General features: G+C 41.9%; 1 protein-coding gene across 1 annotated transcript; it reads right to left on the bottom strand.

The window, feature by feature from the left end:
- Nucleotides 1-27,931: 27,931 nt before the first annotated feature.
- Nucleotides 27,932-179,589, bottom strand: LOC115131878 (tomoregulin-2-like). Its single transcript, XM_029663986.2, has 10 exons — nucleotides 178,825-179,589; nucleotides 159,726-159,835; nucleotides 114,911-115,040; nucleotides 96,912-96,938; nucleotides 51,668-51,764; nucleotides 47,829-47,977; nucleotides 44,034-44,093; nucleotides 43,513-43,639; nucleotides 37,472-37,630; nucleotides 27,932-28,325 (listed from the first exon to the last, which is right to left on the bottom strand). The coding sequence occupies exons 1-10, from the start codon at nucleotides 179,009-179,011 to the stop codon at nucleotides 28,229-28,231; spliced, it is 1,143 nt and encodes a 380-aa protein (XP_029519846.1). The 5' UTR covers nucleotides 179,012-179,589; the 3' UTR covers nucleotides 27,932-28,228.
- Between the last annotated feature and the right edge of the window lie 88,699 nt (nucleotides 179,590-268,288).

Below are 268,288 nucleotides of genomic sequence, written 5' to 3'. Positions count from 1 at the left end.
TATTTGTAGTTGTCAGAACCGTCCAGAGTAGTGCTGCTAGTCGGGCGGGAGGGTGCGGGCAGCAATCGGTTGAAGAGCATGCACTTAATATTACTAGCATTTAAAAGCAGGTGGAGGCCACGGAAGGAGTGTTGTATGGCATTGAAGCTCGTTTGGAGGTTTGTTAGCGCAGTGTCCAAAGAAGGGCCAGATGTATTCAGAATGGCGTCATCTGCGTAGAGGTGGATCAGAGAATCACCAGCAGCAAGAGCAACATTATTGATGTATACAGAGAAAAGAGTCAGCACAAGAATTGAACTCTGTGGCACCCCCATGCACAGTACTGTCTTTTATCGATGGCGGTTATGATATCGTTTTGGACCTTGAACGTGGCTGAGGTACACCAATGACCAGCTCGGAAACCAGATTGCATAGTGGAGAAGGTACGGTGGGATTCGAAATGGTCTGTGATCTGTTAAATAAGTTGGCTTTCGAAGATTTTAGAAAGGCAGGGTAGGATGGATATAGGTCTATAACAGTTTGGGTCTATAGTGTCTCCCCCTTTGAAGAGGGGGGTGATCGTTGTAGCTTTCCATTCTTCGGGGATCTCAGACGATATGAAAGAGAGGTTGAATAGGCTAGTAATAGGGGTTGCAACAATTTCAGCGGATCATTTTAGAAAAAGAGGGTCCAGATTGTCAAACTCAGCAGATTTTTAGGGATTCAGATTCTTTAGCTCTTTCAGAACATCAGCTATCTGGATTTGGGTGAAGGAGAAGCAGGGGGGGGTGGACAATTTGCTGCAGGGAGTGCTGAGAGTTTGGCCTGGGTAGGGGTAACCAGGTGGAAAGCATGGCCAGCCATGGAAAAATGCTTATTGAAATGATCGATTATCGTACATTTATCGGTGGTGACAGTGATTCCTATCCTAGCAAATCTAGAATCGGCTTTCTATTTCTCAACAAAGCCTCCTTCACTCACGCCGCCAAACTTACCCTAGTAAAACTGACTATCCTACCGATCCTTGACTTCAGCGATGTCATCTACAAAATGGCTTCCAATACTCTACTCAGCAAACTGGATGCAGTTTCACAGTGCCATCCGCTTTGATACTAAAGCACCTTATACCACCCACCACTGCGACCTGTATGCTCTAGTCGGCTGGTCCTCGCTACATATTCGTCGCCAGACCCACTGGCTCCAGGTCATCTACAAGTCCATGCTAGGTAAAGCTCCGCCTTCTCAGTTCACTGGTCACCATGGCAACACCCACCCTTAGCATGCGCTCCAGCAGGTGTCTCACTGATCATCCCTAAAGCCAACACCTCATTTGGCCGCCTTTCCCTCCAGTTCTCTGCTGCCAGTTATTGGAATTGCAAAAATCGTTGAAGTTGGAGACTCATCTCCCTCACCAACTTTAAACATCTGCTATCTGAGCAGCTAACCGATCGCTGCAGCTGTACATAGTCCATCGGTAAATAGCCCACCTAATTTACCTACCTTATCCCCATACTGTTTTTATTTATTTACTTTTCTGCTCTTTTGCACACCAGTATCTCTACCTGCACATGACCATCTGATCATTTCTCACTCCAGTGTTAATCTGCTAAATTGTAATTATTCGCCTACCTCCTCATGCCTTTTGCACGCAATGTATACAGTGGGGCAAAAAAGTATTTAGTCAGCCACCAGTTGTGCAAGTTCTCCCACTTAAACAGATGAGGCCTGTAATTGTCATCATAGGTACACTTCAACTATGACAGACAAAATGAGAAGAAAAAAAATCCTGAAAATCACATTGTAGGATTTTTTATGAATTTATTTGCAAATTATGGTGGAAAATAAGTATTTGGTCAATAACAAAAGTTTCAATACTTTATTATATACCCTTTTTTGGCAATGACAGAGGTCAAACGTTTTCTGTATGTCTTCACAAGGTTCACACACACTGTTGCTGGTATTTTGGCCCATTCCTCCATGCAGATCTCCTCTAGAGCACTCTAGTCTCTGCCTCTTATAAAGAAACGGTCTGAGAGATGTATGACTGTGACAACTCTGCAGGAGAGTGAACGAGATAAGAGACTAGTCAGACATTCCACTATAAATCAACTTGGGGAGTGGACATTTACTGCTGATCCTTTAGATAACACTGAAACTCGTTTGTATAGATGTGTATGCATGGGCTTGGTCTCATGAGTAGAAGGTAATGACATAGCCAGTGACATCACTAAGGCTGGACTTCGGGCTTAATAAAATAAACGGGCCCTTTACTATTTTGCAGAACTAACTTGGAAACATGCGTGCTATGTTCCTGTTGTCAACTTCTGTCTGCAATTACATTAATAAAAGGTTTTTGATTGATTTAATTCAAGATATTGTCTGAATGCTAATTTCACCAATGATTGACAAGGAACGAACCACAACAGAAGACTGAAATATTACAAAACCGTATTTTATTTAACAAGGCAAGTCAGTTAAGAACAAATTCTTATTTACAATGACATCCTACCCCGGCCAAACCCGGACGACACAGGGCAAATTGTGCGCTGCCCTGTGGGACTCCCAATCACGACCAGATGTGATACAACCTGAATATATATATGTTTATTAATTAATTATGCAATTCTGAAAAATATTAAAACATTCCACCCATGAGGCCGCTAGAGGGTGATTTGGTCATTTGACTGCAGGAAAGTGGATAGCAGAGAACATGCCTATCATTTACACTCACTCCTAGGACAGACCAGAGTCTTTAGATATGCAGTTTTAGAAAGCATTAGCCTACATTCCCCCGTGGACAAGGGTAGGAGGGAAAATATCTCCATTATATTAAACTCCTATAGAGTTGTATTCAAGACTGTTTCAGGTAACATTTGGTCCCAGTCTGCATAGTGTTATTAAAGTTAGTCTACAGGTAGTGTCACATTTTCTCAGTTAATTTGACTCAAAATGACAGCATCATTTTACACTCCAATTTAATTCCAACACTAGAGCTCATTGACTCCTCATAGTGTTGAAAATACTCATACTGGGTTAAAATAAAACACATTTTTACACACCCTTTTTACTGTGTAGCATCTTATTTGCAGTCAGAGAAAAGAAATGGCTTTTAAAAACACATTTCATGCAGTTCTACATTATTTTACACGACTGGAGACAATCTTTCAATACCACAACAGAGCATGACAACGAACGCTGAATCACCAGAGAGGTTTTTATTTCTATACAGGCTATTGTTAAAAAATGTTCCAAGTTTGGTACAGTGCTAAAGTTGTCTATTAACTGTAAAAATGTTGCACAACAGAACCAGTTACAACTGAAGTATCTGATCATCAATGAATTCAAGAGAAAGCCACTCAGTTTTTTTTAACACAGCGGCCACATATCATCAGGTAGGCCTATGCACATTCAGGGGTCTATTTTCGGCTGGCATTAAGGCGGCTGTTCCAAAACGAACCCCTCTTTTGAAAAAAATGTCTTCAAAGCACCCATTAAGACTACAAAACTTAAAAAACGAACTGATGGCAGAGTATAGGTTCTTAAATTAACTTTAAGATTTTTAACCTTATATTATCCTAAAGCTCATACAGGGACCTTAAGGGACATTTTTCTACCTTAAATTATCCTTAAGGATCCCCCAGGAAGTGTAGTGTCAAACACCCGAGTTCGTATGCAATTTCGACCTGTTAAAGCCAGCAGTCTGCTATTTTCAAACTCTTGCACAAGGATGGGTAATTAACCTGTCTTATATCAGCTTGTGCTCAGATAAAACGGGTGGAAATATTTGAGGTGTGTCCTTAAAAACATGATCCAACGTGCTAATTTCAGGCAGCGCTGGTAGTCATATGGCCAGGTCGCAGTTGTAAATGAGAACTCGTTCTCAAATAGCCTACCTGGTTAAATAAAGGTGAAATAAATAAATATTTAAGACCAACCAAAAGCTGGTTTTGACAGAGGAAACGCAGCCTATCCAGCCGTGACGTATACTGCCCATAGCGCATGGAACAAGAGTAGTGTGCTTTTGGTGCCTGTATACTTCTAATTTAGAAACATAGAAAACTAAGGTTTTCCCATTTCATTTGATTTTATTAAGAAACAAGCATACCCTCCCCTCCTCTCAATATAGTCCGTTTTCTTTTTGTCCTGCCCAATACAATCAAATAGGCTAGTCAAGACCATCAAAAGGTGTGGCTCGTGAAACCACTTGGGAGTCCATCCCAATCACCAAAGCGTTATTAAAAGATCAAGTTCGAGAGGAGCAAAACTCTGAGCTGATTTTACATTCAGATATATGTATTATAGACAGGCTTACCTTATTATTGCTGTGCTTTGGAGGTGTGTAAACCCCCCCCCTGATGTAGGCCACGTGTCCACACCCATCATTAAACGAGAGATGAGAACCTTGTCAATACCGCCAATTTAGAAGATATTATTGAAGTGATTTTCCTGTAACAATTGCTTGCTTCCTGTTTCACATTTTTAAAACCAAATTACTCCGTAGGCTACCCCTACAATACTCAACAAAAATATAAACGCTCATGTTTCATGAGCTGAAATAAAAGATCCCAGAAATGTTCCATACTCATTGAAATGTCCCTCTAATTTGTGGACAAATTTGTTTACATCCCTGTTACTGAGCATTTCTCTTTTGCCAAGATAACCCATCCAACTGAAAGGTGTGGCATATCAAGAAGTTGATTAAACAGCATGATCATTACACAGGTTCACCTTGTGCTGGGGACAATAAAAGGCCACTCTAAAATGTGCAGTTTAGACACACAACACAATGACACAGATTTCTCAAGTTGAGGCAGCAAGCAACTGGCATGCTGAGTGCAGGAATGTCCACCAGAGAAGTGGCCAGATAATTGATAGTTCATTTCTAAACCATAAGCTGCCTCCAACATCGTTTTAGAGAATTTGGCAGTATATCCATCACAACCGCAGACTACGTGTAACCATGCCAGCCCAGGACCTTCACATCCAGCTTCTTCACCTGCGGGATCGTCTAAGACAAGCCACCCGGACAGCTGATGAAACAGTAGGTTTGCACAACCAACATTTTTTTGCACAAACTGTTAGAAACTGTCTCGCGGAAGTTCACCTGCGTGCTCGTTGTCCTCACCAGGGTCTTGCCCTAACTGCATTTTGGCATTGTAAAATTGCAACAAATGCTCACCTTTGATGGCCACTGACACAGTGTAGAAGTGTGCTCTCTTTACGGTAAATGCCGGTTTCAACTGTACCCGGTGTCCTGTGGGTGAGTGGTATGCAGATGTCCACGTGGTGAACAGTATGCCCCATGGTGGAGGTGGGGTTATGGTATGGGCAGGCAGGCATTATCTACAGATAACGAACACAATTCCATTTTATTTATGGCAATTTTAATGCACAGAGATACCATGACGAGATCCTGAGGCCAATTGTTGTGCCATTCATCTGCTGCTATCACCTCATGTTTCAGTACACAATTCCTGGAAGGCAAAAATGTTCCAGTTCTTCCATGGCCTGCATACTAACCAGACATGTCACCCATTGAGCATGTTTGGGATGCTCTGAATCGATGTGTACATCAGCGTGTTCCAGTTCCTGTCAATATTCAGCAACTTTGCACAGCCATTGAAGAGGAGTAAGACAACATTCCACAGGCCACAATCAATAGCCTGATCAACTTTATGCGAAGGAGATGTGTCGTGGTGCATGAGGCAAAAGGTGGTCACACCAGATACTGTTTTTTTAAATCCACGTCCCTACTTTTTTTAAAGATATCTGTGACCAACATACGCAATCCATCTATGAAATCCATAGACTAGTGCCTAATTAATTTTATTTCAATTGTCTGATTTCCTTAAATGATCAGTAACTTAGTCAAATCTTTGAAATTGTTGCATGTTGCATTTATATTTTTCTTCACAAAACATTATATTTGGGAGCAGTATAACGGTGAGTGGAGATTTTCCCTTACTCTTTACATTGGATCTTTGTCAAGCTATTGTGAAAAGTTTGGATGTGGGTAAAACCTTCCATGGTCTGTTTTAATATTATATTCCCACAGGGAGCAATAATGGTGCCTGTAAGTGTAGTTAGACAGCCTATTTAAAACAAGTTGTTTTTTGATTATAATTATTTTCACTCTTTTAGGCCTCATCCGATTGAATAGGATCTTGCTTATTGACAACATTTGGCATGTCCATGCTCAGCCATAATGTAATTTACAGTAGGCCTAGCCCCTATATCAGTGTGAATTCTATGTATATATTTCCACATTGAAACCATGCAAACAGGTTCAAGTTAACATACAGTATTTAGAAAATATGGTATAGGTCTACATTTTGTTTCTGTAAGCTGTTTATCAAACTATAATGGACTAACATTGTAATTGGAGTTTATTCCAAGGGAACACATAAATACACAACTTGAAGCAACCACATATTTAGCCATGAAGCAGGTTTTGTTTGGCCAGTGAGGGGTCAAGCCTCGAGTCAACCACAACTGGTTTACTCATCAAAACCTAGCCTGTTTGCGCCACTGCCAGCACTGTGCCGATAATCTTTGCTTGTGAAAATAGCTCAAATATTTTTTACACACCCCCAAACCAATAGGGCTACCGCCAGCACTTAGATTTACAATTACGTTTGTTAATAGATTACAAATTACATGACCCTCCCAGGACTAAATAAAAACACTTAACCCTCTCCCTGACTGAAATTTAAAAAGCATGACCCTCCCCTATTTTCCTCCTGGCAACAATTGTGTAAATTTTGACCACTCCCAGGTTTTTTTGACCACTCCCAGGTTTAATAGAGATCCACATATGCCAATGCCATCCATTTTTGTTACTTTACCAAGCCATAGGCTTTCTATTGAAAGGAATTAACAAAGTTAAGTGATAATAGCATGCCTTAGATTAAAAAAAAGATAGACTTGCTCATTGCTTCTTGTTTTCAGGAAAGGGGTCAACCATTTATCTTTATCTTGCAAATCTCATACTCTACAATTATTTAACAACCACTGGACTTGAAGCCAAGTAACACAATAAACCACATAGACTTAATATTTTTAGGATGTAAACATCAGGCTGGATGGATTAGGCAAATCTGATTTTGGATAAAGTATTTTGGGGAATTTATCGGAAGGGCGGAGTCTTCTTCCCTGTAATGGCTGGCTACTGGCCAGCTAACCTCACCCATGGGCCACTTGGCAGGTTTAGTTGATCAGCAGGTTTTCCTTTTGGATATCATGGAAAATCCAGGCACACCTGTTTAGTTTACAGTCTGTCGAAACCGCCATTGTTATGCCTTTAACTATTCACCATTGAAAGTGTTAACAGTGGATCACCGGCTTGTAGCGTCTTTCTAACAGACGACACTGGGGCTAGAGTTGCACATAACACACAGTATCCTACGGTATTAGTTAACCATTATCTCCCAGAATGAACAAATTGACTCAAATAAAAAATATTGGTCACATCCACGTGTTTAGCAGATGTTATTGCGGGTGTAACAAAATGCTTGTGCTTCTAGCCACGACAGGGCAGTATAATCAAACAGTTTCACAACATATACCCAAAATACACTCAAATCTAAGTAAGGAATGGATTAAGAATATTTTCAAATATGTCAGAGCGGCATTAGACTAAAATACAGTGGCATAGTGTAGAATACAGTATATAATATGAGATGGGTGATGCAATATTTACACACAATTAAAGTGACTAAGATACCGTAGAATAGTATGTAATGCAAGATACGGAAACACTATTAAAGTGGCTAGTGTTTCATTTCCTTAGTGGCCAGTGATCCCAAATCTATGTCTATAAGCAGCAGCCTCTGATGTGCTGGAGATGGCTGTTTAACAGTCAGTGGTGTAGTATGGAATACAATGCAGTTTAAACATATGAGATGGGTGATGCAATATGTAAACACAATTTAAAAGTGGCTAAGATACCGTAGAATAGTGTGGAGTGCAGTTTATACATATGAGATGAGTAATGCTAGATACGGAAACATTATTAAAGTGGCTAATGATTCCTAATCTATGTCTAGTAGAGGTAGCCCTCTCTGATGTGCTAGTGATGGCTGGTTAGTAGTCCGATGGACCTTGAGATAGAAGCTGTTTTACATTCTCTGTCCCAGCTTTGATGCACCTGTACTCACCTCGGCTTCTGGATGATAACGGGGTGAACAGGCAGCGGCTTGGGTGGTTGATGCCTTGATATTTTTGGCCTTCATATGGCATGCTGTAGGTGTCCAGGAGGGAGGGAAGTTTGCCCACGGTAATGCGTTGGGCAGACCGCACCACCATCTTGAGAGCTTTGCGGTTGTGGGTGGTGTAGTTGCCGTACCAGATGGTGATACGGCCCAACAGGATGCTCTCAATTGTGCATCTGTAAAAGTTTGTCAAGGTTTTAGGTGTTAAGCCAAATTTCTTTAACTTCCTGAGGTTGAAGAGTTGCTGTTGCATGTTCTTCACCACACCGTCTGTGTGGGTGGACCATTTCAGTTTGCCAGTGATTTGTACGCCGGGGAACTTGAAACTTTCCACGGTCCCATTGATGTGGATAGGGTGCTCCCTCAGCTGTTTCCTGAAGTCCACGATAATCGATAATAGTTTTGTTTATGTTGAGTGAGAGGTTATTTTCCTGGCACCACACTCACAGAGCCCTCACCTCCTCCCTGTAGGCTGTCTCATCGTTGTTGGTAATCAAGCCTACAACAGTTGTGTTGTCTGCAAACTTGATGATTGAGTTGAAGGCGTGCTTGGCCACGTAGTCATGGGTGAACAGGGAGTACTGGAGGGGGCTGAGCACGCACCCTTGTGGGGCCCCAGTGTTAAGGATGAGCAACAAGGTGTTGTTTCCTACCTTCACCACCTGGGGGTGACCTGTCAGGAAGTCCAGGACCAAGTTGCACAGGGCGGGGTTGAGACCCAGAGCCTCAAGCTTGATGAGCTTGGGGGGTACTATGGTGTTGAATGCTGAGCTAAAGTCAATGAACAGCATTTTTACATAGGTATGCCTCTTATCCAGATGGGACAGGGCAGTGTGGTGGTGATTGCATAGTCTTTGGATCTATTGGGGCGGTAAGAAAATTGAAGTGTGTCTAGGGTAGCAGGTAAGGTGGAGGTGATATGATCCTTGACTAGTCTTTCTAAGCACTTCATGATGACAGAAGTGAGTGCTACGGCGCGATAGTCATTTAGTTCAATTACCTTTGCTTTCTTAGGTACAGAGACAATGGTGGCCATCTTGAAGCATGTGGTGCCAACAGACTGGGATAGGGAGAGATTGAATATATCTGTAAACACACCAGCCAGCTGGTCTGCGCATGCTCTGAGGACGCAGCTAGGGATACCATCTGGGCTGGCAGCCTTGCAAGGGTTAACACGTTTAACTGTCTCAATCAAGTCAGCCACGGAAAAGGAGACCCCACAGTCCTTGATAACGGGCCACGTCGGTGGCACTGTATTATCCTCAAAGCGAGTGAAGGTGTTCAGCCGTCCGGAAGCAAGACGGTGTCCGCGACGTCGCTGGTTTTCCTTTTATAATTCGTGACTGTCTGTAGACCCTGCCACATACGTCTCGTGTTTGAGCCATTGAACTGGGACTCTTTGTCCCTATACCGAAGTTTAGCCTGCTTGATTGCTTTGTGGAGGGAATAACTAAACTGTTTGTATTTTTCCATATTCCTAGTCTTCTTGTCCTGGTTAAATGTGGTGGTTTTGCGCTTTCAGTTTTCCATGAATGCTCCCATCTATCCAAGGCTTCTGGTTGGGGTAGGTTTTAATAGTCACAAATGGGTATGACATCTCCTATGCACTTCCTGATAAACTCATTCACCGTATCAGTATGTGTGTCGATATTATTATCTGAAGAAACTCTGAACATATCCCAGTCTGTGTGGTCAAAACAATCTCGTAGTGTGGATTCCAATTGGTCAGACCAGCGTTGAATAGTCCTTTCCACGGGTGCTTCCTGTTTGAGTTTCTGGCTATAGGAGGGGAGGAGCAAGATGGAATTGTGGTCTGATTTGCCGAATGGAGGGCGGGGGAGGGCCTTCTATGCATTCTGGAAGGTAGCATAACATATTTCCTTTGTTAAAATCCCCAGCTACAATAAATGCAGCCTCAGGATATGTGGTTTCCAGTTTGTATAATGTCCAGTGATGTTCTTTGAGGGCTGTCGTGGTATCGGCTTGAGGGGGTATATAGACCACTGTGGCTATTGTTGACAAAAATTATCTCGGTAGATAGTACGGTCGGCATTTGATTGTGAGATATTCTAGGTCGGGTGAACAGAGGGACTTGAGTTCCTGTATGTAATCAGTTACACAACAAGTTGTTAATCACAAAACATATACCTCCACCCTTCTGCTTCCCTGGAGAGATGTTTGTTCCTGTCTGCGCGATGTACTGAGGACCCAACCGACTTTACAGAGTCAGACAGTATATCTTGAGAGAGCCATGTTTCCGTGAAGCAGAGTATGTTACAATCCCTGGTGTCCTTCTGTAAAGCAACTCTAGCCTTGAGCTCATCAACTTTGTTATCCAGGGACTGGACATTAGTGGGCACACTTTGAGGAAACAACCCACCCAACAACACAACAAGACAAACTAACCTGGAACCCACTGGGAAAAAAGGAAACCAGAAAGACCCAGGAACAGCTGGAGAATGTCTGTGGAGGCAGAACAAGGTCTGTGGAGGCAGAACTTAGAGACGTATAATCATCCTTGAAAGAAGAGAAAACCACCCAACACGAGCCCACTTGAGGAAGTTTGTGAAAGACCTATGCTTCTCAAATAGCCAACGGGTTTAAGTCAAGTAAGTAATTGACTCCCACAGCTGTCTTCTATTGTCTTCTATTAAAATGTACTGTATCTACTATCCTGCCTTGATAACAAACTAATCTCCCCACCAGCATATTTGGAGTTTTCGGATATTATTCAGACCCCTTGACTTTTTCCAAATTTTCTTCTGTTACAGGCTTATTCTAAAATGGATTAAATAAAATACCCCATAATGACAAAGAGGTTCTTAGAAATGATAGCAAATGTATAATACATTTTTTTTAAAGACTATTTACATAAGTATTCATTCAGACCCTTTGCTGTAAGATTCAAAATTGAGCTCAGGTGCATCCTGTTTCCATTTATCATCCTTAAAATGTTTCTACAACTTGATTGGAGTCCAACTCTGGTAAATTCAATTGATTGGACATGATTTGGAAAGGCACACAGTTGACAGTGCATGTCAGAACAAAAACCAAGCCATGAGGTCAAAGGAATTGTCTGTAGAGCTCTGAGACAGGATTGTGTTGAGGCACAGATCTGGGGAAAGGTACCAAAAAATGTCTGCAGGATTGAAGTTCCTCAAGAACACAGTGGCCTCCATCATTCTTAAATGGAAGAAGTTTGGAACCACCAAGACTCTTCCTAGAGCTGGCCGCCCGACCAAACTGAGCAATCGGGGGAGAAGGGTCTTGGTCAGGGAGGTGATCAAGAACCCGCTGGTCACTCTGACAGAGCTCCTGAGTTCCTCTGTGGAGATGGGAGAACCTCCAGAAGGACAACCATATCTGCAGCACTCCACCAATCAGGCCTTTATGGTAGAACGACCAGGCAGAAGCCACTCCTTAGTAAAAGGCAGCCCGTAAAAAGCAGCCCGCTTAAAGTTAGAAAAAAAGCACCTCTCAGACCATGACAAACAAGATTCTCTGGTCTCATGAAACTGAAATGTAACTTTTTTTTGTGTGTTTATTGTTGTTGAATTTTACCCCTTTTTCTCCCCAATTTTGTAGTATCCAATTGTTTAGTAGCTACTATCTTGTCTCATCGCTACAACTCCCGTACAGGCTCGGGAGAGACGAAGGTTGAAAGTCATGCGTCCTCCGATACACAACCCATCCAAGCCGCACTGCTTCTTAACACAGCGCCATCCAACCCGGAAGCCAGTCGCACCAATGTGTTGGAGGAAACACCGTGCACCTGGCAACCTTGGTTAGCGCGCACTGCGCCCGGCCCGCCACAGGAGTCGCTGGTGCGTGATGAGACAAGGATTTCGCTACTGGCCAAACCCTCCCTAACCTGGATGAGCAAGGTACACAGAGCAAGGTACACAGAGATCCTTGATGAAAACCTGCTCCAGAGCGCTCAGGGTCTCAGACTGGGGTGAAGGTTCGCCTTCCAACAGTACAATGACCCTAAACACAGCCAGAAAAATGAAAGAGTGGCTTCCGAATGTCCTTGAGTGGCCCAGCCAGAGACCGGACTAAAACTCGATCTAACATCTCTGGAGAGACCTGAAAATACACCATGCAATATTCTTGGGATGTCTGGTATGAACTGCTCTCTTGAGGTCATGCCACAGCATCTCAATCGGGTTGAGGTCAGTACTCCAGAAGTATTTTCTTCTGTTGAAGCCATTCTGTTATTGATTTACTCTGTGTTTTGGGTCATTGTCCTGTTGCATCACCCAACTTCTGTCTAGCTTCAATTGGTGGACAGATAGCCTAACATTCTCAAGCAAAATGTCTTGATAAACTTGGGAATTCATTTTTTGTCGATGATAACTAGCTGTCCAGGCCCTGAGGCAGCAATGCAGCCCCAAACCATGATGCTCCCTCCACCAAACTTTACAGTTGGGATGAGGTTTTGATGTTGGTGTGCTGTGCCTTTTCTTGTCCACACATAGTGTTGGGTGTTCCTTCCAAACAATGCAACTGTAGTTTCATCTGTCCACAGAATATTTTGGAACATCCAGGTGCACTTTTGCAAACCTCAGACATGCAGCAATGTTTTTTTGGGACAGCAGTGGCTTCTTTTGTTGTGTCCTCCCATCTTTGCTTAGTGTTTTACGTATCATAGACTCGTCAGAGATGTTAGCATGTTCCAGATATTTCTGTAAGTCTTTAGCTGACACTCTAGGATTCTTCTTAACCTCACTGAGCATTCTGCGCTGCGCTCGAGGTCATCTATGTAAGACGGCCACTCCTAGGAAGAGTAGCAACATTGCTGAACTTTTTTTTTATAGACAACAGTGCTGAACGCTCCATTTAAAGACAATTTGTCTTACTGTGGACTGATAAACATCAAGGTTATTAGAAATACTTTTGTAACCCTTTCCAGCTTTATGCAAGTCAACAATTCTTAAATCTTAAGTCTTCTGAGATCTCTTTTGTTCGGAAATGCTTCCTGTGAATAGCAAACTCAAATTGTGTGAGTTTTTTATAGGGCAAGGCAGCCCTAACCAACAACTCATATATTGTCTCATTGACTGGACTCCAGGTTAGCTGACTCCTGACTCCAATTAGCTTTTGGAGAAGTCATTAGCCTAGGGGTTCTCATACTTTTTCCAACCTACACTGTGAATATTCAAATAATTCAATATTGAAAAATACAATAATGTGTGTTTTATTAGTTTATGCACACTATGTTTGTCTAATGTTGTGACTTAGATGAAGATCAGATCAAATTTGATGACCATTTTAGGCAGAAATCCAGGTAATTCCAAAGGGTTGAAATATGTTTTCTTCCCACTGTAGCTGTGCAGCAATGCTCCCCATCCAACCTGGGAGAGCTTGAAAATATCTGCAGAGAAGAATGGGAGAAACCAAATACAGGGATGCCAAGCTTGTAGTGTTATATCCAAGAAGACTCAAGTCTGTAATCGCTGCCAAAAGGTACTTCAACAAAGTACGGAGTAAACAGTCTGAATACTTATGTAAATGTGAACTGTCATTTTTTAAAGATTTTAATCAATTCAAATAAATACATTTTAATAAATAAATAAACCATTACTTTTTGATGCACATGCTACTTCACAACATATTTGAACTTCAACAAAACTAAAATATATTTTTAGAGGGTGATGGTGCTTGATGAGGCTGTCAGCCATCACAAGTATCTTATCTTTGTTGATGAAGCGAGCTTCAACCTGGCCAAAACTCGGCACCGTGGGCAGAACCTCGTCGGCCAACGAGCGACCGTCCAAGTGCCTGGACAACGTGGGGGAAACATCTCCATGTGAGCAGCTATCTCTGAAGATGGTGTGGTAGGACGTAGGCCATTACTTGGATCCTACAATGCTGCACACCTCATTGTGTTTCTTAATTAAATTGAGCATGCCTGTCAAGGTGTCACCTATGCTGATATGTGGGACATTGACAGGTTCAGGCATGGTTTCGGAGCATCCCCGATTCGTGACCCTATACCTGCCCCCATACTCTTTTCCTCAACCCTATCAATACTTTTTTTTCAGCATGGAGATGGAAGATGTTTGAAAGCCATACCATGAGCGTGCCACCCTCCTTCTGGCCATGAATGAGGCATGTGACGACATCAATACAGACCAATGTCAAGCTTGTATTCGTCATGCCAAAAGGTTTTCCCTGTGGTGCATGAACAATGAGGACATTCACTGTGATAAGGATGAGAATCAATAGCCAAATGCTCAAGACAGGCTTGCTGCAAAATAATACATGCTAAACTGTTTTATTTTCAATCATTTCATTTGTTTCATTTAATTTCTTACATTTGATTACAGACAGTATACCTATGTTGCAATTATACCTGAAAAATGTTATGTTTTTTGTATGAATAATTGTGGAGGATGTCTTCATTGATTACACATTGGATAGATATTAAGGAAATTATAGATTCTGTCAATTGTTTTGGGTAAAGTATATTACCTAATCTGAACTTTAAGCTGTCATATATAGTACTATAACATATTACTTTCAGCACTTCTAAGAGCAATTTGAAACACGTATTTTGCATTGTTTGGTATTGGATCAACTGGTAGTTAAAACAACTAAATTGAAAAGATATCATTATGTTGTGTTTTGGTTATGTTCTCATTACATTTCACAATAAATATTTTAATAAATGTTTGTGTGGTGAGAGATGTTTAAAATCCAAATGAATTACAAGTGTGACAATGCTGTGGAAATTCTTACACAGGGACATTCAAAGTCAATCTTAAATGAATAATTTTTAATTGTCAGCGTGCTGGAGAGGTTACAAAAAACGTAATGCACCACAGTACACATGTCAACCAGGAGCTCTCCTTGGGCAGTCCCAACAGCTGTCTTAAATACGGCTATACACAGACAAGTTATATTTGCATGAGTTAGCATACTTAATGAATAGATACTGTTTTGTTTCATTCATGTGACAGACCAATACCTCACGAGGTTTCTTCTCTCTAAGATGAGACCTTGAAACTGAGATATCGTTCGTTGTCAAAACAAGGTCTTGGCAAACTGCCAAATTGCAGCTACTGATAGTGAGGATTCGTTCAGTCAGCCACTTGCATGAACACAGAAATTGTTTTATAGAACAGGATATGCATAGAAAACAGATTAGTTATAAGAAAAGCACATGTACAGTGCCTTGTAAAAGTATTCAACCTCTTTGGTGGTTTTCCTATTTTGTTGCATTTCAACCTGTAATTTAAATGGATTTTTATTTGGATTTCATGTAATGGACATACAAAGTAGTCCAAATTTGTGAATTGAAATGAAAAAAATATTTGTTTCAAAAATGTAAAACAAATAAAACACGGAAAAGTGGTGCGTGCATAGGCATCCCCTTTGCTATGAATCCACTAAATAAGATCTGGTGCAACCCAATTACCTTCAGAAATCACATAGTTAAATAAAGTCCACCTGTGTGCTATCTAAGTGTCACATGATCTGTCACACGATCGGAGTATATATACACCGGTTCTGAAAAGCCAAATAGTCTGCAACACCATTAAGCAAGTGGCGGACCATGAAGACCAAGGAGCTCTCCAAAGAGGTCAGAGACAAAGTTGTGGAGAAGTTCCATTCAGGGTTGGGTTATAAAAAAAATATATAAAACATCAAACCTGCCAGGAGAGGACCGCCCACCAAAACTCACAGACCAATGCAAGGAGGGCATTATTCAGAGAAGCAACGAAGAGACCAAAGATAACCCTGAAGGAGCAACAAAGCTCCACAGTGGAGATTGGAGTATCTTTCCATAGGACCACTTTAAGCCGTACACTCAACAGAGCTGGGTTTTACGAAAGAGTGTCCAGAAAAAAGTTATTGCTTAAAGAAAAAAATAAGCAAACATGTTTGGTGCTTGACAAAAAGGAATGTGGGAGACTCCCCAAACATATGGAAGAAGTTACTCTGGTCAGATGAGACTAAAATTGAGCTTTTTGGCCACCAAGGAAAACGCTATGTCTGGCGCAAACCCAACACCTCTCATCACCCCGAGAATATCATCCCCACAGTGAAGCATGGTGGTGGCAGCATCATGCTGTGGGAATGTTTTTCATCAGCAGGGACTGGGAAACGGGTCAGAATTTAAGAAATGATGGATGGCGCTAAATACAGGGAAATTCTTGAGGGAAACCTGTTTCAGTCTTCCAGAGATTTGAGACTGGGACGAAAGTTCACCTTCCAGCAGGGCAATGACCCTAAGCATACTGCTAAAGCAACACTTGAGTGGTTTAAGGGGAAACATTTAAATGTCTTGGAATTTCCTAGTCAAAGCCCAGACCTCAATCCATTTGAGAATCTGTGCTATGACTGTACACCAGCAGAACCCATCCAACTTGAAGGAGATGGAGCAGTTTTGCCTAGATGGGCAAAAATCCCAGTGGCTAGATGTGCCAAGTTTATAGAGATACCCCAAGAGACTTGCAGCTGTAATTGCTGCAAAAAGTGGCTCTACAAAGTATTTACTTTGGGGGGTTAGTGAATTGTTATGCACGCTCAAGTTCTGTTTTTTTGTCTTATTTCTCGTTTGATCCACAATAAAAAAAAAAAATGTATCTTCAAAGTGGTAGGCATGTTGTGCAAATCAAATGATATACAAACCCCCACTTAAATCCATTTGAATTCCAGGTTGTACGGCAACAAAATAGGAAAAATGCCAAGGTTGGTGAATACTTTTGTCACACTCTGACCCTAATTTGCGTTGTTTGTTTCGATGTTTTGTTAGGGTGTGATATGAGTGGGCATTCTGTTGCATGTCTAGTTTCTGTTTCTATGCATTTTGGCCTGATATGGTTCTCAATCAGTGGCAGGTGTTTGTCGTGGTCTCTGATTGGGAACCATATTTAGGTAGCCTGTTTTGTATTGTGGGTTGTCTATGTGATGTTGCATGTTTGCAATCAGTTTTGATAGCGGTCACGTTCGTCTTGTTATTTTGTTTATTAGTGTACTTCGTGCTTTTTTTGTCTTTCATTAAAAGGATGTATTCACATCACGCTGCACTTTGGTCTCCTCACTACTACGATCGTGACAACTTTCACAAGCCGCTGTATAACATTTCCATCACAGCAGTTTGGAGATTTGTACTAAGAGTTGTGAAAATGTACCACGTACTTGAGAAAATAGTACGAAAGCGATAGCAAATAGCTGTAAGTAGCTTGGTGGAAATGGGGTCTAATGAGCAAGGTCATAGTTTGGAGGACATCACAATTTTAGACAGTTCATCTAGTGTGATTGGCTTTAAAGATTCCAGACATGTTCCCTGAGAGCTAAAAAGGGGAATACAATGTTAGAACCAATACTTAAATGAGCTGTCTGTGGCAGAAGAGAAGGTGATTGATGTGAAAAAAAATGGGAAAGCGTTTGGCATTGATGAACTGCCTAATGAGGTTTTAAAATCCCCTGAATTAATTGACGTCCTATATGATTTGCTCAAAATTTGTTTTGAGTACAATATACTGCCATCCACTTGGTATAAGTCTATAGTGAATCCCATTCCCAAATCTTCAAAAAATGACCCAAGAGTGCCACTGCACTATGGAGGCATTATTTTATTAAGTACGGTTTATAAATTATATTCATCCATCCTTAACAGGCTAATTACATTTTTGGAGGACCAAAACATTCTGGTGGAGGAACAAAATAGAAATAGATTACATGAAGAGAAGCCTACTTTTGAATGTTTCATTGATTTCCAGAAAACTTTTGATTTTGTAAATAGGGATCTTTTAGCCTATAGTTTGTTAAAGACAGGGGTTGATGGAAAATGTTATCACGCAATCCAATCTCTTTACAAAGCACCAATTGCTTGAGTATGTGTTAATTAATGAATATTGTACAGATTGCTTTCCCACACCCTCGGGTGTAAAACAAGGAGACGCCTTATCACAGACTTTGTTTGCTTTGTTTTTAAATGATTTGGCAAAATAAAACAGTTACATTTTGGAGTAAGATATGATGAAATACAAAGTATCCTTTTATATGCTGATGATATTATTTTGATGGCAGAAACTGAAGACCTGCAGAACATGTTATGTGCAGTCAATTGGTGTAAAAGATGGAGACTCATGATCAACCAGACAAAAACACAGATAATGCATTTTAGAAAACCAGCTACTAAGATAAGAGTTTTTCAGTTTTGTTTTGGGTGAAGACATTCTTGAGTTTACTAGCATTTATAAATATTTGGATCTTTTTATTGATGAACATTACCTTTCTATACGCAACATCTGCCCTGGCCGACTCAGCAAGTAGAGCTCTTGGGGGAGTTATAGGAAAAACAAAAACACTCAAAGATATAGGTTATGCTACGTATTCCAAACTGTATCAAACATGCGTTTGTCCTGTTCTGGACTATTCAGCAGGAGTGTGAGGTGCTAAAAAGTATCTCAAAAAGGAACATGTCCATAACAGAGCAGTGCTTTACTTTTTTTTTAATCCACAAGTTTACACCTATACTTGTAATATCTGCTGATATGGGCTGGGAAACCTGAGAAGTGAGATGGAAGGTGTGTATAGCGATACCTGAGATGTCACGGCAGATTTCCTCCTCTTCGTCTGAAGAGGAGTAAGGATCGGACCAAGATGCGGCGTGGTAAGTGTTCGTCATTTTTAATGGAAAAACTGAACACTACAAAACAACAAAGTGACGACCGTGACGCTAATGAAACACTGTGCATACAAGCAACATAACAAAGACAATCACCCACAACGGCAAAACAGGCTACCTAAATATGGTTCCCAATCAGAGACAATGACTAACACCTGCCTCTGATTGAGAACCATATCAGGCCAAACACAGAAACAGACAAACTAGACATACAACGTAGAATGCCCACTCAGATCACACCCTGACCAAACCAAACATATAAACATACAAAGCAAACTATGGTCAGGGCGTGACATTAGAATAGACATTTGGATATGCCAACTGCCAGAATAGCTAGTAAAGTTTTCAATGGGATCTATCCGTAGGGGTAGCCTGGACAAGTGAAATGTCTGACCTTTTTCAACAGTCTGACTGTGAACATATGTATGAAAACCAAATCAAGGGAGATAAAGATATGATATGTTGATGCAATATGGGAAAAAATGGTTAAAGATGAATCATAAACCCAAATTGAGATCCTTTTGTTTGATTAAGGATGAATTTGTGTGTGAGAGATATATTATGTACAGTTGAAGTCGGAAGTTTACATACACTTAGGTTGGAGTATTTCTTGTTAACAAACTATAGTTTTGGCAAGTCGGTTTGGACATCTATCTTGTGCATGACACAAGTCATTTTTCCATCAATTGTTTACAGACAGATTATTTCACTTATAATTCACTGTATCACAGTTCCAGTGGGTCAGAAGTGTACATACACTAAGTTGACTGTGCCTTTAAACAGCTTGGAAAATTCCAGAAAATTATGTCATGGCTTTAGAAGCTTCTGATAGGCTAATTGACATAATTTGAGTCAATTGGAGGTGTACCTGTGGATGTATTTCAAGGCCTACCTTCAAACTCAGTGCCTCTTTGCTTGACATCATGGGAAATCAAAATAAATCAGCAGCAAAGACCTCAGAAAAAGGACTGTAGACCTCCACAAGTCTGGTTCATCCTTGGGAGCAATTTCCAAATATCTTAAGTTAGCGCGTTCTTCTGTACAAACAATAGTACGCAAGTTTAACCACCATGGGACCACGCAGCCGTCATACTGCTCAGGAAGGAGACGCATTCTGTCTCGTAGAGATGAATGTACTTTGGTTCGAAAAGTGTAAATCAATCACAGAACAACAGCAAAGGACCTTGTGAAGATGCTGGAGGAAACAGGTGCCAAAGTATTACATTTACATTTAAGTCATTTAGCAGACGCTCTTATCCAGAGCGACTTACAAATTGGTGCATTCACCTTATGACATCCAGTGGAACAGTAGTGCATCTAAATCTTTTAAGGGGGAGGGGGGGTGAGAGGGATTACTTTATCCTATCCTAGGTATTCCTTAAAGAGGTGGGGTTTCAGGTGTCTCCGGAAGGTGGTGATTGACTCCGCTGTCCTGGCGTCGTGAGGGAGTTTGTTCCACCATTGGGGGGCCAGAGCAGCGAACAGTTTTGACTGGGCTGAGCGGGAACTGTACTTCCTCAGTGGTAGGGAGGCGAGCAGGCCAGAGGTGGATGAACGCAGTGCCCTTGTTTGGGTGTAGGGCCTGATCAGAGCCTGGAGGTACTGAGGTGCCGTTCCCCTCACAGCTCCGTAGGCAAGCACCATGGTCTTGTAGCGGATGCGAGCTTCAACTGGAAGCCAGTGGAGGGAGCGGAGGAGCGGGGTGACGTGAGAGAACTTGGGAAGGTTGAACACCAGACGGGCTGCGGCGTTCTGGATGAGTTGTAGGGGTTTAATGGCACAGGCAGGGAGCCCAGCCAACAGCGAGTTGCAGTAATCCAGACGGGAGATGACAAGTGCCTGGATTAGGACCTGCGCCGCTTCCTGTGTGAGGCAGGGTCGTACTCTGCGGATGTTGTAGAGCATGAACCTACAGGAACGGGCCACCGTATCTATATCCACAGTAAAAACGAGTCCTATATCGACATAACCTGAAAGGCCGCTCAGCAAGGAAGAAGCTACTGCTCCAAAACCACAATAAAAAAGCCAGACTATGGTTTGCAACTGCACATGGGGACAAGTATCGTACTTTCTGGAGAAATGTCCTCTGGTATGATGAAACAAAAATAGAACTGTTTGGCCATAATGGCCATCGTTATGTTTGGAGGAAAAAGGGGGAGGCTTGCAAGCCAAAGAACACCATCCCAACCGTGAAGCACGGGGTTGGCAGCATCATGTTGTGGGGTGCTTTGCTGCAGGATGGACTGGTGCACTTCACAAAATAGATGGCTTCATGAGGAAGGAAAAGTATTTGTATATACTGAAGCGACATCTCAAGTATACTTTAAGTTAAAAGCTTGGTCGGAAAGGGGTCTTCCAAATGGACAATGACCCCAAGCATACTTCCAAATTTGTGGCAAAATGGCTTAAGGACAGCAAAGTCAAAGTATTGGAGTGGCCATCACAAAGCCCTGACCTCAATCCCATAGAACATTTGTGGGCAGAACTGAAAAAGCGTGTGCGAGCAAGGAGGCCTACAAGTCTGATTCAATTACACTAGCTCTGTCAGGAGGAATGGGCCAACATTCACCCAACTTATTGTGGGAAGCTTGTGAAATGCTACCCAAAATGTTTGACCCAAGTTAAACAAGTGAAAGGCAATGCTACCAAATACTTATTGAGTGTATGTAAACTTCTGACCCACTGGGAATGTGATGAAATAAATGAAAGCTGAAATAAATAATTCTCTCTGCCATTATTCTGACATTTCACATTCTTAAAATAAAGTGGTGATCTTAACTGACCTAAAACAGAGATTTTTTACTAGGATTAAATGTCAGGAATTGTGATAAACTGAGTTTTAATGTATTTTGCTAATGTGTATGTTAACTTCTGACTTCAACTGTATAACCTACCTAAAAATAAGAGATCGCTATGTGCACAGGTAAGATCAGGGTTATTGCCTCTGTGTATTGAAGCAGGTAAGATCAGGGATATTTCGAAGAAATAGAGAATTAAACTAATTTGATCCTCTATTGCCCTTTCTACCACGATATACGCTTGCTCTTATTCCAGAAATCCCATCAGCTATACCCTGGTATTATGTGGCTGAGTGATGAGGAGATATTGAAATGTTTTTTTGTCCATTGTGTATTTCCGTTTGCAGAATATTTAGATAAAGCCTGGAATAAAAGGTCTTACCTATAATGAAAGAGTAATACTATTTAGTTTCTTTGTGGTTAATGGTGTGTGTATATAGATTGTGTATATGCTTGTCTACCATATGAATCGTCTCTGTGTGTCAGACTTGGCTCTAGTGACATGTTTTTTTATGTATTTATTTGTCTGTATATGGTATGTATATGTATGTACGTATGTGTATATATGCAGTGTGTATGCATGTACAGTATATATGTATGTATATTATTTTACTGCTCTAGGGATCTATTTATTGTTTGGAAGACCTTATTTACTATTATGTATTGATTTACTTTTCTTGTTTTTCACTCTTTATGTGATGTGAAATGCAGAGAACACCTGAAGAAGAGTTATCATTTAATTACCAGAATGAATTATTGTTATGTTTGTTTATGTGTTAATTAATCCCATAAGGGATGGGTTGCCAATTGGCGATTTGACACAAAAAAAAAACATTTTTTAAATTCAATTCAATTGTAATTAAATTGCTTGCTTATGTAACCAGTGGGAGTATCCTTGTTTGTTGCAATGTATTCATCTGGCTTCAGCCAGTTTTCTTTCAGGCTAAGCAGGTAAAATGTATGGCCGTGATGAGTTCATTTACAAGAATTGCTTTGTAAGGAAAGATCTGGGGAGAGTTCAATAATAAAACTTCATTATAAAACAGGCCTTGATTTGAATGAGGTTTTTACTATAAACGTCCCTGGTGCGGGTGGGCCTGCCAAAACCACACATGGGGAACAGAAACAGTCTCAATGGAATGGAAATTAGTACACATATTGGTTTTTTTTCAGGGGGGGATAGGGTTGATAATGACCTTAATGACTTAGAAGATTACAGTGCATAATGTATTATATCCATATTGTTTTGAAAACACAGACAAGATAGTTATTACACAGTTATTATACAGGTCTATAACAAGAACTCAATTTATTATATAGCTTTATGAAGCACTATTCATGTATTTTTGTTTATATATACATAAACTCCCAGTGATTTATTGTGTCATTATTTCAATACTCAACAAACATTACATTTTCAGTAAATACTCAGTATATGTTTTAGTACTAGTTTTAGTTTTAGGCATCGCATAACATTCCATTCCAAGTCTGTAGCCTACTGCTACTAGCTACAGATAACTGCCAAAATAATGGAAACACTTGAGTAAATGAGCGATACAAAGTATATTAAAATCATGTGCTTCTACACAGGAGTGGCTCATGCTTAAGGTAATTATTTTGGCTACCTTGGCTATGCCCCAATATGATGAAAATGTCCTCATCCACAGGGCACGAGTGGTCACTGAATGGTTTGATTGAAAACTATGTAACGATGTAACCATATGTGTGTATGTCTCAGTCACCAGATCTCAACCCAATTAAACACCTATGGGAGATTATGGAGCGGCGCCTAAGAAAGTGTTTTCTATAACCATCAATAAAACACCATATTTCAGAAATTGTCGTGGAAGAATGGTGTTGTATCCCTCCAGTACAGTTCTAGACACTTGTGGAATCAATGCTAAGGTGCAGTGAAGCTGTTCTGGCTCGTGGTGGCCCAACACCCTATTAAGTGTAACGGTGTTCGTCTGTTGAATGAAGAGAGTCGGACCGAAATGCAGCGTGTAGGTTACTCATGACTTTAATGAAAGAATGCGTACATGAAATAACACAAATAACAGACAAAGCAAAACAACAAACGGAACGTGAAACTAATTACAGCCTATCTGGTGACTATAACACAGAGACAGGACAAACACCCACGAAATACACTGCGAAACTGAGGCTGTCTAAATACGGTTCTCAATCAGAGACAACGACAAGCACCTGACTCTGATTGAGAACCGCCTCAGGCAGCCAAGCAAAACTAGACACACCCCTAAACAGCCGCGATCCCAACTATACAAACCCCAATACGAAAAACAACATATAAACCCATGTCACACCCTGGCCTGACCAACTATATAACGAAAACACAAAACACTATGACCAAGGCGTGACATTAAGACGCTTTACGTTGGTGTTCCCTTTATTTTGGCAGTTACCTGTAGCTCACAGGTCAATCAAACACCTCATTGTGGAGAGGAAGTAACTGTAACAGTCTTGTTTAGAAAGGCAAAGTATTGCCACTCGCTAGCTAGGACCTGATAACAACATTTGAAGAGTTTCATTCCAAAACACTATATATCCTTTTTCAGAAATGTTGGTAAATTGGCTTTTATTGTTTAAAAAACTTATGAAAGAGATTGGTGTGTTTTCCCACCACCTAATCATCACATGGGGTTGTTCAATGACAGACATGTATTTGTTTGAAATCTACCACTCGATGGTTTCATTGGAGAGGGACCAATAATCATGTTTTGCTGCAAAATGCTATTTATCCGCCTCACTCTCAGAGAAATAAGTAGTACTGCTAGGTTTTACGCAGTCAATTATGACAAATAACTACATTTCTTGTATTAAAACTGTACAAATTATATATTTGTGACATCACTACTAATATGAGATGTGTATGTCAAATATTTTACATTTAACATTTTTGTCATTTAGCAGATTATTTTATCCAGAGTGATTTACAGTTAGTCCATTCATCTTAAGATCGCTAGGTGAGAGAACCACATATCACAGGATACAAACATTTCAGTCCAGCTAAACAATGCATATACTGTATACAGTAGCGACCAGTCATTCAAAATAAATAATAATAATGTGTTGCCTGTTTTGCATGTTATTTTGACATTAATACGTGTCACATATTAGTTTGCACATTTTTTTTTTAATTTTAGAAAGTTAATAAAGCCGCATACAAACATGGTCTCTTTTTTGTTTACTTGAGTAAGGCAGCTCCAAAATGCAGGTGTTTCAGCCGAGCGCAGTGCTATCTGTGGTGGTGAGGCAGCCAGAGCGTAAGGGTTTGTAATGTTCTATAGTTGCGCCGTGATTGGTTCAGTGATCTGTCAGATGTGGGGACAATACGTCACTGCAAAATCTACAGCTCGAAATATCAAGCCCCTTCAGTGCTGCCATGGGTGCTGCCATAGATTTACATTAGAAGTGCCCATCCAAGAAGGCTCCCTGGAAGCCTGTTTCAGACATAAGGAAGTGGATGGAGGCCAATGTTCTACTATTTTTTGACTCAGACAAAACAGAGATGCTAGTTCTAGGTCCCAAGAAACAAAGAGATCTTCTGTTGAATCTGACAATTAATCTTGATGGATGTACAGTTGTCTCAAATAAAACGATGGAGGACCTCAGCGTTACTCTGGACCCTGATCTCTCTTTTGACAAACATATCAAGACTGTTTCAAGGACAGCTTTTGTCCTTCTACATAACATTGCAAAAATCAGAAACTTTCTGTCCAAAAATGATGCAGAAAAATGTATCCATGCTTTTGTTACTTCTAGGTTAAACAACTAGATAAAGCACTACATAAACTTCAGTTAGTGCTAAACACGGCTGCTAGAATCTTGACTAGAACAAAAAAATGTGATAATATTACTCCAGTGCTAGCCTCTCTACACTGGCTTCCTGTGGCAAGGGCTGATTTCAAGGTTTTACTGCTAACCTACAAAGAATTACATGCGCTTGCTCCTACCTATCTTTCTGATTTGGTCCTGCCGTACATACCTACACGTACGGTACGGTCACAAGACGCAGGCCTCCTTACTGTCCCTAGAATTTCTAAGCAAACAGCTGGAGGCAGGGCTTTCTCCTATAGAGCTCAATTTTTATGGAATGGTCTGCCTATCCGTGTGAGAGACAGAGACTCAGTCTCATCCTTTAAGTCTTTATTGAAGACTCATATCTCTTCAGTGGGTCCTATGATTGAGTGTAGACTGGACCAGGAGTGTGAAGGTGAATGGAAATGAACCGCCCTTGCGGTTCCCCTCTCTCCACTGGGATTCTCTATTACAGGGGCTGAGTGACTGGCTTACCAGTGCTCTTCCATTCCGTCCCTAGGAGGGGTGCATCACCTGAGTGGGTTGAGTCACTGGCGTGATCTTCCTGTCCATGTTGCCCCTACCTCTGAGCTCTACAGACAATTCCTTCGACCTCATGGCTTGGTTTTTGCTCTGACATGCACTGTCAACTGTGGGACCTTATTTTGACAGTTGTGTGCCTTTCCAAATCTTTACACATTCTTAAAATGTAGTGGTAATCTTAAATGGGTTAAATGTCAGGAATTGTGAAAAACTGAGTTTAAATGTACTTGGCTAAGGTGTATGTAATCTTTCGACTTCAACTGTATATGATATGGTCTTATTTGAACTGGCTAGCCAGCTAACCTAATGTTAGCTAGCTAGCTAACAAGCTGGAAACGAACCAAATTTTTTTTTAGAAAGTTGCTTTGAGTTACCTGGTTTTCTATATTGGCATATACTAAATTAATTTTCAAATGAATGGGTTTATTGGTGTTAATATACACCAGTTATGTTATTCATCGCCTCCTTTTAAGGGCTTCTCGAGTCATCACAAATTCATCCACTTTTGGTCTTTATAGCCTCACATGCATGCACGCACAGACACGCGCACACCCCTCTGATTTGTAAACTAGGGTCATGCAAATGGAGGCAAATGCCTATGGGTAAAATGTTTCATTTACACAACAATCATTGCAATCAGTCGTTTATGTAACCTGTGAAGAGGACAAACATCTAATTGAACACTTTTGACCTTCCTGAAGTGAAAACTAACAACATAAATATGTTGGTGGAATCCTGGTCCCAGAATGATAACATTCCTATGGTGTATATCTGGGCAGACATGCAGACATTCAGAGTTTTCTGCTCCACCCTTACCCCCCGAGCTGGAAAAACGAGGGGAGAGTACAGGAAGATAGAGGATTCCACATGCTCGTCTGTGGGGTGAACTGGGAAGTGACCCCCCCCCCGCTGTCTCTGTGGAATTTGTGTAGAATCCTGCAGTCTGGTGGTGTAGCATTTGCGTGACCCTGACACTCATTCTGGTCAGGTCAGCTTAACTTTTAACACAATAGAACCTGTTCAGTAAGACCACATCGAATATTTCTCCACCGTGGTGTGTACAATGAAAAATGATGCATTCGACAACTTGACGACTTGAACACAATATCAGACTTTTAAAATTACCTGTATGATATTTGAAATCTGTCAGCTGTGAATATATATAATGTGTGTGTGTGTATGTGTGTGTGTGTGATGCATAAAAAAGACATCACCTGCAATAGCTCATCAGGTACAGCTACTATAACTTAGCTACTCTAACTCAGTTTTCTTGTATAGGGTAGGCATATGGTAAAATAGTCCTCAAGGGCCAAAGTCCTACTGGGGCATGTTCAGGAATGCACAACATTGTGGAATGTTCAGATATAAATAGGTTATGTAGAACAAACATGCCTCTCTGACATTCTGCATCACATTTCTATCCGCAATGTTCCACAATGTTGGAGTTCAGGTTTCTTTTCTATCTGATAGTTAATTGATCAATTAATGTCACTGATTGCTGGGGAGGTTACCCACCTGTGGCCAACTATGATTGATAGATTCCAAAGTGAAGATCTGGAAATACACCTTTAATCCCAGACAAACCTACCCCACCGTTTCCTCTTGAGTGATGTTATCTTAACTGTAAATGTGAAAATGGACACCCAACAGTGATGTTTTAAAGATGGGCCAAAGTTAGTTTCGTGATATAAATTATTTATTTACATTACAGAAAAAATACCCCACCAAGACAATGTAATAACTATTGGAAATAGATCAGTAATACATAACCAAATAGAGCTGTACTGTAGTACCATAGTTTCCTCTCCGGTGACCTATACCACAGGTGCAAGGCATCACGTGTAGCCCCCCTCCCCCTCCCAACCCCCCATTGCTTCTCCCCTAAAAACAACCAACATCCCCCACGAACATCAGCTAACCCACTTCTATAGCCCCCCCCCACAACCCAACACACCGACACTGTATCTTCACCCCCAAAGCCCATTGTTCAATGCCTCATCATTGGTGTCGGGGCGAAGCGCTGGTCTCCAGAAGGATGAAGTTGCCCCTAGATGCTGATTTAAGGTCAGTTTTGCGTTTCGTCCCCCTCCCACTACCCAATCCTTTATAGTTCATTAAGGTTGGGATTGTAGGGAAGTACAAGAAGGGTGAAGCTGATCCTAGATCTGTGTCTATGGGGCAACTTGGACCAAGAGAGGAGCGGGTCTCAGGGTTTCCCCCATCACGGGGAGGCTCAGTCAGATGAGGCGGGTGGAGGCGCGCATGGTGTTCTCCGAGCTGTAGTGGGTGGCATTCTGCTTCTGGCGATTGACCCTGTTGCTCCGCGGGCACTTCCTGTCCAGACAGGAAGTGGAGTAGAGGAGAGAGAAAGGAGAGAAAGGAGAGAGAGAGACAGAGAGAGAGGAGAGGAGGTATAACAACGAGAGACAGAGAGAGAGAGAGAGAGTGCTGTAAGCCATTTTGTTTTATGTTCATTATCCAAGGGTTTAATCCCAAAACACTGTTTGCTTTTCAAAATAAAGAAATATTTCTGATTTATTGACCCTCCGTTGTTTTTATCTTTGGTTTGCTCATATACTTGAAGGGAAATCAACAAGTCAAAAAGGGAACTAAGTAGGGAAAAGGGCATTTAATGCCTTTGAAAATAAAAAATATGATAGCCTTCATGGCCACCTAGTGGTGTGGTCAATGATATGCAAGTACATAGAGAAAAGTCAGCAAATACAAGCTAACAAAATACACTGAACAAAAATATGAATGCAGCATGTAAATTGTTGGTCTCGTGTTTCATAAGCTGAAATAAAAGATCCCAGACATTTTCCATATGCACAAAAAGCTTATGTCTCAATTTTTTGGGGCACAAATTTGTTTACATCCCTGTATGTGAGCATTTCTCCTTTGCCAAGATAATCCATCTACCTGACATGTGTGGAATATCAAGAAGCTGATTAAACAGCACAATCAATACACAGGTGCACCTTGTGCTAGGGACAATAAAAGGCCACTCTGGAATGTGCAGTTTAGTCACACAACACAATGCCAAAGATGCCTCAAGTTTTGAGGGAGTGTGCAGTTGGCATTTACATTTACATTTAAGTCATTTAGCAGACGCTCTTATCCAGAGCGACTTACAAATTGGTGCTTTCACCTTATGACATCCAGTGGAACAGCCACTTTACAATAGTGCATCTAAGTCTTTTAAGGGGGGTGAGAAGGATTACTTTATCCTATCCTAGGTATTCCTTAAAGAGGTGGGGTTTCAGGTGTCTCCGGAAGGTGGTGATTGACTCCGCTGTCCTGGCGTCGTGAGGGAGTTTGTTCCACCATTGGGGGGCCAGAGCAGCGAACAGTTTTGACTGGGCTGAGCGGGAACTGTACTTCCTCAGTGGTAGGGAGGCGAGCAGGCCAGAGGTGGATGAACGCAGTGCCCTTGTTTGGGTGTAGGGCCTGATCAGAGCCTGGAGGTACTGAGGTGCCGTTCCCCTCACAGCTCCGTAGGCAAGCACCATGGTCTTGTAGCGGATGCGAGCTTCAACTGGAAGCCAGTGGAGAGAGCGGAGGAGCGGGGTGACGTGAGAGAACTTGGGAAGGTTGAACACCAGACGGGCTGCGGCGTTCTGGATGAGTTGTAGGGGTTTAATGGCACAGGCAGGGAGCCCAGCCAACAGCGAGTTGCAGTAATCCAGACGGGAGATGACAAGTGCCTGGATTAGGACCTGCGCCGCTTCCTGTGTGAGGCAGGGTCGTACTCTGCGGATGTTGTAGAGCATGAACCATGCTGACTGCAGGAATTTCCATCAGTTGCCAGAGAATTGAATGTTCATTTATCTACCATAAGCCACCTCCAACGTCGTTTTAGAGAATTTGGCAGTACATCCAACTGCCTCACAACCGCAGATCACGTGAATGGCGTCCTGTGGCTGAGTGGTTTGCTGATGTCAACGTTGTGAACAGAGTGACCCATGGTGGCGGTGGGGTTATGGTATGGAAAGGCATGAGCTGTGGAAAACTAACGCAATTGCATTTTATCGATGGCAATTTGAATACACAGAGATACCGTGACGAGATCCTAAGGCCCATTGTCGTGCCAGTCATCCGCCGACATCACCTCATGTTACAGCATCATAATGCACAGCCACATGTCACAAGGCTCTGCACACAATTCCTGGAAGCTAAAATTGTCCCAGTTCTTCCATGGCCTGCATCCTCACCAGACATGTCATATATTGAGCATGTTTGGGATGCTCTGGATCGACGTGTACGACAGTGTGTTCCAGTTTCCGTCAATACCCAGCAACTTCACACAGCCATTGAAGAGGAGTGGGACAACACTCCACAGCCCACAATCAATAGCCTGATCAACTCTATGTGAAGGTGATGTGTTGTGCTGCATGAGGCAAATGGAGGTCACACCAGATTCTGACTGGTTTTCTGATCCACGCCCCTACTTTTTTTAAAGGTATCTGTGACCATCAGATGTATATCTGGTATTCCCAGTCATGCAAAATCCTTAGATTAGGTCCTAATGAATTAATTTCAATTGAATGATTTCCTTATATAAACTGTAAGTCAGTAAAATCTTAGATATTGTTGCATGTTGGGCTTATATTTTTACCAGAGCACACATGTTCAATCCTTTATGGCTCAGTTAGTAGAGCATGGCGCTTGCACCGCCAGGGTTGTGGGTTCGATTCCTGGGGCCACCCATATGTAAAATGTATGCAAGCAAGACTGTAAGTTGGCTTTGGATAAAAGCTTATGCTAAATAGCATATATAAATAAATACGTTTAAGTGGTAGAAATCCCCTAAATTAATCACTTAAATAGTTTCGATAAGAGTGTAAAGGACAATGATCAATATAATGAATTATATTACAACTCCTGTTGATCTTCTACTACTTTGATACATATAAAATGGTTGGTACCTAAGTATAGAAAAGAGCTATTATGTTTGTATTCTAAATATTCTCTACCACATTGTATAATTTGCATCTCTGACACTGTAAAACCAATGTACCTAGGGATTAATTATGCAAACCATTAAAATCAGAATTCACTAATTAACAGAAATGAGATTAAGCAGCCTGGAATGTGGATATGGGGAGACTCCATTTCCATAATGAAGCACAAATTAGCCTATACACTTTGAACAAAAGGTGCTATAAATGAATGGTAATGTAGTATAGTACCTGAATGCAATATTTTCAAAATACATAGATTGGTCTTCGGCCTCTTCTTTTGAACACTTGGTATTTTTTGGTTTCCTTACCCTGTATGCAGTTTATTGACAACGCATGACAGCAATCCATGCTTTGCTTAAGTTTCCTTGGCACTGTTTCCACATGCTAATGCTTTAGCATTTGTGGCACAAATCGCATTCAAGTCATGGTTCAAATATTATATTTTTTTGTGCATCATGTCCAAATCATACGAACGTAACTACAATTAATTGTGAAGGTCAACAAAGTCACTTATAGATGTTTTGAACATGAGGCGTGAAAAATGCTCATATCGGTCCCATTACTTGAATGGGATTTGTGTCACAAATGCTAAAAAGTTAGCGTGAGGAAACATTGCCAGGGAAAACAAAGCATTGATTTCAGTTATATCTGCTGTCAGTGTAAGGAAACCAATATATAATTTTGTAATTTGGGTGAACTATTCCTTTAAATTAAATGTGTGCATTTAGAGTAGTGGGGAAGTGTGAGGGCCTAATGTACTAATGTGAGCGAGTCGTAAAATGCATGCGTGACGTTTGCTACAGAAGCAATGTGAATTTGATTAAACTGCATTGAATTCAGAGATTTATTGGAAGATAAATTAAAGTGAAAGTAAACTGACTGGACACAACCTCATAACTGTGCCTTCTGTAATTAACTTTCACAGTCAGACTATATCTCTCTCTCTCTCTCTCTCTCTCTCGGCACATTGCCTGTCTCCTCTTGAGAGCCAGGTCTGCCTATGGCGGCCTTTCTCAATAGCAAGCCTTGCTAACTGAGTCTATACGTACTCAAAGTTTTCCTTAAATTTGGGTCAGTCACAGTGGTCAGGTATTCTGCCACTGTGTACTCTCTGTTTAGGGCCTAATAACATTCTAGTTTGCTCTGTTTTTTTGTTAGTTCTTTCCAATGTGTCAAGTAATGATCTTTTTGTTTTCTCATGATTTGGTTGGGTCTAATTGTGTTGCAGTCTTGGGGCTCTGTGAGGTCTGTTTGTGTTTGTGAACAGAGCCCTAGGACCAGCTTGCTTAGGGGACTCTTCTCAAGGTTCATCTCTCTGTAGGTAATGACTTTGTTATGGAAGGTTTGAAGGCTTCCTTTTAAGTGGTTGTAGAATTTAACGGCTCTTTTCTGGATTTGGATAATTAGCGGGTATCGACCTAATTCTGCTCTTCATGCATTATTTGGTGTTTTACATTGCACACAGAGGATATTTTTGCAGAATTCTGCATGCAGTCTCAATTTGGTGTTTATCTCATTTTGTGAGTTCTTGGTTGGTGAGCGGACCCCAGACCTCACAACCATAAAGGGCAATGGGACGTGCAAGTTTAGTTTTTTGCCCTAACATTACACAGTTGATTCGATTAGCAAAGCTGGATGATTAGTTGATTATTTGAATCAGCTGTGTAGTGCTAGGGCGAAAAACAAAATGTTTACTCCTTGGGGTCCCGAGGACAGAGTTTGGGCAACCCTGCTCTTGGGCAATGGTGTCTAGATGGAATTTGTATTTGTGGTTCTGGCAACCATTTTTGGAACAAAATTATTTTTGTCTTACTGAGATTTACTGTCGGTGCCCAGGTCTCACTGAATCTGTGCAGAAGATCTAGGTGCTGCTGTAGGCCCTCCTCGGTTGGGGACAGAAGCACCAGATCATCAGCAAACAGTAGACATTTGACTTCGGATTCCAGTAGGGTGAGGCCGGGTGCTGCAGACTGTTCTAGTGCCCTCGTCAATTAGTTGACATATACCTTGAAGAGGGTGGGACCTAAGCTGTATCCCTGTCTCACCCCACGGCCCTGTGGAAAGAAATTTGTATTTTTTGTGCAATTTTAACCACACACTTGTTGTTTGTGTACATGGAATTAAAGAATTTAAGTATAGCTAATTGTCTGTATATTTTATAATTTAATTGAGGATACCAACACCACATGCCTTTTTGGGTTGGAAGGTTTGTATTTTGTCCTGTAGTTCATTCAATGTAATTGGAGAATCCAGTGGGTTCTGGTCTTTAATACTGTAGTTGATTCTAAGATTTGTATTTGATCGTGTATTGGTTTTTGCTGTTTGTTCTTTGGAGAGGTGGTTTACCCATACATCTCCGTTCTGGATAGATAACTCTTCATGTTATTGTTTGTTTACTGTTTTCCAATTTTCACAGAAGTGGTTAGAGTCAATTACATTGAGCTGATTTCTGATGTGCTGTTCCTTCTTTTTCCATAGTGTATTTCTGTAATTTTTTTGTGATTCACCATAGTGATGGCGCATGCTCAAGTTTTCTGTGTCTCTATGTTTTTGGTTGGATAGGTTTCTCAAATTCATTCTTAGGTTTTTGCATTCTTTATCAAACCATTTGTCATTGTTATTAATTTTCTTTGGTTTTCTGTTTGACATTTTTTATTTGATAGGGAAGCTGAGAAGTTAAATATACTGTTTAGATTTTCTGCTGCCAAGTTTACACCTTCACTATTACAGTATAACATTTTGTCCGGGAAGTCTAAAAGTGATTACATTTGTTGTTGTCTAAATTTCTTTTTGGTAGGTTTCCACACTACTTTCCTTCCATCTATTTACATTATTCAGTTCCTTTGGCGCCTCATAATTGAGTATTGTTCTGTTAAAGAAGACTGTTTTATTTTTTAATTTTTAATTTTACCTTTATTTAACCAGGCAAGTTAGTTAAGAACAAATTCATTAAGGTTGTCATTCAATGACAGCCTAGGAACAGCGGGTTAACTGCCTGTTCAGGGGCAGAACGACAGATTTGTACCTTGTCAGCTCGGGGGTTTGAACTCGCAACCTTCCGGTTACTAGTCCAACGCTCTAACCACTAGGCTACCCTGCCACTGTGATCTGATAGGTGTGTCGGTGGGCTGACTGTGAATGCTCTGAGAGACTCTGGATTGAGGTCAGTGATAAAATAGCCTACAGAACTACTACCAAGAGATGAGCTATAGGTATATCTAACCATATGTACATACCCAGCGTGTGACAGAGATGCAGGAGTTTTGACCCGTTTCGGTTGGTTATATTGTCGTAGTTGTGCCTAAGGGGGCATATGGGGGAGGGAATGCTGTCACCTCCAATTAGATGTTTGTCCCCCTGTGTGCTGAGGGTGTCAGGTTCTTGTCCAGCTCTGGCATTAGGTTGCCACAGATTAGTACATGTCCCTGGGCCTGGAAATGATTGATTTCCCCCTCCAGGATGGAGAAGCTGTCTTCATTAAAGTAAGGGGATTCTAGTGGGGGGATATAGGTAGCACACAGGAGGACATTGTATCGACATAACCCGAAAGCCCGCTCAGCAAGGAAGAAGCCACTGCTCCAAAACCGCCATAAAAAAGCCAGACTATGTTTTGCAACTACACATGGGGACAAAGATCGTACTTTTTCGAGAATTGTCCTCTGGTCAGATGAAACAAAAATAGAACTGTTTGGCCATAATGACCATCATTATGTTTGGAGGAAAAAGGGGAGGATTGCAAGCCAAAGAACACCATCCTAACCGTGATGCACGGGGGTGGCAGCATCATGTTGTGGGGGTGCTTTGCTGCAGGAAGGACTGGATCACTTAACAAAATAGAGGGAGGAAAATTTGGTGGATATATTAAAGCAACATCTCAAGACGTCAGTCAGGAAGTTAAAGCTTGGTCGCAAATGGGTCCTCCAAATGGACAATGACCCCAAGCATACTTCCAAAGTTGTGGCAAAATCGCTTAAGGACAACAAAGTCAAGGTATTGGAGTGGCCATCACAAAGCCCTGACCTCAATCTTATAGAAAATGTGTAGGCAGAACTGAAAAAGCAAAGAAGCCAACAAACCTGACTCAGTTACACCAGCTCTGTCAGGAGGAATGGGCCAAAATTCACTCAACTTATTGTGGGAAGCTTGTGGAAGGCTACCCGAAACGTTTGACCCAAGTTAAACAATTGAAAGGCAATGCTACCAAATACTAATTGAGTGTATGTAAACTTCTGACCCACTGGGAATGTGAAAGAAATAGAAGTTGAAATAAATCATTCTCTTGCCATTTCACATTCTTAAAATAAAGTGGCGATCCTAACTGACTTAAGACAGAGAATTTTTACTAGGATTAAATTTCAAGAAATGTAAAAAACTGAGTTTAAATGTATTTGGCTAAGGTGTATGTTAACTTCCGACTGTGTGTCCTCAGTGGGTGTGGGGGTGTTGTCAGTTGGGCTATCAAGATGGCTGACAGGGGGGGGGGTGCTCAGAGGGGGTGGTATCTCCTGGGCTTGGGGTTCTTCATTTGTCTGTCGTGCTGTGATGTCGAGGCTATGGTCAGGGTCTGAGGTGGGCTGTTCTGCTGGCTTCTCTGCGGGGCTGGCTTCTCCTCGAGCACTTTCACCTTCTCCTCTAGTGCTCTGTTCTTCTCCTGCTCCTTCTCCTATTGATGTTGTCTCACCACCTCCAGCTCTCCAGGTCTGGTTGAGGGGGTGTTGTTGAGCTGGCCTATTTGTTGTGCTGACTGGAGTGTGTTCACCTGCTGTTCCAGCTCCACCTGCCTTACCTCCAGCTGGGTGAATGTATCCTTCATTTCAATGAGATAGTAGTTCTCTGTGCTGGGAGGTTGACTTTCTGATTGGGATTGCTTGTCTGTGGGGTTGTATAATGAACAGGTCTGGTCTGACACGCTCGGACCTGGGGTATCTTTCTACAGAGAGAGCTTATCCTGCTAAGCTATCTCTTTGATTGTGTGAAAGTCCAGCTGAAACTGTTTGGAGTTGCCCTGTACCATTACTGTTCCAGACTTGAACAGGTTGACATTGGCTGACTCAGAGTCCTCGTTGTCTAATATCCTGAGTTTCCACCCATCGATAACACCACCCCCTCTTAACAGAGGGGTAGTGTGTTAACATAGAATTGTGCCATACCAAGGGATGGTCTGTGTGGAAGATTAAGTTGCCTATGTTCCCATTTTTATAATAGTAATCAAAAAGTGTCTCTTGTTTTTCTATAAGGAGCTTCTTTTTGTACTCTTTTTGTGCCTAATCATTTTTTACATCCAGAGGGCACTGTATTGTAATGACCTCTGAACATCAGGAAGGGGCTTCAAAGGCAGGGTAGGCTGTGAAACTCTCCTGCCATTTGTTAGGCTCAAGGGCTTTGACACCTCTCATTTCAGATACGTTCTGTCCTAGCAAGCTTGGTAGCCTTAACTTAGCATTCAGTCCTTATAAAGTAAAATATGGCTTCAGACTAAACATTACTTACTCAGTTCCAGGTTGGATGGTGTTTTCAGGTTTATGTTGTTTGTTTGCCAGAGCATTTGCTGTAAAGCTTGGAAATCTTTGGTAGTAGGAATCCTTCCAGGTAATTTTGTCCAAAATCGGGGTTGTAGGTTTGCAGTTTTGATTTGGAGTGAAACTTTAAAAAAATCCAAGTTTATCTAACTCTAAATCTATCTTTTTGAAAAAACATGCTGAAAAATGCGGGAGCTCATCTCTTGCTCTCTCTCTCTGTCCTTCTCTCCCCCTGTCGTTTTGATTTCTCTCTCTCTGTCTCTCTCGTTTCATCTTGGTTATAGCTTTTTTTAAACTTTATTAAATGTCATGTCTTGCATAGGTCAAGATGACCTTTCCACGTTGCCTCCGCAGCACCAGAACGTAACCCCCTATGATGCACTACCTCTCATCATGACATCCCCAATGTGGAAAATGGATCTCTGTTTGTGTATGTAGTCCTCTGTAGAAGTGTGTGTGAACGCACACACAGTGCCTTCAGAAAGTTTTCACACCCCTTGACTTTTTACACATTTTGTTGTGTTACTGCCTGAATTTAAAATAGATTAAATTCAGATTTTCAGTCACTGGCCACACAATACCCCATAATGTCAAAGTGGAATTATGTTTTTCAAACATGCGGACTAAAACTAAAACCTCCTTTGTCTGTGTTAATCTCTGCACGCTCAACCCAACACCTCACGGTTCACCACAGTGTGTATGCACAGCATGTGAGAGTTTACACATATGGTTGCGTAATGTAGTGGTTCTCAACCCCCAATCTAATCAACACCCCTTGTGTGAACCTGATCATTAGGCCAATGTTCTTATGGGTCTTTCCAAGTACCACCTGTGGCTAGCCTAGGTACCCCAAGGGTACAACCTTAGGTTGAGAAGCACTGGCATAATGCATATGCTTGCTCACACAAGTTTGTGTATGTGTGTGTGTGATTGCACAATGTGTATGTGTACTTGTATGCGTGTACCTGCATGTGTATGCATGTTTGTGTGTGTGTCCTACCTGGTAATACAGAGCACCACCACACAGATGATGGCCACCTGCAGAGCTCCGATGATGGAGGCGATGAGGACGTAGCGCAGCTTGCCAGAGCCGGGGACCACATAGAGCACATTGTACTCCTTAGTTTCACACTGGGGCCCGCTGAAGCCTGAGTGACAGCTGACAGACACTCACACACACACAAACAAACAAACAAACAAACACACACACACACACACAAATAAGCACATACACAAAGGTTGATGTTAGTTTGTGTACATGATACATGTGTGGTGTTTGTGTTTGCATTTGAGGTCACCACAGTGTACAGGCTAACGTGTGTCTTTAAATTAGTGCTTGAAGTAACTGTACGTGTGCATTATATCTGAATGCGGTAGTTGTGAGTATGTGTGTTGGGGGGGCTAAAAGCGGAATATTTTAATCAGTATGTCCATCTCTCCAAATCTCTTTCTTTCTCTGGGGAGATTGTTATCCACCAACACCTGCATCCCCCTGCTCTGTACAGACACACACACACACACACACACACACACACACACACACACACACACACACACACACACACACACACACACTTCTCAGTGGGTCATTTCTCAGTGGGACACATGAGGGTGAGCGAAAGTCAGACTACTCTTTTATCCCCTCAACCTTAGCTATTTCTCACTCGCTCCTTCTCTTATATCTTCTCTCTCTCACCTCTGTTCACTCGCTCCCTTCTATTTCCACCTCTCCTTTCCTCAACCTTACCATCTCCCTCCCACTCCCTTTTCTCTTTCCTCACATATCTTTCATCATGATGCAGTGGACAGGTGTACTGAGAGCAAACTCTCTGTCTGCTCACAGTTATTTCAATGGAGAAGGATGAAGTGGTCCGTAGACACTGATATAAGATCAGTTTGGCAATTTTCTCCTTAATGGTGAAGATTAGGAATTGTCATTTGGATAAACTGATTCTCGATCAGAGGTAAAATATCAACTTCTACCTCAAACCTTGAACAGGGGCGGTATTTATCAAATATCTCAAAGTAGAAGTGCTGATCGAGAAACTGATCCTAAATCAACACTCCCATTCATCAAAACACTACCTCCTCCATACAGCTGGTGGTGCCAGAGACCTTCCCCTATTTTTCTCATTCAACTATCACCACTATTCACTATGCAGGGCATGTAGGCTTGAAGAGCTAGGGGGTAGAGCCATGTTTCTGTGAGGGGAGAGATGAGAAGAGGCTAAAGCCCTGTGGCTGTGACCGAAGCACAATCCCACTGACCCCACAGGTTAATGGGCTTGGCCTGGCCATGGGCCTATTACTCACCCAGAGGGCTGGACGGGGCACAGGTGATCAGGGGTGTATGTGTGTGGGGAGGGAGGGAGGGGGGTTTCTGTGTGGGTTAGTAATTATAGGTATATGTCTTGTGTGTGTATGTGTCAGCATGTGTGTGTGTGTAAGTGGGGGGGGGGGGGTTGTGTGTGTGTCACTATCAGTGTTGGGGGTAATGCATTACAAAGTAATACGTTACACTAATAATATGACATTTTGCGGTAATTAGTAATATAACATAATATTATATAATAATAATATATAATAATATTACAGTTACTGATGAAAGATAGGTCATCGTTACTTCGTTACTTTTGTTATCATTCCCTTCCTATTACAGATTCTAATATTTTTGTCCTGAGTCTGACGTCCTCTCACCAAGTTCCTGTTTACGCACACACTACTACTAACTGCTATAGTCAGGGAGATGAAACATGTCAGAAGTGTCTAAACATTGAGTTTCTCAGCTTGGAAGTAGTATTAGTTAAATAAAGGTTAAATTAATAAAAAGTACTCCCATTACTTTGATTTGGAACGAGAACAAAATGACGAGAATAACTGTAAAATGTAAGCTGTGTCCAGGCAATAAACCCCTCTCCACTGCTAGAAATACAAATTCCAATCTCTTGAAGCACCTGCAAAAGCAACATGTCAACACAAAACTCATGGAGAAAGAGCCCCGAGGCCTGACTACTGCTGCTAAAGATGACTGTAGGCCTACCTCATCGGAAAACAACCTAGGCTACATTTTAATCGTTCAGGAAGACAGCCTGTAATCCAGGGAGAGCTGAACAAGCTTGTGGCTGGGTATGTAGTGGAGGAAACGCTGCCCTTATCCATGGTAATGTAATGCAACGTTGACATTGTTTACATTGGGTGAGGATTCACAACACTTTGGGATGTAACGCAAAAGTAATATAACAAATAATATATCTAATTACAAGTAAATAAAGAAGTTGAAAGTAGTAACGAGTAATAGGTATTGTAGATGATTGTATTGATGCTGATTGGTTGATAGAAGGAGTTTATTTATTTTATTTATTTGTATTTAGCCTTTATTTTATCAGGGAATTATACTGAGACCAAGGTCTCTTTTTCAGGTGAACCTTGAATTACATAAAGGACAGAAAATACCCACATCAAAATGCAAGCTTTGCAGGCGCCCGGCCCACCATAAGGTGTCGCTAGAGCGCGATGAGCCAAGTAAAGCCCCCCCCGGCCAAACCCTCACCTAACCCGAAAGACACGTGGCCAATTGTGTGCTGCCCTATGGGTCTCCTGGTCACGGCCGGTTGTGACACAGCCTGGGTTCAAACCCCAATATGCTTTTTAAAAGACTGCTTTTCATCTATTCAGATGCCCAGATATTTGTAAGCAGGGACACAATCAATACCGACCAAAGAACATAATTAAATCATCAGTTATTTTTATGCACTCTAGAGAACAAAATATACTTAGTTTTACCTGTATTCAATACAAATTTCAGGTCAATAAAGTTTTTCTGTAATACAATGAAGGTAACCGTGGGGCAATAGCATACAAAACAGTACCTGGCATATAAATGCAGGTTACAGTTTTTTACAGACAATTCGATTTGTCAATGTAAATAGTAACAAGCATAGGACGCAAAACCGACCCCTGCAGGACGGACACCTTTCGTAATATCCAGGCAGCATGATTTAACAACATCAGTACATACACATTGAGTTCTATCTGTCAAGTCATTTTTAAACCATTTACATGCAGCCTAGACCACTTGAGGAAAGGCTCTGAATTAGTCATGAGTGATCAACAGTATCGAAAGTCTTTGACAGGTCAATGAAGAGGGCAGCACAATATTGCCTTTCATCCATACAGTTAACCACATAATTTATAACTAGGAATGCAGCAGTGAGTGCTATGACCTGGACTAAAACCAGACTGATGTACATTTAGAATACATACATAGGGCCACCAGCTTTGTCAAGGGGGGGTACATGGGCCGCCTTCCAAACCTTGGGGATAGTGTCAGATGTAACCGTAAAAAAATATGGGTTAATGATTCAGCAATCAGGGGGGCAGAGAGGTGCAGCAAAAATGGATAAAGCATATCAGCCCCAGTGGATTTTCTTTACATATAGGAATCTAGCACATCACAGATAGTAAATTGTTCAAATTAAAACAAAGATTCACTAGAAGATGACGGGTTAACCGTCGAGTCAGCTAGAGGCTGGCAGAGGGAAGAGCAGTCGATTGACTAACCAGGGTCAATTAAACCACTGTTTTCCTCAAATAAAAAGCCTGCCGAGATAAAATTATGATTAAAAGCATCACTTATTCCATTATTCTCAGTTATGATGCCAGAGTCAGACAGAACTTGCTTTGCCAGGGGAAGAAGAGAAATGTGTCCGCTACACTGCATTTACTGTTTTCCAAAATCTAGAAGGATCACCAGCAGAGTCATAGATAGAGCTTAAAAATGATCTTGATTTAGCTTTCTTAATACATCTGTTTCTCAATTGTCTGAAGTCCACTACAGTCAGTTTTCCTTGCTTTGGCCCAGGCCTGATTTCCCATCTGAATGAGCTCAGATAGCTCAAAAGAAAACCAAGGGTTAGATCTATCTTTCACTCTGAATTGTTTAAAAGGAGCGTGTTTATCTGCCAGAGAAATATATATGGAGGAGAAATGTTCTAGAGCCAACTCAAGATCAGGAATACAGGAGATAGTGGCTAAATCAGAGTGGAACATGTCATGTAGAAAACCCTTGAGGAGAAAACTTTTTAAAATGTCTCTTCTTAACTTAATTAAACAAGGATTAGTATTTTCCTGTTTCATATCTCTAATACATACTATGGGACAATGATCACTGAGATATATGCTAACACTCCACTAGAGAAATATTGATGAGGGTTATTAGCAGTGGTGTAAAATAAAATAATGAAGTAAAAAACTTTAACCCTCCTGTTGTGTTCGTTTCATGTTTTTAATTCTGTGTTCCCGGTCCAAAATGACCGCCCCATTATAGCTGATTATAAATCCATATTATCACCTAATGTTGTGTTAGATCTTTTTATCAACTTAAGTTCTTGTGAATATTACAAGTTTTGAACTTCCATTTGCTATTTATGGCCTGTAGGCCTCATTGACCTGAGCTCATACAACTCATCTTTGAGTAAAAAAAAAGCATAATGTATGGATTATTTTGACTCATGTATGGATTATTTTGACAAATACTCAGATGAAACATATTGTGTTATTTATCACAGACTACTTGTGTCAAAGTTTAACAAGGACTCTCCTCACCAGTGTCATGATCAAAGATATGATTAAGAGCCTCACATACAGTATATAGTTTGTTCATTGTGCTGCCACAGAATGAATTGTAAGCAAGGCCTTAAAAAAGCTTTATATACCAGAGCTGCGAGAAAAGTTCTATATATTATTGAAACAATGTTGCGATTGTTTGTTAGAATGCCAACAGGTGTGGTTCCCGTGGGGGAAAGATTCTATTGGGGAAAGATTCCCGTGGGGGTTGCCATTGAAGCCAAGAAGGGGAGTGAGGTGTGTGTGTGTATGTGTGTGTGTGTGTGTGTGTGTGTGTGTGTGTGTGTGTGTGTGTGTGTGTGTGTGTGTGTGTGTGCGTGCGTGGTCAAACACACATGCATGTGGGGATGTCGGGATCTGGGAGAGGAAGTGTGTCCATCTGATGAACAGAGATGTGCCTGAACTCAATTTTATACACTAATTGTAGTCTCACCCATTAATTTCTAATGACCGGTAATTTTTGACCGGGAACGCCACAGGTGTACAAAAGTTAAATAAAACACCCAAAATGTAATGAAAATGATCTAAATGTATTTTGTGTGGTCAGATGCCCTGTGTGGACAAAGTCATGGAACCTTATGACAATCAGATTAAAATAATAAGAACTTTTTAGAGAGAAAACTTGTAAATCGATCCAATTCGACCGGAACACAGCAGGAGGGTGAAAGTACTACTTAAGTGAGGTCAACTCTGAGGACAAAAAAGGTGTTAAACACTCGGATATATCACCAATAGCATCAACCATGGCAGCAGAGGGGCGGTAAAATCCCAGTAACAAATACATGTTTATTCTGGTTTATGGACACATCTACAACCAGGAGCTCAAATTTCTTGGGAACAGAAATATTTAAAGATTGGGACACCATGGAATTAGATTTGACATATATGGCCACTCTTCCGCCTTTCTGTAATCTGCCACATCTAACTACATTATAATCATTTACTTCAATGTCTTTATCAAATACAGTACCATTTCACCATGTTTCCAGAGAACCAGAATGTTAGGACACAAGTCCTGTACCCAAATATCAATTGTATCCATTTTTTAAATCCTACTTCACACATTTAGGTGCATTGGCCCAAGCCCCCTACGAGATTTTAAGTCAGGTATTCATGATAATCCCTGCAAACTGCCATGACGACATAATGCCATAATTCCATTTCAACAAATGTTCTCACTAAATTAATGTTTTCAATGAATCTTTTCTAATATGTTGGCAACCATTTAAAAAAAAGCTTAGCCTTGGGCCTAAGATCAGCCCTAAGTAGGGAGTTATCACACGATAATCTCCGGGTTCTCATGCCTTATTGCTTAAATATCTAACTTTTTGGGAGTAACGACCCCAACACTGGTCACTATGTACTGGGATGTGTGTCCACACATATGCATCTGTGTGTAGGCCTGTGTGTGCATACCTGCAGGATGGCACAGACAGTATGTTGGGATATTCACACTCTCCGTGGACACAGTAGTTCTTGTAGTGCTCAGGACAGGGGATGTACAAGCCTATGGCCACCTCTCCTCTCTGGTCCGGCTTCTCTTCTACACACGCACACAGCACAGAAGAACTGAAGGTTAGGGATAAAAATGATAGGATTGAAAGGGTAAAAGGTGAGTGTCAGTAATTTAGCATAATAGCGTAACTGCTGTTGATCCGATTAAAAGCTGTGTAAATTACATTTATCCACCACTGACATCCCTGATGCTAATAGTCGGCATGTTATTCAATTTGGCCTGCATCCCAAATGACACCTTTTTCCCTATATAGTGCATTACTTTGACCAGAGTCATATTGGCCCTTGTCAAAAGGACACACATTAAACTGTCTGCCATTGTTCACGTCATTCATGGATCTGACACACACACACACACACACACACACACACACACACACACACACACACACACACACACACACACACACTTTACCACCTACCTGAGTAATCTTTCCTGGCATAGTGTCCGTCTCCGGCTTTGGTCCCTGTCATGATGTCACCTGAGAAGGCACAGTCATAATACAGTCTAAGTAGGATTGCTGATCTAGGATCAGGTCCCCGCTGTCTATTTTTATTCATTGTGATCTAACAGGCCAAACTGATCCAAGTTCAGCACTCTGTGAGTCTTGCTAGGGTCAAAATTACAGTTCAAAACACAAAACTGACCTTGAACCAGTAGCTAGGGTAGGACAGTACCTCACTTAGGAGTTAAATTATCTCATTTTTGAGAGTATCATGTGGATTACAATATTTAGGACAACGTTTAAGGATTAAAAGACAAATTATTATAATAATAAATATCCTCTGAGCACTCTATTAAACAAAATAAAAGGAATAACAAACAATTAAAAGATAACAAAACAACATAATATATATATTTATTTATAGTATATGTGTTATAGGGATCATGATTTATCTTATGCAAATTATCCAAACCATTTAATGGTCAGTTGATTATTGCAATACAAACCTCAATACAATATAATTATATCTTTATTGATCCCTTTGATGGGTTTCATTCCAAAACGCAATATTCGCATTTCGGAAATGTTGGTAAATTGACATCGATTAAAGACACATCTTGTGAAAGTGATAGAGCTATTATTTTTTCATCTTACGATGACATGAAATATACTAAATGACCAAAAAGTATGTGAACACCTGCTCATAGAAAATCTCATTCCAAAATCTGAGCATTAATATGGAGTTGGTCCCCCCATTGCTGCTGTAACTGCCTCCACTCTTCTACGAAGGCTTGCGGGGACTTGCTGCGGGGACTTGCTTCCATTCAGCCATATGAGCATTAGTGAGGTCGGGCACTGATGTTTGGCGATTAGGCCTGGCTCGCAGTCGGCGTTCCAATTCATCCAAAGGAGCTTGGTGGGGTTGAGGTCAGGGCTCTGTGCAGGCCAGTCAAGTTCTTCCACACCGATCTAGACAAACCATTTCTGTATGGACCTCGTTTTGTACACTGAAGCATTGTCATGCTGAAACAGGAATGGGCCTTCCCCAAAAAGTTGGAAGCACAGAATTGTCTAGAATGTCATTGTATGCTGTAATGTTAAGATTTCCCTTCACTAGAACTAAGGGGCTTAGCCAGAACCATGAAAAAAAGCCCCAGACCATTATTCCTCCACCACCAAACTTTACAGTTGGCACTATGCCTTAGGGCAGGTGGCGTTCTCCTGGAATCCGCCAAATGCAGATTAGTCCGTTGGACTGCTAGATGGTGAAGGGTGATTCATCAATCCAGAGAATGCATTGGGATTGCTTGGGATTGCTCACGGTGATTTTAGGCTTGTGTGCAGCTGCTCGGCCATGGAAACACATTTCACAAAGCTCCTGACGCACAGTTCTTGTGCTGACGTTGCTTCCAAAGGCAGTTTGGAACTTGGTAGTGAGTGTTGCAACCGAGGACTGATGATTGTTAAGCGCTACGCGCTACATTACTCGGTGGTCCCATTCTGTGAGCATGTGTGGCCTACCACTTTGTGGCTGAGCCGTTGTTGCTCCTAGACGTTTCCACTTCACAATAACAGCACTTACAGTTGACCGGGACAGCTATAGCAGGGCAGATTTCTATGAACTGACTTGTTAGAAAGGTGGCATCCTATGACGGTGCCACGTTGAAAGTCACTGAGCTCTTCAGTAAGGCTTTAAAAAAAACTTTATTTAACTAGGCAAGTCAGTTAAGAACAAATTCTTATTTTACAACCCATTCTACTGCCAATGTTTGTCTATGGAGATTGCATGGCATTGTGCTCAATTTTATACACCGGTCAGCAACGGTTCTGGCTGAAATAGCCAAATTCACTATTTTAAGGGTTACCCACATACTTTTGTATATATAGTGTATATTGCAAGGTAATTTTATTTTAGAGAGACTAATAATCATGTTTTGTGACAAAACGCTATACAGTATATTCACCCCAAACAACAGAAACCCAATAGAAAAAATATCCCAATTAGGTTTTAAACAGTAACGCTACATGTAATTAAGTATCAATACATAAATAAATATAAAAATAATCCATTAGTTTCAACTATATTGTGCAAATATCACATAGACATTGTATCCAGAGGGTGAACAATGTATACAATGTGGGTTTTATTTTTTGGACATTTAACATTTAAAGACATGCTCTGGAACTTTGGTGTCTACTAATTATTTTTTTAAAACCATTTTGGGCTGGATGTGTCAATATGTAGTTCATACATGCATAATCTATGAGCAGAATTACTGTTTTACCTCAATTAGACACAAAATCCCTAGTTTGAAAGCGATTGTTTTCCTGGAAGCTATGCTCTGCCACTTTCCCTACATTTTCCCCCATGTGGGCCAGTCCCCTAGCAATTCGATTTCCAGCCAATGAGCTTCAGCCCCTCGCCATTTGCGTGACAGCAAGATGCACACACAGCAGAGTGAGAGAGACAGAGAGCAATCAGGTGGTGCACATATCTGAACATATGTGAGTAGTACGCAATTTTCATTTTTCATGGGCCACTTTTGGCTTGTGAGTGCTACTTTCAGAACTACTGGCTAAAAAGTATACAACAGTACCGGAGAATGTCTTGAAGCAACTTTTGAAACATTTTATGGTGGTTTTACAGATTTTTTCGATAGGTTAAATCAAGGGAAGATTTTTGAGTTTGATTATATACACGTTAGGGAAGGATTTAACGTACCATAAGGGCATTGAAAAGTCTGTCACAATTCATTTCCCGGTCAAGGATGGATTGATTCTTATTGTCGTAGTGACACAGCCCACTGTTTGCAGCCTCCCTGTGTTTGCAGCCAGTAGCCTATTAAGGTTACATCGTGTGGGAAAACATTTAGAGAAACCTAACTTATGACTGAACAGACAAATATAATGGAAATTATTTGCCTAATGACTCAGTTTTGCGCCTGAGGCAAAAACCATATACGACGTTCCATCCATCTGGACAGTGGGTATAGCCAGCCATATATACCTAAGAGAGTTGGCCCACGTTTCAGAATTTTGATTGTAGATCAGTTACATAATCTTTTTTAATATTCCCAAATGTAAATGAATGTTTAAGTGCCATGTAAATGGATCATAATGTTCATTATGTTAATCAGAGCTAGCATGGCTGCCATTGAATGTTGTAATGTCATGTTAATGCATCAATATGCAGAAGCCTCAAAAAGTATGAGAATTGCCATAACTCATACACATAGAATAGGACCCATGAGCCTTCATTTCAGATGACATAATGCAAATGTGAAAAATATGGAATCAAACCCTTCATTTGCACTGAAAATCTAACAAATGTTGCTGTCACAGAACCAAACCACAGTGCCAAAGCTTCATTATATGAATTGGGTTCTAAAGACATAATGATGGTTTTTGTTGATGTGGTTGTGTTGTATTGCTTTGCACTGGATCAATTATTGGACAAAAGACAATTACAAAGGCCTCAATTGCTGATAAAGAATATTAACATTATATTCAAGGAAAGGCATGTTTCCATGTCAATATTCTGTAAGAGGAGGTTTTGATGGTTGTAGGGAGCTTGAAACTTCCAATATAGCACACATTTTATATTTGCAATTGATTGGTCGCCTAAATTACCAAATATTAATGTAATTTAAAATGCATTGAATATTAATGGGGCCTATATTACTAAATATTGACGTAGAAAGAGGAGAAGGGAGAAGAAGAAGAAAGAGATACAGAAATAAGTTTTGTATACCGTAAGTAGCTATATCTCACCTTGGCAGTGGCCCAGGTATTTGACCTCGATCCGCTCCTGCTTCTGACACGACTCCTCCTTCACCTGGCAGGGGTTGTCATAGGAATGGCCATCCGAGGCGCAAACTGGGTTGAAGCTGATGTGGGAGCAGTCGATGTTACACACACACCTATTGCAAAGGATGGTGGGACACATCAGTAGTGGTCACACCAAAAAAATAATAGAGTGATAGAGAACTGGAGTTCTTCAGGATTTGTCATTCAGTGAATCAGCACCTGTTGTAGAGTGTAGTCTATTGTGTTTCTTTTATCACATGTAGTGTGTTTGTGTGTGTGTGCGCGTGTGTGTGCGTGTGTGTGTGTGTGTGTGTGTGTGTGTGTGGGGGGGTGTGGGTGGGTGTAGGTGTTTGTGCTTTTGCTTTATGTGCACGATTCAACTTGTTTCTTTGTGGTCGATACTGCCTGTTTTGTTTACCATTTTGTCCATGAATTTCACTTTATATCTCAGTCGGAAAGTCTCGATGTGCATCTGAGTGTGTAGTGTGTGTGTGTGTGGGGGGGTGTACAAGTACAGTACCAGTCTAAATTTTGAACATACCTACTCAATCCAGGGTTTTTCTTTATTTGTACTATTTTCTACATTGTAGAATAATAGTCAGGACATCAAAACTATGAAATAACACATGGAATTCTTGAGAGAATGCCAAGAGTGTGCAAAGCTGGCATCAAGGCAAAGGGTGGCTACTTTGAAGAATCTAAAATATAAATATAAACATAAACAACACTTTTTTGGTTACTACATGATTCCATATATGTTCTTTCATAGTTTTCATGTCTTCACTATTATTCTACAGAGTAGAATATAGTAAAAAATAAAGAAAAACCCTGAAATGAGTAGGCGTGTTCAAACTTTTGACTGGTACTGTATGTATGTACGTGAATGTGTATATGTGCATAACTGACTGACTTACTGACTGTCTGACTGACTGTGTGTGTGTGTGCGGTCTTCATTGAAACGGCAGTGTGCGAGAATGTGCGCGCATGAGTTAGCGTGTGTGTGTGCGTGTGACCCAAAGTGCTCAGTGAGCATGTTCAGCAGAAATTACACAAAAATTGCAGTCCCTAGACAGTTCTTGCTGAGTAGCTCTGAACGTTAGACACTGTAATTATAAATCTGTCATTATACTCTATACCTTTTTTATTTTCCCCTGGCCCAGAGCCGTCTATGAGGAAAGCACTGGCCTTGCTTCATACCCACGCTCTGCCCAATTTGCATACTGCAAACACACACATAATCACAAACACATAAACACTCTCGTACATAGAAATATAGATATACATACCGTGTAATGGGATGCATGACCTATACGCACACACACTCTCGCACTCACAAACAAACAAATAACGCATACACAATCCCCCACCTATTATTACCACATACACGTGAATGCACACACAAAGACCCAGAAGTGGCAATGCTTTCAGAGGCTTGCCATCCCGAGTGGCCATCTGTGGCGGTCATCAAGGATAATGTCTGTAGGCCATGCATTTTTAATAGAGCTTCTCACTTTCTCCACAATAGGCACTACCACTGCAATACTGCACTGCGTCAACACATCACACACACACACACACACACACACACACACACACACACACACCCTCTCTCTGGCCTACGTATGCACACACACGTAATATACAAAGGTGATAGGAATGTGGATCTGTGTTTGTGTTTTGCTTTTGTTGTTGTTAAACATATCTGTATGTCTTTACATTTCTTCATGGCTTTTGGAAGACTTGTCCTTGGTGGGCTAAAAAATATCCTAATAAAATAAAATCACACACACAAACGTAAGTGCACCCACCTTTGCCCTCAGAACAGCCTCAATTTGTCGGGGCATGGACTCAAACAGGTGGGAAAGTGTTCCACAGGGATGCCGGCCCATGTTGACTCCAATGCTTCCCACAGTTGTGTCAAGTTGGCTGTATGTCCTTTGGGTGGTGGACAATTCTTGATACACACGGGATACTGTTGAGTGTGAAAAACCCAGCAGCGTTGCAGTTCTTGACACACTCAACTGGTGCGCCTGACACCTACTACCACACCCCGTTCAAAGGCACTTAAATATTTTGTCTTGCCCATTCCCCCTCTGAACGGCCCACATACACAATCCATGTCTCAATTGTCTCAAGGCTTAAAAATCATTCTTTTACCTGTATCCTCATTTTCATCTACACTGATTGAAATGGATTTAACAAATGACATCAATAAGGGATAATAGCTTCACCTGGATTCACCGGTCAGTCAGTCATGGAAAGAGCAGGTGTTCCCTAATGCTTTGTAAACTCTGTGTATATCGAGACGGAGAGAGAGGGAGCAGAGATGAACAATAAGAGCATGTATTGGCGTGCCTGTGTGTGAGGAGCACTTCTTAGTAGGATGTGTCTTATTGATTTGCACAGTGCCATGTGGTTTACCCTCTATCTAAACTCAATGATTGCCTGCAGGCTTCCTGTGTACCTGTCCTCTAACGGCCACTTCCAGTCATGCACACACACATGTACACACATACAAACATGAAAATACACACACAAACACATGCACATACAAATGCACACGGATACACGAATGCACACACACACAAACGCAGACAGAGGTACGCACACAGGCAGACACACACTCTATCACATAAACAAACACACACACAGACTTTGATCCTATATGCACGCAAGCAGACACACACCACACAAACACGCACACACAGTCAGTGGCTAGACCACTCGGCACCCTTTCCTAGCCTCTTCCATGTCGTGCAAAACCACAGCTATAAACTTTATTGCTGCTGAATATAACATTGATTTTTTTATAATCCCCAGCCTCATATTTCAGAGTAATCCTTCCAAAGGACTGACAGACAGAAAGAGGAAGGGAGGGAAGGAGAGAGAGGGATAGAGAGAGTAGGGGGTGAGAGACAGATAAAGAAAGAGAGAGGGAAATAAAAAGAGAATGATAGTAAGAGACGGAGAGAGAACAATGGGAACAGAGGGAGTGAAGCACGTTTGTGGCACTGAAGCGGGACTGAAGCAGGACACACACACACAAACACAAACAAACAGATTGGAATGGAGAGTGTGTGTGTGTGTGTGTGTGTGTGTGTGTGTGTGTCTGTGTGTGTGTGTGTTGGTAGGTAAGGTGTCGGGGCCATTAAGTCTGATAAAGACATTTTCCACCTTCCCTCTCTTGGTCTATGGCACTCAGTCCATCCACCCTTTAAAGCCTATCCTCCCATGGGGCTGGAGAAGTCAATGGAGTTGAATTAAGGTTAAAAGAGGTGGACTGATGTGGCACTGAAGCGCTGAAAATCTGAACGGTGTCCCATAAGGGGATTAAGGGTTGCATAAATGTGGTAAGACACAAAAATACATTCACTCATTCGGTCATTCGCTCATGTGTTTATTCATTTGTTCATTCTTTCATTAATTTAACCACAATCAATTTGCTTATTGCTGAGTGCTGTGCAGAAAGGCATCGGTTCCCATTTGTTAAGTCTTTATGTAGCAGAAATGAGTCGGGTACATGGTTGCTCATGTTCTTGTGATTAGGTAGTCCTGCATGCCACTTCAACATCAAGGAAAGGGAATTTTCACTCAAGACATTCAAGACATTGATTTCTACCGTGGGAGACCAGGATTCAGATCCCTCCCATGACATTTAGTATGACCCGCCTGGGGATTGAAACCCTTCCAGCCTCCTAACTCAGGGTGGACACGAACTACAAGCCTACTGAGTTGGTACTACTGTTGCTGTTAACTTCCTGAATGAGTTGACCAGCTGTGCACTAACCCTGAGGTTTACTTACCATACATCCTCAGCGTCCACATCGCACTCCGCCCCAAACTGGCATATGTCACAGGTGGACGTCTCCTTCTGCCCAGTCTCCGCCGACCCCTCACCTCCTGAAAGTGAGAGAGGGAGAGAGAGAGATGAGCTTCTGAGAGAGATATGTCTAACCGGTCGAATGCCTTCATTTTGATGTTTTCTAACTTCGGAAGAATTCATTTCATCGATGTACTGTATTTGATTCATTCTCGCTGTTATAAAAATGTTGTCAGCATGCAGCCAGGAAATCCCTCTTGTTTCAGAGCGTGTGTTCACTACATGACAGGAGCAAGTGCACAGATCTCATGCACTAAATTATGTCATGTTAGAATGTAAGGATTTTTCTCCACTGCGAGAAGACTGCAGATATTAGCATGTATGAGCCATACATTGAAGTCGAGTCCACACGGAAGGTTGAAAAATACAGACACAGTTTTCAAGATCCCGGCTAGTCTCTTTAAAGGACATTTGAAGGTCCAGATTTGGTCAACTGGCCACTCACAACAACATGTGACATAACAACATGGTTATTTAATAAACGTATTAGTGGCCCATGCAGGTTCCATGGTCCAATCCACTAAGCCTTTGGTACCACAACTATCACAGACATAAGGCCACATATAGACACCCATATAAACAAAGTGGTTCAATAAGATCCACACTACTTCTGCCCCCCAAAATTTTAAAACCCATTTGCCAAAAATCTCACAAGTCCTCAATCCCACAATGTTACCATGACCCCTAGCAACCGGAGCCAGGCGTCTCAAGTGCCTCTACATCCACCGTATCCAACAATCAGCCCATACTGTCTCTCTGATGCCTACTTTCCCTCCCTCCTTCCTTCCCTCTTTCCCTTCCTCCATCCCTCCCCGTCTCTCTCTCTGTCACCTGAAATCCCTGCTGATCTTTCTGGAGTCTCTCCTTTATTTCATCATGATGATATCTTTTCTGCAGTGCGCCGGCGGCTGAAGGGCTTAGCCCCCCACCGGTGCATAGCCACGACTCATCAGTACCGGGCGGGGGAAAAAGCAATCTGCCCAAACTCAAATTGCGTATCCCTCCTCTGAGGATCCCTGGTCCCCTTTCCCTCTTCCATCCCGGCCCTCTATTACTGAGTGCTATTTTTAAAAAGGTAGGGCCCGTGAGGAAGAGAAAGGAGAAGCAGGGAGAGAAGTATCATCTCCCAGTACCACATCTTTAATTTTTCCCCCACCTTGGGTTGTTAGAGTGTGTTCCCATGTGGTGTTTGGAAATAACTTTTGGACTGGATTATCCTGGTTTATAGTCTAGCTTTCATCTGGTTTAGTGCCTGTTTGACCTGGTTTGTCCTGGGTTGACCTGGTTAGTCTGTTTTAGTGTTCATTACATCAAGTTTTGTCCTTGTTTTGGTCTGTTCGCTGTTTGTTTTGTCTTACATACAGGTAACTGCCAAAATATTGAAAACACAAGTAAATGAAGGATACAAAGTATCTGCTTCCACACAGGTGTGGGTCCTGGGTTAATTAAGCAATTAACATCCTATCATCCTTAGGGTCATGTTTAAAAATGCAGGACAGTTCATTATTTTGGCCATTCATTTAGCTACCATGCTAAGCTCTTATAGGATGACAATGCCACATTCCACAGGGTATGAGTGGTCACTGAATGGTTTGATGAGCATGAAAACGATGTAAGCCATATGCCATGGCTGTCTCAGTCACCAGACCTCAACCCAATTGAACACTTATTGGAGATCCTGGAGCGCCGCTTGAGACAGTGTTTTCCACCACCATCAACAAAACACCAAATTATGGAATTTCTTGTGGAAGAATGGTGTCGCATCCCTCCAATAGAGTTCCTGACACTTGTAGAATCTGTTTGGTCTGGTTAGTGCTTTTTCGTCTACTCTTGGGCATATTTGGTCTGGTTAGTGCTTTGGTTTGTGACCCTTTTCTGACTGTTTCGGTGCCTATTTGGCCTGATATTTTCTGGTTTTGTCTGGATAGCACTTTCTCAAGGTTAAGTTCGCTCTGCTTCAGCAATCATTCTTACCATGTACATGCATTTGCCACGAAGTCCTTACACACCAATAGAAAGGATAGAAAAGTAGAGAAAAACAAGAAGGGAGAAAGTTTCCTTGCAGTGAGAATTTGAAAATGTCTCCCCGTTCCTCAATTTTAGTTTGAACCTGTGTCTGTGCCCTCAGGTCTTGGCAGAACATACATACCCACACACCCACCCACCCCTCCTGAATGCTTAAGACGCTCTCTCTTTTCCTGTCTCTGTGAAGACAGAACCCAGTCATGCGAGAAATGTGTATATTCTGTATTCATGGGACTACTCTATACCTTAGATCTCTCCAGAAGGTAAGGTGAGCCTCAATTATCTTTGTCTGCAAAGCAGTGACAACACAAAGATACCAACTGCAACTCAAACCAGAGCAAATATGCAAAAACGTTGTATCCCTCAAAAGCAATTTAGACATTTAATTTAATTTCAAAATATATCATACAAATTATACAAAGGTGTGTGTTGTGTTCAAATAAGGGTTCAACAGACTTGAGGTTGACAGTTCAATTATGTTGTTCATTTTCCTATCCAAGTAGAATTGATATGATTGACTGCTACTGATTGGATTAGCATACGCAACTCATAGAGGGCTGACACAAATGTCTTCTACTTTCTCTGTTCTATAAAACTTTCAATCGTTTTATCCTGAAACTGCATTTCAAACTGCGTCCTTTGCCTCTCTGTATTGTGTCAAACGCTTACGTACACTTCACACAAATATTCCCGCACAGACGCACGCACACACACACACACGCACGCACGCACGCACGCACACATGCACACACACCTCTCTCCCCACCCACCCTACATTGTCAGTACAATTATGAAGTGACTTGGAACGACAGCCAGTGCTTTTACCCTCTTTCCCTTTTTCCTCCCAAGTCCCCACATCCCAGACTACGGTAGATCTGTGTCTTGGTAGCAACATTACACAACATCTCCCCTGTTCCTGTCTACTATCCCAAGTGTCAGGAGATACAAGAAGACAATGACGGTAACAATTAGCCATGTTTGTGTTCTTCACATCTCCCGGTATCGATCGGAAACAGAGGCAGACCAGCCCCCGCCCCCACTTAACACCCCTGCCACACACAATGGCACGCATGTGTGTATGCACACACACTCATATACACATTAAGAAGCGCACACACACACACACACACACACAAGCACACACGTATACACATGCACGCACACACACACACAGAGAGACATACAATCAATCTTTACAAAGGGGAGGACAAAGAGAGAGAGCGAGAGAGAGAGAGAGAGAGAGAGAGAGAGAGAGAGAGAGAGAGATAAATGACATGCCAGAAAATACATGTATAGTACAGTTAGATTTTGTTCTCAATAATAGAGCTCCCCACATTGACCAAGAGCCCCGTCTCAAACGAGACAGACAGACAGAAAGACAGAGAGAGAGAGAGAGAGAGAGAGAGACTGATGAAGAGAAAGAGAAAGAGCGAGCGAGAGACCAGTTGAAGAGAGAAAGAGAGGCAGAGCGGGAGATTTAGGGCACTACAGCACCACCTATCACAGGGATGATGAATGAAGCCCACACACCTCTGAAAAAACACAGCGGTTCAAGAGCGACCTTGGTTACAAACACAGAGAGAGGGGAAAGGCACACACACGCACAAGCACACGCATGCATACACACACTCAAACACACACAAAAGGGTGCTTCCACAGATGATGAGGACTGTTGCTGGTGTGTGGTCACCAGGACAATGCAGCTTCAGAATGGAGTAAACCATATGGTTCCCTGTTATAACTGGTTGATCCGTAGTGTCTAAAGACACCATGCTACTTTTAATACTTGAACTGGCAATTAGCCAGTGTGCATAATCAATGTGCAAGACCTCAATTCAAACAAACCATTGCAGTATGTTTTTCTATTCAATTGATATAGCAGAATATGATTGGCTACTGCAGACATAGCAAGTAGACTCCTGAAATGTAAATGTTACAAGTTTTCAGGATAAAGGGATGTTGATATTATAACATTAAGAACTGTGCTGGGTGAGCCGTTCTTTTCCGTGGCTATGCCTTAGTATGGTGCACCACATCAACTCCAGTGTGGCACTGCTGCACTCAAGAAGTTCAAAGAATTCAACTTTGAAATGATTTGAAATGAAAAGTTCAAATACTGACACTGTCAAGACCTGCTTGATGGAATCTTGCCGTTTGGTGTAGGCTACTTCCAGGTCGAGGTCATTGATAGGGACGACGCAATCATGAACTACACAGAGTAAAGGACTATACACCATCTGAACCATAATCTGTCTGTACTGAGAAACCATCCATTATTAGAAGACTTGCACCCAATTAAACGATTAAAAACAATCAATCAAAATGACATTATCAACGGCCGGATGCCCCTAAGCATTGAATCTACGAATCTGATACACAGGTCCCACGTACCAAGGAATAGAGGCAGCAGCCAAACAATCCATAAACATAATGGACATTGATATTGAAAAAGGTGAAAGATGATACCACTGAAGCATAGATTCATTTTTTTCCATTTCTTTTCTTTTTTCTTCATTGTTTATAGCACTTTTTACAAAGCCATTTGTCACCAGCAGCCTAACAAAAAGTCCCTGCCTGAATTCCCAAAAGCAAGCCAAGGGCGACGGAAGAAATGACAGGGATGACAAAATGACAAAGAATATGAGACATGGCGATAATGACTGCGATGTAAATAATGATACTATTAAGGGATTTGATGAGAAGCAACAGCAGAACACAAAACTTGCAAATATCCCGCAGGGGAGGGTGAGGAAAGTAGAATTTCTATGAAAAAGAACCATCAACCATCTCAAGCTTCCATTTTCATAAAAGGACACATGCATATATTACCTATACTTTGTATACTGTATATTACAGCGACATGTTCAATTGGTTTGTATGCCATTGGTAAATTATCATTTCATCATATCATTTCAAAGGTAGAAAACAATGATACAATAGAGGTTTAAAAACAAAAAGATTAAGGGCAAGTGCAAATGTCTAAATTGGTGATGATATGTTTAAGCTTCATTGTTGCATTTAATCCGAAACAGTGACAAATACCATACAGCTCTAAACTATGTGTGGCCTTTGAAGAGTTCACCATTATATTTATATATAAGGTTGTTGAAAATGTGGGTGAGCTATCGGCTTGCCTACACACTATAGTGCAACGGATTGGATGACTGATCGGTCTATCCTAAACCATTAAACGACAAAGAAATACTTTGAGGGACCCCAGGATCCTAATATTGACAGTGCTAGATGATTTAATGGGTAATTCTCATGCTTTAGCACGACCCAATCATGAGCTGACACCTATCACTCCACAAAGAGGCGTGCTCTGGAATACTGATGAAATTATTAAATATTGTTAGAACAAATACTTTTTCATGGCTTAGTAGACAGTGACACCTTCTTTTGCAGCAACATTCTACCATTCTACTGTATTTTCACAATGTTTTTCAACTGAGGTAATGCAGGGACATTATCACTTTCCCGTACTCAGACTTTAACACTGTTCCTGGACTAAAATGCACTATCAATGGACATTTTCCATAGACCCAATGAAAATCATGATAGGTCCAAATCTAACTTCAAACATGGTCTGGAACACATACTGTATGTCAGGCTCAAAAATGACTTCGGAATTGGACGTCTATCCATGTTCTGAGGACTTCGGGAAATGCCTATATAACCGGCCACTAAGGGAAACAGTAAATCAAATCTAATGTAGTTATTAACATCAAGTAGGCTTGGGTCTTGCTAGGGTGCTGTGGATGGGGGTGGTGGATGAGCATAATCCCATGACTCTGGATCCCATGACTCTGGATCCCATGACTCTGGATCAGAAGGCTGTGGACAGTGGTGGACACTCGTTATTATTTATTTTATTTTAACCCTATCCCAAACCTTAACCCTTACCTTTTTTATTTTACATTTGGAGGAACGTGTATAAATATTTAATTCTGCAGTTAAATTCATACATAATGGTTACAGGCTACCAATGTGGAACAACATATATCATAAAAACAACTTGGTTTACTGTAGTTAAAGAATTGTTATTTTCTATATTGCTCCTTAACCTCACTAGGATACCTGACCAACATCCAGTGAAATTGCAGACCGCCAAATTCAAAAACAGAAATACTCATTATAAAAATTCATAAAAACATACAAGTGTGAAACATCGGTTTAAATATGAACTTCTTGTTAATCCAATCACGGTGTCAGATTTCAAAAAGGATTTACGGCGAGAGCATGCCATGCGATTATCTGAGAACTGCGTCCAGCAGACAAATCATTAAACAGTTACCAGCCAAGTAGAGGAGTTACACAAGTCAGAAATAGTGATACAATTAATCACTTACCTTTGATGATCTTCATATGGTTGCACTCACAAGATTCCCATTTACTCAATAAAAGTCCCTGTTTATATCCAAAAACCTCAGTTTTGTTCGCACGTTTTGTTCAGTAATCCACAGGCTCAAACGCAGTCACAACAGACAGACAAAAAAAATCCAAATAGTATCTGTAAAGTTTGTAGAAACATGTCAAATGATGTTTATAATCAATCATCAGGTTGTTTTTAGCCTAAATAATTGATAATATTTCAACCGGACAATAACGTCTTCAATATAAAAGGTAAACAAGAAAGGCGCGCTCTCGGTCGCACGCATAAAAAACCTCTGGGACACTGTAGGGTCCACTCATTCAGAGTGTTCTTACTCTCTCATTTTTCAGAATACAAGCCTGAAACCATTTCTAAAGACTGTTGACATCTAGTGGAAGCCATATAGGAAGTGCAATGTGAGTCCTAAGTAAACGGATACTGTAATGGCATTCAATAGAAAACTACAAACATAAAAAACATGGAATGATGTTTCTCAGGTTTTCGCCTGCCAAATCAGTTCTGTAATACTCACAGACATTATTTGAACAGTTTTCGAAACTTTAGAGTGTTTTCCATCCAAATTTACTAATTATATGCATATCCTAGCTTCTGGGCCTGAGTAGCATGCAGTTTACTTTTGGCACGCTTTTCATCCGCAGGTGAAAATAGTGCCCCCCTACCCTAGTGAAATTAATCAAATATGGAAGGTTTGCAATAGTCTAGTTGTCCAATTGCTCACCCAGCGAGGCTTTACATTTTCCAAATATCACAAAGTCAAATATCCTCAAACAATGGTTAATCATCTATTTCAGTCTTCGATCTCTCCTTAGTAATTACTAGTGCTGAGTGTTTTTTGAGGTCGGTTCAGTTTCAGTTCGATTATTTTTTTTAAATAATCACGGTTTTTATTAAACATGAAATAAACTATGCATTATATGTGTTGAATACTGTAACACAGAATTAATACAATTAATACAATTAATACAAGTCCCATGATGGTAGTGACTGCCCATCACAGCTTATTTATTCACATTACTTTAATAAAATATTACATTCATGTTCTTTGATTATTATTATTATTTAATTCCAAGTCCTCATTTCAACAGAGCTGCTGCCTATGCTGTCTCACAAAAACCCTATTTTAGTAGATCTTCAAAGTAAATAAGGCATACTTTTATTACTTCTGAATACCAACTAAACTGGAAAAAAAACTGGACAAGGTGGGCTGTCAGATTTATGAAAACACATTATTTGTGATTTACTCAAACATGTTTTGTTTCCCCTCTCAACACGATTTCGTTGCTTGCAATCAATGCAACATGAAGAAAAATCAGATCTACTAGTTTGAATCATGTAGGGGAATGTGAACCAATAAAGCTAATTCATGACGAGTAATGAGGAACAATTCAAACCTCGCGAGAAAAGAATCTTCAAAAAACTGTGGTGCAAAGGTGAAAAAAAAGACTTATTGAAATGGGATGTGGAGTTCATTTTAGCACTTGAACAGTGTTACTTTACATTATGGGTGTCCATTTATCAATACATTAAAATGATTTGACAAAAATACAATTCATTCAACGTATGTGCATATGAGTGGATGCATGCATAAATCAATAGATCATTGAATCAAACATTTCACAATGAAAAATATAATGAACAAAATTCATATTTAAGGTCCATGATGCTTACCTACTACATTTGTGCTGCTTTGTCTACCCATTCTAAGGCTATACAGTGTTGATGATTACTGTTATCAGAGTTGTTTTACTACCAATTTTAAAAAATACTCAGAATGTCAGTCTTTTTTTCAGTGTTGTGTGAATGTGGAAATGTAAGGGGTGTTCAGAATTGGTGTCAAGTAGGTCCCAACTGTTGCATCATTACAAGTTAAAGCACCCACATTACGTTACCCGTGTACCGTTACCCATGTACATACATTGACTGTCCATGCGCATGTAAGACCTGGAATGCCTTAATGCCTTGTGCATCAAAGTAAAGTCCACTCTTTACTCAAAATCTGACTGAGAAGTGTTCCTTCACTGGATGGAAAACCAGTTTGAAATACAAAGGGGCAAACTACCGCACTCGCCTGAGAAGACTGGGATGTCCAGAGGTGATGATAAACTCCTTGAAGCACAAACCTGTGCTGTTAAAACGACAAAGAGAGCAGAAGTGAACTTTTGCCCCACATATCCCTCAGGAGAAACAGGAGAGAGCCTCGAGGACATGCGGAAAGCTCTACTGTCCAATGTGAAGAAAAGGAACAACATAGACAGTGAAGTTCAAAATGGAGAAGAAGTTTGCATACAGGAGACATGAAGTTGTCTGCGACACACCCTTTGGTAGAGGACTTCATTGCAGATGGCCTGCGCTCTTTGAAGTCATTCAGGTAAGTTAACCATACTTGTCTCATTGTTGATTTATTGGGTATGTTATCTGAAGGTAGAAGATTATTGTCCCTCAGCTTGCCACAAAAGTGAGCCTTATTCAGAGTTAACACAATTTGTTCTGACTGCCTAGTTATTTCTCTCCCTATAGAGAACCCTATAGTTTGCTGCTTGTGTGATCATCTCCAGTCTATTTTCCTTTCTGCAGTTTTTTTAATCTAATTTGTTTAATTACTATGTTCAGGTCAATGCTGAGTTCAAAGTAATCACCACAACCCCACCCCACTCCAGTCTAAATGTCTTTCTCAACTTGAAATACACTCAGATGACCCGCGGAAGTTGTTCCAAAGAAGAGGACAGCTTGGGCAGGAGACTCAAATCAATCATGGCACCTATGGCTGATGTAAGAATTCCTTATGCTTCAAAAGACACGTTCATATGTAGTTCTACACCAGAAGTTTATTCGAAAATCCTTCTATTTTCTTAGAATCGCAACATAGATGTCGGACGAGAGTGCATCATAAAGGGAGTGTGTGTGTATGAACAGAACCTTGTTCAGAAATGTGTGGTACGTTAATAGATTGAAGTGTTTACTTCTTCCTTCTTCTTTCGCTTCCTTTCCTATTCCGTGCCACCATCATATTCTATCACTAGCTATTCTATTACTGTGTCATCTCCTCTGTCTTTTGTCTTATTTCATTAGCTGCGGGTTAGATGCACTATTTTTTTCTTCTGAATTTTATTATTCAGATTTGTCTTTTTTTATTTGCATGAATGCTGAATACAGTGATCAAATTGGCTCAATGTCTCAAATGTAATCTGAATGGAAATCTTGGTTAGAACCACTTTTAATTTGATCTTTGTAATAGGCGGAGTTCAAATATTACCAGCAGTTCTTGATTTAGTTGACACTTAAAAGGACTCCAGTCTTGATTTATTTATTTGTTTGTTTCATGCTCTTGTGCTTCATGAGCTATATGTTTTGCAATCTAAAGTCTATAACTGTAAACACTTTATTGATGAATGATTCATTTTGTATGATTGACAAGTGTTGCCTTTCTGTCTTGTTCAGGGCATGGATGAAGAGTCCAACAAGGCAGCCTTCGAGGACACAACTGTGGAGATCTACATTATCAAAGACCATGCTTTGAGTGAGGAACCAGAGGACACTGGAATTGTCCTTGAAGGCGTCAAGGTGCTGTAGGATCTGGGCAATGTAGCATTTACTGTTGCAATGCTGTTCGGCCTCACGCATGCCATGAATCTCAGTTACCCTACTGAGCTCCGCTACACCTTTGAAGTCTTTCTGAAGGTTTTTATGGAACTGAATGGGGACAAACTTTCTAACAAAGCTGTTGAGTTTAAAAACAGGCTGTTTCAGTGAGCTGTTTTGTTGTGTTTAAGACAATATGTTTGACTTATGTTGAACTTGTTAGATTGTTCACAAAAACTCAAAACAGGGCCTCCCGGGTGGTGCAGTGGTCTAGGGCACTGCATCGCAGTGCTAGCTGAGCCACCAGAGACTCTGGGTTCGTGCCCAGGCTCTGTCGCAGCTGGCCGCGACCAAAAGGTCTGTGGGGCGATGCACAGTTGGCCTAGCATCGTCCGGGTTAGGGAGGGCTTTGCCAGCAGGGATATCCTTGTCTCATCACGCTACTCCTGTGGCAGGCCGGGCGCAGTGCACGCTGACCAGGTAGGTTGCCAGGTGCATGGTGTTTCCTCCGACACATTGGCACGGCTGGCTTCCGGGTTGGATGCGCGCTGTGTTAAGAAGCAGTGTGGCTTGGTTGGGTTGTGTTTCGGAGGACGCATGGCTTTCGACCTTCGTCTCTCCCGAGCCCGTACAGAGTTGTAGCGATGAGCAAGATAGTAACTACTAACAATTGGATACCATGAAATTGGGGGTAAAAATAAAATAAAAACTCAAAACAGAATGAGCATGTCCAAAGATGGAGCTATTGTGATTTTGTTAGATATTTTGTATGGTGTTTTGAGTAGATGCCCTTAATTTCTTTGCTGCTTATGGAAAAAGTTCAGTTTCACTTTGTAGTGACTTTTAGTCAATAGAATTAACATGCAAAAATATGTACACATACCTACCTCATTCTTTGTCTATGATACTCCTTATGAAAAAGAACTACCTCATTTTGTAACAAAGTGCATTAGAGAGTGCCCAATCATTGTGAGTACAACACTTCTTATTGTTTTTATACAGATATATAGCCTACAGCACTGTGATTTAGACCTGTGCCATTCATTGAACACTGAATGTCAGTGAATGGACATTTATCGTTCCAAAAAGCTGAACCGTTACTAAAAATACAGTATAATTTTTGAAACATGCCTTTTGCCTTCTTTGTCACTGATAGACATGGTCTCTTGCTCCTTGGTTACACATCTTTAGCATGTACTTTATATTTCCCTATTCATTTGTGTAAATTCAAACACTAAGGTAGAAAATGGCAGAATTTCATCTTGTGCTTACATGAATAATTATGTAGAACCGTCTACATAATTATGAGCAATAAAATAATGTTATTTATTAAGTAGTGATCAGGTTTAGGGAACATCATCAAATTTGACACATTTACTTCAAATAAAATTGATTCTATTCCATTACAATATATTTACTTGAATAAATTATATTTGCTTGACAAAAATAAAAATAAAAGTAAACTGAAAAATAAAATAATGTGTTTGTCTAACACGTTTCATTCATGTGGAACCGATGTACACCTTTGAATTAAGTAAATTCAAAGCACTATTTTTGTCAGTTAGATCATGTATTTTCAGGTAGAGATACCTCTCCAAGCAACTTCTCTCTATCCCTCTCGATTGCACATTCTTCTCTCCCTCCCCGTGTCTGCCCCACACAGACCGGACAAGTAGTAATGCAATGGATTATAGTCATTGTAGTTAATTACCATGTTTTCTGCACTAAACTATGTAGAACATTTGCCTCCCTAATACATCAAACATTTCGGGCTTGATTCAATTCATCTCCAGGGAAACAGCATTGAGCTCAAAGAAAAAAACTGAACGAAATGGAATTCAAATAATTGATCATTAACGTTGGTCAATTAGATGTTTAAATCTACCAGAAATGTCAGTTAATCACTCAGCACTAGTAATCACCCAACATGCATGAGTCATTACCCAATATACAATATTCTGTCAAATAATGTCCATAAATACACAAGAAATGATGCTACTGCTACAAAACCAGATATTTTTCCTGAAACTATACAGCACATTTGGAAAGTAGTCAACCCCCTTAACCTTTTCCACATTTTGTTACGTTACAGCATTATTCAAAAATGTCTTTAACTGTTTTTTCCCTCATTAATCTACACAAAGCAAAAACAAGTTTAGACATTTTTTCAAATGCATTCAAAATAAAAAAGGAAATATCATATTTACATAAGTATTCAGACCCTTTACTCAGTACTTTGTTGAAGCACCTTTGGCAGTGATTACAGCTTCGAGTCTTCTTGGGTATGATGGCTCCCGAGTGGCGCATAGGTCTAAGACACTGCATCTCAGTGCAAGAAGCGTCCCTGGTTCGAAGGGCGGCACACAATTGGCCCAGTGTTGTCTGGGTTTGGCCGGGGAAGGCCATCATTGTAAATAAGAATTTTTTCTTAAGTGACTTGCCTAGTTAAATAAATAAAATAATGCTACAAGCTTGGCACACCTGTATTTGGGGAGTTTGTCCCATTCTTCACTGCAGATCCTCTCAAGCTCTGTCAGGTTGGATGGGGAGCGTCACTGCACAGCTATATTCAGGTCTCTTCAGAGATGTTAGATCGGGTTCAAGTCCAGGCTCGGGCTGGGCCACTCAACAACATTCAGGTACTTTTCCCGAAGCCACTCCTGCGTTGTCTTGGCTGTGTGCCAAGTTGGAAGGTGAACCTTCACCCCAGTCTTAGGTCCTGAGCACTCTGGAGCAGGTCTTCATCAAGGATCTCCCTGTACTTTGCTCCTTTCATCTTGCCCTCGATCCTGACTAGTCTCCCAGTCCCTGCGGCTGAAAAACATCCCCACAGCATGATGCTGCCACCACCATGCTTCACCGTAGGGATGGTGCCAGGTTTACTCCAGACGTGACGCTTGGCATTCAGGTCAAAGAGTTCAATGTTGGTTTCACAAGACCAGACAGAGAATCTTGTTTCTCATGGTCAGAGTCCTTTAGGTGCCTTTATGACAGCCCCTTTTACTGAGGAGTGGCTTCTGTCTAGCCACTCTACCATAAAGGCCAGATTGGTGGAGTGCTGCAGAGATGGTTGTCCTTCTGGAAGATTCTCCCATTTTCACTGAAACTCTAGAATTCTGTCAGAGTGACCATGGGATTGTTGGTCACCTCCCTGACCAAGGCCATTCTCCCCTGATTGCTCAGTTTGGTCAGCCGGCCAGCTCTAGGAAGAGTCTTGGTGGTTCCAAACTTCTTCCATTTAAGAATGATGGAGGCCACTGTGTTCTTGGGGAACTTCAATGCTGCAGACATTTTTGGTACCATTCCCCAGATCTGTGCTTCGACACAATCCTGTCTCGGAGCTCTATGGACAATTCCATCAACCCAATGGCTTGATTTCTGCTCTGACATGTACTGTCAACAGTGGGACCTTATATAGACAGGTGCGTGCCTTTCCCAATCATGTCCAATCAATATAATGTATCATAGGTAGACTCCAATCAAGTTGTAGAAACATCTCAATTGATTATCAATGGAAATATAATGTACCTGAGCTCAATTTCGAGTCTCATAGCAAAGTGTCTGAATAGTTATGTAAATAATGTACACTTTTTTTTCGTTGTCATTATGGGGTATTGTGTGTAGATTAATGAGAAAAATGCATTATTTAATCAATTTTAGAATAAAGCTGTAAAGTAACAAAATGTGGAAAAAGTCAAGAGATCTGAAAACTTTCTGAATGCACTGTATATTCTCTCAACTCCCTTTCTTTCCTTTCCCCTCCAAAATAACCCAAAATGGCCATGAGTCCGTGACAGGTAGCTAGTAACAGTACAGTGGGAACAAGTTTGATAAACAAGGTCCCAAACTGGGTCATTCATTTTGAATGGATTAAGAGGGTTTAGAATTATTGGAGGAATTAAAGCTTGAAACTTCATTTTTCACAGCTTTGAGAGGATTAGACCCTGCTCTCTCTCTCTGGCTCACTGTTTGGCTGCTACTGCTGTGGTGGCAGAGAGTGGTTCTACTGTACCCAGGTCTGCTTCCCAAATGCACCCTTTTCCCTTTATAATGCACTACTTTTGAACAAGGCCCATAGAACTCTGTTAAAAAGTAGTGCACTATATAGGGAAAGGGGTGCCATTTGGGAAGAATCCCACGTCTGGGAAGGGTTCTCTGTGTACCACTGTGTACAACTGCTCTTCTCTCTTGCCCACTGGGCACAAGGTCAACTGCAGAAGAGCATTCTGCTCTCCACTCTGTATGCAAGCAGATGGACAGAGAGCAAAATATGTCCGGCAAAAACATATACATACTGGTTCACGTGGACGTACGCACACAGCCAAGCACGCTCATCCTCGACAATGACATAATGCGTCTACACACACATGACCATACACATTCAAAGTAGATACATGTTTACGTATAAACAAAAGCATGTATGCACACACATGCACATACGACATACCCATAAGCATAGTATTTTGAACACACACACACACACGCAAGCACGCACGCACCCACACACCCACCCACAGAAGTGCGCGTGCACACACACACATAATCCATATAGTTCTCATCACATCTTGCATCAGCATGTTCATTGTATATTCAATTAATTCCCCTCTACAACCTGCAACATACTTGCTCTCTAAGCCCCATGTTGTGCTTGATACACAGCAGTAAGACAGGGAAGAACAAATAGCCTCTCTCCCTCTCTCTCTCACACACACATCCACTCTCTCTCTCACTCTCTCTCCATTCATCTCCACCTCTCTCTTTCTCCCTCTCTCTGTCTCTGGTGTCTGTATGTCTCTCTCTCTGTCTCTCTCTCACCCCTTCCCTCTCTCTCTCTCTCCATCCATTTCCCTCCAGAGCACTCAGTGCAGCACTCATCAAGTGCACTCTCAGTGGAGAATAAACTCCCAGTAGGAGCTATGAGGAGCAGCTTTACATACGGTATGCTCCAGAATAGGTCTGCACCAGGGACAAGAGCTGTAGGGGCAGGAGGGGCTAGACGAAGACTTATTTCTGTCTAAGGAAAGAGGGGAGGGGGTTGAGAGAAGGTACGGTAAAAGAGAGGGTTGGCAGGGAGAGGACATTTGTGTGAGTGTGTGTGTGCGTACGTGGAGAGAGAGACAAAGCTACAGGGTTGAAAACATAGGATGTCTGAGAATGATGTAGGACAATAAACATGAGTTATAATGTGAGAGAGTTTCAGATGAGAGCAAATGAGGATGATATATAAGTCTGAGTCTGGTGTTGGGTTGAAACAGGTGTACCAAAGCACACAAACAACTGAAATGTCCTTTCATGAGGATGAATATTTAAATATATGACAGCATAGGACACTAATTATTCAGCCTAAGCCTATCTCCTCAATGCACCCTTTGTGATACTACAAACTACCCTGTCATTCACCAGAAATGCTATTCAAAACAACTTAGTCAAAACACCTTACACACAGTATGGAATCAAACCCACAGCTCTGGTGTTGCCAGCACCACTCCAACCCACTGTGCCATGGGAATAGATTCTTGGCTGTATTTTTCTGTTGAATGTGCTATGTGCTGCAGAGTGTGAAACAGAAGTGTTTAAGTTCCCCATCAGCCCATCTGCTCACTGATATGGAAGATACGGAGATAAGACGCTGCTATGGCCAGGCGCCAATACAGTACTAGAGATTAACACCGGTAACAGGGATCCCCGGACTGTCCCCGGACCACTCTTCACATTTCCCGAAAAAATAAAATGACAAGATCCAGGAAATTACAACATTTTCTCCCAATGTCGCACTAATGCAATTCCACAAAATACAGAACATGCGCAGCGGCAGATTAGGTATTACATGGAAGCCTTTAGCCTAGTGTATTTACTTCACAAAAAGTCGCTTAAATTGAAAGCACACCCTTATTTGACACTGCCAGACTGCACACGAGTCCCGAATGCAATTTAGAGTTATCATCAGAACATTCGTTCCAGGTCCGACGAATTGAAGGCATGTATCAAATTCTTGTTTATATTGAAACTCCCAAAGTCATATCCAAACGTTATACTAATTTAAAGCAATTGTCGTGTGGTCACCAAGATTATAATTTCAGCACCGTTTTGATTGTGACAGCGTTTTAGCGCGGTTTTGGAACAAGAGTAGGGGAGTCGTCTAGTTAGAAATGTCAGATTTCTGTTTTCACTGAATCTCTTGTTGGATATTTGGTAACAATTAGGCTGGGGAAATGTTAGCTAAATTGAGGTGCGTGCTAAAGATAATCTGTATTCTAGTTTGCTCATATACAATATTAGTTGATCAGAACATTTTGCTAGCATGTTATACAAGTGGATTTTACACTTCACTCACGTAGTAGTAGCCTGTCCTGCTCCTGACCAAAAGTCGGCAGTTGTCTGATAATCAATTAATGTGATTTTGTTTTACAGAATCTCTGTCTGTATATTTGTTTAATTGTATGCTGGCTGGACAAATAGCCTTATATAAACTGAAAACTGAAAACCTGTCTAGTATGAGAATTCCTAACTTTATTCTGTAATCCATAGGTAGCATTACCACAGCGCAATAACATTTTCTCTGCTTCTCTGCGCTGTATTGTATTGCTGCCGAGATGAGAGCTTCGGTAGAGAATGCGCGATCAACAAACGGTATAAGAGTAGATATAGATATATATTTTTTAAACAGAGTTGGTCTCAGTTAAGATATCTTGATATTTAAACAAGTTTCTCTCTTCATCTCCCTGTTATTCATGAGCTGATCTGATATCTGCATGGTCGTCAACTCAATGTTAGGAGACATTATATTATTCGTTTGAAGTTATCGAGCAAGTTTAGCAACTTCAGTCATTTGACTTTTGTTTGACTGCCGTGACAAAGTTTGTATGATTCGACAATGCTATAGCCAACTTGGGGTGCGCTTTGTGAGTCCAGAGCACGGGTTGTGTCGAGATAGCCTAAGCCATTATGAACGGCCTGTTTCCAATTCACAACAATGTCATTGGCCATCAAAATAACTCTATCATTACTAACAGTTTCACTTTCTGTGAAATCTTTACACTCACATCTACAGTTTAAGTCAGAAGTTTACATACAACTTAGCCAAATACATTTAAACCCAGTTTATCACAATTCCTGAAATTTAATCCTAGTAAAAATTCCCTGTCTTAGGTCAGTTAGGATCACCACATTATTTTAAGAATGTGAAATGTCAGAATAATAGTGGAGAGCATGGTTTATTTCAGCTTTTATTTCTTTCATCACATTCCCAGTGGGTCAGAAGTTTACATACAATCAATTAGTATTTAGTAGCATTGCCTAAATTGTTTAACTTGGGTCAACGGTTTTGGGTAGCCTTCCACAAGCTTCCCTCAATAAGTTGGGTGAATTCTGGCCCATTCCTGCTGACAGAGCTGGAGTAACTGAGTCAGGTTTCTAGACCTCCTTGCTCGCAGTTCTGCCCACAAATTTTCTATAGGATTGAGGTCAGGGCTTTGCGATGGCCACTCCAATACCTTAACTTTGTTGTCCTTAAACCATTTTGCCACAACTTTGGAAGTATGCTTGTGGTTATTGTCCATTTGGAAGACCCGTTTGCGACATTGCTTTCACTTCCTGACTGACGTCTTCAGATGTTGCTTCAATATATCCACATAATTTTCCTCCTCATGATGCCATCTATTTTGTGAAGTGCACCAGTCCCTCCTGCAGCAAAGCACCCCCACAACATGATGCTGCCACCCCCGTGCTTCACGGTTAGGATGGTGTTCTTCGGCTTGCAAGCCTCCCCCGTTTTCCTCCAAACATAACGGTGGTCATTTTGGCCAAACATTTCTATTTTTTGCTTCATCAGACCAGAGGACATTTCTGCAAAAAATACGATCTTTGTCCCCATGTGCAGTTGCAAACCATAGTCTGGCTTTTTTATGTCGATGTAGGACTCGTTTTACAGTGGATATAGATACTTTTGTACCTGTTTCCTCCAGCATCTTCACAAGGTCCTTTGTGGGTGTTCTTGGATTGATTTGCACTTTTCGCACCAAAGTACATTCATCTCTAGGAGACAGAACGCGTCTCCTTCCTGAGCGGAATGACGGCTACGTGGTCCCATGGTGTTTATACTTGCGTACTATTGATTGTACAGTGGTACCTTCAGGCGTTTGGAAAGGATGAACCAGACTTGTGGAGGTCTACAATTATTTTTCTGAGGTCTTGGCTGATTTCTTTTGATTTTCCTATGATGAGTTTGAAGGTAGGCCTTGTAATACATCCACAGGTACACCTCCAATTGACTCAAATCATGTCAATTAGCCTATCAGAAGCTTCTAAAGCCATGACATAATTTTCTGGACTTTTCCGAGCTGTTTAAAGGCACAGTCAATTTAATGTATGTAAACTTCTGACACACTGGAATTGTGATACAGTGAAATAATCTGTCTGTAAACAATTGTTGGAAAAATGACTTGTGTCATGCACAAAGTAGATGTCCTAACTGACTTGCCATAACTATAGTTTGTTAACAAGATATTTGTGGAGTGGTTGAAAAACGAGTTTTAATGACTCCAACCTAAGTGTATGTAAACTTCCGACTTCAACTGTATATAAAGTGCATCAACCTGAGTTGTCCATTTTCTTCCCATGCTGCAGTGAACAGACACTGGCACTGTAGATTGAGGAGTTGCAGTATATTCTGTAAGAAATAATCAACAGAGACAAACACACACTGTAACAAATAGACAGACACGCTCTAAGACACACACACTCTCCCCTACCCTTCTTCCCTACTTGTGTGATACTTAGCACAGCGGTCCCCCTCATATCTTCTTGTTGCCCCTCCTTGTTTCTGCAACCAAGGCAGAAAAGGCAATCTTCCAGCCCACACCCACCCCTGTGCCAGGCTATAACACCCCAGCTGGTGCCAGCCAGTACCCCACTGACTCCCTGACTAATCCTATCATTGTCCAATCTCTGTCTCCCCACACTGTTGGTCTTTAGAGAAGGGTCTCGGTCAGCACAGTAGCACTGTAGCTAACTGAATGGGGCTCACAGGGGGCTGAGAGCACTAACTGCTAATCGCTAATCCCCTATGCAGGAGAGAGGTACAGTAGGACACCGGTGCCAGGGCCGATACGGAGCTAGGGCACTAAAGAGGGAGTGGGGGAGGGGGAAGGAGAGAGAGAGATGAAGAGAGGGAGGGAAGCACACAAACACTGAAATAAAGAGAGGAAGAGACAGACAGGTACATTGAGTCAGAGTATGATCAGCACAAACAGAGACATTGATAGAGACAAAGAAAGGGAGTGACCCGGACTGAAGGCAAACCTAAACAGTCATTTCACACTCCACCGTTTTGCTTTGTGACTCTATACTTCCCTAATGCAGCCCAGACAAGCGGTAGATCAGTGTCTCCTAAATGAACACAATTTTTACATGTAATAAATTGTCTGAAAGTTCAACAAATACAGTGCATTCGGAATGTATTCAGACTCCTTGACTTTTTCCACAGTTTGTTACATTACAGCCTTATTCTAAAATATATATATATATTTTTTAAATGATCATCAATCCACACACAATACCCATAATGACAAAGAAAAAACTGGTTTTTAGACATTTTTGCAAATGTATTAAAAATAAAATACTGAAATATCACATTTACATAAGTATTGAGATCCTTTACTCAGTACTTTGCTGAAGCACCTTTGGCAGGGATTACAGCCTCGAGTCTTCTTTGGTATAAAGCTACAAGCTTGGCACACCTGTAATTGGGGAGTTTCTCCCATTTTTCTCTGCAGATCCTCTCAAGCTATATCAGGTTGGATTGGGAGCATCGCTACACAGCTATTTTCAGGTCTCTCCTGAGATGTTCGATCGGGTTCAAGTCTGGGATCTGGCTGGGCCACTCAAGGACATTCAGAGACTTGTCCCAAAGCTACTCCTGTCACCCTAGACACACTTTGATTTGCTTACTGCCCCAATAGGTCCACAGACTATAAAATCGCCGCTGCACCCTGCTCTATCCCACCTGGACAAGAGGAATACCTATGTAAGAATGCCACACTCGGAGTGTGGTGTCAGCAAAACCACCTCTCACTCAATGTCAACAAAACAAATGAGATGATCGTGGACTTCAGGAAACAGCAGAGGGAGCACCCCTATCCACATTGACGGGACAGCAGTGGAGAAGTTGGAAAGTTTTAAGTTCCTTGGCATACACATCACGGACAAACTGAAATGGTCCACCCACACAGACAGTGTGATGAAGAAGGATCAATAGCACCTCTTCAACCTCAGGAGGCACTGCCCACAACCGTAAGGCTCTCCAGAGGGTGGTGCGGTCTGCACAACGGATCACCGGGGGCAAACTACCTGCCCTCCGGGACACATCAAGCACACAATGTCCCAGGAAGGCCAAAAAGATCATCAAGGAGAACAACCACCCGAGCCACTGCCTCTTCACCCCGCTACCATCCAGAAGGCGAGGTCAGTACAGATGCATCAAAGCTGGGACCGAGAGACTGAAAAACAGCATCTATCTCAAGGCCATCAGACTGTTAAACAGCCATCACTAACACAGAGGCTGCTGCCAACATACAGACTTGAAATCGTTGGCCACAAAAAATGAATCACTAGTCACTAATGCCACTTCAATAAAGTTTACATATCTTGCATCACTCATCTCATATGTATATACTGTATTTTATACCATCTATTGCATCTTCCCTATGCCACTTCTGTGATTGCTCATCCATACATGTATATGTATATATTCATATTCCATTCCTTTACTTAGATTTGTGTGTATTAGGTAGCTGTTTAGGAATTGTTAGATTACATGTTAGATATTGCTGCACTGTCGGCTATAGAAGCACAAGCATTTTGCTACACTCGCAATAACATCTGCTAACCATACGTATTCCGGACAGATAAGATCAATTAAGGGTGACATTGATTTTCTTAAACACAACCTCCAATTGGTGAAAGTTAACTTGTAGAAAGTCCTGTTCTAGGAACAGGTCACACGTGTTATAGATACCAGGACAGAGTCCTGATGAAAGCAATTCCAGAATAAGATTGTGAGGTACTATAGAGATACTATAATATACCATGGGTTATGATCATAAGATGCAATGCATGAGCTATGTTAAGAGATACCAGGGCAGAGTCCTGATGAAAGTGTTACAGGATAAAATCCTGAAGAAATAAGAAAATAGTCATGCAGGTTAGAAAAAATACAATTATTCGTGCAGGTAAAAAAAAATACGACCTTGGACAGCATTTAAAGATTTATTTTCAAATCTGTAACGGCATTCTTCCTCCTCTTCTGAGGAGGAGTAGCGAGAAGGATCGGAGGACCAATGCGCAGGGTGGTAAGTGTCCATAACGTTTATTTTAAGACATAAACTGAACACTATGAAATACAAAACAATAAACGTGACCATGACCGAAACCGAAACAGTACCGTGTGGCAACAAACACTCACACGGAAACAAACACCTACAACTCAAAAGTGAAACCCAGGCTACGTAAGTATGATTCTCAATCAGGGACAACGAACGACACCTGCTTCTGATTGAGAACCATACTAGGGTGAACTCAAAACACCAACATAGAAAAACACACATAGACTGCCTACCCCAACTCACGCCCTGACCATACTAAATAAAGACAAAACAAAGGAAATAAAGGTCAGAACGTGACAAAATCCCTGCGAGGAGCCGATGGTTTGTCTCTTTGGCAACGGTGAGTCAATAGATTTTCTAGTAGATACTTGTAACGGCTCTCTTCTATCTCCTCCTCTGACGAAGAGGTAGAACAAGGATCGGACCAAAATGCAGCGTGATGATGATTCATGATATATTTTAATAAAGAAGAAACTATACATGCAGAAACTACAAAAGTAATGAAATGAAATAATGAAAACCGAAACAGCCCTATCTGGTGCAAACACAAAGACAGGAACAATCACCCACGAAACACTCACAGAATATGGCTGCCTAAATATGGTTCCCAATCAGAGACAACGATAATCACCTGACTCTGATTGAGAACCGCCTCAGGCAGCCATAGACTACGTAGACACCCCACAAAACCCCAAGACAAAAACACACCACAATAACCCATGTCACACCCTGGCCTGACACCTTATCCACACACCCAACGTTTATTGATTTGATAGCTAGATAGTATTGTCGTGGGGTGCGCAATGGACATTACTAAATGAGGTGCTTTGACAATCCGGCTGAGGCTTGACGTGGGATGGGAGCCTGCCGAGCCAACCAGGGCAAGGAAACCTCTCGAGCCAGATAGGGCGTAGAAGCCCGACGAGCCAGCTGAGGCACCGGACCGGACGTCACCACCAAGACCAAAAAGCCAGCACTCCCCGATACTTCAAATGGTGGCTTCAGCATTCTGTAAGAACCGAAGCTGATGATGAGAAGCAGGTACAGGGAGAGAACATTTAATTAAGAACGGACATGGAACAGGACAGGAACAGCGTCAGAACAAGATAACAAAACGACATACGACAATAATGCTGAAAAGGGGAAACAACTTAGGGAACAGACAGATATCGATATAGAGGTAATAAAAACAGATGATTGAGTCCAGGTGAGTCCAATGAATCTCTGATGCTTGTGACGAGGGAAACAGGTGTGCATAATGATGGTGGCAGGAGTGCGTAGTGCTGGGCAACCCGGCACCCCCGAGCTCCAGGGAGGGAGAGCGGGAGCAGGTGTGACAATTCCGTCTTATTCTAAAATAGATTTATAGAATTGACAAAAGGGAGGATGGGTCACGAGTAATTAAAGTGGCCTCCCTGTGAACAGAACTTATCATGTTTGTTTTGACTGTAATGTAAAACTTTTTGTTCACCTGGTAAAGTAAACGTTAGACGGAAAGACGGAGGTAGAGTAAAGTAGAGATTGTAGAGGGAAACAAGTGTTTGAGTGGAAGAGAAATGTACTGGGTGATGGTGATTGAGAGGGCTTCTGAGTTTTAAAGGAAACAGAGATGTAGATTAATTGGTAAGTGAATTGGTTTAAGATTTAGCAAAGTGAAAACGAACTAAATGTTTATTTATTTTCTCTTTCAGGAGAGGATGGGTGTCCCTATCTCTCTCTTTGAAACGTTGCATTGGGAGAACAGTTAGTGAAATTCTGCAGTTTTATAAAAGTATAAAGGTATCAGATCCGGACGTAAAGGGAGCTACCAAATAAGTAAGGACTGGCCATTGGTTTCTTTGTTTTTGCCCTAAGTTTTAACACACACCAGCACGCACACACCACTCACCTGTTATGAATATTATGTTACGTTATTATTATATGTTATTATTATGTTATGAATAAGTGGTGATAATACCGTGTTTGATTTGTTGTAAACCAGGTAAGCAGATTGATGGAAATATTTTAAATGGTTTTGGAAAAACAGGGAAAGAAAATACTTAATAGGGCTGAATGACCTATGCCCTCTTTTCTGACTTCACAGGTGAGGCCTGATCACCCTCACTAGAAAGACTGAAGACATTGTGTGAGAATTAAATCTATGTAAACTCTAATAATTAGGAAGAAGTTTATAATTCAGCAATAGTCCTATGTGGGATTCGGAACACAAGGAGAGAGTGCTGCTCTGAATATGGGACACCTGTCTAGTCTATTTCATGGGATACAATTATTTCTTCATGGAGTTATTAAGAGTTGTCATTCTAATTTGATTTGTTATTCTAATTTGGTTATTTTTGATTTAACAGACAGTGTTTTTAATTACTGGTCCTCTGGGGCCTTTGGTAAATATGCATAATTAGTTAAATATGCATAATTATGTTTGCCTATGAAAGGGAAGAAAAGTTTTTCCCACCTCTAGTTTATATGAAGAAGTGTATTGCTGTTGTTGTGTTGTGTGGTTTGTTTTGTCTTGTTTTGATACAAATGTCTGCTATACGGTCGGGATGGGTCTGCTGTACGGTCGGCATTTCTGGCTTGGGGATAACTCTGCAGGGAGGTCGTCAGTATGACAAGGGTGTACAAGCAAATTTGCAAAATGGTTTCAACAAGTATGTTGTTATTCATTTGTTTTAGGAATGTTATACTAAGAAAATTGGGAAGGTAATCATTTGTCATAAGATAAATAGTTTTCTGAATCAAAAATGCCTTACACTGTTGTTTTGGTCTCACCTCTTTCGAGGTTATGGTGAAGTTGACCACAGATGGTGTCTAGATGCATGACAGGGATAATTTGTCCAAGAACAGTTTGAACCTCAACCACCCTAACTGGCTGAATAAATGGCATTCACTACAATCTTGTCCTTCCCCATTTCTACTGTGACACCTGAGTCCGAGCCAGCAACATGTACACAGCATCCAGTCGAAGCTATCAACTGCCTTTTCTCTCATGCCTTTTCTCTCAGGAGTGCGACAATAGTCCACATGGAGTGAGCATGGAGAGAGATCCTGTCAACTTCTGTCATGCTGCTGGTGGACTGGTAGGGAAATGGACAAGACAAAATGGTCTGTAAAGGACAATGGCGGCTCAGGTGAGAGCCATTACCAATGGCCATCCACTTTGAACATGTGCCATTGGATGAACGAACTGAAACACTAAAGTAGAACATGAAGACACACCAGAAGGATGAGTGCCGGGAAACAGGGTGTGAACAACCAGCTCAGTGGTGATCTCGCAAATGAACAAAAAACCAGACAACAATTGGAATCCATTTGGATGGTTTCAGTCATTGTTTGGTGTTATAGGAGATACAATATTTTATTGGTTGGTTTATGGCTTAGTTATATTTTTTACAATAATGCTTATTATAACTTAAAGAAATTCTGCAGCAAATCCATTGAGACTATTCTTGTCATGCCATTACTGACCCCAGAAGGAGATGCCTCATAACCCTATTTACCTGATTTATTTCCTATGTCTGATTACATGTCTGATGAAGACGATGATAATCCATAACACCAAGGTATAAAACATTGAGTTAATGGTGCAGCATGTCCATATGCCATGCTCAGGGTGGGGGTTATGTGAATGGTGCTCCCAAGGTAGGGTTAAGGGCCTACCAACATGGTGACCCTGTGGCAATATGGACAGTCTCAACAAAGCGATTCCCGAGTGTGGTGATAACGTATGTACTGATGTTTAAATTCATATCTTCCTTTCCCCCTTCTGAGAATGAATTGTACTATGTGAAGGGTTGAAACTCAATGACAACGTGGGTCATTTACAATTGTAATATACCAAGTGTAAGAAAGTATTTCCTTTTCCCTCAAGTTAATGATTGTTTAATGAAAATGCCTGTCAGTAATTTTCTATTAGGTTGAGACGTAGTCTCAAAAGGGATGAAATGTCATGGAAAAATCCATATTTAGTCATGCTATCCCATGCTTCACTGCTTAAAGAATAGTCTCTTGTTATATGCTCATGTTTTTGTAACCTTATACAAACTTGTCTTTGTGGGACTTAGTCATAAGACTGGTTGTATAGCTAAGTTCCGTTTGATGGGCATTTCTGTCTTTAATACAGCACTTTTGTGGGGGAAAACTCATTCTGGTTGTCTGGGCCTGGCTGCACCCTTGCCCAATCATGTGAAATCCATAGATTAGGGCCTAATGAGATTATTTCAATTGACTAATTTCCTTGTACTGCAACTCAGTAAAATCTTTGATATTTTTTCATGCTGCGATTTTAATTTTGTTTAGTATAAGTATCCATAACACATTGAATTAAGAGTGTCCAAATTACCTTCTATTCAAATACAAAGCATCAGCTCCCCAAAACGTTATTTGAAACTCTGCACTGGAACTGAGTCCGTTCAATAAAAAAAGCTTTATTGGCATGAATGTCAGGATCCAGGAATTCCTCATTATCCCAAACACCACTCTGCTCGCACCGATACACCAAAGTAGTCTCCCTTTCACTCCTACTTTAATCCTCACTTTGCAATGCAAATAAACACTTTTCATCGTCGCCAACTTTCTTAGCTCCTGCAAAGCCCCCAGTCCCCCCCCCGTCCCCTCTCCACCCGTCCCATCACACGCTATTTTCAGATATAAACAAACAACTCACAACATGGGTATTCCCTAAGCACTACTCCCACTCTTCCTACTTCCTACCCTTTCAAATAACAACCAGCCCTCAACATATCACGGTGGAGTTCTCCCCTTCGTACCTTCAGGGATGCGCTAGTTTCTCCAGAGATAGCGGCTAAACCGGTAAATAAACAGCCTTCAGATGTTTACATATGGAACACAGAGACGCATGGCGTTTCCAGGGAATGGGTGGGTGCGGTGAGCAATTTACACTACCTACTATTGATAAGCCAAAGAAGTTAGGGGAAGAAGCTGGGTGTGGAGTATGATGAGTCACTCGTATGAACCTAAATAGAACAGTAAATAGAAAAATATAGTTTGTTGCCTACAACACTCGTAACACTACTATTGTTTTGCCTACAGACACTTGTTCAAAATGAATTGTGATATTGAACATGTTATCTGATGGCTGTTTGTAATTGGCCACACTATATTGCCTTAAATCAGAGTAACTACAGTGTGATAGGCATTTTTTCTTTCACCCAGTTCCATTCCATTCCATTCTTCTTATATTCATCTGTCATTTATTTATTTAATTACTTGTTTATTTCTCTCCTTACTGACATCAACACAGGTGGTCATAGGTACTTATTAGGAAGCATCAACTCTTGCAAGATTGCTGCTTAAATAGCTGCAGCTGCATCATCCCGAGACACCGAATGAGCCCCAGATGGAACACTATTCCCTATATAGTGCATTAATTTTGACAAGAGCCCCATACAGCGAATAGGATGCCACTTCAGACACAGCCTGTGTTTCCATTGAGCTAACCTTGCTCCATGGTGACAGAAGTGGGAGGAAGTGGAAGATCAGAGAGATCAGAGAGTGTTGGCTCTATAATGGGACTAAACACGGACCTGTGGAAATAAATGGGAGCGGGTACTTTTAGGGTCATCAATCGAGAGCACATAGGCTCATTACATTGTATTAAACCAGAAATCTCCCATTAGCCCAGTCACCATGGTTACGTATGCTATTAGGCTGGAACAAACACATGGAAATTAACACATTTAATTTATTCGGTTTATTATTGCAACAAAGATGTTTCATTAGGGGAGTGGTTAAATGTGTTGCTTTGTTCGGCCGGATGAAGTTGGAATTGGGTTTACATATTGGTATTGCAGGAGATGGTCTTATCAAGAGTACATAAGGTTACATTACCATTCAAGTCCTGTTAAAGGGCAGGGTCTTAAGCCTGGCTATTACTGTTGGCCATACTTTTTAGCCATATTGCTAGCAAGCATATCACTAAATAGTCTCGATACGGTCCTTTGAAGTTGTCCGCTTGATGATGAAAGGATTGGGATTCGTGCTGATTGAATTACTTCTTTTCAATTCGAATCAATCAGTCTCTGTTTTTGTTATTAAATGCTGAACCAGAGATCAGCCTATCAGAAGGAAAAAGCTAAATAGGTAACTTAACAGACAACATGCTACATAAAAAAAATATATATAATTAGAACATGTTTAACATAACATTTTACGCCATTGTTATCATCATTCTCAATCCGCCATTTGCCCATCCCTGATCAGGCGACATCACAGTGATGACAAAAGGTTTTCCTACTAATTATTTGCCTCCTTGAGAAATGTCATTGTACTTCCAAGCCACTATAATGCACTTTTGAAAAAATCTCTATTAGCGCCAATTGAGAATGCATTGAGTAGAATGTTCAGTCGGGCACCAGTCTTCAAGAGAATCTTCAAAACAATATTGTGATGCAACGTGCAACCTATAAGTTGAATTCTGAGAAGCAATAGCAAGTCCAAATACCTACAGTTGAAGTCGGAAGTTTACTTACACCTTAGCCAAATACATTTAAACTCTGTTTTTCACAATTCCTGACATTTAACAGTAAAAATTCCCTGTCTTAGGTCAGTTGGGATCACCACTTTATTTTAAGAAAGTGAAATGTCAGAATAATAGCAGAGAGAATGATTTATTTCAGCTTTTCTTTCTTTCATCACATTCCCAGTGGATCAGAAGTTTGCATACACTTAATTAGTATTTGGTAGCATTGCCTTTACATTGTTCAACTTGGGTCAAACTTTTCAGGTAGCCTTCCACAAGCTTCCCACAATAAGTTGGGGCTGCAGGGTAGCCTAGTGGTTAGAGCGTTGGACTAGTAACCGAAAGGTTGCAAGTTCAAATCCCTGAGCTGACAAGGTACAAATCTGTCGTTCTGCCCCTGAACAGGCAGTGAACAGGCAGTTAACCCACTGTTCCTAGTTCCTAGGCTGTCATTGAAAATAAGAATTTGTTTTTAACTGACTTGCCTAGTAAAAAAATAAAAATAAAATTATAGCCCATTCCTTCTGACAGAGCTGGTGTAACTGAGTCAGGTTTGTAAGGCCTCCTTGCTTGCACATGCTTTTTCAGGTCTGCCCACAAATTTTCTATAGGATTGAGGTCAGGGCTTTGTGATGGCCACTCCAATACCTTGACTTTGTTGTCCTAAAGCCAATTTGCCACAACTTTGGAAGTATGCTTGGGGTCATTGTCCATTTGGAAGACCTGTTTGCGACAAAAGCGTCAATTTCCTGACTGATGTATTGAGATGTGGGTTCAATATATCCACATAATTTTCCCTCTCATGATGCCATCTATTTTGTGAAGTGCACCAGTCCCTCCTGCAGCAAAGCACCACCACAACATGATGCTACCACCCCCGTGCTTCACGATTGGGATGCTGTTCTTCAGCTTGCAAGCCTTCCCCTTTTTCCTCCAAACATAACGATGGTCATTTTGGCCAAACAGTTCTATTCTTTGCTTCATCAGATCAGAGGACATTTCTCCAAAAAGTACAATCTTTGTCCCCATGTACAGTTGCAAACCGTAGTCTGGCTATTTTTTATGGTAGTTTTGGAGCAGTGGCTTCTTCCTTGCTGAGCAACCTTTCAGGTAATGTCAATGTAGGACTCATTTTTACTGTGGATATACAGTGGGGAGAACAAGTATTTGATACACTGCCGATTTTGCAGGATTTCCTACTCATGTAGAGGGATGTAATTTTTATCATAGGTACACTTCAACTGTGAGAGACGGAATCTAAAACAAAAATCCAGAAAATCACATTGTATGATTTTTAAGTAATTAATTTGCATTTTATTGCATGCAATAAGTATTTGATACATCAGAAAAGCAGAACTTAATATTTGGTATAGAAACCTTTGTTTGCAATTACAGATATCATATGTTTCCTGTAGTTCTTGACAAGGTTTCCACACACTGCAGCAGGGATTTTGGCCCACTCCTCCTTCTCCAGATCCTTCAGGTTTCGGGGCTGTCACTGGGCAATATGGACTTTCAACTCCCTCCAAAGATTTTCTACTGGGTTCAGGTCTGGAGACTGGCTAGGCCACTCCAGGACCTTGAGATGCTTCTTACGGAGCCACACCTTAGTTGCCCTGGCTGTGTGTTTCAATGCTCTTACTGAGGGAAGAAGGTTGTTGGCCAAGATCTCGCGATACGTGGCCCCATCCATCCTCCCCTCAATACGGTGCAGTTGTCCTGTCCCCTTTACAGAAAAGCATCCCCAAAGAATGTTTCCACCTCCATGCTTCACGGTTGGGATGGTGTTCTTGGTGTTGTATTCATCCATCTTCTTCCTCCAAACACGGCAAGTGGAGTTTAGACCAAAAAGCTCTATTTTTGTCTCATCAGACCACATGACCTTCTCCTATTCCTCCTCTGGATCATCCAGATGGTCATTGGCAAACTTCAGACGGGCCTGGCTTGAGCAGGGGGACCTTGCGTGCGCTGCAGGATTTTAATCCATGACGGCGAAGTGTGTTACTAATGGTTTTCTTTGAGACTGTGGTCCCAGCTCTCTTCAGGTCATTGACCATGTCCTGCCGTGTAGTTCTGGGCTGATCCCTCACCTTCCTCATGATCATTGATGCCCCACGAGTTGAGATCTTGCATGGAGCCCCAGACCAAGGGTTATTGACCGTCATCTTGAACTTCTTCCATTTTCTAATAATTGCGCCAACAGTCGTTGCCTTCTCACCAAGCTGCTTGCCTATTGTCCTGTAGCCCATCCCAGCCTTGTGCAGGTCTACAATTTATCCCTGATGTCCTTACACAGCTCTCTGGTCTTGGCCATTGTGGAGAGGTTGGAGTCTGTTTGATTGAGTGTGTGGACAGGTGTCTTTTAAACTGGTAACGAGTTCAAACAGGTGCAGTTAATACAGGTAATGAGTGGAGAACAGGAGGGCTTCTTAAAGAAAAACTAACAGGTCTGTGAGAGCCGGAATTCTTACAGGTTGGGAGGTGATCAAATACTTATGTCATGCAATAAAATGCAAATTAATTACTTAAAAATCATACAATGTGATTTTCTGGATTTTTGTTTTATATTCCGTCTCTCACAGTTGAAGTGTACCTACGATAAAAATGACAGACCTCTACATGCTTTGTAAGTAGGAAACCCTGCAAAATCGGCAGTGTATCAAATACTTGTTTTCCCCACTGTAGATACTTTGTACCGGTTTCCTCCAGCATCATCACAAGGTCCTTTGCTGTTGTTCTGGGATTGATTTTCACTTTTCACACCAAAGTACATTAATCTCTAGGAGACAGAACGCGTCTCCTTCCCGAGCGGTATGACGGCTGCGTGGTCCCATGGTGTTTATACCTGCATACTATTGTTTGTACAGACAAACGTGGTAACTTCAGGCGTTGGGAAATTGCACCCAAGGATGAACCAGACTTGTGGAGGTCTACAATTCTTTTTCTGAGGTCTTGACTGATTTATTTTGATTCTGCCATGATATCAAGCAAAGAGGCACTGATTTTGAAGGTAGGCCTTGAAATACATCCACAGGTACACCTCCAATTGACTCAAACATATGTCAATTAGCCTATCAGAAGCTTCTAAAGCCATGACATAATTTTCTGGAATTTTCCAAGCTGTTTAAAGGCACAGTCAAACCTCTTGATACTAGCCATCCCGGATCCGGGATCGTGAATACAGCCTCAAGCTCATTACCATAATGCAACGTTAACTATTCATGAAAATCGCAAATGAAATTAAATAAATATGCTAGCTCTCAAGCTTAGCCTTTTGTTAACAACACTGTCATCTCAGATTTTCAAAATATATTTTTCAACCATAGCAAAACAAGCATTTGTGTAATAGTATTGATAGCTAGCGTAGCATTTAGCGTAGCATTCAGCGGGCAAAATTTTCACAAAAACAAGAAAAGCATTCAAATAAAATAATTTACCTTTGAAGAACTTCGGATGTTTTCAATGAGGAGACTCTCAGTTAGATAGCAAATTTTTCCGTTTTTCAAAAAATATTCTTTGTGTAGGAGAAATCGCTCCGTTTTGTTCATCACGTTTGGCTACCAAAAAAAACGAAAATTCAGTCATCAAAACGCCAAACTTTTTTCCAAATTAACTCCATAATATCGACTGAAACATGGCAAACGTTGTTTAGAATCAATCCTCAAGGTGTTTTTCACATATCTCTTCGATGATATATCGTTCGTGGAAGTCTGCTTTCTCCTCTGAATAACATGGAAGAATGCTTGCAGCTGAAGATTACGCACCAATTTCGACACAGGACACCGGGCGGACACCTGGTAAATGTAGTCTCTTATGGCCAATCTTCCAATGATATGCCTACAAATATGTCACAATGCTGCAGACACCTTGGGGAAACGGCAGAAAATGTAGGCTCGTTCAGGGCGCATTCACAGCCATATAAGTAGACAATGGAAAACAGCGCCTCAAAAATATTGCTCATTTCCTGTTTGAAGTTTCATCTTGGTTTTGCCTGTAGCATCAGTTCTGTGGCACTCACAGATAATATCTTTGCAGTTTTGGAAACGTCAGAGTGTTTTCTTTCCAAAGCTGTCAATTGCATGCATAGTCAAGCATCTTTTCGTGACAAAATATCTTGTTTAACCTCTTGCTCCTACTGAGTCGCTTGCGTCCCATCCAGAGCTCTGGAAATGCAAATGCGCTACGCTAAATGCTAATAGTATTAGTTAAAACTCAAACGTTCATTAAAATACACATGCAGGGTATTGAATTAAAGCTACACTCGTTGTGAATCCAGGCAACAAGTCAGATTTTTAAAATGCTTTTCGGCGAAAGCATGAGAAGCTATTATCTGATAGCATGTAATACCACAAAAGACCCGCAGGGGACGTAAACAAAATAATTAGCATATTCGGCGCTACACAAACCGCACAATAAAATAGAAAACATTCATTACCTTTGACCATCTTCTTTGTTGGCACTCCTAGATGTCCCATAATCACTATTGGGTCTTTTTTTCGATTAAATCGGTCCATATATAGCCTAGATATCGTTATATGTAGACTGTGTCATAAACGAAAAAAAACAGCGTTTCATAACGTAACGTCATTTTTTAAAATTCAAAAAGTCGACGATAAACTTTCACAAAACACTTTGAAATACTTTTGTAATGCAACTTTAGGTATTAGTAAACGTTAATAAGCGATCAAATTAATCACAAGACGAAGTATATTCTATAGCTGTCAGTCTGGAAAAATGTCCGGGTAGAAACTCAACCAAAATAATCCGGTCCGAGACCTGAAGAACTGCGCTGCCTTGCATCTGTTTGACCAAGAAACAAATAGTAGGCAAATGACAAGACTCTAGACACCGTGTGGAAGCTGTAGGTACTGCAACCTCAGCCCCATTAATTGTGGTTCACCTTTATCAATGGGTTCAAGTCGCGCAGGGATATATTTTTCCATTTTCAGTGATCAGATTTTCCTGCGCTTTCCGATGAAACGCACGTTATGTTATAGCCACAGCCGTGATTTAACCAGTTTTATAAACGTCTGAGTGTTTTCTATCCACACATACTAATCATATGCATATACTATATTCCTGGCATGAGTAGCAGGGCGCTGAAATGTTACGCGATTTTTAACAGAATGTTCAAAAAAGTAGAGGGTAGGAGTAACAGGTTAAAACGGGAACGTTTTTTTATCCAAAAATGAAATACTGCCCCTAGAGTCTCAAGAGGTAAACTTCTGACACACTGAAATTGTGATACAGTGAATTATAAGTGAAATAATCTGTCTGTAAACAATTGTTGGAAAAATGACTTGTGTCATGCACAAAGTAGATGTCTTAACCGACTTGCCAAAACTATAGTTTGTTAACAAGAAATTTGTGGAGTGATTGAAAAACGAGTTTTAATGAGTCCAACCTAAGTGTATGTAAACTTCAGACTTCAACTGTATACTTGCGTCCTAAATAGTAGGCCATTTGAGTATGAAGAAAAATAACATTTTATAGTACAGTATGTGAAATTGAAAAAACCTAGTATACTTTAAATGTCCGGATGTCAGACTCATTTTGACTTTTAATCTAGTAGAATTCGCAGATACATGCGCCTTACACACACACACACACACACACACACACACACACACACACACACGTCACCCTGTTTGCTAAAATTCCTCTCAACCGGTATGCTAGCCCACCTGTCTCTCCCTATTCTCCGCTAAACCCACCTAATCCCGCCATTATAGAGACAGGTTCAATCCCCTCATCCCTCTATCTTCATCCCTCCATATCCTTCACTTCCCGGGTGGGCTCGGTTCCACGTCAGCCCTATTTCATTATTTCATACACAGGGAAAAAATGATAAAAGCCAGCGATGGCCCAGAGGTGACCCCCTTCATAATACAGCAGATCCTTTTTCTGTCCCACAGACTGAGCTCACACATACAGATGCCCCCACCACACACACACACACACACACACACACAAACACACACACACACCACACACTTGTTTTACTTTCCTTGTGGAGAACAAACAATTGTTTCCAATTCCTAAACCCTAAACTTATCCCTTAACCGTAACTCATGACCCTAGCCTTAATTCTAACCATAACCCTAATTGTAACCCTAAACCTCACCCCTAAGCCTAAAATTGTATATTTCCTTGTGGGGACCGGCGAAATGTCCCTATTTGTCCAAATTTGTATTGTTTTATTATCCCTGTGGTCCCCACAAAGATAGTAAAACCAAAAACACACACAGAGAGATACACGCACATATGCATGCACACACACTGCACATACCTTCAACTCACACACACACCCATACCCTTCAGTGTTTGCCGGAGACTTACATTTCATCCATAATAATTCCAGAGTTATTTGATTTGAACAGCCACCACAGGGAAACAGGGAGACAGAGACTCATGAAAATGTGCTGCAGTTTACTGTAGTGTACTACAGTACTTACTATAGAATTCTATAGAATGTTGTAGTATACTGTAGAATACTAAAGTGTTATCCAAATAAACACTACAGTCCACAAAACAGTACTTTTTTAACTAAAGTAAATATTAGTATTCAATTTGCATATAACCTGACCATTCCCCTCTGCCATATTGCAATTTGTGACACCCATAAGTGAGCAAGCTACATGCCAAGTATAGACCCTTTGTTACCTACGGCTTATAGAAAGAAGCAAAAGTTCTGACCTATCCAGTCAGACCCCTGTCCTACCTGCCTACAGGTTATTGAACATTTAGCCTTTTAGTATTTGTCAAGCGGGTTTCCTGAAGGAGAAAGCTTCCACTTCTATGTCCAAGATAATAAAATAAAAACACTAAAGTAAATATTACAGTAATATCCACAAAAACACTACAGTAAATATAGTATTTATACTATAGTTAACTGTAAATACTACAGTATACTACGGTTAATGCTACAATAAATACTGTAGTGCTTTTGCAGACTTTAGTATTCTGTATTTGTTTAGTATTTCCATAGTATATTATAGCATTCTTTATGTGGGGAGGATGAGGGCATGAGAGCAAAAAATGTGATCTGAGGACTTTGGCTTTTGTCCCTTTACAGATCCTATCCAGAACCCACGCTGTGTAGCATGACAACATATTATCAATGCACAGGTTTTGAAAATACGCTTTTGAGTGATGGAAAAGTTTTGGGCTATTATCAGAATAGTGATTTGACATATTGTGGTACATTATGCAGCCAACTTCTCCATAGCCATTGCTAATGCATGGTGACCAGTGTAGTGCATCACCAAGGTTGTATCCAATGGGGTGAGTGAATGTACATGAAATGTAGAATGTATAGCATGACAACACAATTCCTGGAGAGTTACTAGATGTGCAGTCTTTTTCTCCAGCCCTTATCTAACACCCCTGATTCGAATAATCAGCTGCTCCGCAGGACCCTGACAAGCTGAGTCAGTTTTGATAAAACAGGGCTGGAACAAAAACCTGCACAACCTGTAAGCTTCCAAGAGGGTTCGTCACTGCTGATGTACACAATACACCTAGTTAAAAGTACAATGAAATACCATCCATTATCCTCATGACCAGTCTCTTTTAAACTTTTTGTAAATATTTTTTTTAAATGTATTTCACCTTTATTCACCTTTTTCAGCTTTCACCAGGAAGGCCAGTTGAGAACAAGTTCTCATTTACAACTGCGACCTGGCCAAGAGCAAAGCAGTGCAACACAAACAACACAGAGTTACACATGGGATAAACAAACGTACAGTCAATAACACAATAGAAAAGTCTATATACAGTGTGTGCAAATGTAGTAAGATTAGGGAGGTATAAGCCAAGAAATAGGCCATAGTGGCAAAATAATTGTGCAGAATATGAATGTGCAAGTACAGAAACAGGGGTGCAAAAAAATAAAATAACAATATGGGGATGAGGTAGTTGGGTGGGCTTTTTACAGATAGGCTATGCACAGGTGCATTGATCGGTAAGCTGCTCTGACAGCTGATGCTTAAAAGTTATTGAGGGAGATATAAGACTCCAGTTTCAGTGATTTTTGCAATTTGTTCTAGTCATTGGCAGCAGAGAACTGGAAGGAGGAGTTGGCTTTAGGGGTGACCAGTGAAATATACCTGCTGGAGCGCATGCTACGGGTTGGTGCTGCTATGGTGACCAGTGAGCTGAGATAAGGCGGGGCTTTACCTAGCAACGACTTATAGATGACCTGGAGCCAGTGGGTTTGGCGACGAATATGAAGCCAGCCAACGAGAGCATGCAGGTCACAGTGGTGGGTAGTATATTGGGCTTTGGTGACAAAACAGATGGCACTGTGATAGACTACATCCAATTCGCTGAGTAGAGTGTTGGAGGCTATTTTGTAAATTACATCGTCAAAGTCAAGGATCGGTAGGATAGTCAGTTTTACGAGGGAATGTTTGGCAGCGTGAGTGAAGGATGCTTTGTTGCGAAATAGGAAGCCGATTCTAGATTTAATAATGAGTTAAGGATGCCATCTGAACAGACCTAAAAGTGCTAATTAAAACCGATCTTTGTTTTCACTTTTAAGTGCCAGCAATATAGGATCAATTTCACAATCTCCCTTCCCTCTGGTTAGAAAAGTATGGAACATAGAATATGATAAGGGATGGTTCGAAATGTACAGAATGGGAACCTGGAGGAATATGAGGGAGGGTCATGCTTTTTCAATTTCAGTCAGGGGGAGGGTTTAGTTATTATTATTTTTAATTAAATATTTTTATTATAATTATTATTTTTAATGATATAGATATATATTAGTCCAGGGGAGGGTTATGGAATTTGGAATTTGTGACATTTCAATATTTCTCAGTGTTCGTTGCTTATTGGTTATATATTGATTTGTGCCCGATGCCGCCCCTCACCTCTGATTCTCCACTAGGCGTGCAGTATCAAGTGTGCCTATAGGCTATTTAGTGTTGCCTCAATCAAATGATCCATAGCCTATATCATAGGCTATAGGAAGTGCATGCTTGGAGAAGCACCAAGAAAAAGTTATATTTCTAAGAAAATGTACTTAAATGTCTTTTACTTTTCAAAGGCTTCTTCCGAAAATAATGCTAAATTAGTTTTACAAAATGTACTATCATGCACACGGAACATCCTTTGTTCTGTTCAGTTTGAGAGGGAGAGCGCAAAGATGAAAAAGAGGACCAGAGATCAACTTTGATAGCTTGCTATGTTTCTGAAACTAGTGGTAGCCGTGCCAAAATAAATCGGAAATGGACAGCTCATTGTGCTAAAAGTAGATATATTTGAGAAGGCCTAATTCATTTCAACAGTCTTCACTTTAATTACACTTTACAAACAACAAGAGGGTTTTGTGTTGGAGCCTACTTTGTCCTATTTAATATTTAAGAAGTAAGAGATAAATCTACCTGTTTGACAGAGGAAATTAGGCTAGGCTGCTATCCATAGATCTTGCTGCCAATTCCTCCACCGACCACGTACTCATTAAATAGAGAGAGTTGAGAGTTGCACCCCTTCTGAAAAAACCTACACTCGATCCCTCCGATGTCAACAACTACAGACCAGTATCCCTTCTTTCTTTTCTCTCCAAAACTCTTGAACGTGCCGTCCTTGGCCAGCTCTCCCGCTATCTCTCTCAGAATGACCTTCTTGATCCAAATCAGTCAGGTTTCAAGACTAGTCATTCAACTGAGACTGCTCTTCTCTGTATCACGGAGGCCCTCCGCACTGCTAAAGCTAACTCTCTCTCCTCTGCTCTCATCCTTCTAGACCTATCGGCTGCCTTCGATACTGTGAACCATCAGATCCTCCTCTCCACCCTCTCCGAGTTGGGCATCTCCGGCGCGGCCCACGCTTGGATTGCGTCCTACCTGACAGGTCGCTCCTACCAGGTGGCGTGGCGAGAATCTGTCTCCTCACCACGCGATTTCACCACTGGCGTCCCCCAGGGCTCTGTTCTAGGCCCTCTCCTATTCTCGCTATACACCAAGTCACTTGGCTCTGTCATAACCTCACATGGTCTCTCCTATCATTGCTATGCAGACGACACACAATTAATCTTCTCCTTTCCCCCTTCTGATGACCAGGTGGCGAATCGCATCTCTGCATGTCTGGCAGACATATCAGTGTGGATGACGGATCACCACCTCAAGCTGAACCTCGGCAAGACGGAGCTGCTCTTCCTCCCGGGGAAGGACTGCCCGTTCCATGATCTCGCCATCACGGTTGACAACTCCATTGTGTCCTCCTCCCAGAGCGCTAAGAACCTTGGCGTGATCCTGGACAACACCCTGTCGTTCTCAACTAACATCAAGGCGGTGGCCCGTTCTTGTAGGTTCATGCTCTACAACATCCGCAGAGTACGACCCTGCCTCACACAGGAAGCAGCGCAGGTCCTAATCCAGGCACTTTTCATCTCCCGTCTGGATTACTGCAACTCGCTGTTGGCTGGGCTCCCTGCCTGTGCCATTAAACCCCTACAACTCATCCAGAACGCCGCAGCCCGTCTGGTGTTCAACCTTCCCAAGTTCTCTCACGTCACCCCGCTCCTCCGCTCTCTCCACTGGCTTCCAGTTGAAGCTCGCATCCGCTACAAGACCATGGTGCTTGCCTACGGAGCTGTGAGGGGAACGGCACCTCAGTACCTCCAGGCTCTGATCAGGCCCTACACCCAAACAAGGGCACTGCGTTCAACCACCTCTGGCCTGCTCGCCTCCCTACCACTGAGGAAGTACAGTTCCCGTGCAGCCCAGTCAAAACTGTTCGCTGCTCTGGCCCCCCAATGGTGGAACAAACTCCCTCACGACGCCAGGACAGCGGAGTCAATCACCACCTTCCGGAGACACCTGAAACCCCACCTCTTTCAGGAATACCTAGGATAGGATAAAGTAATCCTTCTCACCCCCTTAAAAGATTTAGATGCACTATTGTAAAGTGGCTGTTCCACTGGATGTCTTAAGGTGAACGCACCAATTTGTAAGTCGCTCTGGATAAGAGCGTCTGCTAAATGACTTAAATGTAAATGTAAATGTAAATAGCCTACCTCTGTGTCAGGGAAGTTAAAACCAAGACTCAAATTGAGGCAGTATGAAAGGTTATGTGTATGCCATAGGCCTACCTTTTGTTAAAAAGCAGTTTCTTGGCAATTTCTCACATGGAATATCCTTCATTCTCAGAAGAAGAATAGACTGACGAGTTTCAGAAGAAAGTTATTTGTTTCTGGCCATTTTGAGCATGTAATCGAACCTAAAATGCCGATGCTTCAGATACTCAACTAGTCTAAAGAAGGCCAGTTTTATTGCTTCTTTATTCAGAACAACAGTTTTCAGCCGTGATAACATAATTGCAAAAGGGTTTTCTAATGATCAAATAGCCTTTTAAAATGATAAAGGGTTCTTCAATTCGTCCGCATAGGAGAACAGTTTTTGGTGCTGGGTAGAACCCTTTGCAGATTGTTGCATCTAGAACCCTCTACGTAGGGTTCTTCAAATAACCCCCTGTATGGTTCTACCTAGGTTCTGCCTAAAACCCTATATGAAGGGCTCTACCAATAACCCTTTTATCTTCTGAGGTTTTTTCCTAGATTCAACCTTAGCCTTTAAAAATGAATTATTTATGACAATACATTATATATATACAGTACCAGTCAAAAGTTTGGACACACCTACTTATTCAAGGGTTTTTCTTTATTTTGACAATTTTCTACATTGTAGAATAATAGTGTAGACATCAAAACTATGAAATAATGCATCTGGAATCATGTAGTAAAATAGTTAAACAAATCAATAAATATTTAAGATTTTAGATTCTTGAAAGTAGCCACCCTTTGCCTTGATGACATCTTTGAACACCCTTGGCATTCTCTCAACCAGCTTCATGAGGTAGTCACCTGGAATGTATTTCCATTAACAGGCGTGCCTTGTTAATTTGTGGAATGTATTTTCTTAATGGGTTTGAGCTAATCAGTTGTGTTGTACCAAGGTAAGAAAGTAAAGGGAAATGGAGATACGTCATTGTTGCGGTTTCATGTTGGTGTTTCTTGTTTTGTTCATTTATTTATAACATGTATTCACTCCCTGAACTTGCTTCTCGACTCTCAGCGTACATCGTTACAAAAATAAACAATTCTGAAAATCTCACTGCAATAGACGATGCTGGGAAATATTATATTTGGTTCTTTGTAGAACCCTTCCAAAGAAACCCTCATGCCTTCCAAAGAATGATCAAAGAACCCTTTCTTACAAAAACAGTTGTTAGGATGTTAAAGGTTCTAGGTATCAGCCTATGACTTACAAATAAACCTTGTCTTCCAAAAAGGGTTCTTCTGATCAAAACGGTTCTTGGTAGAACCCAAGTCTACGCAAAGAACCCATTTGGAACCCTTTTTTCTAAGAGTGGATAGCCAAGGAGAAAAAACTATTACTTTGCTTGGAAAGTAACTGTAACGGTCGTCGGTGGAAGAAGGTGAGGACCAAAGTGCAGCGTGGTACTTGTTCATGTTATTTATTTAAACTGAACACTATCATTCAAAAAAACAAAAAGCACAACCAAAACAGCTCCGTCAGGTGCAAAACACACTAAACAGAAAAATAATCACCCACAACTCAAGGGTGAAAACAGGCTGCCTAAGTATGGGTCTCAAGCAGGGACAACAATTGACAGCTGCCTCTGATTGAGAACCATATCAGGCCAAACACAGAAATATCAAATCATAGAAAAAATAACATAGACTGCCCACCCAACTCACGCCCTGACCATACTAAAACAAAGACATCACAAAGGAACTAAGGTCAGAACGTGACAGTACCTCCCCCAAAGGTGCGGACTCCGGCTGCAAAACCTGAACCTAACAGTGTGTCTGACAGTTTAGAGTATTGTAAGTATTCCCTCCAAGTAATGCAATTGGCTGTTGGGAAGGAGGCTCCGCCCGAGGGTACATCCGATGAAATCCTATAACATTTCTAACAGTCAATGTTGACTCTGGTATTTTTCAAACATGGTGGTGGCAGCATCATGGTTTGGGCCTGCTTTTCTTCAGCAGGGACCGGGAAGATGGTTAAAATTGATGGGAAGATGGATGGAGCCAAATACAGGACCATTCTGGAAGAAAACCTGATGGAGTCTGCAAAAGACCTGAGACTGGGACGGAGATTTGTCTTCCAACAAGACAATGATCCAAAACATAAAGCAAAATCTACAATGGAATGGTTAAAAAATAAACATATCCAGGTGTTAGAATGGCCAAGTCAAAGTCCAGACCTGAATCCAATCGAGAATCTGTGGAAAGAACTGAAAACTGCTGTTCACAAATGCTCTCCATCCAACCTCACTGAGCTCGAGCTGTTTTGCAAGGAGGAATGGGAAAAAACTTCAGTCTCTCGATGTGCAAAACTGATAGAGATATACCCCAAGCGACTTACAGCTGTAATCGCAGCAAAAGGTGGCGCTACAAAGTATTAACTTAAGGGGGCTGAATAATTTTGCACGCCCAATTTTTCCGTTTTTGATTTGTTAAAAAAGTTTGAAATATCCAATAAATGTCGTTCCACTTCATGATTATGTCCCACTTGTTGATTCTTCACAAAAAAATACAGTTTTATATCTTTATGTTTGAAGCCTGAAATGTGGCAAAAGGTCGCAAAGTTCAAGGGGGCCGAATACTTTCGAAAGGCACTGTATACTTTAGAATTGGTTTTAGTAACAAGGAAATCCTTGCTCTTTTAGCACGTAATAACCATATGATAATAAGTATTACTGTAGGACCTGGAAGAGGTTGTGCTGCAGATTGGAGGAACCACAGAAGGAGGAACCACACGGACTTGGATGAGGTATTTCATCCAAATCTGTGTGGTTACATATAGGGAACCACAATAAAAACGCAACACACAACAATTTCAACAATTTTACTGTTACAGTTCCTATAAGGAAATCAGTCAATTGAAATAAATAAATTAGACGTTATTTCACGAGTGGGCAAGGGCCCACACACTTGGGATCCATGCCCAGCCAATCGGAATTAGTTTCCCCCTACAAAAGGGCTTTATTACAGCCAGAAATACTCCTCAGTTTCATCAGGTGTCTGGGTGGCTAGTCTCAGATGATCCCACTGGTGAAGAAGCCGGATGTTGATGTCCTGGGCTGGCGTGGTTACACATGGTCTGCAGTTGTGAGGCTGGTTGGACGTACTGCCAAATTCTCTAAAACAACGTTGAAGGGGGCTTATGGTAGAGAAATTAACATTCAATTATCTGGCAACAGCTCTGGTGGACAATCCTGCAGTCAGCTCCCTTAAAACTTGAGACATCTGTGTAATTGTGTTGTGTGACAAAACTGCACATTTTAGAGTGGCCTTTTATTGTCCCCATCACAAGGTGCACCTGTGTAATGATCATGCTGTTCAATCAACTTCTTGATATGCCACACATGTCAGGTGGATGGATTATCTTGGCAAAGGTTCACTAAGAGGGATGTAAACAAATTTGTGCACAAAATTTGAGAAATAAGCTTTATGTGCATATGCAAAAAAAAAAAATATTTCAGCTAATGAAACATGGGACCAATACTTTACATGTTCCATTTATATTTTTGTTCAGTATACATAGGTAGAAACAGGTGGGTTGTATTTGTATGCAGGTGTGTGGGGTGGGGGAGATGTAATACAGGCATCACTGTGCTGCGCTGTGCACAAACGCGCATGCTCACACACACACACACACACACACACGGTATCCCCAAAGCAATACCATTCTAACGGCCATGGAATGTTGTCAGAATGCAAAGAGACATGAGTTGCGTGCATCAGTGCCTGTCATGGTGCCCTTCGAATTTGCTACAATGTTATCCTCAGTCCCTTGTGTAATGCCAACACTTTGCATTGTATCTTGGAGAGTAACAGCTAGCCCAGAAGACTATATGTCGAAACCGAAAGGGTAAATTACAAATGCGTGTGTAATTGCATGGTGTTTTATGTACACTTCCAATAAAGTAGTCTCATAGGCCATGCTTATTATCTTGTGAATGTAAGTCATGGATTGCGTGGAAAAGGATCACGAATCCCTGTTGGGCTCAAGGGCTGCCCCCAAACCCCTGTCATGGACCTTGCACTTGCATAGCCACAGGGCAGGGGGGTAGGGGTTTGGTTAAAGCCCCATCTGAGACAGTAATTTAACCTAACATGTCTAAATACTACCCTCTATAATAAGGTGAACAAGTGGTAGCCTAAGTTTGCGGGATAGCTGAGACAAATAGCCTTTAACAGAGACGATGCCCCTGTTTTGGGATAACCTATGCATCCTTTGGTACATCCTTGAAGACATCCCCGATAGATGGATAGTGAAAGGAGATATTATGCTTGGCTACCAACAGAGTCATGTCAGTGATTATTTCTTCATAGCCTAAATAGCCTATTATTGATTTAATAGGTCTATATTTAAATAAATGATTATTTCAATGAAGGGAGCATCCAGCCATGAATATATTCAAACAGTGCCTACGATTAGCTGCTTTGCGCATGCAAGAGTGGTCCTTGGGTTGCCTCTCCTCCCACAGACACGTTTGCATAAAATCCCTGCTTCATTGTTTATTCCTCCCACAGACGTTGGATAGGCCTATAATTTACTTTCACTTGCCCACTGTACGATATATTTTTTGCCTTAGCACTACACAGCTGATTCAAATAATCAAAGCTTGATAAGCTGGTTATTTGAAGGAACTCCCCTCATCTTGTTGTCTAGGTCTTAATTGAAAGGCAACTAAAAACCCACAGACACTCGGCCCTCCGTGGAATGAGTTTTACACCCCTCAGTGATCGGTTTGTGTAATGACTACAAGATATATTTTGTGCAATAGGTTTTCTCAAAAGTTTTGAGTAATGACAGCACATTGGGGTTTACAGTGTGTGTGTGTCCAAATCTCCTTATCTATATTTCACCTACCAGACTACCATAAATAAACAGCTCTGAGATTCATCGTCGGCCATTAAAAGACATTCAAATTTTATTGGGGGCTGTTCTTGTGTTAGTGCCTCTGTACTACTCTAACCCCATTTTATAACTGTCTTTACCTTCTTTTTACCCATAAACTGACATATTTTCTCTATCCCTTCTTCCTGCCATCCTCCCCTTTCTATTATTTCTCCATCTATCTCTACCTCCTCCTTATCATTGTCAACCCTCCCTCCATCTTATTCTATCACTCTACCTCCATTCTCACTCTCTGCCTCCTGCTTCCTCCCTTTCTTTATCTCTCTTCCTCATCTCTATGGTAATTTCTGTCCTATTTCTCTGGTTGACCTCCCACCCTCTTCATTTCCGCTTCTCTCTGCCTGTCTCTCATTTGGAGGTCCATAGGCAGAGTGCAATCTGTTTATCATATCTGGCTCTGGGATACTTGTTATTCCTCCATCCACATGCACTAATGAATGGACAAACCCACATACACACACAGGAACACACACATGTTTGTATGAACGAACGAGAGCGCACAAACACATGCACGCACGCAAACAGACAAATCAACATACATGAGCTAAACAAACACCTGTATATACAGAAAATCCAGCTACAATAATTACATCTCTTTAGCACAGATACACACAAGCATGTACGCTCGTACCTACACCTTTCCTGTCACCTACTCAAAAGCTTCCCATTCCTTTCTACTTTTATCCCAGATCTGCCACCATACAGGTTATAACAGCAACATTAGGAGGAGTGTGAAGAGAGGGGTAACGAGAGAGAGAGTGGGTGACGGAGAGAGAGGGCTATGGAGAGAAGGAGAGTTAGGGGGATGAGAGAGAGATGAAGAGGAAGTAAGCAACACACTCCAGAAAAGGGACTAATTTCCTGTTTCTCTCACCAGGCTCTGTGACCATAGCTGCATCCCAAATGGCAACATGTTCCACTACTTATGGGCCCTGGTCAAATGTAGTGTACTATATAGGGAATATGGTGTCATTTGCATGGTACAGTGGTTTGCTAAGCATGTTAGAGTGTTCTTACTGTTTACATGCATTATTATTTAGTTATTGCATGGTGTGTGTGTCAGGATGTCTGCATGTCTGAGAGAATACAAACAAATGTTTGTGTTTGTGTGTGTGTGTGTGTTTATGTTCTAGAGCGCGTTTGTTCATTTCTCCATGCAGTGTGTTTATTGAGTGTGTGCGTGCATGTTTGTGAATATGCATTCGTTCCGCATCTGAATATGTTATGTGAAAGCTCACTTCCAAGTAGTGTGCCAGTCTTGTTTCTAAGCAAGGAGAATGAGTACAGAAACAACAGTAATATAAGGGAAAATGAAAACTAATGAAGAGAAAATAGTAGAGCGATCTTACCGTCATCTCCCGAGCCTGACCCGGCATCTGTGAGAGAGAGAGAGAGTGAGAAAGAGGGGTAGAAAGAGGGAGAGAGTGAGAGAATTAAAGACAACATCTGAGAATGGTTTGTGACAACAGATGAACCAAGCCTCCTGCTTAACAACTGTTGTGTGTGTGTGCATTGGTTAATCATAACCTCACAATCACAAAATGATATCTTCCAATCTATCACCGTCTTTGTATATGTTTGCTCAATATGGTTGTGTGGTATATCATTCCATCTGCATGCCCATTCGAATCCTGCTGCATCCTTGTAAAGCGTCCTCCAAGAAATCTAGCTTACAATGTTGTTTAGTGATATGCCTCTGAAAGGGATACTGATGGCCACTTATTGGAGCTGCTGCAGTGGTAACATGAGAAGCAGCAGCCCACTATGCTAAACCGACTAGGGGAGAAAGCAGACATTCACTCCCACCATGATCATTATGCACCAAACAGGAGAAAATGGTCTGAAACAGGGAAGCAGTACCTGGACTTATCCAATAAGAAACATTCATTTTCATATAATGTTGCAAATTGTTAAATAACGTTTGTTACAGTGTGCCTTAATGAACATGACCCATGTTTCCTTTGTAAAGCTAGAGGCAAACCTGATAAGCCTAAAAACGAGGACCCCTAGTTAACCATCTTTATTCTTTACCGTAAACCTTACGACTGTCTGTCAATGAGTGAAAAGGATAAAGACTAATACTTTAGAGAATCATTATTGTTTTATTTTTTAATTTCACCTTTTTTTTAACAAGGAGATCCTATTGAGATCAAGACTACATTTTACTGGGGAGGAGAGGAACACCAGGGGAAAGTTATTAACCTTGCTGTGTCTCAGACACCTAAGGCTATGTTGCATTACTCTCACTCTATCACACAAACTAACACACTCACTTAAAATGTACTATTTGAGAATGCATATATACTGATAAAAACAGAAAATGTAAGCGGGAGAAAGAGCAGAGAGACTCGCCGTGTCCAAATATCCGTACTTGCATTCAGAATAATAATCCGTTACATGTAACCGATTACAGAGAAAATGTAACTGTAATCACTTACTAATGCTGAGCAATTAACCAACATTTTGGTAATTTTTGTTTTTTTTACCAACTAATTGACTCAATTATTTGAATTCCATTTCTTTCCATTTTTTTCTGTGAGCTCAATGCGCATTTTCTCTAGAAATACTGTAAATCAGATCAAACCCGAACTGTGAGATCTAGTAGGGAGTTGTAGTTTCCATCAGGCCAATATTCGACAGATTTGCGCAGAAAATGTGGTTAACCCACACTGCCCTCGAACCAAGGCACTCTGTCTGCTAATTATTTATAGGCTATGTTTCAACTTGTCAATTTCAAATGATTTTCTAAAAAGTTATATTTTGGAAGGTATTTAGACACCTAGATTTTTCAATTATTTTTATTATGAAATATCACATTTACATACAGTATTTAGACCCTTTACTCAGAACTTTGTTGAAGCACCTTTGGCAGTGATTACAGACTCGAGTCTTCTAGGGTATGACGCTACAAGCTTGGCACACCTGTATTTGAGGAGTTTCTCCCATTCTTCTCTGCAGATCCTCTCAAGCTTTGTCAGGTTGATTTGGGAGCGTTGCTACACAGCTATTTTCAGGCCTCTCCAGAGATGTTCGATCGGGTTCAAGTCCGGGCTCTGGCTGGGCCACTCAAGGACATTCAGAGACTTGTTCAGAAGCCAATCCGGCGCTGTCTTGACTGTGTGCTTAGGGTCGTTGTCCTGTTGGCAGGTGAACCTTTGCCCCAGTCTGAGGCCCTGAGCGCTCTGGAGCAGGTTTTTATAAAGGATCTCTCTGTACTTTTCATCTTTCCCTCGATCCAGTCTCGTCTCCCAGTCACTCCCGCTGAAAAACATCCCCATATCACAATGCTACCACCACCATGCTTCACCGTAGGGATGGTGCCAGGTTTCCTCCAGACGTGACACTTGGCATTCAGGCCAAAGAGTTCAATCTTGGATTCATCAGACCAGAGAATCTTGAGTCCTTTTAGATGCCTTTTGCAAACTCCAAGCGGGCTGTCATGTGCATTTTAGTGAGGAGTGGATTCTGTCTGGCCACTCTACCATAAAGGCCTGATTGGTGGAATGCTGCAAAGATGGTTGTCTTTCTGGAAGGTTCTCCCATCAGGCTCTCGGTCACCTCTGTGACCAAGGCCCTTCTCCCCGATTGCTATAGGTTATCTACCGTATGTAAACTCTAACATTGATTTATATTGCAATAGATGTTGTTCACTTGTGACCGACTGGCTCGATTCGGATTTATTTAGCAAAATTTTAAATGGTGTTTTTTTACATTGGATAAAAGTAGAGACTAGAAAAGTGAATATCATACACTACAGTTGAGGAACAATGGGAAAGTAATTCTGCTTGGAAAGTTGATAAACTTGTAACCTTGAATGTTTTGGTATACATGCAGGAGAGCTCTTCTTTGTCTACACCCATTTAGCATCGTTCAAACCCTCTTAAGCCTTAGCCCCACTCATCTCTTTAAGGATTTACATGTGAGGCCATGTGTTAAACAGTGAGTACAGTTGTGTACTAAACAACCAAAGATTTCAAGACTGAAGTCTGGTTTATACTGCGTCTATTGACATGTCAATGTACAGTTGTCATTCATTATTACATGAAAATAAACTCACAACAAGATCATTATTTACAAGTTAATGGCGAGCTAATTACAGAAAATAACTTACGGTTGTGAGTGTGATGAAATAAAAGCAGGGCATTCTACCGGAGAATTTTAGAATTTAGACACTGTCTCATTGGCCTAATGTTATATCCTAAATTGAATTTGGTGCAGGTCATGTTGTTCTTGACAAAAACGTCTCTGGTAAACAAACACTATATCAAATAAAATGGTACCGTGAAATGGTTACTTGCATAGTAGAGTCTTTTGTTTAGACATGTAGCTAGATAGCTAGATAAACAATGGACCATAATACCAACTCATTACATTACTACCCTGCATGAATCTACAGGTAGCTAAACACTAACCAACTAGGTTCAAAATAAGAAATGTATCATTCCCGAAAATGTAGCTACCTACAGTGTCTTGCAAAAGTATTCATCCCCCTTGGCGTTTTTCCAATTTTGTTGTATTTCAGCCTGTCAATGAAATTGACTTTTATTTGGTCTTCATGTAATGGACATACACAAAATAGTCCAAATTGGTGAAGTGAAAATGAAAAAATTCAACTTATTTCAAAATTAAAAAATTAAACGGCAAAGTGGTGCATGCATATGTATTCACCCCCTTTGCTATGAAGTCCCTAAATAAGTTCTGGTGCAACCAATTACCTTTAGAAGTCACATACTGTAATTAGTTAGATTGCACACAGGTGGACTTTATTTAAGTGTCACATGATCTAAGTATATATACACCTGTTCTGAAAGGCCCAAGAGTCTGCAACACCACTAAGCAAGGGGCACAACCAAGCAAGCGGAACTATGAAGACCAAGGAGCTCTCGAAACAGGTCAGGGACAAAGTTGTGGAGAAGTACCGATCAGGGTTGGGACATTAAAAAATATCCGAAACTTTGAACATTCCACGGAGCACCATTAAATGCATTATTTAAAAAATATGGCACCACAACAAACCTGCCAAGAGAGGGCTGCACAACAAAACTAACAGACCAGGCAAGGAGGGCATTAATCAGAGAGGAAACAAAGGGACCAAAGATAACCCTGAAGGAGCTGCAAAGCTCCACAGTGGAGATTGGAGTATCTGTCCATAGGACCGCTTTAAGCCGTACACTCCACAGAGCTGGGCTTTACAGAAGAATGTCCAGAAAAAAAATAAGCAAACACTTTGGCATGTGGGAGACTCCCCAAAGATATGGTAGAAGGTACTCTGGTCAGATGATACTAAAATTGACTAAAAGGATTACCTACACATACTGAGAAGCTCATTATAGACAGAATCGTGCTCCATGGCAGACCAATCTAAACTCATCTCTCAGCATGTCCAGCCCACCCATTATCTCAGCCAATCATGGCTAGCGGGAAGGTTCCATTCTTTTTCTGTGGCTAAACCAACTAGGCTCGTAATTTTATTTACAGATCCAAAAATTCCATTACTGATTACAATTTTAGATTATAACATTTTGAATGGAACCTGAGAGAGAGAGAGATGCATGGGGGCTGAGGGATGGATATTGGCCACATTTCAAGCAACCAACTGTATTAAACCACTTCTCATTCCATGTAAAAGCAAAGTATGCGTTTTAACGGGCTAATTCTGCGGCCCACAGTTCTCATTATTATTTCTGGCTGAGACCAGATGGATAGCGCAGGACATGAACCAGAAGCAAAGATATAATGGCATCTACACGCATGTACAAACTAATCAAATCAAATCACACTCATCCATATGCATGCATGGCATGGACTTGAATTAATTAAATCATTACAGAAATGTGTGTGAGCACACATATACGAATGCATACAAGCACACACAGGAACCTACACATGCATGTAAACCCACACACATGCACACACACAGGTTTTGCTATCTGTTTTCTTTTCACATTCCTGTGGATCAACAATCTTGATCTCCAAAACTATCACTCATGCTATTACACCTTGCAGCTTAATAAATGATTTTTGATTAAAAAGATGGATAAAACTTTACAATTCACGCAGGTTAACTAAATATGGTCACAGACTCCTGTCTTTCACCAGACAGATGGGACTACTGAAGAGAGGTTACAGTGACTCCACACATTTTCCTTCGATTTCTGGAATTGTGCATCTTCCCAGTCAACCAAACATATGGCTCAATGAGCTGTGACTGGATGCCTGCGTTACAGAAACTATTTGCTATCTTGGTACCTTTCATGGCATGAAACCTTTTTTATTGTTTACAATGGAAAAATTCTAATAAGAACAGAGATAAATCAAGTTTACTCCTCATTAATTATCCTACCTTTCAAAAAATCTTAGAGGAAAAATAGAAATACCTTATTTACACAGTACCAGTCAAACGTTTGGACACATACTCATTCAAGGGTTTTTATTTATTTGTACTATTTTCTACATTGTAGAATAATAGTGAAGACATCAACACTGTGAAATAACACATATGGAATCAGGTAGTAACAAAAAAAAAGTGTTAAACAAATCAATAAATATGTTATATTTCAGAATCAGTTTTTTTATGTTTAACACATTTGCAAAATTTTCTAAAAACCTGTTTTCACTTTGTCATTATGGAGTATTGTGTGTAGATTGATGAGGAAAATGTTTTATTTAATCAATTTTAGAATAAGGCTGTAACGTAACAAAAATGTGGAGAAGTCAAGGAGTCTGAATACTTGGTGGTGGCCTGTCTACCTGAATGCTGGCCTAGAGCACAGGCAGGAACACATCTACAGTTTGATAGGAACAGACAGACTGTAACCCACTTAAGTCACAAAATGGAAAACCAACTGAAATCAGGTTAGAAACATCGATATTGATCTGTTTTCACAACAAAACGAATTTCATTAAACTGATGAGAGCCCCTCTCTCTGCATGCTTGAGAAAGGAATAAAGGAGAGAGGAAGGAGGCGATGGAAACGCTCACGGTGAGATTCGGTAAGGTAAATATTTAATAAACATTGTAACAATGTTGTCACTTTCCCTCAATAGCACCTGCCTTCGGCCATGTTGGAAAAAAACTTGTTCACCTATGGGGAAATGGACTCCGTTTTCACTGTTCCACGTGGCTATGGTAATGGTTAACTGCACTCCACGGTGCAGCACCACCACTCAATCTGATGGAGTAACAGTAGCATCCCATGCCTATCAACTACCATTAACTCTCTGTTAGCTCACCGTTAGCCTAGCGCTAGCTTGGTAAATACCAGTTTATCCATAATCTAGAGGTAAACAAACACAATATTTTCCTCAATTCTATTGGTATACAAAAATTTACTGTCTCTTCTTGAAAAACATATTGAAAACATTATTTCACCTTCAATTCCTATTACTAACAACTCAAAGAACTTCCAATGATTTGTTTTCCAACTTTGTTTAATTTGGAAATTACAGAGCTCTACCTGTCACGATCGTCGTAAGAACATTCGGACCAAAGCGCAGCGTGATATGGGTTCCACATGTTTATTTAATGAAATGCACACAACAACAAAAAACAATACAGGAACGACTGAACTGTGACGCAAATGAAGTGCTCACAGGCAACTACACATAAACAAGATCCCACAAAACACAGTGGGGAATGGGGGCTGCCTAAATATGATCCCCAATCAGAGACAACGATAAACAGCTGTCTCTGATTAGGAACCATACCAGGCCAACATAGAAATTAACAACCTAGATTACCCACTCTAGTCACACCCCGACCTAACCAAAATAGAGAATAAAAAGGCTCTCTATGGTTAGGGCATGACACTACCAGGCGGTTGAGAAGTCAAGGGACTGATTTTGATTTTGACCAAATTATGGTATTTTTGTGTCCAAACATGAATATTCAATTACATTGAAATGAATGCATTTTCAGGTTGTGTATACTACAATCCCACTGGGCACAGACACCAGTTCAATGTCGAGTTTTGATTTACATTTGGTTGAGTTGTCAACTAACGTGAATTCAATGTGAAATCAACAAAAAACGTCACCATGTCATTGGATTTAGATTAAAAGTTGGGTGAAAAAAAGACGAAATGCCCTTACGTTGATGACTTTTAGCAAACCCAATCAGTTTTGCACATTGATTTAATGTCATCATATAGATTTTTTAAATGACATGTAAACAATGTTGATCCAACCAGTTTTTGCCCAGTGTGATTTCCCAAAAATGTTTTTCTTGAATTTCAAATGATCTAGGTTCTTCCATCATATTACTCGCATGTACAGACAACATTTTTAGATAATAAATAAAAAAGTGCAGTTTTTATTACTATTATAACATTAAACTGCAGAAACCCAAAAGGATACTAATGATGTAAATTGATGCAGGAGGGCTGTCAAAACATGCTATAACAGCCTGTTGAAAATAGGGTTAAAAAGGTTAAGCAATAAAAGATGATACAACTTGAAGGCTAAATTATAGATAAGTGTCATGTTGTAAATCATAAACACTGCAAAACCAGGGCTGGAACATTTTAAGCAACTTTTATACATGGTCTTCTTCCTTATAGAAACTCTACAGAGTTTCTTGGTAAAACAGTACTTTAAAAAAAAACTCAAATATCAGAAGTACACAGTGGTGCCCTAAAGAAATGCATTTGAGCACATGCCTCAGTAGCATGGTAGCATGACTACGAACCTTGGCGCTGTGTCCTTTTGTTTGCCATTTGGCAGAGACATCAGATCCCGACGTCTGGCCTTTCGGCCTTGGCTCTGGTCACACAGGGCTGCTGGGAGGACAGAGCCCTGCTGTCACACGGCTGTCAGACGTGTTTACAGAGGTAAACAACAACAAGGAGCTGGGCTGTGTTGTCAACATGTAGGCTAGTGTACTGATGGAGACCAGACCTGTTTACATGTAAACACAGGTGTTCATGGAGATAGCGTAGCCTATCAGAGAACTGAGATGCCTGGGGTGTGAACCATCCAAATCAGATGCTGTTAAGATATGCCTGGACATACAGTATCACGTTTGTCCAGGCAAATCTTAAACATACAAACATATCACATTCATATTCACTGATAGTCCATTCCAGAGTTTAGCATGAGTCCTAACATGAGTCATGAACAATTTAAGCACAAAGGAAACCATATGGGGGAACATATCGGCATGGTATCCATATACATCCATCACACTGTGTGATGTTTTCTCTAGAGGTAGTGAAGAAGATGGAGAGATTTTAATTTATTTTTTATTTTTATTTCACCTTTATTTAACCAGGTAGGCTAGTTGAGAACAAGTTCTCATTTGCAACTGCGACCTGGCCAAGATAAAGCATAGCAGTGTGAACAGAGAACACAGAGTTACACATGGAGTAAACAATTAACAAGTCAATAACACAGTAGAAAAAAAATGGGCAGTCTATATACAATGTGTGCAAAAGGCATGAGGAGGTAGGCGAATAATACAATTTTGCAGATTAACACTGGAGTGATAAATGATCAGATGGTCATGTACAGGTAGAGATATTGGTGTGCAAAAGAGCAGAAAAGTAAATAAATAAAAAAAACAGTATAAAAACAGTATGGGAATGAGGTAGGTGAAAATGGGTGGGCTATTTACCAATAGACTATGTACAGCTGCAGTGATCGGTTAGCTGCTCGGATAGCTGATGTTTGAAGTTGGTGAGGGAGATAAAAGTGATTTTTGCAGTTCGTTCCAGTCACAGGCAGCAGAGTACTGGAACGAAAGGCGGCCAAATGAGGTGTTGTCTTTAGGGATGATCAGTGAGATACACCTGCTGGAGCGCGTGCTACGGATGGGTGTTGCCATCGTGACCAGTGAACTGAGATAAGGCGGAGCTTTACCTAGCATGGACTTGTAGATGACCTGGAGCCAGTGGGTCTGGCGACGAATATGTAGTGAGGGCCAGCCGACTAGAGCATACAAGTCGCAGTGGTGGGTGGTATAAGGTGCTTTGGTGACAAAACGGATGGCACTGTGATAGACTGCATCCAGTTTGCTGAGTAGAGTGTTGGAAGCCATTTTGTAGATGACATCGCCGAAGTCGAGGATCGGTAGGATAGTCAGTTTTACTAGGGTAAGCTTGGCGGCGTGAGTGAAGGAGGCTTTGTTGCGGAATAGAAAGCCGACTCTTGATTTGATTTTCGATTGGAGATGTTTGATGTGAGTCTGGAAGGAGAGTTTGCAGTCTAGCCAGACACCTAGGTACTTATAGATGTCCACATATTCAAGGTCGGAACCATCCAGGGTGGTGATGCTAGTCGGGCATGCGGGTGCAGGCAGCGATCGGTTGAAAAGCATGCATTTGGTTTTACTTGCGTTTAAGAGCAGTTGGAGGCCACGGAAGGAGTGCTGTATGGCATTGAAGCTCGTTTGGAGGTTAGATAGCACAGTGTCCAATGACGGGCCGAAAGTATATAGATGTCGTCTGCGTAGAGGTGGATCAGGGAATCGCCCGCAGCAAGAGCAACATCATTGATATATACAGAGAAAAGAGTCGGCCCGAGAATTGAACCCTGTGGCACCCCCATAGACTTCCTGAGGACCGGACAGCAGCCCTCCGATTTGACACACTGAACTCTGTCTGCAAAGTAATTGGTGAACCAGGCAAGGCAGTCATCCGAAAAACCGAGGCTATTGAGTCTGCCGATAAGAATATGGTGATTGACAGAGTCGAAAGCCTTGGCAAGGTCGATGAAGACGGCTGCACAGTACTGTCTTTTATCGATTATGATATCGGTTAGTACCTTGAGCGTGGCTGAGGTGCACCCGTGACCGGCTCGGAAACCAGATTGCACAGCGGAGAAGGTACGGTGGGATTCGAGATGGTCAGTGACCTGTTTGTTGACTTGGCTTTCGAAGACCTTAGATAGGCAGGGCAGGATGGATATAGGTCTATAGCAGTTTGGGTCCAGGGTGTCTCCCCCTTTGAAGAGGGGGATGACTGCGGCAGCTTTCCAATTCTTGGGGATCTCAGACGATATGAAAGAGAGGTTGAACAGGCTGGTAATAGGGGTTGCGACAATGGCGGCAGATAGTTTCAGAAATAGAGGGTCCAGATTGTCAAGCCCAGCTGATTTGTACAGGTCTAGGTTTTGCAGCTCTTTCAGAACATCTGCTATCTGGATTTGGGTAAAGGAGAACCTGGAAAGGCTTGGGCGAGGAGCTGCGGGGGGGGCGGAGCTGTTGGCCGAGGTTGGAGTAGCCAGGCGGAAGGCATGGCCAGCCGTTGAGAAGTGCTTATTGAAGCTTTCGATAATAATGGATTTATCGGTGGAGACCGTGTTACCTAGCCTCAGTGCAGTGGGCAGCTGGGAGGAGGTGCTCTTGTTCTCCATGGACTTCACAGTGTCCCAGAACTTTTTGGAGTTGGAGCTACAGGATGCAAACTTCTGCCTGAAGAAGCTGGCCTTAGCTTTCCTGACTGACTGCGTGTATTGGTTCCTGACTTCCCTGAACAGTTGCATATCACGGGGGCTATTCGATGCTATTGCAGTCCGCCACAGGATGTTTTTGTGCTGGTCGAGGGCAGTCAGGTCTGGAGTGAACCGAGGGCTGTATCTGTTCTTGGTTCTGCATTTTTTGAACGGAGCATGCTTATCTAAAATGGTGAGGAAGTTACTTTTAAAGAATGACCAGGCATCCTCAACTGACGGGATAAGGTCAATGTCCTTCCAGGATACCCGGGCCAGGTCGATTAGAAAGGCCTGCTCACAGAAGTGTTTTAGGGAGCGTTTGACAGTGATGAGGGGTGGTCGTTTGACTGCGGCTCCGTGGCGGATACAGGCAATGAGGCAGTGATCGCTGAGATCCTGGTTGAAGACAGCGGAGGTGTATTTGGAGGGCCAGTTGGTCAGGATGACGTCTATGAGGGTGCCCTTGTTTACAGAGTTAGGGTTGTACTTGGTGGGTTCCTTGATGATTTGAGTGAGATTGAAGGCATCTAGCTTACATTGTAGGACTGCCGGGGTGTTAACCTCTTACCTCTACCTGGGACGCTTGCGTCCCAACTAGAGCTCTGGAAATGCAAATGCGCTACGCTAAATGCTAATAGTATTAGTTAAAACTCAAAAGTTCATTAAAATACACATGCAGGGTATCAAATTAAAGCTACACTCGTTGTGAATCCAGGCAACAAGTCAGATTTTTAAAATGCTTTTCGGCGACAGCATGAGAAGCTATTATCTGATAGCATGCACCAATACACTACAACAGAAAAGCACAGCAGGGGACGTAAACAAAACAATTAGCATTTCGGCGTTACACAAACCGCACAATAAAATAGAAAACAGTCATTACCTTTCACCATCTTCTTTGTTGACACTCCTAGATGTCCCATAAACACTATTGGGTCTTTATTTCGATTAAATCGGGCCATATAAAGCCAAGATATCGTTATATGTAGACTGTGTGATAAACGAAAAAAACAGCGATTTCACAACGTAACGTCATTTTTTAAAATTCAAAAAGTAGACGATAAACTTTCACAAAACACTTCGAAATACGTTTGTAATGCTACTTTAGGTATTAGTAAACGTTAATAAGCGATAAAAATCATCCGTAGGCGATGTACATATCATTAGCTGTCGTCTTGGAAAAAATTTCAGGAGAGAGCTCTTCCGGAATGATCTGGGCGGAGACCGGAGGTACGTCGTGCCCTTCTTTCGGTTCAACCAAGAATCAAAGAGGATTAAATTCACAAGATACTCGACTACATGGGGATGCTGTGGGAGTTGAATGCTCGGTCTTATCTAATTCGGCTCACTGTTAACAATTGCTGGAAGTGGCGCAAGGATATTTATTTCCATTTTCTGTGATCAGGTTTTCCTGCGCTTTCCGATGTAACGCACGTTATGTAATAGCCACAGTCGTGATTTAACCAGTTTTAAAAACGTCCGAGGGTTTCCTATACACACATTCTAACCATATGAACGTACTATATTCCTGGCATGAGTAGCAGGGCGCTGAAATGTTGCGCGATTTTTAACAAAATGTTCAAAAAAGTAGAGGGTAGGAGCAACTAGTTAAGCATATCCCAGTTTAGGTCACCTAACAGAACAAACTCTGAAGCTAGATGGGGGGCGATCAATTCACAAATGGTGTCCAGGGCACAGCTGGGAGCTGAGGGTGGTCGGTAGCAGGCGGCAACAGTGAGAGACTTATTTCTGGAGAGAGTAATTTTCAAAATTAGTAGTTCGAACTGTTTGGGTATGGACCTCGAAAGTATGACATTACTTTGCAGGCTATCTCTGCAGTAGACTGCAACTCCGCCCCCTTTGGCAGTTCTATCTTGACGGAAGATGTTATAGTTGGGTATGGAAATCTCTGAATTTTTGGTGGCCTTCCTGAGCCAGGATTCAGACACGGCAAGGACATCAGGGTTAGCAGAGTGTGCTAAAGCAGTGAGTAAAACAAACTTAGGGAGGAGGCTTCTGATGTTGACATGCATAAAACCAAGGCTTTTTCGATCACAGTAGGCAGATGAAGGTTTGAGTGACGGCTCTTATTTAAGCCATGAAAGGAACTACCCACTGTGCACACCACATCATTTCAAAGTGGAGAATTGGGAAATATTTGGTTGATATGTTGATCAATGAGATTATAAACTATTTTCACCCACTCAAAAATACAGTCAAAAATGTGTTGAATTCCCAATATCATTTCACTGTGCTGTCAACCGTTTAAAAGAACAACAAAGTTAAAATGGGGTACAATTTAGATATTTTTTTAACAGATATTAATCTTATCACTGTACTTCATCTACTAGCACAACCAAAATTACCTGAACTGCAATTAAGATAATTTAAGTACAGTGGTTCAAGTGGTCATTGCCGTTTCAGATCATGTGCAGATTATTAATCAAATTGTGAAGATCTCCACAGACCTGCAACATTCGCATGCTACTTTAACATTTATTGTTACAGTAACCTCAAAATGTGGCCAAGGATGTGTAACTAATTTTAAAGTTGAATAAATATTGTTACATTAGTTTGTAAAATAGCCTTAACTATTTACATATTACAAGGGTAAAATTGAAATGTGTTTAGTTGACAACACAACCAAATATCAACATTTAAGGAACTGTATACATGCATGAATATTTCCAATCTTTTACTTTTATTTTTGGTTGAGATCGAGACCTGAATGCAACATATCATTTGTTAACTAATCATAAGTTAATTAATAGGACTAAATCAAACCAACTCAAACTTGAACTTGAACTTTAAATACAATTAGATTTGATTTAGTCATATTCTTTAACTTAGATATTTGTTTTTTTCTTTTGGAGGATATTACGTTGAAGTTCTGATTTTATCTCAACATTCAAAATTCAACAGATATTATAAGGTTTGTCAATATGGAACATTGGTAAATATAATGACATAATCATGTGGTTGAAATTTCACCCACAAAACAACAGTGTACGTTTATGACTTTTTTCAAATCCAATGTACTTTCCACATAGATTCCACGTCGCAGTACGTTGACAATTTATGTTGAAACAACGTTGGTTTAACCAGTTCGTGCCCAGTGGGTAGTAGACTGGAAATGGGAAAGAAACATCCTATTCCTGTGTTCATTCTGTGACTGCTTCGTTTCCAACAGGGATGTCCAACACCAGTCCTTGAAAGGTCCTGTGTGCAGGCTTTTTCTCCAGCCCAACACTCGGGGTGGCAGGTAGCCTAGTGGTTAGAGCGTTGGCCAGTAACCAAAGGTTGCTAGATGAAAACCTGTATTTCTGCCCCTTAACAAGGCAGTTAGCCCACTGTTCCTAGGCCGTCATAGTAAATAAGAATTTGTTCTTAAATGACTTGCCTAGTTAAATATACAGTTGAAGTTGGAAGTTTACATACACTTAGGTTGAGTCATTAAAACTTGTTTTTCAACCACTACACACATTTCTTGTTAACAAACTATAGTTTTGGCAAGTCAGTTAGGAAATCTACTTTGTGCATGACACAAGTAATTTTTCCAGCAGTGCCTTTTTGCTTGACATCATGGCAAAATCAAAAGAAATCAGCCAATACGTCAGAAAGAAAATTGTAGACCTCCACAAGTCTGGTTCATCCTTGGGAGCAATTTCTAAATGTCTGAAGGTACCACGTTCATTTGTACAAACAATAGTACGCAAGTATAAACACCATGGGACCACGCAGCCGTCATAAAGCTCAGGAAGGAGACATGTTCTGTCTCCTAGAGATGAATGTACTTTGGTGCGAAAAGTGCAAATCACACACCCATTGGAAATCTTAAGGCAGTGTTTAGTGTTTGGGACTGGAATGTCTGTGTGGGCCTTATGGAGAATCTACCTCAGTATATGGAATTTGGGACATTATATTTCATCAGCCAAAATGTTGGTAACAATGATAGATGGAATATGAAAATGAAGGTCGATTTTGTGATGTCATTGAGAGTGAAATGATGACGTTGTAACTTGAAGAGTTTTCATTATATGTACATGTACATATGTACAATATTCAGATCAAATATATATTTTTTTAACAAACTGTGATTCAAGTTGTCTAAACAAGATTATTGTAAGTTCTGATGCCTTGCCTTGTAACTACCTACACCACAGGGAACCCAGAGAGTGTGTCATAAAGATGGGAATGCCCCTTTCTACCCTGGGGTATAAAACATGTTAAGAATTTACATTGCAGACTAAGTTGAGGAAGAGGACAAAGGAACATCTTAACAATCAATGCTACGATTGATTACTGAATCTAAGAAGGTGAATTCAAGGACCAACCGGTTATTCTCTTCAAGTCATTGGTTGTCTACATGGCCCTCCTACCCAAGCTGGGAACGTCGACACAGCTGATTAGCCCCCTAAGAAGACCACTCTCACAGAACGAGTCAAAGGAAACAGACAACCAAGAGAAAGGACATTGTGACATCGTGTGGACAATTAGAGACTTACACTCGATAACGAAGGAGACTCAGCCATCGAAAGTACAGGGCATCGACCAAACCTATCCCACTAAGCGGAACTCGGCCCACGAAGAGATACCCAACGGAGATCTTCAACACGTAAATACATGCATTATAGTTCTGACCCATAAATGTTGCAGTTCGGGGCAAGGTGTTCGGGTTAAACTAAGCATAGTTTACAAATGTATGCAAGTGTGCTTTTCTCTCATGCACTTTCTCTCTCTCTTGCTTTCTTTAAATATCCATCTTGTGTTACACGTGTCATATTGTGTTTGGTGAGGTAGGGACCTGTTTCCATTGTATTAAGTTCTAACCAATAACCTAGACTGTTTGTGTATCTTATGTTATCATTTAGCTTGTTGGTAAATAAATAATCAACTAAATTTGTGTGGTACAGAATGATTTAATGAGACCCAGGTATGTGCAGATTTACGAATTATGCGATGTTCAGAATGAGACTGATGAGGAAATGAATTAATTAGTGACTGTCATGAAATCGATATTTTGATATTTTTTTGAGAGAAATTCGGGAAACGGTCACTCAATAAACAAACTTTTCCCGTGGTGCCCCAGGTTACTGAGTTAATGGTTACAGGATTAATTTAATCACGTAATTATAAACATAGTTAATTATTAGATAAATAGCATGTCGTCATATTAACGATAACGACATCACGACAGAGGGTAATAACTTTCTTGTGCTCTGTACTCCCTTTTTTATTCCTGTCATTTGTTTGTAAGACCACTTCCAAGGGTCACTGGCTGGTACATAAATCGTGTCTAAATGGATTTTTACCACACACGCTTTTGACGTGACAGTGAAGAATGGAGTGAAATAAAGGGAAAGAAACACAGAGGGGATGAGGGGGCTGGCTGTGAAGGAGGGGAGTGAGCTGTCAGCCTATTCTCATCACTATCACGCCTGTTCTGCCAAAGTAAAACCACGTTCTATTTGTTTTCTAAAGCTTGTTTCTCGGAATTAGCTCTTATCACGTGGAAAAAGCCATTCTCTCATGCAAAAAGACACACAAACACGCGCCCATGTACACACACACACACACACACACACACACACACACACACACACGCGCACAGAAAATCACAAACACTCAAGCAATTTACAGAGAATTAAGAGCTTCCATGTGAGAAGGTGAAGTTTTTTCTTGCGAAACAAATCACAACCTCCCACACACACACTCCGACTCCAAGTCTGACTGTGTTCCCTGTGAGTGTGGTTTGGACTGCTGAGCTATATGAGTGTTTAAAGTCCCCTAAGTGGAGTTGACCAGGCTGGCAGTGAGGTTAACTGAGTCAGCGACACACCAAGAGTGCTGCTCTACCCCGCCAGTGAAACTTTGAGTGAAGCCAACATGTTCCCCTTGCCAAAGATTCACTTTGGTCAGACAACAAACGGAAGAAAACGGACTGAAAAAGGGACGGACTACCTGGACTTGTCCAATCATTGTCCAATTTTCGTTTCCCACTCAAAATGTTTTAAAACGTTTTCTGTTGCATACCCTAATGAACACGACTCTTACTAGATGTTAAACGCTAGACCCTTTCAACATGCTTGTAGGTTCTTATCTGGAATAAAGGAATCGTGGGATAATCCCAGATTACTGTAGTGGTGAACATGGCACGAATAGTCTCATACCCTTTTCACACTACTGTGCTGACCTAAACCATGCTGTGCTGGCTCTGATATGTTCTTCTCTACAGTCTTTTCCAGCACAGTTCCAGCAACCTTAGTGGATGCTGAACCCGGCCAACAAATTGCAGATTGACTCGGCTTGGCTGCGTCTCCAAGTTTCATGCTATAATAGTAACTTTGATGGACATAGTACTGTGGATGAAGTCAGTTTGGCTTTATATTTTGACAATGGAATGCAGGCGAATGTATTGGCTTCAAACAGTTTTTCCAACTTTCTACAGGCACTTCCTTCAGAGACCTTTACAGAAAGTTTTTGGTTCAAATTTAACATTGGGCACACAAGAACTCTTGAGTGAAGCATTTAACTTATTGACGCTACCCATCCCGGTACCGGGATCATTGTCATCAGTAACCGCTGAATAGCATAACGCCACAGTCAAATAATATTACAAAAAAATATTCATTTTCATGAAATCACAAGTGCAATATTGCAAAACACAGTTTAGCCTTTTGTTAATCCACCTGTCGTCTCAGATTTTGAAATTATGCTTTACAGCGAAAGCAATCCAAGCGTTTGTGTAAGTTTATCGATAGCATAGCAGTATGTACACTAAGCATTAAGTAGCTAGGTCAAGAAAATCAGAAAAGCAATCAAAAAAATGGTTTACCTTTGATCTTCAGATGTTTTCACTCACAAGACTCCAAGTTACACAACAAATGTTCCTTTTGTTCCATAAAGATGATTTTTATACCCAAAATATTGCCGCGTTATGTTCAGAAATCCACAGGAAAGAGCGGTCACGACAACGCAGACGTATATTCCAAATAATATCCATAATGTCCACAGAAACATGTCAAATGTTTTTTATAATCAATTCTCAAGTTGTTTATAAAATATATATTCGATAGCCTAATGGTTAGAGCGTTGGACTAGTAACCAGAAGGTTGCAAGTTCAAACCCCTGAGCTGACAAGGTATCTGTCGTTCTACCCCTGAACAGGCAGTTAACCACTGTTCCTAGGCCGTCATTGAAAATAAGAATTTGTTCTTAACTGACTTGTCTGGTTAAATAAAGGTAAAATAAAAAATATATATCAACCGAGTGTGTAGCTTTTTCAATAACAGCGGGAGAAACAATGGCCGCTTTACTCAGTTGCGCAAAACTCACTCTGAGAGCCCCCCCCACCTATCCACTTACGCTCATTTTTCAAAATAAAAGTCTGAAACTATGTCTAAAGACTTGACACCTTAGGGAAGCCATAGAAAAGGGAATATGGTTTATATCCCTTTAAATGGAGGATAGGCATGCATAGGAACAGAGAGGTTTCAAAATAAGAGGCACTTCCTGATTGGATTTTCCTCAGGCTTTTGCCTGCAATATCAGTTCTGTTATACTCACAGACAATGTTTTTACAGTTTTGGAAACTTTAGAGTGTTTTATATCCTAATCTGACAATTATATGCATATTCTAGTTTGTGGGGGCTGAGAAATAGGCAGTTTCAAATGGGTACGTTTTTTAGACAAAAATGAAAATACTGCCCCCTACACACAAAAGGTTAACAAAGCCCTTATAAGTAATAGGCATGTGTGACCATGCTTTAGGAAAGTCCCTTTCGCTGAACTCTATTGTGCCTTGAAAAGTGGCTCAGTGGCTAGCTTTTTGTGTGTGTGTGTGTGTGTGAGTGAGATTGTGTGTCTGCATGCATGCAAATGAACATGTGCAGTATAAATCCATCCTTGAGATGCTACATACCGACAGGACAAGAGCCCTCTGACACCACCAGCACTTCAGACTGCTGCTTGCAGGCGTCCCTGCGTAGATAACACTCGTTCTGGTAGTTCTCATTGTTGGAGCCACACACTGGGACGTAGTCATTGTTACACTGCAGAGAGAGCAAAGGTTAAGGTTATGGTCAGATTATTAAATGAATCATCCATCTCGACTCTCCACGTAATACATTATGATTTTCTATATACAAGCTTATGCATCCATAACGTATTTCTTTGTGTGTCTTTATGTATTTCATATTAGTGCAGCGTTTATACATAGGAGAGGTAGCTCTTGTACAATGCACAGAACTATACCACCATCTCTAGGCCTACGGCACTATGCGACATGTAAACTTAGGCTACTGTAAAAACAATACAGTATCTCTATTGTCATGTTGATTCAACTACAAATACTGTATAGGCTTGTAGCTCAGGAACACAGACTGGAAATGCAAACCACAAAACAATATGTCATCGCCATGTGTGACATCACAAGGATACCTGGAGGCCACATTTTGTGTCCCACAGGACAGGAGCTAGACTGTCTCTTACAGGCCTCTGGTGGCCCCTAATAGATGAACAATGTGCAGGTCTACACAACGGCATAACGCACAGTAGGCTGTCATTTCATCTGTTCACATTCTGGCAGAACACTGCACGCACACACACACACACACACACACACACACACACACACACACACACACACACACACACACACAGTCAGTCAGTTGACTGCCAGGAGCAGCACAAAAATAACCATGCTATCGATTCTAGAGCCTGGAAGCGGTGCAGGGCTACAGAGCGGCGATCATTTTTAACTGGCTGAGAGAGTAAGGGAGGGTGCCATAATGCAGGAGGGGAGGAACAGAGGGTTGGCTCCTGATCAAAGAGAGACAAAGAAAGGGAAGGAGAACGAGAGATATAGAGTGAGGGGGAGTAGAGGAAAGAAGAGAGTTAGAGATAGAAAGCAACAGAGAGGGAAAAATGGAAGAGAGGGAGGGAGGGTGAGTAGTGAGGAGGAGGGGTAGAGAAAATAAGAGACTGAGATAGAAAGTCAGGGATGGGGGAATAAGGAAGAGGGAGGAGGGTGAGGACAAGTGAAGGAGAGAGGAGTGGAAAAAACAGGATTTGAAAAAAAAGAAGGACAACGGGAAGAAATTAGAGAAAAAAGAAAGGAAGGGGTAAATAAGTAACAGAGATGTTTGAAAAAGAGCGGGGGATCACAGTAAAATATAAATAATTTGAGAGCTCTACGATGGAGGGAAGAACTCTCCCCTTCTCACTCCCTCCCCCTTTTCAAGAGAAAGAAAGTATGGCCAATTCTACAGATACGGCCTGGGTGGCTTATACTGTACGTTTTCATCCTCCTCTCCATCTGGCTCACCGTTTTTTAACACCAAGGGCGTCTTTTGCCAGTCATGATGCAACTGAGGGAAAGATAACCGGCAAGAACCTGCGGGTGTCTTGGGGAGTGCCTGTTTTTCTTTGTAAAGCCTCCCCTAGTCTGATCATCTCCCTGTCTCTCTCTCTCCCCTAAGGGGAGCGAGGGGGTTTTAAATATCCCTCTCTTAGGGAGGCAGGCATAGGAGGAGGAGGAACCGTGTGAATTCACCCCCCCGTCTCGGAGCACAGCTATGCAGGCACAAAGATGCCGCTGAGCCTAGATGTCTCAGAGTTCTCAGTTGCCCAATCTGGCTTTCATCCTTTTCGATAAGGAGGGATGGTAGAGAGGAGGAGTGGAGAGAAAGAAAGAAAGCATGCAGGGAGATAAACAGGCAATGGCTGTGAGAGGAATCAGAGAGACAGACAGAAAACTGAAGGATGAGAGAAAAATGCATGAGGGATGAAGTTACAGAGGGATATGAGGAAGTGGGGATCGAAGGAGAGGGGTGAATGAGAAGTGATGGAGAGAGGAACAGACAGAAGGTGAGAGAATTTGATCCCCCGCTATTCTCTGCAGTGAGCAAAAGCGATGGGCTAAGGCCATATGGCATGGCCTTCTGCGCCCGCACTGGGCCTTACAAAACGGACCACACCTCTGAACAGAACTTCAGCCCTCCACTGTGACAAAACCTGGAGAACATGGTAGCATTTCAACTACTTACATGGTAGTCCACACAAGAATAGTAAACTAACAAAAATTTGACCAACTGGGGACATTTTGTAAGTCCCTACAAGGTCAAATGCTATTTCTAGGGTGTTTAAGGTTAGAAGTAGGTTTAGGAGCTAGGGTTAGGTTTATGGTTAGGGTTAAGGTTAGGTTTCTGGGTTAGTGTGTGTGCGTGTGTGTCTATGGATGTATGTGTCTTTGCCCATCTACATTCATCATCGACATCCCAACCCATTGTATCTACTCCAGGCTGCTGGCTGAGCTGTTGTTCCCAAATACACCTGCAGGGGCTGCTGTGGTTCTGCGTTGTGAGCAACTTCCCCTGTCGCCCCAACCTCCCTTCACTTCCTTTATATTACGGCAGAGAAATAAGGCACGGACATGTAGACCTGTTGTCTACTAGCCTGTGAACCTGTCCTGGCACACAATCATTCAGGGCCAGGGCACGTTGTACACTATGTAGAAAAGGCCTCCTTGACATTGCAGGTCACACAAAGCGTTCGCAAATATTGCAAACATTGTCACTCGACACAGACTCCCATGCTGCACACCGAATAACATTGGACATAGCAGTTGTTTGACAAGGTTGAACATAAAAAGGAGAGCGCAAGAGAGACATGGAGACAGGAAGTAAGGGATGAAGAAGATAAGTGAAAAGGAGGAGAGAGAAAGAAGAGTAGTGAAAAGATAGAGATAAGAATAGGTGAAAAGGAGAGAGAGAGAGCGAGAGTAGGAGCATCTCTATCTGTATACGTATAAGAAAGGGACCAAGCACAATTTAGTGTGTGTAAATCAGAGAGGTAGAGGAATCTGAAACCCATACAAACCAAACATGACAACCCATCAGCATCAATAAACAAAATAATAAATGAATCCGCTACCCATCTATGTATCCAACCATCCATTGAAATTGGTATCCATCATTCTACACCCATCTAGACATGAATAAAAGCAGAGGGCTAGCCATTCACAGAAGGCTTTGCAGGGCCAGACAATTCAATTCAGCCAGTGGAGACAGATATAAACATGGTGATTAGGAAATGGAACTGAGGCTCTGTAAAACTGGTTGGCGTCGACCCAAATGGCACCCAATTCCCTTCATAGTGCACTACTTTTGAACAGGGCTCATACTGTAGGGCTCTGGTTAAAAGTTGTGCACAGTGTAGGGAAATGAGTGCCCTTGATGCTGATGGATTGTCATGTTTGGTTTGTACGGGTTTCGGTTTCCTCTACCTCTTGGATTCACACACATTAAAATGTGCTTGGTCACATTCTTATACTTATACAAACAGTTAATCATAAAAATGACCATAATGTCATGAAAGCATGACAATTGCCACTAAAGTGTGTATTTCGATCTTAAAAGGTAAACCAGATAACAACAAACTAGTTTAGAGGAGTTCCCTTAAGAGTCTCATTAGGTCTTAACCTAACGTTTCAATAGGAATGACCCAGTGACGTGCAAGGACTGTTTCCAAGAGACCATTCTCTTAATGTCAAACAGAACTAACATGTTCTCAGAATATTAAATATTAATGTTCTAGACACGTATCATTAGAACATGGCAAGCACATTCATGTGTCCAGTTTTCTGTGGGTTAAGCAAATATTGCATCAACGTCCCACCAAACATAAACAGAACATGGTTGGCATGTTCTCAGAATATAAGATAATGTTCTCGACACATTTTGGCGAACATGCAATCACTGTAGAACAAACTAGATGAGCTTTATTTAAGAATATCCTATTAAAGGGACCTGAAAAACTCATATTCTATGTTTCTCAGTGTAGTGTCTGAACGAGGACATGGATGATATCCATGGTTTTTCTATTTATTGTCAAGACCGGACGGCAGACTCGGATAAGAAGGGAGGAGTGTGTCTCTTTGTTAACAACAGCTGGTGTACAATCTTCTGGTGCACAATCTGCAGACCATGCTATTTACCAAGAAAGTTTTCATCTATATTTTCCGTAGCTATCTATTTACCACCACAAACGGATGCTAGCACCAAGATCACAATCAATGGGTTGTATGGAGCCATCAGGAAACAACAAATTACACATCCAGAGGTTACATTTCTTGTGGCCAGTGATTTTAATGCAAGGAAACTGAAATTCGTTCTACCTCATTTCTACCAGCATATCACCTAGAAATGAGGCGACAATACTTTTACTCCACACACAGAAACTCATACAAGGCCCTCTCTCACCCTGCATTTGGCAAATCAGACCATAACTATATTCTTCTCCTTCCTACTTGCAAGCAAAAACTCAAACAGGAAATACCAGTAACACACTCAATACGGAAGTGGTCCGATAAAGTGGATGCTAAGATACTGGACTGTTTCGCTAGCACAGACTGGAATATGTCCCGGGATTAATCCGATAACATTGAGGAGTTTATCACATCAGTCACCGGCTTCTTCAAAAAGTGCATCGACGACATCGTCCCCACAGGAGCGGGACACTATAATCCAGAAACATTTAAGAAACACCACCAAGACCTCCAATTAGCCATCAAACAGGCTAAGCGTCAATACAGGACTAAGATTGAATCCTACTACAGCAGCTCTGATATTCGACAGATGTGGCAGCGCTTGCAAACTAAAACAGATTACAAAGGGAAACCCAGCCGCAAGCTGCGAGTCTACCTGACGAGCTAAACGCCTTCTATGCTCGCTTCGAGGCAAGCAAAACTGAAGCACACATGAGAACACCAGCTGTTCCGGACGACTGTGTGATCTTGCTCTCCATAGCTGATGTGAGTTGTTATTATCATCGGAACAACCTTTAAACAGCTTCACATTCGCAATGCTGTGAGGCCAGACGGAATACCAGGATGCATACTCAGAACATGCACTGACGAGGTGACTAGTGTCTTCACTGACATTTTCAACCTATTCCTGGCCCGATCTGTAATAGCAACTAGTTTCAAGCAGACCGTGATAGTCCCCATGCCCGAGAATACAAAGGTAACCTGCCTAAATGACTACCGCCCAATAGCACTCACATCTATAGCTATGAAATGCTTTGAAAGGCTGGTCATAGCTCACATCAATGCTATCATTCCAGACACCCTGGACCCACTCCAATTCACATACTGCCGCAAAAGATCCACAGATGACGCAATCTCTATAGCGCTCCTCACTGCCCTCAGCCAATTGGACAAAAGGAATACCTAAAGTGGGGAGAACAAGTATTTGATACACTGCCGATTTTGCAGGTTTTCCTACTTACAAAGCATGTAGAGGTCTGTAATTTTGATCATAGGTACACTTCAACTGTGAGAGACGGAATCTAAAACAAAAATCCAGAAAATCACATTGTATGATTTTTAAGTAATTAATTTGCATTTTATTGCATGACATAAGTATTTGACACATCAGAAAAGCAGAACTTAATATTTGGTACAGAAACCTTGCAATTACAGAGATTATACGTTTCCTGTAGTTCTTGACCAGGTTTGCACACACTGCAGCAGGGATTTTGGCCCACTCCTCCATACAGACCTTCTCCAGATACTTCATGTTTCGGGGCTGTCGCTGGGCAATATGGACTTTCAGCTCCCTCCAAAGATTTTCTATTGGGTTCAGGTCTGGAGACTGGCTAGGCCACTCCAGGACCTTGAGATGCTTCTTACAGAATCACTCCTTAGTTGCCCTGGCTGTGTGTTTCGATTCATTGTCATGCTGGAAGACCCAGCCACGACCCATCTTCAATGCTCTTACTGAGGGAAGGAGGTTGTTGGCCAAGATCTCACGATACGTGGCCCCATCCATCCTCCCCTCAATACGGTGCAGTCGTCCTGTCCCCTTTGCAGAAAAGCATCCGCAAAGAATGATGTTTCCACCTCCATGCTTCACGGTTGGGATGGTGCTCTTGGGGTTGTACTCATCCTTCTTCTTCCTCCAAACACGGCGAGTGTAGTTTAGACCAAAAAGCTCTATTTCTGTCTCATCAGACAACATGACCTTCTCCCATTCCTCCTCTGGATCAACCAGATGATCATTAGCAAACTTCAGACGGGCCTGGACATGCGCTGGCTTGAGCAGGGCGACCTTGCGTGCGCTGCAGGATTTTAATCCATAATGGCGTAGTGTGTTACTAATGGTTCTCTTTGAGACTGTGGTCCCAGCTCTCTTCAGGTCATTGACCAGGTCCTGCCTTGTAGTTCTGGGCTGATCCCTCACCTTCCTCATGATCATTGATGACCCACAAGGTGAGATCTTACATGGAGCCCCAGACCGAGGGTGATTGACCGTCATCTTGAACTTCTTCCATTTTCTAATAATTGCACCAACAGTTGTTGCCTTCTCACCAAGCTGCTTGCCTATTGTCCTGTAGCCCATCCCAGCCTTGTGCAGGTCTACAATTGTGAGAGCTGGAATTCTTACTGGTTGGTAGGTGATCAAATACTTATTTCATGCAATAAAATGCAAATGAATTACTTAAAAATCATACAATGTGATTTTCTGGATTTTTGTTTTAGATTCCGTCTCTCACAGTTGAAGTGTACCGATGATAAAAATTACAGACCTCTACATGCTTTGTAAGTGGGAAAAACGGCAAAATCAGCAGTGTATCAAATACTTGTTCTCCCCACTGTATGTAAGGATTCTGTTCATTGACTACAGCTCAGTATTCAACACCATAGTCCTCTCCAAGCTCATCACCAAGCTCAAGATCTTGGGACTGAACACCTCCCTCTGCAACTGGATCCTGAACTTCCTGATGGGCTGACCATCAACACTGGGGCAGTGTGTGCTTAGGCCCCTCCTGCCCTCCCTATTCACCCACGACTGCTTGCATGACTACAACACCATCATCAAGATCGCTGATTTCATGACAGTGGTAGGCCTGATCACCAACAACGAGGCAGCCTATAGAGAAGGTCAGAGACCTGGTAGTGTGTTGCCAGTTCAACACCTTCTCCATCAACATCATCCTCTCAACCTCTGTCAGAGTGTGCAAAGCTGTCATCAAGGCAAAGGGTGGCTACTTTGAAGAATCTCAAATATAAAATCTATTTTGATTTGTTTAACAATTATTTGGTTACAATATTATTGTACAATGTAGAAAACAGTAAAAATAAAGAAAAACCCTGGAATGAGTAGGTGTGTATGACTGGTACTGTAAGCATTTCACTGTTAGTCTACATCTGTTGTTTTACGAAGCATTTGAGAAAAAACATTTGATTTGCAAGAATATTCCTGTGTAAGTGTGTTCAGAAGCTCACCTGATGGTCCCAAAGAAACTTTCAAAAAAAAAACACACATTTGTTTCATTATTACACATCACCCCTTGTTACTGTATTAACTGTCTAATGTTGATGAGGCATATAACCAACCCTATTTTAATGTTACGCCTGAATCACTGAGATCAATAAAATCATTTTTCTTGAGTGTACTTAACAGAGCTGAGTTTTACAGTGCATTCGGAAAGTATTCAGACCACTTTACCTATTCCACATTTTGTTACATTACAGCCTTATTCTACAATTGAAAGAAAAATATATTTCCTCTTCAATCTACACACAATAACCCATAATGACAAAGCAAAAACAGGTTGGTAGAAATGTTTGCACATGTATTAAAAAATGTAAAACTGAAATATCACACTTACATAAGTATTCAGACCCTTTACCCAGTATTCTGTTGAAGCACCTTTGGCAGCGATTACAGCCTTGAGTCATCTTGGGTATGATGCTACAAGCTTGGCACACCTGTATTTGGGGAGTTTCTCCCAGTCTTCTCTGCAGATCCTCTCAAGCTCTCAGGTTGAATGGGAAGCATCACTGTACAGCTATTTTCAGGTCTCTCAAGAGATGTTCAATTGGGTTCAAGTCCGGGATCTGTCTGGGCCACTCAAGAACACTCAGAGACTTGTCTCGAAGCCACTCCTGCATTGTCTTGGAAGTGTGGTCGTTGTCCTGTTGGAAGGTGAACCGTCGCCCCAGTCTGAGGTCCTGAGCACTCAGGAGCAAGTTTTTATCAAGGATCTCTCTGTACTTTTCTCTGTTCATATTTCCCTCGACCCTGACTAGTCTCCCAGTCCCTACTGTTGAAAAACATATACACAGAATGATGCTGCCACCACCATACTTCACCGTAGGGATGGTGTCAGGTTTCCTCCAGATGTGGCACTTGGCATTCAGACCAAAAAGTTCAATCTTGGTTTCATCAGACCAGAGAATCTTGATTCTCATGCTCAGTCCTTTAGGTGCCTTTTCGCAAACTACAAAAGGGATGTCATGTGCATTTTACTGAGGAGTGGCTTCCGTCTGGCCACTCTACCATAAAGGCCTGATTGGTGGAGTGCTGCAGAGATGGTTGTCCTTCTGGAAGGTTCTCCCATCTCCACAGAGAAACTCAGGAGCTCTGTTAAAGTGATCATCAGGTTCTTGGTCACCCCCCTGATCAAGGCCCTTCCCTCCTGATTGCTCAGTTTGGCCAGTTTGGCTCTAGGAAGTCTTGGTGGTTCCAAACTTCTTCCTTTTAATAATGATGGAGACCACTGTGTTCGTGGAGACATTCAATGCTGCAGAAATGGTTTGGTACCCTTCCCCAGATCTGTGCCACGACATAATCCTGTCTCGGAGCTCTACGGACAATTCCTTTGGCCTCATGGCTTGGTTTTTGCTCTGACATGCACTGTCAACTGTGGGACTTTATATACTGTAGACATGTGTGTGCCTTTCCAAATCATGTCAAATTAATTGAATTTACCAAAGGTGGAATCCAATCAAGTTGTAGAAACATCTCAAGGATGATCAATGGAAACAGGATCTACCTGAGCTCAATTTTGAGTATCATAGCAAAGGGTCTGAATACACATGTAAATAAGGTATTTCTGTATAACAAAAACAACATACAGTGGGGCAAAAAAGTATTTAGTCAGCCACCAATTGTGCAAGTTCTCCCACTTAAAAATATGAGAGAGGCCTGTAATTTTCATCATAGGTACATTTAAACTATGACAGGCAAAAAAAATCCAGAAAATCACATTGTATGATTTTTTATGAATTTATTTGCAAATTATGGTGGAAAATAAGTATTTGGTCACCTACAAACAAGCAAGATTTCTGGCTCTCACAGACCTGTAACTTCTTTAAGAGGCTCCTCTGTCCTCCACTCATTACCTGTATTAATGGCACCTGTTGAAAATTGTTTATCAGTATAAAAGACACCTGTCCACAACCTCAAACAGTCACACTCCAAACTCCACTATGGCAAAGACCAAAGAGCTGTCAAAGGACACCAGAAACTAAATTGTAGACCTGCACCAGGCTGGGAAGATGGAATCTGCAATAGGTAAGCAGCTTGGTTTGAAGAAATCAACTGTGGGAGCAATTATTAGGAAATGGCAGACATACAAGACCACTGATAATCTCCCTCGATCTGGGGCTCCACTCAAGATCTCACCCCGTGGGGTCAAAATGATCACAAGAACGGTTAGCAAAAATCCCAGAACCACACGGGGGGACCTAGTGAATGACCTGCAGAGAGCTGGGACCAAAGTAACAAAGCCTACCATCAGTAACACACTACGCCGCCAGGGACTCAAATCCTGCAGTGCCAGACGTGTCCCCCTGCTTAAGCCAGTACATGTCCAGGCCCGTCTGAAGTTTGAGCATTTGGATGATCCAGAAGAAGATTGGGAGAATGTCATATGGTCAGTTGAAACCAAAATATAACTTTTTGGTAGAAACTCAACTCGTCGTGTTTGGAGGACAAAGAATGCTGAGTTGCATCCAAAGAACACCATACCTACTGTGAAGCATGGGGGTGGAAACATCATGCTTTGGGGCTGTTTTTCTGCAAAGGGACCAGGACGACTGATCCGTGTAAAGGAAAGAATGAATGGGGCCATGTATCGTGAGATTTTGAGTGAAAACCTCCTTCCATCAGCAAGGGCATTGAAGATGAAACGTGGCTGGGTCTTTCAGCATGACAATGATCCCAAACACACCGCCCGGGCAACGAAGGAGTGGCTTCGTAAGAAGCATTTCAAGGTCCTGGAGTGGCCTAGCCCGTCTCCAGATCTCAACCCCATAGAAAACCTTTGGAGGGAGTTGAAAGTCTGTGTTGCCCAGCAACAGCCCCAAAACATCACTGCTCTAGAGGAGATCTGCATGGAGGAATGGGCCAAAATACCAGCAACAGTGTGTGAAAACCTTGTGAAGACTTACGGAAAACGTTTGACCTCTGTCATTGCCAACAAAGGGTATATAACAAAGTATTGAGATAAACTTTTGTTATTGACCAAATACTTATTTTCCACCATCATTTGCAAATAAATTAATAAAAAATCCTACAATGTGATTTCCTGGATTTTTTTTCTAATTTTGTCTGTCATAGTTGAAGTGTACCTATGATGAAAATCACAGGCCTCTCTCATCTTTTTAAGTGGGAGAACTTGCACAATTGGTGGCTGACTAAATACTTTTTTGCCCCACTGCAAACATTATTATTATAAAAAAATTTTTCGCTTTGTCATTACGGTGTATTGTGTGTAGTTTGAGGGAAAAAATATTTAATCCATTCAAGAATAAGGCTGTAACGTAACAAAATATAGAAAAAGTCAAAGGGGTCTGAATATTTTCCCGAATGTACTGTACTTCAAAGTTCATTCACCGAATCGATTACACCTATCCAGTTGTTTCAAAACTACAAAAGTGCCGAGGGAGAAGGGGTTAGCTTTTGCTTCTGTACGGGGCATAACTATACTGGCCCAATAAGCACATGCCTGAGGGATATCGCTTACTGTGACAGTGGTTAGGGCATTCGTCATTGGTGCTGGTGGCCTAGGTTCGAGACCTGATAGGGACCTGCACTACTCTCACATTCTTAGCAATATATACAGTACTGAACAAAAAAGTGTAACGTGTTGGTTTCATGAGCTGAAATAAAAGATCCCAGAAATTTTCCATATGTACAAAATGCTTATATATTTTACAATTTGAGCACAAATTTGTTTACTTCCTTGTTGGTGTGAATTTCTCCTTTGTGAAAAATAATCCATTCAGCTGACAGGTGTGGTATATCAAGAAGCTGATAATTGAACAGCATGATCATTACACAACAAAAGGTCACTCTAAAATGTGCAGTTTTGTCACACAACACAATGCCACAGATGTCTCAAGTTGAGGGAGCATGCAATTGGCATGCTGACTGCAGGAATGTCTACCATAGCTTTTGCCAGATAATTGAATGTTCATTTCTCTACCATAAGCCGCCTCCAACGTTGTTTTAGAAAATTTGGCATTTATTTAAATTGACTGATTTCCTTATATGAACTGTACCTAAAAGTAAAATGTTGGTTCAGTGTATGTTAATGTAATTATTTGGCAACATTTACAACACCCCTAACAGATGTAATTAAAATCTGTTTCTCATTGAAAGATGGGAATCTGTAGGTTTACCCCTTGAGCACAAACTATGACCACATTTCCACTACCTCTCATGAATTATCAGTATTTAATAATTTCATATAGTTGAGCATCTCTCCATAATTTTCTTGAAATACACTTTCAAGTAAATCTCAGCTATGTTAGTGATTCAGGAGTAACATTAAAACAGGGTAAAATGCTCCATCAACATTAGACCACTTTCCAGAAAGATATCAAATGTTAATGATGAGAGAGTAGTCAGATTAACCTCTTCAACCTATGGGGGCGCTATGTCATTATTGGATAAAAAACGTGCCCGTTTTAAGCGCAATATTTTGTCACGAAAAGATGCTCGACTATGCATATAATTGGCAGCTTTGGAAAGAAAACACTCTACCGTTTCCAAAACTGCAAAGATATTATCTGTGAGTGCCCCAGAATTGATGCTACAGGCGAAACCAAGATGAAACTTCAAACAGGAAATGAGCAGGATTTTTCATTGTCTCCTTATATGGCTGTGAAAGCGCCACGAATTAGCCTGCCCTTTCTATCGTTTCTCCAGGTTGTCTGCAGCATTGTGACGTATTTGTAGGCATATCATTGGAAGATTGGCCATAAGAGACTACTTTTACCAGGGGTCCGCCCGGTGTCCTTTGTTGAAATTGTTGCGTAATCTCCAAGCTGCTCGCATTCATCCATGTGATTGAGACAGAGAGGAGACTTCCAGAAATGATATATCATGAAGAGATATGTGAAAAACACCTTGAGGATTGATTCTAAACAACGTTTACCATGTTTCAGTCGATATAAATGGTACGTTAGCCATGAGTACTGTTACACAAATGCTTGTTTTGCAATGGTTGAGAAGCATATTTTGAAAATCTGAGATGACAGTGTTGTTAACAAAAGGCTAAGCTTGAGAGCTAGCATATTGATTTCATTTCATTTGCGATTTTCATGAATAGTTAACCTTGTGTTATGCTAATGAGCTTGCTGATAGATTTACACAATCTTGGATACATTTTTTTTTCTTAGCTAAACGTGACGCACAAAATGGAGCGATTTCTCCTAAACAAATAATCTTTCAGGAAAAACTGAACATTTGCTATCTAACTGAGTCTCCTCATTGAAAACATCAGAAGTTCTTCAAAGGTAAATGATTTTATTTGAATGGTTTTCTGGTTTTTGTGAAAATGTTGCCTGCTGAATGCTAACGCTAAATGCTATGCTAACGCTAAATGCTTATAATTATGACATAACATTGAAGGTTGTGCAATGTAACAGCAATATTTAGACTTAGGGATTCCACCCGTTAGATAAAATACGTAACGGTTCCGTATTTCACTGAAAGAATAAACGTTTTGTTTTTGAAATGATAGTTTCCGGATTTGACCTTTTTTTTTTTTTTTTTTTTTCACCTTTATTTAACCAGGTAGGCTAGTTGAGAACAAGTTCTCATTTGCAACTGCGACCTGGCCAAGATAAAGCATAGCAGTGTGAACAGACAACACAGAGTTACACATGGAGTAAACAATTAACAAGTCAATAACACAGTAGAAAAAAAATGGGCAGTCTATATACAATGTGTGCAAAAGGCATGAGGAGGTAGGCGAATAATACAATTTTGCAGATTAACACTGGGGTGATAAATGATCAGATGGTCATGTACAGGTAGAGATATTGGTGTGCAAAAGAGCAGAAAAGTAAATAAATAAATAAAAAAACAGTATAAAAACAGTATGGGAATGAGGTAGGTGAAAATGGGTGGGCTATTTACCAATAGACTATGTACAGCTGCAGCGATCGGTTAGCTGCTCGGATAGCTGATGTTTGAAGTTGGTGAGGGAGATAAAAGTCTCCAACTTCAGCGATTTTTGCAGTTCGTTCCAGTCACAGGCAGCAGAGTACTGGAACGAAAGGCGGCCAAATGAGGTGTTGGCTTTAGGGATGATCAGTGAGATACACCTGCTGGAGCGCGTTATTATATTAATTATATTAATATATATATATATTAATTATATTAATGACATAGGCTGTATTTCTGTGTGTTATTATATTATAATTAAGTCTATGATTTGATATTTGACAGAGCAGTCTGACTGAACGGTGGTAGGCAGCAGCAGGCTCGTAAGCATTCATTCAAACAGCACTTTCCTGCATTTGCCAGCAGCTCTTCGCTGTGCTTCAAGAATTGCACTATTTATGACTTCAAGCCTATCAACTCCCGAGATTAGGCTGGCAATACTATAGTTCCTATAAGAACATCCAATGGTATAGAGAGAAATAGTCCTATAATAACTACAACCTAAAACTTCTTACCTGGGACTATTGAAGACTCACGTTAAAAGGAACCACCAGCTTTCATATGTTGTCATGTTCTGAGCAAGTAACTTAAACTTTTACATGGCACATTATGCACTTTTACTTTCTTCTCCAACACTTTGTTTTTGCATTATTTAAACCAAATTGAACATGTTTCATTATTTATTTGAGACTAAATTAATGTTATTGATGTATTATATTAAGTTCAAATTAAAGTGTTCATTCAGTATTGTTGTAATTGTCATTATTACAAATATATATATAAAAATCGGTATACAGATTTTTTTGGTCCTCCAATAATCGTTATCGGTATTGGCGTTGAAAATTCATAAATCGGTCTACCGTGAACCAAGAGTTTGTGAGTTCAAATCTCAGGTGTGTACATGCTGAATAATAATTACTGTATAAATGAACAGGCACAATGTAATAATGTATGTCAACGTGTGTCAAATATTTCAATTGAAAACACTATTTAAAAATCACTGTGCATACAGTATGTGTGTCCAACCTTGCCAACAGATAAAGAGCTGTGAATTAATCAGTGGCCTTGATGGGCTTGGCAACAATAACAAGGCGTGACATGCAATAAAACCATTTTTGGAGAGGATAACGTTTCTTTAAATCCAAAAAGTGACGTCCTGATAACAAATCGTCCTCTTTGAGACTGAGCGAAAAGCATTCTACAGATGTTTTGTTCATTAATTAACCTCTTGGAGATAGGGCTGAATACTGCCCCCTTTGGAGGAAGTGCATGCCCATAGTAAACAGATTTTTTTTTCGTCCAAAATTGCTAATATATGCATATAATAATTATTACTGAATAGAAAACACTCTAAAGTTTCTAAAACTGTTTAAATTATGTCTGTATGTAAAGCAGAACTCTCAGGGCAGCCTTTCTTCCAAACTCTCTCTTGTCAAGAGAAAAGTTGGGTCAACTTTGACGTCATCGCCCCCACCCTTCCCAAGCAGATCTGGGAACAGTTTGTATGTGTTCAGCGCGATGTCTGCTTTCAAATGGGGCGTTCATTGTGAGAATCTCGCGCGCCCTCGTCTTTTGGCGGGCTAAAACGTTCGGGTCACGCGAAAATACATGCACTCTATTGCGCGCGGCTGATTTGGGGCGCTTTCTTTTTCCAAGAAACACCAATTGATGTCGGTTTGTCTGTTCGCGCTGATCATTGTTTTACACGTTTAAAACATCATAAAGCTCAATTCTGCACTTAGTTTGACCAGTTTAGTCGACATATAATATGTAATTTTGAAGTTTTGATGCGCAAGAGTGCGGGACCAGAAGTCATTTTGGGTACATTTCAGCTGAAGCTGTTAGCATATGCTAATACAGAGACACACAACTTGAAACCAAACGATGTATTGGGTAAGTATGATTCCTTCTACGTCTTCTGATCGAAGAAAATCAAAGGTAAGGGAATATTTATGTGGTTATTTTGGGTTTCTGTGGACTCCAAACGTAGAGGAGACATACTGCTAATATCTGAGCGCCGTCTCATAGTATAGCCTAGTGAACGAATTCTGTAACGTTAAAAATAAATGTAACACAGCGGTTGCATTAAGAAGAAGTGTATCTTTGTAACTATATGTAGAACATGTATATTTAGTCATGTTTATTGCTTGTTATCTGACGTTATTTGTCGGAGCTATCATCATTTCTCCGGACATTTGAGTAGCATTTTTTGAAAATGTCGTCATTGTAAACAGAGATTTATGGATATAAATGACATATTATTGAAAAAAACATAAATGTACTGTGTAACATGTCATATTACTGTCATCTGATGAAGATTTTCAAAAGGTTAGTGAATTATTTATTTTTTAATCCTACATTTAAATTTTATATTTTCTGGGACAAAATGGCTGCCTCTCGTCTTTTGTTTCGGTGGTGGTCTAATATAAATATGTGGTGTGTTTTCGCCGTAAACCATTTTAGAAATCTGACTTGCTGGGTAGATGAACAAGGTGGTTATCTTTCATTTGAGCTATTGGACTTGTTAATGTGTGGAGGTTAAATATTTCTAAGAATATTTTTTTGCATTTTGCGTTATGGTAATGAGCTTGAGCCGTAGTCACGAACCCGGATCCGGGATGGCTAGCATCAAGAGGTTTTAATGTATTCAGTATAGTTATAGCAAAAGCATAGTATCCACTAGATTCGAGATTATAAATGCAGTTAGTAGTAGTAGCAGTAGCTAGCAGTGTTAGCCATGAGCATGCCTTCGGTTCGAAAATGCATGCTAGGATACATAGCTATCCATGGTTTGCATGCCCTGCCGAAGGACCATAATGTTACCATATGGAATAGGTGGTTGCATTTCCCACAATCTTGCTAGATAGCATCCAACGCTACCACTTTTGCTGTCAGCCAATGTCTGTCTGCAGTCATACCCGCGACCAGTGGTGATGAGTATAGCTAGACACTGCTGGTTATGTATATTTTGATAGCTAATCATTATCACTATAATGCTAGCGAGGCAGGCTAGCTGACATTAGTTGGCTACCTCAATACAACTCAGATTTGGCTTGGAAACGCGGTAACATTTCAAAAGGAGGCAAATAATCAGTAGGAAAACCTTTTGTCATGATTGTGATGACGCCAGATTGACTTCAGATGCAGTTTAACTTTAGTCAGCTAGCTAACTAAGATGGAAGGAACACCACCGTATTTCAGCTAGCTAGCTAAAATTAGTATGGCAAGCAATTTTTTGATAAACTTTGCTAGCAGATTTGTCGACATCATAATGATGGTAAAGTTGTTTCCTACATATTATTTGCCTACTTTAACAATGGCATTGTATTAGGCTCCATTCAGAGTGATGGACCAGTAGCTATGGTGGTAGCTAACTCATGTCTGACTACTACAACAGTGTACTCATTTGCAGCAATAAACCCAAACCAACCCATGTCACAGTTGGTTGCATAGTGTAACGTCTGCATAGTGTAGACAGGAGCATCTGTCAAGCATAGAATTAGCTTCCAAATGAGGTATTTTGTTTGAGTTATGTTTATAATTGATACCCTGTTTTTCTGTTTGACAAAGTGCACAGTTGGATGCCAGACTAATCTCCTGGTCATGAACGGATGCCAGGACCAACCAGAAGGAGCCAGGGTGGGTATCATAACATGTCCAACAATGCGATTGCAATGGTTTAGCCACCTCCAAAAATAATTCATTTCACTGTTGTCAGGCAAGACCTTCGAATAAAAGTGTGTCATGCAACACAAGTACCCTTGTGCCATTGACACCTCCTACGTTGTTGCCAGAGTCTCCCCCTGACTACTATGAAAAGGACAAATCATCATGAGGCCTCTGATAGTGACCCGAGTTACTGCCCTGATGGCACAGACAGCTTCATCAACAACGACATGTAATGTGTGGTATGTGAAAAGTTATATATAAAAATAGATAAACTAATAGGCTAATTACCCAGCCAAGCAGACACAAGTAGTAGAGTCGTTTTGGTTGTAAATTGCATTACCAAAAACCTTAATTATTTCTTTAGAACAAAATGCAATGTATCACTTGGCTGTCTCATATCACCCTGTCACAGGCCCTCCAAGTCAACACCACCTCATAAGATGAGAAAGTACATTGTTTGTGAGGATTGCCTGCTGCAGTTGTTCGAGAGATGTCCAGTTTGCAGCCGACCATAGGGCATAGAGAAGACCAGGAAGGGGACCCTCATCAGCATCATGTAGACATGCTGTGAGTATTTTTATAAACGGAACAGTCAGCCACATGTTGTCAATTATCCTGCCGGCAATCTTCAACTGTCAGCAGCAACAACTTTCACAGACTCATCATTTGTAGAAAAATAATGGTAAACCACTTAATTACTTTGATACATTTGATAACCCAATTGTGAAACCCAGTTTATGTAAACTGATATTATTTGTTGCTTATTTTTTTGTTATTGAATACATATGTCCAGGGCATATGTCAGAGGACCTACCATAAACACCAGGCAAACCTGCTGAATCCCACTATATACTGGCAGTGGAAATCCGAGCAAACCGCCCTCCTCCAGCTGGCCACTAAAGACGGAGCTATTTGTCTTGGGGGTGATACGAGGGCTGACACACTAGAGCACTGTTTAAAATGTGGAAGTTACACTACAATGGATGTGTAGGCCAACAAAGTGTTGGACATTCAATTTGATAAGGTAGATTTCACATCAATTACAACAAATCCTTACTTGACAAAGTGATGTCAATATAAGATCTGTAAGACTTTAGTTTCCAAGCACAAAGCAACGAGGTGCCAGCGCATGGAGAAGAAGGGGCTGGTGCGGGTCAAGATTCACAGCATAGTCACAGATCGACACCCTTCCATCCAAAAGTTCCTGAGGGAAGAGAAGCTACGTAGCCTGGGTAGCCTTCCACAAGCTTTGGGTAGCCTTCCACAAGCTTCCCACAATAAGTTGGGTGAATTTAGGCCCATTCCTCCTGACAGAGCTGGTGTAACTGAGACAGGTTTGTAGGCCTCCTTGCTCGCACACGCTTTTTCAGTTCTGCCCACAAATGCAACCAAGCTTTACTTCCTGATTGATGACATGTTGCTTCAATATATCCACATAATTTTCCTACCTCATGATGCCATCTAGTTTGTGAAGTCCTGCAGCAAAGCACCCCCACAACAGGATGCTGCCACTCACGTGCTTCACGGTTGGGATGGTGTTCTTTGGCTTGCAAGCCTCCCCCTTTTTCCTCCAAAAATTATGATGGTCATAATGCCCAAACAGTTCTATTTTAGTTTCATCAGACTAGAGGACATTTCTCCAAAAAGTACGATATTTGTCACCGTGTGCAGTTGCAAACCGTAGTCTGACTTTTTTATAGCGGTTTCTGAGCAGTGGCTTCTTCCTTGCTGAGCGGCCTTTCAGGTTATGTCCATATAGGACCCGTTTTACTGCGGATATAGATACTTTTGTACCTGTTTCTCTTGCATCTTCACAAGGTCCTTTGCTGTTTTTCTGTGATTGATTTGCACTTTCGCACCAAAGTACATTCATCTCTAGGAGACAGAACGCGTCTCCTTCCTGAGCAGTATGACGGCTGCGTGGTCCCATGGTGTTTATACTTGCGTGCTATTGTTTGTACAAATGAATGTGATCCCTTCAGGCATTTGGAAATTCCTCCCAAGGATGAACCAGACCTGTGGACGTCTACAATTTTTTTTTGAGGTCTTGGCTGATTTCATTTGATTTTCTCATGATGTCAAGCAAAGAGGCACTGAGATTGAAGGTAGGCCTTGAAATACATCCACAGGTACACCTCCAATTGACTCAAATGATGTCAATTAGCCTATCAGAAGCTTCTAAATCCATTACATTTTCTGGAATTTTCCAAGCTGTTTAAAGGCACAGTCTAGTGTATGTAAACTTCTGACCCAATGGAATAGTGATACAGTGAATTATAAGTGAAATAATCTGTCTGTAAACAATTGTTGGGAAAATTACTTGTGTCATGCACAAAGTAGATGTCCTAACCGACTTGTCAAAACTATAATTTGTTAACAAGACATTTGTGGAGTGATTGAAAAACAAGTTTTAATGACTCCGACCTAAGTGTATGTAAACTTCTGACTTCAACTGTACATTACATAGAGACTGACTTGGCTTAGCTGAGAATGTCTTTCTCTGACACTGGAGATAATAGGGAGACGGATAATGGAAACTTATGTGCACAAACATGTATAGCATAGGAATGAGACAAATGCAGAATGCAATATATTAGATGAGGTTGTGATTGCTAGGGGTTGTCTACTTAAAGATCTCCACAGTTTGACCCCATAGAGCACCATGTCAACCAGCACAAGCTACACCATTGGCGATTAACATTGATATTCTAATCAGCTGCTGCCGAACCCATTATACCTACATCAATGGCCAATTACTCAGCACTGGCTGACCCGGACAGTCACGCAAACTCTTTGAAGTCCGGGCCTGGGTTGCCAAGCAGCAAACGGTTGCCCTGTAAAGAATTCATCCGCCCCCTCTCGATGTTTGGTTCGTGTTGTAATGAATACTTTTTTTTCACGGCACCGTAGTCTCTGTTTACTGTGAGGGATGTTAAAGGTTTAGTTTCCTGCTGTGTGACAACACAAGATCACAAACGTGTACACAGACACACACACACACACACAAACACACACAAACACACACACACAGACACATATCGACACAGACCCACACACAAACACCTCCTAGCCTCATGCATTTCCTGTATCCAGTAAAGCCAGCTCTCGATTATGCAATGCATCCCAAGGCTATCATCCACCCCTATCAATAATAAACATCTCTACAAATCTGGGGCTCACCTCAGAAGATGGCAACTATACGGCACGGCATGTTCCGATTCTCATGGAATCAGTTCATCATTCAACCTATATAATACGCCGTATTCACAGTTTCCACTCATAAGACACTGAGGCATAGTCTTTACTTATGTCTGCTCATACTTATCAAAACTAAGTCTCTGTAAGCCTCTGACTGAGATGACTCACTGATTCCAGCAGTAGGGACACCAGTGGTTCATGATAAAAGACAGATGTTTTTGTCCGAGATCGCGTCTCAGTCTCTGATGCAGTCTTCTCTGTCAGTTGACCTTGGAGCATGATGAATGTCTGGTACAGAGTTTCTGAGCTCGGGGGCGGAGAGCGGAAAATCGGGGGATTTTGTCAAATCATGAGCTCTACACCGGGGGTAAGCTCTGACCTTCCACCAGGGAAAATAAAACAACTGAGGAAGGCTTTCGTGAAGACGAGCCGCGAAACGGGAGGAGGCATTGGGTAGCTCGATCATGAAGGTCTCTGTCAGAGTTGGGGTCCATTTCCTTTCAGTTCCAATTTAATTAGAATTTGTTTCCTGATCTGACTAGAGTTGTCAAGTCTCCATTGACTTCAAATAATGTACTTTCTTTTTCTTATGCTCTCTGTCAAGGGCTACTTATTTAAGTCCAGCATTCAATTCAAAAGTGGGTGTTAAAGTTCTGTGTTGGCAAAGTTGGCGCCAAATCAGATAGAGTTCCAATACAGTGTAAACCAGTGCCAGAAGCACAGACATCAACTCCCAGTTTCTGTTGGTTTGTTAGGCTCAGACTTCACGTCAACAACACTCCAGATTTACATGGACGATACCTTGGAGATAATATACAACAATTACTTGAAACAATTGAACATTATGAAACATCAAAGATACCAGGTCTGGTCTTCATAGCAGATTTTGAAAAAGTGTTTGATAAAGTACGACAAAAATGTATATACCCTACCGGTCAAAAGTTTTAGAACACCTACTCATTCTAGGGTTTTTCTGACATCTTTTACAATTTTCTGTAGTGTAGAATAACAATGAAGACATCAAAACTATGAAATAACACATATGGAATCATGTGTTAACCTTTTGTGACTAGGGGACAGTATTTTCATTTTTGGAAAGAAAGCGTTCTTGTAGTAAACGGGATATTTTGTCAGGACAAGATGCTAGAATATGCATATAATTGACAGTTTAGGATAGAAAACACTCAAAAGTTTAAAAAACTGTACAAAATATTGTCTGTGAGTATAACAGAACTGATGTTGCAGGCGAAAGCCTGAGAAAAATCCAATCCGGAAGTGCCTCATGTTTTGAAAGCGCTGCGTTCCAATGTGTCCCTACTGAGCAGTGAATGGGCTATACATTTACATTTACATTTAAGTCATTTAGCAGACGCTCTTATCCAGAGCGACTTACAAATTGGTGCGTTCACCTTATGACATCCAGTGGAACAGCCACTTTACAATAGTGCATCTAAATCTTTTAAGGGGTGGGTGAGAAGGATTACTTTATCCTATCCTAGGTATTCCTTAAAGAGGTGGGGTTTCAGGTGTCTCCGGAAGGTGGTGATTGACTCCGCTGTCCTGGCGTCGTGAGGGAGTTTGTTCCACCATTGGGGGGCCAGAGCAGCGAACAGTTTTGACTGGGCTGAGCGGGAACTGTACTTCCTCAGTGGTAGGGAGGCGAGCAGGCCAGAGGTGGATGAACGCAGTGCCCTTGTTTGGGTGTAGGGCCTGATCAGAGCCTGGAGGTACTGAGGTGCCGTTCCCCTCACAGCTCCGTAGGCAAGCACCATGGTCTTGTAGTGGATGCGAGCTTCAACTGGAAGCCAGTGGAGGGAGCGGAGGAGCGGGGTGACGTGAGAGAACTTGGGAAGGTTGAACACCAGACGGGCTGCGGCGTTCTGGATGAGTTGTAGGGGTTTAATGGCACAGGCAGGGAGCCCAGCCAACAGCGAGTTGCAGTAATCCAGACGGGAGATGACAAGTGCCTGGATTAGGACCTGCGCCGCTTCCTGTGTGAGGCAGGGTCGTACTCTGCGGATGTTGTAGAGCATGAACCTACAGGAACGGGCCACCGCCTTGATGTTAGTTGAGAACGACAGGGTGTTGTCCAGGATCACGCCAAGGTTCTTAGCGCTCTGGGAGGAGGACACAATGGAGTTGTCAACCGTGATGGCGAGATCATGGAGCGGGCAGTCCTTCCCGGGAGGAAGAGCAGCTCCGTCTTGCCGAGGTTCAGCTTGAGGTGGTGATCCGTCATCCACACTGATATGTCTGCCAGACATGCAGAGATGCGATTCGCCACCTGGTCATCAGAAGGGGAAAGGAGAAGATTAATTGTGTGTCGTCTGCATAGCAATGATAGGAGAGACCATGTGAGGTTATGACAGAGCCAAGTGACTTGGTGTATAGCGAGAATAGGAGAGGGCCTAGAACAGAGCCCTGGGGACGCCAGTGGTGAGAGCGCGTGGTGAGGAGACAGATTCTCGCCACGCCACCTGGTAGGAGCGACCTGTCAGGTAGGACGCAATCAAGCGTGGGCCGCGCCGGAGATGCCCAACTCGGAGAGGGTGGAGAGGAGGATCTGATGGTTCACAGTATCGAAGGCAGCCGATAGGTCTAGAAGGATGAGAGCAGAGGAGAGAGAGTTAGCTTTAGCAGTGCGGAGCGCCTCCGTGATACAGAGAAGAGCAGTCTCAGTTGAATGACTAGTCTTGAAACCTGACTGATTTGGATCAAGAAGGTCATTCTGAGAGAGATAGCGGGAGAGCTGGCCAAGGACGGCACGTTCAAGAGTTTTGGAGAGAAAAAAAAGAAGGGATACTGGTCTGTAGTTGTTGACATCGGAGGGATCGAGTGTAGGTTTTTTCAGAAGGGGTGCAACTCTCGCTCTCTTGAAGACGGAAGGGACGTAGCCAGCGGTCAGGGATGAGTTGTTGAGCGAGGTGAGGTAAGGGAGAAGGTCTCGGAAATGGTCTGGAGAAGAGAGGAGGGGATAGGGTCAAGCGGGCAGGTTGTTGGGCGGCCGGCCGTCACAAGACGCGAGATTTCATCTGGAGAGAGAGGGGAGAAAGAGGTCAGAGCACAGGGTAGGGCAGTGTGAGCAGAACCAGCGGTGTCGTTTGACTTAGCAAACGAGGATCGGATGTCGTCGACCTTCTTTTCAAAGTGGTTGACGAAGTCATCTGCAGAGAGGGAGGGGGGGGGAGGAGGATTCAGGAGGGAGGAGAAGGTGGCAAAGAGCTTCCTAGGGTTAGAGGCAGATGCTTGGAATTTAGAGTGGTAGAAAGTGGCTTTAGCAGCAGAGACAGAAGAGGAAAATGTAGAGAGGAGGGAGTGAAAGGATGCCAGGTCCGCAGGGAGGCGAGTTTTCCTCCATTTCCGCTCGGCTGCCCGGAGCCCTGTTCTGTGAGCTCGCAATTAGTCGTCGAGCGACGGAGCGGGAGGGGAGGACCGAGCCGGCCTGGAGGATAGGGGACATAGAGAGTCAAAGGATGCAGAAAGGGAGGAGAGGAGGGTTGAGGAGGCAGAATCAGGAGATAGGTTGGAGAAGGTTTGAGCAGAGGGAAGAGATGATAGGATGGAAGAGGAGAGAGTAGCGGGGGAGAGAGAGCGAAGGTTGGGACGGCGCGATACCATCCGAGTAGGGGCAGTGTGGGAAGTGTTGGATGAGAGCGAGAGGGAAAAGGATACAAGGTAGTGGTCGGAGACTTGGAGGAGTTGCAGTGAGGTTAGTGGAAGAACAGCATCTAGTAAAGATGAGGTCGAGCGTATTGCCTGCCTTGTGAGTAGGGGGGAAGGTGAGAGGGTGAGGTCAAAAGAGGAGAGGAGTGGAAAGAAGGAGGCAGAGAGGAATGAGTCAAAGGTAGACGTGGGGAGGTTAAAGTCGCCCAGAACTGTGAGAGGTGAGCCGTCCTCAGGAAAGGAGCTTATCAAGACATCAAGCTCATTGATGAACTCTCCGAGGGAACCTGGAGGGCGATAAATGATAAGGATGTTAAGCTTGAAAGGGCTGGTAACTGTGACAGCATGGAATTCAAAGGAGGCGATAGACAGATGGGTAAGGGGAGAAAGAGAGAATGACCACTTGGGAGAGATGAGGATCCCGGTGCCACCACCCCGCTGACCAGAAGCTCTCGGGGTGTGCGAGAACACGTGGGCGGACGAAGAGAGAGCAGTAGGAGTAGCAGTGTTATCTGTGGTGATCCATGTTTCCGTCAGTGCCAAGAAGTCGAGGGACTGGAGGGAGGCATAGGCTGAGATGAACTCTGCCTTGTTGGCCGCAGATCGGCAGTTCCAGAGGCTACCGGAGACCTGGAACTCCACGTGGGTCGTGCGCGCTGGGACCACCAGATTAGGGTGGCCGCGGCCCACGCGGTGTGGAGCGTTTGTATGGTCTGTGCAGAGAGGAGAGAACAGGGATAGACAGACACATAGTTGACAGGCTACAGAAGAGGCTACGCTAATGCAAAGGAGATTGGAATGACAAGTGGACTACACGTCTCGAATGTTCAGAAAGTTAAGCTTACGTAGCAAGAATCTTATTGACTAAAATGATTAAAATGATACAGTACTGCTGAAGTAGGCTAGCTGGCAGTGGCTGCGTTGTTGACTTTGTAGGCTAGCTGGCAGTGGCTGCGTTGTTGACACTACACTAATCAAGTCGTTCCGTTGAGTGTGATGGTTTCTACAGTGCTGCTATTCGGGGGCTAGCTGGCTAGCTAGCAGTGTTGATTACGTTACGTTGCGTTAAAAGAACGACAATAGCTGGCTAGCTAACCTAGAAAATCGCTCTAGACTACACAATTATCTTTGATACAAAGACGGCTATGTAGCTAGCTACGATCAAACAAATCAAACCGTTGTACTGTAATGAAATGAAATGAAAATGTGATACTACCTGTGGAGCGAAGCGGAATGCGACCGGGTTGTTGAGTGAGGAAGTTCTATTCGGTAGACGTTGGCTAGCTGTTGGCTAGCTAGCAGTGTATCCTACGTTAAGGACGACAAATAGCTGGCTAGCTAACCTCGGCAAATTAAGATAATCACTCTAAGACTACACACTCTAAACTACACAATTATCTTGGATACGAAGACAGCAAAGACAACTATGTAGCTAGCTAACACTACACTAATCAAGTCGTTCAGTTGAGTGCAATAGTTTTTACAGTGCTGCTATTCGGTAGACGGTGGATGTTAGCTAGCTGGCTAGCTGCTGGGCAGATAGCAGTGTAGACTACGTTAGGACGACGAAATACGATAATTACACAATTATCTTTGATACAAAGACGGCTATGTAGCTAGCTAAGAAGAAATTGCTAAGATTAGACAAATCAAACCGTTGTGCTATAGTGAAATGTAATGAAAAGTTATACTACCTGCAGACCGAAGTGCGAATGCGACCGCTCGCATATCAACCAGATTACTCTTTCTCCATATTCCCGAAGGTGTCTACAGCATTGTGACGTAATTTTACACATTTATGTTGAAGAACACCCGTAGGTGGCTGATGCTCCCAGAGAGATTATTGCGTAAAATACAGAGGTAGCCATTACTCCAATCGGTCCTACTGAAAAATGAATTGTCCCGATGGATATATTATCGAATAGATATTTGAAAAACACCTTGAGGATTGATTATAAACAAAGTTTGCCATATTTTTTGCCGTTTTCATGACTGCAATTTCTGGGCGATTTCTCAGCTAAACGTGAAGAACAAACGGAGCTATTTCGCCTAAACAAATTATATTTTTGGAAAAAAGGAACATTTGCTATCTAACTGGGAGTTTCGTGAGTGAAAACATCCGAAGCCCATCAAAGGTAAACAATTTAATTTGATTGCTTTTCTGATTTCTGTGACGAAGTTACCTGCTGCTAGCTGCACAAAATGCTATGCATCGATAAACTTACACAAATGCTTGTCTAGCTTTGGCTGTAAAGCATATTTTGAAAATCTGAGATGACCGGGTGATTAACAAAAGGCTAAGCTGTGTCTCAATATATTTAACTTGTGATTTTCATGAATAGGAATATTTTCGAGCAATATTTATGCCCGTTGCGTTATGCTAATTAGTGTCAGATGATGACAACGGTCCCGTTCACGGGATGGGGTGTCACTAGAGGTTAAACAAATCAAAATATATTTTATATTTGAGATTCTTCAAATAGACACCCTTTTCCTTGATGACAGCTTTGAACACTCTTGGCATTCTCTCAACCAGCTTCATGAGGTAGTCACCTGGAATGCATTTCAATTAACAAGTGTGCCTTCTTAAAGGTTAATTTGTGTAATTTATTTCCTTCTTAATGCGTTTGAGCCAATCAGTTGTGCTGTGACAAGGTAGGGGGTATACAGAAGATAGCACTATTTGGTAAAAGACCAAGTCCTTATTATGGCAAGAAAAGCTCAAAAAATCAAAAATAAATGACAGTCCATCAGAACTTTAAGACACGAAGGAAAGTCAATATGGAAAATTTAAAGAACTTTGAAAGTTTCTTCAAGTGCAGTTACAAAAACCATCAAGCGAAACTGGCCCTCATGAGGACTGCCACAGGAATGGAAGACCCAGAGTTACCTCTGCTGCAGAGGATAAGTTCATTAGAGTTACCAAGCTCAGAAATGGCAGCCCAAATAAATGCTTCACAGAGTTCAAGTAACAGACAGATCTCAACATCAACTGTTCAGAGGAGACTGTGTGAATCAGGCCTTCATGGTTTAATTGCTGCTAAGAAACCACTACTAAAGGACACCAATAAGAAGAAGAGACGTGCTTGGGCCAAGAAACATGAGCAATGGACATTAGACTGGTGGAAATTTATCCTTTGGTCTGGAGACCAAATTGTAGATTTTTGGTTCCAACTGCTGTGTCTTTGTGAGACGCGGTGTGGGTGAATGGATGATCTCCGCATGTGTATTTCCCACCGTAAAGCATGGAGGAGGAGGTGTTATGGGTGGGGGTGCGTTGCTGGAGACACTGTCGGTGATCTATTTAGAATTCAAGGAATACTTAACCAGCATGGCTAACACAGCATTCTGCAGCGATACGCCATCCCATCTGGGTTGGGATTAGTGGGACTATCATTTGTTTTTCACCAGGACAATGACCCAACACACCTCCAGGCTGTGTAAGGGCTATTTTACCAAGAAGGAGAGTGATGGAGTACTGCATGAGATGACCTGGCCTCCACATTCCTGCCGAACTCAACCAAATTGAGATGGTTTGGGATGAGTCGGACCGCAGAGTGAAGGAAAAGCACCCAACAAGTCTTCAGAATATGCGGGAACTCCTTCAAGACTGTTGGAAAAGTATTCCATGTGAAGCTGGTTGAAAGAATGCCAAGAGTGTGCAAAGGTTGTCATCAAGGCAAAGGGTGGCTATCTCAAGTATAAAATACATTTTGATTTGTTTAACTTCTTGGATATAGGGGCGCTCTTTTAATTTATGGATAAAACAACGTTCCTGTTTTAAAAAAGATATTTTGTCACGAAAAGATGCTCGACTATGCATATAATTGACAGCTTTGGAAAGAAAACGCTCTGACGTTTCCAAAACTGCAAAGATATTATCTGTGAGTGCCACAGAACTGATGCTACAGGCGAAACCAAGATGAAATTTCAAACAGGAAATGCCCCAGATTTTGAAGGCGCTGTGTTCCAATGTTTCCTTATATGGCTGTGAATGCGCAAGGAATTAGCCTACACTTTCTGTCGTTTCCCCAAGGTGTCTGCAGCATTGTGACGTATTTGTAGGCATATCATTGGAAGATTGACCATAAGAGACTACATTTACCAGGTGCTCGCTTGGTGTCCTACATTGCAATTATTGCGTAATCTCCAACTGCGTGTATTTTTCCATTTGCGTCAGAGGAGAAACCCAACTGCCACGAATGACTTATCATCGAATAGATATGTGAAAAACACCTTGAGGATTGATTCTAAACAACGTTTGCCATGTTTCTGTCGATATTATGGAGTTAATTTGGAAAAAAGATTGGCGTTGTAATGACTGAATTTTCTTTTTTTTTCTTAGCCAATCGTGATGAACAAAACGGAGCGATTTCTCCTACACAAATAATATTTTTGGGAAAAACTGAACATTTGCTATCTAACTGAGAGTCTCCTCATTGAAAACATCCGAAGTTCTTCAAAGGTAAATTATTTTATTTGAATGCTTTTCTTGTTTTTGTGAAAATGTTGCCTGCTGAATGCTAGGCTTAATGCTATGCTAGCTATCAATACTCTTACACAAATGCTTGTGTAGCTATGGTTGAAAAGCATATTTTGAAAATCTGAGATGACAGTGTTGTTAACAAAAGGCTAAGCTTGTGAGCCAATATATTTATTTAATTTCATTTGCGATGGTAATGAGCTTGAGGCTATGATTACGCTCCCGGATACGGGATAACTCGACGCAAGAGGTTAACACTTTTTTGGTTATTACATGATTCCATATGTGTTATTTCATAGTTTTGATGTCTTCTCTATTATTCTACAGTGTAGAAAATAGTAAAAATAAAGAAAAGCCTGGATGAGTAGGTGCTGTAAAACATTTCACCAGTAGTGTATAAATGCCTCCATTACTTTAAATGTTGGTGAATCCCTTATTCAACGAGTTAAAGTTATGTACAGCAACCCCAGCTGTAACTTAGTAAATAATGGTTACTTCTCAGAAAGTATTGAGCTTCTAAGAGGAGTGAAACAAGGCTGTCCTTTGTCTCCATATTAAAAGTAGATCCAACAAGTAAATCAAGGGGTTAGAAATCCAGAGGATAAAAACACAAGTGGCAATGTATGCCAATGACTCAAGACTCAAGTCCACATTCTGGATCCCTGCACAGTCTAATTGAAGATCTTGATAATGTTTCTAGACTCTCTGGACTAAAATCTAACTATGACAAGTGTAACATATTGGATCGTTAAATAGACAGTGTTTACAATACCTTGCAGTTTTCCAAAACCAAGTAGATATTCACATCTCAAAAAATATAAATGGACTTATAAATGGACATTAAATTTCAATAGAAAGTTTGCAAAAGTAGATAAGATTCTGCAAACATTGAGAGGTAAATAGTTCTCTATTTATGGAAAAATCACATTGATTAACTCTTTGGTCCTATCACACTTACTTACTAATGGCGCTGCAAACTCCAGACAACAAATTTTTTAAATAATTTGAACAAAAACTTAGATTTTTTATGGAATGTTAAACCCGACAAAATTAAACATGCCTATTTATATAATGAATATGAGTTTGGGGGGCTAAAATTATTAAATATTACATCTTTAAACCTCTCACTAAAAGCTTCACTCATACATAAGTTATACTTAAATCCAAAATGGTTCTCCAGTAGATTATTAAGAAAGGCTCATCCTTTGTTTAAAATAGCCTTTTTGCCTTCATACAGATTACAACTTCTCATATCCGACTAACTGAAAATGAAATGTTTAAAGTATTGCCCTTTCTTAAACATAAATCTTGTGACTGTTTTGCGCATTTTGCACTTTTGCCTAAATAAAGTGTGATCCTGTTCACAACCCTCTGCTCTCCTAAACCTGACTTCACTACCAGTACACACACATCTGACACTTAGAACTAACTGATTGCAGCATTACCACAAAACGGAGGAGGCAAGTGGAAAGTGAGAAGGTAGGGAATTTGTTTGCCTGCCAATGTCTTTAAGATACGTATTGGCTAAAAGGAATTGGAATGAATACAAAAATATACCAGTTTAATGTGAGGACAAAAATGTTGACGGCTGTGACATACAGGTTGCAAAATAAATGGGAAGAGATTTTCGATGTACTGATTCCATGGCACATGGTATGAATTGATACAAAAAACAACACGATTCAACACTTCAAATTTTTCAATTTAAATGATTATACAAACATCTTGCAACCAACAAAATGCTGTATACAGTTGAAGTTGGAAGTTTACATACACCTTAGCCAACTACATTTAAACTCAGTTTTTCACAAAAAAAACAGTCGGGAATGGTGATACAGTGAATTATCAGTGAAATAATCTGTCTGTAAACAATTGTTAGAAAAAATACTTATGTTATGCACAAAGTAGATGTCCTAACCGACTTGCCAAAGCTATAGTTGTTAACAAGAAATTGTGGACTGGTGGAATGACCCCAACCTAAGTGTATGTAAACTTCAGACTTCAACTGTATATGGGACATACAACAATTTCAGCTCTGTAGATTTGGCTGCAAAGAGTCAGAATCACTAGATCATTTATTCTGGTATTGCCCCTATGTAGCTTGTTTCTGGTCACAGTTTCAGGAATGGTTAAAAAAAAACATTCACTTAAAATTAACCGTACAAATAACAGTGTTGGGCGATTTGGAAAGCCATAGTCAGTCAATAAATAATGTGATATTTACTCGTAGGAAAAGTTTGAATCCTTAGCTCACAATCTGTGGATACTATACGATTAGAAAGATTCAACATTTATGTAAAATATCGAAAAACACAATCGAAAAATATATGGCACATGGAAACCAAACAATGGTGGTCTATGGTGATACAGTAGGTGGGATGTGCTGAGAGTGGCTGAGGGGTGGGATTAAATAATTTATGTTTGGTAATGTATTATTGTTATGTGACTGCTTTATATAAAAGTACCATGTATGTAAAATGTGTATGTAAAATGTATATTTTTGTAGCAGAAAAGCTGTAAAAAAAAACAAAAAGATGTGTCCTCCAAAGAGGGTGGATTGGTTAATTTTTTAAAAAAGCAATAAAAGAAATTACAAATAAATAGCACTCCACATTAGTCAAGACACATCCGAGGGAGCTTATGTCAGTGGGGGTCGATGACAAAAAAGCAATGGACCAACAACTAATTCCTGAAGAACACCATCCCAGGATAAAATCCATTCCGTGTCTAACCTGATGATGTATTCCTCACATCCCATACATGTGTTTCAGACATAAGGAAGTGGATGGCTGCAAACTTTCTACTTTTAAACTCGGACAAAACAGAGATGCTTGTTCTAGGTCCCAAGAAACAAAGAGATCTTCTGTTGAATCTGACAATTCATCTTAATGGTTTTACAGTCTTCTCAAATAAAACTGTGAAGGACCTCGGCGTTACTCTGGATCCTGATCTCTCTTTTGAAGAACATATCAAGACCATTTCAGGGACAGCTTTTTTCCATCTACGTAACATTGCAAAAATCAGAAACTTTCTGTCCAAAAATGATGCAGAAAAATTAATCCATGCTTTTGTCACTTCTAGGTTGGACTACTGCAATGCTCTACTTTCCGGCTACCCGGATAAAGCACTAAATAAACTTCAGTTAGTGCTAAATATGGCTGCTAGAATCCTGACTAGAACCAAAAAATGTGATCATATTACTCCAGTGCTAGCCTCTACACTGGCTTCCTGTCACAGCAAGGGCTGATTTCAAGGTTTTACTGCTAACCTACAAAGCATTACATGGGCTTGCTCCTACCTATCTCTCTGATTTGGTCCTGCCGTACATACCTACACGTACGCTACGGTCACAAGACGCAGGCCTCCTAATTGTCCCTAGAATTTCTAAGCATACAGCTGGAGGCAGGGCTTTCTCCTATAGAGCTCCATTTTTATGGAACGGTCTGCCTACCCATGTCAGAGACGCAAACTCGGTCTCAACCTTTAAGTCTTTACTGAAGACTCATCTCATCAGTGGGTCATATGATTGAGTGTAGTCTGGCCCAGGAGTGGGAAGGTGAACGGAAAGGCTCTGGAGCAACGAACCGCCCTTGCTGTCTCTGCCTGGCCGGTTCCCCTCTTTCCACTGGGATTCTCTGCCTCTAACCCTATTACAGGGGCTGAGTCACTGGCTTACTGGGGCTCTCTCATGCCGTCCCTGGAAGGGGTGCGTCACCTGAGTGGGTTGATTCACTGATGTGGTCATCCTGTCTGGGTTGGCGCCCCCCCTTGGGTTGTGCCATGGGTGAGATCTTTGTGGTCTATACTCAGCCTTGTCTCAGGATGGTAAGTTGGTGGTTGAAGATATCCCTCTAGTGGTGTGGGGACTGTGCTTTGGCAAAGTGGGTGGGGTTATATCCTTCCTGTTTGGCCCTGTCCGGGGGTGTCCTCGGATGGGGCCACAGTGTCTCCTGACCGCTCCTGTCTCAGCCTCCAGTATTTATGCTGCAGTAGTTTATGTGTCGGGGGGCTAGGGTCAGTTTGTTATATCTGGAGTACTTCTCCTGTCCTATTCGGTGTCCTGTGTGAATCTAAGTGTGCGTTCTCTAATTCTCTCCTTCTCTCTTTCTTTCTCTCTCTCGGAGGACCTGAGCCCTAGGAGCATGCCCCAGGACTACCTGACATGATGACTCCTTGCTGTCCCCAGTGTACCTGACCGTGCTGCTGCTCCAGTTTCAACTGTTCTGCCTTCTTATTATTCGACCATGCTGGTCATTTATGAACATTTGAACATCTTGGCCATGTTCTGTTATAATCTCCACCCGGCACAGCCAGAAGAGGACTGGCCACCCCACATAGCCTGGTTCCTCTCTAGGTTTCTTCCTAGGTTTTGGCCTTTCTAGGGAGTTTTTCCTAGCCACGGTGCTTCTACACCTGCATTGCTTGCTGTTTGGGGTTTTAGGCTGGGTTTCTGTACAGCACTTTGAGATATCAGCTGATGTACGAAGGGCTATATAAATACATTTGATTTGATTTGATCCCCCAGACGGAAATGTGTTGCGCATTGTCTGAGTGATTGACAAACTCCCATGATGCCTTGCAATGGTTGGGGATGCTAGTCTGCTCTGACAGTTGGTGGGAAAGACTGGGGGCTGCTTGGCTTGTGCTTCTGCTCTTTAATCGGTTGGCAGTCTCCTCTTGATTGGGCCTCTGCCTGCCTGTCCCTGAGGAGTCTCCCCAGCGCAGTCACCGGAGACGGGCTGTAATGGTGTCTGACAGGCCAGCTAGAGCTGCCGAGCAGCTGACACAGATGCTAACTTCCAAGGATAGAGCCCTGCCCTGCCCTGCCCCCCCCCATACATTATTATTATTATTTTTATTTTACCCCCTTTTTCGTGGTATCCAATTGTTAGTAGTTACTATCTTGTCTCATCACTACAACTCCCGTACGGGCTCGGGAGAGACGAAGGTCGAAAGCCATGCGTCCTCCGAAATATACCCAACCAAGCCGCACTGCTTCTTAACACAGTGCGCATCCAACCCGGAAGCCAGCCGCACCAATGTGTCGGAGGAAACACCGTGCACCTGGCAACCTGGTTAGTGTGCACTGAGCCCAACCCACCACAGGAGTCGCTGTGCGCGAGGTCGCGGCCGGCTGCGACAGAGACTGTTAAATGATTCAATTAGGATGTTTGGGTGACTTGAGGTGGGTTGTGTGGGATTTCTGCCTTGAATGACAAATTTAGGATAATGTCTTCAGATCTCCTCTCAATTACTAACATGGTCAAATGAGCTTGTTGGGCTATTGCATCACACCAATACCGACCATACTCACCAGTGAGTTTCCCTTATATTTCTCCTTATTGCTATACTTTCATCTACAGTCTACCGTAAAATCACGGTACCAAAATGTCATGATACTTATGATACCAACATTATAATACCGTAGTATTGTTTCATATGATACTACCATTATTTTCAGCCCTACCGATCTAAAGAACCTGTTGGCGCCAGTTATATAATGTTTATAAAGTCAGTTATTTATAAATTGAGTAAAAAAATGAAGCAACAGGAACTAGTCTTTTGTATGCACCAGTTCAATAAAGTAAATCTAATTTAGCAGTGATGGTGAGCGGGGATGGAGACCCTGATCAGTCTTCTGTTGTTACATGCTGTGTCTGAATCCTGGCTGAGGAAGATCACCAAAAATTCTGATATTTTCATCCCAAACTACAACATTTTCAGACAAGATAGAACTGCCAAAGGGGGCGGTGTTGCAATCTACTGCAAAGATAGCCTGCAGAGTTCTGTCCTACTATCCAGGTCTGTACCCAAACATTTTGAACTTCTACTTTTAAAAATCCACCTCTCTAAAAATAAGTCTCTCACTGTTGCCGCCTGCTATAGACCACCCTCTGCCCCCAGCTGTGCTCTGGACACCATATGTGAACTGATTGCCCCCCATCTATCTTCAGAGCTCGTGCTGCTAGGCGACGTAAACTGGAACATGCTTAACACCCCAGCCATCCTACAATCTAAACTTGATGCCCTCAATCTCACACAAATTATCAATGAACTTACCAGGTACCTCCCCAAAGCCTTAAACACGGGCACGCTCATAGATATCATCCTAACCAACTTGCCCTCTAAATTCACCTCTGCTGTCTTCAACCAAGATCTCAGCGATCACTGCCTCATTGCCTGCATCCCTAATGGCTCAGCGGTCAAACGACCTCCACTCATCACTGTCAAACGCTCCCTGAAACACTTCAGGGAGCAGGCCTTTCTAATCGACCAGGCAGGGGTATCCTGGAAGGATATTGACCTCATCCCGTCAGTACAGGATGCCTGGGTATTTAAAAAAATGCCTTCATAACCATCTTAAATAAGCATGCCCCATTCAAGAAATTTAGAACCAGGAACAGATATAGCCCTTGGTTCTCCCCAGACCTGACTGCCCTTAACCAACACAAAAACATCCTATGGCTTTCTGCAATAGCATCGAACAGCCCCGTGATATGCAGCTGTTCAGGGAAGCTAGAAACCATTATACACAGGCAGTTAGAAAAGCCAAGGCTAGCTTTTTCAAGCAGAAATTTGCTTCCTGCAACACTAACTCAAAAAAGTTCTGGGACACTGTAAAGTCCATGGAGAATAAGAACACCTCCTCCCAGCTGCCCACTGCACTGAAGATAGGAAACACGGTCACCACTGATAAATCCACCATAATTGAGAATTTCAATAAGCATTTTTCTATGGCTGGCCATGCTTTCCACCTGGCTACTCCTACCCCGGTCAACAGCACTGCACCCCCCACAGCAACTCGCCCAAGCCTTCCCCATTTCTCCTTCTCTCAAATCCAGTCAGCTGATGTTCTGAAAGAGCTGCAAAATCTGGACCCCTACAAATCAGCCGGGCTAGACAATCTGGACCCTTTCGTTCTAAAATGATCTGCCGAAATTGTTGCCACCCCTATTACTAGCCTGTTCAACCTCTCTTTCGTGTCGTCTGAGGTTCCCAAAGATTGGAAAGCAGCTGCGGTCATCCCCCTCTTCAAAGGGGGGGACACTCTTGACCCAAACTGCTACAGACCTATATCTATCCTACCTTGCCTTTCTAAGGTCTTCGAAAGCCAAGTCAACAAACAGATTACCGACCATTTCGAATCTCACCATACCTTCTCTGATATGAAATTTGGTTTCAGAGCTGGTCATGGGTGCACCTCAGCCACGCTCAAGGTCCTAAACGATATCTTAGCCACCATCGATAAGAAACATTACTGTGCAGCCGAATTCATTGATCTGGCCAAGGCTTTCGACTCTGTCAATCACCACATCCTCATCGGCAGACTCGACAGCCTTGGTTTCTCAAATTATTGCCTCGTCTGGTTCACCAACTACTACTCGGATAGAGTTTAGTGTGTCAAATCGGAGGGTCTGCTGTCCGAAAATCTGGCAGTCTCTATGGGGGTGCCACAGGGTTCAATTCTTGGACCGACGCTCTTCTTTGTATACATCAATGATGTATATGCTCTTGCTGCTGGTGAGTCTCTGATCCACCTCTACGCAGACGACACCATTCTCTATTCTTCTGGCCCTTCTTTGGACACTGTGTTAACAACCCTCCAGGCAAGCTTCAATGCCATACAACTCTCCTTCCGTGGCCTCCAATCGCTCTTAAATACAAGTAAAACTAAATGCATGCTCTTCAACCGATCGCTGCCTGCACCTGCCCGCCTGTCCAACATCACAACTCTGGACGGCTCTGACTTAGAATACGTGGACAACTACAAATAACTAGGTGTCTGGTTAGACTGTAAACTCTCCTTCCAGACCCACATCTCCAATCCAAAGTTAAATCTAGAATTGGCTTCCTATTTCGCAACAAAGCATCCTTCACTCATGCTGCCAAACATACCCTTGTAAAACTGACCATCCTACCAATCCTCGACTTCGGCGATGTCATTTACAAAATAGCCTCCAATACCCTACTCAACAAATTGGATGCAGTCTATCCCAGTGCAATCTGTTTTGTCACCAAAGCCCCATATACTACCCACCATTGCGACCTGTACGCTCTCGTTGGCTGGCCCTCGCTTCATACTCATTTACTCAAACCCACTGGCTCCATGTCATCTACAAGACCCTGCTAGGTAAAGACCCCCCTTATATCAGCTCGCTGGTCACCATAGCATCACCCACCTGTAGCACACGCTCCAGCAAGTATATCTCTTTATTTATTTTTTATTTTTTTATTTCACCTTTATTTCACCAGGTAGGCAAGTTGAGAACAAGTTCTCATTTACAATTGCGACCTGGCCAGGATAAAGCAAAGCAGTTCAACACAAACAACGACACAGTTACACGTGGAGTAAAACAAACATACGGTCAATAATACAGTATAAACAAGTCTATATACGATGTGAGCAAATGAGGTGAGATAAGGGAGGTAAAGGCAAAAAAAAGGCCATGGTGGCAAAGTAAATACAACATAGCAAGTAAAACACTGGAATGGTAGGTTTGCAGTGGAAGAATGTGCAAAGTAGAAATAAAAATAATGGGGTGCAAAGGAGCAAAATAAATAAATTAATTAATTAAATAAGGTAGGGAAAGAGGTAGTTGTTTGGGCTAAATTATAGGTGGGCTATGTACAGGTGCAGTAATCTTTGAGCTGCTCTGACAGTTGGTGCTTAAAGCTAGTGCGGGAGATAAGTGTTTCCAGTTTCAGAGATTTTTGTAGTTCGTTCCAATCATTGGCAGCAGAGAACTGGAAGGAGAGGCGGCCAAAGAAAGAATTGGTTTTGGGGGTGACTAGAGAGATATACCTGCTGGAGCGTGTGCTACAGGTGGGAGATGCTATGGTGACCAGCGAGCTGAGATAAGGGGGGACTTTACCTAGCAGGGTCTTGTAGATGACATGGAGCCAGTGGGTTTGGTGACGAGTATGAAGCGAGGGCCAGCCAACGAGAGCCTACAGGTCGCAATGGTGGGTAGCATATGGGGCTTTGGTGACCAAACGGATTGCACTGTGATAGACTGCATCCAATTTGCTGAGTAGGGTATTGGAGGCTATTTTGTAAATGTAAATGACATAAATTACATTTGTAAAAGAACTTCGGATGTTTTCAATGAGGAGACTCTCAGTTAGATAGCAAATGTTAATTTTTCCCAAAAATATTATTAGTGTAGGAGAAATCGCTCCGTTTTGTTCATCACGTTTGGCTAAGAAAAAAAAAAAGAAAAGTCAGTCATTACAACGCCAAACCTTTTTCCAAATTAACTCCATAATATCGACAGAAACATGGCAAACATTGTTTAGAATCAATCCTCAAGGTGTTTTTCACATATCTATTCGATGATAAATCATTCGTGGCAGTTGGGTTTCTCCTTGGAAGCAAATGGAAAAATACACGCAGCTGGAGATTACGCAATAATTGCGACAGAGGACACCAAGCGAACCCCTGGTAGATGTAGTGTAAAATAGTAAATCTTCCAATGATATGCCTACAAATACATCACAATGCTGCAGACACCTTGGGGAAACGACAGAAAGTGTAAGCTCATTCCTGGCCCATTCACAGCCATAAAAGGAGACATTGGAACACAGCGCCTTCAAAATCTGGGGCACTTCCTGTTTGAAATTTCATCTTGGTTTCGCCTGTAGCATCAGTTCTGTGGCACTCACAGACAATATCTTTGCAGTTTTGGAAACGTCAGAGGGTTTTCTTTCCAAAGCTGTCAATTATATGCATAGACGAGCATCTTTTCGTGACAAAATATCTTGTTTAAAACGGGAACGTTTTTTTATCCAAAAATTAAAAGAGCGCCTCCTATATCCAAGAAGTTAAACATGTTCCAGTTTAGGTCGCATAGCAGCACGAGCTCTGAAGATAGATGGGGGGCAATCAGTTCACATATGGTGTCCAGAGCACAGCTGGGGGCAGAGGGTGGTCTATAGCAGGCGGCAACGGTGAGACACTTGTTTTTAGAGAGGTGGATTTTTAAAAGTAGAAGTTCAAATTGTTTGGGTACAGACCTGGATAGTAGGACAGAACTCTGCAGGCTATCTTTGCAGTAGATTGCAACACCGCCCCCTTTGGCAGTTCTATCTTGTCTGAAAATGTTGTAGTTTGGGATTAAAATTTCAGAATTTTTGGTGGTCTTCCTAAGCCAGGATTCAGACACAGCTAGAACATCCGGGTTGGCAGAGTGTGCTAAAGCAGTGAATAGAACAAACTTAGGGAGGAGGCTTCTAATGTTCACATGCATGAAACCAAGGCTATTACGGTTACAGAAGTCATCAAAAGAGAGCGCCTGGGGAATAGGGGTGGAGCTAGGCACTGCAGGGCCTGGATTCACCTCTACATCGCCAGAGGAACAGAGGAGGAGTAGGATAAGGGTACGGCTAAAGGCAATAAGAATTGGTCGTCTAGAACGTCTGGAACAGAGAGTAAAAGGAGGTTTGCGTGGGCGATAAAATAGCTTCAAGGTATAATGTACAGACAAAGGTATGGTAGGATGTGAATACAGTGGAGGTAAACCTAGGTATTGAGTGATGAAGAGAGAGATATTGTCTCTAGAAACATCATTGAAACCAGGAGATGTCATCGCATGTGTGGGTGGTGGAACTAATAGGTTGGATAAGGTATAGTGAGCAGGACTAGAGGCTCTACAGTGAAATAAGCCAATAAACACTAACCAGAACAGCAATGGACAAGGCATATTGACATTAATGAGAGGCATGCTTAGTCAAGTGATCAAAAGGGTCCAGTGAGTAGAGAGGTTGGTTGGGGTCACGGCGATTTAGACAGCTAGCCGGGCCATCGGTAGCAAGCTAGCATAGGATGGAGGTCTGTTATTAGCCACCTCGTGCGTTTCCGTCAGTAGGATTAGTGGGGTTCCGTGTGGTAGAGGGGATGAATCCAAATCACACACAAAAAAAAAAAAATAGATATAGTTATAGATGCCCAAGAAAAAAATAAGAAAAAAAAACAAGAAAAAAAATGTCCGATAGGTCTATTCAGATAGCAGCCGATAAGACAGCTAACGGTTAGCGGACCGCAGATGGGCGTTCAGGTAACGTCGCGACGGAGGAGCCAGCCGGATAACTCCTTCGGGTAGATAACGTCGGCAGTCCAGTTGTGAAGGCCCGGTGGGGCTCCGCGTTGGCAGTAAAACGGGTCCGGATAGGTAATTGTAGCCCAGGAGTGACTGATGGAACTCTTCAGCTGGCTAGCTCCGGAATAATTGATGTTTGCTCCGGAATCGACGAAGGCCGATAGTCACACGGATAGCAGCTAGTTAGCTGTGAGATCCAGGTATGAATGTCCAGAGTTAGCGGTTGAAATCCAGGGACATGGAGAGAAAAATAGGTCCGGTATGTTCCGTTCCGAGCCGCGCCGTACAAAACTGGCGAACTTTGTCGAGCTAAAGGATAGCTAGCTAGTGACCACAAACCGTGGTTAGCTGAATACTAACAATTAGCCAGTAAAGAAGCTGGCTAGCTTCTGGCTATCTTCTGGCTAGCTTCTGGATTATCTTCTGGCTATCTTGTGGTTAGCTTCTGGCTATCTTGTGGTTAGCTTCTGGCTATCTTCTGGCTAGCTTCTGGATTAGCTTCTGGTTAGCTTCTATGGAGGATTACAGATTTGAGGTAAATAATACTTTTAATATAAATATAAATTGGTGAGGCGGATTACAGGAGACTGTTTTGACAATGAGTTTATGGAAAATAAAAAAATATATATAAAAAGGTATGCAAAAAAAGTTGTAAATATGTATATATAGACGAGGACAAAAGACGTCTGAACTGCTATGCCATCTTGGATGAATCTCTCTAGTCACCCCCAAAACCAATTCTTTCTTTGGCCGCCTCTCCTTCCAGTTCTCTGCTGCCAATGACTGGAACGAACTACAAAAATCTCTGAAACTGGAAACACTTATCTCCCTCACTAGCTTTAAGCACCAACTGTCAGAGCAGCTCACAGATTACTGCACCTGTACATAGCCCACCTATAATTTAGCCCAAACAACTACCTCTTTCCCTACTGTATTTATTTTATTTATTTATTTATTTTGCTCCTTTGCACCCCATTATTTTTATTTCTACTTTGCACATTCTTCCACTGCAAATCTACCATTCCAGTGTTTTACTTGCTATATTGTATTTACTTTGGCACCATGGCCTTTTTTTGCTTTTACCTCCCTTATCTCACCTTATTTGCTCACATCGTATATAGACTTGTTTATACTGTATTATTGACTGTATGTTTGTTTTACTCCATGTGTAACTCTGTGTCGTTGTATGTGTCAAACTGCTTTGCTTTATCTTGGCCAGGTCGCAATTGTAAATGACAACTTGTTCTCAACTTGCCTACCTGGTGAAATAAAGGTGAAATAAAAATAAATAAATAAACATTTGTACATATATATATATATAAAACCAGGAGCATAGGCCAGTCTGAGTATAGGCTTTGCAAGTTCGCTGTCATGCAGCAGGGCCAGAGATAAAAACAGCTTTGCGACAGGCATTCATTCTTGCACCTTTACAGCTAAGAAAATGTCTTGTCTCGAGCTAAAACGGTTACAAAAATATGACTCCTATAACCAGAGCTACATTTTCTTTCTTCCTGTGCAATTTGATATAATTTCACAAACGATGTCACAGGCAATTTTAAACTAATCCCACTAATTATTGGTTTTATATTGCTCAGTCATGTTACCTAGCTAGCTAAGAATCTGGTAACTTGACAGTAGGCATAGGCACATTTTATTGGCACAAGTAGAAAGGAAAAGGTTCTGCTACTCAAGCGATGTGCTTCAAAGGTAGGATTCATATAAGCCAAACTATATAAAACATCTTTCTCTTTCTGGTGCTCATTACATTCTGATGGTGCTTCACGTTTTTAAAGTTGGGAACAGTGTGTGTATGTTTGAGAGAGATTGGGCTGTGTGTTTTTTTTACGAGAGAGGGAGACAGAGAGAGAGACTGTGAGGGAGGGAAAGTGTGTCTGTGTGTTAACTGAAGAGTAGAACGTTTCATGCAGTGTTTTCCCCTCACTGCCACAATAACATGCAGATCATTATGCATGTATATTCCTTCCTCCCGTTCCTCCAGCCAAATCACAGGTAAACCTTTGTAAATATGAGCAGATTAGCCATTCTACGCAGTATTCTATTATACAGTGTGAAGTTAAATTCAGTATGTGTTGTATTGAGTATAAGTGTGAATATCAGTGACAGGTTTTTTTGTAGCACATGCACATAACGTTTAGAAAATGGGAACAAGCGTCCAGGGGACGGGGCAAACAGGCCACAGACGTTTTTCCCCGTGGTCCTACTTGGTATCGTGATACTTGGCCTGGTATCGTATTATTAGTAAAATGTTATCGTGACAACACTAATTAAAGTAGCATCACGTTATACACCAACGGACTGCCCTTCTGGCCTTCAGGCTCCATTTCAGGGCCCTAAAACATCATGTGTTGCTGGACACTACAGGAGTGCCCATCTATCGACGTTGCCCTATCGACCAGCATCAACTCATACAGTCTGCTCACAAAGACAAAGGCACAGCTCAGGGAGCTGCCGCTGGTTCTGGACTCTTCTTCACGCTGATTTTAATTGGCACATTCGTCATGCAAAGGTAGAAGTCAGCTTTGCAGCACACTATGACAGTAGAGCCCAAGGGAAGTCTCAGAGGGTTTGCAGGTCCAGAGACCCACTACTAATGCAATACAGATAAGAGGAACACCACATCTGTGAGAAAGGAGTAGGAGAGTAGAAGCTGCAGGGAGAATAGAAAATATATAGATAGAGGGAGAGAGAGAGAGGTAGAGAGTCAGGGGGTAGAGAGTCAGTGGAAGGGATAAGGGAGGGAGTGGAGAAACAGATAAGCGGGGTTGGATGGAAAGAAGGAAGGAAAGAGGGGAGATTAAACATATTGTATCATGTATTATCCATTGTCCTGTCATTTCACGTTAGTGACGATTCCTACCTCTGCCAATATGAGATGTTGGTGTAACAACTCCCAATACAAGTTGTCTTCGAAAATATTTAGCTATACCTAGCCACTTCCTGACAAACTTACTGTAGATTCACCTCAAACACTGATGAATACCTGAACAGCCATCATCATCTTAAGCCAAGGTCCCTGCTGATCCAGTCTCCCTAGGCGCCCTTTATCAAAGGCTGCCACCTGGGAATTAAACCCACCATTACGTCTCTATGGACTGTATGTCTCCAACCCAGACGGTTCACATGGCCCCAAATTAAAGTATCATAAATGCATACAAATATATGGAACAAGGTCTCCATCAGGAATGCTCTGATAATGACCTCCCGAATTCCACTTGGGACTGCTCCGTGGTATAGCTACGGTCCTTCAGTGTGTGTGTATGCATGTGTGTATTTAAGTGTGTGTGTGTGTGTGTGTGCGTGTTTGTGTGTGTGTGTGCATATATGCATGTGTATTTGAGTGTGTGTGTACAAGAGTGATATCTGGTAGTTTGCTCTGAGAGCTAGGAAGGAGACGCTCTCCTTTCCTACTCTCACATCCACAGAAGTCTGAATCTCATCACAACATTGGAAGGAGAATGACATCAAAATTCTGAGTGACCAGTAACAACCAGATATTAGAGGAAATAAAAGCAACATTGTGAACTGATACACAGAATGCCATTAAACTGCTGAAAGACAGTCATAGGCAAATATTAGAGAAAATTACAGCAACATCATGGCATGACATCCAATGTATTACAGCAGAGAAAATGGCCAACCCCACGTTTTATGGAGTTACAGAACACACATTACAGACAGGGTGAAAACTACACCTTGAAGAGCAAGCCGGAGCCGTTATCACAATAGCATTTTGGAGAAAATAAAACACTGAGGTGCTAGAAAGCGAGTCATACGCCAATACAGATGGATGACAAATGACATTCAACCAAAAATCCAAGCATGACTCAAGACAAAATACTACATTACATTCATTCAAGGACATACAAAACATGTACAGTGAGCACAAACAACCCACCAATTAAACACAGATAAGAGAGCCCAGTTCAAGAATCATTAAACGATAACAAGATATTTCACAGCATGTCCAAGAATCACATGAGCATGGAGCTTTAGCTACACACACATACACAAAAACGTGTGTACACACACTCACACACAGGCAGTGTGGGTTGACTAGCTAGCTAACACGGCTGCTGAATGGGCATCCTGCCGTTGAATAGCATCCATTGATTCTCTCAGATCAAACCCACTTCCTCCTCTCAACTATACTGCACGTAACCCCTCAAGGGCTGAAAGTGTGTGTGTGTGTGCGTGTGTGTATGCCTGCACACTAATGCATGTTTGTGCATGCTTGGACATTAGGGGTTGGTGAGTACGCAGCCCCCCTCAGACACAGCCCCCCCCCCCCCCCCCCCATAAGAGGATACATTTAGCTGAATTACGGCGCTTAATGGAATAAAGACATGGCATAGTAGGTTTAAGCGCATTGGCGTCAGGTCCTGTCCTGTCCATGAGACACAGGATGCCACGGCAGGCCGTGACCCAAGGCCACACCAGTATTAAGTCAGTATGACATGAAAGCGGTGTTAACCACCTCTTGCTAAGCTTCACAGAGAGAGCTCTGTCCCGAATGACAGCCACTATCAGTGCGAGATCTCAGGGATGAGAAATGGGGAGGTAATGTCATTTATCTGTGCGCTTCTACTAATGTTCGCTCCCAGGGAAGTACAAAATTGAGATAAAAGCAAGCTTTGGCGCTGGATGTGCTGATAAGCTCGCAGGATTGGACATGAGAGCATCGAGCTGAAACGCATTAGGCATATCCATGTGCTTTATCTCAGTATCTTCATTTATGTAGGTAATATAGAGCATATTTGTTTGAATGAGGTAAAAGCAATACAAAAAAATCAATCAATGGATGGCTGGTTTGTTGCAATTTTGTTATAGATCGGTAATAAACTGAAGCATAAGCCGTAAAGTACAGCATCATTCACTGGATTTATGTTATTAATAAGGGTATTTAAATCTGTGTGTTGTCAATGGCTATACCATCAATGAAGTGGAATACATAAAACTGCCACCATGATTGAGAGTGACATTCGGTTTTATGAGAAGCGGTAAATTGTCTTCACTATACATCGTAGTCCCCTCCCTCTTGATAGCTAGTGGGTTTTGGTGTCCAGCCACCAATCAGCGAGTTATATAAGCACATTTCTGAGTCGAAGCACTGAAAGGATGTTGAAACACTGACTGGTGTAGACTACAAAAAACACATTTTTAAATTAATTTTTTGTTACATTAAAGGCCCACTCCTTCACATGAAAAACAACAAACAGGCATCCCCGCCATGAAAATAATTCTACAACCAATTGAGGTTGCAATAATAATATGCCATTCCATAATGACCGCTGCATATGAACAGAAGAATATGCAACTTTTTCCTGAAACATTTTTCTGAGAATAAAACATTGAACAATGTCTTACCTTGAAGTTGCAGATGCACGTCACTGTCTCTCCAATTCTCAGACACTCTCCGTCAAACTTGCAGGTGTTGGTGTCACACAAAAAGAGGTCTGTGTCCCGGTCATCAAAACCTGCCATGTAAAAACACAAAACTTTAGCTGAATACATAAACATACTGAAGCAAAAATGGCACCCTATTCTCTATAAAGGTTTCTTCTACTGTCCCATTTACACAGAGGGTTGTACATGGAACCCAGAAGAGTTATTCTACCTTTTTTTGAAGAGTGTACAGTCGCATTGAGATTAAAATATTTTGGGGTGAATAAGACTTCCTAAAATTAGAACCTACTGAATGGCACCAATAACAGCTTTTTAAAGGATACATTTTGTAATAATCCCATTAAACATATACCATTGCAAAAAAAAGCTAGGTCAATTGGAAAAACAACTGTACAAATGACCCACACACTGGTTGAATCAACATTGTTTCCACATGGAAATAACGTGGACTAGATGTTGAATTGATGTTTGTGCCCAGTGGGGACTGGAGAAATCAATGTCTTCCATTAGTCATGCTACATTTTATAACAACATAGTCTGTCTTTGTCTTTAGGGAAGGAAGTTCTGTCTGTCTTTATATAACAAGGTTGACCCCAGGCATTGTCACGAGGAGGCAAAAACTTTGTTACAAAGGACACTACCCCACTGGGCACACACTGATTTAATTAATATTGTTTCCACGTCATTTGAATGACATAACGTTGAACCACTGTTGGATAGACGTTGAATTGACGTCAGTGCCCAGTGGGGTGCGTGCATCCCAAATGGCACGCTATTCCCTTTATATTGTACTACTTTAGACCAGGACCTATTGGGCTCTTGTCAAAAGTAATGCACTGTACAGGGAATAGGGTGCCATTTGGAACGTAAATGTTGGATTTTATACAATTCAGTCTGAATTAGGTAAATCAAATGACTCAGAAGAAGCATCCCAAATCGAATCAAGCAGTCTCATGGGCATGAGACAGGACAGAAAGCTCCAGGCTATTATTTTACCTGAGCCCATTGCTTACAAATAGCCCCCGCATGTCAAAGTGGTCTTAAAAGCGCCCATTTGAAACCGAGAAGCCGTAGTCTTTTATACAACACATTGAAAAAAAAGGAACTATTATTTGGGACGAAAACAAAGTTAGGTAGAGTGAAGTAGAGGCTCTTCCGGAGAAGAAGAGGAGGATGGTTATCCTCATTATAATACATAAACCCTGCATTAATAGATAATTAGGCTTGGCCTTCTTTTGTGTTGTGTCCAACATTCACTCATTTTTGTCATACAACCTTAGCTCAGAAAATGTTGGACAATTGACATTCGTGTCATTCATGTACAGTTACCTGCATACTAAATATACATTTTCATCTATGCATGTGTGTTTCACGTTTTGAGATTAAAGATAAGAGATTATCAACATTTTTGAAAGAGGATTCAATGTAGTTATGCATAACCTAAGCTATCACTTTTTGATATGGTTTACTCAAATAGAAAGCCAATTTAGTCATAAGAGCAATTTCTGCTTGACATTTCTTCCAAAATAAAATGAAAACGGTAATAATCTGAGGCATGCACTTGGCCTCTAAAAGCTCTGCAATTAATGTGTTGTTGATTGTTAGCCAGCTACATGACAATGTTGTTTTCAAGAGGTGATGGGTAATAAGGTGATGGATTAAACATTGTGACAGCACTTCCGTCCCGAGTGCTGCCCAACTCTCCTGCCATCAGCCTAAATGCTCTCTTCTCTGGATGGTGCTCATTGCTCAGAGGAAAGGAGTCTAGCATGCTAAAATAGCCAACCTGCTATTTACATGGGTTCTTAATGGGCAGCAAGTGTTAGCTCTTAGCGGCTCCACATAATCATACAGCCAGAAGCAGCAGTATGGATGTCGGAGTGACACTTGGATTATATGGCTGCTGTACTGAAGCACTTATGAGACGAGAGCCCTATGAGTTGCCATGGGAAAGTGGCAAGGGGCTGACACATGGGTGACACTCACGCGGAGAGGAATGGTGGCAGTCATGCTACAGGCTAATTCACTTCTTGGAAAGAAACAGATATATATATATATATATATTTGAACATTCCAGAGTGTGATCTCTGTTACTTACGTAATAACAAAAGTTTATCTAAATACTTTGTTATATACCCTTTGTTGGCAATGACAGAGGTCAAACGTTTTCTGTAAGTCTTCAAAAGGTTTTCACACACTGTTGCTGGTATTTTGGCCTATTCCTCCATGCAGATCTCCTCTAGAGCAGTGATGTTTTGGGGCTGTTGCTGGGCAACACAGACGTTCAACTCCCTCCAAAGATTTTCTATGGGTTGAGATCTGGAGACTGGCTAGGCCACTCCAGGACCTTGAAATGCTTCTTACGAAGCCACTCCTTCGTTGCCTGGCCGGTGTGTTTGGGATCATTGTCATGCTGAAAGACCCAGCCACGTTTCATCTTCAATGCCCTTGCTGATGGAAGGAGGTTTTCACTCAAAATCTCACGATACATGGCCCCATTCATTCTTTCCTTTACACGGATCAGTGGTCCTAGTCCCTTTGCAGAAAAACAGCCCCAAAGCATGACGTTTCCACAGTAGGTATGGTGTTCTTTGGTTGCAACTCAGCATTCTTTGTCCTCCAAAGACGACGAGTTGAGTTTTTACCAAAAAGTTATATTTTGGTTTCACCTGACCATATGACATTCTCCCAATCTTCTTCTGGATCATCCAAATGCTCTCTAGCAAACTTCAGACGAGCCTGGACATGTACTGGCTTAAGCAGGGGGACACGTCTGGCACTGCAGGATTTGAGTCCCTGGCGGCGTAGTGTGTTACTGATGGTAGGCTTTGTTACTTTGGTCCCAGCTCTCTGCAGGTCGTTCACTAGGTCCCCCCGTGTGGTTCTGGGATAATTGCTCACCGTTCTTGTGATCATTTTGACCCCATGGGGTGAGATCTTGCGTGGAGCCCCAGATCGATGGAGATTATCAGTGGTCTTGTATGTCTTCCATTGCCTAATAATTGCTCCCACAGTTGATTTCTTCAAACCAAGCTGCTTACCTATTGCAGATTCAGTCTTCCCAGCCTGGTGCAGGTCTACAATTTTGTTTCTGGTGTCCTTTGACAGCTCTTTGGTCTTGGCCATAGTAAAGTTTGGAGTGTGACTGTTTGAGGTTGTGGACAGGTGTCTTTTATACTGATAACAAGTTCAAACAGGTGCCATTAATACAGGTAACGAGTGGAGGACAGAGGAGCCTCTTAAAGAAGAAGTTACAGGTCTGTGAGAGCCAGAAATCTTGCTTGTTTGTAGGTGACCAAATACTTATTTTCCACCATAATTTGCAAATAAATTCATTAAAAAATCCTACAATGTGATTTTCTGGATTTTGTTTCTCATTTTGTCTGTCATAGTTGAAGTGGACCTATGAAGAAAATTACAGGCCTCTCTCATATTTTTAAGAGGGAGAACTTGCACAATTGGTGGCTGACTAAATACTTTTTTGCCCCATTGTATGTCATATGACACCAATTTTTGCTTTGTAGTACCTACAGATGAAACATTATCTTAAAGGAGGCCTGGGTATGGCCGAAATGTCATAAATGTTCCAACTTCAATTAATAATTTCTCAATTATGCTTTAAGATACAAATGTCAAATGTATGTCAACAATCCTTCCTCCAAAGGAACCTTCTATTGATTAAATGTTCATAGACTTTTTTTGTTCTAGTTTCGTGGGGAATCGCCCGTAGGCAATCCAGAATTTACGGAAGAAATGGGAAAAATAGCACCAGCTAATTTCAACAAAATTTTCCTAAAATAGCATACATCTCGAAATCTGCTAAGTAATCCACAATCACCTCAAAAACACGCCTTTGAAACATAAACTTGACCCGCCCTCAAAGATGGAGCTGTTTCTCTTCTACCGTTGACAGAAAACAATTAGCCTAAATCACTTCAAGTTGTGTTTCATTGGGTAATATGTTAGAATACATGGCATGCAAGTTGCATAAGGATTTACTAAGCAGGTGTCAAATGTGACACATGAGCAGAGCCCTAGGAGTTTATGGAGGTAATTTATCCTATTTGTCAAAAATAGCTCTTGGAATGCAATAAACTGCCTTTAGAAATGGCACCACATTAAGATCAATATATGAAATAATATATAACTCAGCGTAGGAGTACTGTACATATGTGTATATACACTATAGGCATATTAAACAGACAAGTTAATTGTAGAGAAATTCCCTTGAAAAACCCCAACTGTTTGCAGGATGTCACGCCCTGGTCTAAGTATTTTGTGTTTATCTTTATGTATTGGGTCAGGCCAGGGTGTGGCATGGAGTTTTTGTAGTGTGGTGTGTTTTGTCTGGGGGTTTTGGTGTGTATGTTAGTGGGATTGTAGCTTAGTAGGGTGTTCTAGGAAAGTATATGGCTGTCTGGAGTGGTTCTCAATCAGAGGCAGGTGGTTATCGTTGTCTCTGATTGGGAACCATATTTAGGCAGCCATATTCTTTGGTTGTATTGTGGGTGATTGTCCTTAGTGTCTTGATTCTGTGTTTGTTTGCACCAGTTTAGGCTGTTTCGGTTTTCATTACGTTTATTGTTTTTTGTAGATAATTGTAATTAGATTCGTGTTACGTTTGTTTATTAAAACATGGATCGTAATATACACGCTGCATTTTGGTCCGACTCTCCTTCACCATATGAAAACCGTGACACAGGACAACATTTTGAAAGATAAACATGATAATAGAAAAGATTTCAAATATACTTAGGGAGCAATTACTACACTTCAATTGTTGACTGTAAATTGATGAAATAGTACATTTCATATGAAGACACAAAGACAGTAACAATCAATCTCAAATTAATGTAAACCCCACTGTTGGATTAGTCAGAATGTTTTGTATTTTAAAGCTGAGATCCACCCCAGACAATTTGTTATTGTTTTGTTTTTGAAAAGGAGGAGATGAGCATCCAACAATGTAAAAAAAACAAAACAATTGCAATACATACTCTGCTGTATTATCCCGCGTGCAGTGATGCACAATGATGTTCGATGAAAAAAAAAAACATTGTTCCATGTTTGGAGTAACGTTTTTGTAATATCGCAAATGGACGTGGCAGTTTCACCGAAACAGATTTCAACATTAAGGACAGGTGTGGTTATGTGTCAATATCTAATGTCAAAGTCCGTAAGGGTGAGGGGAAAGCTTGTATGACAACTAGTTTCTACAGCTTGTGAGGTGTGGTGGTTTTAATGCTTGTGAGTGGACCCGCAGTGCAGTCTGCATTTATCTGTGAATGAATGTGGACCAAAGAGTCAAATAGATACCAGATAGGAATACAGACACAAAAAGCAAGTCACAGTCATAGCGGTTACATAATCAGATAAATTACTGCACAGTCAGACCCAAAGCCATAGACTCAAAGACACAGTCAGAGCTACAGACTGCCAACATCTAGGACATTCAGTAGTGAAGCTGAAAGTGTCTGGTGTTCTCACAGTTTTAGGCTGAAAGTATTGCAATCCACGTATTCTCTGAAAAAACGGAAAGAAAAAAGAATGGATGAGAAACTTTTTTTTTTTTCAAAAGACATTGAATCTCAGAACTTGCCGTGTTTCTTTTTGAGACATTCTTGGATTTCTCGAAAATCACAAATTAACAAGACTTAAATATATAGCCCAACCTGGAAAACTAAAGGTACAATTCATACAGTGTGTGCAGGCTTGAGGTTGTGTCTCCCTGACAGACATTTATGGGTTGGTCCAGCCTAGAATTTCAGGTACAGTAACAGTAACAGTTCTCATTGTTGCTCAGTGTATTTTGACCCTGTGATACACTACTGCCTTCGGGAACAATATGAATCGGTGAGCTGCTTGTAGTTAACATTTGCTAACTGCAAAAAACACTAAGGAAACAAATTAAATTAAATCAAATGTTTTATTTGTCATGTGCTGAATACAACAAGTGAAGACTTTACAGTGAAATGCTTACTTACGAGCCCTTTCCCAACAGTACAGTTAAAAAGTAAGAATATTAACAAATAGATAAAAAGATAATAACACAATATAATAACAATAGCAAGGCTACATGCAAGCTATATTGTTATAGCGGACTTACTTCCGGCGCCGACTGAGATGGCCGCCTCGCTTCGCGTTCCTAGGAAACTATGCAGTTTTTTGTTTTTTTTTACGTGTTATTTCTTACATTAGTACCCCAGGTCATCTTAGGTTTCATTACATACAGTCGAGAAGAACTACTGAATATAAGATCAGCGTCAACTCACCATCAGTACGACCAAGAATATGTTTTCCGCGACGCGGATCCGGTGTTCTGCCTTACAAACAGGACAACGGAATGGATCGCATGCAGCGACCCAAGGAAACGACTCCGAAAAAGAGGGAAACGAGGCGGTGTTCTGGTCAGACTCCGAAAAAGGGCACATCGCGCACCACTCCCCAGCATTCTTCTTGCCAATGTCCAGTCTCTTGACAACAAGGTTGACAAAATCCGAGCAAGGGTAGCATTCCAGAGGGACATCAGAGACTGCAACGTTCTCTGCTTCACGGAAACATGGCTTACTGGGAAGACGCTATCCGATGCGGTGCAGCCAACGGGTTTCTCCACGCATCGCGCCGACAGAAACAAACATCTTTCTGGTAAGAAGAGTGGCGGGGCGTATGCCTCATGACTAACGAGACATGGTGTGATGAAGGAAACATACAGGAACTCAAATCCTTCTGTTCACCTGATTTAGAATTCCTCACAATCAAATGTAGACCGCATTATCTTCCAAGAGAATTCTCTTCGATTATAATCACAGCCGTATATATCCCCCACCAAGCAGACACATCGATGGCTCTGAACGAACTTTATTTAACTCTTTGCAAACTGGAAACCATTTATCCGGAGGCTGCATTCATTGTAGCTGGGGATTTTAACAAAGCTAATCTGAAAACAAGACTCCCTAAATTTTATCAGCATATCGATTGCACAACCAGGGGTGGTAAAACCTTGGATCATTGTTACTCTAACTTCCGCGACGCATATAAGGCCCTGCCCCGCCCCCCTTTCGGAAAAGCTGACCACGACTCCATTTTGCTGATCCCTGCCTACAGGCAGAAACTAAAACAAGAGGCTCCCACGCTGAGGTCTGTCCAACGCTGGTCAGACCAAGCTGACTCCACACTCCAAGACTGCTTCCATCACGTGGACTGGGACATGTTTCGTATTGCGTCAGATGGAAATATTGACGAATACGCTGATTCGGTGTGCGAGTTCCCATAGCAACGATAAAAACATTCCCAAACCAGAAACCGTGGATTGATGGCAGCATTCGCGTGAAACTGAAAGCGCGAACCACTGCTTTTAATCAGGGCAAGGTGTCTGGTAACATGTCCGAATATAAACAATGCAGCTATTCCCTCCGCAAGGCTATTAAACAAGCTAAGCGTCAGTACAGAGACAAAGTGGAATCTCAATTCAATGGCTCAGACACAAGAGGCATGTGTCAGGGTCTACAGTCAATCACGGACTACAAGAAGAAACCCAGCCCAGTCACGGACCAGGATGTCTTGCTCCCAGGCAGACTAAATAACTTTTTTGCCCGCTTTGAGGACAATACAGTGCCACTGACACGGCCTGCAACGAAAACATGCGGTCTCTCCTTCACTGCAGCTGAGGTGAGTAAGACATTTAAACGTGTTAACCCTCGCAAGGCTGCAGGCCCAGACGGCATCCCCAGCCGCGCCCTCAGAGCATGCGCAGACCAGCTGGCCGGTGTGTTTACGGACGTATTCAATCAATCCCTATACCAGTCTGCTGTTCCCACATGCTTCAAGAGGGCCACCATTGTTCCTGTTCCCAAGAAAGCTAAGGTAACTGAGCTAAACGACTACCGCCCGTAGCACTCACTTCCGTCATCATGAAGTGCTTTGAGAGACTAGTCAAGGACCATATCACCTCCACCCTACCTGACACCCTAGACCCACTCCAATTTGCTTACCGCCCAAATAGGTCCACAGACGATGCAATCTCAACCACACTGCACACTGCCCTAACCCACCTGGACAAGAGGAATACCTATGTGAGAATGCTGTTCATCGACTACAGCTCGGCATTCAACACCATAGTACCCTCCAAGCTCGTCATCAAGCTCGAGACCCTGGGTCTCGACCCCGCCCTGTGCAACTGGGTACTGGACTTCCTGACGGGCCGCCCCAGGTGGTGAGGGTAGGCAACAACATCTCCTCCCGCTGATCCTCAACACGGGGCCCCACAAGGGTGCGTTCTGAGCCCTCTCCTGTACTCCCTGTTCACCCACGACTGCGTGGCCACGCACGCTCCAACTCAATCATCAAGTTTGCGGACGACACAACAGTGGTAGGCTTGATTACCAACAACGACGAGACGGCCTACAGGGAGGAGGTGAGGGCCCTCGGAGTGTGGTGTCAGGAAAATAACCTCACACTCAACGTCAACAAAACTAAGGAGATGATTGTGGACTTCAGGAAACAGCAGAGGGAACACCCCCCTATCCACAACGATGGATCAGTAGTGGAGAGGGTAGCAAGTTTTAAGTTCCCCGGCATACACATCACAGACAAACTGAATTGGTCCACTCACACTGACAGCGACGTGAAGAAGGCGCAGCAGCGCCTCTTCAACCTCAGGAGGCTGAAGAAATTCGGCTTGTCACCAAAAGCACTCACAAACTTCTACAGATGCACAATCGAGAGCATCCTGGCGGGCTGTATCACCGCCTGGTACGGCAACTGCTCCGCCCTCAACTGTAAGGCTCTCCAGAGGGTAGTGAGGTCTGCACAACGCATCACCGGGGGCAAACTACCTGCCCTCCAGGACACCTACACCACCCGATGTTACAGGAAGGCCATAAAGATCATCAAGGACATCAACCACCCGAACCACTGCCTGTTCAACCCGCTATCATCCAGAAGGCGAGGTCAGTACAGGTGCATCAAAGCTGGGACCGAGAGACTGAAAAACAGCTTCTATCTCAAGGCCATCAGACTGTTAAACAGCCACCACTAACATTGAGTGGCTGCTGCCAACACACTGTCATTGACACTGACCCAACTCCAGCCACTTTATTAATGGGAATTGATGGGAAATTATGTAAATATATCACTAGCCACTTTAACCTGTTAGTCCTATAGGGGCAGTATTTCATTTTTGGATAAAAAGACGTGCCCGTTTTAAGCGCAATATTTTGTCACGAAAAGATGCTCGAATATGCTTGGAATTGATAGTTTTGGAAAGAAGACAGTCTTACGTTTCCAGAACTGCAAAGATTTTCACTGTGAGTCCCCTAGAACAAATGCTTCGGGCAAAACCAAGATGTTTGACCGACCAGGAAATGAACAGGATTTCTGAGGCTACGTTTTCCATGATCGCCTTATATGGCTGTGAATGCGACAGGAATGAACGGACACTTTATCTTGTTTCCCAAGGTCTCTGCAGCATTGTGACGTATTTGTAGGCATATCATTGGAAGATTGACCATAAGAGACTACAATTGCCAAGTGTCCCGCTTGGTGTCTGCGTGGCAATTGGTGCGCAAAAGTCAGGTCCCAGTATTTTTCCATTCGAATCAGAGAACAAAGCTTGCTTCAAGGACTGGGCTTTCAATGGAGAGATATATGCCAAACCACCTTCAGGATTGATTCAAACAACGTTTTCCATGTTTCAGTCGATATTATGGAGTTATTTCGGAAAAAAGTTCGACGTGTAGGTGACTGAATTTTCGGTTAGTTTCGGTAGCCAAATGCATAGTAACAAAACGGAACGATGTGTCCTACACAAGAATCTTTCAGGAAAAACTGGACATCTGCTATGTAACTGAGAGTCTCCTCATTGAAACATCTGAAGTTCTTCAAAGGTAAATTATTTTATTTGATTCCTTGGCTGGTTTTTGTGAATATGTTGCGTGCTAAATGCTAACGCTAAATGCTAAGCTAGCTATCACCACTCTTACACAAATTATTGATTTTCTCTGGTTCAAAAGCATATTTTGAAAATCTGAGACGACAGGATTGTTAAGAAAAGGATAAGCTTGAGAGCAGGCATATTTATTTCATTTCATTTGCGATTTTTAGAAATCGCTAACGTTGCGTTATGGTAATGAGCTTGAGGCTGTAGTAACGATACCGCATGCGGGATGGGGCGGACTATGAGGTTAAACAATGCTACCTTATATAATGTTACTTACCCTACATTATTCATCTCATATGCATACGTATATACTGTACTCTAGATCATCGACTGCATCCTTATGTCACTAGCCACTTTAACTATGCCACTTTGTTTACTTTGTCTACATACTCATCTCATATGTATATACTGTACTCGATACCATCTACTGTATGCTGCTCTGTACCATCACTCATTCATATATCCTTATGTACATATTCCTTATCCCCTTACACTGTGTATAAGACAGTAGTTTTGGAATTGTTAGTTAGATTACTTGTTGGTTATCACTGCATTGTCGGAACTAGAAGCACAAGCATTTCGCTACACTCGCATTAACAGCTGCTAACCATGTGTATGTGACAAATAAAATTTGATTTGATTTGATTTATATACAAGGAGTACCGGTTCCGAGTCAGTGTGCTGGGGTACGAGGTAGTTTGGGTCATATGTACATGTAGGTTTGGTTAGGTGATTGACTAAAGTACTATGTACAACTTCAACAAGCATTTCTCAACGGCTGGCCATGCCTTCCGCCTGGCTACTCCAACCTCGGCCAACAGCTCTGCCCCCCCCGCAGCTACTCGCCCAAGCCTCTCCAGGTTCTCCTTTACCCAAATCCAGATAGCAGATGTTCTGAAAGAGCTGCAAAACCTGGACCCGTACAAATCAGCTGGGCTTGACAATCTGGACCCTCTATTTCTGAAACTATCCGCCACCATTGTCGCAACCCCTATTACCAGCCTGTTCAACCTCTCTTTCATATCGTCTGAGATCCCCAAGGATTGGAAAGCTGCCGCAGTCATCCCCCTCTTCAAAGGGGGAGACACCCTGGACCCAAACTGTTACAGACATATATTCATCCTGCCCTGCCTATCTAAGATCTTCGAAAGCCAAGTCAACAAACAGGTCACTGACCATCTCGAATCCCACCGTACCTTCTCCACTGTGCAATCTGGTTTCCGAGCCGGTCACGGGTGCACCTCAGCCACACTCAAGGTACTAAACGATAACATAACCGCCATCAATAAATACAGTACTGTGCAGCCGTCTTCATCGACCTTGCCAAGGCTTTCGACTCGGTCAATCACCATATTCTTATCGGCAGACTCAGTAGCCTCGGTTTTTCGGATGACTGCCTTGCCTGGTTCACCAATTACTTTGCAGACCGAGTTCAGTGTGTCAAATCGGAGGGCATGCTGTCCGGTCCTCAGGAAGTCTCTATGGGGGTGCCACAGGGTTCAGTCCTCGGGCAGACTCTTTTTTCTGAATATATCAATGATGTTGCTCTTGCTGCGGGCGATTCCCTGATCCACCTCTACGCAGACGACACCATTCTATATACTTCCGGCCCGTCCTTGGACACTGTGCTATCTAACCTCCAAACGAGCTTCAATGCCATACAACACTCCTTCCGTGGCCTCCAACTGCTCTTAAACGCTAGTAAAACCAAATGCATGCTTTTCAACCGTTCGCTGCCTGCACCCGCACGCCTGACCAGCATCACCACCCTGGATGGTTCCAACCTTGAATATGTGGACATCTATAAGTACCTAGGTGTCTGGCTAGACTGTAAACTCTCCTTCCAGACTCATATCAAACATCTCCAATCGAAAATCAAATCAAGAGTCGGCTTTCTATTCCGCAACAAAGCCTCCTTCACTCACGCCGCCAAACTTACCCTAGTAAAACTGACTATCCTACCGATCCTCGACTTCGGCGATGTCATCTACAAAATTGCTTCCAACACTCTACTCAGCAAACTGGATGCAGTTTATCACAGTGCCATCCGTTTTGTCACTAAAGCACCTTATACCACCCACCACTGCGACTTGTATGCTCTAGTCGGCTGGCCCTCGCTACATATTCGTCGCCAGACCCACTGGCTCCAGATCATCTACAAGTCCATGCTAGGTAAAGCTCCGCCTTATCTCAGTTCACTGGTCACGATGGCAACACCCATCCGTAGCACGCGCTCCAGCAGGTGTATCTCACTGATCATCCCTAAAGCCAACACCTCATTTGGCCGCCTTTCGTTCCAGTTCTCTGCTGCCTGTGACTGGAACGAATTGCAAAAATCGCTGAAGTTGGAGACTTTTATCTCCCTCACCAACTTCAAACATCGGCTATCTGAGCAGCTAACCGATCGCTGCAGCTGTACATAGTCTATCGGCAAATAGCCCACCCATTTTTACCTACCTCATCCCCATACTGTTTTTATTTATTTACTTTTCTGCTCTTTTGCACACCAATATCTCTCTCTACCTGTACATGACCATCTGATCATTTATCACTCCAGTGTTAATCTGCAAAATTGTAATTATTCGCCTACCTCATGCCTTTTGCACACAATGTATATAGACTCCCCCTTTTTTTCCTACTGTGTTATTGACTTGTTAATTGTTTACTCCATGTGTAACTCTGTTGTCTGTTCACACTGCTATGCTTTATCTTGGCCAGGTCGCAGTTGCAAATGAGAACTAGCCTACCTGGTTAAATAAAGGTGAAATAAAAAAATAAAATAAAAAACGCCTCTCTACCACTGAGGAAGTACAGTTCCCGCGCAGCCCAGTCAAAACTGTTCGCTGCTCTGGCCCCCCAATGGTGGAACAAACTCCCTCACGACGCCAGGACAGCGGAGTCAATCACCACCTTCCGGAGACACCTGAAACCCCACCTCTTTCAGGAATACCTAGGATAGGATAAAGTAATCCTTCTCACCCCCCTTAAAAGATTTAGATGCACTATTGTAAAGTGGCTGTTCCACTGGATGTCTTAAGGTGAACGCACCAATTTGTAAGTCGCTCTGGATAAGAGCGTCTGCTAAATGACTTAAATGTAAATGTAAATACATATAGGTAGGGGCTGAAAGCAGAACATCTAATTAACTGTTCAGCAGTCTTATGGATTTGGGGTAGAAGCTGTTCAGGAACCTTTTGGGCCAAGACTTAGCGCTCCGGTACCACTTGCCATATGGTAGCAGAGAGAACACCTTGTGACTAGGGTGGATAAAGACTTTGACCATTTTTAGGGCCTTCCTCTGACACCGCCTGGTATAGAAGTCCTGGGTGACAGGAAGCTTGGCCGTTCGCACTACAATCTGTAGCGCCTTGTGTTCGGATGCCGAGCACTTGCCATACCAAGCGGTGATGAAGCCAGTCTCGAACCCAGAATCTCTAGAGGCACAGCGATGCAGTGCCTTAGACCACTGCGCCACTTGGGATGGCCTGAAAAACAAGTTCTAATGACTCCAACCTAAGTGTATGTAAACCTCCGACTTCAACTGATGCAACTGGTCAGGATGCTTTTGATGGTGCAACTGTAGAACTTTGAGGACCTGGGGACCTATGCAAAATATGTTCAGCCTCCTGAGGGGGAAGAGGCATTGGTATACCCTCTTCATGACTGTGTTGGTGTGTTTGGACCATGATAGGTCCTTAGGGATGTGGACACCGAGGAACTTGAAGCTCCTGACCATCTCCAATACAGCCCTGTCGATGTTAATGGGGGCCAGTTCGGCCCGCCTTTTCCTGTAGCCCACGATCAGCTCCTTTGTCTTGCTCATATTGAGGGAAAGGTTGTTGTCCTGGAACCACACTGCCAGGTCTCTGACCTTTTCCCTATAGGCTATCTCATCGTTGTTGGTGATCAGGCCTACCACTTTTGTGTCATCAGCAAATTTAATGATGGTGTTGGAGTCGTGTTTGGCCACGCAGTCGTAGGTGAATAGGGAGCACAGGAGGGGACTAAGCACACACTCCTGAGGGGCCTCAGTGTTGAGGATCAGCATAGCAGACGTGTTGTTGCCTACCCTTGTGTGAGCCATGACCAGCCTTTCAAAGCATTTCTTGGCTACGGTGGGATAGTCATTTATATAGTCATTTAGACAGGTTACCTTGGCGTTCTTGAGCTCGGGAACTATCATGGTCTTCTTGAAACGTGGGTATTACAGACTGGTTCAGGGAGAGGTTGAAAATGTCAGTGAAGACACTTGCTGGCTGGTCAGCGCATGCTCTGAGTATGTGTCCTGGTAATCCGTCTGGCCTTGTGAATGTTAACCTGTTTAAAGGTCTTACACCCGATACAGAAAGCATGATCACACAGTCGTCCGGAACAGCTGGTGTGTTCATGCATGGTTCAGTGTTGCTTGCCTCGAAGCGAGTCTATGGGAGGGTCAATTTGTATGTCTTTTAACATATTGGCATTCTTAGAAAATGCAGCAATAGTCATTACAGGAATTGGTGAGCAGGTTGGTAGGTTGGAGTGGCTGAGCGCTTCACGCACAGGACTTGTAGGCCACAAGTGGTAGTTGGTCGAATGCAGACGTGTTAATATACCAACCCCTACGCTAACCATTACCTTAACCAGTCACAAGCATGCCTAAACCAGAATTATGTGAAAATACCCATCCATATACATACATTCACACATAGTGGGCTGCTAATGTCGTCATTGAACTATGAACCAATCATGTGAGGGTGTGCTTTGTTTCCATCAGGCCATTATTTACCAGAGCAACACTAGTTGGAGCCCCACCGGCACCTCCACAACATAAAAAATTGATGTAGGATCTTCATTTGATCACTCTGTTGTTGCTGAGAATTGCAGATGAGCTTCGTGATTTACATAAATTCACTGAAAACCCACACTAACACACAGTTATATTAACAGTATTGCACTTTTCATGCAGCCTCATTTTGGCCAGCTTATAGTTTAACCACCCATCAAACAACATTATTGGCTAAACGTTAAAATCCTGTTGATGCAGGATTATTTTGCTGTGACAATAATGGTCGAATTAAGATCCTACATCTGTATATTGCTTCAGGCCTAATGTGCTCTTAGCTGCAAAATATGCCATGTCAGAGGCCAAGACTATTTGTACTTCCTATGCCCCACCCACTGTTAAAGGAGGAGATTACAGTGAACTAAATAATTTACCAAAACAAGCTGGCAAACATCAAATATGCAAAAGGTGATGTTTATATGCCAACTATTAAGATGGCAAGCAAAGCACTTATGCAACCCAAAGCAATTTCTCCACAGTCCAATGCGTCACCAACATACGTGGAACTGCATCTGTCACAGAGCAAGATAGCTCTATAGGACATTCCCTGTTTTCAAGCCTTGTGTTGGTAAAAAAATGTAAGGAATCAATTAGAAATGTAGAACAGAACAACAGCAAGGGTGAGACTCTTCTTTGACCTCATTCTTACATCAAGTATGTCATAGTTCCTGGCTACAGGTTTGAATTGTTTCTCATATAAGAGAACCATTGCTTGTTAGTGGTAACAAGCATTGCAAAGAGCGGGGGATTTATGTGTTCAAGAGCACTCTTTCTGATCTCTCATGTGTAAATAAATGAAAGGGGAACTCAGGTCATGGCCATGAGTTAATCTATGGTGATTTATACATCTTAAAAGGCCTGTTTGAAAGGTTGCTGGAGGCAAGCAGTTAACATTTAATCTTCATTTCAGTCAGTTTGCTACAGCATGAAAATAATCCTGCAGCAACAGGAAATGTGAATTATATGGATTATAATTAACAAACATTTTTGTAAGGGAAAATCAAGTCTGAAATGTCTAAATGGAAACAAACTTCAGAAGCCCATTTAAACCGCAAATAAACTGCACGTTTTACATTTCCTTTATAGCAGTGACGTTATCCTGCAACGGGATGATCAAATTCAGATCCTACATTTGTAAACCTAGCAATTTTTTATCCTGTTTCGATTAGATGATATTGGGCCTTTCTCGTCACATAATTCCCAATCTCCTGATCTCAGCTATCTTTTTCTGTGTATAATGTATGTAGGGCAGCTTGTGAAGAGAAGGATTTTCCACCTCTATCCTCAGTGGCAGAGATTCTGTTGACCTTGGGCCACTGATAATTCTATTGGATCTGGTTTCTCGCATTCAATGTTTTTTTATTTATTTTTACAATGGTGGTTATTAATGAAGTGCAATATAAACACTGACTGTATAAACTCGAGAGAGTCTCACCAGCTTGTGGAAATATCTGTATTCACAGAGAGTTACGTTTCGTTGGTGAGTTTTAGAGCAACAGTGTTTTACTGCTTTAGGGAAACAGCTCAGTTGCTAAAGATGTAACTTAATTTAGATCTAGCTATGAACACAAATTTTTTAAAAACATGTTGATGGAATTAACAACATACTGTTTATTCTCCTAATAGTTTTTTAGTCCACAATCTCTATTGAAGACTGTGTCACAGGTATTTCAAGATAAGATCATCCTAAAATCAGAATTGACACGATAATAACCTGCACCAATAGACACAATTTGTGTTTTACACCAGGGACACACACACCTTTTGGATAAAAGCTTCACTAAATGGCATATATTATTATTATTTATATTACAATTAAAGAAGGATATGAGGACAACTAATGCATTTCCTGCTTTGCAATCAAAGTATTTTCACTGTCATGTCAAAGCAGCCATGGACATGGTTTTGAAAACGTCCATTCATTATATCATTGGTTTATATAGACCATGACGAGGAAGGCGGCTTCCATTGAGTCCAGCTGCTATTTATGGGTTCAGTGTTTTGCATCATTGAGGATTACCATTCATGTTCATAATGGACAATGTGTCACTTGTTACATTTTCATGTTGGGAGGGATAAAAGCTCAGACACAGCCCCCTAAGAGGATCATGTGGGTTTGAGTGGGGGACACCTACTCTTCATCATCATCAACAACAACAACGCATTCACGTTCACAACCATGTTGGTTAGGCATATGAATACAGACACACACACACACACACACACACACACACACACACACACACACAATCCATTGCTACTACACCACAGTCACAAAGTTTAGACCCTAAAAAACAAAGTGGAACTAGTTATATGAATCCATTAATAAGATAGACATTCAGGATGTGAAAAGGCAATACGACTAAAATAAGTCAAGTCTAGTCCATATCATTAGAGAGGAACGAGGGATGCAAACCGGGGTTGATAAACGACAGAGCTTTGACCTAATTATCTACAGCGGTTCAGTAATAGCTTAGCGACCAAGCATATGTCCCAAATGACATCCTATTCCCTATATAGTGCACTACTTTTGACCATAGCCCTATGGGCCCTGGTCAAACATAGTGTACTACATAGAGAATACGGTGCCATTTGGGACGTAGCCCAAGTCTTTCCTCACTTGCTAAAGAAATGGGACATAAAACGCATTCAGGATAGCATATTTAGTACCCTGGTCCCAAGATTACCATCGTAACCTGTTACTCTGGCAATGTTGGCCAAATATTTAATGTTGGCTTTAAAGCATTCAGACCTCGAAGCCTACGATTTTCAGGTAGTGCTCTGCGTTCATGTCCACGTAAATTGATAGTTTGTTAGAATATTCTTGCTAAACAATACAAATCCAGTGTCTATTTGCTTATCTACATTTCTTGTGTGATAATAGGCAACCTGATGGGTAATTGGACTGGGGGATAGTAGAGAGTGCATTCATATGCTTATGAAGAAAATTAGTTGAAGGCTACAGGTCCAAGTGTATGGATTAAAGAAAATAATAAATTGTCATCACGATCATTTTGCATTTTATGTAAGCTACAGGCTAAATAACAGTGATAACTGCACGATGCAAAACCAGTGGGTATTGAATCATGCTCTAGCACTCAGGCCTACTGTTCTCAAATGTGGGGTAAAGGGCTGAGGCTATTTTAGGATTCAAATTTAGAAATGCGACAGAAAATCTACGACGGCACAGTCAGATGATTTACAAAGGCAGGCTTTCGCGCGGACGTGCTTTACAGCCTCACGACCATGTTTTTATCGGTTTGGCACAGAAAATGGAAAACAAGTTTACATTACACCAGGCTATAAAAAAATCAGTAAGGTTCATATTCCGGGTAGTACTAAATGAAACTCCTGCAGGTAACGGAACAGCGCCAGGTAGATTAAAAGAAAATGCTATATTTCGCCGTACAGTAGGCTAAAGAACAGACAAATGGGCTACCTGTATTCTGGTAATCTACAGATTACACAATTTAAATGGTTTGTAGCAGCCTATAGTGAACAAATAAGTGCGTGCAATGGGTTAAATATTGTCTTTGGTGACATTTCCAATTGCTCACAAGTTAAGACATAATACGTTATTCATGAGTTATTAAAATGAATCAAACATACACTTGGAGACATTGAAAGAAAGTGTATAGGAGGATTTCAGACCACTGTAGACTCTTGGGGAGTCTAAAATATAAACTAGAATGTGGCACTTAGGTTCATCACTTGAGGAATTCATGTTGAGAAATAACTGCAATTCAAAATTTTGCAGCGCGCAAATGATTCCGCAACAACATTGACTAACAATAATAATAATAAAATAGGATAGTTATAATAATAGCCAAATATGGCTAATTAATTAATTAATTAATAAGCTAAACAATGCAAGAAAGGTAAACATTTAATTTCATGGACATTTACATCAATGTGCCACTTTGGTATATCAGGGAAAAAAATGCGATTAAATTAATGTGTATGTTGTCGATGATAAAGCCATATCGTATTATAAAATAATGGGACCTTTAGGCAACCCTGAAATTCTCGAGGGCTGATGACCATCCTCACTCCTTGGCTATTTGGAATAATGTTTTACTCTAAAACCCAAACGATGCTACTTGCAGACAATGCCTTCGATAATCTATTAGCCTGTCCACCCCAAATGTCCATATGCATTAGGACTTTTATTACCGTTACCACAAAAACTATCAGGCGCCCTGCTTACCAATGCGAACATCTGGAACAGGCTGACAGAACAGACTATCAGGGAGACAATGTAGCCCAAAGAAATGCCCCCGAGTCCTTGGCTTTCTTACCAGAGCAGTTCCAGCCGGTAGGCGTCTGACAGTCGCTGAGGGATGACGGGAAAGCGCAAAGTTGCTCTACAGGTAAAGTGGCTAAAAACGAAACGACGGTGATCCAGACCCAATCTCCTACTGTCCGGCTCCACTGATGCGGGCGTCGGGGCTCCTGTAGTGCCGCCGCCGCCACGGATAGACCCATCTCAGTTCAGCGGCGCACCCCGACAACACAAGCGAGCTGGGCAAAAGAGGCAGACACGCACCAACAACTCCGGTCCAGACGTTGGCTGTTTCACCGGGGCGCTCAGTGACCAAGAAAGGGACATCTTCCGTGCAAGAAAGCGTGCCCCATTAAGTGCTGTAGAGTAACCAACGGGTTCCGCCCGATTCGAGGTGGCGCAGCTACAATATGAAGGGGGTTCGAGTGAAAAGGTCTGGTGGGGGATGGGGGCGGGCAATGGAGGGTGTGTGGGATGGTGTCAAGGGGAAAGTTAGCCAGGTAAACCAGTGAAAGAGGACGGGCAGGCAGGTAGAGGAAGGATGCTCAACGATGAGGAGAGAAAATAAAGATGGGAAAAAGGGGTTGGTGGAAGGAATTGAAACAAATACTGTTTATATCACTCGGTTTCGATACGGATACGTCCTAGTAATATCCAGAAATGCCACGGGCTTCCTTGACAAGCGCTTCCCTCGTAGGTGTGTTCAGACGCGCAGTGAGTCTGTCTGTTGCGCTTGCCTCCTCATTTCTCTGGAATCCGCGTTGCGCCCACCAGCAGCAGGTTACCGGTCTGGTTATGATCACGTGGTGACGGATGCGAAAGAGAGGGGGAGGGGGTTCTCGGTAATTATAGAACGCTGATTGGAGGAGAGAGAGGAATGCTATGCGATGGAGAAGGAGAGGAAGGAGGGAGAAACGGCTTTGTGGTGGACACAACGGTCAGTGTCTGTTCACTGTTTGGGCTTGGAACGAGCAGGATTCGGCTCTAGTCACAGCTGAACCATGCAGGAAGGGTGGGAAGATATGCACTCACAATCTAATTGGCCACTTGCATTTAAAAAGGTTGCAGAAATCGATTCGTCCAGCTGGGGCTTAGATTGTTGCTTTGCTATGAAATAATGCGGTGTCCGTCACTGAGTTGCCTGTCCCACAGTATGCCAAAATACCTCAATATTCGAAATATTATTCTCAGACATATTGTTGCCATAGCTGCTTCGACCCAGTAATTGATATCCTGTCAGACACAAAGGCACTGTTATTTTTACGCCTTAGAACAGGGATGGGCAACTGGATCCCATTTTGTACCCCCCCCCCCCCCCACACACACACACACACTCTCTCAATTAGCCCATGGCAGCTAACATTTTGTAGTTGGTAAATATGCCTATGGGTAATTTCCGTCTCATAATTCGAAGGCACAGGGGGCAATGTCGAGTGCGCGGGAAATAATGTTGAGCACAGTTGGAGAGGGTTGAGATGAAAAAAAAGATATATATATATATATATATATATATCGAGGACGCAGAGGGTCATGTTGAGGAGTTAAGAGCTCAGACCAAAATGTTACGTGCCCAGAAATTGCAATTGAGCGCAAGAAATTAAGTGCCGACATGCATCCCCCTGCTCACGGTATACTTGCCAGTGCTCCCTGGAATTGCACCTGTGCTTGCACGATATGAGACATGTGTGCTTGCAAATCTACAAAGACTTGATACTCAAATATGATTGGCAGCATTAATGACCAATTAATTACAACAATGACTTTGACTGACTACCTAAATGGAAGGCGGGACCCATAACAGGTGATGTTTACATACCCATGTAGCTAGTTTGTAGCCACATTACAACACGGAGGACTCCCGGCAAGGCACTTCTTCTTTTAGGTAAGAAAGCTAGCAAGCGAATTAAGTCTAATGCTATTTCAACATGTTTTTGATGATCTCATTGATGTAGGCTCTAAATGCGATGGAAAATGTATATATTTATATTATCTATAAAGATATTTTTTAAATGGCCATTAGGTAGCTAGCTACAGAAGATAGGCTGAAACTGCTGGGGAGTCGATACAGTAGATAGCCAACTAACTCCCACCATCAGCTGAGTTCATCAATGAAGCTAATGATAGGTTTATAGAAAATAAACGATATATTTGCTAGTTATTTTTTAAAGACTTAAGCACATAACACCCAGACATATGTTGAACATTAGGAACCTCGTGAGCACCAGTAAAATCTCCATTAACTTGATGTTTATTCTGGAGTTTATTCAGGAAGGTGTAACTTGTTAGATAAAAATACAGGTAACTGACAAAATAATGGAAACGCTTGAGGGAATGAGGGATACCAAACATATTGCAAGCATGTTCTTCCACACAGATGCAGTTCCTAAGTTAATTAAGCAGTTAAAGTACAGTGCATTTGGAAAGTCTTCAGACCCCTTCCCTTTTTCCACACTTTGTTACATTACAGTCTTATTCTAAAATTGATTGAATTGAATTCATACCTCAATCTACAATACCCCATAATGATGAAGCAAAAACAGTTTTTTTTGTGCCCCAAAAAATAGAAAAAAAAGAAATACCTTATTTACATAAGTATTCAGACTCTTTGCTATGAGAATCGAAAATGAGTTCAGATGCATCCTGTTTCCAGTGATCATCCTTGAGATGTTTCTTCAACTTGATTGGAGTTCACCTTCGGTAAATTCAACTGATTGGACATGATTTGTGAAGGCATACATCTGTCTATATACAGTACCACAGTCAACAGTGCATGTTAGAGCAAAAACCAAGCCATGAGGTCGAATGAATTGTCCGTAGCGCTCCGAGACAGGATTGTGTCGCGGCACAGATCAGGGGAAGGGCACCAAAACAGCATTGAAGGTCCCTAAGAACACAGTGGCTTCCATCACTCTTAATAAATGGAAGATGTTTCGAACCACCAAGACTCTTCCTAAAGCTGGCCGCCTGGTCAAACTGAGCAAAGAGTGCATGCCTTTTTTATTTAACCATGCAAGTCAGTTAAGAACAAATTCTTATTTTCAATGACGGCCTAGGAACAGTGGGTTAACTGCCTGTTCAGGGGCAGAACGGCAGATTTGTACCTTGTCAGCTCGGGGGTTTGAACTTACAACCTTCCGCTTACTAGTCCAACGCTCTAACCACTAGGCTACCCTGCCGCCCCACCCCTGATGGTCACTCTGACAGAGTTCCTCTGTGGAGATGGGAGAACATTCCAGAAGGACAACCATCTCTGCAGCACTCCACCAATCAGAACTTTATAGTAGTGGCCAGACGGAAGCAACTCCTCAGTAAAAGGCACATGACAGCCCGCTTGGAAAAGGACTCTCACAGACCATGAGAAACAAGATTCTCTGGTCTGATGAAACCAAGATTGAACTATTTGGCTTGAATGCCAAGCGTCACGTCTGGAGGTAACCTGGCACCATCCCTACAGTGAAGCATGGTGGTGGCAGCGTCATGCTGTGGGGATGTTTTTCAGCTTGGAGATCAGTACAACAAGATCCTTGATTAAAACCTGCTCCAGAGCGCTGAGGACCTCAGACTGGGCTGAAGGTTCCACTTCCAACAGGACATTGACCCTCAGGACACAGGCAAGACAATGCAGGAGTGGCTTTGAGAAAAGTATCTGAATGTCCTTGAGTGGCCCAGCCAGAGCACGGACTTGAACCCATTCGAACATCTCTGAAGAGACCGGAAAATAGCTCCCTATCCAACCGACAGAGCTTGAGAGGATATGCAGAGAAGAATGGGACAAACTCCCCAAATACACGTGTGCCAAGCTTGAAGTGTCATACCAAAGAACACTCAAGGCTGTAATCGCTGCCAATGGTGCTTCATCAGAGTACTGAGTAAAGGGTCTGAATACTTACAGCGGAAGTCAGAAGTTTACATACACCTTAGCCAAATACATTTAAACTGAGTTTTTCACAATTCCTGACATTTAATCCTAGTAAAAAGTCCGTCTTAGGTCAGTTAGGATCACCAATTTATTTTAAGAATGTTAAACGTCAGAATAATAGTCGAGAGAATGATTTATTTCAGCTTTAATTTCTTTCATCACATTCCCAGTGGGTCAGAAGTTTACATACACTCAATTAGTATTTGGTACCATTGCATTTAAATTGTTTAAAACTTGTTAAGCCTATGGGTTCCCCTACAGGAACTACACCCCCCCGTTCAGCTGAAACAGTGGCGCAGGAAATGCAAAAATATTCTTAGAAATATTTAACCTCCACACATTAACAAGTCCAATACCTCAAATGAAAGATAAACACCTTGTTCATCTACCCAGCGTGTCAGATTTTTTAAATGTTTTACGGCGAAAACACAGCATATATTTATGTTAGACCACCACCAAAACAAAGAGAAAATGTAGCCATTTTGTACCACAAAAGATAAAATGACAAAAGGAGGATTAAAAAAAAATAATTCACTAACCTCTTGAAAATCTTCATCAGATGACAGTCATATGACATGTTAAACAGTACATTTATGTTTTGTTCGATAATATGCATTTTATATCCATAAATCTCGGTTTACATTGACGCCATGTTCAGAAAATTCTCCAAAATGTCCGGAGGAATTATAGAAAGCTACGCCAGATAACAGAAATACTCATCATAAACTTTGACTAAAGATACATGTTCTACATATAATGAAAGATACACTGGTTCTTAATGCAACCGCTGTGTCACATTTTTTTTTTACGTTACGGAAAAAGCCTAACATTGCAATAATCTGAAACGGCGCTCAGACGTAACAATATTTCTCCGCTATGTTGGAGTCAACAGAAATACAAAATTACAACATAAATATTCCCTTACCTTTGATGATCTTCGATCAGAATGTAGTGCAAGGAGTCCTAGTTCAACAATAAATAGTTTTGTTTCATAATGTTCAATTCTAGTGTCCATTTCAGCTCAAATGCCCAAAAAAAGGACTTCTGGTCCAGGATAATTTTGCATCAAAACTTCCAAATTACCTATTACAGGTCGACGAAACTGGTCAAACTAAGTGCAGAATCAATCTTCAGGATGTTATAAACATACAAAACGAATAGCATTCCAACCGGGCAATCCTAGTTCATCTGGGGCTGATTGGAACAGATGAAGCACTGCAACGCATACGTGCCTTCAAGCACATGAATCTTTTGCGACACTCTAGCACTTTTCTTCCCATTAGGTCAAAGTTCACAGCAAATGCTCCATTACACTTTCTACTGAATGAGGACATCTAGTGGAAGACATAGGAAGTGTTTCGAGATCCATAACTTGTTGGGAAGGGAGGGGGCGATGACGTCAAAGTTGCCCCAACTTTCAGGATTTCAAAACTAGTTTGCAAGATTGCCTGCCTTGTGAGTTCTGTTATACTCACAGACATAATTCAAACGGTTTTAGAAACTTTGGAGTGTTTTCTATCCAATATTAATTATAATATGCATATATTAGCAATTTAGGACAGATTTTGATGCAGTTCACTATGGGCACGCAATTCATCCAAAGGGGAAATACTGCCCCCTATCCTTTTAACTTGGGTCAAATGTTTCGGGTAGCCTTCCACAAGCTTCCCACAGTAAGTTGGATAAATTTTGGCCCATTCCTCCTGACAGAGCTGGTGTAACTGAGTCAGGTTTGTAGGTCTCCTTGCTCGCAAACGCTTTTTCAGTTCTGCCAACACATTTTCTGTAGGATTGAGGTCAGGGCTTTGTGATGGCAACTCCAATACCTGTCCTTAAGCCATTTTGCCACAACTTTGGAAGTATGTTTGGGGTCATTGTCCATTTGGAAGACCCATTTGCGACCAAGCATTAACTTCCTGACTGATGTCTTGAGGATGTTGCTTCAGGATATCCACATAATTGTCCTACCTCATGATGCCATCTATTTTGTGACATGCACCAGTCCCTCCTGCAGCAAAGCACCCCACAACATGATGCTGCCACCCCCGTGCCTCACGGTTGGGATGGTGCTCTTCGGCTTGCAAGCCTCCCCCTTTTTCCTCCAAACATAACGATAGGCATTATGGCCAAACAGTTCTATTTTTGATTCATCAGACCAGAGGACTTTTCTCCAAAATGTACGATCTTTGTCCCCATGTGTAGTTGTAAACCGTAGTCTGGCTTTTTAATGGTGGTTTTGGAGCAGTGGCTTCTTCCTTGCTGATCGGCCTTTCAGGTTATGTCGATATAGGACACGTTTTACTGTGGATATAGATACTTTTGTACCTGTTTCCTCCAGCATCTTCACAAGGTCCTTTGCTGTTGTTCTGTGATTGATTTGCACTTTTCGCACCAAAGTACGTTAATCTCTAATAGACAGAACGCATCTCCTTCCTGAGCGGTATGACGGCTGCGTTGTCCTATGGTGTTTATACTTGCGTACTATTGTTTGTACAGATGAACGTGGTACCTTCAGGTGTTTGGAAAATGCTCCCAAGGTAAACCAGACTTGTGGAGGTCTACCATTTTTTTCTGAGGTCTTGGCTGATTTCTTTTGATTTTCCCATGATGTCAACCAAAGAGGCACTGAGTTTGAAGGTAGGCCTTGAAATACAGGTAAACCTCCAATTGACTCAAATGATGTCAATTAGCCTATCAGAAGCTTCTAAAGCCATGACATAATTTTCTGGATTTTTCCAAGCTGTTTAAAGGCACAGTCAACTTTGTGTATGTAAACTTCTGTATGTAAACACTGGAATTGTGATACAGTGAATTATAAGTGAAATAATCTGTCTGAAAACATTTGTTGATAAAATTGCCTGTTATGCACAAAGTAGATGTTCTAACCGACTTGCCAAAACTATAGTTTGTTAAAACCTCTTGGTGCTAGGGGGCAGTATTTTCATTTTTGGAAAAAAAACGTTCCTGTTTTAAACAGGATATTTTGTCAGGAAAAGATGCTAGAATATCCATATAATTGACAGCTTTTCGATAGAAAACACTCTAACGTTTCCAAAACTGTAAAGATATTGTCTGTGAGTATAACAGAACTGATGTCGACGACGTCCGATCCTCGTTTGCTAAGTCAAACGACACCGCTGGTTCTGCTCACACTACCCTACCCTGTGCTCTGACCTCTTTCTCTCCTCTCTCTCCAGATGAAATCTCGCGTCTTGTGACGGCCGGCCGCCCAACAACCTGCCCGCTTGACCCTATCCCCTCCTCTCTTCTCCAGACCATTTCCGGAGACCTTCTCCCTTACCTCACCTCGCTCATCAACTCATCCCTGACCGCTGGCTACGTCCCTTCCGTCTTCAAGAGAGCGAGAGTTGCACCCCTTCTGAAAAAACCTACACTCGATCCCTCCGATGTCAACAACTACAGACCAGTATCCCTTCTTTCTTTTCTCTCCAAAACTCTTGAACGTGCCGTCCTTGGCCAGCTCTCCCGCTATCTCTCTCAGAATGACCTTCTTGATCCAAATCAGTCAGGTTTCAAGACTAGTCATTCAACTGAGACTGCTCTTCTCTGTATCACGGAGGCCCTCCGCACTGCTAAAGCTAACTCTCTCTCCTCTGCTCTCATCCTTCTAGACCTATCGGCTGCCTTCGATACTGTGAACCATCAGATCCTCCTCTCCACCCTCTCCGAGTTGGGCATCTCCGGCGCGGCCCACGCTTGGATTGCGTCCTACCTGACAGGTCGCTCCTACCAGGTGGCGTGGCGAGAATCTGTCTCCTCACCACGCGCTCTCACCACTGGCGTCCCCAGGGCTCTGTTCTAGGCCCTCTCCTATTCTCGCTATACACCAAGTCACTTGGCTCTGTCATAGCCTCACATGGTCTCTCCTATCATTGCTATGCAGACGACACACAATTAATCTTCTCCTTTCCCCCTTCTGATGACCAGGTGGCGAATCGCATCTCTGCATGTCTGGCAGACATATCAGTGTGGATGACGGATCACCACCTCAAGCTGAACCTCGGCAAGACGGAGCTGCTCTTCCTCCCGGGGAAGGACTGCCCGTTCCATGATCTCGCCATCACGGTTGACAACTCCATTGTGTCCTCCTCCCAGAGCGCTAAGAACCTTGGCGTGATCCTGGACAACACCCTGTCGTTCTCAACTAACATCAAGGCGGTGGCCCGTTCCTGTAGGTTCATGCTCTACAACATCCGCAGAGTACGACCCTGCCTCACACAGGAAGCGGCGCAGGTCCTAATCCAGGCACTTGTCATCTCCCGTCTGGATTACTGCAACCCGCTGTTGGCTGGGCTCCCTGCCTGTGCCATTAAAACCCTACAACTCATCCAGAACGCCGCAGCCCGTCTGGTGTTCAACCTTCCCAAGTTCTCTCACGTCACCCCGCTCCTCCGCTCTCTCCACTGGCTTCCAGTTGAAGCTCGCATCCGCTACAAGACCATGGTGCTTGCCTACGGAGCTGTGAGGGGAACGGCACCTCAGTACCTCCAGGCTCTGATCAGGCCCTACACCCAAACAAGGGCACTTGCGTTCATCCACCTCTGGCCTGCTCGCCTCCCTACCACTGAGGAAGTACAGTTCCCGCTCAGCCCAGTCAAAACTGTTCGCTGCTCTGGCCCCCCAATGGTGGAACAAACTCCCTCACGACGCCAGGACAGCGGAGTCAATCACCACCTTCCGGAGACACCTGAAACCCACCTCTTTAAGGAATACCTAGGATAGGATAAAGTAATCCTTCTCAACCCCCCTTAAAAGATTTAGATGCACTATTGTAAAGTGGCTGTTCCACTGGATGTCATAAGGTGAATGCACCAATTTGTAAGTCGCTCTGGATAAGAGCGTCTGCTAAATGACTTAAATGTAAATGTAAATGATGTTGCAGGCGAAAGCCTGAGAAAAATCCAATCCGAAGTGCCCCAGGTTTTGAAAGCGCTGCGTTCCAATGACTCCCTATTTGGCTGTGAATGTACCATCAACGAGCTTACTCTTTCTACGTATTCCCCAAGGTGTCTACAGCATTGTGATGTAGTGTTACGCATTTCTGTTGAAAAATAGCCGTAGGCTGCCACATTGCGTAAGTGGTCACATGGTGGCTATGAGAGAGATTCTCGCGTAAAATACAGAGGTAGCCATTACTCCAATCGGTTCTAGTGAAAAACCAATTGTCCCAACGGATATATTATCAAATAGATATTAGAAAAACACCTTGAGGATGGATTCTAAACAACGTTTGCCATGTTTCTGTCGATATTATGGAGCTAATTTGGAATATTTGTCGGCGTTGTGGTGACCGCAATTTCCGGGCGATTTCTCAGCCAAACATGAAGAACAAACGGAGCTGTTTCGCCTACAAAAATAATATTTTGGGAAAAAATGAACATTTGCTATCTAACTGGGAGTCTCGTGAGTGAAAACATCCGAAGTTCATCAAAGGTAAACAATTTAATTTGATTGCTTTTCTGATTTCCGTGACAAGGTTGCCTGCTGCTAGCAAGGCATAATGCTATGCTAGGCTATCTATAAACTTACACAAATGCTTGTCTAGCATTGGCTGTAAAGCATATTTTGAAAATCTGAGATGACAGGGTGATTAACAAAAGGCTAAGCTGTGTCTCATTATATTTCATTTGTGATTTTCATGAATAGGAATATTTTCTAGGGATATTTATGTCCGTTGCATTATGCTAATTAGTTTCAGGCGATGATTACGCTCCCGCATGCGGGTTTGGGAGTCACTAGAGGTTATTAACAAGACATTTGTGGAGTGGTTGAAAACGAGTTTTAATGACTCCAACCTAAGTGTATGTAAATTTCCAACTTCAACTGTATGTGGGAACTCCTTCAAGACTATTGGAAAAGCATTCCAGGTAGAGTTCGGAATGGCCGATTAATCGGAATGGCCGATTAATTAGGGCCGATTTCAAGTTTTTATAACAATCGGTAGTCGTTATTTTTGGCGCCGATTTTTTAAATTTATTTTAAATGTAATTTTTATACCTTTATTTAACTAGGCAAGTCAGTTAAGAACACATTCTTACTTTCAATGACGGCCTAGGAACAGTGGGTTAACTGCCTTGTTCAGGGGCACAATGACAGATTTTCACCTTGTCAGCTCGGGGAACCAATCTTGCAACCTTACAGGTAACTAGTCCAAAGCAATAACGACCTGCCTCTCTCTCGTTTCACTCCACAAGGAGACTGCCTGTTATGCGAATGCAGTAAGCCAAGGTAAGTTGCTAGCTAGCATTACATTTATCTTATAAAAAACAATCAATCATAATCACTAGTTAACGACACATGGTTGATGATATTACTAGATATTATCTAGCATGTCCTGCGTTGCGTATAATCTGATTGAGCATACAAGTATCTGACTGAGCGGTGGTAGGCAGAAGCAGGCGCGTAACCATTCACTCAAACAGCACTTTTGTGCGTTTTGCTAGCAACTCTTTGTTGTGCGTGAAGCATTGCGCTGTTTATGACTTCAAGCCTATCAACTCCCGAGATGAGGCTGGTGTAACCGAAGTGAAATTTCTAGCTAATTAGCGCGCGCTAACTAGAGGGACGGAAGCTACACTGTTACACTGGCAATACTAAAGTGCCTATAAGAACATCCAATAGTCAAATGTTAATGAAATACAAATAGTATAGAGGGAAATAGTCCTATAATTCCTATAATAACTACAACCTAAAACGTCTTACCTGGGAATATTGAAGACTCATGTTGAAAGGAACCACCAGCTTTCAAATGTTCTCATGTTCTGAGCAAGGAAATGTAACGTTAGCTTTCTTACATTGCACTTTTACTTTCTTCTCCAACACTTTGTTGCATTATTTAAACCAACTTGAACATGTTTCATTATTTACTTGAGGCTAAATTGATTTTATTGATGTATTATATTAAGTTAAAATAAGTGTTAATTCGGTATTGTTGTAATTCTTCGGCTGTCCCCATAGTAGATCCGTTTTTGGTTCCATGTAGAAAGAACCCTTTCCACAGAGGGTTCTAACTGGTGCATAAGTAGACTATATATTACGAGAAGAGCCTGCACTCTTAGAAAGAAGGGTTCCAAAAGGGTATGTCGTCTCTCCCAATAGGAGAACCCTTTTGGAACCCTTCTTTCTAAGAGTGCAGGCTCTTCTCGTAATATATAGTCTACTTATGCACCTTCGCTATTGCTATGTGTGATATAGCATATAATCAAGGGTCACTGGTTGGATTTACTACACTCACTAAAAATGAAAATGCTTTTCCCCTAGTCCCCAGGTGAATCTGCTGGGCCATGTAATCGGCCACCATGGCAACCATCTCAGCTGTAATTAACTCAAGACTCCCAACTATACTATTAGCTAGGATTTCCAAAGAGTTAGCCATATTAATAACTTCCTGTGCTATTTTAGAAATACCATAAAGGAAAAAGCAATCTCAAAAGAATCTCTCCGTTTCTGTAATCCCACGTTTATGACGGTGTGAAAAAGAAGAATTAAAAGAATTTCTTACATGGGGTACTACATATCCCACATAACAAGACCCTTGCCACAACTTTGGTAACCAGGAATAGGCATAGGATCCACAGATAAAGTAAGTCCCATTTGGAGCTCTCATACCATTACTGATGATATTACCAAAAGTATTGGCACAAAAAGTAGTCCTTGTGCCATTACTGAGAATCAATTCAAGACATTAGGCATTCCGCAACCTTAGTACCGTCACAGGCAGATACATAAATCTGTTGTCTGATCATACTTACTCTGACCTACTTTGACAAACGCGTCCTGGTGCAGTTGAGACAAGTTCAGAGAGAATGACCAATTAAAACATAACCACCCAACAAGGGCTTGTGTAATAACTAGGTAATGTGGTCACTGATTAGTGTCATTGGTAATCTCAAATGAAGGAAGGTACTGCAGAACTAGGGACTCTGGCATGTTGATAGATACTCAACATTCTCAACCAAATTAGTACCAATCGCCTTATACCAATTAACATCTCTCCATGTACCCAACATTTCACAATGGTTAAAAGGAATTGCCCTTAATGGAATACCTGCCCTTAATGTGAATGGAGCAGATGTACAAACCCAACAACTACTTTGATTGACTACTGTGGCATAGTGTAGAGCGAGAGCTTGAAACGTATTGATGCCCGAGTGTCCCTCATCCTGTTGATGCATCTCTGTATTAGAAATGGAAACACCACCCACATCCTGTATTAGGTGAAAACTCACAAGGAAAATAATTTCAAACATCTTTCACTTGTCTACAAGACAATAATATTCAATTGTGCTATTGTCAAGGTAATCATTCACCAAGTCCTTTAAAAGTGATCTGCTCTTCCACACTGGTCTCAGTCCCACATAGACAACTATTAGAAATGATGTTCTGACAGTCTTGTCGGTAGTGAGGAATTCTTCTTCCGTTCCACTGGTTGCACTTCACCTGTTGATCTTTTCAGGTACAGTCAAGGGATATTGCTGAAGCCTCCCACTGTACATTCTCATAACCTGTAACGATGGAAACAAAAAAAGTGAAATTAACATGTCCTGGTTTCAAGAGAAATTGATATTTCACATATTTTCCTAAGTAAGCATGTCCCAATTTTCAGGAATAAGTTGGACATTTAACCGAGATATCCCTGATATGACGACTGCGGTATACAACATAGAATCATTTTACTATGCTTCTTCACCCGAGATTGGCCCCCAATTGCTAATCAATCAGTTCTTTATTCTCCAGGCTCCGCTGTGTCATCAAAAAGTGAAATGAATGACATGTATCCATCGTGATTTTCCCTGGACTTTTAATGTTGACTTCCTTATGAGCAAAACTTGATAAGGACCTTCCCATTTTGGCCCTAATGTGTCTGTCACATTTTTTTTACCATCACCAACTGCCCTGGCACTACATCATGTCCCCCCTCGGGAGTTATTCCCCATTAGAGAGTTGTATGCAATAGTTAAGCATTGTGTCATTCAAAGTGAATGTCTGGTTTTCTCGAATCTAACGTGCCTGGTATTGTCACATTGTCCATTGTAGTAACTACCCATTAACTACCGATTCCCAGCTCCCCCACCCCCCACAATGCTTGAACCGTCTGTGTAAAAGAAACTCAGGGTTTTCCAACACATGACTATTAACCCATCAGAGAGCTGATCCAAAGCCAACTGACAACAGTCATGTTCAAGTAATGTGTTATCTGTAAAATACATCAGAGTAGCTAGATTACATGGTGTCTTTTCAACTATACCCATGTCCCATATATCTTTAATCACTACTTTAGTAGCGTCCATAGTTAACTAGTTGCTCCTACCCTCTACTTTTTTGAACATTTTGTTAAAAATCGCGCAACATTTCAGCGCCCTGCTACTCATGCCAGGAATATAGTACGTTCATATGGTTAGAATGTGTGTATAGGAAACCCTCGGACGTTTTTAAAACTGGTTAAATCACGACTGTGGCTATTACATAACGTGTGTTACATCGGAAAGCGCAGGAAAACCTGATCACAGAAAATGGAAATAAATATCCTTGCGCCACTTCCAGCAATTGTTAACAGTGAGCCGAATTAGATAAGACCGAGCATTCAACTCCCACAGCATCCCCATGTAGTCGAGTATCTTGTGAATTTAATCCTCTTTGATTCTTGGTTGAACCGAAAGAGGGGCACGACGTACCTCCGGTCTCCGCCCAGATCATTCCGGAAGAGCTCTCTCCTGAAATTTTTTCCAAGACGACAGCTAATGATATGTACATCGCCTACGGATGAATTTTATCGCTTATTAACGTTTACTAATACCTAAAGTAGCATTACAAACGTATTTCGAAGTGTTTTGTGAAAGTTTATCGTCTACTTTTTGAATTTAAAAAATGACGTTACGTTGTGAAATCGCTGTTTTTTTCGTTTATCACACAGTCTACATATAACGATATCTTGGCTTTATATGGCCCGATTTAATCGAAATAAAGACCCAATAGTGTTTATGGGACATCTAGGAGTGCCAACAAAGAAGATGGTGAAAGGTAATGACTGTTTTCTATTTTATTGTGCGGTTTGTGTAACGCCGAAATGCTAATTATTTTGTTTACGTCCCCTGCTGTGCTTTTCTGTTGTAGTGTATTGGTGCATGCTATCAGATAATAGCTTCTCATGCTGTCGCCGAAAAGCATTTTAAAAATCTAACTTGTTGCCTGGATTCACAACGAGTGTAGCTTTAATTTGATACCCTGCATGTGTATTTTAATGAACTTTTGAGTTTTAACTAATACTATTAGCATTTAGCGTAGCACATTTGCATTTCCAGAGCTCTAGTTGGGACGCAAGCGTCCCAGGTAGAGGTAAGAGGTTAATGGGATAATGCTTTGTGCAAGGTGGGGCAACACCTGTCAAGTACACTGGTTCCATATCCAAAGTTCCACACATTTTTCTTCGTAGTCCAAATATTATGGTTCTGAACTGTAAGCCTTGTAGTTGCCTAATTTGCCACGCCACCTTCAGAAATGTTCAATGCAGAATCAGTTGCATAATCACATCAAGGCCTAAAATAGGTTTTACAAATGAGCCTATCCACACCCCTGCATCAATCTTCATTGGACCAATAGAAATTAATAATGGTTTGGTTTGTATCATATCTTCCCCCCCCCCTCTCTTGTTTCCATTGTCCTTTAGACGTACCCTTCTTCTCATAAAATCATGTTTTCTTTTCCTAGATTCTCGTTGCCTGTGACCAGAAATCACGCAATAACGACATACACCAGGTTTCTCTTTTACTGAATGACTGTTGTTAGTTTCACTCGGAACCTGCATAACTCTGATAACCACGTCTCGTGGATGCTTAAAAGTTTTCGACCATTCATTCAACTGTTTTGGAGATGCTGATTTATGTGTGATTACTGTCATAAGAAGTTTGTCTTTACAGCCTGTGTTCTGGTTGGCCTAAGACATTGTTCGTCACTGCTGTCAGAATCTGTTGACTCAAAGACGGGCAGTGCTGACCAGATGCTTGAAACCTGATAGGCCTTGCACAACTCAGTGAGAATAGATTGGGAGAACAGAGGCCACAGGTGGGGGTCACGTCTGACTTTCACCCATGTCTCCTGCTACAATAGTTGAATTCCTCCTTTTAATGGTCTTTATTTGTTCACCAAGAGCTTTCAAACTATCCTTTTCTGTCTGCAATGTCATTATATTAACTTCAAAATATATCTCTGTTTATATATTTATTTATCCCCAAAATATAAATATATACATTACCGTTCAAAAGTTTGGGGTCACTTAAAAATGTCCTTGTTTTTGAAAGAAAAGCAAATTATTTTGTCCCATTAAAATAACATCAAATTGATCAGAAATACAGTGTAGACATTGTTACTGTTGTAAATGACTATTGTAGCTGGAAATGGCTGATTTAATGGAATATCTACATAGGCATAAAGAGGCCCATTATAAACAACCATCACACCTGTGTTCCAATGGCACGGTGTGTTAGCTAATCCAAGTTTATCATTCTAAATGGCTAATTGATCATTAGAAACCCCTTTTGCAATTACGTTAGCACAGCTGAAAACTGTTCTGATTTTAAAGAAGCATTATACAGTTGTGGCCTTTTTTGATAATGACACAAATATTAATTTTCACAAAGTCTGCTGCCTCAGTTTGTATGATGGCAATTTGCATATGCTCCAGAATGTTATGAAGAGTGATCAGATGAATTGCAATTAATTGCAAAGTCCCTCTTTGTCATGCAAATGAACTGAATCCCCAGAGGTCTTGAAAAAGAAGGGTCAACACTGCAAATATTGACTCTTTGCATCAACTTCATGTATTTGTTAATAAAAGCCTTTGACACTTATGAAAGTGTATTAACATCTGGCAAAAATATCTAAAGACACTGAAGCAGCAAACTTTGTGGAAATTAATATTTGTGTCATTCTCAACTTTTGGCCACGACTGTATATAACCACTTGACGACTCAAACCACTTGTAGAACACACGTTGTTTCTGTCGGGCCTGGCAACCCATAAAACATATGTTCACTTCCAAGCATGCTGAATGCAGCTCACAAGGCTTGTACACATGTACACATCAAGATATGAGTATAATGAAGTAAAAAGAAATGATAAAGGGGAATAGTAAATATACTAACTTAAATGGGAAAATCTACAAGACTTGATACAATAATTGAAGGCAAAATACATGTATTCAGGGGATAGTGGCTCAAGTAACGTTATCTGGTATCAATAATGGGCATTCATGTTTATTTACCAAAGTTCAGGTTTTCAATTGTCTTTGTAGTAAAAGCCAGTGGGGGACATTAGTGACTCAAATAGTTGAGATGTGAGCGGGGAGTGTTCAGTTAGAAAAGTCGCTATAATCCACAATGACTTGTCGAGTACGATTGGAAGGAATTCACCTCAGTTGAAAGTCTATGGAAGGAGAAAGGTAGTCTTCTTAACTTAGGGAAGGGTGAATGCGCTTCACCTTCCCAGTATCCCAAAAGGTCTCCTCTCTGGTTCACAGTAGGTGCACTGGTATTAATGAGTGCATAGCACATAAAGCAGTCGAACATCAGCAGCCAGTGACATCAGGTGAAATGTTGCTAATGGAATATGGAGCAGTTGTGCAATGAGAGTCAGGAAGCAAGTTCAGGGAGTGAGTGTTTTTTTTAATTAAAAAATGCAACATAATCCAAAACAAGAAACAACGCACAGACATGAAAAAGAAACAATGATGCCTGGGGAAGGAACCAAGGGGAGTGACATATATAGGGCAGGTAATCAAGGATGTGATGGAGTCCAGGCGAGTGTCATATTGCACTAATGCGCGTACCGATGGTGACAGGTGTTGACCTTAATGAGCAGCCTGGTGACCTAGAGGCCGGAGAGGGAGGACACGTGACAGCAGTACTTAGCTTTGGGAATGGTGTGTTGTTCACCCTCCCAATTTCCCAAAAGGCCTCCTCTCCATTCCTCTCGCTCACCAGCAGCCGTCAATCTGGTCCATAGTGGCTTGTTCATTCATAGTTCGTACTCCTGTCAGGTCACACGGATCACACTGGCATTAATGAGTGTGTAGCACGTAACACAGCATTCACCCTCCCAATTCCCATCAAGGCCTCCTTTCTCCATTTCAACACTGGTCTCGGCCTGCTCCAGCAACAGCAAGCTTTCTCCTCAGTCACATCAGCTCCAGCTCTGCAGACACGCAACGTCCCAGCTAACATCTATGGTGTGCTACTTCTGGCGTTCACCTTAAATAAAGAATAGTTGCAATTAGTGACGTGCCAAATTAATATCAGGTGGAAGAGTGGAAGAGTTACTTGGGACAAAAAAATGTGTGCACCTTATTTGTCTGGGGGAATCTAGGCAAATAATGCAATGTACAGTATGTGGGAAGCTTCTGATAGATACATAGTCACCTCCTTGACATACCTTTTATCACCAAAGCTTTGCTAGCATTTACTGCTCATGTTGCTGAGATCCAACCCTTTTGTTAGTGCCAATGATATAAATAGGCAATTCACACACAATATTCAGTTCATAAGCATTGACTGTTATACCTCTGCTGTGCAACAACCACTTTCTTCCTGGCCTGTCAGCATGCTCCTATCTAGGGATCTTACTCCCTGTCCACCTGAAATGGAATAACAACAAAAACATGAATAACAATGTGCCTACTACTCAGTCAGTAATTTAGCTAACTAATGAAACTGATGTATACATGTATGAACCTAGTCCTTATCAGCCACATTGTACCAAAACAACAGCCTCTTCACTTCTTTTTTAGTTACCAATTCATTAATAAACAGGGGAACGAACTTGTTTGGCAAAAAGTGTTCAATAGTCAGTAGCAAGTATTTCACTTAAGTAGCAAATTATATAGTTTTTTATTTTCTAAAATCATTAGCTAACTACATTGATGAACTCAGCTGATTGTGGAAGTTAGCTCTTTCCAAGCAGTTTCAACATAGCTAGCTAGCTCAGCCAACAGGACTAAGCTGCAGTGAAAAAGAGAATACCAGACCAGACAGCCTAACCCTGATGCTATTTAGTTTATGCTAGCTAGCTACATATTGCCTTTTTATAATTTGTGTGAGATGAAATGACTTAGTTTACCATTACAGAAATCCACTGGCAAATCTTTACATAAAGTAGATGTTGAAATAGCATTAGGCTGAATTGGCTCTAGCTAGTTTTCTTAACTAAAAGAAGTGTCTTGCCTGGAGTTCTCCATTTTGCCATGTGGGTAATGGGCTGGATATCTACTTGGGGATGTATAGTCACATTGTATGGGCCCCATCTTCCAGTTAGTTAGCCAATCAATGGCATTGTAACAAAAAGCACTGTCATGATTGGTCAATAAGGCTGCCAATCATATTTCAGAAGCATGTCATTGTAGATTTGCAAGCACACAGAGTTCATACAAGCACAGGAGCACAGGCAAATATACTGTGAGTAGGGGGATGAATGCTCGACACTTACGTGTTCTCAATTCCATTTTCTGGGCACGCAGCATTTTTGTCTGAGCTCTTAGCTCTCTCCATTTTCTGCGTTCTCGACATGCCCCCCTGCGCCTTCGAATTGTGAGACGGAAATTACGAAATAGTTAAGTTAGTCTAGCGAAAAGTATGTGGACACCTGCTCGTCAAACATTGCATTCCAAAATCATGGGCATTAATGTGGAGTTGGTCATTTGCTGCTATAACAGCCTCTACTCTTCTGAGAAGGCTGTCCACTACATGTTGGAACATTGTTGCGGGGACTTGCTTCCATTCAACCACTAGGGTGAGGTCGGGCACTGATATTGGGCGATTAGGCCTGGCTCGCAGTTGGCGTTCCAATTCATCCCAAAAGTGTTTGATGGGGTTGAGGTTAGGGCTCTGTGCATGCCAGTCAAGTTCTTCCACACCGATCTAAATACACCATTTTGTTATGGACCTCGCTATGAGCACAGAGGCATGGTCTTGCTGAAACAGGAAAGGGCCTTCCCCAAAATGTTGCCACAAAGTTGGAAGCATAGACTCATCTGGAATGTCATTGTATGTTGTAGCGTTAAGATTTCCCTTCACTGGAATTTAGGGGCCTAATTCGAACCATGAAAAAACAGCCCCAGACCATTATTCCCTCTCCACCAAACTTTACAGTTGGCACTATGCATTGGGGCAGGTAGTGTTCTCCTGGCATCCACCAAACCTAGATTAGTCCGTTGGACTGCCGGATGAAGTGTGGTTTACCACTCCAAAGAACACGTTTCCACTGGTCCAGAGTCCAATGGCGGTGAGCCATTGTTTACACCACTCCAGCCGACACTTGGTATTGCGCATGGCTATATTACGGTTGTGTGAGGCTGCTCGGCCATGGAAACCCATTTCATGAATCTCCCGTGCTGGCATTGCTTCCAGAGGCAGTTTGGAACTCAGTAGAGAGTGTTGCAACCCGAGGACAGACTAGTTTTATGCGCTACAGCACTCGGCGGTCCCGTTCTGTGAGCTTATGTGGCCTACCACTTTTCAGCTGAGCCTTTGTTGCTCCTAGACGTTTCCATTTCACAATAACATCACTTACAGTTGACCGGGCCACGTTGAATGTCACATCACTTACATATGACAGTGCCACGTTGAATGACACTGAGCTCTTCAGTAAGGCTATTCTATTGCCTATGTTTGTCTACGGAGATTGCAAGGCTTTATACACCTGCCAGCCATGGGTGTGGCTGAAATAGCCGAATCCACTCATTTGAAGGAGTGTCCACATACTTTTGTATATATAGTGTAGAAAGAGGTCAATTCCAAAAGGTTAGTTTAAAAACAATTATTTTTAAGGGAAATTGGAGCCCATTAGTATTCAAAAGGCCTAGTATAACATAACAAACAGGCCACTGTTGCGGCCAAATGTGGTGTCAAAACTCAGCCAAACATCTTTGACCTCGTGACAGCGTGTCTAGCTCCATTTCTCAACAAACAGACAATTTTATTGTCCTTCTGTAGTATAGGGCCAACTGTTCATTGCTTGGGTGGGGATAAAGGATCGTAACTCTTATGCACATAAAATGATAACCAAATAATATAAATCATTGATTTAGCCTACTACTGTGTTGCAGTTGTTAATTGGACTATAGATAATAAGCATACCCATCATATGACATAATAGCCTGTACACTCATCAGTGTCACCCAACGGCATGCTTGTTTTTTCTCTGTCAGGTACCACCAGTGTTACCAATGTTCAAACCAAGGATATACAAACTTGAATCGTCGTTTTCATCCATAAATGTGTTTCTCTATCTCTCTCACAGCAGGAGTGAGGTATTATGAGGACAACATTAGCTAGATGTGAACTATACTATTCTGGTAAATAGCATGTTCTGTACACAGTCCGTGAGTACATCCATCAGTGCACATGGGAGCATAGGCCTTGTTTGTGTGTCTGTCATGTGCATGTGTGTGTTTGCCTTATGTAAAATTAAATCCCTCTGAACCCTTGAACAAATACAGTGAGTTTTGCGTGTGCGTTCGTGCGTGTGCTTCTGCATGTCAGAGAGATAAAGAGTTGTCTGGGTATTCGAGGACACTGTGGTCTGTGGGGATGCCTATAAATGCAAGTTTTTCAAAGTGCATGGGGGCTATTTGAAACTTGATGGGTGGTTTTATGCATATTGAGCACAGTCATACGTGTGTGCAAGAAAGAGCGAAAGAGATCATGCAAGTGTCTGTATATGAGCACATTGCTGTTTGGAGGAAGAAGAGTTTTTAGAGCACCATTCCCCAAACAGGCCAATTAGCAGAATGGTGGAAAGTGAACCCAAGGCTGCCTTTGTGCCTGTGCCAATTTGGATGCCAAAGAGAAACTATTCTCTGGGCTGACTTTATCCTTGCATTTGTCCAATGCTACACTTGGACATGTTGAGAAACACACACACACACACACAATATTTGTTCAAGGGTTAAGATGGATTTGATCTGGCATATGTTGTAGGCTGTGCGTGAGGCCTGTTAGTGATTGCCTATCAATGTGATGTGTTCCATATTACATTATATAAACATTTTAGATAGACATGAATGTAGTGCTCTGTAAAGTGGGACTTTTTCACAGCGAAACGAATATGAAAGGTTTCTACACCTTTTTTCATTTAGTGCATCTCCACCCAAGCCCATTATGAAATATTTCTACCTTTACAAAAAGCATAACCTATTTCCATCTTTCTGCGTCATTGGCAGCTGATCATACTGGTATCAGCGACGCCCATGCAGGCAGTTTTGAGGATGTTAGCCTAAACGCAACATTCTCAGGGGTTAAAAGGCTAATTACGTTCCTGACTTGCTGAAATGCACACCATTTCCTGAGGGAGCATTCTAGAGCGACTCGCCCTGGTATCAAATATCTGATGATTGATTTTTACCTCATAATTACTATAATAAATCAATAAATAATCAATTTTGTTGCAAATCTGGAGGCCGGTCCCATCGAGGGACTCATTCGTCAGTGTGTATTACCGACTTCGAGAGTTGAAAGGTTAGAGTGCACAGGTTGTGCTGGGTATATTGTACAGTGGAGTTATCACATTACATGGACTTTATGATATTGCACAATTGTAGCAATATCTACAAAACAGATTTTTTGCGAGGCAGTTAATTGTGTGGAGAGGCTGGTACCCAGCAAACAACAATCCCAGGACATGAGCTTATATTAGATCATAACGCTCCACAAACATTCAAAGAACATCATCATCTACCCTACAAACATCCATACAAGAATCGCCACTCTTTGGTCATGCAATGGTAACATAGTCATTCCATAGTCTTGGACTTTTCACAAGATAGTCCATGCCTTGTGACCAGTCACTATAAACCAAAGTTGACACAGCGCTGACATACTAGTTGTCACATCTTACCCAGTACAAATCACACATTGGCATATGAGAAGGAGTTGACATGGCAACCGGAGAAGAGCCCACAGTAGTTGACTAATGTGAGTCTCCCTGGGTGAACAGTGATTAATTGCGTCCCAAATGGCAACCCATTCCCTACATAGTGCACTACGTTTAACCAGAGTCCTATGGATAGCTGGTTGAGTAATGAGGTGGTGGAGCAGTGTGCCTAGGGATCCAAGTGATACTACACTACTCAGGGAACCTTCCCCACTGCACGACTACTTGTCACCATAGTCCTCTCCCTGCATAAGCTCACTCCTAATGATGCCGGCTTGCTCCGACACTCCCCGGCGCTTTGGGAACAAGACCTAGCAACCCTACAGTGTGGGAAGAAGACCTGCCAACCCTACTGTGTAGTGTGGGAGCCCTGTGGCATGTCGGTCAGTGAGTGAGTGAAATAGTCAGTGAGTCAGTCTGTCTCTCTGACTTAATGCTCCTAGTCCTCTACTAAGACCATCTCTATGAGCACCGATACTGCAACTATGGTTTACATGTCAGTATTACCACTACAGGCCTACTCTCATGATTACTGTTACCACCAAACTACTTCTAATACTTACAATAAATCTATATCACCCACTACCGCACAACTAAGAGTACTACTAATACCACTACTGCTACTACTACTTACTACTGGATCTGTTTTTTTACCCTTACTATCAATGATCTTGATGATACTGTAATGAGCGTAATAATTAGGCTATGTGATAATTACACTCAGCTGGGCAAACACCTGGTGTCAGAGGAGCACATTCTCACTATGTGTGTGCTGGTTCCCCACATTAGCTTGTATGCAAATGGAACATCAACCACACTTGTGCCAGCGTAGCAAAGAGAACCTACTCCTGTTTGATTGCGCACCTGTTCATTAAACAAAATACAAACTGAACAGGCATTGGTGTCCACCTAATTTCTCCTAATGTAGCTGGCAGAGTTATCCCCTTGCAAGGTAATTATAGTTCATTTTAGGGACAAAAGGCATGCCTGGGTGGCTAGGAGACATTTGTGTTGTATGGTGTTTTTTGTGTTTTTTTACATAAGGTGATGGGTCAGATCATTGGTTAAGTTAGGTTTAAATTATAAAGTCAATCTCAATGTGACTTAAAATTGAAAGGAATAGCACAGACTAGTGCAAAAAATATGGTGGAGGGAAACCTGTTTTTCTTTTTTGCTGTTTAGCTTGTGAAGGATAGTGATAGTGATGCACAAGCTAGGCCTATTTTAAACATCGCCATCTCCTAACAGCATTTACCCACCAGATTCATTAGCTTGAAAACCCCCTCAAAAGCTTTAAAACCCCATTGAAAACCCCATTTGATTTTGCCCGAAGTTTAGGGAAAACAAAAAATGAACGAAATTCATGAATGTTCTTTTTTTATTAGGGGTTCACAGCAAAGTTGTGAAACTTATTGTTATTGTCTGAATTCTTATTATATGTTTTCCTTGACATGGCCAAATAACTCAAGCATAGATTGGTAACTTGTTTTCTAATTTGGCACACAGAAACGGAAGGCTATGAGTAACTTGGTAAACAGGAATGGTACCAATTGGCCTATAGTGAGCGCTGTTAAAAGCAGTCTCACTTAAACCCTCATATCTGTTGACCTGTTTGTTTTTAAGACTTGAAACTTTGTATGTTAGGTGTCTTTCCTCACGCTGAACAAATGTGCCTCAAGGAGGACGCATACGGCCTGTCAGGATCATAGAGTTAGATCGAGGACTCTAGGTGGCTAAAACCCATTTGGCATGGACATTGCCATTGAGGGCATCCACCATTTTAAAGTAGTCAACTGGGTGGGACTTCCTATGGGTTAATGAAGGATCACATGATTCCATCCATGTCATCAGGAGGGATCAGCCAATTATACTTGTGACAAACACTAGGTAGCAGTATATACCCTTTCAGTTTGTTAGGCAACTCATAGAAGTAGTAGAAGAAGAAAATGAATGACTTCAAAATGGAGATTGCCTCAATGGCGCTGACCGTGCACTCACAGACTCCATAATGGGACATATATAAAGATGATATCTCTATCTATATTTGTGGCCAGGATCGATTTTCCTCCAGCTTAAACATTTTGGAAAACCTTGTTTTTTCCAGGTGTTTGATACCATTCCATTTGCTCCGTTCCAGCCATTATTATGAACCGTTCTCCCTCAGCAGCCTCTACTGCCGTAGACTCAATTAATTAGCTTCTAATGAATTTGAGAATGACTAGTTGCTGCATTCGTAAACGGCCACGCTACTCTAAAAAGAAAATGTTCCTGGAGTATTCTTCAGGGGTTCTTCAAATTGAAACTGTGGGGGAACCCCTTCTAATGGATCCTTGAAGAACCTTTTGGGGTACATTTTTGAACTATCCCCCCTATTATTTTTAATTTTTATTAATAATAATAATGTGCATAACAATAACCCAATATTTTAGTTCTCAGTGTTTATTATGTATTTAGTGGCAAAGCAGAATATAAAAATCTAAATAGGAGGTAAAGTCCCAGCATAACTCAAAGTCCAATGGGTATAACCTAAGTGTATGTAAACTTCCCACTTAAACTGTATGTGGGAACTCCTATAAGACTGTTGGAAAAGCATTCCATGTGAAGCTGGTTGAGAGAAAGCCAAGTGTGTGCAAAGCTGTCACCAAGGCAAAGGGTGGCTATTTGAAGAATCTCAAATCTGAAATATATTTAGATTTTTTTTAACACACCTTTGTTTACTATATGATTCCATATGTGTTAGTTTCAGTTTAGTGTAATAACCTTGCCCCTGAGGGAATTGTTAAATGTTTTTATTTTTAGTTATTTAACTAGACAAGTCAGTTAAGAACAAATTCTTATTTGCAATGACGGCCTACCCTGGCCAAACCCGGACGACGCTGGGACAATTAGCACTCCCAATCCCGGCCAGATGGGATACAGCATGGATTCGAACTCGGGAGCCCAAGGAGCACTGAACTTTCCCATGGAAGTTTTCGAGCTGTAGCAGTAATTCGCATTCACTTTGTCCCCTGCTTAGCTCCACCCTTTTGGGGGAGGCAGTCCGTTTGAGACCTGTTTCTAGTTTCAGAATGAAGCCACTTAATTTGAACTCTTGTTTATAACGTCAAGTTATTCCAATTGCCACAATGGTAGCAAATGTGTGTGCGAACACAACTGGTGTACTACATAATTTATTATAGACACTATTTGTTTGACACATTTTTCAAGGGGAGAGAGAGAGAGATCAGTGAATTTCATATTATAAAAAACAACAACATTTTAATAAGAAGCTATCCTTTTTAGATAAAACTATACTAAATATAATCACCTCACCAAATAATTGATTAAAAAACTATTTGCAAAGGTCTACAGTAGCCGCAACAGCACTCTGTCGGGTAGCACCATGGTATAGCTGGAGGACAGCAAGCTTCCGTCCTCCTCTGAGTACATTGACTTAGGAGAACCTAGGAGACTCATGGTTCTCAGCCCGTTCCACAGACTTTCACAGTAATTATGACAACTCCCGGAGGACGTCCTCCAAACTATTAGAACTCTTGTAGCATAAACTGACATGATGCCCACCCAATCAAATGATCAGAGAAATAATCGAGTACAGAAAGCATAAGATACAGCTTGCTAGCACTGCAGTGCAAAATAATGTGGTGAGTAGTTGACTCGGAGAGAGAAAGAAAATAGTTGAACAGTTTTCAACAAACTCATTTCTTCCTAAATGAAGGTAAGCTAGAGAGAGAGATTACATTTGTTTTCAGTTTCACTTACTTAGCTAAGACATGCAGCTAGCTATTTTAGCCTACTGAAACACCCTGTTCGAACAGAGGGATGCTATGTTAGCTAGCTGGTTATGACTATCCAACATAACACTGGAACTCTTCCAAGTCAAGGTAAGTTTTTGGTTTTACAAATGTATTGCCACCGGGACCTGCCGACATAACTGCTTACTGTTTCGTTACTGCATGATTGTAGTGGGTTTACTAATGTGTTAGTTCTATTAGCTACGCTGACTATGACGTTACTTTAGCTAATATGTTGATAACGATGTAGGCTGTGTGTAGCAGTTTGACTTGGAAAGGTTGGTCACATACAGCTGATGTGTTGTGCATTGAAGTCCACAAGCGAAGGAAAGAGGTGAAAGGAGGAGAGTGCATAATGTAGGTGCGAGAAGGAATACAATGTGGCTGCTATAAAACTGTGAACTGTATTTGCCCATGATCAGTGGTGTATTCATTCAGCCGATTCTGTTGAAAAACATTTCTTAAACAGAAGCAAACGGAACAAAACGGGGATAAACATACCTGCATTTGCCCAATGGAAACGCTCGTTTGCAACTGTTGGACTAATGATTGCACTCACTATCAGCTAAATGCAGGCAAGAGTGCTCAAGGCGGTATTGAATGTCACTGTCTGTCCATGTGTCACATCAAATGTGTCTCTCGACCTGTGTGCACCGCACCGACGTTGCAAACTTTCATTCATAGGCTAGGTTGTAGCAACCTCATGATGGGTATAGGTAAAATTAAACCTATCGCTGTTACATTTAACTGGGTGAATGGAATATGAATGACAGTCATCCAATATGCTGTAACTGAAATAAGGCCATGCTCATGAAAAACAATCATCGGCCTCCCTCATTTGCATTGCCACTGGTGTCTGTGTAATGGGGTTTGGAAGTACAAACATGATTTTACTGTAAGTTTGATTTTATACGATGGAAAGAGAATGAATTGTGGCACTGTATAGTTTTTTTTAGTGTGGTAATAAATTAGTTGCATCTGCATTACAGCATTCATGGTAGGTATGAGAGAGTAATAGGATACGGCGCGTGTCAAATTTGATTGATTGCTGACCTGATGACCTGTACAGAATATGTGCCCCCGCCCCACCCCGCCCCCCCTGTTCGTGTGGTCATGTGTTAGAGGGTGTTTGAACTTTTGGGGCCCATGCCCCCCTCCACCCCCCAGTTTTATCTCCCTTATGGTTGTTATATATGAAGCAGGAATGTCTGGGGCTATAGATAGCGCTGGGGCCTCAGCATTATAAATGTCCAGAACAAGGCTTTCGAAACCCAGAACCGTAAACCCTATTTTTTAAACATGGATTTTGCGATCAGTGGCAAAGCTGTGATGACTGTAGCCTCGGAGGCAGGACCGCGTCTGAAACATCGAGAAAGGGCAAAGTATACAGCCGCAATATACGATGCACCAAAAAGCGGTTTTTAAACGTGTATAGAACCCAGATACCGCCCATAACGGCGCTGAAAGATGAAGTGTTGATGTCTAACGGACAGCATTGGGGGCATCTGTTTGATTACTTGGCCTGTAGCGTGAAACTCTATACGTTAGCCGAAGGAGAAGAATATACCGACCAGAAATTAGGCGTGACTTATGATGTTGAAGACTGGACGGTTTTTCGACAGGTTTTGTGTCCCGAACTGAGCCGTATCACCAAGGGTTACAGCTTGTTCACAGGCTACGAGACCCGTTGGGAAGGTACCACGGACACCTCAGGAAGAGTATTTCACAGAGTTAAATTACAACGTATAAATGGACGGCCTTGCGGGTGCGTGGAATTTTACGTCAGCACCGCGGAAATCCGAAACCAAAACATCAGGGCTGGCGGTTCGGACGGGGATTTCCGGCTTCAAATGCTTATACCCCTTAAAAGCTGGCCTTTAATGGAATTGCAAATGTTGGAGCTGTTGGACGCTCTGTTTGTACAGAGCCAAAAGCGCCAGAGCATTGTACGGATAAAGAAGTGCATAATATATACGAATCCTGAGGATTACGACTCAAAGCAACCCCAAGAAGATACAACGTCAGGAGAGGCAGCCCCCAAAGAAAGCGAGGTAAGCTGTGTTGTTAACCCCGCCCAGATACCCCGAGGGTTGGTTCAAGAATAAAAAGGCTGGTTCTTAAAACCTACAGTTCTTAACCTACGCATTGACCATGGATATTCCTAACGCATACCCGAACTCCGAAACGGCCTGGGCTCCCGACACTAAGGATTGTATGCCTCGCAGCCCTCCATTCTACTCCCCCCTGGCAAGACCCTCGACACCCCCTACCTGTACACAACCTGAGGACGTGTTTGATGGGGTGGTCAGTACTATTTTTGTTGACACAATCAAGGCCTCAGTAGCCGCGCTTTTAGACGTGGTGATTGGAGAATATATACGAGAAAAATGCATCGGTTGTGAGATTAATCACCCCAGCCAGCGAAGGCACCCATGCCTATACGATCCCCCAAGATACTACTTCTTCAACAATTTTGAGGCGCTGGTGAAAAGACTTTGGTCCCGCCGGTTTATACCATCGCTGGTCAGAGCCCTGGAGGCTATGGGCCTTGTGCCGTCTATCCCCAGAGTTTACGGGGTAACCGAAGCATTCCTACACGAGCTAAAGGAGGCAATTCACATACACCAGAAACTCAAAGAAATCCGACACACCCTGGTGGAGGATAACAAATACAGGGAGGCTGTGGTGTCGGATGTGTTGGCTTTCTGGCTCAATAAACCCCAAGGGCCCGAGTGACATTTTTGTTATTTAGATGTAGAGCAATGGGTAACTATATGTATACGATGTTAGATAGAATAAATACATTTTTTCTTTTGAGAGAACTTACAAGTGTTATGCATCAAATTATTGAAAATAAAGTGAACAATGTCTCGTTCTACAAAACCCCAATTCCGGGGCTAATGTAGAGCGTGTTTTGAAAATGGACCAAATCATGACTCATGTACGCCATGCTGGCGAGGTTCTACAATGGACACAAATGGTAACCCGGCTTGGTGGTGATTCTGAAGAACTAGAAACAACCTTGTCTAAGATTTTACTTTATTTGTTTGAAACACCCTTTAATTGTACCATGTATCATATTTGTTGTTTATATACTTTTATAGTGGATGTGTCTGTTGTAAAAATTCAGCGAAACAAACCTGTTAATCTAACCCAAATATACAAGGTTTTACATGATTCGATCATAGAGAAAGGGGGGGCATGTATCCTGCAACGAATTAGGGATTGTCTGTATACGTAATACCTAATGTTTTCATGAAAATAAAAATCCCAAAAATGAAAATGAAATGTTGTTGTTATTTGAAAGTGGCTCATTAACATTATTGTACCTCAGAGAGGCAAGAAGGATGGCAGAGCAGATTTTGAAAAACATTTATTATAATCCCTCTAACCCGGGGTCTTATGGTGGTAAGGAGCGTTTACAGCGCGCTTTAGCCGAAGAAACAGGTCACAGGTTAAGCGATGCTAAAGTCACTGAGTGGCTATCCGAACAAGATGCGCACACTCTACATAAACCCGTGAGAAAACATTTTCCTAGAAATAGAGTTTTTCTACACACCCATTGTCCCAATTTCAGGCGGATCTATGTGACATGCAGGCCCTTGCAGATAAAAATGAAGGAAACCGCTACATGCTAACGGTCATAGATATTTTCTCTAAAATAGCTTTTGTCCGGGTCTTAAAGAATAAGAGCGGCGCTGAGGTGACCAGGGCATTTGCCTCTATCTTGAAGGAAGGAGGCGCCCCCAAGAAAGTGCAGACCGATGGCGGAAAATAATTTTTTAATAAGACCTTTCAGAAACTAATGAAAAAGCACAATATAGTACATTTTGCTACAGGATCGGATTTGAAAGCTTCTGTGGTTGAACGCTTTAACAGGACTCTGAAGGAGAGGATGTGGCGCTATTTTACAGCGCACAACACGCATAGATATATCGATATAGTTCAAGATTTAGTAATTGCGTATAACAATAGTTATCATAAAAGTATAAGGATGAAACCCTCCGAAGTCTCTTCGGAAAACTCTTTTCAAGTCTTTAAAAATCTGTATGGTTTGCTCCCTCTTCGCCGTAAGAAAAAAATACATTTTAAATTTATTGTGGTGGACTTGGTTCTTATATCCAAGTTGAGGGGTGTTTTCGATAAAAAATACGTGCAAGGATACAGTGATGAGCTTTTCACGGTTACAGAATGTCTGCCGCGCATACCCCCAGTCTACATATTAAAAGATTATGACGGGGAACTTATAATGGGATCTTTTTATGAGCAGGAATTACAGAAGGTAACGGTTGGTAAAGACAAGGTGTTTCACGTAGAGGAGATTCTAGATCAAAAGAGAGAGAAAGGTCAAAAATGGGTGCTGGTCCGCTGGAAAAACTGGCCGCTAAAATTCAACAGCTGGGTATTAGAGAAGGATGTAGTGGAGGCATCAGGGGTTAATTTAAAACCCCATGCATGATAAAATACATCCTCATTCGGGTGTACACCGGAGGGCATAATGGAACACAGCGGCTTCTACCTGACTCTCCCCAGTAATGCGTCAACACACATATATCGTAATAATCAGAGTTCTAATTATACAACCAATTTTCCAAAGCCTATAGAGTTATCAGAGGCCTGGGAAGTAGGGCTCAGCGAGATTACATACCCCCATAGCTGGTATAATATCAAAGATAAGGACCGGGAATTTTATTTCAAAAAGTTAACGGAACCTGCTAAATTTATTAAGGTTAAAAAAGGGTTCTATAGAACCGTCGAAAGGCTCGTCTCCGAGTTGAATGAACGGCTATCGCAGAACAGTATGGAAATATTCCTGATGTACAACCCTATAAATAAAAGGGTACAAATCTCAGGAGATGCTTCCGGGGGGATAAAGACCAGTGGTAATTTAGCCTACATGTTAGGGATGGGGCCCAATACATGGACGTATGTGAGAGATAAATTATTCCCATTCCCCCGGGGATATACATGCAGGATTTTACAACATATTTGTGTATACCGACATCATATCCTATCAAAGGGTCGGAGACAGCTGTGTGCCACTCCTGAGAACGGTTCATATAGATGGAAAGGATGGGGACATCGTCACTGTCACCTACGACAAGCCACACTACGTACCTGTAAGCAAGAAATATATTGAAAACATTCTTGTTGAGCTTAAAACGGATCAGAACGAAAACATTGAATTTACTTATGGTAAAACGATTGTAAAACTCCACTTTAGACCAACCAAAACCTCTCTACATATATAATATTAGTATTATATATTTTATATACATAATACATCTAAATTAAAATTATGGAACACCGACATCTCGACCCTAACCGGTATGTCACATACTATGTGGATCAAGTGGGTAATGGGTTACCAGGATATTATGGATCGCCCACCATGTATGGTTCGGGGATCGGAGGGATATTTCGTAATCTCTTTAGGATGGTTTTACCGTTTATGAAGAGAGGCTTCAGCATAGCCAAACCGCATTTAAAATCAGCAGCAAAAAATATAGTAAGTGAGGTTGTCGCCAATGCGATAAACAGAAGGGCGTCACCAGATGTCGAGAGTCAAGAAGGCTCGGGGTTGATGATGTTGTCTCGAAGACCGAAAAAGAGACCGCCAGGTATAAGGCGAAGACTTGAGCCTAAAAAACGGCGGTTAACGGTTAAAAGAAACTCAGTTAGTCAAAGACGGGGTAAAGTGAGGAGGTCTGGACCAAAAACTGTAAAAAGAATACTCGGAAGTATTTTCTAAAAGAACAAGCACCATGGCTCTTTTACACCGTATGTCCTCTGAAGCTATAAAAACAGAGCTCGATCTTTTCACGGCCCCCTAAACCCAACATTCAGTAGAGAGGTCCAGTTATGTGGAGATATCCCCACTCTCTGCCATTACAGACAACGGCCCCATAGAGTTTTTCATACCAGGCCACGGTGACAACTATCTGGACCTCAACAACACCTTGGTGCATTTGCGTCTAAAAGTAACCAAAAGAGATGGTACTGATATTGCAAACGATGCCAAAGTGAGTCTCATTAATTACCCAGTGGCCACCATCTTCTCCCAAGTGGATGTGACTTTGGGGGAACGGCTAATCAGTCAAAGCAGTGCCACATACCCCTACCGTGCCATCATGGAATGCTTACTCAACTACTCTGAAGACACTCTCAAGACCCAATTCAGCGCAGGGCTTTTTAGCAAGGATACTGCAGGAGGCTCTATGGAATCGACAGACCCATCCACAGGTGCAAATAAAGGCCTGGCCGCCCGGGCTCGCTACTGTGCAGAATCTCGAGAGTTTCATCTGCTAGGCCCTATACACTCTGACATTTTCTTTCAAGAACGTTTACTCTTAAATGCGGTTGATTTAAAAAATTAACCAGGGCCAAGGATGAGTTTTGCCTAATGTCTGCAACATTTACATTTACATTTAAGTCATTTAGCAGACGCTCTTATCCAGAGCGACTTACAAATTGGTGCATTCACCTTATGACATCCAGTGGAACAGCCACTTTACAATAGTGCATCTAAATCTTTTAAGGGGGGTTGAGAAGGATTACTTTATCCTATCCTAGGTATTCCTTAAAGAGGTGGGGTTTCAGGTGTCTCCGGAAGGTGGTGATTGACTCCGCTGTCCTGGCGTCGTGAGGGAGTTTGTTCCACCATTGTGGGGCCAGAGCAGCGAACAGTTTTGACTGGGCTGAGCGGGAACTGTACTTCCTCAGTGGTAGGGAGGCGAGCAGGCCAGAGGTGGATGAACGCAGTGCCCTTGTTTGGGTGTAGGGCCTGATCACACCCTACACCCAGAGTTATCGTCATTCATTTCATACGGATGCGAGGGTTTTGGGGCATCTTTAGGGGTGCTGTATCTCGGTGACGGTTTGTGTTTTAAAGAGTGAATCTGTTGCCGAATCTTATAGTTGGGTACACCCGAGAGGGGTATGTTGAGGGTGGCCAGGGCCTTAAGAAACTGAAGCCACCCTGGAGGTCTTCGGTCATCAGCCACCTTGTGGGCAGATGTGGTACTTTTAAGCAAGTCAAGTATATGTGAACCCTTGACAACAGCCCCCTGAAGGATAAACTCTCCTTTGTCATTCCAAGTAGCTGCCCCATTTGAGTCTTTTAGCTTGTTCATAATGTAGCTAACATTTTTCCTGTTACGTGCCGGAACATGGGTTAACAAGTCATGCATAACTTTATCTTCAACAGGCATTTGATCTTCAGATGGTAAGCTCGCAGGTACCGGCCTTACAGGGGCGTGGCTCTCGCGAGGCTCGTCATCTTTTAAAGGGTCCTGTAGGGAAATAGTTAAATGGCCTGTCTCTCTCTCCCCTTGTTTCACCAAGGACAAATACCTTTGCAAGAGGTTTGTGTATTTTTGGACCTTATCATAGGGGTTCAATCCTTTTTGATTCAAAATATCCTTCATGGCCGTATCCAAATCATTTTCCGCTGTTTGTCTGATATTTTCGGGGCCCCTGCATTTGTTTTTTAAGTCTATCCAACTCTTGTTGTGGCACCAGATACATTTTATTGGCCATCACCCTATGTGTTCAACCACCACGTCGGGCTGCAATAAGGCTGGTGATGAAGGGCACGGCTATACTTAGTAAAGGTAGAATAAAACCGCCAGACTGTTGTATGCTATGTCGTTTCTTTTGAAGACTGACCCTTTTATTGGCAAAGAGCTTGATCGAGGTCTTTTGTCTCTTTAATTTTTCAATTGTGTCAGGGTGAGTGGAATGCGTCCTTTGAGAAGATTCAAAGCAATCTCACATAGGGATAATATGAGATCTGAAGAACAGTGACCCAAGATGGCCTTCCGTTCATTAGATGTAGCCCCAACTAGGCTTCTCAAGAGGGGCAAGTTTCTTTTTAAACGCAGAGACATAGCGGCTACTTTTTTTTTTAGGAATGTACACAGCCGGCCACTCCCACGGGAACAGACCGGTTCGTAGCCTCAGGTGTTCTGGAGTATTTGCTTTTAAATCCACGATTAAATAAGAAAATGGCGCTTGGGTTGCGTCCTCGTAGCTCTCCATAAAGTAGGATTTCCTTCCGGGTACATCTGCTGAGCTAGAGTGTTAATTTGTAGTTTGTCTCTAGGATTTTTGAACAAAACCATGTAATTGGCGTTCAAACTGATGGTGCGGCTATTTTTACCTTGGTGAAACACATTCTGCACCAAGTAAAGCACGGACAGGTTTCTATGATGCGTATATTGGGTAAACGCTCGGGCAATTTCGGGATGTTCGCTACCTGCAAATAGCATATCGTCCAAAACCAACAGATTGTTTTTATGAGGAGGTAAAAGTTCATCATCAGACAGGGTATCAGGTATTCCTTCAACAAACTTGATTTTTATTGTCTTCAACAATTCATCATACAGAGGTTGATAACATGAATAACACCACACAACATTATCAGGCTTTTGAGATAACACATGTTCAGAATTCTCTAAAATACTTTTTACAAAACAAGTTTTACCACTATTCGAAGGCCCTGCGATTAAGGCCGAAAATGGTAGTTGCAACCGGGGGTCAAAACCTTCTACAGCAGTCATTATATCTTAAGCTTTAAGATCCCTGTAGCTTGTAGCATAAGTCAACACCCAAAGGGGGTAATGTGGTCCAGTCAGGCAAAAAGCAGTCTCTTGTCATAGACAACCCTGAATCTTTTAGTAAGTGGGGCCTTCCTCAGATGGAAGCCCTTTATTATACACAACAATCTTTTTGTAGGAGCTCCTAAATCTCAAAGTCACTATTCCTGTCGTTTAGGAACCACCCCTCAAACAAACGTGTGATTGATTCCTAGTTTTTACACGAGGTGTATTTTTTTTCATAGTTTTTGAGTCACGCCTGACACAGTGCGGCCTGTAGCACAAGTCAGTAGCCATAGGGCAATGTAGTCCCGTCAGGCAAAAGCACTCTCTTGTCATAGACAACCCTGAATCTTTTAATGAGTGGGGCATTCCTCAGATGGAAGCCCTTTTTATCCCTAACAATCTTTTTGTAGGAGCTCAAAATCTCCAAGTCACTATTCCTGTCATTTAGGAACCCCTCGACCAAGCGTGTGATTGATTCCAAGTTTACACGCTGGGCATTTTCATAGTTTTGAGTCACTCCTTTGGCTTTCAATACCACGTGATTCTTTAGCGTTCTAAAAGCATAGCTTTTGGGCCCACAGGATGACCATTCTGTGATATGGTCACCCTCTGCGAGTTCGCTCGTTAAGCCACCCAGATAGTTGCTGAGTGGGGGGCTCCAATCCCCTGGTTTGCTTACATAGACCACAGAGTCTGTGTCGTGGTAAAGTACCCGCCTCTGAAGCTGCTCCATGAGCTTGTACAGTTCAAGTCGGCCATAGGCCGTGGTAAATGCTGCAAGAAACACATTTACATTACCCGGGGTAGAACCCACTTCTTGTTACGTCGCCATTGCACCAAGGCAATGTCTTGACTCAAGAATGAAAAATGTGAAATTTCGTATTGGTCCGAAAAAATGAATTCCAAAAATTCTTCAGGGTCTTTAATAATCGACGTTGTCAACATATTACACCTCTGCGCTAATTTGCCCCAAAGCGAATTTAGGTACAATTTCGACACATTTCGTTTGGTTTTGTTGACCTCTATTCTGTCAGGGTCAAGAAGGATGCCTTCTCTGTCATGATAGTCTTGAATGTACCTGTCTTTACTTTCTTGATCTGTGACCGATGCAGGATAGCCTGAAGCCATTTGCTTACATCTCAAGAAGGTCTTGATGTACTCTTTAAAAGAGTGTCTGATTTCTTTGGAAAGTTCCATACTTCAAAGATTTTGGCCACACGATACCCCATCTCTAAAGCCTTAGAGAATTCAGCTGTGACCCATACACCTGTCAGTGCTCTTTCTTGATCTGTGTGATCACATGGGTTTTGTTGTATGTTTTCACTGCAGGTGCGACAAAGGGGAAAGAAAAGTTTTCCTTGAGGGCCCCTGTAAGGCAACACAGGTATAAACAAACCCCTTGGAGGGTAGACTGTTGCTTTGATCAGACCAAAATAGTTTTGAGGTAAGTCAAAATCACGATGAATAATTTCAGGATGACCTATAGGATAGCATGAGGAACTCATTACATGCGGATAAAGGGATGTAAAATCCACATAGCCTATTGTCTCGTCGGGTTGCGCTACATACCTCAATGTCAAAGCATTGGTACGGCCGCCATACAAGGCCTGTCTTGGCTCCAGAGGTTCTGGGATGTCAAAGCTGGAAAGGAATGCTTGACTTTTTGAGGGCTGTCCATTCGTGCTCCCACAAAACAACCACTTTTAGACCGTAAGTAGCCTGTAACGAATCAACTTTGTCTTGAAACTCTTCGTACATTTCCCCAAAAGTCTTTTGGGGTAGGACACAATTTTTTTTTAAACCTATATTGGGATTTTGGCCTGAAATACCCAAATAACTAGGGTTTAATATTCCAATAATATTCAAACAAATCTTAAAATATGTTTTTTTCATTTACTCACCTCCAGAATTATCCATTATGCGAGATTCCCTTATTCCGAATATTATTATTATTATTTTAATCTGTCCGTGCAGCTCAATATTCGGGCCTTTATGTTTGCGCTAAAGCAATGCTGACAACGTTAAAAAATAGTTCTGTCCCTAACTATCTAAAAGTTCGGAATGAGTTTTTTGAGAGATGTATGCTACACGCCAACAACAGGAGGGGATGTCGTGACATTCTGTCTGCAAACGGGGTGTGTGGGGGCCGCAGATTAGAGATATCTATGTTTAACCCCCGCTGTTCGGCTGATATCTCGACATGCCTTATGCATGATAGTGCACACCTTGGTTTCAAACGGTTCTCTACAGATAAGAGTTCTGGGACCCCCCAACCTTAGGATTTTCACACACACACACACACACATGCCTGTTGCTCCGCCTCAAGACCCCTCCCCACACACACACACAAACACTCGGATTCTATTTTACTTCGCGACAGAGTTGGAAGACGTTGTTAAATAGGTTTTTTCCCATAGTTAAAGGGTGAGATACCGTTTTTAAACATTCCTTTTATTGAATTCCAAAATATTTCGTACAACCTTTAAGACATGTTTGAATTAAGTAACCCATTTGAATAATATTTAAACATGCAGCACACGTGTTTTATGTAAAAATAAAAAAAACCTTGGATGCAGGTCTTTGTACATTATTACAAACTTTAATAAAACGTAATGTTCATAACATACCCAATGTAGGAATAGACTATAAAATAATACATGTTTTTTTTCAGATCTTACAGTTGTCTGCGCCAGACCCTAGCTTGAGAGAAAAGAGCTCTACCCCTTAGTTAAATGGGGGGGGGGGTATACATTTTCAAAAATTAACACCTACATTTTAACACACGTTATAATTCAACATTTATTTTAACTATTTCTTACAGATATATGGGGTCCTGTTAGCCCTGAACATTATCCGTTTCCAATTCCCCATCACAAAGTCTTTTCCGCGCTCCGTCGAAGCTCTGTCCACTTTCCTGCCAGGGAAAGATCCGCCTTCGAACTTGTTGTTCTTCCGGTGTATGTCTCAACGATAACATATGTTGTTCCGGGGTATGTCTCAACGATAACCTAGGCCATCGTCGTAATTGTTCACGATTTTCGAAAAGACTGTCCAGCTTATTCATCAGGGTTCGGAAAATGTGGTAATCGCGCCATTTAAAACTGAACATTATTTGAAAAAAATTTACATCCTTGCATGCTTTGGAGGATACATATGGACTGACCGTTTTCGTAGCATTTGACCTGTCAAATTGTTCACATGCTAAAATTGTCACTCTGGAGTCCGGGGTATAATCCATGGATGTGACTCTCAGGGCCATTAGATCCTGACGTCCACAGACTTGTTCTTCCAACGCATATCCTGGCAGCCTTGAAGCACTCAGGGCACGTTCCATTTGACACAAAGCTAGCCTTATTTTAAGCCATTCTCGCATCCTTAGCGCTAGAGAAAAAGGCTCGGGTTCTGCACGATAAAAGGGTTGGGACACGCTGTCTGTGAATATCTTAACCGTAGATTCCTCCGGGTTGAATATGTACAAAATATGGCCCTCGCTTGTACACAGAAATCCGTTAAAACATTCGGGAGCCTCTACCAAAATATCCTCCAAGATTTTGGCGTTGGGTTCGTGACATGAGCTACAGAGCACTCCGAGAATTCCCCTTGTAGACATATTTTTAGATGCTTAATATTCAGGTCTTAAAAAATGGCTTGTTCTGGACATTTATAATGCTGAGGCCCCAGCGCTATCTATAGCCCCAGACATTCCTGCTTCATAGATAACAACCATAAGGGAGATAAAACTGGGGGGTGGAGGGGGCATGGGCCCCAAAAGTTCAAACACCCTCTAACACATGACCACACGAACAGGGGGGGCGGGGTGGGGCGGGGGCACATATTCTGTACAGGTCATCAGGTCATAAGGTCAGCAATCAATCAAATTTGACACGCGCCGTATCCTATTACTCTCTGGTATGAAACAGTGATAATTGGAAGAAGCTGTAGATTTTGAATGGGAAAATATAATATTATATAAATATTAATATTAAATATTATTACTGGTACATCCTCATAGCCTGAAGAGCAAGGAGACAGCCAGGGCTGGACTACCGAATTTAGGGCTCCAGGGAAACCCAACCCCCCTTCAAAACAAAATATGTTTTTGGGGGAATACAGATTTTTTTTTTAGGAAAGCAGCTAACTTCCTGCATTTCAACACATTTTGCTGTAGAGCAGTTTGAAAAATCTGCAGTTTCATAATGCTATTCTACACATTTTGTCATGAGGAACTTCTTCGAGATAGGGGGCGCTCTTTTAATTTTTTGATAAAAAAACGTTCCCGTTTTAAACAAGATATTTTGTCACGAAAAGATGCTCGACTATGCATGTACTTGACAGCTTTGGAAAGAAAACACTGACGTTTCCAAAACTGCAAAGATATTATCTGTGAGTGCCCCAGAACTAATGCTACAGGCGAAACCAAGATGAAGTTTCATACAGGAAATTCATACAGGAAATTCCAGATTCTGAAGGCGCTGTGTTCCAATGTCTCCTTATATGGCTGTGAATGCGCCAGGAATGAGCCTGCCCTTTCTGTCGTTTCCCCAACGTGTCTGCAGCATTGTGACGTATTTGTAGGCATATCATTGGAAGATTGACCATAAGAGACTACATTTACCAGGTGTCCGCCCGGTGTCCTCCATCGAAATTATTGCGTAATCTCCAGGTACATGCGCGTTCCATTTTCTTCAGAAGAGAAACCAAACTGCCACGAATGATTTATTGTCGATAGATATGTGAAAAACACCTTGAGGATTGATTCTAAACAACGTTTGCCATGTTTCTGTCGATATTATGGAGTTAATTTGGAAAAAAGTTCGCGTTTTAATGACTTAATTTTCGTTTTTTTTCTTACCCAAACGTGCTGAAGAAATGGAGCGATTTGTCAACACAAATAATATTTTTGTAAAAACTGAACATTTGCTATCTAACTGAGAGTCTCCTCATTGAAAACATCTAAAGTTCTTCAAAGGTAAATGATTTTATTTGAATGCTTTTCTGGTTTTTGTGAAAATGTTGCATGCTGAATGCCAGGCATAATCCTATGCTAGGCTATCAATACTGTTGCACAAATGCTTGTTTAGCTATGGTTCAAAAGCATATTTTGAAAATCTGAGATGACAGTGTTGTTAACAAAAGGCTAAGCTTGAGAGCAAATAGATTTATTTCATTTAATTTGCGATTTTCATGAATAGTTAATGTTGCGTTATGCTAATGAGCTTGTGGATAGATTTACACAATCCTGGATACAGGTTTTTTTCGTAGCTAAACGTGACGCAGAAAACGGAGCGATTTGTCCTAAACAAATAATCTTTCAGGAAAAACTGAACATTTGCTATCTGACTGAGAGTCTCCTCATTGAAAACATCTGAAGTTCTTCAAAGGTAAATTATTTTATTTGAATGCTTTTCTGGTTTTTGTGAAAATGTTGCCTGCTGAATGCTAACGCTAAATGCTATGCTAGCTATCAATACTGTTACACAAATGCTTGTTTTGCTATGGTTGAGAAGCATATTTTGAAAATCTGAGATGACAGTGTTGTTAACAAAAGGCTAAGCTTGAGAGCTAGCATATTGATTTTCGTTCATTTGCGATTTTCATGAATAGTTAACGTTGCGTTATGGTAATGGACTTGAGGCTGTAGTCACGATCCTGGATCCGGGATGGCTCGACGCAAGAAGTTAAGAGATAATTTTGCAGTTTTAAAGCTCATTTCCTGCAATTCTACACATTTTGCCATGAAACAGAGAGAGATTGTGCTGTTGTAGAGCTCATCTCATGCTATTAGTCACATTTTGCCGTGAGGATTAGAGACAATTGTACAGTTTTAAAGCAAATTTCCTCCTATTCTACACATTTTGCCATGAGGCTGTGAGAAAATGTTGCCGTTTTAAAGTACATTTCCTGCTTGTCTACACATTTAGCCATTGCTTATGACATGTTCATATGCTATCTCGGGGGCCCCCGACCCCATATTTCTTTGCGGGTGCACGTGCACTGCATGCCCGTTTGGTAATCTGGCCTTGAAGTCTGCAAATTGAAATGGTTTGTGAAACTCTTGTGTTGTAGCCTGTGTTATAGCTTGTTGTTTGTTGCTCTGATTTCTGTACCAGTGAATTTAGCACTTTGGTGATATTTACACAAATAAATCCTTTGAAATTGCAATGGATTTACTCCCGTCTCATGGCTGAAATTTAGTGGCGTCATTTTGAGCAGCAGTTGCCAAACAAACATTGAGTCAGTTAGGGGGCTACAGTCATGAACATCCAATGCTCTACGGTGGTCCGGAAATCATGTCGTTGCCCCTGTAGCATCCGATGGAACAGTTCAAAGGAAGAATTCACTGACTAACTTAGAGGGCAAGAAGGACTAATCATGTTCTCAGCTCTCGGTTCTAAGTAATTAAAGTCATAATTGACTGAGGAGCTCAACTCATTTTTAAATATTTTAATCTTTCATCTAAGAGAAAGAAAAATCCCAGAGACGACTAGGCTCTCCTGGAGGGTTGGCAGAATCTGCAATTCTTTTTTCCCTGTCCTTAGCTTTATCATCGTAGTCAGCTAATTGGTTAGGTTGAGTTAATTTGGCTGCCTTTTCTCATTCTGGGAGCCATTGGGGAGTCTTTAAGTAGCGATGAGGAACTCACCAGACTGAGTTTGGCCCTTCGGAATCTTAAATGAGAATAGTGGGAACGATTTTTTTCATGACTTTTGGGTACGTGCAAATTATCTGAAAATTTTAATAAGGAACTGAATGCAAACTGTTATGGTTCCCCCCAGTACTGATGCTCATTCTGTTCACCAGTTCCGGAGGTCTACGTCACCAAACGGGATTCATTATCATCAATCCCGGACTGTTGTCTGATTACACACATCTTGTTCCTATTTCCCCTGATTAGTATGCTATATTCAGTTGAAGTGGGAAGTTTACGTACATTTTAGCCAAATACATTTAAACTCAGTGTTTCACAATTCCTGACATTTAATCCTAGTAAAAATTCCCTGTGCATGTGACATTTCATAATAATAGTGGAGAGAGATTTATTTCAGATTTTATTTCTTTCATCACATACCCAGTGGGTCAGAAGTTTACATACACTCAATTAGTATTTGGTAGCATTGCCTTTAAATTGTTGAACTTGGGTCAAACGTTTCAAGTAGCCTTCCACAAGCTTCCCACAATAAGTTGGGTGAATTTTGGCCCATTCCTCCTGACAGAGCTGGTGTAACTGAGACAGGTTTGTAGGCCTCCTTGCTCGCACACGCTTTTTCAGTTCTGCCCACACATTTTCTATGGGATTGAGGTCAGGGCTTTGTGATGACCACTCCAATACCTTGACTGTGTTGTCCTTAAGCCATTTTGCCACAACTTTGGAAGTATGCTTGGGGTCATTGTCCAAGTGGAAGACCCATTTGCGACCAAGCTTTAACTTCCTGACTGATGTCTTGAGCTGTTGCTTCAATATATCCACATAATTGTACTGCCTCATGATGCCATCTATTTTGTGAAGTGCACCAGTCCCTCCTGCAGCAAAGCACCCCCACAACATGATGCTGCCACCCTGTGCTTCACGGTTGGGATTTTGTTACTCGGCTTGCAAGCCTCCCCCTTTTTCCTCAAAACATTATGATGGTCATTATGGCCAAGCAGTTATATTTTTGTTTCATCAGACCATATGATATTTCTCCAAAAAGTAAGATCTTTGTCCTCATGTGCAGTTGCAAACCATAGTCTTGCTTTTTTATGGCAGTTTTGGAGCCGTGGCTTCTTCCTTGCTGAGCGGCCTTTCAGGTTATGTCGATATCGGACTCGTTTTACTGTGGATATAGATACTTTTGTACCCGTTTCCTCCAGCATCTTCACAAGGTCCTTTGCTGTTGTTCTGGGATTGATTTGCACTTTTTGCAGCAAAGTACGTTCATCTCTAGGAGACACAACGCGTCTCCTTCCTGAGCAGAATGATGGCTGCGTGGTCCCATGGTTTTTATACTTGCATACTATTGTTTGTACAGATGAACTTGGTAAGCGTTTGGAAATTGCTCCGAAGGATGAATCAGACTTGTGGAGGTCTACATTTCTTTTTCTGAGGACTTGGCTGATTTATTTTGATTTTCCCATGATGTCAAGCAAAGAGGTACTGAGTTTGAAGGTAGGCCTTGAAATACATACACAGGTACACCTCCAATTGACTCAAATGATGTCAATTAGCCTATCAGAATCTTCTAAAGCATGACATCATTTTTCTTTGATTTTCCAAGCTGTTTAAAGGCACAGTCAACTTAGTGTATGTAAACTCTGACCCACTGGAATTGCAATACAGTGAAGTAATCTGCCTGTAAACAATAGTTGAAAAAATTCCTTGTGCCATGCACAAAGTAGATGTCCTAACCGACTTGCCAAAACTATAGTTTGTTAACAAGAAATTTGTGGAATGGTTGAAAAACGAGTTTTAATGACTCCAACCTATGTGTATGTAAACTTCCGACTTCAACTGTATGTGCCCTCTGTTCCCTCTGTCTTTGTCGGTTACTGTTCCCATGTCCGTTGGTCGTGTGAGTACCTATGAGTTGGTGCAGCTGTTATGCTGCTTGCTGTATATATTGTGTATTATGGGTATCGTCCCGTGTCGTTCAACAAGGTTTACCCTCACTCTTTTGTTTGGGTACAGCCCAGTGTTTTTGTATACGTGTTTGTTTTGGGTGTATTAAAAAACCCTATTGTGTATTCCTGCGCCTGTCTCCAAATCCTTAATACCAGCGTGACACAAACAAATATATTATGATTGCCTTTTCTGGCTTCTCACTTCTCAAAAGTGATCTTAAGGACAATACTATAAAGAAAACAATTCAAGTAATTGCAGTTGTTAAATACCTCCAATACCCAAATATGCACATGCATTATGTCCTTAAAAATCTCACAGACAAAGACCAAAAGTAAACATGACTCAAATAGCAATATCAGATGGCTTATCTCTATTTTTCATGTCCGAACAAAATTGTCTATCGTATAACTATAATTCCTCCATCTTGTGTAACCACATCAATAGTTTAGATTATATATACAGAAATATACACATCACTGAGGAGCGAGAAGTATAGAGTGCAATATTTGAAGGACCTCTGAGACCCACATACTTACAGTTGAGTGTTATAAAACATCATGTGACGTTGTTTACTTGTAGCAATAGTTATGGCTTCTCTGTTTATCCCCTGTGACTTACTTAATCCTTTTTGCCAAGTTTGAAATCATCCCTAGCCCCTTCCCTAGTCATAGATCTGAAAGGATTGGATGGATATAAGCAGTAGGGGAGAGTGCGGTATGTTGAGCTGTTTTTTACATTCAGCATCACCATGTCAAGGGAAATATAGTATTCTTTTTAACAAAGATATTTACATATATTTCAGGGTGATGAGTATTCATGAAAATAATCAGAATTTGTGTAAAGATAACAGATTTGAAAACACAGCTTGTCCAAAAAAAGTGGTCTCTTGGCACAACTTACCCCGGATATGGGGCAAGTTGAGCATAGGGACAAGGTCAATTCAGCTGCCTACAAATTTCTTTACTGAATGAAATATGACCTAATATGTATGACCTACCTACCTTTTAAAACTCATGTCTATCTTTATTTGCCAAACACAATTAAGCACAATCACTTTTTTGTCTTTGAATAATTGTATGCATTTTTTAACATAGGCTTAACACCTAACAAACACTTTGTACTTTTTAACACTTAACCTAGTCCATGCCTTGGTGTTGCCTCATATCCCAGTGATAATGCCTTGCAACCAAGCCTGGGAAGAAAACACTTCCATTTCCTCAACTTTCCATTGGCTCAACCATTGGCTCTGGTCAAATGGCTCAATTTGTCCCACAGCAAGCATTTTGACTATATTAGCCCCAAAAGCTACAACAATGCACTTTCATGCTAGGTTTAGTACCTCATATTAGAGCTTATAGAGTCCAAACTGATGTATAGAACAGTTTACATTTTTTAAAAACTTTGGTTCAGATGCAAGCATCATGAAACCTGTAACACAAATTCATTTGATATCATGAAAATGTGTTTTTTGGACCAATCTTGCCAACCCCTTTTTCCATGTAGTTTCTTCTATCACTTTATGAAATGATTACCTCTTCCTAAATATTTGTTCACATCATTCATGTTGTGTATAGTTTGCTAAAAAACAAGGGGTGGCTCTACTAACCCTTTGGCTTACCTTATACTCCTCCCTCATATGGTATTGGCTCCACCTACATCTGTCATGCGGCTAGTTTCCATTGTATTGCCTTCGCCCAATAACATGGCTGTGTTGGAAGACATTACTAGAAATCAAATCCTTGCTTCCTCTTTCCTTATTTCCTCAATTCCTCAATGCTCTTTGGAGGAGAAGGACTGATAAGTTCCAATGCACTTTGAGAGGAAACAAGGATGGAGGAAGCAAGGATTTGATGATTAGTAAGGTTTTCAGACATAGCTCATGCCTATGTGGTTGGGGCTAGCGATTGATTAGACTGGGCATCTCTTTTTCTCTCTCTCACCTCTGTCTTTCTTTATGGCAGGTTGTCTTCCTAATGATCGTTAAGCTTTGTCCATATGCCCCCTAAGCCAACCCTCTTCCTCACTGTCTGCAGCTGTGAACAAATGAACAGCATGTTTGTGGCCTTAAACTCATTACTCTTACAAATTAACATGGGCCTGTTCTGATGTTTGGCTCTGAATGTCAAAGGTTAAAATTAGTTTTAGGCAAGAACTGATCCACAATCAGTTGTTAGAAGAGGAAGCGTGTACTTAAGCATGCCATTCCTACAGCAGTCAACATGACAGGGAAGAGAGCTGTTCATTTTGTCACTCCGGCCCTCCTGTAGTAGCAGGCCTACATGTACGCTGTCTCGCACCCTGACAGCTGTAATGCGTTGATCAAATGACTAATTAACTGGTGCTCTAAAGAGTCAAGGAAACAAAAACAGTTGGAAATGATTAGGCCCAACCCCAGCTAGCTCCCTCTCCCTCTAGTCACCGCCTCTTCCGCCTACCGAGTTCAGAGAACCACCACCTCGTCCTGTTCATCCCTACTCCCCCTTCAGCCTCTCTCCTCCTTAACCTGCACATCTCCACTTACTCTGCCTCTGTTTTGCCTCCAAATCAATCATTACCATGATATGGACCAAAAAATTGTGTCAGGATATCGACAACAGTAAATGTGAAAACGGGTTTAAAAGTTCAGAAGGAGAAATCCTCCCTTTAACTCATCACAGTGTAGGCTGCTGAGGGGAAGACGGCTCATAATAATGGCCGGAATGGAGTCAATGGAATGGTACCAAGCATATGGTTTCCATGTGGTTGATACCATTCTATTGACTCTATTCCGGCCATTACTATGAGCTGTCCTCCCCTCAGCAGCCTACACTGACTCATCATGCATTGCTGTCAATGGAAGATTTGCTCAAAAACTTGTGCATAGATTCCAAGTTATCATCCTAACTCAATTTTCCTGAGTAATCTTCCTGATTAACGACGAATAAAGTTGGAATGTTTCTCCTTCCTTTTGTTGGCTATGGATGATTTGGGATAGATTTAGGCCTATTTCAGTAATGTCCACAGTTGATACAGGAAAGGCTTGGACCAAGTTCTCAGTTTAATTTGTGAGGACAAATTCTACCCTGAACAAAAATATTAACTCAACATGCAACAATTTCAAAGATTTTAATGAGTTAAAGTTCATATAAGGAAATCAGTCAATTGAAATATATTCATTAGGCCCTAATCTATGGATTTCACATGACTGGGAATACAGATATGTATCTGTTGATCACAGATACCTTAAAAAAAGGTAGGGGTATTGATCAGAAAACCAGTCAGTATCTGGTGCCTGTTCACCAGAAGACAATCTCAGTACAGGTGCATTGAAGTTGGGACTGAGAGACTGAAAAACAGCTTCTATCTCAAGGCCATCACATCAGACTGTTAAACAACCATCACATACATGGCTGCTGCCAACATACAGACTCAAATCTCTAGCCACTTAAATAAATGGACTTTATAAAAGGTATCACTAATCACTTTAAATAACGCCACTTTAATAATGTTTACATCTCAAATGAATATACTGTATTCTATACCATCTACTGCATCTTGCCTATGCCGCACAGCCATCGCTCATCCATATGTTTATATGTACATATTCTTATTCATCCCTTTATGTTTGTGTGTATAAGGTAGTTGTTGTGAATTTGTTAGATTACTTGTTAGAAATTACTGCTAGAGGTCGACCGATTCTGATTTCTCAATGCCGATACCGATTTATTTATTTATATGTAATAATGACAATTACAACAATACTGAATGAACAATTATTTTAACTTAATATAATACATCAATAAAATCAATTTAGCCTCAAGTAAATAATGAAACATGTTGAAATAATGCAAAAACAAAGTGTTGGAGAAGGAAGTAAAAGTGCAATATGTGCTATGTAAGAAAGGATGTTCTTATAGGCACTTTAGTATTGCCAGTGTAACAGTATAGCTTCCGTCCCTCTCCTCGCTCCTCCCTGGGCTCGAACCAGCAACACAACGACAACAGCCACCATTGAAGCAGCATTACCCATGCAGAGCAAGGGGAACAACCACTAGAAGGCTCAGAGCGAGTGACGTTTGAAACTCTATTAGCGCGCGCTAACTAGCTAGCCATTTCACTTCGGTTACACCAGCCTCATCTCAGGAGTTGATAGGCTTGAAGTCATAAACAGCACAATGCTTGACGCACAACGAAGAGCTGCTGGCAAAATGCACGAAAGTGCTGTTTGGATTAATTTTTACACGCCTGCTTCTGCCTACCACCGTTCAGTCAGATACTTAGATACTTGTATGCTTGTATGCTCAGTCAGATTATATGCAACGCAGGACACGCTAGATAATATCATCAACCATGTGTAGTTAACTAGTGATTATGATTGAGTGATTGTTTTTTATAAGATAAGTTTAATGCTAGCCTGCAACTTACCTTGGCTTACTGCATTCGCGTAACAGGCAGGCTCCTTGTGGAGTGCAACGAGACAGGCAGGTCGTTATTGCGTTGGACTAGTTAACTGTAAGGTTGCAATACTGGATCCCCCGAGTTGACAAGGTATTGTGTGTAGATTGAGGGAAAAAACAATTTGATACATTTTAGAATAAGGCTGTTGTAACGGTTTTCTTCTGGTGAAAGAGAGGCGGACCAAAATGCAGCGTGTTAGTTTTGTACATCTTTAATAAAGATGAAAATACAACAATTTACAAAACAAGAAACATGAAAAAAACCGAAACAGTCCTATCTGGTGCCACAAACACAAAGACAGGAACAATCACCCACAAGAGACCTAAAGAATATGGCTGCCTAAATATGGTTCCCAATCAGAGACAACGATAAACACCTGCCTCTGATTGAGAACCACTCTAGGCAACCATAGACTTACCTAGAGTACTACTCTAACCACAATCCCATTACTACAAACAACCCCAGACAAAACAAACCACATAAATCCCATGTCACACCCTGGCCTCACCAAAATACTAACGAAAACACAGAATACTAAGGCCAGGGCGTGACAGCTGTAACGTAACAAAATGTGAAAAATGTCAAGTGGTCTGAATACTTTCTGAATACATGTATCACTAGCCACTTTAAACAATGCCACTTTTATATGTTTACATACCCTACATTACTCATCTCATATGTGTATATACTGTACTCGATACCATCTACTGCATCTTGCCTATGCCGTTCTGTACCATCACTCATTCATATATCTTTATGTACATATTCTTCATCCCTTTATACTTGTGTGTATAAGGTAGTAGTTGTAGAAATGTTAGGTTAGATTACTCGTTGGTTATTACTGCATTGTCAGAACTAGAAGCACAAGCATTTCGCTACACTCGCATTAAAATCTGCTAACCATGTGTATGTGACAAATAAAATTTGATTTGATTTGAAAGCACTGTAAACTAATTTATTTGTGCACATAAGCTTTTTGTGCACTTGGAACATTTCTGGGATCTTTTATTTCACCTCATGAAACATGGAACCAACACTTTACATGTTGCTTTTATTGTTTTTGTTCAGTGTATTTTCATTTTGCTTGGCCCCAAGTTGATCTTTTCCTGAGAAAATGTCCACAAAGGCCCCAGTTAGAATTTATTTTAAATAGCAGAACTCACCCGAGGCGCACACATGAGTACATTTAGATGTTTTATTTCCTCTCATTCCAAACTCGATGCACACACACACACTTAAGTTGTTAATTTAAAAAAAATGTATGTCAATTGTCAAAAGTATTATGTCTGTAATGTCTTTTTCGTTATGTGTTGGAACCCAGTAAAACTAGATGTCTCCATTGGCATCGGCTAATGGGGATCCTAATCAAATTTAAATATACCTCTCTCTCACACACACACACACCATTCCCCTGATCAGCTAAATCCAGTGGTGCAACGTATCTCCAACTCACACACCCGCTTGTAATTAAACACCTCAATGAACAGATTACAAGCTTTCCCATTTGGAAATTTCATTACCATTCCCATAATTGGATTCCAAATTTAATTAGCGTTCCTGGGCTAAACAGCAGGTGATTCCAGAGCGACTGCAGACGCTGTCCGAGGTAATTAAGACTGTGTGATCCCCCTGTTCCTCTGACACCTGGCCACCAGGGATAAACACACAGACCCATTAGGTACTGTACAGGCCAAAAAACAACACTGTAGTCCTTAGCCTAAGGCCTACACTAAACAGGGCTAGGCTAAGCTGGTCCTACGTAGCTACACTGGGAAGGAACGTGATTCGTTAAGCAAAATGAGAAGTTTGACCCACAATAGAAACAGATGTATATACTTCATGGATGTAAACACACACACACACTAACACCCACACACACACTTGCAAATGTTCCCATCACCATCTGTTATTTAAAGGTCAAATGCACCTTAGAACTAAAGTATTTGGTTTTAAAAGGCCTGTGGCATCAATATGAGTCAGAAACATTCATTCTATTGTCAAAATTGACTACAATGTGTAAATTCTTATAATTTTTTTTTTGGTCAATCTCCAAATTGAGTTTTGTGCATGAGTTTGTCATGACTTACTGGAGGGTTGGGTATGGATTACTTACCTTTCCACTTTTGCCAATGATGCCCAAATGCCCAAAGACAACACGTTGTGATCCACCCCCAGCTGCCATCAAGTCTGCATATGGATGCAACACATGCACATTTCGCTCAGCAAATAGGAGTGAAAATGGGCTTCCATAAAGTTGGGGCAAACTTTATGGAAGCCCATTTTCCATTTCAACAATATTGCCAGATGGCCAGGAATGGATTACATCCAACACGGTCACTTCTGCTGCCTGTCAACCGTCAAACCACTGTTGTTGATGAGTATGTTGGTTTAAGTAGATAACTGGTAACGTTGCTAGCTAGTAGCTACTTTTGGTTATACAACATTATTTGATAATGAGCCAGGCTAGCTATGATACCACAATTAAAGGGGATTGATACTGTAGCTAGCTAAATACATCAAGCTAACATGTAATGCAATGTATCATGTCAAAAGAAGATGTGCATAGCTCACATTAGCCTGCTATCTTGCTAACAACAGCTAACTGTAGCTCACTGGCCTTCAATACAAGGATACCAGCTTGCTAGCTAAGTCATAGGATGTGGCCAGCTTTCTTTCCATAATGTTTCACCTTGAACTGGCGGCTAGCCAACTCATTTCAACTCAGAAATGGTTCCGACTAAAGGGAGTACAGCTACGACCGGGAGTGACATTTTCCTAGCAGGTTAGGATAATTTACGCAGTAGGTTAGGATAATTAATTTGGCAGATTAGGAGATTTAGGTTAAGGTTAGGAAAAGGGTTGGGGTTAACTAAAATGATCTCCTAACCTGCTACCAAAGGTAACTTCCGGTCGTAGCTGTACTTCTAGTCACAACCCAAATATATGATATTTAACCTGGATTTGCAAGCTAGCAAGCATTAGTGGGCTTCATCTGCTAACCCAAAACAAACGGCCTTTTCTCACAAAGGTGTGTGTATTATCTTGGGCAAAAATAAATGAAGGATGGTACTTGTCTACTACAAATATAGCTATGGCTCTGGCAGCAAATAGCAAATCATATCAGCAAGCATTTAGAAACGTACACAGCTTGTTGCTTAGTAATGGCGTCAGTGTCACCGGCCTGAATCTATTCTGTTAGTCCCTCTATTAGCTTATAAATGACTTCCAAATTACTTATTTTTCTCGCCTTATCTTTGAGTGATATTTTATTTCATTCACAGGATACGTACAAAACCTGGTGTATTTGTTGTTCAGCAGTATCGTGAGAACCCCCCCTACTAGGGGTGTGCCGACATGGCCATACTCTTATTTTGTAATCAGATCCGTAAATTGACAATTGATAGTCAGATCGGATGATACTTGTGATTGGAAAATGTTTTAATATGCCTAAGTAGATTTTGGAAAATACCCATCTCCCTGCACATTTATAGACCAAACAAGCGGTATATTAGGAGCTGCGGAGGGGTGTGTGTGTCTGACCTGTGTCTGTGTGTTCAACTAGCAGCTGGCAGACAAGTTTGCTATCAGTCAGAATTAGAGGTCGACCGACTATGATTTTCCAACGCCAATACCGATTATTGGAGGACCAAAACAATCCGATACCGATTAATCAGCCGATTATTTTACTTATTTTTATTTATTTGTAATATTGACAATTATAACAATACTGAATGAACACTTATTTTAACTTAACATAATACATCAATAAAATCAATTTAGCCTCAAATAAATAATGAAACATGTTCAATTTGGTTTAAATAATGCAAAAACAAAGTGTTGGAGAAGAAAGTAAAAGTGCAATATATGCCAGAAAAAAGAAAGCTAACGTTTAAGTTCCTTGCTCAGAACATGAGAACATATGAAATCTGGTGGTTCCTTTTAACATGAGTCTTCAATATTCCCAGGTGAGAAGTTTTAGGTTGTAGTTATTATAGGAATTATAGGACTATTTCTCTCTATACCATTTGTATTTAATTAACCTTTGACTATTGGATGTTCTTATAGGCACTTTAGTATTGCCAGTGGAACAGTATAGCTTCCGTCTCTCTCCTCGCTCCTCCCTGGGCTCGAACCAGGAACATAACGACAACAGCCACCCTCGAAGCAGCGTTACCCATGCAGAGCAAGGGGAACAACCACTCCAAGTCTCAGAGCGAGTGACGTTTGAAACGCTATTAGCACGCACCCCGCTAACTAGCTAGCCATTTCACATCGGTTACATGAGCCTAATCTCGGGAGTTGATAGGCTTGAAGTAAACAGCGCAATGCTTGACGCATAACGAAGAGCTGCTGGCAAAACGCAAGAAAGTGCTGTTTGAATGAATGCTTACGAGCCTGCTGCTGCCTACTACCGCTCAGTCAGACTGCTCTATCATATCATAGACTTAGTTATAACATAATAACACACAGAAATACGAGCCTTAGGTCATCTTGTGACTAGGGGGCAGTATTTTCATTTTTGGAAAAATAACGTACCCAAAGTAAACAGGATATTTCGTCAGGACAAGATGCTAGCATATGCATATAATTGACAGCTTAGAATAGAAAACACTCTAAAGTTTCCAAAACTGTAAAAATATTGTCTGTGAATATAACAGAACTGATATTGCAGGCGAAAGCCTGAGAAAAATCCAATCCGGAAGTGCCTCATGTTTTGAAAGCTCTGCGTTCCAATGCGTCCCTATTGAGCAGTGAATGGGCTATCAACCAGATTACTTTTTCTACGTATTCCCCAAGGTGACTACAGCATTGTGACATAGTTTTACGCATTTATGTTGAAGAATACCCGTAAGCGGCTACATTGTGTAAGTGGTCACCTGATGGCTCTCAGAGTGATTCTCGCGTATAATACAGAGGTATCCATTTTTCCAATTGTCCCGGTGGATATATTATCGAATAGATATTTGAAAAACACCTTGAGAATTGATTATTAAAAACGTTTGCCATGTTTCTGTCGATATTATGGAGCTAATTTGGAATATTTTTTCGGCGTTTTCGTGACCACAATTTCCGGTCGATTTCTCAGCCAAACGTGAAGAACAAACGGAGCTATTTCGCCTACAAAAATAATATTTTTGGAATAAAGGAACATTGGCTATCTAACTGGGAGTCTCGTGAGTGAAAACATCCGAAGCTCATCAAAGGTAAACTATTTAATTTGATTGCTTTTCTGATTTTTGTGACCAAGTTACCTGCTGCTAGCTGGACATAATGCTATGCTAAGCTATCGATAAACATACACAAATGCTTGTCTTGCTTTGGCTGTAAAGCATATTTTGAAAATCTGAGATGACAGGGTGATTTACAAAAGGCTAAGCTGTGTCTCAATATATTTCACTTGTGATTTTCATGAATAGGAATATTTTCTAGTAATATTTATGTCCATTGCGTTATGCTAATTAGTGTCAGTCGATGATTACGCTCCCGGATCCGGGATGGGGAGTATCAATTAATATGGTCATATCCGGAAATTATCATCTCGAAAACAAGACGTTTATTCTTTCAGTAAAATACGGAACCGTTCCGTATTTTATCTAAGGGGTGGCATCTATTTGTCTAAATATTCCTGTTACATTGCACAACCTTAAATGTTATGTCATAATTACGTACATTTCTGGCAAATTAGGTGGCCCAGAATGTTGCATATACACTGACTCTGCGTGCAATGAACGCAAGAGAAGTGACACAATTTCACCTGGTTAATATTGCCTGCTAACCTGGATATCTTTTAGCTAAATATGCATGTTTAAAAATGATATACTTCTGTGTATTGATTTTAAGAAATGCATTGATGTTCATGGTTAGGTACACATTGGAGCAACGATACCCACCGCATTGACTATATGCAACGCAGGACACGCTAGATAAACTAGTAATATCATCAACCATGTGTAGTTAACTAGTGATTATGATTGATTGATTGTTTTTTATAAGATAAGTTTAATGCTAGCTAGCAACTTACCTTGGCCTACTGCATTCGCATAACAGGCAGGCTCCTCGTGGAGTGCAATGAGAGGCAAGTGGTTAGAGCGTTGGACTAGTTAACTGTAAGGTTGCAAGATTGAATCCCTGAGCTGACAAGGTAAAAATCTGTCATTCTGCCCCTGAATACGGCAGTTAACCCACCGTTCCTAGGCCGTCATTGAAAATAAGAATGCGTTCTTCACTGACTTGCCTAGTTAAATAAAGATTAAATAAAGGTGTAAAAAAAAAAAAAAAAAATTGCCCAATCGGTGTCAAAAAATACCGATTTCCGATTGTTATGAAAACTTGAAATCGCCCCTAATTAATCAGCCATTCTGATTAATCGGTCGACCTTTAGTCAGAATGCTTGTTGTTGTTTCATATTCTTTCCCTACTCTCGTCCTGCTTGTTAGATATTATACACATTGATAGCAAACTTCCTTGCATTTGATTTATCATTGTAGCAAGTTAACAGGAGGCAGTAGCAGTCTGAATGATCAGACCGAAACAGAGAAGTGAAAGTGATCGGGTGAAATTATCAAGCAAGTGGACAGTAAAATACAGCTTCACTCTGTCCAATCAGAGCAACAGGATCAACGAACAGCCCACCCTTCACTTTACAAACAGGCAAACAAACTATTTGAATTATTTAGAGCACATAGCACCTTACATGACTGACATTAGAAAGATGCCTGGCACCCAAAGATCACGTATAATTACAAAAAATACTTGGATCATAATCGTATCCAGAAAATTGCCCATATCCGTTGCGATACTTATTTTTGGCTGACTACTTGGCACACCTCTACCCCTGCTATATCATAAGATGGCCCGAGTACTGTCCCATGTGAATTAGCTGTGAACCAGTGTTCAACTATGGATTTACTGTTGGCTTCCATGACTGTATGGTGACAGTCTTTCTCTCCCTCCCTCTGTGATATAGAAGCTGGGTTGGATATAGGAGCTGAAGTCGGGCTCCTTCATGATCAGTATCTGTGACGAGAGGGGTCTGGAGCTGATCTACGCTGCCATGCCAATCAGGTGTTGGCAAACAGCTCAGAAGAGACAAAAGGGGATTACTAATAAGACAGTACATCACAAGTGTTTAATAATATCACCCTTTCAATACATTTGTCACTTATCAACTCTTCCTAGTTTTTCTACAGATGGGCAGAAGATATGCTTTGGAAATGGAGTCATCTGATATAGTAAAAATACAAATTATTCAAGACACCTATTACTTTTTTTGTCGTATTTTGTTATTATTAAATTGAATGGTACTATCAATAAGGATCAACGCAATATTAGCCACTATCAATGATATATCCCGAAACAAAAATGCACTATAGTTTGTTGTAGGATTCTACATAGACCATTGCGGCATAACCAATCACAGCTACAGTAGGCCTATATGCAAATAGACCATTAGCTTATATGGATCTATGCCATTTACTTTGAACTGGACTGTGTTTACAGCTGTGGTCGTGAGTAGATGGGCTTTTTTTGAGATCAGAGCAAGAGATGCATGTAGCCACGTGTGCACGTTTTGTTCATATCCTTTGCTAGTTAGCGAGTTATTAGCCCAGTTGTAGATCATTTGTAGTCAGCAATAGGGTAGTGATTGCTTCCTACAAGAGTGCAAAACATACACATTGCTAGACATCTTTGAAAAGGGAGTCAGGTAAAAAGCTTTTTTTTATCTTAAAGGGGCAGTGTTGTATTTTAAGACAGGGTTGAATAAGATAAGAAGCCAACAGGCAGAGGGTAGGATCATTTGTCTGATTCTCTGTAATAATGGTATGGGAATAATAATGCATTTTATTTTGTCAAGTGGTTTCTTGCGTCAAACAAAACACAAAAAATGCTGTTACCTCTTTGTCTGAAGGACAAGTGGATAAACAGGTTAATGTCAAGCCCTGCATGTCTCATGGAATGTATGACCTACATTGAATACCACACATTGGCTGCTACTGTAGGCTGAATGATAAAACAGCTATTTCCATGTTAAAATGTTATGGGATGCATTTTCTCAATTGTTTTTGATGGTATGCCACTCTGGTAGGCTTACATTATGATCAAGTAGCCACAGTAGGCTACTTGGCCACTGTTAACTGTAAAGTAAAGCGGGTACAGCCTCAGTGTTCACAGTAATCGTGGGCTGGAAATTGCACAGAATTTTTACAACATTCAAATGAGCAAATAAAAACAGTCCCATTACAAGAATATTGCTGTTTTGATTTTGTCCAAAGTAAAAGTGAGCAAAATCAGGTAAATTGATAAGTACACTTTCTTTAACCTAAAAGTCAACTTGTTTCGACATTGCATTGTTGTTTTAGATGTATAGATTATGTATTTTGTGTTTTAAGTGTATTTTGAACACTTTCAGACAATGCGATTAAATAAAAAAATGTGCACTAAAATGACCAAAAGTTAACTTGAGTTAACTGATTAATTTTGACAGCGCTAATTATAACATGTTAAAAAGGATAAATAAGGAGACATGGAGCGTTTTTTTGTATTTTCTTGTCACTGGGCTTCTTCCAACAGTCACTGGCCAATAAGAAATAATTATTTTACCACACTTGAATTATTATACTATTTTTTATAGAATGGCATTACAGAATTTGCAATTCCATATGTAGAAACATTGCTACTGCAACATGTTAAAACCACCTTTTCAAGTGAGGATAAGAACACTATTTCACCACCACATGTGAACTTTCATTTCCACCTGTGAATTTTAGATTTTCTAGGTTTCCCGAGTGGCGCAGCAGTCTTAGGCACTGCAATACAGTGTTGCGGCATTACTACACCCTGGGGTTTGATCCCAGGCTGTGTCATTAGCGGCCATGACCGGGAGTCCCATAGGGCGTCGCACAATTGTCCGGGTTAGGGGGAGGCTTTACTTGGCTCATCACACTCTAGCGACTCCTTGTGGCGGGCCGGGGCGCCTGCAGGATTGACTTCGGTCATCAGTTGAACAGTGTTTCGTCCTACACATAGGTGCAGCTGGCTTCCTGGGTTAAGCGAGAGGGTGTTAGGAAGCATGGATTGGCGGGTCGCTTCCGGGTTGGAGCGAGCCGGTCGCATCCGCGCTTCGGTCTGCAGGTTGTATAACTTTTTCATTACATTTCATTATAGTACAACGGTCTGATTTGTCTAATCTTAGCAATTTCTTATTAGCTAGCTACATAGTCGTCGTTGTATCAAAGATTATTGCGTAATTATCGTATTTCGTCGTCTCCTATCTGCCCAACACGTTCACCGTCTACCATAGCACTGTAGTAACTATCACACTCAACTGAACGACTTGATTAGTGTAGTGTTAGCTAGCTACATAGTTGTCTTTGCTGTTTTCGTATCCAAGATCATTGTGTAGTTTAGAGTGTGGAGTCTTAGAGTGATAATTGCGTTATTATCGTATTTCGTCGTCCTCCTATCTGCCTAGCAGCTAGCCAGCTAGCATACGTTCACCGGCTACCGTAGCACTGTAGTAACTATCACACTCAACTGAACGACTTGATTAGTGTAGTATTAGCTAGCTACATAGTTGTCTTTGCTGTCTTCGTATCCAAGATAATTGTGTAGTGTAGAGTGTGTAGTCTTAGAGTGATTATCTTAATTCACCGAGGTTAGCTAGCCAGCTATTTTGTCGTCCTTAACGTAGGAGACACTCCTAGCTAGCCAATAGCCAGCCAACGTCTACTGAATAGAACTTTCGCATTCCGGTCGCATTCCGCTTCGCTCCACAGGTAGTATCACATTTTCATTTCATTTCATTACAGTCCCAACGGTGTGATTTGTTTGATCGTAGCTAGCTACATAGCTAGCTACATAGCCGTCTTTGTTCAAAGATAATTGTGTAGTCTAGAGCGATTTTCTAGGTTAGCTAGCCAGCTATTGTTGTTCTCCTAACGCAACGTAACGTAACCAACACTGCTAGCTAGCCAGCTAGCTCCCGAAAAGCAGCATTGTAGAAACTTCACACTCAACGGTACGACTTGATTAGGGTAGTGTCAACAACGCAGCTAGCCTACCCCAGCAGTACTGTATCATTTTAATCATTTTAGTCAATTAGATTCTTGCTACGTAAGCTTAACTTTCTGAACATTCGAGACGTGTAGTCCACTTGTCATTCCAATCTCCTCTGCATTAGCGTAGCCTCTTCTCTAGCCTGTCAACTATGTGTCTGTCTATCCCTGTTCTCTCCTCTCTGCACAGACCATACAAACGCTCCACACCGCATGGCCGCGGCCACCCTAATCTGGTGGTCCCAGCGCGCACGACCCACGTGGAGTTCCAGGTCTCCGGTAGCCTCTGGAACTGCCGATCTGCGGCCAACAAGGCAGAGTTCATCTCAGCCTATGTCTCCCTCCAGTCCCTCGACTTCTTGGCTCTGACGGAAACATGGATCACCACAGACAACACCGCTACTCCTACTGCTCTCTCTTCGTCCGCCCACGTGCTCTCGCACACCCCGAGAGCTTCTGGTCAGCGGGGTGGTGGCACCGGGATCCTCATCTCTCCCAAGTGGTCATTCTCTCTTTCTCCCCTTACCCATCTGTCTATCGCCTCCTTTGAATTCCATGCTGTCACAGTTACCAGCCCTTTCAAGCTTAACATCCTTATCATTTATTGCCCTCCAGGTTCCCTCGAGAGTTCATCAATGAGCTTGATGCCTTGATAAGCTCCTTTCCTGAGGACGGCTCACCTCTCACAGTTCTGGGCGACTTTAACCTCCCCACGTCTACCTTTGACTCATTCCTCTCTGCCTCCTTCTTTCCACTCCTCTCCTCTTTTGACCTCACCCTCTCACCTTCCCCCTACTCACAAGGCAGGCAATACGCTCGACCTCATCTTTACTAGATGCTGTTCCTCCACTAACCTCATTGCAACTCCCCTCCAAGTCTCCGACCACTACCTTGTATCCTTTTCCCTCTCGCTCTCTTCCAACACTTCCCACACTGCCCCTACTCGGATGGTATCGCGCCGTCACAACCTTCGCTCTCTCTCCCCGCTACTCTCTCCTCTTCCATCCTATCATCTCTTCCCTCTGCTCAAACCTTCTCCAACCTATCTCCTGATTCTGCCTCCTCAACCCTCCTCTCCTCCCTTTCTGCATCCTTTGACTCTCTATGTCCCCTATCCTCCAGGCCGGCTCGGTCCTCCCCTCCCGCTCCGTGGCTCGACGACTCATTGCGAGCTCACAGAACAGGGCTCCGGGCAGCCGAGCGGAAATGGAGGAAAACTCGCCTCCCTGCGGACCTGGCATCCTTTCACTCCCTCCTCTCTACATTTTCCTCCTCTGTCTCTGCTGCTAAAGCCACTTTCTACCACTCTAAATTCCAAGCATCTGCCTCTAACCCTAGGAAGCTCTTTGCCACCTTCTCCTCCCTCTTGAATCCTCCTCCCCTCCCCCCTCCTCCCTCTCTGCAGATGACTTCGTCAACCATTTTGAAAAGAAGGTCGACGACATCCGATCCTCGTTTGCTAAGTCAAACGACACCGCTGGTTCTGCTCACACTGCCCTACCCTGTGCTCTGACCTCTTTCTCCCTCTCTCTCCAGATGACATCTCGCGTCTTGTGACGGCCGGCCGCCCAACAACCTGCCCGCTTGACCCTATCCCCTCCTCTCTTCTCCAGACCATCTCCGGTGACCTTCTCCCTTACCTCACCTCGCTCATCAACTCATCCCTGACCGCTGGCTACGTCCCTCCCGTCTTCAAGAGAGCGAGAGTTGCACCCCTTCTGAAAAACCTACACTCGATCCCTCCGATGTCAACAACTACAGACCAGTATCCCTTCTTTCTTTTCTCTCCAAAACTCTTGAACGTGCCGTCCTTGGCCAGCTCTCCCGCTATCTCTCTCAGAATGACCTTCTTGATCCAAATCAGTCAGGTTTCAAGACTAGTCATTCAACTGAGACTGCTCTTCTCTGTATCACGGAGGCGCTCCGCACTGCTAAAGCTAACTCTCTCTCCTCTGCTCTCATCCTTCTAGACCTATCGGCTGCCTTCGATACTGTGAACCATCAGATCCTCCTCTCCACCCTCTCCGAGTTGGGCATCTCCGGCGCGGCCCACGCTTGGATTGCGTCCTACCTGACAGGTCGCTCCTACCAGGTGGCGTGGCGAGAATCCGTCTCCTCACCACGTGCTCTCACCACTGGTGTCCCCAGGGCTCTGTTCTAGGCCCTCTCCTATTCTCGCTATACACCAAGTCACTTGGCTCTGTCATAACCTCACATGGTCTCTCCTATCATTGCTATGCAGACGACACACAATTAATCTTCTCCTTTTCCCCTTCTGATGACCAGGTGGCGAATCGCATCTCTGCATGTCTGGCAGACATATCAGTGTGGATGACGGATCATCACCTCAAGCTGAACCTCGGCAAGACGGAGCTGCTCTTCCTCCCGGGAAGGACTGCCCGTTCCATGATCTCGCCATCACGGTTGACAACTCCATTGTGTCCTCGTCCCAGAGCGCTAAGAACCTTGGCGTGATCCTGGACAACACCCTGTCGTTCTCAAATAACATCAAGGCGGTGGCCCGTTCCTGTAGGTTCATGCTCTACAACATCCGCAGAGTACGACCCTGCCTCACACAGGAAGCGGCGCAGGTCCTAATCCAGGCACTTGTCATCTCCCGTCTGGATTACTGCAACTCGCTGTTGGCTGGGCTCCCTGCCTGTGCCATTAAACCCCTACAACTCATCCAGAACGCCGCAGCCCGTCTGGTGTTCAACCTTCCCAAGTTCTCTCACGTCACCCCGCTCCTCCGCTCTCTCCACTGGCTTCCAGTTGAAGCTCGCATCCACTACAAGACCATGGTGCTTGCCTACGGAGCTGTGAGGGGAATGGCACCTCAGTACCTCCAGGCTCTGATCAGGCCCTACACCCAAACAAGGGCACTGCGTTCATCCACCTCTGGCCTGCTCGCCTCCCTACCACTGAGGAAGTACAGTTCCCGCTCAGCCCAGTCAAAACTGTTCGCTGCTCTGGCCCCCCAATGGTGGAACAAACTCCCTCACGACGCCAGGACAGCGGAGTCAATCACCACCTTCCGGAGACACCTGAAACCCCACCTCTTTAAGGAATACCTAGGATAGGATAAAGTAATCCTTCTCACCCCCCCCTTAAAAGACCTAGATGCACTATTGTAAAGTGGCTGTTCCACTGGATGTCATAAGGTGAAAGCACCAATTTGTAAGTCGCTCTGGATAAGAGCGTCTGCTAAATGACTTTAATGTAAATGTTAAATGGGTCATGTTTTGGGGGTTGCATGACTCGACTTTCGCCTCCCCCAAGCTCGTTGGAGAGTTGCAGTGATGAGACAAGATCGTAATCATGAAATTAGGACGAAAAAGCGGGTATAGATTACAAAAAATAAATAAATAAAAAGTTTGATTTTCACTTATGAATGTTTCTTACATGTGAAACTACAAATTAGATTTTCACATGTGAATGGCTTTCACATTTTAACTTGAAATTACACATGTGAATGAGAGATTTTCACAAGAAAGTGACATTTTTCTTTTAATGAGGAAAGTCAGTTAAGAACAAATTCTTAGTTACAATGACGGCCAAACCCTAACCCAGATGACGCTGGGCCAATTGTGTGCTGCCCTGTGGGACACCCAATCTAGGCCGGTTGTGATACAGCCTGGAATCGAACCAGGGTCTGTATTGTACGTACAGATGAACGTGGTACCTTCAGGCATTTGGAAATTGCTCCCAAGTATGAACCAGACTGTTGTTTTATAAACACCATGGGACCACGCAGCCGCTCATGCCGCTCAGGAAGGAGATGCGTTCTGTCTCCTAGAGATGAACGTACTTTGGTGCAAAAAGTGCAAATCAATCCCAGAACAACAGCAAAGGACCTTGTGAAGATGCTGGAGGAAACGGGTACAAAAGTATCTTCATCCACAGTAAAACAAGTCCTATATCAACATAACCTGAAAGGACGCTCAGCAAGGAAGAAGCCACTGCTCCAAAACTGCCATAAAAAAGCCAGACTACGGTTTGCAACTTCACATGAAGTTTGTAACTTCACACAAAGATTGTACATTTTGGAGAAATGTCCTCTGGTCTGATGAAACAAAAATAGAACTGTTTGGCCATAATGATCATTGTTATGTTTGGAGGAAAAAGGGGAGGCTTGCATGCCGAGGAACACCATCCCAACCGTGAAGCACGGGGGTGTCACGATCGTCGTCAAGGAAATGACCGGACCAAGGTGCGACGTGGTAAGTGTACATTCTTTATTTTAAATGTTGCCAAAAAAATTTTTTTAAACGAACGTGAAGTTCTGTACGGCTATACATGCCACTAACAAAGGCAACAACCCACAAATGAGAAAAGGAAAAAAGGCTGCATAAGACAACAGACAGCTCTCCCTGATTTGAGAATCATACCCGGCCAAAAACAAAGAACCAGAAAGCATAGACTTTCCCACCCGAATCACACCCTGACCAAACAAACATAGAGAATAAAAAGTTCTCTATGGTCAGGGCGTGACAGGGGGTGGCAGCATCATGTTGTGGGGGTGCTTTGCTGCAGGAGGGACTGGTGCACTTCACAAAATAGATGGCATCACGAGGAAAGAAAATGATGTGGATATATTGAAGCAACAGCTAAAGACATCAGTCAGGAAGTTAAAGCTTGGTCGGAAATGGGTCTTCCAAATGGACAATGACCCCAAGCATACTTCCAAAGTTGTGGCAAAATGGCTTAAGGACAACAAAGTCAAGGTAATTGAGAGGCCATCGCAAAGCCCTGACCTCAATTCTATAGAACATTTGTGGGCAGAACTGAAAAAGCATGTGTAAGCAAGGAGGCCTTACAAACTTGACTCAGTTACACAAGCTCGGTCAGGAGGAATGGGCCAAAATTCACCCACATTATGAGCTTGTGGAAGGCTACCCAAAACATTTGCCCCAAGTTACACAATTTAAAGGCACTCCTGACCCACTGGAAAGGTGATGAAAGAAAGAAAATCTGAACTAAATCACTCTCTACTATTATTCTGACATTTTACATTCTTAAAATAAAGTGGTGATCCTAACTGACCTAAGACAGGGAATCTTTGCTAGGATTAAATTCTGAAAAACAGAGTTTAAATGTATTTGGCTGTAGTGTATGTAAACTTCAACTGCATGTGTGAGTGTGTGGGTAGAGTCCATTGAGTGTTTACAGGGTTAAGTGTAAGAGAGTCAATGCAAAAAAGGCTAATGCAATAGACATTTAAGTAACTGTTCAGCAGTCTTATGGCTTGGGGGTAGAAACTGTTCAGGGGTCTTTTGGTCTCAGACTTGGCGCTCTGGTACTGCTTGCCGTGCAGTAGCAGAGTGAACAGTCTATAGCTTGTTGGTTGGGGTCTTTATTTTTTAAATGTATTTTTTTACCCCTTTTTCTCCCCAATTTTGTGGTATCCAATTGTTAGTAGCTACTATCTTGTCTCATCGCTACAACTCCCGTACGGGCTCGGGAGAGATGAAGATTGAAAGTCATGCGTCCTCCGATACACAACCCAACTAAGCCGCACTGCTTCTTAACACAGCGCGCATCCAACCCGGAAGCCAGCCGCACCAATGTGTCTGAGGAAACACTGCACCTGGCAACCTTGGTTAGCGTGCACTGCGCCCGTTCCACCACAGGAGTCGCTGGTGCGCGATGAGACAAGGATATCCCTACCAGCCTAACCCGGACGACGCTAGGCCAATTGTGCGTTGCCCCACGGACCTCCCGGTCGCGGCCGGTTACGCCAGAGCCTGGGCACGAACCCAGAGTCTCTGGTGGCACAGCTGGCGCTGCAGTACAGCGCCCTTAACCACTGTGCCACCCGGGAGGCCCTTGGTTGGGGCCATCCTCTAACACTGCCTGGTATAGAGGTCTTGGATGACTGGGCCCTCCGCACCACCCTCTGTAGTGCCTTGCGATCTGAGGAACCATGCCCAATCAATTCACCCACATTATGAGCTTGTGGAAGGCTACCCAAAAATTTGCCCCAAGCAGGAAGTCCAGGATCCAGTTGCAGAGGGGGGTGTTCAGTCCCAGGGTCCTGAGCTTGGTGATGAGCTTGGAGGGGACTATAGTGTTGAACGCAGAGGTGTAGTCAATGAAAAGCATTCTCACATAGGTATTCCTTTTGTCCCTGTGGGAAAGAGCAGTGTGGGGTGCAATAGAGATTGTGTCATCTGTGGATCTGTTGGGCTGGTATGCAAATAGGAGTGGGTCCAGGGTGTCTGTGTTGTTATGTGCCGTGACTAGCCTTTCAAAACATTTCATGGTTACAGATGTGAGTGCTACGAGATGACAGTTGATTAGGCAGGTGGTCTGCTTGAAACATGTTGCGATTACAGACTGGGACAACAAGATGTTGAAAATGTCTGTAAAGACAATTGCCAGGGTATGCTCTGAGAATGTACCCTGGTAATCAGTCTGGTCCATCGGCATTGCAAGTGTTAACCTGTTTAAAAGTTTTACATCAGCCAGGGATATCGAGATCATGCAGTTGTCCATGACAGCAGGGGCTCTCATGCCTGGCTTGGTGATGTTTTCCTCGAAGCGAGCATAGAAGGCATTAAGCTTGTCTGGGAGGTTTGCATTTGTGTGTTATATTAGCAGAACACTGCTTCCACAGTATAATGTGAAGTATGGTTTACTCTACATGGAACTGTAGAAAGTTAGAACTTTTATTATTTGAAAGTTATCAGAACACTTTGTTTCGAATATCTACATCTCTCATCTGCCTGTAGTTATTGAACTCTGCCTGCTGAACCCATGGGATGAGGCAAACTCCGCCATTTCCAGGATTGAATGTCATGCACCTGTCCTGCCACCTAACTGCACCTGTCCATAATCTGTAATGCATTACATAGATGGAATAGACTTCATCACCCACTGTAACCTCACCCAGAGAGCTGTGCATGTCAGTGTGTGGTTAGACAGCCAAATCCTTCGATTTGGACAAATGGAATACCATTCTAGTTCTGGTTAGACAGCTGAAGTTGTACTCTACGCACAACTTATTTGTATTTGCTAGGTAGATGAGTGCGTACTGTCTTTATAAGCATATATGATATTTAGACTTTTAGTTGATACATATATCTATACTCAAGCATGGAAATGTTAGTGCTTTGTCCAGATGTAGCCTACACCTGTTACAGGGATATTAGTATTTCTGGGATTTGATCTAACAGCATACATAAGGAGAGTCAAAACTAGCTAGTTACAGAATATTGTGTTGTAGGACAGCTGAGCTGACTTCAAGACTGGGTATTCAACTTGCATTTGATACCGTCTCCACGGTAACATGTATTTACATGATGTGATGAAACGTTGAAACCATGTTGCAAGCTACTTTTGTAGCAAGATGTTGTAGAAATGAGTGTCTTATGAAACACATTCCAGACACAGGCTCTTGCTATCTTGCCATAACTGATTTGACAGAGAAATATCAGCTATTTTTTATTTATTTATTTTATCTTTATTTAACTAGGCAGGTCAGTTAAGAACAAATTCTTATTTTCAATGACGGCCTAGGAACAGTGGGTTAACTGCCTGTTCAGGGGCAGAACGACAGATTTGTACCTTGTCAGCTCGGGGATTTGAACTTGCAACTATCACCAAGCTGTGCTACACAGACCCAAAAGGGTTCTACCTAGAAGCAAAAAGGGTTTCTCAAAGGGTTATTCTATGGCGACAACTGAAGAACTCTTTTAGGTTCTATGTAGCACCTTGTAGCTAGCTGCTGTTGGCTAAACACAAGGTCAGCACGCCTTTAGCCTACACATAGAACTGAATTAGCTGAGATGGTGAGTCAGGAGGGGAGAAGTCCTCAACTTCAAAACTTTATTATCTCCTTAGCTTAGCTTACCTCGTTGTACTCACTACTGCTCTTGTTTGTTGTGGTTGAATGGCAAAGACACACTCAAGAAACACCCACATCAAACCACACCCCAAAGACAACTCTAGTTTGCTTTTTGTGGCTGCTAGCTTTTCTTAATGAGCTTTCATGAAAAACAAGGCCAAATCAGGAAGTGCAGTCGCCCTTTAAGAAATGCCATTTCAAACTTTCTTGGCCAGCAATAACGGATAATTTGATAGGAGGCATTTTTCCACAGCCGAGAGAGTTCATTTCCAGTCAAATATGCTCCCCTGAAAGAAAAATGAATGTTGTGTAAGCATTATTTTCATTTCTCCCAGAGCCAAGAGTAATTGTAGAGCCCCCCTTTTGAAAACCGTGTATTGGAGTTGATGGCTTGAAGTGATTAAGACACTAAATTAAATAAAAGGCCTAGAGGAAAGAAAAAACTCTCCCCAAAGTAAGTCCAGAATACAGCAGAGAGTGATCAAGCAGATAAAACCAAAACATGATAGAGTGGAGTCTACACAAGCACTGGAGAATTTCTGGCCTCTGTAATTCATTTAGAAAAAACAGACAATATCTACAGAAGATGTCGTCTTCTCAGGTCCTGGCGCCTTGTCTCATAGGTCCTTCATAAATTAACTAACACACTAATCATTGGGCCTTTCATAAGGGTTCAGGAGAATAATGACTTTGAATTCAATTCAACACTTAGCTACAGGCCCAGGCTTGGCCTTAGTAAAAGTGAGCCAAGGGCACTACTGGCAGGGATGTTCTCCTTGAGGTGGTGAGAGCAGTCTGGAAATGGAACCTATCCTCCTATGACCCAGGCGTAAATTAAATGTTGCATTCTTACTGTAGGTCCAAAGTTCATCCAATTGATATGATCGCATATAAGACTTTCTTTTCCAATATCCTTCATTCTATAAGTAAAAGCCGGATCTTCTGGAGTGATATTGTCGTGAAATAAATTGGGTTGAATTACATGTGAGCTATTTTAGGATGTTGTTAGACAAGCATAGTGAATCAATGCAAGCCAATTGGATGCCAACATGAGCAATTTGCTGCATACTGAACTAGGTCAAATGGTGGATTGCTGTGAAATTCAAAGAAATTCTCTCAAGTCAAGAAAATTATTAAGATTGGGATAAAACCAGTGGCATCAGTTCAGCTAAACCTAGGGGTCTGGCAAAGTGGGATGTCCAAGGATTTTTTTGCATTTCTACACAATTTAAAAACTCAAAATTGCTAATTTGGAGAACAGCAAAAAAAATAAAAATACTCCAGCCATTATTTATCCCTGCAACATTAGGTTTAAAGTTCTGTGGAACGGAATATACAATGTCAACCACTACTCAACCAATCATACATTTTTAAAACCTTTATTTAACCAGGATAATCAAATAAGAACATATTCCTATTTACAATGATGGCCTGGCAAGAGGCAAAAGGCCTCCTGTGGAGAAGGGGGCTGGGATAAAAAATAAAAAAAACCTGTAAGACAAAACGGACTACACAGACAGAAGACACAGGCAACAGCACAAGTTGCAGGCTGCCTTGAGACCGACTCCCTCAGGGGGGGAGAGTGTGAGTGTCCTCGTCTTCTGCCTGACTGGTCGTGCTCTGGAGTGGGCCAACGCAGTCTGGAATGGCCCAGACTTGGCGAAGTAGCACTATCCAGAGTTCACCCGCCGCTTTCGTGCCGTATTTGACCACGCTCCAGAGGGCCGAGTGGCGGGTGAGCGACTATTCCATCTTAGGCAGGAGACGGGAGCTCGCAGGACTTCGCATTGGAGTTCCGGACCTTCGCCACTGGGTGGAACGACAGGGCCCCGATAGACAACTACCGGTGTAGTCTCCGGGAGGACGTCCGCAGGGAGCTAGCGTGTCGGGACGCCGCTCTCTCTCTCGACGAACTGATAGACATATCAATCCGGCTGGACAATCTGCTGGCTGCCCGCGGGCTTTCGGAAAGGGTCATGTCTGTTCCACCTCCTAGCACTCCCGCTCCCATTCCTATGTAGTTAGGGGGGCCGTGCCGAGGGGTACCGGAGGAGGAGGCTCCTCCTGCACCAGCTGTGGTCGGAGAGGACACACGGCCGACCGGTGCTGGAGGAGCCCGTCTGGGAGTCGAGAGGGCAGGCAGAACACTTCTCGGTCACCCCAGGTGAGTCAGCACCAAACTCATCCAGAACCCCCTGTTGGTCACATTTCCTTGACTTTTCTCCCTCTTCCCAGCATAAGCCTCTAGTCGATTCAGGCCCTGCTGGTAACTTTATGGATTGCGGACTCGCCATCAAGCTGGGAATTCCGCTAGTGCCGATAGAACCCCCCTTCCTTGTGCACTCCTTAGATAGCCGGCCATTAGGGTCAGGGTTGGTCAGGGAGGCCATGGTCCTCGAGTTTATTTTTTGTGCAAAAAAGGAGGGAGGTCTGCGTCTGTGCATTGATTATAGAGGTCTAAATGCCATCACGGTGGGGTTTAGTTACCCGCTACCTCTCATCGCTACGGCGATGGAATCATTTCACGGAGCACGGTTTTTCACAAAACTGGACCTCAGGAGCGAGTATAATCTGGTGCGTATTCGGGATGGAGATGAGTGGAAAACCGCATTTAGTTCCAAATCGGGCAATTATGAGTACCTCGCCATGCCGTATGGGTTAAAGAATGCTCCAACTGTCTTTCAATCCTTTGTAGATGAGATTCTCAGGGACCTGCACGGGCAGGGCATGGTGGTCTATATCTATGATATTCTGATCTATTCCGCCACCCGCGACGGGCGTGTGTCTCTGGTGCGCAGAATGCTTGGTAGACTGCCAGAGCATGACCTATACGTCAAGGCTGAGAAGTGTGTGTTCTCCAAACGAGCCGTCTCCTTCCTGGGTTATCGCATTTCCACCCCGGGGATGGTGATAGAGTGTGACCGTGCGTAAATGACCGACTCAATCACGGTGAAGGAAGTGCAGCGGTTCTTAGGGTTTAATATTATCGTATTAACCCCTCGTTGCATGTGTCTCTCCTCAGGCCGGTGGTAGCTGGTCCCCTGCAAGAAGGTGAGGTGCCGGAGGTCCCTCCGCCCCCTCTGGACATCGAGGGGTCCCCGGCGTACACTATACGTGCCATTCTGGACTTGAGACGCCGGGTGAGGGGCCTGCGGTAACTCGTGGACTGGGAGGGGTACGGCCCTGAGGAGAGGTGCAGGGTACCGGTGGGGGAAATCCTGGACCCGTCACTGTTGAGGGATTTCCATCGCCTCCATCCACATCGCATTGCGCCTCGCCCTCCGGGTCGCCCTCGAGGCCGGTGTCGGCGCGCTACTGGAGCCGTGTGTCAGAGGGGGGGTACTGTCACGACTCCTACCGAAGGTAGCTCCCCTTCCTGTTCGGGTGGCGCTCGGCGGTCGTCGTCACCAGCCTACTAGCTGCCACTGATCCCTTTTCCCCTTTCTGTTTATTGGTTTCACCTGTTTTGTGTGTAGGCTGATTAGTCGGGCTATGTTAGCCAGTAGGCCTGCCTGCTCTTTGTGCGGGATTGTTTTGTGTTGCTACTGTGCACGTTTGAGGTTGACGTGTTTTTTCGTGGGGTAGCTTATGTTCGCCGTGTGTGCAATTAAAAGCACTACCCTGTACTCGCTGCTTCCTGCGCCTGACTTCACACCCACTATGCCCAGAGCGTTACAATTATTCAGATTATCAACAGTAATTTTGAGGTTGTGGTCTGCTTTTGTCTTTTGGGTCATAGCCACACCATGATTCCGAAGGCGCATTTGTGGAATGGCACGTTCAAGAGTTTTGGAGAGAAAAGAAAGAAGGGATACTGGTCTGTAGTTGTTGACATCGGAGGGATCGAGTGTAGGTTTTTTCAGAAGGGGTGCAACTCTCGCTCTCTTGAAGACGGAAGGGACGTAGCCAGCGGTCAGGGATGAGTTGATGAGCGAGGTGAGGTAAGGGAGAAGTTCTCCGGAAATGGTCTGGAGAAGAGAGGAGGGGATAGGGTCAAGCGGGCAGGTTGTTGGGCGGCCGGCCGTCACAAGACGCGAGATTTCATCTGGAGAGAGAGGGGAGAAAGAGGTCAGAGCACAGGGTAGGGCAGTGTGAGCAGAACCAGCGGTGTCGTTTGACTTAGCAAACGAGGATCGGATGTCGTCGACCTTCTTTTCAAAATGGTTGACGAAGTCATCTGCAGAGAGGGAGGAGGGGGGGAGGAGGATTCAGGAGGGAGGAGAAGGTGGCAAAGAGCTTCCTAGGGTTAGAGGCAGATGCTTGGAATTTAGAGTGGTAGAAAGTGGCTTTAGCAGCAGAGACAGAAGAGGAAAATGTAGAGAGGAGGGAGGGAGTAAGGATGCCAGGTCCGCAGGGAGGCGAGTTTTCCTCCATTTCCGCTCGGCTGCCCGGAGCCCTGTAATATCACACAGTCAAAACTCTCCGTCGTTTAGTTAAGTTCACCATTCTGCGATTCTCACTGTTACGTTAAATAGTTGCATAATATACGCTATTAAGTCACAACAAGGCCGACTTCAAATGCCGACATCAATTGATGGGTTGTTTGTTTAGCAACAAAACCAATGTTTGCGCAACTACGGGGCAAAACAGATGGGGTTGGCTTAGATTTTTTACAGAATGTTAACTATGTTTTGTCTCCAGTTTATTGAAAACATAAATACAATTACACTTGTCTTGAAAATACATCGTTACAGTTGTTGGTTAGCTAACTAGTGAATTTGAGCCATGTTAGCAGAAAAGTGACATCAGTAAAAACACCTCAAAACAAGACATGATGTCAAGAACAACATAAAACTAGCTGAAACGAGCCACCTACGATTCCCCACATGGCAGGTTCTTGTCATTGTTGCTAGCAATCTGGCCAGCCAGAATCACAACAACAAACTGCTTTCTGCCCCATTAAAGCGTGTGCATAGTTTTTTGATGACGTTGTCAACTAACCCGTTTATAGGCGGCGCGTGAGTTTCATGTTTGGGGAAGCAATTTTTCCACCATAAAATTTCACCTTTATAACAAAGTATTGCATGCAAGGCTCTGCAGAGGGTGGTGTGGTCTGCCCAATGCATTACCGGGGGCAAACTACCCGCCCTCCAGGACACCTACAACACCCGATGTCATAGGAAGGCCAAAATGATCATCAAGGACATCAACCACCCGAGCCACTGCCTGTTCACCCCGCTATCATCCAGAAGGCGAGGTCAGTACTGGTGCATCAAAGCTGGGACCGAGAGGCTGAAAAATAGCTTCTATCGCAAGGCCATCAGACTGTTAAACAGCCATCACTAGCACATTAGAGGCTGCAGCCTATAGGCATAGACTAGAAATCATTGGCCACTTTAAGGAAGGGAACACTAGTCACTAATGTTTACATATCTGGCATTACTCATCTCATATGTATATACTGTATTCTATATTATTCTACGGTATCTTAGTCATTTAATAATGTTTACATATCTTGCATTACTCATCTCATTTGTCTTTACTGTATTCTATACTATTCTACTGTATCTTAGTTCATTCCGCTCTGACATCGTTCATCCATATATGTATATAGTCTTAATTCATTCCTACTTAGATTTGTGTGTATTGGGTATATGTTGTGTAATTTGTTAGATATTACTTGTTAGATATTACTGCACTGTCGGAGCTATAAGCACAAGCATTTCGCTACACCCGCAATAACATCTGCTAATCACGTGTATGTGACCAATATAATTTGATTTGATTTAAAGGCCTTGATTGTTTAATTCTAACATTCTATTATTGGAATATGTGGAATATGTAATACAAATCTCCAAACTTCTTTTTGTTTAGTTTGATAGCCCTATTAAATGCTCCCGGGCTAATTTCGTTATCATTTTGGGATGTTTTTCTAGATTTGGAACGTAAGATCTAAAACAATAAATGATTCAATCGTTTAAGCATTTGTCGAAGATCAGTGATTTAAAAAAAGTTGAGAGAAATGTTGGAGTTGACAACATACAGTATTCTCAAAACTGTCATATTTTTGCCTCGAGAAATAAGTTCAATACAAACATTTATTTGTAAAATATGGAACATCATTCATTTGTAAATCCCCAATAAAACACAGCCATTCCATCAGATCTTTCAGCACTCTGATGGATTTGATGTTTTACAGAGTTGAGAAAACATTTTTTTATTTAAGTGGTATATACAGTATCAACACTGAGTGGACTAAACATTAAGAACACCATTAAGAACACCTTTCTAATATTGAGTTGTTGTGTCAAGTTGGCTGGATGTCCTTTGGGTGGTCGACCATACCCCGTTCAAAGGCACTTCAATCTTTTGTCTTTCCCATTCACCCACTGAATGGCACACACACACAATTCATGTCACAATTCTCTCAAGGTTTAAAAATCCTTATTTAACTTGTCTCCTCCCCTTCATTTATACTGATTTTAAGTGGATTTAACAAGATACACCAATAAGGGTTGACAGCTTTCACCTGGATTCGCCTGATCAGTCTGTCATGGAAAGAGCAGATGTTCATAATGTTTTGTACACTCAGTGCATTATGACCTAATTGGTTTTGCGCAGCAGCCAAGATTCTCAGCCAACAATAAAGGAAGCACAGTGGATTTTGACTGAAAAGTCCTCTAAGGCCCAGGGTAGCTGTCTTCTTGATATCTCCATTCCTCCTTGCTTGTAATGACACGTCTTGGATGTGCTTTGGTCCTCATTCTTCTCTATAACTAATTACCAACTCACCCAAGTGGCTTCTTCAACCAGAAAATGTCTTACCCCACTTGGTTCAAGGCCTATGTTGGCTCCCATTCTTATTATTGTCTCATGTCAACATTACAGAGGACAGGAGTGTGATGGACAGGAGGGTGATGGACAGGGGTCGTCAATGGCCTATGCACCCTGGAGGAGCGATGGGCCTAAATTCAGTAAGTATGTCAAAATTACTAGTCGTCCTCCATCCACTACCAATAGCATGGGATTGAGACAAACTTGAGCACTTGTCATTTTGACTACCTTTTAAAGGAGCAATCTGCAGTTGCTACATCCATTTTTAGACTTAAATTAATAATTTATACCCAAAGTTTAAATGTCAGCTTAGTTCAACTATCATACAACATCGGAACCCAAAATTCTCTATATGGGCGGTTTACTACATTGTTTGTAAACAAACACTGTATAGCCTCAAAATATGGTTAAAACTGTCATTTTGACATCATGCATATTCATAGCTCTCTCTAATGCAGCCCCATCCCTCAAAAACATTGGTGGAGTAACGCTTTTTTATTGTTTGAACCGCAGATTGCCCTTTTTTTTCCTCATTAACATTGGTTTTCTTTCTTGTGCCAATGCTTTCAAACAACAAAGTCTGACTGTTCATTGAGACTGAAAAAGCTCATTGCAGTGAACGTTTCAAAATGTTATTTTGGGACAATTTTTGGTTTGTTTTCCAAAGCAGCCCACAAACAACACAACCAGAAAACACAACATGATCACTATACAATAAATTCCCAAAGGTGTTCAACATGTGGTTTCCAAATAGATAGTATAGTCCTCCAGTTTGTTATTTAATGTTAATGTCACACCCTGACCATAGTTTGCTTTGTATGTTTCTATGTTTTGTTTGGTCAGGGTGTGATCTGAGTGGGCATTCTATGTTGTGTGTCTAGTTTGTCTGTTTCTGTGTTTGGCCTGATATGGTTCTCAATCAGAGGCAGGTGTTAGTCATTGTCTCTGATTGGGAACCATATTTAGGTAGCCTGTTTGGTGTTGGGTTTTGTGGGTGATTGTTCCGGTCTCTGTGTTTGCACCAGATAGGGCTTTTTTGGTTTTTCACATTTCTTGTTTTGTTAGTCTATTCATGTATAGTTTCTTTATTAAAGAACCATGAATAATAACCACGCTGCGTTTTGGTCCGCCTCTCCTTCGACTCAAGAAAACCGTTACAGTTAATGAGAGTTTCCAATTGATGGCTATTTTGTGTAGCAATTAGACCTAGATTACAAAGCTTTCTCTGATTTTGATCACCGATATTTAGACGACACAGTGAAATGATAGCACATACATTATCACAAAATAGTGTCAGTTTATCACAGGACCACAGTATATGTAATAGATACTTTTGAGTCTCCAACAGATATTTGACATTACATGCATTCTGGCAGGAGTGTAGTAATTCCTATGAATGATCTTATATTGCAGTAGTTTATTTCTAAGGTAGGAGCAGGTATGAACATTTCCTATTTTTTTCTTATAGGTTCTGAGTATTCAGGTAGCGTTTCATTCAACCCTTGATACAAATTGGCATTCAACATCTTTGGCATAGCAGCTTCTTTGTCACGCCCTGACCTTAGAGAGATGTTTTATTTCTCTATTTTGTTAGGTCAGGGTGTGATGTGGGGTGGGCATTCTATGTTTTGGCCGGGTATGGTTCTCAATCAGGGACAGCTGTCGATCGTTGTCTCTGATTGGGAATCATACTTAGGTAGCTCTTTTCCCCTCCTTTCAGTGTGGGTAGTTGACTTGTGTTAATGGCACTTAGCCCTCGTAAGCATCACGGTTGTCTTTGTTTGTTGGCAACATTTTAAATAAAAGGAAAATGTACCCTCACCACGCTGCACTTTGGTCCACTTCTTTTGACGGTCGTGACATTCTTTCTGTAGTTTTTTTATGCTAGATGCCTTAGGTTCATCCAGATTCTGTTAGGTGACTGTGATGGTTTTGAGGGCCAGATTGGGAAGCCAGGACACCAGGGTTAACACCCCTACTATTCCAATAAGTGCCATGGGATCGTTAATGACCTCAGAGAGTCAGGACACCCGTTTAATGTCCCATCTGAAAGACGGCACCCTACACAAGGCAGTGTCCCCAATCACTGCCCTGGGGCATTGGGATATTTTTTTAGACCAGAGGAAAGAGCTGGCCCTCCAACTGGCCCTCCAACACCACTTCCAGCAGCATCTGGTCTCCTATCCAGGAACTGACCAGGACCAAGCCAGCAGTGGTATGCAGCTGGCATAAATTGAATATGATCTCTGAGTTGTAAGAATTTATAGAAATCGGCCTTGGATAATCCAAATCTTTTTTTGTAATTTATTGAATGACAGTAAAGATTCATCATAGTACACATGTTCAAAATGCATGATTGCACTTTGGAACCAGGACTTAAAGGTGTTGTTATTAAACACTGGAGGTATGTACATTTATCCAAATACAAATCTAATTAAGAATCATTGGCTTGTCAAATTTTTCCTTCAAAGCCTTGGACCCAAAGTAGTGAATACTGTATATGTTAGATCGTCAGGTATTACATTTATGGCTTTGATGCTTCTCCATGCACAAGGATAGTCTGCAGTCCACTGTTTAAGTGAACGCAGTTGTGCAGCCCATGAATACATATTCATATAAGGTAATAGTCCAAGACCTCCAGCTTTATAAGGTAAGTGTAAAACAGTCCATTTGACTCTTGAGGTCTTTCCATTTCAAATAAAGCTGGAGAGCAGGCCATTTATTTTCTTTAAAAAGTTGGATGGAACTGTTAGTGCCTGGAATAAATACATCAACCTTGGTAATATATATATTTTTTATTATGTTCACATCAAATCAAATTGTATTAGTCACATACACATATTTAGCAGATGTTATTGCGGGTGTAGCGAAATGCTTGTGTTCCTAGCTCCAACAGTGCAGTAGTATCTAACAATACACACATCTAAAAGTAAAAGAATGGAGTTAAGAAATATATAAATATTAGGACGATTAACGTCAGAGTGGCAGTGACTAAAATACACTATATACATATGAGATGAGTAAAGAACTATGTAAACATTATTAAAGTGGCCAGTGATTCCATGTCTATATATATAGGGAAGCAGCCTCTAAGGTGCAGGGTTGAGTAACCGGGTGGTCATGGCTATTTAAAATTCTGATGGCCTTGAGATAGAAGCTGTTTTTCAGTCTCTTGGTTACAGCTTTGATGCACCTGTACTTACCTTCCTGTCTGGGTGATAGCGGGGTGAACAGGCTGTAGCTCGGGTGGTTGTTGTCCTTGATGATCTTGCTGTAAGTGTCCTGGCAGGCAGTGTGCCCCCGGTGTTGCATTGGGCAGACCTCACCACCCTCTGGAGAGCCCTGCAGTTTCGTCGATGTGGATAGGGGTGTGCTCCCTTTGATGTTTCCTGAAGTCCACGATCAGCTCCTTAGTTTTGTTGATGTTGTTGACGTATGATCCTACCTAACATAGAAATGGGTAGAGATCTCCATCTCTGAACATCGGATTCAATCTTATTTATTAAAGGAAAGTAATTGATTTCATATGCCTCCTCCAGATTGCATGGTATCAGTACACCCAGGTATTTCTTATGTATCTGTCCATTTCCACTTTTACTTTCTAAGCTTGAGAATTCATAACTAGAAATTGACATTATTTCAGTTCTTCCAATTCATTTTGAATCCTGGTACAGCACCATATATGTGTCCAACAGTAGTAAAATAAATGACAGAGAATGTTCAGGTTCAGATAAATAATGTAAAATGACATCTGGATGTCGATCTCCACCAATCTCTATTCCCCGGATTAAGCCATGAGTTCTAATTATCGATGCTAGAGGTTCTGTGGCTAAATAAAATAATTAACTACAGTATATAAAGGGCATCCCTGTCTTGTCCCTCTTGATAAGTTAATGATTCAGAGATCTTTACATTTGTTTGTTTAGATGCTTTGGGGGATTTGTACAAAAGCTCAATCCAGAAAATAAATACTGGACCAAAACCAAACTAAGACAGCCACCAAATGCTTTTTGTAGATTATTGAGGGCCTCCAACAATTCACCTGGTGTAATGTCTCTATCCACAATCATTTTCTCTGGTTACCTTTTAATTGGTAAAATGGCCTTAAGGAAATTATCTATATCCTCCTTTTGAAATGTTGTTTTTGGAATGATAGTTTCTGATAATGAAATAATTAGTTGATTTCAGAAGGAGCCACTGTTACACTATCATCTGGGGGTTCGAATGCTATGGATGGTACGTTTCGCTTCCTCTTTCTTAATTTGCCAAGCAAGCATTTTCCCTGAACTTTGCTCAAGTTATTGTTGCTTGGATTTCATGGCAGCAATCTCTGAAGATTAGGTGTTTATTGTGTGTTATATTCAAGCTTCAAAGTGTTGAACTGTTGAAGGATGTTACAATTTATATCTAGTGTAAACTGTGCTTTCTTTCTAAGTCGATGATTTTCTGTTCTAGTATTTAGAATAATTGTTTTGATATTATTTTTCCTTATGTGAAGAGTAAGACATGATACACCCTCTCACATATGCTGTAAGAGCTTCCTAGACAGATCTGTGTATTGAGATCTGAGGTGAACTCCTTATCTCCAAGTAACATTGTGTTGAATCGCCATGGCTTTGTTATTAGCATAGGTTTGGGATTTAACGTAAACGACAATGATCTATGTTCCTTAATTATTCTAGGGAGATAATTACATTCAGAACATAGTCAATTAAAGAAGTTTACAATAAATAAATAATTTAAAAAAAATAATAGTACCAGGCAAAAGTTTGGACACACCTACTCATTCAATGGTTTTTCTATATTTTTACTATTTTCTATATTGTAGAATAATAGTTAAAACAAACTTTGAAATAACACATTTGAAGTCATGTAATAACCAAAAAAGTGTGAAACAAATCTAAACATCTTATATTTGAGATTCTTCAAAGTAGCCACCTTTTGCCTTCGACAGCTTTTGCACACTCTTGGCATTCTCTCAACCACTAAGCGCAAACCAGCTGAGATGGCGTATCGCTGCAGAATGCTGTGGTAGTCATACCGGTTAAGTGTGCCTTGAATTCCAAATAAATCACCAACGGTGTCACCAGCAAAGCACCCCCACACCATAACACGTCCTCCTCCATGCGGTGGGAACCACACATGTAGAGATCATCTGTTTACCTACTCAGCGTGTCACAAAGATACGGTGGTTGGAACCAAAAATCTAATTTGGACTCATCAGACCAAAAGACAGATTTCCACAGGTCTAATGTCCATTGCTCGTGTTTCTTGGCCCAAGCAAGTCTCTTCTTATTATTGGTGTCCTTTAGTAGTGGTTTCTTTGCGGCAATTCAACCATGAAGGCCAGATTCTAGCAGTCTTCTCCGAACAGTTGATGTTGAGATGTGTTTGTTACTTGAACTCTGTGAAACATTCATTTGGGCTGCAATTTCTGAGGCTGGTAACTCTAATGAACTTATCCTTTTTTTTTTTACCAAGGCCCTTCTCCCCCAATTGCTTAATTTGGCTGGGCGGCCAGCTCTAGGAAGAGTCTCTTGGTTGTTCCAAACGTCTTCCATTTAAGAATGATGGAGGCCACTGTGTTCTTGGGGACCTTCAATGCTGCAGAAATATTTTTGTACCCTTCCCCAGATTTGTGCCTCGACACAATACTGTCTCGGAGCTCTATGCACAATTCCTTTGACCTCCTATCTTGATTTTTTGCTCTGATATACACTGTCAACTGTGGGACCTTGTATAGACAGGTGTGTGCCTTTCCAAATAATTTCCAATCGAAATAATTTACCACAGGTGTATTCCAATCAAGTTGTAGAAACATCTCAAGGATGATCAGTGGAAACAGGATGCACCTGAGGTCAATTTCGAGTCTCATAGCAAAGGGTATTTCTGTTAAAATAAAAAAATGTTTTTTTTGCGTGTAGATTGAGGGACATCCATTTTAGAATAAGGGTGTAATGTAACAATATAGAAAAAGTTAAGGTATCTGAATAGTTTCCGAATGCACTGTAATATCCAGGCTGTATCACAACCGGTAGTGATTCGGAGTCCCATAGGCCGGCACACAATTGGCCCAGCGTCATCCAGGTTTGGCCAGTGAATGCCGTCATTGTAAATAATAATTTGTTCTTTTAACTGACTTGACTAGTTAAATAAATGTTAAATACAAAATATATATATATATATATGATAATAATATGACTTATGATTCCATTGGTAGTTCTACTATGCTGTATATTGCCCAACTAGGACTAAGTAGTTGTATTTATTTATTATTTATATATTTTAATGTGTTTATTTGAGTCAGTATTTGTAATCTCCGACAGTAGAGGGGTCTGGGTCGCTGCATGATCGACTCCCATATCCACTCTCATCCACTGGTAGAGTAAGGGTCAGTACTATGTGTTGTGTAGTCAACTACTTAGTATTAGTGAAGTAAATATAGTGCTAATTATTAAGGAGTCCTGTCTAACACTTGTTCTACCTTCTGAGATAGGAGACCCTTCTAAAGTATACATTAATCATTTATCCGGGCCAGTGTGATAGTTCTAGCTCTTTTTTAAAGCCAAATGAAATGAATAGGTTATCCCTCTCAGGGTCAAGAACAAAAGATAAACAACAACAAAAAGCACTTGCCATCACTGTGTTTACAGAGAATAAAATTAATTTGATTATGTAGGCAATAGGCATCATTATAGTATATTAAAAGAGAGATTCGTTCAACTCTCCACATAATTCTCCTATGAAATAAATACAAACTGTTCTGTTGTACTGCACGCAACCACATGTGGGGGCACAGGTCTTAACCCACCGGGGGACAGAGTGGGCAGATCACTAAGTGCGGGGTGGTATAATGACTTGTAAAATCAAGGTAACTTCCTTTGTCGTTTGGACTGCATAGCCAATAGTCATTAAAGTGTTATTCAGACAGATCGTCTGGGTGGTGCTGTTAATGTCTATTCAATAGGTGTGTTAGTGAAGTTATTAACAACAAATATCTTTCTCTTTTGTGTCTTTGATGTGGTGGGGTGTAATAGTCCATCGTTCACCTTATTTCAGTGCCCCATCTGTCGTATATTGACTGTTGAGAAGCTGTTCTGTAGTCTACATTTTATTCATTGTCATTTCCACTGTTCTGTGTCATGCCTCTTTCCTTCATTTTGACTGTAGTTGTTTGGGGTACACCAAAGAGTGTGATTTGTTTTTCCCATAACTTGTTCTTTATGGGGTCGAATTCTCTGCGTTTCATGTAGAGGTCTCTGCTCATGTCGGCGTTGATGTAGATCCGATGGCCCTCATACATCAAAAGGTCCAACTTTAAATATATATATATTTTTTACTTTTTACCCCTTTTTCGCAATATCCAATTGGTAGTTAGTCTTGTCCCATCGCTGCAACTCCCATATGGACTCGGGAGAGGCGTAGGTCGAGAGCCATGCGTCCTCTGAAACACGACCCTGCCAAGCCGCATGCTTCTTGACACTTCTGCCCACTTAACCCGGAAGCCAGCCGCACCAATGTGCCGGAGGAAACACCGTACAACTGGCGACCGTGTCAGCGTGCATGCGCCTCGCCCTCCACAGTTGTCGCTAGAGAGAGATTGGACAAGAACATCCCGGACGACCAAACCCTCTCCTAACCCGGACGATACTGGGCCAATTGTGCATTGCCTCATGGGTCTCCAGGTTGCGGCCAGCTGCGACACAGCCCGGGATCGAACCCAGATTTGTAGTGAGGCCTCAAGCACTGCAGTGCCCTACACTACTGTGCCACTCAGGAGTCCCTAAAGGTCCAACATTTTGTCTTAGATGGCCAGTTGTAGAACTTTATCTTTGTCCCTGTAGTTAAAGGTGCACTATGCAGAAATTGCTTTGCCATTTCCTCGTTACAGAAATTCTAATAGTTTGCCTATTTTCAGTTTGTGACAAAACAAGCAAGAATAGTGTAAATATTCATTGTACCATCTAAACCACTGAAATATGTTTTCCATAACCAACCAAGCTGGTACACCAAGCTGGTGTACAGAACTGAAAGTAAAATACACAAAAACAAAATGTAGGAACGGGAAGAATAGAAATAGTGCACATACTGTAGAACAGATCTAGACTTGTGTTCAATGAGAATGCCAGATCTATCTCACATTTCTATGTGAATTTGGTCAGGTTGCTCAAAAGTGACATATTGCAGCTTTAAGGGAACTTTGTGATGATGCCTGTTGGATTATTGCTTGTGTCCCCTCTGGGCCACCTGTTCGATGTTATCGCTTAATTGTGGAAGCTCGTGTGAAGTTCTCCTGGCCCCGTAGTTGTCGTATTACCTTTTCCAGGAATTCTTCCATTCCGGGGAAATCTACGAAACAAAGATCTGAACAGCTATTGAAGTCCTCCATCGCATTTAATCTTTCAGTAAGACCCGTAATTATGTATTTTGGTTCATCCATTGATTTCAGGAGCATTTCTTGTGCTTCTCTAGGGTTAACCCGGTTTCGGCCTGCTCCATACAAGGGAAGTCTAAGCAATTGTTTAAAAAAATGTTGGGCCATTGTAGATTGTGCTTATTACCCCCCTAGCGTCCATTTCCAATATGGCCTTTACACCCCTTTTTGTAGGAGTTCACCAGGCTATAGGCGCAAAGGTACATACTGATCAAGCCTGCACCAAGCACCTCTCAGGCACGGAGGAAACAAAAAAACACTAAACTAGCATTGGCTTGCCGGGATCTTTGCATTTAGGCACTTAATACCACATTTGATTGGACAGACAGTGCTGGCTACATGAGCATGTGTGAGGATGTAGGGAAATGTGTGTACATGATTGACAGAACGAGATGGAGAGATAATTAACCCATCTACTTATGCGCTAGCACCACATTTGTTAGCACAGATAGTACTAGCTTTATGAGCATGTGTGTGTGTCCATGCGTGCTTGTGTGTCTGCGTTTGTCTCCACACTGCCTCTCGTTTGTTTACTGTTTGTCCTCTCGTTTGCTGCATGTCTCTCCTGCCAGACAACCACAAGCCCTAGATCTATTTAAATCTGTCATCACATCCCTTATTGTGCTCCCACTTTGACGTATAATTAATAAGAGGCAACGGAGCCACACCTAATTAAATCTTCTCTCCATTTCATGTTGCAGGCACTTCGTTTGAGTACCGGTGTGTCACTCAACATGTCACTTGATCAAAGGGGATCTCGCTCCGCTCACACTGACAGATGTGTTTTAGAGAGCCCCGCCTCACGCAAAGCGCCTGTGGTGAAAACCGGCTCGTTTTAGAGCCTCCGACTCAATGTCCTCCATGTTCATGAGAGAGAGAGAGAGTGAAGCATTCTGGGTAACAGGTAGTGTCACTCAACGACTCAATGAACCGATTCTGTTTACAAACAGATGCTTAGCAAAAACTAGCACCCTACAAAACATGGGAGTGCATGTCAACATGGTGTAACAGGAGAAGATTCAGATTAGTAGATGACAACTTTTACGTGGAAGAAGCAATTATTGATATGGTGATAATTGATGTACGGCTAGGTAATTGGCAGGGAAAGGTGAAAGGTTGTGAATAATTTGTGTTACATGTTTGATGTGTCAGATCCTGGATAAGGCCCTGTTGCAATTAAACATTATATATCTCCCTGACACACACACACACTCTGAGTGTACAAAATATTAGGAACACACATTCTTTCATGAAACCAGATTGAATCAAGGTAAAAGCTAAGGTCTGTTATTGATCTCACCTGTTACATCCACTTCATAAAGGGTAGATGAAGGGGAGGAGACAAAAGATTGAAGTGCGGGCCTCCCGAGTGTCGCAGTGGTCTAAAGGCGCTGCATCGCAGTGGTAGCTGTGCCACTAGAGATTCTGGGAACAAGTCCAGGCTCTGTCGCAGCCGACCGGGAGACCCATGGCGTGGCGCACAATTGGCCCAGCGTCGTCCGGGTTAGCGGAGGGTTTGGCCGGCAGTGATATCCTGTAGCGGGCCGGGCGCAGTGCACGCTGACACGGCCGCCAGGTGTATGGTGTTTCCTCAGACACATTGGTGTGGCTGGCTTCCGGGTTGGATGAGCATTATGTCAAGAAGCAGTGCGGCTTGGTTGGGTTGTGTTTCGGAGGATGCATGGCTCTCGACCTTCGTCTCTCCTGAGTTCATATTTTTTATGATTGAAGTGCTTTTGAATGCTCAACAGTTTCCCATGTGTATGAATGGGACACTGAATGGTCCACTACCCAAAGGACATCCAGCCAACTTGACACAACTGTGGGAAGCATTGGAGTCAACATGGGCCAGCATCCCTGTGGAACGAGGTTTTTTTTCTGGGATCAGCTCTTTTCTTATTTCAGCTCATGAAACATAGGACCAACCATGGGACATGTTGCATTTAACATTCTGCTCAGTATAGATTGAAGCATTCATTCTATAATTTATTACATTATTTTGGTGAGCAATGTTTTTTTTTACGCTTCTAGGGCAACATACACTGAGTGTACAAAATATTAGGATCACCGTCCTAATATTGAGTTCCACCCCCTTTTTCCCTCAGAACAGACTAAAGGCGTTGGGCCATGGACTACGTTGCAGTTCTTAACACACTCAAACCGGTGCGCCTGGCACCTATTGCCATACCCTGCTCACAGGCACTTAAATCTTTTGTCTTGCCCATTCACCCTCTGAATGGCACACATACACAATCCATGTCCAAATTTTCTCAAGGGTTAAAAATCCTTCGTTGACCTGTCTCCTTTCCGTCATCCACTGATTGAAGTGGATTTAACAGGTGACATCAATAAAGGATCATAGCTTTCACTTAGATTCACCTGGTCAGTCTATGTCATGGAAAGTGCAGTTCACAATATCCCGTGTCCGAAAACCAAGTTTATTCACGTTACTTTTTTTTGAAAAACGTCAAAGAAATGGATCACCACAACAAAATAATATTTTGAATCTATTAAATGCATGAAAGGAATTGTTCATATATCAAAATCATTAACAATTATACAGCTTTACGAAACAAAATATACATTTGATATCCACTAAATATAGGCTATATATAAGTTATAACAAGGCCAACTGCAATTGTTGATATTAAGCAACCTGTGCATAAAACAGCTGACCAGCAAACGCAAACCATGCCAGGTAAATCAAGGGATAAAGGTTCTAAGTTTGTTGTTTTTTGGCTTCATGGTTTGTGTGCATGAACTTTACTAGATTTCCGTCAAATGTTTTTAACTACTATGTACACATAAACCAGACATTACAAATAGTTATCCTCAGAAGCTAGTGGAACAGTGAGGATTGATGTAAATAGATTTGAACTCTTGGCTGACATCATATGACCAAAGGCTGCTCTTGATATATCTGCTACACTGAACACGACAGCCATTATCCAGAAGTAGCTAACTGCTCTGATCATCACTACACTTCATAACAGTGCCTCCCGTCATTGACTGTATCAAGATTTACAGTCTTACAAATTAGATAAATGCTAGCATACACGGCAAAATAGATTTTTCACACTTACGCCCTGAAGCCATTGTTCCTCTTAATGGCCCTAATTGAAGTTTGTGACTAATGATTGAGAGAGTGGCGGAGTGCGGCTTGGGCACCATAACCGTTAGTTTGTCTCTGAAAGACACAGTACATCGGGGTACAAGGGGGCAGCTTGGGAGAATCAGAGGCACAGTGCGTTAGTGCACATTGTCAGCTACGCTAAACAGTATTTTTGTGAGTCAAGAAACTCAGGCTGGGAGTTGAGCCCCCCCATGGCAGCTAATTTGCTGGTGAAGCATAATTGGGTTCAGTCAGAGTAAACACCACATGAGTATATGAATCTCAACAGAGCGGAGATGGTGGTTAGCCGGAGAGAGAGAAGGGAAAGGAAGGCTTGCCCCTCATAATGATGTGTTTGGACCTGTAAGGAGTTTCATTATGTGATAGCGGGCCAAAGGCTACACTGTAAAAATGTTGTTAGTCTTATGCAGCTTTTTGTGAGTTCCTGCATTGGTATACATTAACATGTACCAGAGCCGGCTCTAAGGGGTGGAGAAGCCAGGCATGGACCACCCCAGAATGTCCCCCCCCACCCCACAGTTTTGTTCTCCATAAACAGAACAAATGGTATATGAACTACCGTGCCTGGTTTTGCCAATGTAGAGCTGCGGGACAGAGGCTTTATGCCGGGTGATCAGGAGGAGTAGTGAGGAAGGGGGGGATGTAATAATGTAATATTTAATCATTAAAATCCTAAAATCCTTTCTGATTGGGAACATAGCCATACAATGTCATAAGGTATCGCCTTCATTACCTTATTTAGGAAGCTCATTGGATCCCAGGGCAGGGTTTTTTTCTCACAGAGAGGGAAAAAAGTTGTTCACAGCTAATAGCTACAAGATTGTTAAGTGTTGGTAGCAGCGCGCTGAATAATTATAGCTAGTTGGCTAAGCTTTGATCAGCATGGATATCCAAAAATGGCTGGGCACTGCCAAAAGCAGAAATACTGAAGACCACCATGTCGATAGTGATGCCAAGCTCACCGACGAGCTTGTAGGCCCCACTGAGATGGGGAGCCTAGCAGCAAATGTAATACCCGCCCATCCCAAATCAAATTGTATTTGTCACATACACATGGTTAGCAGATGTTAATGCGAGTGTAGCAAAATGCTTGTGCTTCTAGTTCCGACAATGCAGTAATAACCAACGAGTAATCTAACCTAACAATTCCACAACCTACTACCTTATACACACAAGTGTAAAGGGATAAAGAATATGTACATAAAGATATATGAATGAGTGATGTTACAGAACGGCATAGGCAAGATGCAGTAGATGGTATAGAGTACAGTATATACATATGAGATGAGTAATGTAGGGTATATAAACAACGTGTCATAGTTTAAAGTGGCTAGTGATCCATTTTTTACATCAATTTCCATTATTAAAGTGAGCTGGAGTTGAGTCAGTATGTTGGCAGCAGCCACTCAATGTTAGTGGTGGCTGTTTAACAGTCTGATTGCCTTGAGATAGAAGCTATTTTTCAGTCTCTCGGTCCCTGCTTTGATGCACCTGTACTGACATCGCCTTCTGCATGATAGCGGGGTGAACAGGCAGTTGCTCAGGTGGTTGTTGTCCTTGATGATCTTTATGGCCTTCCTGTGATATCGGGTGGTGTAGGTGTCCTTGAGGGCAGGTAGTTTGCCCCCGGTGATGCGTTGTGCAGACCTCACTATCCTCTGGAGAGCCTTACGGTTGTGGGCGGAGCAGTTGCCGTACCAGGCGGTGATACAGCCCGACAGGATGCTCTCGATTGTGCATCTGTAGAAGTTTGTGAGTGATTTTGGTGACAAGCCAAATTTCTTCAGCCTCCTGAGGTTGAAGAGGCGCTGCTGCGCCTTCTTCACAACGCTGTCTGTGTGGGTGGACCATTTCAGTTTGTCCGTGATGTGTACCCCGAGGAACATAACTTACTACCCTCTCCACTACTGTCCCGTCGATGTGGATAGGGGGGTGCTCCCTCTGCTGTTTCTTGAAGTCCACAATCATCTCCTTTGTTTTGTTGACGTTGAGTGTGAGGTTACTTTCCTGACACCATTGCCACTCAGTCATGGGTGAACAGGGAGTACAGGACAGGGCTCAGAACGCACCCTTGTGGGGCCTTAGTGTTGAGGATCAGCGGGGTGGAGATGTTGTTACCTACCCTCACCACCTGGGGGTGGCCCATCAGGAAGTCCAGTACCCAGTTGCACAGGGCGGGGTTGAGACCCAGGGTCTCGAGCTTGATGACGAGTTTGGAGGGTACTATGGTGTAAAATGCTGAGCTGTAGACGATGAACAGCATTCTCACATAGGTATTCCTCTTGTCCAGATGGGTTAGGGCAGTGTGGTTGTGATTGCATCGTCTGTGGACCTATTGGGACGGTAAGCAAATTGGAGTGGGTCTAGGGTGTCAGGTAGGTTGGAGGTGATATGGTCCTTGACTAGTCTCTCAAAGCACTTCATGATGACGGAAGTGAGTGCTACGGCGCGATAGTCATTTAGTTCAATTACCTTTGCTTTCTTAGGTACAGAGACAATGGTGGCAACAGACTGGGATAGGGAGAGAATGAATATGTCCGTAAACACACCAGCCAGCTGATCTGCGCATTGTCTGAAGAGGCGGCTGGGGATGCCGTCTGGGCCTGCAGCCATGCGAGGGTTAACACGTTTAAATGTTTTACTCACGTCGGCTGCAGTGAAGGAGAGTCCGCAGGTTTTGGTAGCGGGCCGTTAGAAGTTATTTAGTCTGTCTGGGAGCAAGACATCCTGGTCCGCGACGGGGCTGGTTTTATTTTTGTAGTCCGTGATTGACTGTAAGACCCTGCCACATACCTCTTGTGTATTTGCTAGCCAGCCAACCAAACTGTGAACCAGGTACTATGTAGATCAGGAATGGGCAACTCCAGTTCTCAGGGGCCTGATTGGTGTCACACTTTTCCTCCAGTCCTATACACACCTGATTAAACTAATTGCATTCTAATCTGAAGACCATGATTCGTTGATTATTGGTAGTCAGGTGTGGTAATATGGGCTGGGGCAAAAGTGCGTCACCAATCATGCCCCAGAGGACAGGAGTTGCCCATCCCTGATGTAGAAGAAGTTTCGCACGAGTCAGTTAGTCTTTATTATTGATATAAACATCTTTACCTAATAAGGTTGCACAATTCTGGTAACTTTAAAATTCCAAAGTTTTCCAGAAATCACAGTTTAAATATTCCTGGAATCTGGAGGGAATAAGCAGGAAATCCTCTAACTGGGATTTCTGAAAATCCAGAGAATTTTGGCCAAGTTACTGGAATTTTGCAAATCTATTCCCCAAGCATTTGTTTGTTTACTTGGATACCCAAGAGCTTTTACAGAACAGCTAATGTTGCTTAGCTCCACAATCCATATTCGCAGCCATCACTTCTGTTGGTATTGGGGTCATTCAACAAATAGAGTGACGTTGACATCCCTTTGACATTTTCAGTAGAAATTGTACACCACATCATTCGAGTCAATTTGAGGTGTACCTGTGGTTGTATTTCAAGGCCTACCTTCAAACTCAGTGCCTCTTTGCTTGACATCATGGGAAAAATCAAAAGAAATCAGCCAAGACCTCAGAATTTTTTTTTTTTTTGTAGACCTCCACAAGTCTGGTTCATCCTTGAGAGCAATTTCCAAATGCCTGAAGGTACTGCGTCCATCTGTACAAACAATAGTATGCAAGTATAAACACCATGGGACCACCCAGCCATCATACCGCTCAGGAAGGAGACGCGTTGTGTCTCCTAGAGATGAACGTACTTTGCTGCAAAAAGTGCAAATCAATCCCAGAACAACAGCAAAGGACCTTGTGAAGATGCTGGAGGAAACGGGTACAAAAGTATCTACATCCACAGTAAAACGAGTCCGATATCGACATAGCCTGAAAGTCCGCTCAGCAAGGACGAAGCCACTGCTTCATAACAGCCATAAAAAAGCCAGGCTAAGTTTTGCAACTGCACATGAGAGCAAAGATTGTACTTTTTGGAGAAATGTGTGAGGAAACAAAAATAGAACTGTTTGGCCATAATGATCATCGTTATGTTTCCAGGAAAGTGAAGCACTGGGGTGGCAGCTGTTGTGGGGTTGCTTTGCTGCATGAGGGACTGGTGCACGTCACAAAATAGATGGCATCATGAGGAGGAAAATTGTGGATATATTGAAGCATCAGCTCAAGACATCAGTCAGGAAGTTATAAAGCTTTAGTCGCAATTGGGTCTTCCAAATGGACAGTGACCCCAAGCATACTTCCAAAGTTGTGGGAAAATGGCTTAAGGACAACAAAGTCAAGGTGTTGGAGTGGCCATCACAAAGCCCTGACCTCAATCCCATAGAAAATGTGTGGGCAGAACTGAAAAAGCGTGTGCAAAGAGGCCTACAAACCTGACTCAGTTACAACAGCTCGGTCAGGAGGAATGGGCCAAAATTCACCCAACTTATTTTGGGAAGGATACCCGAAACGTTCGACCCAAGTGAAACAATTTAAAGGCAATGCTACCAAATACTAATTGAGTGTGTGAATGTAAACTTCAGACCCACTGGGAATGTGATGAAATAAATACATGCTGAAATAAATAATTCTCTACTATTATTCTGACAGTTCACATTCTTAAAATAAAGTGGTGATCCTAACTGATTTAAGACATGGGAGTTTTACTAGGATTACATGTCAGGAATTGTGAAAAACTGAGTTTAAATGTATTTGGCTAAGCTGTATGTAAACTTTCGACTTCAACTGTATAACCATTGATTCTTAAGCATATGCAGTATAACATACTATCTATAGTAAAAGAGTTAGCAGATGAAGTCATGGAGGTGTTACCATAGGTGCTCTATTTCTTCCATATTTTATTGTAAGTTTTATGTCATCTGTTGCTATCCAAAATGGGTGTGAGGTGTCAAAGTAAGAATGGGATTTGGTGGGACCCATAAATTAGAAATAGCAAATGCTAATAGCAGTAATTGAGATTGTTATCAAATTACTGAAACAAATTTGAATTCATGGATGGAGTTTGTTGATTCTCTTTTATTCCCACTACAAGAATGTTTCGTCAAATGCAAACTGATACATTCTTACATGAGCTGATTTGATTTCCCATTGATACAAGAGATGAAGATGATTCATAAGGGTCCTTGAAATAAACTTTTAAAATATTTTCAAAACCTCTACACCAATTTGAATGGGATTATATAATAAACATGGAAAGAGGGAAATCAAATTATGTGGGAAAAAAAATACCTTTTCATGTCGGTGTACAAGGAAAACAAACACTTTCATCATTCATCTGTAGGGACAACAAATCTATTCTACCCATCGGAAGGAGATGAAAGCACTGCTGCTGGAAATGGGACATTTAGATACGTTGTAGAATATATTCAGAATCTACACTGAGGTATGTGGACCCCTTCAAATGTGTGACCCGTGTGTGACCCGTGTCAGGAAACTAGGCGTATGTCGCGAGTCACTACCCCACAGAAGAGGCATTGAAACGTAATCTTTAAGAAAATAATCCAAATGTGTTTTTTTGCAGAAATGCATTCTGGAACATGAGTAAATACGCTAGCCATGATTGGCTGAGATAATGACATACAGAGAGTTCGGGTTGGTCTGCCATATAGTAAGCTTCTGTCTATTTGAGCTGGTTAGTATGTGTAGGTAATCCTGTCCAACGCCGCTTTAAAAATATATATATTGCTTAGTAGAGCTGCATCCGTGTTGCTCTCCACTTTCTGGAGGACAGAGTTTTGAAATCAGTTGAATTAGAGTATGATAGCTAAGGATATGGAGAAAACATCTATCTCCGAATTACACTAAACTAAGGGCATCCATGACATGGAGAAGCTTGATTGGTAGTCCATAGTGCGGCACACAATTGGCCCAGTGTCGCCCGGGTTAGGGTTTGGCCGGGGTTAGCAGTCATTGTAAATGAGAATTTGTTCTTAACTGACTTGCCTAGTTAAAGG

The sequence above is a fragment of the Oncorhynchus nerka genome, linkage group LG1, assembly GCF_034236695.1.
Source record: "Oncorhynchus nerka isolate Pitt River linkage group LG1, Oner_Uvic_2.0, whole genome shotgun sequence".
NCBI classification, from domain to species: Eukaryota; Metazoa; Chordata; class Actinopteri; order Salmoniformes; family Salmonidae; genus Oncorhynchus; species Oncorhynchus nerka.
This window is presented reverse-complemented; position numbering and strand designations above follow the sequence as displayed.

Excerpts from the sequence above, each read along its gene's own strand:
- LOC115131878 (XM_029663986.2), bottom strand. The coding sequence starts at position 179,011 with ATGGGTCTATCCGTGGCGGCGGCGGCACTACAGGAGCCCCGACGCCCG. Across the intron at positions 159,836-178,824 it reads TACCGGCTGGAACTGCTCTG|GTTTTGATGACCGGGACACA; the intron begins GTAAGAAAGCCA and ends TTTACATGGCAG. Across the intron at positions 47,978-51,667 it reads GTGGACGCTGAGGATGTATG|GTGTGTGTGTAACATCGACT; the intron begins GTAAGTAAACCT and ends CCTTTGCAATAG.